At 33.1% G+C, this 276,339-nt stretch overlaps 14 protein-coding genes across 20 annotated transcripts; 11 read left to right on the forward strand and 3 right to left on the reverse strand.

Annotated features, from left to right (window-relative positions):
- The first annotated feature begins 25,167 nt into the window (after positions 1–25,167).
- LOC149478498 (cell adhesion molecule Dscam2-like) lies at positions 25,168–44,319 on the forward strand. Its single transcript, XM_089709189.1, has 29 exons — positions 25,168–25,174; positions 26,821–26,906; positions 27,141–27,232; positions 27,661–27,812; positions 28,156–28,246; positions 28,638–29,004; positions 29,284–29,419; positions 29,834–29,953; positions 30,357–30,533; positions 30,911–31,055; positions 31,529–31,677; positions 32,568–32,724; positions 33,094–33,230; positions 33,549–33,695; positions 33,899–33,983; positions 34,289–34,371; positions 34,623–34,748; positions 35,233–35,385; positions 35,809–35,941; positions 36,291–36,448; positions 36,931–37,110; positions 37,675–37,872; positions 38,411–38,635; positions 39,346–39,506; positions 40,972–41,089; positions 41,968–42,085; positions 42,503–42,645; positions 43,642–43,752; positions 44,159–44,319. The coding sequence occupies exons 1-29, from the start codon at positions 25,168–25,170 to the stop codon at positions 44,317–44,319; spliced, it is 4,116 nt and encodes a 1,371-aa protein (XP_089565315.1).
- Positions 44,320–47,178: 2,859 nt separating this feature from the next.
- mim (missing-in-metastasis) lies at positions 47,179–212,827 on the reverse strand. Its single transcript, XM_089709288.1, has 26 exons — positions 212,266–212,827; positions 141,207–141,268; positions 140,533–140,606; positions 77,911–77,995; positions 77,323–77,539; positions 76,709–76,825; positions 76,257–76,364; positions 75,690–75,825; positions 74,885–74,976; positions 74,587–74,676; positions 74,191–74,281; positions 73,721–73,813; positions 71,602–71,702; positions 70,851–70,956; positions 69,473–69,570; positions 59,427–59,541; positions 57,631–57,807; positions 56,452–56,561; positions 55,804–55,900; positions 55,063–55,401; positions 54,372–54,497; positions 53,423–53,521; positions 52,887–52,997; positions 52,315–52,424; positions 51,685–51,848; positions 47,179–49,157 (listed from the first exon to the last, which is right to left on the reverse strand). Exons 1-25 carry the CDS (start codon positions 212,335–212,337, stop codon positions 51,741–51,743), a joined length of 2,934 nt encoding a protein of 977 aa, XP_089565414.1. The 5' UTR covers positions 212,338–212,827; the 3' UTR covers positions 47,179–49,157; positions 51,685–51,740.
- Positions 63,039–69,184, forward strand: LOC149478500 (uncharacterized). Of its 2 annotated transcripts, XM_089709243.1 has the most exons (5): positions 63,039–63,099; positions 64,150–64,179; positions 67,498–67,687; positions 68,359–68,498; positions 68,864–69,184. In XM_089709243.1, the coding sequence occupies exons 1-5, from the start codon at positions 63,068–63,070 to the stop codon at positions 68,940–68,942; spliced, it is 471 nt and encodes a 156-aa protein (XP_089565369.1). In that variant the 5' UTR covers positions 63,039–63,067; the 3' UTR covers positions 68,943–69,184. The 2 variants fall into 2 exon arrangements, with proteins under 2 accessions (XP_089565369.1, XP_089565370.1); XM_089709244.1 differs by lacking the exon at positions 64,150–64,179 and having other exon boundaries at positions 63,046–63,099.
- Positions 83,778–89,042, forward strand: LOC149478501 (phenoloxidase-activating enzyme-like). Its single transcript, XM_089709234.1, has 6 exons — positions 83,778–83,909; positions 85,980–86,063; positions 86,423–86,558; positions 87,148–87,347; positions 87,653–87,810; positions 88,697–89,042. Exons 1-6 carry the CDS (start codon positions 83,855–83,857, stop codon positions 88,958–88,960), a joined length of 897 nt encoding a protein of 298 aa, XP_089565360.1. The 5' UTR covers positions 83,778–83,854; the 3' UTR covers positions 88,961–89,042.
- Positions 90,816–99,792, forward strand: LOC149478502 (phenoloxidase-activating enzyme-like). Its single transcript, XM_089709341.1, has 8 exons — positions 90,816–90,891; positions 95,459–95,607; positions 96,071–96,222; positions 96,413–96,759; positions 97,068–97,221; positions 97,556–97,764; positions 98,140–98,294; positions 99,029–99,792. Exons 1-8 carry the CDS (start codon positions 90,840–90,842, stop codon positions 99,281–99,283), a joined length of 1,473 nt encoding a protein of 490 aa, XP_089565467.1. The 5' UTR covers positions 90,816–90,839; the 3' UTR covers positions 99,284–99,792.
- Positions 102,795–114,050, forward strand: LOC149478503 (phenoloxidase-activating enzyme-like). Of its 2 annotated transcripts, XM_089709396.1 has the most exons (9): positions 102,796–102,940; positions 107,611–107,694; positions 109,678–109,838; positions 110,116–110,279; positions 110,588–110,745; positions 112,149–112,317; positions 112,676–112,881; positions 113,330–113,484; positions 113,777–114,050. In XM_089709396.1, exons 1-9 carry the CDS (start codon positions 102,880–102,882, stop codon positions 114,026–114,028), a joined length of 1,410 nt encoding a protein of 469 aa, XP_089565522.1. In that variant the 5' UTR covers positions 102,796–102,879; the 3' UTR covers positions 114,029–114,050. The 2 variants fall into 2 exon arrangements, with proteins under 2 accessions (XP_089565523.1, XP_089565522.1); XM_089709397.1 differs by lacking the exon at positions 107,611–107,694 and having other exon boundaries at positions 102,795–102,940.
- On the forward strand, positions 129,913–140,281 carry LOC149478504 (phenoloxidase-activating enzyme-like). Its single transcript, XM_089709355.1, has 6 exons — positions 129,913–130,066; positions 133,009–133,169; positions 134,013–134,253; positions 134,978–135,122; positions 135,635–135,831; positions 139,029–140,281. The coding sequence occupies exons 1-6, from the start codon at positions 130,009–130,011 to the stop codon at positions 139,427–139,429; spliced, it is 1,203 nt and encodes a 400-aa protein (XP_089565481.1). The 5' UTR covers positions 129,913–130,008; the 3' UTR covers positions 139,430–140,281.
- A 983-nt stretch (positions 212,828–213,810) lies between the features above and the next one.
- On the forward strand, positions 213,811–236,142 carry SMC5 (structural maintenance of chromosomes 5). Its single transcript, XM_089709284.1, has 20 exons — positions 213,811–214,001; positions 214,078–214,219; positions 214,668–214,856; positions 215,375–215,595; positions 217,059–217,305; positions 217,731–217,938; positions 222,065–222,212; positions 222,522–222,663; positions 223,535–223,737; positions 224,671–224,834; positions 227,267–227,396; positions 227,877–228,012; positions 228,359–228,565; positions 229,061–229,144; positions 229,309–229,530; positions 230,182–230,291; positions 230,622–230,739; positions 232,601–232,764; positions 234,980–235,097; positions 235,585–236,142. The coding sequence occupies exons 1-20, from the start codon at positions 213,931–213,933 to the stop codon at positions 235,714–235,716; spliced, it is 3,156 nt and encodes a 1,051-aa protein (XP_089565410.1). The 5' UTR covers positions 213,811–213,930; the 3' UTR covers positions 235,717–236,142.
- A 4,728-nt stretch (positions 236,143–240,870) lies between these two features.
- Positions 240,871–253,246, reverse strand: LOC149478506 (armadillo repeat-containing protein 6 homolog). The gene is made up of 9 exons (XM_089709343.1): positions 252,983–253,246; positions 252,651–252,791; positions 250,779–250,999; positions 248,881–249,037; positions 246,928–247,063; positions 245,944–246,109; positions 242,869–242,962; positions 242,118–242,267; positions 240,871–241,238 (listed from the first exon to the last, which is right to left on the reverse strand). Exons 1-9 carry the CDS (start codon positions 253,097–253,099, stop codon positions 241,023–241,025), a joined length of 1,398 nt encoding a protein of 465 aa, XP_089565469.1. The 5' UTR covers positions 253,100–253,246; the 3' UTR covers positions 240,871–241,022.
- LOC149478507 (tektin-4-like) lies at positions 243,555–244,998 on the forward strand. The gene has a single exon (XM_089709348.1). It carries the CDS (start codon positions 243,555–243,557, stop codon positions 244,794–244,796), a length of 1,242 nt encoding a protein of 413 aa, XP_089565474.1. The 3' UTR covers positions 244,797–244,998.
- Positions 253,247–254,565: 1,319 nt separating the features above from the next.
- On the forward strand, positions 254,566–259,181 carry shrb (charged multivesicular body protein shrub). Its single transcript, XM_089709210.1, has 5 exons — positions 254,566–254,897; positions 255,915–256,092; positions 256,777–256,927; positions 257,783–257,897; positions 258,803–259,181. Exons 1-5 carry the CDS (start codon positions 254,717–254,719, stop codon positions 258,841–258,843), a joined length of 666 nt encoding a protein of 221 aa, XP_089565336.1. The 5' UTR covers positions 254,566–254,716; the 3' UTR covers positions 258,844–259,181.
- A 3,435-nt stretch (positions 259,182–262,616) lies between these two features.
- On the forward strand, positions 262,617–264,271 carry LOC149478509 (uncharacterized). The gene is made up of 2 exons (XM_089709382.1): positions 262,617–262,829; positions 263,432–264,271. Exons 1-2 carry the CDS (start codon positions 262,812–262,814, stop codon positions 263,729–263,731), a joined length of 318 nt encoding a protein of 105 aa, XP_089565508.1. The 5' UTR covers positions 262,617–262,811; the 3' UTR covers positions 263,732–264,271.
- A 190-nt stretch (positions 264,272–264,461) lies between these two features.
- On the reverse strand, positions 264,462–271,389 carry PICK1 (protein interacting with PRKCA 1). 5 transcript variants are annotated; one of them, XM_089709323.1, is made up of 11 exons: positions 271,312–271,328; positions 270,889–270,951; positions 270,667–270,762; positions 268,608–268,719; positions 268,121–268,249; positions 267,461–267,693; positions 266,746–266,920; positions 266,025–266,218; positions 265,602–265,754; positions 264,996–265,098; positions 264,462–264,879 (listed from the first exon to the last, which is right to left on the reverse strand). In XM_089709323.1, the coding sequence occupies exons 2-11, from the start codon at positions 270,933–270,935 to the stop codon at positions 264,532–264,534; spliced, it is 1,590 nt and encodes a 529-aa protein (XP_089565449.1). In that variant the 5' UTR covers positions 270,936–270,951; positions 271,312–271,328; the 3' UTR covers positions 264,462–264,531. The 5 variants fall into 5 exon arrangements, with proteins under 5 accessions (XP_089565449.1, XP_089565451.1, XP_089565450.1 ...); XM_089709325.1 differs by lacking the exon at positions 270,889–270,951 and having other exon boundaries at positions 271,312–271,330; XM_089709324.1 differs by lacking the exon at positions 271,312–271,328 and having other exon boundaries at positions 270,667–270,812; positions 270,889–271,243.
- A 1,076-nt stretch (positions 271,390–272,465) lies between these two features.
- LOC149478511 (uncharacterized) lies at positions 272,466–274,412 on the forward strand. Its single transcript, XM_089709256.1, has 2 exons — positions 272,466–272,609; positions 273,574–274,412. Exons 1-2 carry the CDS (start codon positions 272,592–272,594, stop codon positions 273,868–273,870), a joined length of 315 nt encoding a protein of 104 aa, XP_089565382.1. The 5' UTR covers positions 272,466–272,591; the 3' UTR covers positions 273,871–274,412.
- Positions 274,413–276,339: the final 1,927 nt, after the last annotated feature.

A 276,339-nucleotide genomic window follows, 5' to 3' on the forward strand; every position in this document is an offset into this window, starting at 1 on the left:
ATTTAAACTACGCAACAGATTTTGATGAGGTTTTATAAATAGATAGGTTGGGTCTTGAGCAAGATTTTAGTATATAACTTGTTACTGCTGCACACAGAAAGCTAGTAAACGTATAAAATACTTGGACAAAATACTCATTTATTTATTACTAGGTTTCCGCCCGCGGCTTCGCCCGAGTTTTCAAAAAAAAACCCCCATAGTTCCCGTTCCCGTGGGATTTCCGGGATTGCGTCATTTTCCCGGGATAAAAAGTAGCCTATGTCCTTTCTCGGGTATCAAAATATCTCCTTACCAAATTTTATGAAAATTGGTTCAGTAGTTTAGGCGTGATTGAGTAACAGACAGACAGAGTTACTTTCGCATTAATTATAATATTAGTATGGATTTTCAAATAGTAAAGCCCATTTATTATTTTCAAATAGCAAAGTCCAAAAACTAATCTCACGAAAACAGAATTGCGAACAAAATTAGGTACAAACAGCCTGTTATTAATGCATAAATTTATCGTGGCTATATTTTCTGACGTCGATTCGTATTTCCCATAGGAGATATCTCGTCTAAAGCAAATTGATTTCAAAAACTTTTATTTCTCCGTACACGATATTGTTTTGGGGATAAGACTTGAGAAATATCTGGAATAAAACTTAAATAGCTAAAATATTAAATTCATTGGTTAAAAGCTTCCCAGAATTTGAGACACTTAATTCAATTATAAATAAAATGCAAAAGTACCTATTAAGCAGTGATATTATAAGTAAAAAGGTATAAAGTTTATTAACGCTCTGGGAGTGGCACGTCGAAATCTGGTTAATTAGCCACATTTTAATTCAGTCGTCTCTTTTTCGCTCGCGAAAGTTCAATCATGCCGTCTTACTTTTTCGTGTAATTGTGTGTGCGTTAGTGTGCCGTTTTTGAAGATCAAATGTTTTGTTTTATCCTATCTGCAAAGTTTCACCTACTTACTTATAATATCATCATCATCAGCCTTTCGATGTCCACTGCTGGATGTAGGCCTCTCCTAATGCACGCCTCTGAACCCGGTCGTTGGTCAGTTGCGGCCAGCAACCCTGCGGACGTCGTCACTCACTCATCACTTATAATATAATTGGTATTAATAATTGAAACAGCAATTTCAAACTCAAACTCAAACATTTATTTATTCAATTAGGCTTCTTCTAGAAGCACCTTTGAATCTTTATTACATACTAGCTGTTCCCCGCGGTTTCACTCGCATTGCTCCGCTCCTGTTGGCCTTAGCGTGATGATATACTATATAGCTTATAGCCTTCCTCGATAAATGGGCTATCTAACACCGAAAGAATTTTTCAATTCGGACCAGCATTTCCTGCAATTAGCGCGTTCAAACAAACAAACAAACAAACTCTTCAGCTTTATAATATTAGTATAGATTTTTAAAATTTACCACCGATTCGGAAAGCAGTATCAATTGCTTTCCTCTATTGATTTTGTCTTATCATCCAACTCCAATATAAATTGAAACAGGACCGTCTATATGTTTAACTTGAGTATCGTTTATCCGATCTTTACGGGTAGTCGGGCAATCAAAGGAACAGATTTGCCTTAACACGGTAATCGGTCAAAGCAGATATCAATGTGACTTGTCCTTTAAAAAGATAAGGATGGGAGGAAATGATGTTACATATTGAGTATAAGCTAGCAGGAATTCTTGAATTAAGTTATACATAGCTACAGTTTATACAACAAATAATTATTGTCCGTCAATAATTCATATTTCTGTGAAAATATAATCCTTTTGCTTAATAAGTAACAATAAAGATGACTGAATTATTAAAATGTGTGGTTCGATGTAAAAATGTATCGTAATTTTAATTGTTCATGCATTTCGAATTATCCTGAGAGGGATTTTAAAACTCATTATCTATGTCTTATTATAGAGTAGTAAGCTTAAACAGATTTAGTACATAAAATAATAAAAGCCATTATTCCTGCAGCTGTGAAAGAAATATTACCTTTTAGTTATATTTTTGAGATGAAGATACCGACCGAAACTTAAAATTTCTCTCACCTCAAGCCAACGAACTGCAACCAAAAGGTAATAAAAATACATTTCCCAAAGGATATTGTTACAGACATTAATTTTCAGGCTCGTGCAGTTCTTTGCGATTCTCACGGAATCTATTGATCTCCGTTCTGATGAGCTACTCCTCTTTTTAGGAAGTATTTTGTGTGTTTTTTATATTTTGTGGTGTTTTTTGTTTATTTTTTATATTTGGAATTGTAGCAAAAGATGAAACAAGATTGTGTGATTGAGTGTCCAAGTTTTATTTACAGAAACCATCAACGTATAAACAACCTTTTCAGACTAAAACGACAATCTCGCTATTCTTTACCTTGTCTAAATCTTTTGTATCCTTTCTGTTTACTGTGTGCAAATAATATGTTTTTATTTGTTAATAACTTGTGCTCGGGACTACTTCTAACAACATAAATATATATTATGACGAAAACTACAATGTTTATGAAGGTACGACTTTGTACTTGTATTTTAGTTATTTTTTTCTTAAATATAATATAAAATCGTGTTTTTCTTCTAACATTCTAAAAAAGATCACAAATATTTCAATTTATTGATCGAACTAAAGAAATCAAAAGGGTTTGATTAAGGATCGCTTTCTGAATCGAGGATTTGAGGTTAATTAATTAATAATATTTATTTGTCTCTCGCATAAGCTTTTTCAAACCTTAATCAAATAAATTCTCAACCGTCTGTAAGTATTGTATGTACCTACGTTAGTACACAACTGCTCAATGAAAAGCAGGCTGTTTCTTATCAAATCCATATACAAAAGACCATAGAAAGACTATCCAAATACTCACTTTAAGTTAGTTAGTTGGTTAATAAACGTCAAATAAAACTATGAATATAAAAAACCACAAAATATACAATACCTACCAAAAACACCAGATTACCGAACCTATCATAAACCAATCCCATTAACTATACAGGATGTAACAGCATCCTACATAATCCGTTGCTAAAAGTAATCAACACAAACTATAAATTCCTTGAGCTTATCAAACTTCGCTGGCTGTCGGTGTCTCGGATAATTGCGAAACTTTAGCCCCAAGTAATGTAAATAATATTTTAAGGGCCGATGGGGTTTGGGACGTAAATAATGTAGTTTAGGAACTAGTCGACCTTGGATATTCCATTTGGCGATTAATGCGATATAGTGATTTAGAAGTGAATAGTTTTTAAGACTAGCTTTCCACCCGCGGCTTCGTTTAGTCCAAGAAAAACACGTATAGTTCCCGTTCCCGTGGGATTTCCGATATAAAAAACTATCCTATGTGCATTCTCAGGTCTCAAACTATCTATATATTATTCAGTGGTTCAGTGGTTAACAGACAGATCGACTGTTACTTTCGCATTAATTATAAGGATAGTAGAGATAAACCAACTTCAAAAAGGATATTTTTTATGTTTGTTATAGAAGAGCCGTTTGCTTCTTAATAGAATATAATTTTCAACAATGCATGACAAAAACTTATCAACATTATAATATAAAAGGTTTAGATCTGAAAACGAAAAAAATAAAAAGACTTACACATCCATAAGATTACTAAATAGAAACTACGTAAATATTAGCTTGAATAAAGTTCAATAAAAAGCAACAATATCCCATTTATTAGTAATATGCAAATTAAACCATAATATGTCTGTAACATTTAGTACAAGAATAAATTAAAAAATCAGCTAATGACAAGTCCACATGTGTTTGAACTGCTCTTAATTCGCAGTACAATCAGCATATTAATGTACACAGTGTAGCGTTGGCAAATACAACGCAATTAGCGATGTTAGAATTAAGGCATTTATCTTTATCTATAGGTTTAAAACGTTATTCCATCTGTTTTCATTCGTTTGTTGTGCTGTCAAATGTGAATTGCTAAACAAATTATGATGAATTTTCATATATTGTAGTAAAATACTAAGTGGCTATCTCGATTAGATCCGCTTTTATATATTAAAATACTTAAATATATAAATTAATTTGAAATCGAAGTTCCCATGTAAACGAGGAATGTCACTCTCTAGCCTCCTACCTATCACCAGACACAAAAATCATATCATAAAATCACTCCGTTACAACGTGAGAGAAATACAAACATACACACGCATTTATGAATAAGGATTGCAATTACAAAATGCATAATTATTGTTTTATTCATACAAGAACTAAAGTATATTTGCTCATCAAATAATAATGACGGCCCACATTATGAATAAGGCTCTACAGATATACAGAATAACTGTCCCTTTAAAAATGTATGTACATGTTAGCGAACGTACACTGAGTGCAAAAATAACGGTACACTTTAATGGTTATTAAAATTATTATTGCATGGTGAGTACAAAGTACCCACTACTTTATGGTTAATTTTTTGGTTAATCGTGGTTACGTGGAATATTTTGGAATAGTTATAAGGTATGTCTGTAAAAACGTATTATATATACGTGTTAAACATACTAGAATTGTGTTAAACATACTAGAATTATACCAATAGGATTTTGTGCTTGTGAAGGAATGATATTGTTACATATTATATTTATTTGCTGCAAGTCAATAAAAGTATTCATCAGTGACTTCTAATATTAAACTTACGCTATTTCTCAAAAAGCGATTGTTCAATTATTCTTATTGACACAAATACGTGCGAGTACTTCGTACATGATTAGTCTCTTGTTAGTCTTTTCAACACGCATTTATTAGTTTCACCTGTATCTTTGTATGTAACCGACTTCTTAAGACCCGAAATTAACCACTAAAAACGGACAGATTTAATTCTAATTTTCTACACGTATCAAGGATCAGTGACAATACAATAATTTCAAGAGCTTTTTAAACTATACTCATTATTATTTATTTAAATCGTAGAACCACTATCTACAATAAACAATTGATTTCTATACATACTGTTCTACATTACACAATAGTCCAACCATGTCCCGCACTGTACCACCCTCGTTACTCATGAGGGTTCAACAAACAGCGCTGTTTTTCTTTGCAGAGTCAATTGAGACCCTTTGTTTGATCCCCGTGGACCTTCTTAATGACAACGTAATACTCTGTATTTGTTGATGGGAATTAGCGCTTTATGTATTGCTAATGGTTGGCAAGAAGGGATTTAAATAAATAAATGAAACGTTCATTACTTCTCATATTATCACAGTATCTAGCTAATATTATAAATCTAAAGAGTTTGTTTGTTTGAACGCGCATATCTCAGAAAATTACTGGTCCGATTTGAAAAATTCTTTCGGTGAAAGATAGTCCATTTATCGAGGAAGGCATATATATATTGCATATATATATATATATATTGCATATATATATATATATATATATATATATATATATATATATATATATATATATATATATATATATATATCGCATGCTATATATCATCACGCTTAGACCAACAGAAGCGAAGTCACGCGGGTCAAACCGCGCGGCGCAGCTGGTATTGGATAAACATACTTTATTGGTAAATGTTAAAAATATGTAATGACGATTCGAAAGTGCTTCTAAAAGAAGTCGAATTGAATAAATAAATGTTGAGTTTATTGTTTAAGCATTTATTTAGAGAATCACTATAATATAACTCTACAAACATATTATATAAAATTCTAGTGTTATATTAGTTACAATAACTAGGTATATAATATTAGTTACCATACTCCACTGAAACGGCTGAATCATTCCAATTCTCATGAATTTTTATCTCGGAAATCACACAGGAACGAGAACTATGCGGGTTTTCGGTTTTCGACTAGCTGTGCCCCGTGGTTTTACCCGCATTGCTCCGCTCATGTTGGTCTTAGCGTGATGATATAGTATAACCTATCCGTCTTTCTACTCATGTGCCTATAGCCTTCCTCGATAAATGGGCTGTCTAACACCGAAGGACTTTTTCAAATCGGACCAGTAGTTCCTGAGATTATCGCGTTCAAACAAACAAACTCTTCAGTTTTATAATATTAGTAGCGTTTAGCTACTATTATATATTCTGTGATGTTAGTATAGATTATTTTTAAAAGCAGGTTATTTTGACTTAAAATGATGATTAATTATTTTATAACTAGCTTTCCACCCCCGGCTTTTCTCGCGTACACTTCACTTGATCCCGTGACAGTCCTCTCCTCCTATATCTCCCTCCTCATTTCATTTGCATTTTGTTTTCTTTAACCCCTTAGCTGTCGCGGCGCGCCGCGTCAAAAAGGTGCTGTCTGTCGGAGAAATTCGAGCGGTCGGCGCTGATTTGCCGATTTTTTTCGATATTAAAATTTGTGATATAAACTTTAACCTGTGACACTCTTGTAAATTTTGATGCTAACTAGATAACCAAACTTTATATTAGTTACCTTACTTACTCCCTGGCATGTTTATTTTATTTATTAGAACCATTTTTTCCCACACATTTTGAAAAAATACGACATTGTTAAGAAAAATACTCATAATAAAATAATATCAAGGTATTTTAGATTTTTATTTTTGTATTTTCACACTAGAATAGACAATCTTTTGAGTGAATATAACAAAAACATAGGTTTATTTTATAAAAATTCGAGAAAGTTGAGTATGAATATCATCGTTTACGCATGAAAATAAGTGGACGCGATCTCCACATATGTTCATACAAATACAGACATTACAGTCTGCTCCAAAATTAGAACATTTCAAAAATTTTTGCTACTTTTTTTTTATTTTTATTTTAATCAAAACTAGATAAAAACTAACAGTAATTTTTACTTTTTTAAAATATTTAGGTTTTTATTAATGTTTAAAAATCGTCTTATTCCTAAATGACTTCATTCTTATGGTGGACTTTGTTCTAACGTCTGTATGTATAACGTCTCCACATCAATTTTAATTTTAATTTATTTTTTCTTAAAATTAGCGATTAAGAAAATATTTTTTGTGGTAACAATAGCATTATGAAGAAATGCTTTTTTTTCTTTCATGCTCTTAATTATTATAATATAGTACCTATAAAATGAAATGTTGTCCAACTACAAATCGAAAGGCACTGTATCCATACAGAAAAATGTCTAAGCTGTACAAAAGTGAAATCTACATTTAATTATACCATAACTTAATTATAAACCGTTACATTTAACTTATAAATCAAAAATTTCGAAAATTCGAGTTTTAAATATTTTTTATAAAATACAGCTTATGTTAAGGATAAAAATCAATAAACTTAAAGATTCAAAATAAATAAACAATTATTATACATCTAAATGTTTTATTTACTTAAATAAATTTTACTTAACTGACAGAAAAAAAAATTCTTATGAAGCTTTGTGTCTGTACTATTTATATACTCATGTGGTTGTAATGTGTGGTGTTGACGCCAACATTGGCCAATAAATAGGAATATTTGCAACTTAGCATAAATAACGTTAACTTCTGTTCATTTTTTCTTATACATCGGAGTTCGGACACAACGACCGCCTCGAGACGACGATTTATTACAACGAGGTTCCACTTGAATGTGATCAGGAAAGTGATGAACGCTATCCAATCTAGTTGTACTTCAATACATGCAGTATTTCCAAGCATATTGTAATTAAGATATAAACTAATCGGTAAAATTGTATTAAAATCGGTTCAGTAGTTTAGGGAGTCCATAGTACACAAACAGCATGAAACTTAAAAAATATTTTGATTGGAATAAAGTAAGACGTGTTATGTGTAGAATTTCATGAAGAATCCTGGTATCAGGAATTAAAAGATGTAAATTCCCAAACACTAATCGTGTTAGTATTATTATCTGTTCATTTGACAAAATATACAGAGTTATATTTCTTGATTTCAAATACTGTTACGTCCTATTGTTAAAGTAAGCCTTGGAGTGTCTTGTCTTCCATTGCCATAAGAATCGTTGTTTGGATCCATTTGAATTCTCTTTTATTGATACTCAAATGCTTACGAATCAGAAAAGGTTATTCTATCAAATACAAATTTTTATTTTCGAAAGAAAATTAAAATATCAAGACGGAAGTTTATTTTAGGGTTACCTAACAAATAAGTTATTATTGATTATGTAGTTTAAACAGCAATGTGATATCTTCAAATAGAAAAATTGCATTCTTCTTCTGGGTAATAGAAGCAGTTTTGACACCAAAAGGCAAAAATACAATAATTGTTATCGCTAGTCATTTACAAAATGAGAGGGTAGATTTATATTTGCAGGCGTACTGCAAATGATGCATTTAATTCGTTTTATTAAATAAGTAATGTTCCAAGGCTATTTAAAGTCATGAATGCAAATAAAAATAATCTTCAGACAGCGATCTACATCAGCTTTTACATTCGGCCTACGAATGTACTACATATAGTACATAAGAATAAAAAACCAGCCAAGTGAGAGTCGGACTCGCACACCGTGGGCTCCAAACAAACCAATTTTTAAAGTGAAACTTTTATTACATCGTCTCAAACTTTTTGGTCTGTGTAGCGCATGTCGCGTGACGGTCAGCTGCCGAGTAGGTATAAGAGCTATTACGCACTGTCGACCAGTCGCTGGCGACTCAGTCGCCGGCGACTGTGACTTACTATAGTTTAAATAGGGGCTTGCGCACTCAGTCGTCAGTCGTCCAGGAGTAAGTCCAGTCGCCGGCGACTGAGTCGCCGGCGACTGGTCGACAGTGCGTAATAGCTCTAAGGCAGTGTTCGGAACCGTTCGAACAGTTTCACTTTTACCGTGGTTTCATAAAACCACACAAAATTTTTATTATGTTGTAACTCCGAAATTTTATGTTTTTCGAAATTATTCTTCAATCTGCGCTATAAGACCTTATTTTACCCCAATTTCAAAACTCTACGTACACGGAAAGTACCCTGTAGGTGTCGATTCCCTTGCGAATGTCGAAATTTGCAGCATAACCCATTGAGCCCCGAACGGCCCGATCGGTCCACGATACAATAGATTTTCTATTGTGTCTGTGATTCCGGGGCCTGAGTTAATAAACGGCTTTATCTTTTGATTGCGTTGGTTTATAAGTTTGATTTTTTCACAGCTTCAATCGACTCTAAGTAATCAATATAAATTTCAGTTTGATGTCACATCACGCGTTCCTGTGAAAATGGGTCTTGACAGACAGATGGGCAGATGGGATGGACAGACGTGATCCTATTAGGGTTCTGGACCCTTAAAAACCAAACCCTTTGGGATGCAGCCATTAATGCTGCAATTTTTAGCAAATTTTGACTTTTGCTATGGAATCAAAACCGACAGGGTACTTCCCAAGTACATAAAATCTTTAAATTTGGTAAAAAGCAATGTTTTATAAAACAGATATAAGAATAATCGCAAATAACATGATTTTTTTAATTACACTTTATATAAAAAAAAAATAATAATTTCAACTTACAACTAATGAACGGCTACATGTATTAACTTGATATTCACATTAAAAACTCAGATTTATAATACACTAGCGGTCCGCCCTGGCTTCGCCCGTGGTACATATTTACGTTTTCTCTACATAAGAACCATCCTCGTACTTCAAGGAATATAATAAAAAAAGAATTATCGAAATCGGTTCAGCCGTTCTCGAGTTATGCGCTTACCAACACATTTTGCGATTCATTTTTATATACATACTAGAGGTCCGCCCCGGCTTCGCCCGTGGTACATATTTCGCAATAAAAGGTAGCCTATGTCCTTTCTCGGGTATCAAAATATCTCCATACCAAATTTCATGCAAATTGGTATGGAGATATAAGATTTAAGACGCAATCAGAAGAAATAATATTCATATGCGGCATATTCTGAAAACCGCAACTACTAGCAAGGGAATCAAAACCTACGGGTCAAAAGTTAAGTGGACTTGGTTAAAAGCAAGGTTTTACAGCACAGATAAAGAAAAATTCACTAAAAACACTAGAAGTTAAAACATAATAAAAAGTAGGTTTGTTCGGAGTCCTTGAAGCGCGAATCGTATTGAGGTTCAAAACTATAAAAAAACATTCTTCCAGTTTTAAAGAAATAACCCCAAAATATGTGTAAAAACATCTTTGGACTATCTGGGTTTCAAAAATGACAACTCCCGTGTTGTCGTTCATTTTGAAATTGTGAGACGACAGAAAAACAAAATAAAAACAGAATCAAACATAATATATGCCAACGCAATCAAAAGATACAACCGTTTATGCTGCAAATTTTCGTAATTTTCGACATTTGCAAGGTTATAAAAACTTACAATAGCAACGTCTTATAGCACAGATAAAGAATTCTAAAATATGAATTAAAAGATACCTACAGCATAATTAAAAAAATAAGTTTGTACGAAGCCCTCGGTGCGCGAGTCCGACTCGCACTTGGCCGGTTTTTTATTTTTTCAGAAACATATGGTTCCCCAATAAAAAATAATATGTTGCATTTGTATTAAGGTAAGAATATGTTGTACAATTAATGTGTTAAATTTCTTTTCCAGTTTGTCCTACACAAATTACATAGTAACATAGTCACTTTGTCCTATATATAGGTCATAGTGAAAACCATTGTTCCCGATGTAGGTTTTTTTTACTATTTTTCCAACATATAATATACACTTTTAACCATAATATACTAAAATTAAAGGAATTCCATAGAGGTTACGGACTATAATTTGTATAGTTGATTATATCGTATTAAACCTGAGGACAATAAATACCACAAAAACGATACCCATCAATATAAACAAAACATATGTATGAAGACGAACAATTAAATTTTTCAATTTCATACAATATGCGAACATTCTGTACGCGAATTTTACGGGGAAATTATTGTCGGTTCTGAATTGAAAACGAAATATCTTTAAAATGGAACACAGTATCAAATTTTGAATTATATTATAAAAATCTTCATAAAATTTCTTGTAAAATGATGTAAAAAACAAATAAAATATTAAAAATAAAATACGATTAACCAGGGGTCAAAAACTAAGCAACGTACAGTGAAATGGTAGATACATATTTGGAGCCATTATTTGTGGTATAATTATTGGTAATTTTCATTATTTCGGCACATAAACATTAGGATATATAGTGAATAATAATAAAAAGAACAATAAATACTTACCGTTTATCAACTTTCCGCAAAATTTTACATTTTTTAAAACTTTAAAATTTAAAAGTTACTCGACTAAAGTATGACATAATTACTGTTATATTTCGAATATTTATCGGTCAAATTATTATGTGATGGACTTTAAATATTCAGTAATTCATAAGCTATCAACTAAATAGTCGTTTATGCAGATTTGAACTATATTTGCGTTACAATGAGCTAATTTCCAACCGGCGATGATTTGGCACAGATCTGTGCCACGACAGACAACGGGTACAAAATTTTTGGCTCAGATCTGTGTTCCGACAGACGAGTGTTTAAAGAAGCATAATATTTTCTTTTTTGTTATTGTGTATTTGCGTTTTTATGATGCGTAAGAAATTTTAATATAAAACATTTTATATTCCTAATACATGATATTATGACGAATATTTGATAATCACTTTAAATCATTAAGGTGCGGTTTTTCAATTTCGGTTAGAACTTATCCGTCCAATTTTTAAAATTATATAATAATATGTAATTGATAAAAAGTTGCCTTTAAATGTAGATATAGAACATTTTTTTTTGTTATTTTCTACGTTATTCGTCAAATAAGTTTTAACCAAGGATTGAAAAATCGCTCCTAAGCATTATTATTTTTAAATTAGTATATTATATTATACAGTAAAAAAGTCCTATGCGTATTTCAACATATTTTTTACGAAATACCACAACAAGGATAAAAATTGCTTTTCATAGTATGAGGTTTCTTCTAGAAACTTCCTGAAACTTTCAGATTTCTTTTACTTTACATTTCTTCTTGAAACTTGAAATAGGTAGTTGTAATTATTCTTACTTGTTGTTATGTATAAGGTAATGTGTCAAATAATGTGTATGCTTTTTAAACAAATAAAGTTTTATATATTATGAAATAGAATGTTATAAATTTCAACAACGAAAAATAAAAAAACTTGCCCGCCGAGTACACGTGTCAGACGTGAAATTTCTTTGGCAAGATTCAAAGATACCAAAATCGTCGCCTTGCTCCATGAAGTGACGGTATTGCCACGACGCAACCTTGAATTTTTTAAAGTGAAACTTTTATTACATCGTCTCAAACTTTTTGGTCTGTGTAGCGCATGTCGCGTGTATCGCGGCTGCCGAGTAGGTATACCTACTTAGCAGCCGACCGTCACGCGACATGCGCTACACAAAGCAGTGTTCGGAACCGTTCGAACAGTTTCACTTTTACCGTGGTTTCATAAAACCACACAACATTTTTTTTTATGTTAGCTCCAACAAAAGAGCAGGCGACTCACTTTCTGGAAGTTCGTCGCCACCCATGAGCGTTCGCACTGTCGGAGACCTTACGAACGTTTTTCTGGCCTTTCAGATATGTGTAGGCTTAGTGTAAATGTTACTCTTAACGCGCCTAAAAAAGTTTCACTTCAATAAAAATAGAACCTGACACAACTAAACATTATAAACATTTTAAAATATAATTTAATACACATTGCATATCTACTTCGTTAAGAATTAGATCTCATAATCATTCTATGCTTTCTAATGTCTAAATGATAACTACAGTATTACATACTGGCAATTAATTAACATAAGTTTCTTTGTTACAGCTAACGGGGATGAATCGAGGATATCAAAGTAAGTATGCTATTTTTTATTATTTATAAAATGCAAAAGATTTTTTTTTTTTATATAATATCTATTGATGTAAGTCATGTAAACTTCATGGCATTGTAGCTTTGAAATGGATGAGCCAATGTCTTATCAATCAAAACAATAAACATGCTATAGTTGAAAACGAACTACACACTTATTAAAAAATTAAAGACTAAAACGCTCCAAAGCATAATATATTATGCGTCTGAATTTAATTTGATCAATCGATGCCCCTCTATCATGCCCAGCGAAAATGATAATATAATATTTATTAAGTTTTCACAACAAAAAACACCATCGAGCAACGACCACTAATAGACTACAAGCCCGCATAGGACAAAAATATGGGTCAAATGAACCACCAGGGGACATATCTAGAACGATAGCAGAGCAAAAAATAATAAGATTCATCACTATGCCGTCACTTGTAAGCTGTCCAACTGAGTGCAGATGAGAATTGAAAAGTACAGGTAGACTCGGTAAATTTTGGTCATATATTTTTGTACGGCATTCTTAACCATCGATAGATCCATTAAAAATAATAAGAAACCGCTCAGTGCCGTACAAAAATGGTGGTCCACCAAGTCGGAATTTTTATTTAATTTCCGAGAGTTACCGGGGGTAAATTTGGTCATTTGACCATGTACGGCATCTGTGTCATACTATTGCTATACTGCTTTTAATCCATTATTCCGCAACGCCGTACAAAAATCATGGGGACAAGGGGAAAAAATCGAGAGATGCAATCCCCTCTCTTTCCCCACTCCAGGGGGTCATTTGACACAACACGAAATAAATTTATTTTTAAAGTATTTTATGCATAGATAATATTTTTTCATGTGCCGTACATTTTCGTTGGTTCAAAGGGGAAAAATCTGAAAAAGAAAAAAATCCATATAACGAAATGTTTGCTTTATATTTTTATAATAAAATATAAATATACATTAATATTAAGAAGCTCGAGGTGGTTAATTATCACCTTAGAAAGTCGGACTCAGGTGGAATGGACTCCGTTAAATTGATGAACTAATAAAAAAGCTATGAACGAAAAGATGTGAATTATATGCAATCAGTCCATGAATACAGGTAAAGTCACAAGCAAATGCTAGTAATATATACATATTCAAAATGTACAAGTAAAGCGCTTTCAAATGATAGCAAACACTGCATATTTATCTTAACTTTATTTTTTTACTCTGTATGTTTTGTCCGCTAGAGGGCGCCACATTAGATTTTGTGAAACCCCATATAGCCTTTAGCTAGCTGGTCGTTGGTTATCCAGTGAACAATTCAGACGCCTCTAATGATATGTCATTTGTCGAATTCTGATAAGTAGTTTAGAAGTTACGAGGGAATAGATGAACATACATACATGACCTGTCAAAACCATAACCCTCCTTTTGCTTTGCCGTAGTTGGGTAAAAATATGTTAATGCCGTACTGTATCAAATGGCCATAAAGCACTCTTAAAATTGTAGCTTTCGTCGCTTTCATCAGCCTAAAAGATGTGGTCTGCATAAAAATGTACGGCATCGTTTTTTCCTAATTTATCTATGTTAATACTATTTAAAACAACGGATAAAGTGTAGAAAACTATTATATTTCATTAATCTACGATGTTTAAACTTTAACAAAATTTCTGGTTTTGCATTTCTCTATAACTTTTTTTAGAACGGTTTCTTTTGAACGGCAATACTATACAACAATTGAATTTTACAATATCATGTTAAAAAAAAAGTTCCCGTACAGGGTCAAATGACCTTACAGCTCTTTATATCAAGAATTCGATGAAATTAAGATGATTATTGGTATACATTTAAAAGAACAATTATTTTTTGACGGCATTGCTTTTAATAGTACTTTTGAGTGCTAGATAATGTTTTGGAACCGAAGCCGTACTTAGTCAAATGACCCCCTGGAGTGGGGAAAGAGAGGGGATTGCATCTCTCGATTTTTTCCCCTTGTCCCCATGATTTTTGTACGGCGTTGCGGAATAATGGATTAAAAGCAGTATAGCAATAGTATGACACAGATGCCGTACATGGTCAAATGACCAAATTTACCCCCGGTAACTCTCGGAAATTAAATAAAAATTCCGACTTGGTGGACCACCATTTTTGTACGGCACTGAGCGGTTTCTTATTATTTTTAATGGATCTATCGATGGTTAAGAATGCCGTACAAAAATATATGACCAAAATTTACCGAGTCTACCTGTACTTTTCAATTCTCATCTGCACTCAGTTGGACAGCTTACAAGTGACGGCATAGTGATGAATCTTATTATTTTTTGCTCTGCTATCGTTCTAGATATGTCCCCTGGTGGTTCATTTGACCCATATTTTTGTCCTATGCGGGCTTGTAGTCTATAAAAAATTCTAGAAACATCCAAAGTCGGTTACCAGATTTAAAAATGGAACGCATTTTAAAAAGCGCGCCACAATCCCATACCTGCCACAGAGTAATAAAAGTTAGACATTCCAACATAGTATAACGCAATCACAGAGAATTATGCAACTGCATATATCTACATTTCGTATTCCGTTTGACGTATAAGTTAAATATGCAAGAACTATCTTGCTGGTTCGTTGGGATTTTCAGCGAAATTTTTAAATAGTTTTTCAGATTGTGGGAATTAGGTTATGTTATACGTTATATTCATAATGGAATATGATAGAGTTTTGAAATCTGAATGCAGTACAACGTTGTATGCTAATGTGCTGAATGAAAGCAAGCTTCGAATTTATACATCCAAGTATTATTTTGATGTGTTTTTAACGAAAGAGAAAAAAAAATCAAAACAAAATTACGAAAACAATAAAAGCTAAAAGCTAGTTTTACAACTTCTTGATATAATTTAATGTTTTTTAGCTTATTAAAATGACAAATCACGTTTTAAACACGCTTTCAGTGGTTATATATTATTATCAGACTATAGTGTGACTTGTGCTAATATAACCTAGTTAACCAGCAAATTTCTATGGCTTTGAAGTCGTTTATAAACCTTTAAATATTAAATTAAATACAAAAACATTTACTACGATTTTTTTCAATATTGACGATATCCATATAATCCAAAATAAATACAACAATACAAACTTACAAATAAAACACTTAACAGCACCGCTAATCTCATTTTAAACCGAAAGGCAAATGCCTGCCAAATACCGCGACTGGCGTTTCATTTTAATTACATGTTCAAAATTCCTGTAACTTCGCTTGATGGGTTACGAATATTGTTTATGTAGGACATTCTTCTGAATACAGTTACATACAATAAACGTGGAAGAATATTAAAATTCTCGTGTCACTGTATTTATAACTAAACGTAACCATACTCTTCGAAAATATCTTGACCAGTCGCTATGAATATTTTTAATGGTAGGTAGGTATATAACCTATATACCTCGGAAAGATCGTATTAGTTACACACAAACAGTTACAGTTATAGATAATATAATACTTTGTGTAACTCTCATCCTCTAAATAAGCGCTGCTTAATATGTATATGTATACAGGGTGACCCACTGTTGGTATACTATGCTCAAAGGAGGTTATACTTTTGCATACGCTGAGTACGTAAAAAATACTTATAAAATTCCATACGCATATTTTTTTCAAATAGATTAATTCTTAAAAGTCGATGTGTAAGGCCGAACATTGCATTATGATTTTACTAAGCTTCGTTCATATCATAATTTTCATAACTTAATTAAAATATTTAACAAATAACGTTATTGCATAAATTATTATTTATATTTTATTAAATGCCGTTGCATATTAGAATTTACAAACACGGTCGGTATCAGCTCCCGTTTTCCGCTCCAGTGGTCTGGCTAACTGACGTTGACAAGGAAACGTGCCCACACCGAGATTACTATTCAATAAATATTATAGTTTAAGTATAAATGTTTTTTTTTTAATTGTTTTGTTTTTGTTTTAAATCTGTTAAGATACTTCTTTACCAAAATCGTCGCCTTACTTCATGACACGACGGTTTTGGCATGACACGACCTTGAAATTTTACTATCAATGCGCCTAAAGAAGTTTCACTTCGATTATCCTGTGGATTATCCTATATCTGTTTTATAAGGTCTGTCTAATTTTATTTTATTAAGCTTTTCTCTATCAGAGATTATCACTACATAGTATAAAACAAAGTCGCTTTCCCTGTCCCTATGTCCCTATGTCCCTTTGTACGCTTAAATCTTTGAAACTACGCAACGGATTTTGATGCGGTTTGTTTTAATAGATAGAGTGATTCAAGAGGAAGGTTTATATGTATAATAATATCCATCAAATAGTGGAGAAGTACTGTTATTTTTGAGGTTTCTAATGTGATGTCGTAAAAAATTACATTTTTTCCGCTTACATTGCAAACGCAGGCTAAACCCTACGAGTTTTATCAAAATAATGTACTAAGTATTATACACATTGAAAAGGTCTACAGAAAAGTCCGCGATGGTATATGTCTATCTCTTATGGATAACCCACAATAACTTTTTTTTGTCATTTACTTTTTACGACAAATAATGGCTAATTTTCGATGCGATTTTAACCAATACAGCATTAATCCTTAACCAATTAAATACCTTGAATACATTGTTCATTTAATATAGATCTATATGGCCCCTTACACCGTATGATTTAAGTGAATATTTTCGAAGATATTACAGATTTAAAAATTGCGGGACGTAGCGTTTGCGGCGGTACCGGCCGGCCGCCCGGCTCTCGCTGCGGGCCGCTATGTTTTTATATACAACGTTCACAGTTTTTCTGTAGTGTATTATTTTAGTATCAGCAATGCACCCGTGCGAAGCCGGGGCGGGTCGCTAGTAATATTATAATACTAAACTCTTATTAATGGTGAAATACTCGTATACTATTTGTTTTTCCACGGTGCAGTGGAGCATGTTGTGATTTTTGCATCCAGAGAAACACAGGGAGAGCGACAAAGACTACTTAAACATCTCATTCCCATGGAAATTTCCATTGAATACGCGGGAAGAAAATTAATATATTTATTTATAACACAAGTAAACAACAAAATAAAGTTGCGTTGAAAATTTGGAAAATTACGAAAGCTTAACTCTACACACACACACACTAAGCTTCGCGTGAACATGGCGACTGTCGATTCCAACTATACTTATATTTTAGAACCAATGTAAATTACTAGTTGTGCCCCGTGGTTTTGCCTGCAGTGCTCCGCTCCTGTTGATCTTTGCGTCATAATAATATAATATACCCTATAGCCTTCTTCGATAAAGGGTCTAACACCAAAAGAATTTTTCAAATCGGACCAGTTGTTCCTGAGATTAGCGCATTCAAACAAACTCTTCAGATTTATAATATTTGTATAGATTATTATCAATACATAGATAATTCAATTCCATCAAAATCAGCCACACGTTACCCTAATTAGACACAGAGTAATTAGCGCAAGGAGGTATAAAAATGAGATCTGTCAGGTATGCTCATTACTAAATTTCCTCTGGGAGTTTCTCGTCTGTGCCTTACAATTTCCCCTTATTTAGGCCAACGAAAAACGTCCTATCCATTATTTTGAACGTTTTCATTCTTACCTCTTAAACGTAATTATTTTTGTCGTGATAAATGTTGTTTTTTAATTAATTACGCATTTAGGGAAGTGGGAGTAATTTATAACCGTTTTGTTGTTTGGTTCATTTTGCAAGTGTAGAGTCTTTAAAAATACGTTAATTTATTATATAAATTATCTTGTTAGTGGTTATTTTAATCCATACTAATATTATAAATGCGAAAGTAACTCTGTCTGTCTGTCTGTTACTCAATCGCGCCTAAACTACTGAACCAATTTGCATGAAATTTGGTATGGAGATATTTTGATACCCGAGAATAGACATAGGCTACCTTTTATTGCGAAATATGTACCACGGGCGAAGCCGGGGCGGACCGCTAGTACTTATTAAATAATAAATTCATACAAATATTACAGACTTTTTCACAATTTTATTGATAGGTATTGTTTCATATTGGAATTTAATATGTAATCTTTACTTTTCATAAACATATTGCCTAGATGTTAGAAACATTTTACATACAATATAAAATGTATTCTGTGTATACTGCATAAAAATATGCTTCCAGGTTTTCTTCTAAAATTTTCGTATATTATTCAGTCTACCTTAATACATGTATTAAACGTAAACGTAACGTAACGTAATATTATAAAATAGCAAATACCTTAACATAAAAACAAAAGTCAACTTTAGCGAAATAAATTTTTGTTATACACACCTAATTAGGATTAAATCTTTTGAATGACAAAAAAATTGTGCAAAATTACTTTAAACTGTGCCCTGCGGTTTTACCCGTATTGTTCCGCTCCTTTTCGTCATAGCTTGATCATAATAATATTATAATCATGGACGATCTAAATAGAAAAATTATTTCACTGTCCAGAGATTAACACGTTCAAATCTTCTATCAAAATCTTCGTTCAAAAATTCTAAGCTTTATAATACCGATAAACTACTTAGCCAGAATAAAATATTTACTACCGAAAATCTGCTTCGTTTTCACGCGCCTAATTATCGTTAATCATAATTCATCAAGCGTAAACAAATTAGAAACTAAAATAATGTTTTACGAAGAAGTTAAACTTTTGTTTATCATTATCAAGTTTGAATTATTATTGCTGGCGGAATGCTGACTACGTTGGAATTATGTTAATTTTGACTTAACTTTGCCACTTCGTAATAATTTCATCAGATTATTCTGTTTTACCACAATTTTTGTGTAGTTTTCACTATTTTATATAGTTTATTTTTACACTTTGAAGTAGGTGATGGTTTCTGAAAAAATAAGTACATAATATAATCATTAGATGATTACTATTAATTATGTAAGTAGATTGCTTCACATGAACAATTCTTAGTGCAATCTTACCTATTGAAATCTCTGATCCTTTTTATTTTTACCTTCTATTTATATGCAAACATGTTTTTAATCTTTTTAACTTATCGTATACTAGATTTCCGCCCGCGGCTTCGCCCGCGTTTTCAAAGGAAAACCCGCATAGTTCCCGTTCCCGCGGGATTTCCGGGATAAAACCTATCCTATGTGTTAATCCAAGTTACCCTCTATATGTGTGCTAAATTTCATTGTAATCGGTTCAGTATTTTTTACGTGAAAGAGTAACAAACATCCATACAAACTTTCGCCTTTATAATAGTATTAAGATTTGACTGTCAAACAACTATCCGATAATTATGAGTGTCTTCAAATAGATTAGTTTCTTTACAACACTCACAAATAAAATGAACTACACTTTCTCCAATGTGTAAGGAGAGCATAAAAATATCAATTGAAACTTTACCGATTACAGTTGCCACAATGTATAGCAATATTCCAATCTTCATACCACATACACATTTAGCTACCAAGGCTCCATATTGAGGATTATGTAAATTTTGACTTTGGGACTTTGTATTTATTTCATTACAATATTCAGTATTGCCGTAGTTTTGCCATAGTTTTATCTATAGGTACTAATATTATAAAGCTGAAGAGTTTGTTTGTTTGATCGCGCTAATCTCAGGAACTACTGGTCCGAAAAATTCTTTCTGTGTTAGATAGCCCATTCATCGAGGAAGGCTATATAGACTATATATATCATCAAGCTAAGACCAACAGGAGCAGAGCCACGCGGGTCTTACACCGAAAGAATTTTTCAAATCGGAACAGTAGTTCCTCAGATTAGCGCGTTCAAACAAACGAACAAACTTTTCTTTATTAGTATAGATATAGATAGGAGCCGAAAAACACAATTGAAACTACAGATTTCAATACCAATGCTACCTACCTAGCAAAATCTTCGTGCCATATACAATTTAGCTACCAAGCTCCATATTGAGGATTATGTAAATTTTGACTTAACCAACTTTGGCACGTGACTCCTATGCGAGAACTTTATGAATTATTCAAATGTTGCTCCAGTTTTTAGATATTTTAGGTGCACTGTTTAATGTGAGGTAATGGTGTTTTTTCTGCCAGTAAATGGTGTTTTGTATTCGTAATGTCAGGATGTGAGAAAGAACCCTTTCGCTACGAACTATGATGTTGTTTTTGAAAACATACCGATAATAATGTTACAATTTTATCAGATGTAAATACTCTAATATACTCGTAGTATTCAGACATTTTAAAAATATAATCGTTACCTATGGCATGTAGTCACTGAAACATTCATCATAATTTTACCTATATTATATTTGTTTCTTATAACATTTTATAAATAAGTAATTAATATGATAATATACACACCGGCACAATTAGCGGAACAGAAAAAAAAGTGAGACTATGAGATAATAACGCATATATTTGACGAAAATGTAATTAGACACAAAATAACAAATTGATTAACATCTTTTAACAACGACTTTGAAAAGTCTTCGTTATTTTTTATTGAAAAATAAAGAAATTTGAAATAAGTGAAATTTTTTGATGATTATGAACCATCACAAAAAATAAAAAAAAGTAAGCAGTAAATGATTTAACAATAAAATTAAAGCAAAATTAATAACTAGTGTTTCCCCCTCTTGCTCTGATTACGGTTTCCATTCGTCTGGGCATGCTACAGATTATGTTATCGATGATTTCTTGAGTCAACCTCTCTCACTCCTCAAGTAATGCTATTCCAAGTTCATTCAGATTGTTGGGGGGTGGCATTCTGGATTTAAGCCTTCTTTTTAGCAAGTCCCAGACATGCTCTATCGGATTCATATCGGGGGAATTTGCTGGCCACTGCATCACCGGTATACCTACGTGGCTCAGATATGCTTGTACCGATTGTGCACTACGAGCACGAGCATTATCTTGCATTAGAATAAAGTCGTCACCAATAAATGGGGCAAATGGTACAACATGTTCTTCTAAAATGTCTCTCATGTATCGATCTGCTGTCATGGTCCCTCCTGTGACTATCACTAACTCCGTGCGAGCTCCTAAACATATCCCTCCCCAAACCATAATCGAGCCGCCACCATAAGCCACTGTGTGTTCAAAATTAGACTGTATGTGGCGTTCTCCTTTGTGTCTCCATATTCGCTGTCTCCCATAGATCTGTTTTAAAACAACTCTGCACTCAGTAAAGAGAACTTGCTGCCATTCGTTCAAATCCCAGAGGATGTTCTCGCGCATCGGTTTCTGTTCCGCTAATTGTGCCGGTGTGTGTATATTATCTTTAAAAAAATGCTTTTTTTTTCTTACAGACAATCCGTACACGAGAATTTGGATGAAACCTTGGATTTATTAAAAGGTAAGTCGTTAGACTATATCAAACTCAAACTCAAACATTTATTTATTCAATTAGACTTCTTCTAGAAGCAGTTTTGAAACGTCATTAAGTACATATTTTTAACATTTACCACCGAGAGATATCGCATTTCGTAGAGCCACAAAGTCAGACAATACGCGACGTGTGCCAACTCGCACTTGGCTAAAGGTGGATTATTACCTAAACTATGTTCCTGCAATGGGAACTGTACTGTGCTTACAGTACGTATATATGTAGAATTGCACTGGCTCACTACTACACTCAATAGTGCGGGCACACGTCTATTCCAGTCCGGCATCGGCCGTCGACTGACTAATGACAGCTATAAGCTATCCCCACCTCTGGTGTACGTGAGACAATGTATATATCTATTTCATAGATACACTACAGTAACAATAAGAGTTTGTGTATATAATGCTTTTATTCTAGATCATTATTTACCTATATGGATCCTTTCTAGTAATATGATAAGTGAAATTGTTTGTTTGTCTCTCTTTCACGTCACAACCGTGCGACAATTAGGTATTAAAAACTTATTATCTACTAAATCCTTTGTCAAGAACCACTCTACCTATAAAAAAACTCTTCAAAGTCCGTTGTAGTTTTAAAACACACATATGGACGTTCAGACAGCGACAGCGACTTTCTTTTATATTATGTATATGTAGTAATAAATAAGACATATATTATACTGTAGAAGTTTTAGGTACATACTAGATTTCCACCCGCGGCTTCGCCCGCATTTTCAAAAAAAAACCCGCATAGTTCCCGTTCCCGTGTGATTTCCGGGATAAAACCTATCCTATGTGTTAATTCAAGTTACCCTCTATATGTGTGCTAAATTTCATTGTTATCGGTTCAGTAGTATTTGCGTGAAAGAGAAACAAACATACTTAGACACATCCATCCTCACAAACTTTCGCATTTCTAATATTAGTAGGATAGGAAATTCTATAGTACTACATTTATGGTAATAGATGTATCAGTTCATTAATCCAGTAAAACCAGAGACGTCTACGTGACCGCAACCAAACAGATCCGATCGTTGCATCTAATTTCGACTAACTAACTTTAGTAATTAACTCTAATGCTACTGCAATGCCTAATGTTCCTGATTAAATAGTATTTGATAAGTAAATCCTAGTGGCCAAGTCAATTTAAAATTGATGGTGTCATACTTGACAAAATAAGTTACTTTTGTGTAGCGAAGATCAAATCGGCTTATACCATTCCTTCGTATAGTTTTTATTAGGCAGCCCTAATGCTATGTATTCACCGATTTACCAGATTTAACTATCATAAAAAGTCGTATTATTCTAACTTTATCTTAAAAAGTGAAATCCCGTATCCCCTAGTGGGGTAAGGGGCAGATGCATTATCCATACATCTGTTTCACTGATCGATTTTCTTTACACAAGTAGGTGATCAGCCTTCTGTGTCCTGACCAGACCGAGACATTTTTTTTCTTCGTCTCCACCGGGAATCGAACCCAGGACCCCTCGGTTCTACGCTCATGCATCAACCACTGTACCAAAGAGGCGGTCCTTTATCTGTTATGGTATGTTATACTAGTCTGTCATCAGTCTTCAAGCAATTTTATAATGCTTTATTAGCTTTAAACTTTATTTTGACTCACTTTGAACGCACTTATTTAATCCAAACTTTGTACAATTTTCAAGAATTCGTGACAATACAATGATTTCATGAATTTATTACTGTATTTTTAAGTTTTTTAACTATATCCTTTTGCCCTGCAGAGAACCAACCTATCCTTTTCATCATCACATTCCAATCTTTTGTTATTACCCCATACTTAACTATACCAAGTCCCTTTACAACTAAGCGAATTACCATTTATTTGACCAGCTAAATTGGACTCTGATTGCTTACGATGCACCCAGTTGATTTTAATTCAGGAATTAATGAGGTCTTCCAAGTGCATGTTCACTGGTCTGGACTGAATATTCTATCAAATAGATTAGTGACGTCATACCTTTGCTTATTAATATAGAATTGATAAACATACAGATAGATACTTTCTTTTATTCATTGAAAGATCACAAAAAATAAAAAATAAAAGTAAGCACAAACTCAATTTATAACTAATAATTATAAATGTACTTACTGCATAATATAGAATTGATAAACATACAGATAGATATGCTTCCTTTTATGTATTGAAAGAGAGCTTCTAATAAAATTAACTCAATAAAAAATATTCGTAATGACAGGCTGTTTAATGGAATTAATCTTCCTGTCTCATTCTATGATATGGAAAGGAAGAAAATATATTAAACTAGACTTGTGCCCCGGTAACACTCGAGTTGAAATTTTTTGTTTGTGTTTTTTTTCTGATTTTCTATATTCAAACATTATCATGACATTGATTGTACAATTTGGCATATCATTTTAATACTTATACTTACTTTAATACTAGAGGTCCACCCCGGCTTCGCCCGTGGTACATATTTCGCAATAAAAGGTAGCCTATGTCCTTTCTCGGGTATCAAAATATCTCTATACCAAATTTCATGCAAATTGGTTCAGTAGTTTAGGCGTGATTGAGTAACAGACAGACAGACAGGGTTACTTTCGCATTTATAATATTAGTATGGATTATCTTATCTTTTAATACATTTTATTAATCACATAATTAAACGTTTCAAATGTTTTTTTTTTTCAAATATATTGAAAGAATCATCCCATACGATACTGATACGTTATCTAATATTTTTTATACAGAACGCGATTTAGAAATTCACAGATCTTAAAAAAATCCTTAAAAGTAACTTATAAGGATAGTTTTTATTTAAGAATGATCAGCTATAAAATATCGACGATGGAAATTCCATTCTAGAAAAAAGCGTGAGCAATATAATTAAAAATGTAAAAGGTAATTCAAACAGAGCTTTTTCCATTTTTTATCATATTATAAAATTTTATCTATGAAAACTACCTTTAATCTATTATTTGCATAACGAAGGGTAAAACAATTATTACCTACCTATTTTAAAATATGTTTGCCTTGTGTTTATGGCTTAAACATTTTGGATGCAATTAAAGGGAAACATCAGTTAAAAATGAAGGGTATTATAATTATTTTATTATCGACTAGCTATGCCCCGCCGTTTTACCTGCATTGCTCCGCTCTTATCCTATAACCTTCCTCGATAAATATACTATGTAACAGTGAAATAATTTTTTAAATCGTACCCGTGGTTCCTGAAAGCGCAATCAAGCAAAAAAAACAAACTCAGCTTAATATAATATAAGCATAGATTTGCCAGTAGTTGAAGTGATGAAGTCAGTATGTCGCCAACTGTCGAAAGAGATACACGTGCTCACAATTCTTTGCAATTTTCAAATTAGCTACGACCTCTACATTCCTCTAGAAAAAGGGCGTTTAATTAAAAACTCAACAGTATCAAAGCTTAAACTTGGGAAATTCTTTATCGGCACCCGCAGTAGCAACCAATTTGATTCGCAAATTGCAATCCGTCCCGACGTAATTATATTCGTTTTGTGTAGGGTGTATGTAGTTTTAGAAATAGCTGGACAAAAGGAACATTATAATTAAAATTCATAAAAGTTTGGTCTATTTGCCTTAATCTATCAAAAATGTTGTTGTTGAAGTTTTATTAAATTTCCTGAATGATACAGTTCTTGTATACGGCAAATTCAATTAGTAACAATAAATTACGTGGAATATTCAATATAGCATATCTAGTAAGTAGTAGTAGTATCTATCTAATTCACAATTTTTATTTTATTTATATTTAATTGCGAACAGTAAAAGCTACTATTTGGAGTTTTCTTATTAATTAATTATTAAAACCTGAATACACAATCTTCACATACTTTTATATTGTTTATTAAACGTAAGCTCTAAATGTCTTTTAAATTCGTCCAAAACTAGCAGCAAAATAAAAAAAAATGGACTCTAAATAAATTATCCCAGTTTCTAAAAAACTTTAGATACCCTATCCTACTAGCATGTCCGATGTAACGAGGGTCGATAATGAGAGCCGCTGGCCATTTCATTTTAACTCTAACAGCTTTTCCAAATCACATTCTACCCTCATAAGTTTGATATGAAATTCTACGAAATTTACAACAAACCAGTCAACATTGTTTCGATATAAACATGTTTTAAGAGTTAATATTTAAACAATACCTACCTATCACCCTATCTCGTCAGTCAGTCAGTTAAACTGTGTTAAAAATGTAAAAAATGTGGCTCACAAATCATATCTCTTAAGCCTTGTTACGCGCGGCCCGAGCATGCTCAGGCGTCTCCACTTGAGCGGCTCGGCCAAATGGGCCGCTCATTCGCCTGAGCATGCTCAAGTGGAAACAAGGCTTTAGGAATATTGTGGTTTTCCTCTAGTAAAGGTATGTCTTAGACCATTGTTTTTTCTTTTTATATTTATTGAAACGTATAAAAATTCAAATTTTGCCTCATCAGGCATAGGAATTTATACTTTATTTACCCATCATCGAGATCTTATTAGAGTTTAGTCCACCACGATGGCTAAGTGCGGGTTGGCAGACGTTAACACGTTATAACGTCTTTAAAATTGCACATTCAGTTTTCTAATGATGTTTTCTTTTAACGATTGTATCGATATAAATTTAATTTTCCCACACTTATATTGAAACCCAGATTTATGACGGAAGTATGAAGCTTTAACCACTGAGCCTAAATAAATAAATATTATGAATTTCCTTTACAGATACAAAAAGGAAGAGGCGATTCACAGACAACAGAGTGATCATAACGCAGCATTTTACAGAGAGGACACTCACACCTGGTGGTGATGTTAGTTATTCCTAAATTATTATCTATACTTACAAAATTGAATTCACTCATAATATTATGCGTTCTAATAGTTTTTCTTCCTATTTTATCAAAATTAACATCAAAATGTATATTTTTATATACATTTTGATGTTAATTGAGTTTCTTGAGTTATAGAATCATTGTCCTTATATTCTGATGATGTCAAAATAAAGAAATAACTGAGTTTATTTTAAAAAATATTAACTTTTTCAGGTAAGCATGCAATGCACAGCTATAGGAGACAAACCACCACAATTCACTTGGCATAGAGATGGAGTTGCCATATCTAGTAGCACTGATACAAGGTAATTGGTTTAAATTATGTATCTTAAAATGTAGACAGATAAATATGTTAAACCTATTCATGTAGAATAATTATAGACATATTTTTAAAACTTCTGGTAAAATTATTAGCCCATACACTTTAAAATAATTTCCGAAACTTTATGATGTTAGACTTTCGCAAGTAAAAGCTTACTTTATATGTGTAGAAATGTCTAAATGCATTTTTTAACGCTGTTTATTTGATTGTAATCTTTCTATCGAATTTTAACACTTATTGACTTTAACTCAAAACCTTCATCAAAAATGGTTAAATGTTTCTTCTTCAATACGAAATAAAGAAGAAAATAAAATGTTAAGAAATCCAACTGTTTAATTAACTGTTGAATTATCAAAATATTATTTCTAACCCTTCAAACACCCTTTAAAAGCACATAAAATTTCTCATCAGATACGCATTAGGCCAAATAATGCGACTAGACGGGTCTGTGCTAGCTCAATTAAATATAACCAGAGTGAGAGTAGAAGATGGCGGACTTTATTCCTGTACAGCTCACGAGGGGGATAATGTAGCTGTCCATGAAAACAGGCTTGATGTTTATGGTGAGTATCTATATCTGTATGTTTATCTGTACCTATATGTGTACCTGTATCTGTACCTGTATTTTTATTCGTGTATGTATCTGAATGTGTGTGAGAGTAAAGGATGATAGACTTTATACTTGTACCGGTCACAAAGGGCTATATATTATAGCTGTCCATGAGAACAGACTTGATGTCTATGGTGGTGTTTCTGTATCTGTGTGTGTACCTGTATCTGTTTTTATATCTATACCTGTGTCTTTATACTTATCTGCATCTGCACCTCTACCTGTACCTGTATATTTACTTGTACCTGTACCTGTATCTGTGTCTGTTTCTGAGTCTGTATCTGTATATATTCCAGGACCTCCTTATATAAGAGCATTGCCACCAATAAAAGTGCAAAGTGGAGAACCACTTAATCTAAGATGCCCGTACTATGGATATCCAATCAGGTAAATTATTGTTGAAAGTAAAAGGGAGACTGTTTGTTTGCTACCAATTATTTATTTATTTTTATTTATTTACTCTTTATTGTACAACATATTACAATGAAAGTACATAAAACAAAACAATTTAAAATGTACAAACGGCGGCCTTATGGCTCAAAGCCATCTCTGCCAGGCAACCTTCAGGCAAAGGACAAATTATAACTTAAGGTAGCCAATTAGCAATAATAACGTTAAAAAAAGAAGAAAAAAAAACTGAAATTTAATTAATTTATCAATAAATTTATTTAAGATTATCAAATGATTAATAAGCCTACATAATATTATGTTTACATCTATAAGTATGTACATAATAAAATAAAATTAAAGTATATAATAAGACAATCTTTTATTACAGCAAAATAGACTGGGAGTTCACCGGAAAAAAAATAACATCAAACACGCTATTCCCAAATCGTTACAAACGGACAAACATACAAAAACGCAGCGCTACCAACATACACGGAACACTATCTATACCGGAAGTGACGAAACAACAAAATGGCGTGAAATACACTTGCATAGTAACAAGTCCTTCCGGTGAAATGGCTAGACGTGATTTTGAAGTTAAAGTTATAGAAGCGCCAATTTTAGATGATTTATTATTAGGAAATAATTTACAAGAAGGACAAGTTGCTAATATATATTGTAATGTTAGAACTGGAGATCTGCCGATACATTTTGAATGGTTAAAAGATGGGAAACGGATACCTAGTAATTTGAAGGTAATATTTCCTTCTGAAGTAATTTTGACATTTTTTACAGTTATAAGTTCACTGTAACGATTCGTACTTCTTCACTGCTTGAGATAGTTTATATATTACAAACATTTTCAATGAATTCTTAAGCCAAAATGAGTAACTAAGCCCATTTGACTACTTCTTGTTTGTTCTTTACACAGCTATCATTTCTATGTTAATAGCATTTTTAAATAATAAAGAATCGAGATTACCTTCAATCTTAACATAAATAAATCAAACAACCTTTATTCTTATACTTTTCAGGTCGTAGAACGAAGTTCAGAATTATTCAGTGCTCTAGTAATCAAAAGTGTTGCATTAGAACATTGTGGTACTTATACTTGCGTTGCTACTAATCACGTCGCTACTGTTAATAAGTCCACTGAATTGTATATTAAAGGTTAGTAGTTGGTGCTGAATATCAGCAGTGTAATTAACTTAAGGGTAAAAAGTTGGTGCTGAATATCAGCGCTGTGAGTTAAGAGATAAGTATTTGATGCAGAAAATCAGAGTTGTAACTTTTGGGGAAAATAGTTGGTCATGAAAATCCTGTGATTTTAGAGGTAAGTAATCAGTACATAATTTTTAAAACAAGAGCGCTGTAAACTTTTTGTCAAAAATAATAATGGATGAGGTTTGTTTTTTGTTAATTTTCTTGTGTTCATTACACTTTATCGATACTGATAGGATAAATCTACATCATTGAGTGTTACTTAAATTTTTTTCTAGTTTGAAATGTTGGCTTGTTTTTTGTTTGCAATCAAAATAAAATAAATATTTTATTCTCTTGTAACTCATTATTTTGTCTTTATAGTGGCACCAAAATGGCATACAGAACCCACAAACTCATCCGTAGTGCTCGGTCGGTCTGGTTACGTATCGTGTAGTGCGACCGGCTACCCCGCGCCACAAGTGCATTGGATGAAGAAGGATGGTATGTTTGTATTCATTATATTGTGGATTAAAAATGTGTAAGACATCACTGGGACTTTGTCAGAACTTGGCCATTATGTCACAAAAAAAATACCGTCTTCATATTTGAGAAAATTTTAATGTTACCAATCGGAAGGTTCCAACTTTCAAATAAAAAAAATATCATCAAAATAGTCCAGTCGAATGTTCTGAGGTAACTAATACCAAAAAATACAGTAAAATTGACAGCCTCTTCCTATTTTTGAAGTCTAAAGTTTAAAATATAATTATTACATAACATTTTGGACGATCAAATTTTAAGCAATTCATTTTGTTATATTACATGAATATTTTACAACATTAGAAGGAAAACTGTATTGCAGAAATAATATTTTTCTACAGACAACTAAACATTTTTATTCCAGCAATTCTAGGAACATGGCAGCCAGTTCTAGAATTAGCTGGTGGTGGGATACTAAGTCTAGCAAACGGAACACTCGTTATAGATGAAGTGTCGCTTTCTGACGAAGGACTATATTCTTGTAATATTGAAAATGGCGTCGGATCTCCGTTGAGCAAGACTATCTGGATCACTGTAAATAGTTGGTATTTAGATTTTTATTTTTTATTATCTTTTTTTTAGATTACGTCTCATAGTTGACAACTGTATGACATTTTGATACTAGACGATATGGAAAACTGAGATCTCATAATCATATTTCATGTTAAAACATTTTCAACTTTTAATTATTTAAATCTGGAAAAAATTCATCCCAACAAGAAATTAAACTCACTAGAATAATTATTATGGAACTCATCTGCATAATTCATAATCATAGTTAGCTTTTGCATTTGATTGTATAATAAATTTAAACAGATTTTTCAGACGCATTTACAATTTCCTTAGCTTATTTTATTTATTTAGGATATTATATTTTCCCAAAAAAAAATCTATTATAAAAACAAGAATAACCCCCAGAACCAGTCCACTTTGCCTCATCCTCCCCCAACATGACGTCACGCGTGGGGCTCCCTCTAACACTAGAGTGTAACGCGCGAGGCGACCCGCCTGTTAGAGTTGTGTGGACACACGACGGGAGGGGACTCGACTTGCATGGACATAGGTGAGTTAGTTACACACACACTTTTGTCACTAATAAACACACACAGCCTTGTGTCAATAATATACCCATAGCTAGTAAACTTATGTCACTAACACGCACACACTAACAACCTGTCACTTGTGTCAAACAAACACATCCAAAGACATTTGTGAATTTTAGTGCTTGTTATCATCATTACAACCATTATCATCAAATTCATCATCATCATCGTTATCGTCGTTATATTCGTCATCGTCATCTTCATTATGTTTAAGACTACATTACATCACGCCGGAAATGTGTTCAAACTTTTCTTCCACAAATTCGTCTAGTTTCAAGCCTGCTCGACTTTTTAATTTAAAACTAACCTAATTTTATAGAAATCATTCCTGAAATATCAATTTCTTCTTGTTTACAGAAACTTTAGAATTCTCAATTAATTTACCAGTCACATCTTGTACTGCGTAAGCAAAAAAATGAACCCTTATTTACAGATTCAAAATATCAGAAACAAAAACCACGTACGGTCTAACAAGTACGGTCAACATAAACTATGCTGAGCCACGCGACTCGGGCGCGTACCAATGTACAGCTAGCAATCCTTATGGTTCTGCTACTTATAATCTGTATATTGATGTGTTAGGTGAGTTAAAAAGGAGTTAATTTGTTAAATCTAGGTAGCTACAATTTTGTGTATAAATTATGTACCGTCATTTTTGAGTTCTGAAAGTTGTCAATAACACTCATAAAAGGATTTGTCACGTGATGAAAAATGTGAAATTTTTCTGTACCTTTAAAAACTGCATTTCAGCTTCTATTTCTACAATTATAACATCTATTATATTAAACACAATATAATAATTGAAGAGAAACTTCTTTATCGGGGTTGGAAAAAAATTTAGTGTAACATTTTTTCGTTACGCGTGACATTTTTCCGTTACGCGCCATCTTTTTCTTATCCCTACCACGCGTGATTTGACGTATTTCTGTAAAGTTGCATATAGTAAATTATTTTTTTGAAAAATAAGGTCACAAAGAAGTTTCACTTCTTACGTGTGTACACAAGTACACGCACACATTTTTGAAGTGAAACTTCTTTATCGGGGTTGGAAAAAAATTTAGTATAGGTAACATTTTTTCGTTACGCGTGACATTTTTCCGTTACGCGCCATCTTTTTCTTATCTCTACCACGCGTGATTTGTGATATATTTCTGTAAAGTTGAATATAGTAAATTATTTTTTTGAAAAATAAAGCCTTAAAGAAGTTTCACTTTTTACGTGTGTACACTAGTACACGCACACATTTTTTTTATTAACTATTTTATTATTGAAGTGAAACTTCTTTATCGGGGTTGGACAAAAATTTAGTGTAACATTTTTGCGTTACGCCGTACGCGTGACATTTTTGCTTTACGCCGTACGCGTGACATTTTTGCGTTACGCCATACTCGTGACATTTTTAAGGTCATAAAGAAGTTTCACTTCTTACGTGTGTACTCTAGTACACGCATAAATGTTTTATTAATTTTCAGAACCCCCCTCCCCACCAACTGAACTCAGATTGGAGACAGTGCTGACTCGCAGCGCTACACTGTCCTGGCGAGCCAGCACCGCGCTGTGCTCGCTGCAGTACACGACCAACCGCGGGCCGGTGAGATGGGATGCTGCGACTGGCATCAATGTCACTTGGTGAGTGCTCAGTGTGGAGACAGTGCTGACTCGCAGCGCAATACTATTGCAGGAATAACAATGGACCAAGGACACTTCCTTGGGGGAGACCGGATCTTAACAGCTTTTTGGGCCAGTCTACTGAAAATTCAATTTTATTCAAATTACTTTAATCTATTTATTTTCAGCAACTTTTCTTTTAATACAATCAGTTTAGGCAAAAAAATACCAAGAACATTTTAAAATTATTTAATTATTCTCTTCCTCAAACGTCACAGTGATGTCTTTAATATCTACCTGTTGCTTTTTCATCGTATTTTCGTTCGGATTCTATAGTCTGCGTGCTAACGAAAAAACTAAAAATAATGCACAGAGTAAATAAAATTTCAGCAAAGAGAACCATCGCCAAGCGTTCGATTTAGTCGATCTGCTTCCCTCTACTCCATACGTAGTACGAATCTCTGCGCTCAACGCAGTAGCGGCCAGCCCGCACACTGACCCGCTGCACTTTACTACGTTGGAAGAAGGTAATATACATACACACACATTCATACCTACATAAGTTAAATACTGCACAGTGCAAACACATACGTTGATTAAACAAATCTATACACACACACTAAACATAGTACATATTTACATACAGATCGCAACACCGCATATTGTAGGTAGCACGCAACATTGCACATATAAATATGGACTCACACTTACACGTCACTTTACTAAACCTTTTCGATGCTCTTTTATTCAATTTTGACAAATAAATCTAATATAGCAAATGCCCATTATTAAAGCAATACAGTATATTTATTTTATCTCTTGTAATAAATATTTAAAACTTGCAGCGCCATCCTCTCCCCCCACTCAAGTGCTAGTCTCTCAAACGGACACGCCGGGCGAGCTGTTCGTGACGTGGGCACAGACAGACACACAAACACACGGACATATAGCCGGGTATCATGTTAAAGCTGTACCACAGATTCCTGGATTGGGTGAGGATTTCATTTTAGAATTTTTTTGCGATAGTAATTTTGTTTGTTTTTTTCTTTACAGCCATAAGTTGATATATGTATAATTTTATATGGAAGGCTAAATTGAACACATTCAAAAATTGTGATGCTGGTCAATTATCTTGTAAACATTAGTCTTTGGATATTATTTTGAACAAATAATTAAATTTTTTATAACATTTCAGACGAATCGAAAACAAGAATGGTAAAGGTGTCGCCGCAAACTGGAAAGCAAGGAACAACTTTGAGTGGGCTGTTAAAAAATACTAGGTAGTAAACTCACATAAAAACTGATAATTAATAAATAGGAAATCAAAATTAATAATAAATAATTAAATAGTGTGTGTGCCGAGCACACGTGTCAGAAGTGAAACTTATCTGGCAAGATTCAAAGATACTGAAATCGTCGCCTTATTCCCTGACGTGACGGTACTGCCATGACGCGACCTTGAAATTTTACTGTCAAAGAAATTTCAATTCAAAACTAGAAGAAGAGATGGATAGACAGACAAATGAACAGACAGAGTTATTTTAGTATTGATGTGTAACTCATACTATATTAATATAATTTTCAGATATGCAGTATCAGTAGCTGCTTTTAACAGCGCTGGTTCGGGACCATTTTCTGCGCCTGTTTCACAGGAAACTAGGGCTGGAGGTACCTTAAATTTGACATAATATAGGAAAAAATATATGTTATTTGATATTTTTAAAACCGTCTTCGTATATTAATGTTAGAATTTGAAATTTGATCAATATTTATAGTTTTGACTGCCTTATTATGTCTATGAATACTAGTCGAATATTTCACAACAATCGTAGCTGATAAAATCCTCAATACATCTGTTATACTTATTTAAAAAAAAATATTCAATAATATAAACAATATTAACATAAAAATTCTCACAGCCCCAGAAATCGCACCAAGTTCAGTAGAATGTACTGCAATAGCAGCTACTTCACTGCGAGTTGGCTGGCAACCGATACTCGGCGCTACTGAGATACTGGGCTACTCTGTGATGTTTGCTACTGAAGGTATTACTATAGACTGTATCATTTTTTTGAAGTGAAAACTTCTTTAGCGGCGTTGAGCACTTTTTCTGTAATGGGTATAAAATCTTAAACTTGCGTCAGGACACGTGACCTGATCGAAAAAGCGTAAGACGGATACCATTCCAAAATATCAAACATGCTCAACGTTAATAATCAAGTTTTCACTTCTGCCGGCACTCCCCCAGTGCAACCCGTCTTTTTTATTTTTGAAGATACTACTAGAATTGGATAAATTAACATATTATTATCTTTTAATTTTTATGGTAGGTATGAAGAAGTAAACTTAGTAGTTTGATGCATTTGATGATAACCTAAAAATAAATAAATTTTTAGATACTTCTGAAAGTACAAGTAAAATTATCCATCCCATTTTGTTTTCTCACGTGATTAATAAGACGTAATAATTAAGAATAAGATGTGCTAATACTTACATTTGAATTTAAAAATTAACGTTATTTAATTTCAGACAGTTTTTGGAAAAACCAAACATCCCTACACACAGAATTATATCTCCAAAATCTGATGAAGTACACAAACTACACAATCAAAGTCGCAGCTTACTCCAGTTATGGTCCTGGACCATTTTCTTATCCTATTGTTTGTACTACGCTAGAAGATGGTAAGAATTTTAATTTTAAATTTAAAACTATTAAAAATATTAAAAAATGAAAATGTTGAAAGAGTATCTCGTAGTACTTTGAAATATTCTGCTATTTTCTAGTATGTAGTGAAAAATAAAGATACTGAAGAAATGGTTGAAAACAATGAGAAATAGTTTAAGAATTTGATATTAGAGCATCACTTTACAAAACAGGATGATGTCTACCTGATAAAAGGAGGCAAAGAAACTTATTTTTAAAGAAATACATAACCATGCAATCATTAGCTCCTTAAAATATTAATTGTACTATATTTATATGAGTTATAAGCAATTTAGCATTGCCATTAATCACATGTATCTCTTTCTAAGTTCTATTCACAATTTTAATTTTACCATTAAGAACAAAACTTATGCAAAATTGTGTCAATTTACTTCCCACAGTACCAGGACCACCAGCAGACATAAAAGTATTAGTGTTATCATCTTCATCACTTCTAATTAGTTGGAAACCTCCAGATCAGCCCAATGGAGAGATACTCTATTATACTGTATATGTTAAACCTATTGGATTGAGGTGAGTTTTAAAAGTTGTTAATAGATTATTTTTATAAATACCTAGTTAGTCATTTTTTGTCAGAGACAATTCCAGTGGTTTAAAGAAAAATAAATATACATACTATTTGTGGTATTAGTAGGTTTTATATTAATAATAAAATCTACATATTTTTCCTGTCAAATGTGAAAAAGTAACACAGTAAGTAGTTATTTATATTAAGAAATATGAAAACAGATTTTTTTAAAGAACGTAGTTTTCTATTGGAGTACATAAGTCTGCTGCTCTTTCCAAAACCATATACAACAAAGGCCCAACAACACATCCCTGTGACACCCCTCATACAACTCACACCACAATTATTCCCCAGTGGTGGTGTAACGCTATCCCAACGCGCGGAAGGTTCCCGTACTTGGGCCGAAGCCCGCGGCCTCCCGCCCGCGCCACACGAGGCCTGGGTCGTCGCACATACTAGAGCTGGGGCGGGACGACCGTCTAAAAGGCTTACGCAAACACCTTCACATAGAGGTATACATACATTTAAACAATTTAATGGAAAGGCATATTAAATTAAACAGTCACATATGGAACAATAAATTAGGTACAAATAATACAATTGATGACAAAGTAATACAGTAGTTTCTATAAGTAGTAAAACTTTGAAAATTAATTAAGTTCGTTTATTAGAAGGATTTGATTTAAATCAAATCAAATCAAATAATTTATTGCATACTAGTATTTAATTGAAATAAATATTTAATTGAATATTATTGATAAAATACAATTTTAAATTTGATATTATAATGATAATAATTTTTATGAACATTACATATTATGACACTTCAAATTTTTACATTACATTCTGATCGAATTTGTTAATCAGAAATTCCAGAACTTCATGTTTAAATAGACACCCTTTTCACGAATTTTGTTATCTTCATAAACAATAGTCTATTTTCTCAATATCATTCGTATTTTTCCCTTCTAATTGCAAAATATAACTATTATAGTGGTAGCCGGGGTATCATCTCTCGGTGGACCAATATCTACCGGTGCCGGTTCATCCCTCCTGTTACGCTGCGCGTGTGTGGGCTCGCCCGCCGCGCGCACCGTGTGGTACCACAACCACAACATCATCACGCACCATCCCAGATTCACCAGGAACCATGATGATAGCCTGCTCATTAATAGTAAGTAGCTATACACAGTACACACACACACTTACACATTTCCATTTGCAAATGCTTTCTGACCTAAATACATCCACATTCGCAAGCATTTACACTTACACATCATCAAACATCATCCGCGCTTCACCCACACATGCTCATAAATAGTGAGTAGTTTTGTACCCTTACACATCACATGGGCTTCTGCAGGAATAGCTTGTTAAAAAATTGTAGTAATCGCAAAAATATTCTTTCATACTTACACACATCCACACTCACACGAATCGACACAATAACATAATATCATCACCTTTCGATTTACACTCACCAAATTGTATGGAATTATTCCGAATACGACTGGACTGAATTTTATTACACAGAGTATTGTTTGTATCTACAATTAAAATAAAATTTCTCCTTGAATTTCCAGTCTATCTTGTTTTATTGTATCTACTCTGTCTTTAATCCTATTTGCTTATAGTTCAAACAAATCACTTCTTACCACAATTTATTTAATTAAATCTTCATAAATGAAATTAATACTTTCAAAACCTGTTTTCTAATGTCTTCTTTATGTATTTTCAGACATCGACCAATCGCTTAGCGGTAACTACACTTGCTTAGCGAAGAACCTCTACGGTTCAGACTCCGTAGAATACACAGTGACAGTACTACCGTTGCCAGACCCACCAATAATACGAGCTACACCTTACAAGGACTCCATTTTAATCGAATGGGAACAACCGTATTACTCTATGAATAGGACGACGAATCAGAAAATAAGTAAGTTTAACTGCTATAGTTTTGATATCATTTGACGTTTTTCTTTTGGCCATAATATCAAAGATACGCAAGGTTTAATTTTTTACATGATATCCAAATACAGAAACAACAAAAATCTTTTCATTTTCTTGGAGCCTTCCAACAAATAGCGTTCCCAAAATACTGTAATTCAAGCTGTTATAAAAACTCAGAATTACTTCTGGTACATCATCTTCTTTATTTGAAAGAAAGAAAGAAAAGACATTTAATTCAACACACACATAAAGACAAATAAAAATAAAACAGAAATCAAATAGAAAAACACATTGAAATTACGATATAAAACATAAATACATATTAATAAGGTGTGATCCTGTGTGCTGAACAGGGACCCCACTCAGGAATTCTGCGGCTTAAGAGCTACAGCACTGATTTTCAGTGGTTCCCATGTTCCCAAATGACGCCTATAGTGGCAGAAAATTAAAAATATTTGTTATTTTTGTAGGGTAAACTCAAATATTTTATAATAACACTACTAAAATAACACTTAACATTACAGAATACAGTCTAACATGGAAAGAAGCGAACGGTCCGTGGCAAGACTCGTGGTCACCCGACACTTCTAACTTAGATCTATTAAGTGAAGTACCAACCAGACCTGGTGTTAACAAGTACTTACTAACGGGGCTTAAATGTGGCACTAAATATTCCATACGGATCATCGCTTCTAGCAAAATTGGGACTTCGCAACCTGCGTATTTGGAAACAAGCACTTTGGGTGGAGGTAATAATTTTTAATAACATATTATTAATAAGTTCTATTAGTCAGTTACTTGGTGAGTTAGTCAAGTGAAAATATAAATAATCATTATTGTTTAAACAATCATCAACATAATATTAATGTTTAGATCTAGACATTGGATATTACCAAATTCAAATTCAGGCCCATCTTAAGAATAATTTTTTCTCAATTTTATGTTTTAACTTTTATTTGCTAAGTAATAGAAAAGGATAAGAGGAATATGTGAAGCAATTTATATTGTTTTATATTCTTAAGTATTTGCCTGAATTAAAATTTTCATCATCAATTACTTAGTTATATTGATGATATTATCATATAATAGTTAATATTATTATAATCTATTTTCATAATGTTTTCAGACTGCAATATAGAAATGCAGTCTTGAACAGTAACAGTAGTTGAAAATAATGGAAATGATTTATCTGGATAGGAAAATTAGAGAGATCGATTGAAAACCACCTTAAAATAGTTTTTATTTTCACGATTTTCTTGCTTTCTGCTTACAACTAATCTAGAATACTATAAAACTTAACAAACCTAATTAATGGGAGAAGCCACTGGCTCTTGAGACACAGCATTTAACTAATTCAGGAGCCTATGGATTCATATATAAGCTGTACCTATTCCTTTATGTCAATAAAGTTTTTATTATTTATTATATTTATTTAATAACAATACTACCCCCCCCCCAGCGCCTATCCTCCCCGCGTCCCCCTCTAACGTGTGGAGCAACCGTTCCCACATCGCGGTGAGCGCAGCCGGTTGGCGTCGCGCGGGATGTGAACCCGCGACCCTCGCGTTACATTACCGACCGCTCGGGGCTTCGCGCTGGGTGCCTGCTGATGATGTGCCGGTGAGATATACACACGAACACGCATCTATCACAATATACATACATACAGTAGGGAAACTTCATACAAAACGTTCGAAATGGCTCACGCACACAAGCAAGCGTGTGTATTCTTATATCTGTCAATTGTCATAATACCCTTACGATTCTCGTAAACACGCTTTCTTGTGTATGTGATCCATTTAAAAAATGTTGTATGAAGTTTCCCTACTGGTTGTATCTGTATATTGTGCATCTATGTGCCACATGCACCATATAATTATCAAATACTTATGCACACACATACACAGTTTATATTGTTCTATGTGTGAAATTTCACACGTACCACGTATTACACGAACACACTCTGTATTAGACTACAGGCCCATGTTGAAAAAATTATGGGTCATTTGAACCACCAGGTGACCTATCTAGAACGATATGAGAGCATAAAATAATAAGATTCAGCATTATGCCGTCATTTGTGAGCTGTCCAACTGAGTGCAAATGACCCATAACTTTTTCAACATGGGCCTGTAGTCTATATGCATCATATTGACACATAATAAATTGATAGTGTTTAGAAGTACTGACATCTTATTTTTTGCAGTATATTTTGATTATAATATGTAAAAATAAACCATGAGCAAATAAGTGAACTAAGTAATGTTTTTGAAATAAATAATATTTTTATGTATTTTGGTCACCCCTGATATCTGGAAATTGGCCCATTGACCAAGCTAGCGATTATGCGCACCTTGGTTACTACCACACTAACACTAACCAATCGTTCACATTTCATCGGTCAAAAAAAGGTGACGTTTGACAGCCATGGGATCTTGTTCTATTACATAATTGGAAACAATTAAATAACCTTATATTTATAATTCAAATGCTCCTTAATTACAACCTTTAATAATTATCGTTTATTTTGAAACATGGTTTATAAACGGTCGGTTAACTCAAGAGTTGTATCTGCCATTAGAAGAATTCACACAGAGTGAATAGTCCCGCGATGCAATTCTCGGTCAAAAATGGAGTCATGTATACACTGACCAAACTGCTTTTTGCAGTGTTAATAATATTCATCTTATAAATTTATAAAGAATAGAATAGAAAAAATTCGATCACGATCCGGGACTCGAACCCGCATCCTTTCGCGCCATTCCGGGGCGGATGCCTGACCAATTCAGCCACTCGTGACCCACCAGAGCAATCGAATTTATTCTATTCGTTTAGTTTTATGTGTCTAAGGGACACACCGCGCGCCATACATTGAGATAACAACCATCTCAACCAATCTGATCCGAGTCCCGCCTCGTGATCGAATTTTTTCTATTCTTTATAAATTTATATTTATAAAGCATTTGAATGCCATAAAACAAAAAATATCAATTTCAATATTCATCTTTCTATCTCCCCAGTGGGATGGTTTAACATTTATTTATTTTCTTTCTTTATGTATGTATGTATGTATGTACGCACGCAGTGGGACGGGCGCTGGCTGGTGGCGGGCGGGCTGTCGGCCGGCACGCGCTACGAGCTGCGCGTGTCCGCCGCGGGACATGCCGCCACTTACACATACGCTACTAAGGGGGAGGATGGACGTATGTATTAGATTAAATACACTTCAAGGAAAAATAGAAATTAGGACAGTTATAAAATATAAAGTCGACGACGTAGTTTACTGACGATAGTTGAACGTGACAACGTCCGATTGTGCTTCTTTGTCGCTCGTTCCGCGCTCTCGCTTGCACTTCAAGCCTTACATGGAACGCCTCAGAGCGAGGTAACGCCGCATGAGTCATGTTTTTTCGTGCGTGCAACCGGCTTTATCGAATTATAAGACGTTGTGACGTCAATAATTAACGAAACCGGTTTAGCCGTTCTCGAATTTTGAGCTTTATACATACGCTACTATATGGAAGGAACAATTTTGTGTATATGACGCAGTTAAATTTTATTTCGCGTTCATAATGGCGTAATTAGAAATTTTTGGTTTGTTTAAGAGGTGGGTTAAATCAGCTTCGTTGTATTTTTAACTTCACAGAAATAGGAGAATTCCGTCAGCTTGCAACCGTCTTTTTGTGAACGTTTGAAAAAAGTACAATTCTCAGCATTTGAAAAGTTTAATATAAATGTTTATTCACAGAATATAAAAAATTTTCTAACCCTATAAAAGCCCTCCTGGTCTAACAATAATTCTATACAAAAAAAAAATGGTTGTCTGTAAAGTCGATTTACTGACGATAGTTGAACGTGACAACGTCCGATTGTGCTTCTTTGTCGCTCGTTCCGCGCTCTCGCTCGCACTTCAAGCCTTACATGGAACGCCTCAGAGCGAGGTAACGCCGCATGAGTCATGTTTTTTCGTGCGTGCAGCCGGCTCTATCGAATTATAAGACGTTGTCACGTCAAAAACACAATGCTTTCTATTGGCAAATATCTAGTTTCCTATACTTTAACAACATTATCTTATAAACAGGTGAAATCAGTCCACTATCAGATATGTTCGATCTCAACATGCTCGTCATTGTGCTGAGCTCGATCTTACTCGTCGTGTGTCTCGTCTGCTGCGTGTATATATTGATGAAGAGACATAGGTATGATATTTATATTATTATTTTAATAAACAATCATTTGTGTCATCATCATCATCAGAATATTGTTTTTTTTTGGCTTTGTGGTTTAGTTTTAACGATTCTATTTCTACCTACACGACGATAATCGAAGTTTTCTTTTAAATCTCTTTCTACTTCTATCTCTTTTTAAAATTTAATCTCTTGAAATTTTAGCTGGGACAATTTTTTTTCTAAATAAGAAATATTTTGCCAGAAAGAATTGTCTGAACTTATAAGTTCAAAGTCTTAATTCTAAAACTCAATACTTTATGATATACATATGACATATGATATATACCTATTGCTACGCCACATATTATGAAAAATTTACTCAATAATTTAACCGAAACTCAAACTGTTCCAATATCTTCACAATAACTAAAAAAAAAACAATTTCAGAACAAACACCTTCACGGAATACAGAGACTCCATTACAATAGATAAATCAGAGAGCGGCAACACTAGCGCTTCACAAAATAACCTCGCGAAGGAAAACAGGATCTATAGCACGCCCATACCTGTGAGGAATAATAGTAAACATGGTGTGTATGTTATAATTATAATTTTGATCATAAGTAGAATCAGAACTACTCATAATCAGAATCGTTATTACTTATTATCATATTTGTAACTAGATTTCCGCCCGCGGCTTCGCCCGCGTTTTCAAAGAAAAACCCGCATAGTTCCCGTTCCCGTGGGATTTCCGGGATAAAACCTATCCTATGTGTTAATCCAAGTTACCCTCTATATGTGTGCTAAATTTCATTGTAATCGGTTCAGTAGTTTTTACGTGAAAGAGTAACAAACATCCATACATCCATACATCCATACAAACTTTCGCCTTTATAATAGTATTAAGATAAGATTAAGATATTAAGATAAGATTACAAACTTAAACTTTTACTTAAATAATTATTTAAGTGTTTTTAATAATAATGTTCATTTACTCCTTGGATTTTACTTTATCATTTTGATAATCTCCATTTTTTTATTTACATAAATAAAAAAAACACGCTCAATCTCAGGAAATTTTCACCGATCCTTGATAAGTAGGTATACTTATATAAAACTTATTTTTTGTAAAAAGTTAGAATTAAATCTGTACCTTCAAAGTGGGTCAAAATCGACTAAAGGAGTCGGTTACAAAGTATGTTATGGGTGTAAAAAGAGCATTTTCCACTTGAACTGTATTTTTGTGCTGTACCTCATTCCTTATTAAAATAAACATATATATATTTAGAAATTAAAGGCTTTTTAACGGATTTTAAACGCGATTTATTCATACTATTATTTTCCCGACGTTTCGAACACTTCACAGCGAGCGTGGTCACATCCGTTAAAAAGTCTTTAATTTCTAAATGAAAATAAATAAATAATAAATTTTTTTTTTCTTTAATTTAATACTCGCGTAAAATCAAACATTATTCTAATACTATAAACATATATAATAAAAAAAAGCTTTAACGCTAAATCAACTTCGATGATTTTACAATTAACTTACTTATAATTAAATAACAATAACAAATTATTATTTTCAGAGCTCTACGAAATAAGTCCATACGCACAGTTCGCGGTTGGTTTCCGAACGTTCGGTCACGTCGATAACCAAGATGTTCCCAACGCGCATAGAAAACATCGATATGATTCTGGTATTGTATTAATTATTTAAGATAATTTAAAAGTGTACACTAAATATAAAAAAAGTGCCGAATACACGTGTTAGAAGTGAAACTTCTTAAGCAAGATTCAAAGATACCAAAATCATCGCCTTACTCCATGACGTGACGGTATTGCCTTGAAATTTTACTCTCAACGCGCGTAAAGAAGTTTCGTTTCAAAAGTTAACACAAAACTAATTTAACTTTCAGCAGCAAAAAGCTACAATATTCATAATTAACTTTCTTGCATTCAAGAGATTTATTCATACATTTTTAATACTACTTTCCTTATCCAACGAAAAAAAAATTACAAATCTCTTTATACATTCCTTCATTAGCCACTTAGGTATATCAAAATATAAAGATACTTATAATTAATATTTATATTCTTTTACAGAAACAAGTTTCCAAATGTGCTCCGAATCTGAAGACAGCGACACGATATCGAAAAATACTCTCAAAAGCATTCACAGGAGTAAATGTCCAAAAGAAACAAATATTGGTCATAAAATAATCTTTGAGTATTTTAACGGATCAAAAATACTAGTGTCCAGTTAATTCTTTAATCAGATCAAAATATGTATAATTATAATTAATTTTGTAATTACACTTGTGTACAACTTAAGTGTGTACAATAAAATATAGTTCATTCGTTCATTCATTCATTTTGTTCACTCTCAAAGCAATTATTAATAATTTTTTCTTAGATTTTTTTCAATCTAAAACTGAATAATCAATAGTGTTAATTATAATCATAATATTTTTTTTATTTTTCAGAAGTTTGCCGAACACCACATTATAGATAGCCTGTAATCGAAAAAAACATAAAAATGGACCACAAAATGACGTCTGAGAGAATGCCAAAGTGAAATAAATACTTTTTTAATAAATTATTTGTTAGATTAATTAGTTTTAATAGAATTGAAAAGATCTCTCTAGAAATAAACATGTAAATATTAGTATAATTTTATTGAAATAATTCAATAGAAAATGTTATGCAACCGTGTACTGCCCCATTATATAGTTTTCTTGTGATTTACCAATAATAAAAAATGTGTACGTGTACAATAATCAATCTTAGTTATATATTTTTCTTTTTTTATTCAAAACATGTTGAAGTGAAACTTCTTTATTAATAGTAGTAGTAGTAACATTTTTTCGTTACGCGTGACATTTTTCCGTTACGCGCGTGATTCGTCGTATTTCTGTAAAGTTGCATATACTTAGTAAATTATTTTTTGAAAAATAAGGTCATAAAGAAGTTTCACTTCTTACGTGTGTACACTAGTACACGCACACATTTTTTTTAAACATTACGTAACGTCTAGCTGTGTATATAAACTTTTATATTTCACTTGTATTTAAGTTTATAAAAATTTTAGCCAAATTAATGTAAGACTGAATTTTTTGTCTTAAGCTGTTTTGTTTATATTCGATAAAATATATTATGAAGTAAATTACATCTGTGTTTTATTTTCACAAGTCCTACACTTTTTAATAGCAATGCCATACAACATTTCCTAAGAAAAAACACGTTGAAGCCATTATGGAACTATTTAAAACTAGTACTAAATGCATTTAGTACTAAAGCATTTAGTACTAAATCAATTTTAATGAAACATCACTCATAATCACTCTAAAAAGTTGACAGAAAATATATTATGTCTTATGTAAAACAGGTAAGTACCTACCTAATCGGATAAATGTTTCTTGTATAGAAAATTAAAATCAGTAAAGTTAAACTGCTGGTCCATACACGATTTTTTTGCGATACTATGTCAAAAACCTACACACGGCGAACTAACCGTAGATATATTCGCGCCAAATAGGTAACCCTACGTTCACAGTGAAAGTGAAATCGCGAGATTTTCTCTACCGAATCGGTTTTTGCAGAATTCGGTTTATATGGTAACAGCATTTTAATGAATGTATTCACACATGCATTCGGTTCCAAAACACGGCAAAAAGCCGAATCTTGCTGAAGTTGAGATCCGATTTTACAAACCGATCCAGAAACTAAACTACTGCAAAATTTCAGATATGGTGCAGTGGAAATAATGATAATAGTCAATAGTGCATTCAATACATGCGCACACACACGGGCTCTTGCTAAAAAAGAACCGGAAGGTTACATACGAGATACGAAATCCAAAATATGTTGTGTAATGTGTGTGTCATAGTCAAATCCCGAAACACAATCTCTTCGCGGAAGGACTGGTTTATCTTAGGTTTGGCATCGGGCAATCCTAGAAATACATTTGAATTTCAGTCAGCAACAATCTCGGGCGTAGGCGAATGCAGCATAGGCATCGCACGCGCATTATGACGCCACAGCTAGACAACGACTGACGAAAATTGTTTAGTAAAATGCCGAAATATTACATTTATTTGGGCTTTGACAAAGTCATTATGCCAGACCTGTGGTTTGCCCGAGCTTCGGGGTTTGACTATAACATGTATACAACATTGGGTTTTTCCAGATTCGATGAAAATAAGATTCAGCAAATCGTGGCTCCGTGTGAACGTAGGGTCATAATCAGACTATTATGACGGACGGAAATTTCCTTTTTCAGTTTTTAGATGGAAAGTGATGGGTGGCTAGACTATTACATACAAATTACAAAAGACTACATTCTAATTCGAGATTTTAAAAATAATATAGATTGACGTATGATAGTAGGTACTCCGAATATTTTTTTTAGACGTCCGCGAATCATGGTAAGTTGGCGGACACCTTTGGAATAGGTTGGGAAAGGCTGTCCTAGATCAAGTAAATGAGTAATTAATTTGTAAATAAACCAAAGTGGCATGTCTGTTTTGACTGTATGTAATAATTGGAATAAAATAGTGTGTACGTTTGCGCAACACCATATTGTATTTTTTACAATTATACATTTTAAAGTACCTATCCATCCAAACCAAAAAAATATTTTTACGAATGGATATGAAAGCGTTTGATTGTGTTTAATGCTACTGACAGGATGAGGAATGATTGCTTAGTATGTAGATTATTTCCTAGATAATATTTTATTAGATTTCCAAGGCTAGGTTTTACAGTGATTTCATAACTGCTGTCTGCTTCAATATTTAGGATTGAATACATAAATAAACTGTGGTAGAAGCGGCATACGTGTAAAACACGTTCCGAAGTCAGCTAATTTGCCGGGTTGCTTTTAGTCGGTTACTTTGCTGCTAACTCTTTTCGGCTAGTGGTTCAAATGTATATTCTATCTTTATCTCACTACAGAGTACGTGAATGCGTACGTTATTACTTATTAGTATGTATATGTGTGTAAGATAATACGGAACTTTTACTGCTAGTTTGTTCGCATAGACTGCTTCTACGTTAGTTTATACATGTATTTTAAGGGATTGTACACAAAAATTGGAACATAGGGCATAAAATAAAAAACCAAATAGGGACAATATTCATTTATTTCCATCGATCGATCAGTTACATGCGCAAACATTATCTAAAACCAGTATTAACCAGCCTAACTGCATTTCCTTTGAATACACATACAGCAGAACCTACATTTTAGATATATCCACCAAGCTTATACAATCACCATAAAGATTTACAATATAAGATATGTCGGAAATAGCGTCTACGATAAAATTATTACGCATCAGTACAGTTGTTCTAAAAAGTACGTGGGTTTAAATATAAGTTACACACACATGCGTTACATGTAAAGGAACGTCATCTATAACATTAGTCTATATTAAATATAATTCGCGTAAAAAAATAATAAATAAATGTTCAGCCTCCGTTCTTTCCTCTAACTACATTAAACGCGGTTATAAAATTTGGATGTTTATAAAACGCTAAAAAGTTGTATCTGGCAATTTATATAATATGTGGATTAACAAAATGGCCGCTTTGGCGCCAATTTCAAAGTTTAAGATATGTTAGTATACGCATTATTGCTATAAGGTTAGCACGTCGAGTCCAGAAGTTAAATCTTTAAAACTCATCTAAAATACAATTTTTATTACTTTTTATTATGGACAGACAATTTGTCATAGAACTATATAAAAATAAAAAAATGGAAGATAAAAGACAAAAACACCTAAGCTATTAAATGAAAAAAAGGAATTACAAACAATAAATCTTTTACAAAATAAATCAAATATGGGTAAATTTATTATCTATTAGAGCGGTAATTTTCAACATCGATTTTCACAAAGCACATCAAAAAGTTTTTAGAAAAGGTGTTAATATTTATTTAATAACACCGAAAATCATCAACAATATGACATATTTTAAAAGGAAATTGATGTAGATGCGAAAAAATTTTTTTTTTTAAATTAAATAAGTACAGAGTATTTTTATTTTGTCTTTTTACTAAGAAATGCATACCTTTAGAAAACAAGACAAAATTTATACTGCTAATTTTAAAATTACAGTTTTTAATCTTTATACATTATTTCACGACATGACATTTGATAGTAGTTTGACATAGTTGACATAAAAAAAATGTCAAATGTAGAAAAAATATGTCAAATTGTTGATAATTTCGGGTTTAATCTAACAACAGGACGATTCTTACACCGATATGATTAGATAGACATAGATATGTTAATATTATTTATTTATTGGCAGTTAATATATAATTCTTAATGGAATAATCAAGTTAATTCTTGAAATTTATAAGTTAAATAAATATAGAGGAGCAAATATTGTCTCGGTTTAAATATTTAAGTGCGTCTTTTGACGGTTAAAGTTTATACATGAAAAACATTGACTTAGGTAATGCAATTCTAATATTTAGTAAAACTTTAAGAAAAAAGAGGAAGTATTATTGTACAAAGTTTCAGTGTATTAAAAAAATAATTATTCTATTTTAGAAAAAAAAGCACATTATAAAGAAAACCTTGTAATTATTGTTAGTAAGATTCTGTTAAATGGAGATGACAATAAAAACATCTATATAATATGTATGATAAATATTAAACTTAAAACACCTATATCAATAAAATTAGTTACGATTTCCTTAAAAAGAATCATATCCATTCAATATCTACTCCTATAATTAAGAATGTATACAGCCGTCTCTTTTTAACTTAAGCATGAGCCATAAGAGAGAAAGAGACGACGCTATACATTTTTTACAATTACACATTTTATAATCACATTGAAACACAAATAATTCCAAATATTGTAATCGTTATAAATACAAATTTGGCGAACATTGCTACATGTTTACAATTTACAAATTATAAATAGTGATGTGACAATTGTCGATATATATTCGTAAAATTAGGCGCGTATCATCGTTGCAAAACGTATGGGCATTGCGCCTTCGTAGTGATGTTATAGGGTATCGATAAAAATGTCATGTGCACCTGTTGAATAGTGATGTGATTGACATTACAAAATACACGAATCGAACGTATAGTCCATTGAATAAAAAGTTCTAGAGTGCGTGAGTTAGTAACGTAAGATGTTTCTTCGGAAACATGTCAAGAGTCCCTAGGTAATAAACATACTAAAACCCCGGGCCACTAGGAGGGGCCCCGGAGTGGGGGGAGGGGGGAAATGGGTCCATTTTTTCATTTTTCGCTTAAATCTCAAAAACGGTACATGTTAGAGAAAAACTTTCAAGGAAAAGTTGAAAGGCCATAAAATTATCTACAAGTTGTACCTGAATCATTTTTTCCTATATCCTACCGTTTCTGAGTTATACGCAGTAAAACATGATTTTGGCTCAAACAATTTCCACATCAATTGATCAAAAAATATTTCTTTCTTCCAAAAAACTCAAATGTGCAACTTGTGACCGGTACTGATAGATTGCTCTTAATTAGGTCTATAATTGGTAAAATAAACACATTCCTCCATGGAAGCCTTTAGGAGGAATCGATTGTCAAAATATTATATTATGGTAGTTTGAGTTACTGAACTTGATCTTTTTATTTTTTTCTTCCAAAAAACTCAAAAGTGCAACTTGTGACCGATACAGATAGATTGCTCATAATTAGGTCTATCATTGATAAAAATACCAGATTCCACCACGGAGGCGTTTACGGGGAATTGAATTTTATTAGGGTAGTTACGATACTTGAACTTTTTATTTTTTTTCTCCAAAAAAACTCAAAAGTGCAACTTGTGACCGATACTGATAGATTGCTCTTAATTAGGTCTATCACTGATAAAATAAACACATTCCTCCATGGAAGCCTTTAGGAGGAATCGATTGTCAAAATACTATATTAGGGTAGTTTGAGTTACTGAACTTTATCTTTTTATTTTTTTCTTCCAAAAAACTCAAAAGTGCAACTTGTGACCGGTACTAATAGATTGCTCTTAATTAGGTCTATAATTGGTAAAATAAACACATTCCTCCATGGAAGCCTTTAGGAGGAATCGATTGTCAAAATATTATATTAGGGTAGTTTGAGTTACTGAACTTGATCTTTTTATTTTTTTCTTCCAAAAAACTCAAAAGTGCAACTTGTGACTGGTACAGATAGATTGCTCATAATAAGGTCTATCATTGATAAAAGTACTAGATTCCACCACGGAGGCGTTTACGGGGAATTGAATTTTATTAGGGTAGTTACGATACATGAACTTTTTAACTAACTACCCTAATAAAATTCAATTCCCCGTAAACGCCTCCATGGTGGAATCTGGTATTTTTATCAATGATAGACCTAATTATGAGCAATCTATTTGTACCGGTCACAAGTTGCACTTTTGAGCTTTTTGGAAGAAAAAAAATAAAAAGTTCATGTATCGTAACTACCCTGATAAAATTCAATTCCCCGTAAACGCCCCTGTGGTGGAATCTGGTATTTTTAGCAATGATAGACCTAATTATGAGCAATCTATCTGTACCGGTCACAAGTTGCACTTTTGAGTTTTTTGGAAGAAAAAAATAAAAAGATCAAGTTCAGTAACTCAAACTGCCCTAATATAATATTTTGACAATCGATTCCTCCTAAAGGCTTCCATGGAGGAATGTGTTTATTTTACCAATAATAGAACTAATTAAGAGCAATCTATCAGTACTGGTCATAAGTTGCACTTTTGAGTTTTTTGGAAGAAAAAAATAAAAAGATAAAGTTCAGTAACTCAAACTACCCTAATATAGTATTTTGACAATCGATTCCTCCTAAAGGCTTCCATGGAGGAATGTGTTTATTTTATCAGTGATAGACCTAATTAAGAGCAATCTATCAGTATCGGTCACAAGTTGCACTTTTGAGTTTTTTTGGAGAAAAAAAATAAAAAGTTCAAGTATCGTAACTACCCTAATAAAATTCAATTCCCCGTAAACGCCTCCGTGGTGGAATCTGGTATTTTTATCAATGATAGACCTAATTATGAGCAATCTATCTGTATCGGTCACAAGTTGCACTTTTGAGTTTTTTGGAAGAAAAAAATAAAAAGATCAAGTTCAGTAACTCAAACTGCCCTAATATAATATTTTGACAATCGATTCCTCCTAAAGGCTTCCATGGAGGAATGTGTTTATTTTACCAATAATAGAACTAATTAAGAGCAATCTATCAGTACTGGTCACAAGTTGCACATTTGAGTTTTTTGGAAGAAAGAAATATTTTTTGATCGATTGATGTGGAAATTGTTTGAGCCAAAATAATGTTTTACTGCGTATAACTCAGAAACGGTAGGATATAGGAAAAAATGATTCAAGTACAACTTGTAGATAATTTTATGGCCTTTCAACTTTTGCTGGAAAGTTTTTCTCTAACATGTACCGTTTTTGAGATTTAAGCGAAAAATGAAAAAATGGACCCATTTCCCCCCTCCCCCCACTCCGGGGCTCCTCCTAGTGGCCCGGGGTTTTAGTATGTTTATTACCTAGGGACTCTTGACATATTTCCGAAGAAACATCTTACGTTACTAACTCACGCACTCTAGACCCCCCTTGGAGGGACTCATTCAATGGACTAGTAATTAAATCCAAATTTATTTTTATATAGATAGTGATGTGAATATTTATCGATAGTTAACGTATTTTGGGCGCGGATCTATCGTTGCAGAGTTTGTTGCGACGTAGTGTTGCGCCTCGCTTGATCTGCTCCATTAGTGATGTGTGACATACGCGAGGATCCGGCTGGAAATCGATAAAATATAATTAGGTAATACTGAACAGAAATAAAATATTTGGAAGTAAATTAACTTTATAAATTTTACAATAATAAAATCCACGTATAAAGTGCGTGTTCATTGTGATATCTTTAGTCCAAAGTGAAAATTTATGCCAAAGTAGCTAGTAGTGTAGTGTACATATCCACTTATTAATAGTGTCTTGTGTAAAGTGTATATATTATACACCTATCCAAGTTCCAACTACACTATATTATATTAAACTAGCTTTTCGCCCACAGCTTCGCCCGTGTAGTCAACGTGTAGTAGACGCATAGTTCCCGTTGCCGATAGATTTTCAGGATAAAAACTTATGTGTCAAATTACCCTCTATGTGTGCGCCAGCATGAAAATCTGTTCAGCGGTTTTTACGTTAACAAATATATACAAACTTTTGCATTTCTAATATTAGTAGGATTATTATTAAGATGTACCTGCGCCCTTGCATTAATAGTGTCTCTCACAATCGCACCGCGGTTGGACGCACGGCGTTGTAGTGTCGCTGATAATTTGTCCAAAAATGCCGGTTGGACCGCTGGGATTGCTGTGAAATAGGTAAAATAATTTTTATACACGTATAAATAAATAATAATAAATAAATACATAAATATGTCAGGACAATTTTCACACACGGCACAATCTGATCCCTTATGCTTAAGCTTTCGCTTATGTTATGGAAACCAGATGGCTGATAAACATACATATTATATAATTTTTAAATAAATACTTATATATAGATAATTAACACCCAGACACAGAGCAAACATCACACAAATATTTGCCCCGGGTGGGAATCGAACCCACGACCTCTGGCTTGGAAGGCAGGGCCACTACCAACCAAGCCAACCGGTCAGTCAATGTATTTGAACTTGTCGTAATAACCAAATTGTAGGTGACAGCTAGTTTATAACATGGTTAAAAACCTAGTAAAAAATGTAACTTTTTTATATAATTATATATAGCTTTTTATCTCTTACATACCTAAAAAATACATAAAATCCCATACCTTTAGGCTTATGTGTATCAGCTGTGGTGATAGTGGATATAGCTCGACGACTTGTTCTGGGCGATAGTTGTGGAGCTAACTTAGCGCTTAAGCTGGCTATTAGGCCACTCGCTGGAAAGATATTAATTAAAAAATTTATAAATAAATAAATAAATATTTCAGGACAATTTTTACTCACGTCACGATCTGATCCCATACTACGCTTTCGCTTGTGTTATGTAAACCTAGATGGTTGATAAACATATATATAATTTTAAATAAATACTTATGTAAACAAATATAAATAATTAACACCCAGACACAGAGCAAACATCTATGTTCATCATACAAATATTTGCCCCGGGTGGGAATCGAACCCTCAGGCTTGGAAGGCAGGGCCACTACCAACCAAGCCAACCGGTCAGTCAAAAAAGTATGTACTAAAACCCACATTTTCAAAAAATAAATTTGATTTGCTTGATTTCATTTCATTTCATTTCATTTATTTGATTTGATTTCATTTCATTTATTTGATTTGATTAGATTACAATACTCACGCTGTCTATCAGCACTGTGCGATCTTGCTGCGAGCCGCGAGCTCAGCGCGGGCACTGCGTATATACCGTCTGCTTGACGACGCTCTGATAGCTTTAAACCTGTATTAAAAGAAACACATAAATCGTCATTTTTATTAAGTTATTATTAAGCTATTGCATAGCTTCTATCGCGGGCCTTGAGCGCGGGGACCGAATCCAGAAATTCCGTAACAAAAAACCTCACGCTCCCCACGGGGACGGGCGCGGAGGTGTGGCTTGAAGGCATAGCATGCAATAGCTTTACCGCGGCAGTCCCCGAGTGACACACGTCTTTTAATGTCTTTTTGATACATTATGTGCTTTTTAAGCGATTAAATTTGTTGTTTGAGACATGTAATGGAGTCTAGTTATGAAATATAATTGTCGATTCATAACCACAATTTACTTTCTCTAGTAAGTATATTATGTCGACCGTATTTTCGTGGTATCGAAACGACTGAGGCATTTGAAAATGGTTGAAATGAAAACCAAAAAAAAAATCATAAAAATTAAACTTTTCATGCATCTTGATCTAATTGCATTGAAAAGTAAAGCACTGACAAACATACTACCAACTAAAAAAATAATTGCAGGCATCAGTCAAGCTTAAACAGACAATAAAAATAAACTCCTGTAGTGTAGAGAGAATTCAATAATTCAGATATCATCACAAACCTTCTTTATTATTTTTCTAACACAATCTATACTAATATTATAAAGCCGAAGAGTTTGTTTGTTTGTTTGAACGCGCTTATCTCAGGAACTTCTGGTCCGATTTGAAAAATTATTTCGGTGTTAGATAGCCCATTTATCGAGGAAGGCTATAGGCGCTATATATCATAACACTAAGACCAACAGGAACGGAGCAATGCGGGTGAAACCGCGAGGCACAGCTTATTAAATATACATATATGTATTATAAAAAACCCACCAGTCTGTCCGTAATGCGATTCATTATGTATCCTCGGGCCGAAGCTTGAGAACGGCTTGTCAGAATTACCGGGCGTTGAGGGAGACGAGGCTTGAGAGGAATCTTTTATTTCGCCGTACATGTTACCTGAAAGGGTGCTTTATTGTTAAAGCTGTAAGGGTTAAATTGGCTTGACTTGTTGTGTTCGAGTATTTAAATTTTTAATAGTACATACATACATATTTACATAAAAAAGCTTTTTCATTTCTCATAACGCTTTGTATGACGTCCGCGACGTGTTTGTCGATTCCCTTCGATGTCATTATAAACGGATTCCACTGTATTAGTATAATTTGCTAATCAAAAATGACATGGAGAAATGTATTTTATTTTTAAAATAACAAAGATTAGAATTGCTTGGCCAACTAGTTAGCTTCAGGTACTTTACAATATTTAAATTATAATCAGTTAGATCAGATAGAAATATATATTTTTCGTGTTAACAACTATTTTTAACAAAATATTTTAAGATACAAATCAATTGAAGTCACTTCAATAGTTAAATAGTCGAAGTCTCTCATTACATCATCACTTACTTTTCTGTGTTCGACCAACAGAAGTAAACCAGAGCAAAACTATTTTTAAATTCATCTTGTACTAAAATACCTATTATTTTAACACAAAACATTGCTATACATAGATAAAAACTCACTCGAACCGCCATCCCTAAACAAATCCGAGTTAGAGCTGTTCAAGCTATTCTTCCTTACATACATAGAATTCTCAAATGCGATTCTATACCCTGTCTGCCCGTAAATAGGGTTCAAACTGCCAGCAAAATTACTTTTAGCTTGCTGAAAAGTGCTCAATTGACTTTGGCTTTCATAATTCTGATTCTGTTGATTCTGATTCTGGTTTTGTTGATTCTGATTCTGGTTCTGTTGATTCTGATTCTGGTTGATAGTTCGTCGTAAAAGGCCGGGAGAAGCCGGCATGTGTTTCAGTTCGGTTAGTTGTTTAACTGTTTCCGCTACGTTTATGCCTTGATGACCTAGAATTGGAAATTAAAATAAGAATTAAATAATGCATACTAATTAAATTGAATACTGTTATTAATCGTTTTTGACAGTGCAGTTTTCTTGGAAAATAGATAAATAAATTAATTCCATGAATTAGAAAAGTTAGAACCAATTTTGTATCAGGAAAAATCATGCCTCATCATGCCTTGACTCATGTCTTTAACTACAATTATTTTACACTAGTTGTTCGCCCGCTACTTCACCCGCGTAGTCAAAAGAAAATCCGCGTTTCCGTGGGATTTTCGGTACAAAAACTATCCTATTTGTTAATACAACTTAGGGTAAGTTGTATTATCATAGTGTGCCAAATTTCATGAAAACCGGTTTAGCAGTTAGTAGGATAATTTTACTTAAAATTTCATACAAATACATACCAGCACCGCTTTCATGATCTGGCTGCAAGAGGAAAGCCGGGGGCGGAGGCAAGTTGTCCGCGTCTGTTGTATTCAAATGCGCGTTTTGCACGTTGCTCTGAAATTCACAACAAGAATAGTTACGTAAAACCCTTTCTTGATGGCCTGTCTTGAAGGAAGGAAATATTTGTGGAGCAGTCTGTCCTGTTTCCGCTTTCTTAAGATATGGGCGCCTTCAAGCAAAGAGCATATAAGTCCTTTAAAGGCCGGCAAACTAATCGCATTGTGATTGCTTATGGGCGACGGTTATCAGTTATCACCTAACAAGTGCACCACTAGATCTTTTGCCGACTATTGTTTTTGTATAAAGAAAAATATCATACTTAAAAAAGAATTTCAAATAAATCAATGGCTACCTAGACGAGATTTAGAGGCTTTGTATTGTATTGTTGGCGACATTGTGTTAGTCTCTGATTTAAAAATATTTAATTTACTTTTCTTTTGCATAAAATATAGCATACAATTATACAATAATACGTTTCCATTCATTCATTCAATTAATAATCCTGAAATCCCACTTTACCACATTCTGATAAAACTCAACTACTCAAAATAAAAAAGTACAATTTTAACAATAAATAAAAATACATTTTTCACAACTACCCTCACCTGCACAAAAGGTCGTTGCGGTCTCGATATAGAAGACGAGCGTCGAACTGGCGGTGGAGGCTTGCCCACTGAACTGGACGAACCGCGACGTGACCATACTGATGGAGTCGCTAGAAACACGTGTATAATATTATTTTAAAACGAAAAAAATACGTGTGTCACTCGGGGACTGCCGCGGTAAAGCTATTGCATGCTATGCCTTCAAGCCACACCTCCGTGCCCGTCGGAGTGGGGAGCGTGAGGTTTTTTCGTTACGGAATTTCTCGATTCGGTCCCCGCGCTCAAGGCCCGCGATTGAAGCTATGCAATAGCTTAAAAAATAGTACATAGAAATTGAGACCAATTTGAGTTTGAATGGAAGAAAACGAAAATTAGAGAAAAGAACGCTAGCAAAGCCAATTTATTTTTATTTAAAGAACTACTACAAAGTATTTCAATATTTTGTTACTCAAAATAAATGGATAAAGGGCCAATATAATTAAACTAGCAATAATCAAGAACAATATAATGTTTAAAGAAGAAAAGTTTGAATTTGAAGTGCTAAAGTAACAGAATTTATATAGGATAAACAATTAGCGTTACCCAAAATTTACTTACACATTTTTGATAGATGTAAAATATGTGATTACTCATATCTTAGTTACATATTATATTTTTATACGAGTATATTTTACTTACAATATAACGTGCTCTAAACATTTTTGTATGTCAAACAAAACTCATGCTCTATTTTTTTCTAAGACATTTACAATACACAAAAATAAAAAAACAAGCAATAACAGAGTAGTGGAAAAAAACGTTTTAAATACTCGGAAAATAACACTCACCTTTCAAACTCATTTAAGGAATGCACTGTGAACAACTTTAAAATGGAAATACCTTCTCATCGTTCTTGGAGATATTTTCAACATCTCTCCCAAAGATTGTCTATCTTCTACAAAGGGTTCCCCTAAATCATGATGATTTTTTTTCCTTTCCTCCTTCTTATACTTCTATATACACCAGACAAATATGTTAGACTTACCTACCCACGAAAACCTGTTACTTTTTTGAACCACTTATAGAATCACTTCTAATGCCCTTTTACCAACATTCCGTATTCTGCCCTTTTAACCACCTAGTTTTTCCCTTATCCTGTCCTTTTTACCATTAAATTTCTCCGCTTTTTTCCCCACTTACCAGACATAGAAACAGGCCGTCGTTTCGGCACAGCCGGTTTGCCCACAGTAGCGAACGTTGGCTGATCCAACTCTTCCAAGCTCCTAACAGCTTCTTCCAAGCTGCCCAGAGACACTGAGAAGCTGTCCCGCGCTGCGGCGACCGCGTCACGCCGTAACGTGACTATCTCTGACGTGACTACGTAAGCGGGACATGCGGGTTGTATGGCGTGTTTGGTGTGGAATAATATGATTTTTGGATTGGCTGGTCTTTTTTTGTTTTATTTCTTGGCATAAAACTTAATACAGATTATTGTCAAAATAAGTTATTCTGTTTCATATTTCTTGGCATACAACTTAACATAGATATAATATTGACATAATGAAGACTTTGTAATCGTGATACTGATGGACAGGCTTAGCATGTGGTAATAAACGATGTGGGCATATTTAAAAGTAAGGATCTTTTGATCGCAATATTGATGGATTTTTTTATTGATAAACTAGATTTCCGCCCGCGGCTTCGCCCGCGTTTGCAAAGGAAAACCCGCATAGTTCCCGTTCCCGTGGGATTTCCGGGATAAAAACTATCCTATGTGTTAATCCAAGTTACCCTCTATATGTGTGCTAAATTTCATTGTAATCGGTTCAGTAGTTTTTACGTGAAAGAGTAACAAACATCCATACATCCATACATCCATACATCCCTACATCCATACATCCTTACAAACTTTCGCCTTTATAATATATATTAGATTAGATATTAGATGAACTTAAATGCTTAGCGCTGCAGTTGTACTTTTGCTGTATTTAGAACTTTTTTTTGTGCAACTGCTTACAAACAATACTTTTTATATCCTCGGAATATAAAGATATATTTCTAATAGTTATATCTGTTATGTCGTTTTATAGAACCATATCCAATCATATTACTCCAGCTCCAATATAAACGAAAATGTAAATAGCAAATTAAAATTAAATCAACATCATAAAACAACACTAGCTCTAACATTAAAAAGACAAAAACAAATCTTTTAAACATATTTAAACAGTAATATTAAGCAATTTCACCAAAATTGCAACTTATTGACGGTATTTCTAACATTCATAAAATAGTTAATCAATGAAGTTATTAATTGTGGTAAAATTGGTTTTTGGAAACAAATAGACTGTTATTTTCACAAAACTAGTGTGGTGATGAATGGGAAAATAAATTACACAAATCATAATTCATATACGATCCTATATGATTTCTGTAATTCATTTTCCATTGCAGTACTTCCTTATCTTTGGGTTTAACCAATGAGAAATATTTTTCTGATAAAACTTTTGTTATTATGAAAAAAAACTTGCGGTCCGCCCCGGCTTCGCCCGTGGTACATATTTCGCAATAAAAGGTAGCCTTCTTTCTCAGGGTCTAAAGATTGTCTGTGCCAAATTTCATCAAAATCATGTCCAGTAGTTTATGCGTGAAAACCATACCATACATGCACAAACCTTTCCTCTTTATAATATTAGTATAGAAAAGTGAGGAGATCGATCGAAATATGATCTGTTACTACTGTACCGAATTTTTTAAATTAGCGCAAGGCAATTCCTGAATGAAATAAACTACATTTAAACTTTGTTATCATCACTAATATACCCGGACGAAGCCAGAACAAACGGCTAGTTAATAGTTAAAACCTGTAAAAATCTTCTACCTTTTAATTCTAATTTCACACTACCCAGTCTATCCCTTTCCAAAAGCCAAAACATCCTATCTCACACACACGGGGCACACGAAAAGCGACTCTATCCCGTACACACAAGACTCACCATCGGCGAGCGACGCCTGGTGGTGCGCGTGGTCTTCCGCCGCGAAAGCACCTTGACTCCCGTAGCCACTTGACGATTCGAGAGATGATTCGCTTGCTGACGATTCAGAGCATACCTGGAATTTGAGAAATAAGTACATTATTATACATAATAGTACATTATTAATAAGAATTAACTGGATAAGTTTTAAGATCGTATTAATTATAGAAATATGATTCATATTAAAAAGCGTGTGTGACGAGAACAAGTGTCAGAAGTGAAACTTATTTGGCAAAGATACCAAAATCGTCGCCTTACTCCATAACATGAGGGTATTGCCATGACGCGACCTTGAAATATTAGTCTCAATGCGCCTAAAGAAGTTTCACTTCAAAAATCAAACACATTACAATAGCCAATTAATAAGCCAATTAAATAAATTTATTTGAACACTTTAATTTTTGAAGCCACTTTCCATTCATTATAAATAAGCATAGAGAGAGATGAAATTATTTAGTCTGTTTTTCATTGTTTTTTTGGTTTTTTTGTTCGACGAAGTAATACCATAACCTACCGATTTTTACTTACTCTCTTAGCACCTTGAAAAAACCTCCAATACTGTATTTCAATCGAATCCTTAGATTTACAATATAACAAATCTCTTAGGAAATTTTCCATAACATAAAAAATAGAGAAATACTAATGAGAATTACTAGTGAATTTTAACTTCCTAATCAACGAAATTCTCAATGCAAATAATAATTTTACGAGTAGGTTGTCAAACTACCAAAACTATCAACCGAAAATATCTTCTATAGACCGGGAGATACTGACACAAAATTTCGAGTCATTTGTAACAGGATGGCGGTTCTACAGGGGTCTTAGTACGCAATGACAAAAAGAAAAACGATGGTGTGAACGCTGGTACCGGTGGCTTAGTCGCGTGGGCGTTAGTCGAACTCGTCGGAAAAATAGCGAAGTCAAACGATTTGTAACACAAAAATTTTAGAATTTACCGATAGCCCATAAAAAAGAAGTAGGCGGTAGTGTCATGCCATACTTTTCCGGTGTGACTTACAGCCCGCCATACCGACGCGAATGTGTTGATTTAAAAAAAACAATTCAACCATTTGTACCAGGCTAACTTTTGCACAGGTAACCATCGTCGTGCAGCCATTTACGAAAATCGCCATGCCATACTTTTCGGACGATTCCAAATGGTCGCCATACCGCCGAAAATCTGCAAATTTTTTTTTTCGCCGAACCATTTGTAACACCCTAAATTTTTTTTTCAACAACTCCTGAATGATTATAAATAGAAGTGTGATAATGCCATACCTGTGGGAGGTGGCGAATGTGTATAAGATTTTTTTTTATTGTATGATTTTAGTCGTATTTTGAACGATTTGTAACAGTATGGCATTAATCTTTCCTATAAGTTTGAGGTTCAACAAATATAAATACAAAATTTCAAAGATCTAGGTGGTAGAAATCTTCACTTCTATAAATTAATAATAAATTTATTTGTGAAGTATGGCAGCACTTTTTCCCCCTACTAGAAGTATGGCAAATATAATAATGGTCACATTTTATCAAATACTCTCCAAAAATCCAAATGCAATACTGGTACAAAAAGTTTGGCGAAAAAAAAAATTTTTGCAGATTTTCGGCGGTATGGCGACTATTTGGAATCGTCCGAAAAGTATGGTATGGTGATTTTCGTAAATGGCTACACGACGATGGTTACCTGTGCAAAAGTTAGCCTGGTACAAATGGTTGAATTGTTTTTTTTTAAATCAACACATTTGCGTCGGTATGGCGGGCTGTAAGTCACACCGGAAAAGTATGGCATGACACTACCGCCTACTTCTTTTTTATGGGCTATCGGTAAATTCTAAAATTTTTGTGTTACAAATCGTTTGACTTTCGCTATTTTTACGACGAGTTCGACTAACGCCCACGCGACTAAGCCGCCGGTACCAGTGTTCACACCATCGTTTTTCTTTTTGTCATTGCGTACTAAGACCCCTGTAGAACCGCCATCCTGTTACAAATGACTCGAAATTTTGTGTCAGTATCTCCCGGTCTACTAGTATTGTCTAGCTTAAACAATGAACACAATTGAGGTGTTTATATTATGAATGCTAAACATAATTCGATACAATTTTTGCTTTTACTAAGTTTACAAGTCAAAAGAATACAGTCTACCCCCGTGTCCATCTAAAAATTCTACTAAAATATTAACTAGCTTTCCGCCCACGGCTTCGCCCGCGTTTTCAAAGAAAAACCTGCGTATCTACCGTTCCCGTGGGTTTTCCGGGATAACACCTAACCTATGTGTTAATCCAAGTTACCCTCTATATGTGTGCTAAATTTCATTGAAACTCGTCCAGTAGTTTATGCGTGAAAACCATTCATACATACATAATTACAAACCTTTCCTCTTTATAATATTAGTATAGATATTAGAATAGATTTCTAAAGTAATTTTTCATCCAGGTTCATAAGTAAAAAAATACAAATTATTAAAACATTATACCTACTTATTTAAGTAGGTTGTTATATAATTAATCTAAGTTTATTATGAACTAGCTTCCGCCCGCGACTCCATCCGCGCGGAAAAATTAAGAAAAAATAAGATTTTTTTTTCTACGTATTTTTCCGGGATAAAAAGTATCCTATTTTATGCCCAGGATAATAATGTATAATTGTACCAAGTTTCATCGAAATCGAACCATTAGTTTTCACGTGATGCCTTCACAGTTCACATACAGACAGACAGACAGACAGACAGACAGACAAAAATTTTTTTAATCACATATTTGGGTTTGGTATCGATCCAGTAACACCCCCTGCTATTTATTTTTTCAATATTTTCAATGTACAGAATTGACCCTTCTACAGATTTATTATATGTATATAGATTAGGCTTCAATGAATATTTTGAGAGTATATATTTTTATAAAGCACGTTATTGTTAATTCATGTTTGCGAATAGTTTTCATCGACGCTACGAACAATGCTCCATTCTCAGCTGAATTACGTTAAGAAATTTTATCGAGACCGACATGATTTGATACTTTTAATATTCACCATGAAACGCATAACGTACGTACATGAAATATATTTTTGTAAAAATGAATCCTAGCTACATAGATCAATTTATCGCGCCTATACCCCATGCTTTATGAATTTCATGAATATTCGTAGAGCCATTTCCTACATGAAGATTCAGAATAATATACTTAGCGCAAAACTCACTGATATAGTATCAACACACAGCCGAAACTATTGGACTGTACAGGATGAAAATTTTCTTAATTTGCATGCAGATAGCCACTATGTAGTAGGCATCCAATAAGAAAGGATTTTGATAAATTCAACCCCAAGTAATTAAATAGGGGATAAAAGTTTGTACCGAGAAAATTAATTTTGACATTACGGGCGAAGCTGCATGCAACAGCTAGTTGAGATAATATTTTATAATGCACGTTTAAAGATATTAGATTTATGGATAGCTCTAAAGAGTCACTATTCTCATAAACCAACGATCAAAACCATTCAGTCGCGTATACTACAACTACTATGGCATTATATCGGTATTGGTAATACATCTAGTGGCAGTAAAAAAACAGCACTGTAACAAACGCACGTATCGAATTATGAAAAATTTCATCGCTATATTACATATTTTGTGAGTAATTTATTATTTTTTACGTAGACATATCATACTTATAAAGATTATTTGTATATCTTCACTTAAGAAGAAGTACATATTTTTATTAACTTGCTGATAAAGAGAAAAATTATTTGTATTTTTTTTACACAAATAAACTCCGAAACTAAAGGACTAAAATTAATAGGGCATCTTTACTTACTATCCCTTTATTACTTACTTATTAAATATGGGTTTGACTCCAAAAATAGATACTATATACGAACTATCTATTTTTGAAGAGAATATAGTCTATATAGTCTAATAGACTATATAGAGAATATAGAGAATATAGTCTAATCTTCTTCTTATATATAAAAATGAATCGCAAAATGTGTTGGTAAGCGCATAACTCGAGAACGGCTGAACCGATTTCGATAATTCTTTTTTTATTATATTCCTGGAAGTACGAGGATGGTTCTTATGTAGAGAAAACGTAAACATGTACCACGGGCAAAGCCGGGGCGGACCGCTAGTAGACTATATAGTCTACGTGATTGGAATCCATTTCTTCTCTATGAGAAATACTCTTATGTTTTCATTGAGATTACCGTTTATGTGATGACATTTTTTTAAACGTTCATTTTATTTTAAAATGTTAATTTAATACTTTTTCAAAATTTAATCAATGTAATATTACCTGTTTTAACATTTTATAACGCATTTACGAGTAACGATTACAAGTCTTAATCATAAAATACGATTAAATACGTGAATCATGGTACAATAATTGAAAAACATTGCATGCTTATTGAACATTCTTTATTATGTTTGAATTTTCATGTTCGGACCAGTAATGCCGAAGATTACACCCTATAAATATACATAGAAATTTTACCCCTATAATACCTATTAGTATCGTAGCTTATCGCTCGTGGCTTTGTCTAAAACTTAATAAATGACCTATACATATACTTAAAACCATCTTCAATAACCACTCTATCTATTAAAAACAAAACCGCATCAAAATCAGTTGCGTAGTTTTAAAGATTCACGCATATATAATTATGTCTTTAATATATATTACAGGGTGTCCAACATACTCTTGAGTGCAGGATGGTAAGTAGTACTTCACTAAATCGAATCAATTAGCTTTGGAAAACACCGTAACTTTCTGTATACCAACAAATTATGCGTATGGGTCATTATACAAAAATGGGGTAACTTTTGAGGATATTTTGTTTACTATATTTTTTATATCAGATTGTTACAAATTAGGGTGTATATGATAGCTAATCTAATGAATATATTGTTCCAAATCGGGCCAGCCACTTTTTTAAATAGATTGTGAGATATTTTAAATTTTCTGGATTTGGCCTCCAGGGGACTGACGAGGCTAACATGGTACTGATAAAAAACTATAACTTGTAATATTCTTAAAGAAATTCAATGAAAATTACTACAAATCTCTCAGTTTTAATAATGGCACATGTATTTTACGTACTTAAAATGTTTAAAAATGATAATTTATAATATGTGATACTGGGAAAAACAATGTCTCAATTTTCAAAACAGCCTTCTGACATTTAACGCAACGTGAATATTCTTACTCTCTTACTTAACTTTTACTACTTTGAATTAGTTTTACTTGATATTTTAAGTAATTCACAAACAATAGAAACAAAAAAACGGCCAAGTGCGAGTTGGACTCCTAACAAACCTATTGTTTATTATGTTTGTAACTTAAAATTTACACTTTTAGCAATTTTTCCTTTATCTGTGTTATAAGACGTTGCTATTTACCGAGTAGAAGTAAACTGTAGACTGTATACACGGCAAGCATCCTGTGTGTTTTTTTATTCCCTTGCGAATATTGAATTTTGTGGAAATTTGCAGTATTAACGAATGTAGGTATCTTTTGATTGCGTTGCGTTATAAGTTTGATTATTTTACATCCCCAAGGGTTCTTAATCTTGGGTATCCAATATAAATTTCAGATTGATACCTCCACGCGTTCCAAAAAAACGTCTTAACAGACAAACGGACAACAAAGTGATCCTATAAGGGTTCTGTTTTTTCCTTTTGAGGTTCGGAGCCCTAAAAATCTACCAATATTTATGTTAAAAGTACTAATTATTATAAAATTAAAAACCAAAGGCTCGAATGAAAGTCTCATCTGAGTTTTCATAAGAGCCCCTTGACATTTTTTGAATGTTATTAAGTATATTAATTAACTTTTATGTTATTTTGAGGTAATTTTACTTCACAGTATTATACGTATACGTATTTATCTGATAAATATAAAAAGCTATGCCCTGAAAGCATCAAAATCAATAATTAAAAGAAAATAAGATCTTTTTAATAAAATTATTAGTAGTTTGTTTCAATAGCTCTTTTCTTTGCTACTCTTTTTTAAATGTTTCTTCCCTAGTCAAATTCAGTTTCTTTTAGCGTGGCGCATGATGTTTTTAACTGAAATATAATATAGAAATGCTTATACCAATAGCAATCAAGATAAAAGTTCTCAAAAATGATAGAGTCATCAGTACTATGGGGCCCCGTCAGTCCTCTGGCGTGATATCTGACAAAGGACTGATGCCAGCGGATTGATGAAAAGGGACTTAATATGAGGTTATAATCACAAATTAGGTTTTTTTGCCTAATTTCTAATATCAACAAACTATATTTTTACAAATCATAGTTAACCATTTATAAATGAAAATCAAAATCGGATTAACAATAAAATAACGACTCACCATAGGACTGAAATGTTGACTGGCGCAGCAAGATTTTAGAGGACAAACACAACCCTAGCGCTGGTACAGTTATGACGGCCGTCAAAATATGCGGTGCACAAGTAACTTCATTACCAACATTAATACTTAGACAGGGATTTGACCTCGACTTGGTGATATTTAGCGAGAATTTCGAATTTAAAAAACACACAACGGACTGACTAGTGAAAACGATGACAAAGTTTAATTTTATTTTTTAAATAAAATGGAAAACATTGCGTTATGAAAGTTGTAGTATATAATACTATGTACATCAAAGATTGTAGTGAATTAGTAAGTTTTCTTAAATCGATGATAATGTTTAAACGATAGTCACTTGATTGTTGGATTTCGGAGTTGTGACATGCCAAAGTACTGACGTTTGAGGTATTAATTTATTATTTTTATTCATTTGTATTTTAAATAAAGAAGTGAAATTGAGTGACCAAATAAAGGACGCTTCATTGTTTTAAAATAGATTGTTATTTGAATAAAATATAATAAGACTTTGTTTAAATTGGCTGATGACATCGAGTTACCCCATTTTTGTATAATCACCCGTATCATTTAATACATATATATAGATTACTAACTGTATTTACTTCCATATTCATAGGACACATGTTTTTACAACTGAATTAATTTGATAAAATAGGTAGTTTAATAGTTATAATGTATGTTTTTTACGAAGAAGTTTTTATTAAATCAATTATTTTTCTTGGGCATGATAACTACTGAATCAACTGACTGAAAATTGGTAGATTTTAGTCCCTAATTAAATGCAAATTTGTCTAGTATGCAAGACGCCTATTAACACTATATTAAATTAAATACCAAATGACCTAACAACAAACACATGCGTATAGGAATTTATTCTTTATGCTAATTAAATACCAATAAAGAAGAGAAAAATTCGTTTCCATCAATCACTAATCAATATAACATTAATAATACCAATTATATGCTTGGGTATATTAAATTCTGTTTTTATGGCAACAAGTATAAGAATTTAAAACAAATAGTACCTATACTGTTGTGATAATATGTTTGTAAACATAAATTACCGAAAGTATTGTAATAATAAAATTACTGTATCGATTGGAGTATGGTTTATGTATCTGTATAGTAAACCATATTCAAACAAGTTTTAGGAAAATCCTGAAAGGACCGTAAAAATTGTCGGTTTGAACAATAGGTCCCTGAACATTGTTTTTTGAAGAATACGTGAATTGAAAGGGTTTATATAAATTAGAGATTAGTTCAATTTATTTAATAAAAATATGCAAATTATAAAACTATACTGCGATATGAACGCTATAATGTCATCGAGATACACGAATAATACTCCAAAATACGGAATTTCCGATAAGTAGTAGGAACATGAAAAATATTAACTCCTTTTTCCGTCTCTATTATACATTTCAACTATAATATGTACTAATAAAAGGAACCTATAGAAACATTTTTTGTCTCACTTGAAATTACAAATTTGTAAAACCTTTTGCATATAATATGTAAATAACGTTTACTTTGACCTGCCTAAATCAATCTTACTTTGCCTGACTAAATAAATTACTTAACTAAGTATCGAAATATAATTTACTAAACTAGTTTCCTAACTACCTACTTTTAAACAAATTTGATTTGATTTGATTTATTTCAGTCCCTACGGTTCAGAAGATTTGAAGGCTGCATACAAATCTGGAGAGATGCTGGACCAGAATCCTCCGATAACCTTACAAAATATCATTAGGAAGCTAAAAGAGAGTGGGGTATTTGATGCTGATACAGCCAATCTCAATAGCAGAGAGAGGAAGGAGCTTAGCAAACTGTATGATGCTGTTGAAATCATGGTTAGTATATTTAAGTTATTTTTATGTCATAATTGCTTTTGCCCGCGTTGTGTTAAACTGAACATATTATATACAAAACGTTTTAGCACTCTATGTTAAAAAGAAACTGCATCAAAATCCGTTTCGTATTTTAAAAGATCTTAACACATAGTGACATACAGACAGTCAAACAGCGGGAAACGACTTTGTTTTTAACCGACTTCAAAAAAAAGGAGGAGGTTATCAATTCGGCCGGTATGTTTTTTTTTTTTTTTTTTTTTTTTTATGTATGTACACCGATTACTCCGTGGTTTCTGAACCGATTTACGTGATTCTTTTTTTGTTCGATGCGGGATGGTGTCGAATTGGTCCCATAAAAATTTTATTCGGATAGGCCCAGTAGTTTTTATTTTATGAGCATTTTTGTCTGTATTTGTAAATGTTGCAAGTGCAAGTTTGAAGTCGGTTGTTTTTAACGCAGTTATTGACTTGTATTAATTCCATTCTCAATTTGACTGATATTTTTTGTGTGTTACCGCAGAGCTTTCGACCGGGCGAATAGATTTTGATAATGACATTATTCTTTTTTTTATGCTAGGCTAGTTCCGGTTGTTCCCATTTAAATATCATCCATTCATTTAGGTCATTTAGGTTTTAATTAAAAGAATAATAATTTTAATTTCCTTTTTAAGGTGACATCAAGAAACCGTCAACCGTCGACCGTACAAAATGTATTCTCTTCGTTACGATTGGTCGAGAGAGTGGTCAAGAAACAACTTAAGGAGGGCCAGCTATCCGAGTCTTTGGCGTCTAAGTTCAATTGGGATAAAATGTGAGGTTTTTTACTTAAAAAAATATTAATTTGTCATGAGTCGATAGTTTAACCGACCTCATTGGAGGTTTTTAAGAAATAAGCCTTGATTTTGAAACTAAAATATAAAAAAATATTTGGTTTTGAACCCACGAAGCTTTTCAACATCTTCGAATTATGATGAATTAACATCAAAACACTCCTAATTGAAGCCGAATATTTTATGAAAATGACCAAGAAATAATGCAGATTTCAACTAAAAGAAAATCTTTAAAAATATATTTTCTTTTCACGACCGTTAAGTTAGTACCTACAATATAGATAGAAACTTTTAACTTACATCTTTTACTTCAGTTTTTATGATTTAACAATGTTTTTGTTTTCAGCTCAGCGCGTATCGTGCGAGAGAGACCGATATATCATTTAGACAAGGACACCAATATGAGAGTGTTTGAAATTGCGTAGCATTAAATTATAATAATGTATTTTATAGCTTATAGTTTAATTATAAGAAATTTTTGAACTACCCTCCTCATTTTTATTTTTGTTTACTACACGTAATCACTTTTAACATTGTTTTTTTGCCATTTAATATTTTACAATAGGGTCTATAATTTCTAGAAGCTAGTATAACTAAGGAATACTGAGTTTCGAGTCGATTAGGCTGCTACATCCCTGCTTATTTAAGATTTTATTATAGTTTTTTTTAAATAAATGCATATTTTAAAAGTTGTTTGCTTTATGATCCAAAAATAATCTGTTGGAAATTATAAGTTCTTAAACGTTGTTTCACCGCTAATATAATAAAGCAGATAGATTTCATTTTCACATTATAATATTTCAAATGGTAAAATCAAAAATATATTACCAAATACTTTAATTACTAACCGATTTCAAAAATTCTTTCACCACTACAAACCTGGAGGTTTGTTAATTCCCGCTTGTCCCTCTATCCATATTTTTCATTTATTAATATTATTTTCTACAAAACTTACCTTTTCCTGTTGCGCAAATTCCCCGTGTTGTTGCTGCGCACGTGACGCCGCCATTGTAGCCAACTCAGACATGTTCACGTATAACGCTTGCGGCATTTCTGGCAAATATTAAATACATTAATATTTTGAACGGTTTTTAATACCTACTAATAATGTGTGTAAAATATTGCTCCTTAAGATATTTATATAATAAAAAAATTGTTTGTTTGTAAAGTAAGTTTACGATCGAGATGTTTACGTGATAACGTGTTATTGGTGGCAGCGCTCGAGATGAGACGGGAGATCGGTCCGTCTCTCTCTCGTTATACCTGCGATCGCGCTCGTGAGGTTTTGGTGTGACACAAGTTTCTGAACATGTCACCCGACTAAAACGATTTTAAAAACGTTATCACGTTAATAAATAAATAAATATTTCGGGACAATTTTCACACACGGCACGATCTGATCCCATACTAAGCTTTCGCTTGTGTTATGGAAACCGGATGGCTGATAAACATACATACAGGGTTACAGGTTAAGTCGACCTATTCCTGTTAAGAGCGTGTATATATATAATTTTAAATAAATACGCATATAGATAATAAACACCCAGATACAGAGCAAACATCTATGTCCATCACACAAATATTTGCCCCGGGTGGGGATCGAACCCACGACCTCTGGATTTGTAGGCAGGGCCACTACCAACCAAGCCAACCGGCCAGTCAAAAATTATTTATACAATTACAAATTATAAAGAAAGAAACATTTATTACATATCTACTAGCTTTCCGCCCGCGGCTTCGCCCGCGTTTTCAAAGAAAAACCCGCATAGTTCCCGTTGCCGTGGGATTTCCGGGATAAAAACTATCCTATGTGTTAATCCAAGTTACCCTCTATATGTGTGCTAAATTTCATTGTAATCGGTTCAGTAGTATTTGCGTGAAAGAGTAACAAACATACATTGCATTTATAATATTAGTAGGACTTTTTAACGGATTCATAATTTATCCCCACTTGGACATTTCTTCTTAAAGCTACTTGAGTATTATTAATCAACATGTAAGTTTATGAAAGCAACATAATTAAAGTATTATTATTTGTGCTAGACACCAGTTTCATAATTTAGGCCAAAGCAAGACCCCACTTGTTTAATATTTGAAAATCTTACAAGAACAAAGTTTCTACCAGGTTTTCTACGTAAATGAAAACGTTTATACCAACTCGCCAAAATGCACACACATAATTTACCATTTAACAAAAGCTTACGAAAATTTTACTAATGAGAATTCAGAACAGCAGCTATGATTCTAATGACTGAATGAATGAAAAAAAATTGCATAATTATTTATGCAATTTTTTTATGCGGGTAGTTCTAAAAAATGTAATTAGTAATTACCTTTAGTCAAATGCGGCGGTAGTGACGACGGCTTCGGTTTCATTTCGCTGTGTAATATCGAGTTGGCTTTAGACGGCACTAGAGGTCTCTCTAGCGAGGAACATCTCTGTAGAAAATATTATTTATTTATTTATAACACTTTATTGCACAAACAAAATTAGGACAAAAATTACATTAAGATACAAAAGGAAGGCATAGTTTGTACAAGAGGCGGCCTTATTGCTTAGCAGCAATCTCTACCAGGCAACCTGATGGGAAAGGAAACGTATGAAGTTAATGATTAAACAATGTTTACAAAATTACAAAAATATATTTACACATACAAGAAAATTCGTAATAGTTACAGTATTTATAACTCAATTCTCCACTTGGGTTAGGGTAATAGCTACTTTTATATACAGGAAGGGAAACAATACCCCAAAAAATGTGTATGATCAATAATTCAATTGTTACTGGTCGCTTGAAATAACATAAAATGCCGATATATAATGTTTCATCATCAATCAATTTTAAAATAGAACACTTTTTTTAACACTTTATTGTCCTGCCAACATAACAGTAGTACAATAAAAGCTTAAACTAGAACATACAGCACAGAAGGCGGCCTTAATACTAACAAGTAATTTCTGCTAGGCAACCAGCAGATTGTGTGAAAACAATACTACCAAAGAGGAGGTAGGTAAAATGTTAAACAGTTAAACATAAATAGAAATACTCCAAAAAATATACAAAAAATGACAAAAAAACTCACAGTGGGCAATGGCGGTCTAGCGTATATGCCCGTGTCGCGTTGATTCTCCGAAAATGTGTGCACGCTCAGCGCGGGACGAGTGTGAGCGCGTTCTGAACCTGCTAAAATATAAATAACATTAAATAAATAGGATTTTGATATATTTGCATGGATAAATAATTAAAAAAAAAATGTGTGCGTGTACTAGAGTACACACGTAAGAAGTGAAACTTCTTTATGACCTTATTTTTCAAAAAATAATTTACTATCTACACTAATATTATAAAGAGGAAAACTTTGTTTGTTTGTTTGTTTGATTGATTGTAATGAATAGGCTCATAAACTACTGGACCGATTTTAAAAATTCTTTCACCATTCGAAAGCTACATTATCCACGAGTAATATAGGCTATATATTATCACGCTAAGACCACAGATTAGAGAATAGTTACTTCGTAACTAAGACCAACAGGAGCATAGCCACGCGGGTGAAACCGCGCGGCACAGCTTGTATACAATATTACAGAAATACGTTAGTCTAACACGCTCGTCGCTTCGCTCCTCGCTACCTATTTAAATACAGTCAAAACCGTTTATGGCGACATCGTTTATAACAACATACCGGTTAAATTGACCAAAATGAAAGGTCCTTGCTGAATGTTATATGACCGCCTTATCGAAAACATTGGTTTTTACGGCATTGTTTACTACGACATACCGCACTAAGCGACCACATAATATTTTTGGAGAATTATATCTGTAGAACGACCGGCTCAGCTGTATTGTAAACAATTTGAATAGGTAACTGTATCCACATCTGGCACAGTATAATAGTCAATGGCTATTATCGTAAAAGTAATCAAAGTTTAGGGTCGTTTGTAATTCTTAGAAACAAAGCACATGCATATTTTGAAAGAGTTTGAGGTTTATTCTTATAAATATTGAATTCACAAAATCATATATGAACACCAATCAAGCAAACACGTGTTAACGTGAGTCATAGATTTATTAATGTTTTAAAAAATTCAATCAAAAACTGAGGTTAACTTTAAATACAATTTTAGAAAAATAAATACCACAATTAAATTATAAATTATATATTATATTATAATTATATAAATAATTTATAAATATATATATAATATATAAATAATATAATTATATATATTATATTATATAAATTATTAAATTAAATAGATACCATAATTCCACCCACGTGTTAGTGTATTGAAAAATACAATCAAAAAGTGAGGTTAATCATAAATAACTTAGAAAAATAAATACCATTATTACACCTAAGTATTAGAAAAATAGATGTAATTACTTATTTAATTTTTATAAATTCACTGGAATTAGAATTAAAACAAACCCTTTGATTTTGCTGATCACTTTAATATAACATGTATATAGTCACGAGTACGGCGTAACGCAAAAATGTCACGCGCGCGGCGTAACGTAACGCAAAAATGTTACACAAAATTTTTGTCCACCCCCGATAAAGAAGTTTCACTTCAAAAAAGACGTGTGGCACTCGGGGACTGCCGCGGTAAAGCTATTGCATGCTATGCCTTCAAGCCACACCTCCCGTCGGAGTGGTTTTTCGTTACGCAATTTCTGGATTCGGTCCCCGCGCTCAAGGCCCGCGATAGAGCTATGCAATAGCTTAAAAACTATAGGGTCAAATTGCGAACTATCCTGGCAAGAGAAGGTATTAAGAGAAACATTAGGTATTTTGCGTTGTTGAATTTAATAAAATGGCAAATTCTGATCCTAGCAAATAAGTGCATACAATTAAAAAAAATATGTTTACTAGAGGAATACATTCACTTCAAGGAAAGTTATAGAATACTAGCGGTCCGCCCCGGGTTCGCCCGTGGTACCTACATGTTTTATAGCCTATGTTGCTCAGTGAAGATGCAGCTTTCTAATGGTGAAATAATTTTTGAAATCGGTCCAGTAGTTTATGCGTGAAAACCATACATACATACATAATTTCAAACCTTTCCTCTTTATAATATTAGTATAGATTCAACTTTAATCCACATATACCAACTAATACAGTAAGCTATCTACCGCGCATCACCACCCTTAATAAATTTAGACGAAACTGAACCTTATGGCACATAGAAATAGAGTCTTACCAGCAGATATAGTATGCGGTCTGCCCCCCATTATAGCAGAGGCGGCTCTCTCAAATTGAGCCGTGTCTTTCAAATCTGGCCAAGTTGCTGATGCTGTAAGAGAAAATACATATTTAAGAAAGAAAGAAAAAGATAATAATTTCGGAAGACACAAATAAAGTATCTAATAATATAGAAATTAGAGGTATTATGTAGATATTCAAGTAAATTTGAAATAATAAGTGAATGAATTGATAACCAACAAATGTAGTAAAAATATGGTTTAAACTGGTACCTGGTATTATCATAAAATTTTTATTTTTCTTAGTGTATCTACTAGAAGTACTGTTGTAATCTATGAAGATAAGAGAAAATGCTTGCAATATTTCCAATTTAGGTAAGTACCTATATTACTTTTCAACAATAACCACATACATCGATAATAAGTAAAATTTTTAGCAATATAATTATAAGTTACTACAAAAACCCACCGGCATTCATAATATCATGTGCGTCATCGGCTTCGTCGCGAGTCTTCGATGGTGTAAGACATTCGCTGTTCACACTTTGGTTGTCTGAGCCCTAAATAACAAAATATATATAGAAATCGCATTTTATTAGAAAAAAGAGTGTGTGCCGAGCACACGTGTCAGAAGTGAAACTTCCTTGGCAAGATTCAAAGATACCAAAATCATCGCCTTACTCCACGACGTGACGGTATTGCCATGACGCGACCTTGAAATTTTACTCTCAACGCGCCTTAAGAAGTTTCACTTCAAAAAAGCATAGGATAGCCGAAACCCTGCATTAAGTTCTCAATTACATAAAACAAGCAAAAAGCGACAAAAAAACAATAAAAAAAGCCAAAAAAAAACACAAAAAATTACATTATCTACATAAAGCGAGGGCCGCTGCAACGCGTCTTGAGATCTAAAACCGGAATCAGTACTGCACACACTCGCCAACCGGAATGGGGACTGATAAATAAACAAAAAATATAAAAAAAATCTAATAGTTAGAAACCAAGGTATTAAAATTACAACACTTTCTAACTAAATTACTATTATCAGCTCAAGTATGAAAACTAAATAGACTGAGCATTTAAAAAATCTGTACTACTAGCGTGCATATAAACAATTATCTTAAAAAAAAACTACAATAAAATGTGGGTAGTTGCACACTAACCTGATTGAGACAATGATGCGAGTCAGTCGGCGCGGGGGTCCCGCCGCCGGAGGACGCGTTTGATATCGGTGTGGAGCAACTTACTGTTGAATCTGGAATATTAAATTCCAAATTTAAAAATTAAATACCAAAAGCCTCGTGTTCATTTGTTGGGCGATAATTGGTTTAACTCTAAGAGCTAGCGCGCACGAGCAACTTTGTCTCCGCAACTATTTTGTCTCTCCACCCATGGGCTAGTATGAAAGTGCGCGCACGTAGCGACGCAACTCCCCATACAGTTGATGGGAGAGACAAAATAGTTGCGGAGACAAAGTTGCTCGTGCGCGCTAGCTCTAACTTCTACAGGTGACAGGATTAGTTTAAAATGGGTTTTAAATAATATTTTCTTTTTATTTGACTGGCCGGTTGGCTTAGTTGGTAGCGACCCTGCCTTCAAAGCTAGAGGTCGTGGGTTCGATTCTCACCCCGGGCAAATATTTGTGTGATGAACATTGATGTTGGCTCTGTGTCTAGGTGCTAATTAATTATATCTATTTAAAATGATATAATATGTATGTTCATCATCCATTTGATTTCCATAACGCAAGAGAAAAGCTTAATATGGGATCAGATTGTGCCTTGTGTCAAAAACGTACTGAAATATTTTTACGTCTTGAAGCATGCGAATTTGTAGCTGTAGATGGATTCATACACATAGAAATAGATTGTTACAACGTTAAATATTCCGAAACAGAAACAAAGTATAGAAATACAAATACAGACAGAGATCCCAAAAGCAAAATACAAACAAATAAACAACACCAACCATGCCGTTCCGAGTGACTCAAAGAGCATATAGACGTGAGCGATGATTTGCGACTCCCGAGACGGGAGGAACTCGGCGAGTGCGGTGCAGAGCCGCCCTCCCAACCGCTGTAACTGCACTTTATGTCGCAGATCACCTGTACACACACAAATATACATATAAATAACAATAATCATTAACAAGAGTACCAGGAATATAGTTAAAAGGTATCATCTCGTCGTAGATCACCTTTTAATAGATAAAAATCTATATATTTAAAAAAAACATGTGAAAGACCGCCAAAAATGCAGAATTGGAGAATAGTGATAGATGTGTGGATCCCAAATAAATTAGACAAAGGCCAGGAAGGAAAAGATATTTAGTTAAACATTCATTCAATTCTTATGTGAGTCTATTAACTTTACACATGCCAATGTTATAACATTGTTATTGTGATCAAAAATCAACCCCTCTTAAATTTCATTATTTCTTCTCCTTAACAACACATTTAAAATTATAATTAAAACATTAACAATTTTAGGCGTTTTATTATAACATCAACCAAATCAAACGCTTCAACAAACTCACCTGCAAGCTGGCCGGCGGCAGGCTTCTCGGCTCTGTCGTGTGTCGAGCCAGTTGTTCTGTACCTTCTTGCAGGTGACCGACCTCCGCTAGCATTGCCACTTCACTCTCCTGTGAATTGATTTAGTGTATAATGAGATAGATTGTAATGGTTGGTCCTAGAATAGCCCCTTGCAGCACCCCTATGTATAAATAAGTATCTAAGATGCAATTTATGAATGAAGGAAAAGGTATTGAAAACCACCTATTTCGCTATTAAATAATAAATATTACACACATACTTAATATCGCAAATTATAAATTCATTTTCCAATGAAAAGTATTTTGTTTCAGACAAAAGCAGGAGAAAATAATGTAAATTTAATGAATTCCATTACGTTAACGCAAATCAAAAGAACTTCTATATAACATTTATTTTAATATATTATTAACAAATTTTAATTATTATTACTTACCACAACAGGGTTGAGCAACGAAACGAAGTGACAGAAGCGACTCCTCTCCTCTATAAGTGCTGCCTTCACAGCTTTTTCCTCCATTTCTTCCAATTGTTCTTTGCGCTCTTGTATATCCTATAAAAATACATCAAAATTACTAAAAACCAATATTAAACGCATAAGTAATATTTATTTGCAAAAACTTCGCTTGACTTATCCTCATTTTTATGATTCGTGTTATCTAATTGTAATAAAAGTATTGTTGCTATTTCTTAAATATATTTTCCTTGATGTTTCTCTATATCTAAATTACAAACGTTTCATCTATTAATACTACATTGTGTGTACGACTTAATAATATATTTGTTCATAGGTAATCATTTAAAACGATATCTTCTGACACATAATCTCTACACCGCTGTCAATTACCTTACCTTCCATGCCTATTGCTTCATTTACTACATAATCCTCTACAGCACAAGCCTCCTTTAAAGCTATATTTTCTACCACCTCACTTACAACGACACCTCCTTCCTCTGTTATAGACATGTTGTCACCTTCCACGAATACTGCTTTATCTACCACACCACCATACCTACCTACTTCATATCTATCTTCTAGCAATATCTCACCTGCAGTGAAACATCATTTCGTCTCTTCAAATCAGGCGTTGCCCGCCTTGCTTTCCGTGATTGTCTCTGTGTTTCATGCACCCTGCGTCTGAGTTCTGCACGAGCACGTTTACACTCTCGCGCGTGCTCACGACTCAGCGCGCCGGTGCCGTTGCATCCGCGACGCCATTCCTCGGCGCGTTCGGATAGAGGTGTTATTAGGCGCTCCATTAGTGTGCTGGAATTAAAAAAATTTTTATCAGACGCTTCGTTTAAAGAATTTATTTATTCAACAGTATGACAATGTGGTTACAAAAGTTTTGGAACATCCCTGTTAAGTTAAAAATAACATGTGGGGAGTTCCCTCTTCCTCAGTTAAACATAGAAACACGCTTACAATATAAAATTCAACTACCTACTTTTAAATTAAAGAACTAGTAAATAATTGGAGTGTTGGAATGGAGAATTTTTGAGAAACGCACAAATACGCATCGTAGAGTAAACAGATTCAGAAAGAAAATAGATAAGATTTTGTTCCTTGTTTTCAATTTGTTTAGAGGCACCTCTTGACAATATAGAAGCTAGTAGTTTAAGCTTATAAAACTTTACCTTATAAATGTCTTCATCCTGGTTTCGATGGCTCGATGCCTCAGACATACTCGAGTGAGAGCTGTGCCGATCTCCTTTGTCGCACCTGCAACAATCCAAACAAATAAAAATTAAATTATGATAATTAATCGAAAGTACAGTATAGTTTAATTTTCAGTTTTATAGCATTCAAACAAATGCTATGAAATTAATTCGTTTTTTTTTAAATCATATTTAAGAGGTGGTCGTAGTGAATATCTCGGAAATTGATTTTGCACTTTAAGAATTTTTAAGAAAATGCAGGTACGGCTTTTAAAACATATTATAATATGTCCTTAAATTCTAAACCTCTAAAACTTTCGAAAATACATTCAACTGATAATGTTACCTGACAAATGAATCAAAGACAGTATTAAATAACACCAAGGGTCAGGAAAATAAAGGATTTTCCTCCAGACTCACAACCGCATGCCAATACAAACCTTATTTGTTTGATTTAAGGCATATTTTCGGGTGAATGTTTTCATGAACCAATGTCAAAATACTAAATATCACCGTACCTTGATTATCTACACTATACATTAGTGCAATTTATGTTAGTGTTAGGAGATGATTTTGTTTTAGAATTTATTACAATTATACGTGTTTTTATTTCTTATTTATTTTTGGATTTGTTTAAAGTTGAAGATCCAGCTTTTGGTTAAAATTTATTAAAGCTATTATAAATAATTAAATTTTGGTAAATGCAGGTGTTTGATATGTTTAATGTATGTATCTAAGTGTCTATAATAAAAGAATATTAAAAACTCGATTTTTCAAATCAGGATGTCACCTAAACAAATTAATATAAACATTTTTTCTGTTATATGTTACATTTAAATAAATTTAATTTTGGAAAAACATCAAATTATAAACAAATGAATTATGTATATTAATATCAAAATATGAAAAATATGTATGAAGTCATCATTAGTTTAAAAACAAATCAAATTAAAATACGTCAAACCCCCTAAAAAACTACTGCGCATTGTTTACATAATAAAATGTCATACTACTCCTATTTTTAATCCTATCATCATCTGCTAACTTATTATAAACCTTTCACCATATAAATAGAGCCTAATTTACAATGCTTCAAAAATACGTTAATGACGAAAAAATAAAGCTTGTTTTTTGTTTATTTTTTCCACTTTTTTTCTTACCAATGTATGAGAATAAAACGTGACGTCGCTTGAAACAGTCCGTTGACTCAGATAGTATTAAAAAATAAAAACCAGTAATGTATTTTTATTTTCTCCTTAAAACGATTCGAACTTATTAACATAAAATACATAAAATAAAATAGTAATAAGATTGTTTTAATTAATATTAAAAAAGCCTCTCGTAATTAAATTTAATTACATAGATCGTTGAAACGGTATTATTAGATTCTCATGAGAATAATCCACTCCTTTTGAAAAATACTTCGTAAGTACAGTTTTGTCTTTAAAAAAATTCCTATCTTTTTTTAGTAGTAGGCAGTGGCAGATCACTACCAGATCTAGGTAAATAGTAGGTACCTATATAGTCCTGACAAAAACAAATTGAACGATTGCATATAGAGCTATCATGCTATGGTACTTAAACATTTATATCAAACGAGGCACATCCGTTCGTAATGTAATTTATAACTTCTATTATTATCATCTCATACTGACAGAAGGTACGTTACTTGTTTATTTTTATTTAATTTGTTTTTTATGCCACTACAAAGCTGTCTACCCGTGACCATGCTCAGTAAAAAGTGTTCAAAACGTCGGAATAAACAATATCTTTATATATAAAACTCAAAGGTGACTGATATAGTGATCTATTAACGCACAGCCCAAACCACTGGACGTATCGGGCTGAAATTTGGCATGCAGGTAGATGAGAGGACGTAGGCATCCGCTAAGAAAGGATTTCCCGAAATTTTTGCGGGAACGGAGAAAAACGGGGATGCACGTACAAAGTCGTGGGCGGAAGCTAGTGATAAATAAAAGGCATTTATATTCTAAAAATAATATTCGTATAAAATCAAAGCAATAAAATCTAATAGTAGATAACATGTTTTCACCACATTTTGTTTTATTTCTTTCCTTTACTGTAAAGGTTGCCTGGTAGAGATCGCTACCTAGCGATAAGGCCGCCCTTGGCCCTTTAGAATTAAGCCATAAGAATGTATGGTTTGGTGTATGCCGTAAATAAATTATAATCAAACAAAACATTACCATGAAGTAAAATAAAACTAATATAATAATGCCTCTACATTATTATATCAATTGCTATAAACTATAAAGTACTATAAAGCTAATAATTCTAACAATTTTTCTACACAATGTTTTATTACTTCAAGACTTTTATAACCGCTTTAAAACCCCGCAAAGATCAGGTTTAAAACCCGTTATTGTCTTGAAGTCTGAACACATAAATCTCGTGTAAAATCAAAAACAGGAAAATTCACTATTACCTATAATCTCTTCGTAATAATATTAACATTAAGAATGAAAGGTTAATGAATGAAAAATATACACAGTAACAGTTCTTTCGGCTTTAACAAATTTTTAATTAAAAGAATATCCTGCGTATGAACCTTTTAAGTAGGTATATTTTATTATACTACGTAACTTACCTTCGTACTCCATACATATTTTTGTGGCTTATAACATACATACTAGGTTTCCGCCCGCGGCTTCGCCCGCGCAGTCAAAGAAAAACCCGCATAGTTCCCGTTCCCGTGGGATTTCCGGGATTGCGTCATTTTCCCGGGATAAAAAGTAGCCTATGTCCTTTCTCGGGTATCAAAATATCTCCATACCAAATTTCATGAAAGTTGGTTAAGTAGTTTAGGCGTGATTGAGTAACAGACAGACAGACAGAGTTACTTTCGCATTTATAATATTAGTATGGACATAAAAAATTATATCACCTTAAAAAACAAACATAATAAAGTAGCATTACAAAATCATATAAACAACTTATTGTTACTGTGTACCATTACTATTAATTAATTCTGTGAATGTGTGTGCTTTTTTAATTTTATTATATGAACATCTACTCAAATAGATCCTAAATATATTTTAAATTAAAAAATTTAATATTTATTTTAAAGTATCTATTACCTAAATACAGAATAAATTTCACTAATAGATAGCGGTCCCACATCACTTTAGCGATACCTCTACATATTTTTACATTAGACTATATTATAATATTGTTACATTTTGGTTGATGATATAATCGCCTCCAGCCAGTCTGCCTGATCTCATTTGTCGCGAAAAACATTCGCTGGAACACCTGTCCGTTATACATGATTAAGGCTACTCGCAAACTAGGCCATAAAACGCTTTCACAGAGAGAAAACACGTGCAAAGAAAACACGTTTTGAAATGTTAAACAATCTAAATAAAACACGCATTAAAAAGATAATCTCATGAAATTATGTAGATACAAACATACATAATATTAGATAGTAAAAACCCATTATGTACATTTAATACGAAATCCTAATATAAGAACCTATTTTATTCCAGATTTTAAAACCTTTTTTTTTACTTTAAACCTTAAAAGATCAATCAATCAATCGAAAATTCGTTAATGCACCACAAAGACAAGTACAGATAAGAATACACAATTTTTTAATAAAAAAGCACAACAGGCATTCTTATCGCTAAGACAGCGATCTCTTCCGGACAACCTGGATCATCAGGAAAGATCCCGAGAAACCATATCCACCTCGTCTATACCAAGCCTAAATAAAATAAAATGAATTAATTGACATTTATATAACAACTGGTCCATGATAAGCTCATATAGGTCATAAATTATTATCTTCCGATGACCGATCTCAATTTTTTGCAAAGGTTTTTGCGAACTTTTTTCCCATTCTTATATGTAAACAAACATCATCGACGTATTTAAATAAATAAAAAATAAATAAAAATCGTTTATTTAGAAACAATACATACAAACAAAAACAATTTAGACACGACGATCGCCTCAACTAGGAATATACCTGTGCTAGAGACGATCGACGCCTTCCTCTCCAGACTTAGCCAGTATTGTTAATTTAACTTATATACTATTACATTTTATAAAATAGAGAATCATTAAGAACTAATTGAGGTTAAAAAATAACATTTCGGGCATGCAGTTTGTGTGTGTGTGTGTGTGTGTGTGTGTGTGTGTGTGTGTGTGTGTGTGTGTGTGATGTTCCCCTATTTGAGAGATTGAGTGGACGAGTGTGTAAAATACGTTATTTAATATTACGCCTTACTATTATCTATTAATAATACCTCCGAATTGTAAAGCCTTGTATGCAACTGTTATATTTTTAATCTCCTAGTTTTACTTTGTAGTGTTAGATTTTACGCGAGTATTATACATTTGCGAAAAGTCGGGATAATAATATAATTAACTAGCGGTCCGCCCCGGCTTCGCCCGTGGTACATTTTTACGTTTTCTCTACATAATAACCATCCTCGTACTTCAAGGAATATAATAAAAAAAGAATTATCAAAATCGGTTCAGCCGTTCTCGAGTTATGCGCTTACCAACACATTTTGCGATTCATTTTTATATATAAGAAGAAGATAAAACGCGTTTTAAATCCGTTAAAGTCTTTAATTTCTCCTAATTTTTATTATTGTTCTTATATATCAGTTCGTCTTAGAACTATTCTTACGACGAATAAATGTTATTTAACAAAAAACTAAACCTAAAATGGTCAGAAATGGTCCGACCCAACTATCTATCAATTCGTGATGATTTCCAGAATTATCAAAATCGGTTCACTTGGTCGAAAGTTCTGAAGAGGCCAAACCCTTCTCCTTTTTTGAAATTGGTTGAAAACTAAATTAAAGCTCTACAATGCTTTATCGTTTCCTACCTCTATATCCACGTATATTTACATTAGCTAAACTAATTAATATTTATTTGATGCTGCTTTTAGCTACCGGCTTAGTTACAAACCCTGCTGAAAAGTAAATACATATTACAAAGTAATATTATGATTTTACAAGTGCTGTGTAACAAATTACACATAAAAAGGATAATTTATAACGTTCAATATGTAATAAAAATGAAATGTAAAGAGAACCGACAATTAACAACATTTTAACCTGTACCTATTAAACTATTGAATTTATTCGTATAAAACTTGTGTTTAGGTATTTGAAGCAATGCCGATTTATTCCAAAACATACATACATACATACATAATTACAAACCTTTCCTCTTTATAATATTAGTATAGACAAAATGTAACCATATCCAAACATGCAACCTTTATAAACAGTTGATATAAATGAAGCACCTCTTACTAAATTATCGTTTAAATAAAAACAAGTAAATGACAGTTAAGTCGAGCCATATGAACAACTCCAATAATACAAAAATACAAGCTTTTGTCCACAGCTTCGCTCGCGTTCGAATTGTACATCAAAACTATTCTCAAATCCAACTGAAGTGACACAATACACTTTCTTTAAAATTGGTCCAATTGGGAAGAGTTCAGTGACAAATACACGCAGAATATTTTGTAAAATTAAATTGTAATACTGACATGATATAAAAGAGCAACTATGGAGTTTCTTGCCGGTTCTTCTCCATAGATACTGCTTTCCGAATCGGTGGTAAATGTTAAAAATATGTAATGACGATTCAAAAGTGCTTCTAGAAGAAATCTAATTGAATAAATAAATGTTTGAGTTTAGAGATAGCTACCTCCTTTCCCAAGTCGGTTAAGGCTCCAGCCAGTCCACTGGCATCAATACATGACTCACAAACAGGACAACAGTATAATATAATCACAAAATTGACAATGACCATGATATAAAAACGATCAAGTGAGATGATAGCGAATTCAGTGTTACAACAACTTTTGTACAACTTACACGCCTTTTTTAGATAATTATTACGTTAAATAAATAATTTATTGTATTTAAACATGAATAGTATAATATTTTGTGTGCTGGCTGCGTGCTTTTTTAATGTTTTTGCGGGTGAGTGACCGTATTCGATGACGTTTTTATATTATTAGAAGATAATTCATTAATCATTTATTTTTGATCTACTTTTTTTCTAATTTGATCCTTCAAACACAAATTATTTAATTAAAGAATAATCGAATAATATTTTAAATAAAAATTCAACTTACTTTTATGAAATAGTTTAAATTTGAATTTTAAGATAATTTAATACCCATAACTAATAAAATAATTTTATTATTCAACTAAACTAAGCACTTGCTGAAATTTATAGGTAGCGACAGGTATCTTATATTGAATAAAACGATATTAGGAATAACGATACATACATATTTAAATTGAAAACTAAACCTAGTCTAAAATTATTCAAAAAAGATTTAATTTAATTTAACAAATAAAATCAACATACAGACAGACAAGCATCAATCTCATATTATTAGACCAAGTGGTATTTACAACAAATGTCAGTATTTTCATACACATTATGCATAATATGCCTTATTAATTCTGGACAAAAGATTCGATTTAAAAAAATTAACATTTTTTAAATATTACAATGAACGAATTCTGAAAATAGACTAAACTGAAAAGAAACTAAATCAATCATATACCTAAAAGATACGAATACATTTTCAAAGAGAATGAAAAAAAAATATCAATCAAATTTCCCATTTTCTTTTTCTAGAGAACAGTTGGTTTATAATGAAAAATCATATTTATATCAGATAATATGCTATGCAAATCCGATATATCGTTAAACTAGCGGTCCATCCCGGCTTCACCCGTTGTACCTACCTACTGAATAAAACATGGTAAATGTGCAACTATGAAAGAATTTTCAAAATCAGTCCAGTAGTGCAAAAAATGTCCTGTATGTAACATTATAATAATAATCATTGTGATATATTATCAACTTTTAAATGTAGATTTATTAATTTAGATTAATAAAGATTTATTAATCTAGAATCTAGATAAATAAATTAACGTTTTAAACTAGTATTTGTATGCCTAGTCGTTCTGGTTTTCATTGAGAAAGGTTATAGCCAAAAGTTGAAATGAACAACTCCTAAAGTAACTAGTTTACTTTATTCATAATTTCCATGAAAGAGTACCTTGAATCATATGACAAAATGTCTATAATTAAATAATTTGTTCCTTTTCATATTTATATAGGTATTAAGTTCTTCATTTTCATTCAATTCCATAGGTAAATTAAGCATAATATTTTACACATCATTCAAACATGCAGAGTTTTTGAACAAACTAAAAATATTTTTATTTCGAATTGAAACTTAATTATTTCGTATTAGATATCTACCAAGTTCAATTAAAGAGAAAAGCTATACCATGAATAGAAACCTTAAAATAATAAAATCTACTAAAACATTGTACAAACCAGTCACACAGCATCATCCACATATGAATATTATTACCTTCATTCATAATATTAACGATAATTTTATTAATATACCACTTACTGCTTCTCATGGCATGGCCATCGATATTTAAGAGGCAATTGTAGCTTATGCATAATCAATACGTAATATATTATTCTTTATTATTTTAAAAGCATTTTATAACAATCATGTGTAACTTATGCTTATGGTTGCATAGATAATAAATAAGGAAAAATCATTTTGAAGCGGCTTGTATGTCGTGTTGAAATTCGATTGTAGCAGAACACTCAATTTTTTAAGTAATAATTTCTAAATTTATATTTATACTAGCGGTCCGCCCCGGCTTCGCCCGTGGTACATATTTCGCAATTAAAGGTAGCCTATGTTCTTTCTCAGGGTCTAAAGATTATCTGTGCCAAATTTCATCAAAATCGGTCCAGTAGTTTATGCGTGAAAACCATACATACATACATACAAACCTTTCCTCTTTATAATATTAGTATAGATAAAATACATAAAATCCGATTACCAAGGTATCCAATTTTTTTAGTTATAAAAAAAATAAGCAATTTGAACACACCTATGCACAATTTAACTGGATTTTTATCTTGTTGGCAACCGATCCCGCAAATTTAAACAAATATCTTATAAAAAAATCTCAACATTTAAAAAATATTTTTCGTTTCAGATGTCTGCAAACCGACCGAGAGGATACCAGACCCAAAATCCAGCTGTTGCGGTCTTCACTTGGCCACAGCTCATATAAAAGACAGTAAGTAAAATTTCATCATAAATGTTTTTCATACTGCTCTTTAAGTATTGCACTTATCTTTACTTGATTTGCTAAAAAAATACAATTATTTCATTAGTTGGTTTAAAAAATCGTTGAAAATTTCCGGGAAATATCTTTAAAATAAATTTCTCTAAGTCATACAGTAGTAAATACTGACTCATTAAGATTAAATGAAGACTTCCACTACAGACTAGCTTTTATATCCATAAAAAAAACGAATGAAACATTTCAGTTAAAATATACAAATAAATCGACTTCTGGGTTCATTAAAATATACCCCAAAACCAGCAAAACAACAAATATCGATGACATTCTTCCTAACAATACAATACTTCCAGAGGGTGACGCAGCACTAAACCAATTCCCATGGCTTGCGCTGATAGAAGACTCCAAAGGCAGAATAACATGCACCGGAGCTCTCATCACTTCGAGATATGTACTCACAGCAGCTCAGTGTGGGATACAGGGAGAACCGTGAGTTAATTCTTCGTAGAGATAATTAATTTTAGAAAGAAAAAAATTAAATAACTGCATGAGTATTTGCTTATGCTGCAAATTCGTTCAATATTCCAGTCAACATCGTTCACCATTTATAGACACTACTAGGTTTCCGCCCGCGGCTTCGCCCGCGCAGTCAAAGAAAAACCCGCATAGTTCCCGTTCCCGTGGGATTTCCGAGATTGCGTCGTTTTCCCGGTATAAAAAGTAGCCTATGTTCTTTCTCGGGTATCAAAATATCTCCATACCAAATTTCATGAAAATTGGTTCAGTAGTTAAGGCGATGGATTAGTTCTGATAATGGAAGAATGTAATATAATAAAAGCAGAAGGCATAAATGCTGCAAGACCCTTTTTCAAACTTCAAGCTTCAAAGTTTCATGATCTAAAACTACTCCTAAAAGAAGCTCAACAATAAATGTGTAAGTTAGTAGAAGAACCTGTAGTGTAGCAGATATTTTATCTATCGTAATAGCACCACGAAAATATCTGCACAGCACATATTATATACTCGTAGAATTCAATCTTTCCAGTCTAATAAAATCTAATAATTTTACTCTCTATAGAATAAGCGTACGCCTCGGTGAATACAACAAGACGAACACCGAACTGGACTGCCTGATGGTGAACGGCGCTAAGAAGTGCGCAGACCGCGTGATTACAATACCGATAGAGTCGATGAAACCCCACCCAGAGTTCACGAGACAGAACCTGCGAGTGAACGACATCGCTTTGATTAGGTTGAGGAAAGCAGTTCCTTATACCGGTGAGTGTTGAAGGAAATTGATTAATGTAAACTGTACAAGATATTATCAGAAATAGAAGTAGGGACAGCGACAAGTGTGGTCAATTTGATCAGACCTTGAACGAATAGAAGTATTTAAATTGTTTCCTGCATATTTATCTTCGAGAAAATCAATGCACTTCGTACTACGTTAACAAATAACAAAAAAAAACTAATATAAGTCTAAAACTAAATCTCGCAAGCACCATAAAGTAACGGAACATTCCACACCACCACATCTAAACTTTACCATTGATCTTACAACCAACCCATTTCCCAATTTACAGAATACATCCGACCAATCTGCCTGCCCAGCATCGACATGAACCTCTCCACGCTCAAGAACCTCAACTTCATCATCGCAGGTTGGGGCAGCAAACCTTCAAGCTTGCAAGAGGACGACGTTGTCAAACACTTCGTGGAAGTCCCTTATGTGCCATTAGAGGTACTTTTTCTTGATTACTTTAATATGGGTAGTTGCTGTCTGTCGTCGTCCTTTTATTTTCCACTAGCGGTCCGCCCCGGCTGCGCCCGTGGTACATGTTTACGTTTTCTCTACATAAGAACCATCCTCGTACTTCAAGGAATATAATAAAAAAATAATTATCGAAATCGGTTCAGCCGTTCTCGAGTTATGCGCTTACCAACACATTTTGAGATTCATTTTTATATATAAGAAGATTAAACAATTACAGGTTTGGAATATAATACTTAACTATAACAACAGTTTCTTCCCAGTAATATATTATAGTTTTTCGTACTCATTTGTTGGGAATTGTATTTATTCAGAACTTTTAATCCTAATCAATTGAGAGTATTATGACTTAGTGTTATACAAATCAATGAATTAATTTGCATTTATTGAGAACTGATGAACAATTATATGGTCTACATTACAATAATCGTTACGATAAAACGTTGCATAACATTAGATACAATTCCGCATCTGAGAAACATTAAATGAATTAATGCAAATATGACGTACATTTAATGGTTGAGACACAATAACGAGTAAATCATAAGAGATAACCTTTTAAAAAACTTGCTTAGCAGTATTTTTGTAGACACAAAGTAGATTCATGTTTATTCTATTATGATATAATTTCTCTTAACAAACGAATAAATTAGACGACCCAGATAACTACCACCAAAGAAAATATAAAAATAGCAGCAAATAAAATCTTCTCTACCTTCCAATGTTTCATTTTATACCAAGAAACGCACTACCCAACATTTAAACTTCTTCCATACAAACTGACCACCTTGGATTCGATATTTAAGTTTTATAGTATCTATTCATCTAACCTAACCTAACCACCTTTCTTTCCCAGCAATGCAAAGCCGCCTACGAGAAGTACAACCCTGGCCACTTCGCGATCAGCGACTACCAGATCTGCGCGGGCGGCGTCCAGGACCGCGACTCGTGCCGCGGTGACGGCGGCGGGCCCCTCATGTACGAACTTGACGGAAGACATACCGCTGTAGGCATCGTCAGCTTTGGCCCTAAACAGTGTGGAACAGATGGCATCCCTAGCGTATACACTAACGTTTACAAATACTTACCCTGGATAAAGAGTACCATCCGACCGTATTGAATACATAGTTATAAGCTCGCCTGTATCTAGTTTTAAATTAGGTTAAGCATATTTTTAATAAAGCACTGATATGATTTCTGTTTGTTTTGTGTTTTGTTATTAATAAAATTATAATTATTCCCCACTGTCACTTGTTTTAAAGTAATTTCATGTTGTTACTTTAGCTGGTATTATAACTTGGCAATACCTTCGCAATACGTATACTTATTTCACACTATGTGCTGTTACATGAAATACAAAATTACTAACCAATCAAAAACAAATATCCATACTTGGAAATGTTGTACTTGGAAATGAAAACTGCTACAGGACAACAATACAAAAATGTTCAATGAACGTTCCATCGATTTTATTTTCCTTTTACTATCACACGCATTCATTCAATACATTTTTGATGATTCACATAAATCATTCCATAATGATCATTTTACTATATTAACATTTTTTTAGGATTTTTTTGTAGATGCAACTTTTCTTCTGACAATAAGAAACAAAAATCTTAGCAAATTTTGTGATAGGAAGCTTTTCGCAGTTGAAGACGAATCAATATACTACACTAATATTATAAAGAGGAAAACTTTGTTTGTTTGTTTGATTTTAATGAATAAGCTCTAATAATTTTTGATTTTAAAAATTCTTTCACCATTCGAAAGCTACATTATCCACGAGTAATATAGGCTATATATTATCACGTTAAGACCAACAGGAGCGGAGCCACGCAGGTGAAACCGCGCGGCACAGATAGTTTCATATTATACATATTTATATAAATCTAAATTAAAAAATACTCGTGTACGTTTGTAGTTTAACTCCTCCGACACGGCTTGGCCGATTCTCATGAGATTTTGTGTACATATCGGGCAGGTCAGAGAATCGGTCAACATCTTTTCCATATCCCTAAGGAAATGTAAGGCAGAAAAACGTTTTCCGGGACAGCCAGTATACATATTATAATAATTCGTATATTAATAATTAATATCACGAATAATTAAATTATTACGTATTACTGCGGTTTTTATCACTATAAACGCGTAACATCCTTCTACGTACCTACAGTAGAAGGATATCACGCGTTTATAGTGATATACGCGTTTATAATATTATATAAATAATGCATTAGATAAGTAAAGGAAACCATAGTTTGAGATACAATAAGCTTACAAGCGATAAGCTAACCTATCTCTGATCGCTATCTATCGTCTGGAGGACTAACTGCTTACTAGAGGTATATTTTTCTCTTGGAATTTGTCTATTTGAGCGTCACAATAACGTTTTGACAGCTGTCAGCCAGTAATGGCTGTTCCCAATATCGTATCTATCTTACGATAGATTAAACCTTACTAGCTATCGGAGATAGTTGTATATCTATAACCGTAGTTTGAATATTGGGAACGGCCATAAGTACATAGGATTTCGATTCAAATATAACTAGTCGCTTTCCGCAGCTTCGATCGTGTTTAACCAGGATACAAAAAAATAGCTTGTAACTGCTAAATAGTGCAGTTATCTACAGGTGAAAATTGTATCAAAATTTAAATTAATGAAGTATCTTTTTTAATTTAATTCAAACATTAAAAAGTAAAATCTTCATAATAGGTATCGTTTTTGATGTATGTACTTGTTAAACATTTAAATTATATGACAATACATAATATCACTTAACATTACGACAATAAGAGACTTAAATGCCTAGTACTATTCCAAATACATGTTAAAATAGAGCTTTAAGCACTAAAATTTATTTTTCCTTAAAAATCAAATGATAAAACGGAAAACGCAACCAGCTCCCCGACTATAAGGATTGTCGTACAAAACTTGAAGCGTGTCTAAAGCTCTTCGCTCAGTTGCACTTTTGTTACCGACGCGTGCGCACGTCAAGATGGTGCCTCTCATTTTGTTATTATTCGTTTACTTTGCAAACGGAGAATTCGGTGAGTAATGTGTTTTAACTACTTAGAATATATAATGATTTATATAATATAAACTAAAACTATATATAAGTTCCCGTAATATTGACTTGAATAAAGATCATTTTCAAGTCAATAATACGGAAACAAAAACAGTAAACACGTGGTTTATTTTTGTGTTTATGTCAATGCCTTCTAATATATCTGCCTCAATCGAAAACGACCTAATACAGAACGATTTATAAACTTAAAAAATTGTAATAAAACCTCATATTAAAAGTTATGTGACAATCTTTGGTAATCTACTCGACACTCATTCATAACCTATTAGCTTTTTTATTTTCAATGCAAACTACGATACTAACATTAAACTAACCTATAAATTAGACATATCAAGACTAGATACAACTAGAAAAACTACAAATATTGTTTTGTAAAACCCCAAGGCATCATATCATCAACACATACAAAGATTACTATCATGATTCAAAACCGGTTCTTACGTCAATCTATTTTGTTTATATCGCGGTACAATTTGCAAATACGACTAACATGAACAAGCATGAATTGTATTTCCCCGTGTATAGAATGGACCAAGTAATAAATAGGATATTTTTCATAACTTATTTTTTTATGATAGAGCAAGAAAAGTCTACCTGACGTCAATTAGTCGCCTCCTATCACAAACACTAAAGATCAAACGAGCGAATGCTCATTCTAACCTCACTATGTCAAATTCTTTTAGTGCAAACAGACGTAGAGCATTATTTAGTTGTTCTTAGTGCGTTCGAAAATATTCTAAGATTCTTATACTGAATAATACTGAATAAGTTTCGGAAAAGTTTTCGTGTACGCGAAAGAATGCTCTTGCTCTAGTTCTAGCTGTATGTTCGTTTGATGTAAAAGCACCGTTACACTGGTGGTGTTGTATCATTAAGTTATTAGTCTCGTTGTATCATTAAATGCAAATCTTCCTCTTGCTCCTGTTCATTGATATATCGCAATTATTATTAAGGATTTATTATTAATTTAATCTCAAGATTACCTTTCCAATGGTAAAGTCGTTTATGATTCACCCAAAGTCTAAAGGGGAACCACCACAAATCAAAGTTATTACTATTAAAGCCACAGATTTCTTTAGTATTTTCAACATAACCACAGATATATAGAAAATCGAAAAGATTCTATGCAATGTTCTAATACTGTACAACACTGAATACAAGTTTTCGTTTACACTAAAAGATCACGAAAGAATGCTCTCGCTCTATGTTCGTTTGATGTAAATGCACTTTAAGACTAACACGACTAACCGTATCAAAACGAACAATCGTAAATAGTCTTATTTAATTAATTATTTATTAATACGATACCAATTAACAACAAGAAAAGGCTAGAATCGACTCTATCGCAACAACGCATCTCCGTATATGGTGATATCCAAAGATCATTGCAAAGAAAAATACACCTTGCATACAAATTTCAAAATAATATCTTTCAAATAAATAATAGTTATTATTGACTAGGTAAATTTTAAATAATTGACACTTATACTGTAAATACAAAAGTTTGTATGTCTGTATCGTTTTCTCAAACTACAGCAAAAATATTAAACTCGAGAAGGGCTTAACCTATTCGGGAATTTTTTTCTAACCTTATTAAGACGCATGGAAGGTCATTATGAAGACAAAAACCTAAAAGGGGCAACAGGACAAAATACTGTCAGTTGGGGCATTCTTATCAGTTATTATTAAAAATATATAATAACTAGCGGTCCGCCCCGGCTGCGCCCGTGGTACATGTTTATGTTTTCTTTCCATAAGAACCATCCTCTTACTTCAAGGAATATATTAAAAAAAAAATTATCAAAATCGGTCCATTCGTTCATGCGTGATGCCGTGACCAAGGAAAATGGGTTTCATTTTTATATATTAGGTATATAGATTATTTCAAAATATGATTCATACCGGAAAGTATTTAAATATCCTTGAATTAATATTGAACTCATCAAATTAGTAATACTTAATACGTTTTATCAATTTTAATGAAATTATAAACCTGCATGGTATCCTTTTTTGGTTTCAGACCGCACTTCCAATTAAATTAATATTATCTATAATTATTATATAAGGCAATATAATATAATAATTTCCTTAGCAACTGATCACCAAAACAATATGTATATTGACTGACCGGTTGGCTTGGTTGGTAGTGGCCCTGCCTTCCAAGCCACAGGTCGTGGGTACGATTCCCACCCGGGGCAAATATTTGTGTGATGAACATACTAGATGTTTGCTCTGTGTCTGGGTGTTAATTATCTATATAAGTATTTATTTAAAAATTATATATGTATGTTTATCAGCCATCTGGTTTCCAAAACACAAGCGAAGGGGGTATGGGATCAGATCACATGAGTAGAAAGACGGAACAGAGACTAAGCTTCTTAAGAACGTGCAAAATTGTTACCTATTTTGGTAGGGTTGTCACAATAGGTTAAGACAAATTAAACAAAACTACCTACTACAACCCAACCTAGGTATGTACACACTTACAATACATACATACATACTTACAAATGCTAAACTTGTAATAATAATGAAAGGTAAAAACACACCGTGTACAATTCTCATCTTATTAAAAAAGGACCTAATAAAATAAACGCAAGTAGGTACTTACTTGAAAAAGTAATAATCAAAATATTTACTCACCTATTGTACTCCTTGAGATAGTTGAAGTATGATATATTTTTAGTTTTTCTACTATTATTCATACACACAGTACAATAAACAACCATTTTTGACAATGAAATATTACGTTTTATATTAAAATATTCAAACTTGCAAGTTGCAACTAATAAAACAAACAACGTGCGTCGTATCAACCCTGAGACTGTCCTATGCCTGTGCAAGCGCAAACCGGTTTTTTCCAGAATCGCTGCGTACGCGACAAGCGGCCTGCGGTCACACACACATGCCCCGCGTACTTGTAGTAGTGCAATCGATTCTCGCGTTTGTTTGAAGCTTAGTCTCTGTTCCGTCTTTCTACTCATGTGATCAGATTGTGCCGTGTGTGAAAATTGTCCTGAAATATTTATTTATTTTATTTATAACCTTAGAGTATGACAAAATAATTTACTTATTTATACATGAAGGTTTTTTGTTTGTAACAACCAAGCTACATAAATACTTTTCCGATTGAACCTTTTTTTAAATTTTAAACGACGTGTATAATTGATTTTATCACAAAGTAAACAATACATACAATACCAATAATTCAAATGTCTGTAAAACGCATTCTGATAATCCAAACGTCTGTGAGTAATATATATTTTAATGCTAAAAGAGCATTTATGCATATCTAAATTAAAGCTGACATTTTAAGAGGTACCTACAGCGTAAAACCCGTGACTAATACTTGAACCTAAAAAGAAACAATCTAAGATAAGATTAATATAAAACAAAAACCGAAACAATTTGAATAATGCATTCATTTATAATATACAAACAAGTGACTGACATTTTCGAAACGTTATCATAATAAATCGTGTTTTAACGTCGAAGCTTTTAAAATGGATAAATATAAATGTTAGAAATTATAATTCACTCAATGTATCATTTAAAATTTAATTTTTAAAGCATTCTCAAGCTAGTATTCGACTTGCTGCCGCATAATATTAATTCACATAGATACCAAATAATCATAAAAATCGCCCCTATTAAAACGATATAAGAGCATAAAATAATAAGATTCAGCACTAAGCCGTCACTTGTAAAAATGACGGCTTAGTGCTGAATATTATTCTAGATATTTTATATCTTCTAGATAGGTGACCTGGTGGTTCAAATGACCCATAACTTTTTCAACATGGGCCTGTAGCCTATAAGTAAACAATAATAGAAATATATTAACTATACTACTAGTATACAAGAAGTTTAAAAATAATATAATACAATTTTCCTGTTTCTCGCGTGTTCGACACCGTGGGAAAAAACGTCTATGTCGTTATAATTTTAGCACGTTTGGCAAAGACCGTTGCGTCTCTCCACATAGTTTAAAGAAGGTCAAATAAAATATCACAAAATTTATACAAAACGATACTTACAATGCTTTTAGTACTGCCTCTGATATTATGACCAAATAGAAAAGCATTAAAAGTAAAGATTTTCTATATAAAACAAATTACAAATAGTATTAAATAATACTATCAATACATGCAGATGCACATCAATAGATGCAGATTGCATACCATCCGGGCAATCCAACCAGCACATCTTAATTCTTAACATCTAATACAAAAAAATGTTGTGTGGTTTTATGAAACCACGGTAAAAGTGAAACTGTTCGAACGGTTCCGAACACTGCTGTGTGTAGCGCATGTCGCGTGACGGTCGGCTGCCGAGTAGGTATACCTACTCGGCAGCCGCGATACACGCGACATGCGCTACACAGACCAAAAAGTTTGAGACGATGTAATAAAAGTTTCACTTTAAAAAAAATCATCCGTGTGAATAAAGTACCTACAGGATAGAACCTCCTAGAATACCAATATCCCAAATCCTACCAACAGAACCCATACTAATACTTAATGTTACAGATGCAGATTGCATAACACCATCCGGTCTACCCAGCCACTGCGTCTCTCTCCACCAGTGCGAAAAACTGAAGCCGCTTATCAGAGGGACGGCGGAGGAACGGGAGTCGTTGAAGAACTGGCACTGTGGCTTCGAAGGCGACGTGCCTACGGTAAGAAATCTTTGACTAATCTACGTTACGACGAAACGAAAGAATGTCGCTGAATGTAAACAAAACGTAAGAACAGAGAGAGATGACAGAATATCGTAAACTCTGATCCAATTTGTCCAAAACGACTACAAATAATCACGACCGTTGAGTCAAGAACGATACGACATAGTAGTATTTAAATGTTATGCTGATTTGATTAGAAAAAATCTGCAATAGTTTTGTAACTATTGACCTCAAACTCAATTGACAAATACAAAACCAATGGCAAATGATGAATCAAATATTAAGGTTAACCTCTAGAAGACATCCAAATAAAAAAGCAATTAACAAATATATTTTCCATTACAACACTCTTCTATTTTGTGCATTTAGCATACTCACTCAATATGAAACAGTAGCCACAGTCAAAGCACACAAGAAATAACATTACATAATATAATAATCATTTTTTTCTTTTCAACAGGTATGTTGTCCACCCACAAGCCCAAAATCGCAATGTTTCACGCCCCTCGGAATGCCTGGAATATGCGTTGCCAAGGAAGCTTGTCCAAATATCGTGGAGTTACTCAAACCGCCCGTTTCCAAAGATAGTCTAGATTTCGTCAGTAGATCAAAGTGAGTATGATGTATGAAATACCACTTATGTGATAACATAAGTGGTATTTCATCGATAAAAATAATATAATTTTCCTCCTAAATTCGACAGAATTAAACTACTTCTTCACCTTCAGTTGCAAAATTGTATCTAATTTTGTACCAACAATTGTATGAACATTAAACTAGCACAATAATCTTATTTTCACAGATGTAAAGGACCTTTCGAATTGAGCGTTTGCTGCCAGGAACCTTCTAGATTACCAGTACGCGCTGGCGACGACGAGGAGAAAATCCTAACACCATTAACCGACACTACAGATGCGCCGATATTCCAAACGAGTATCGTTACTGCTGTGACGGCACCAGATGTTTTTGTAACACCCAATCCAATCACCATAGATGATACATCTATCCCTGATGTAGACAATGTACTTCCAGTACCGCTTAGTGTTGGCGGCACGAATAAGTTTGATAAACGCTGCAAAGATGAAGGTATACCTGATCCCAGTAGCGGATGCTGTGGTATTGACAGCGCTGGTGGTAACAGAATCTTCGGTTAGTATAAATATTAGGTGCCTTAATCATTCATATTAGCAAGAAGACATATTGAAACTATCGTCTTATATAGATATAACGTCACATACATTTTTTCTTAATGTCCAGAACTAGATGCCAGAGGTACTTCGTATCACTAGAGTAGAATTTTTTGTATAATGTTAATTATTTACTCGTTTTAGTTCAAGTTTATAATCGCTTATAAAACAAGTCAGATTACTTACTGCAACATGATCATCAGGAAGAAGAATAGTTAATTTAATAACACGGACCACACTGTATTGCTTATAATTAGCTTTTACTTCCAGGTGGCAATGAGACAGCCATCGATCAGTACCCATGGCTGGCCCTAATAGAATACGCGAACAAAGCTCTAATGTGCGGCGGATCGCTTATCAGTAGACGCTATGTACTCACGGCTGCCCACTGCCTCGTGCGTCACGATTTGAAGAAGAGAGATGCGTATGTACTGAATATTTTTCTAATAGACTAGACAATCAACACAATTTTTAGATATAATATCTTTGATGGCACAAATAAAAAGTAGGAAACTGTGATGTTAGGAAAATTTTGATGACTAGAAATTGAAATGCAAAATTATGTTAGTACAATCATATTGCAACCCAGCTTTAACGCAATGCTATGATTGTTTGTAATTACATAAATAAGTTGGGACGTACAGTACAATTGTCTTATAAGTAATATCATCCATTTTCTTGAGATTCAAACTCTTCAGTTTTCTAACATTACTACATAATATATCAAATAATCTGTTTAATAAAACTAATGATTTCAGAGAATCAGTTCGTCTCGGCGACTACAACGTTACCAACCCTGGCCGCGACTGTGTAGAAGTTGACGGTGATGGTGTTGATTGCAATCTCGACCCTGTTACTATAAGAATAGAGCACATTATCCTGCATCCAGATTACAAGAGAGAGAAGACGGTTATGGAAGCCAATGATATCGCATTGATTCGACTTCGGCAATCTGTAGTTTATACTGGTGAGTTATAAGATTTATATGAGGATGATTATTATAGTTTACTAAGAAGAAATAAGAAATCATATTATTATATAAGCCGAAAATATAGTTAATAGAATTTTTATCTGTTTCTCTGTATGTAGGAACTGGTTAAGTTTAATAAGTACTGCATGAATTTACTTCAAATTTTACTTGAATATTATGAAAAGGTCGTGTCAACATATCTATGTATATCTATACTTACTAATATTATAAAGCTGAAGAGTAGTTTGTTTGAAAAGGGCAAAGCTAGTAGGCTATACCTCTATAATATCATCACGCTAAGACCAACAGAAGCGGAGCAATGCGGATAAAACCACCGGGCACACATAGTCAATTAATAAAATAAACTTCCAGACTTCATCCGCCCGGTCTGCCTGCCGATCACTGATTTCCTCACCCCGACTCCCCGCGAATTGTACCTGTATGCGGCCGGCTGGGGAGCTGTCAGTGAAACCGTCTCCACCAGCGATGTGAAGTTCCACGTTGACTTGCCGTATACGGATCCGAATGTGAGTAATATACATTTTCTGTTATGTTCTGACAAGTTTAACATTTACATAGAAATTCATAAACAGACAATTAATATTTCTTATCTATTCTGGTCGATGATAGGAATTTAAGTAATTTACCCATCTATGCCGACACAGAAAGAGAGAATGAATGAATTGAAAATTACTTACTAGAATAAGAGTAATAATTTATATTAAAATTAAAAGAACTCCGGAGTCCTACAAGGAGTGCAATGGGTCCGCTTCTGTTTCTAATTTATATTAATGAACACCAAATATAAACACTTTTAAGGCAATGCAGAATATGAGCCTTCCTATAAATATATTGCAAGTGAGGAAGGTGTATTTAGCAATTATATCAGCCTTCGATTAAAATATCTTATTATAGTTGTATAATTTGAAAGTGCTTCAAACTCAAACATTTATTTATTCAAATAGACTTCTTTTAGAAGCATTTTCGAATCGTCATTACATATTTTTAATATTTACCACCGATTCGGAAATAAAACTAATTTGTTAATAGCAAACTACCTATATTATTATTGTTAGTTTGTACGACTCAATTGAGCATCAACTGATTGTTATCAGGTAATTAAATACGATTATACTTACATCATAATAATTGAAGATAATTTTAAACAGTTTTTCTTCCAACAAATATTTGCCATGAGCAAACCATTGCATTTATGAAATGCCAAAATGCGTTAATACTAGTAGTAATTTCCTCCTTCCAGGTCTGTACAAAGCTCTACTCAATCCGTAGCAAGCCGATCATCTGGGATAAACAGATATGCGCCGGCGGCGAACTGGGCAAAGACTCTTGTAAGGGAGACTCCGGAGGGCCTCTCATGCGAGCTGATGAGAAGACCTTCGAAGTGGTGGGTATAACGAGCTTCGGAATCAAACAGTGCGGGAACCAGGGTCGACCCAGTGTTTATACTAAGGTGTATGCGTATATTGATTGGATAAGGAGTGAGGTTAAACCGTGATATAGGATAGAATACAATAGAATAAATTGAATATTTATTTATTATTAGTAAAAAAGAAAATATAGGTATAGCAAATTATGTTAACCACGAAAAAGAGTTTGGATTCAGCATTTCATGAAAACCTTTTTGGAAAATTTTCATAAGGTGTATTATTTTTTATTTTGTTTTATAAATACAAATGTTTAAATATTAAATTATTTAAGAAATACATATATCAGAATACTTAACGAAATGGTTCTTACTTCAGTATTTATTTTTGAACAGTATTTTTATACACATGAAGATAAATATTGTATAGTTTTTAATTATAACCAAAATACTCATTGTATTATATTTAGATATTTTATAAAGTATTTTTAAGTATTCATAGGAACTATATTATGATTAATAAGAACATGAAGAGATTTAAATCAATGACAATTAATGTAAAGTATTTTTATTGAATGTTTTTGTAGATTAAAATTAATTACGTGTTGTGATTATTTATTAATATGTAGGTACCTCATAATACGTTACTTATATTTTAATTACCTATGTAATCCGCCTTTACAATTGTATTTCTGTCTAGCTGATTATATACATTTTGTATAAAATGTTTTTTTTTTATAAATAACTATTGTATTTTTTTTTGTTTTGTAATTTACAGATTAGAAGTGTTGCGTAGATTGCTTTTTAATTTTTATAAAAATAAAATAATAGTTATTGTGCACATAAATTATAATTTAATTGCATGTTTATGCGTCTTCTACCGTCTGTATAATGGGGAGTGCTCTGAGGAGTTGTTTGAGCTGATACCTGCCGCGGAATTCCACAACCGTACCGCACGGCATAAGACCAAGTTTCACGCTCACCATTTGGACCTCTGGCGCTCTAGTACGGTGCGATTTACCCGCCACTTCATTCCGCGCACAACCAAATTGTGGAACAGCCTGCCTTCGGCGATATTCCCGAACGCCTATGACATCGAGGCATTTAAAAAGAGAATATACCTCCACCTTAAAAAGTCGGCAACACATCCTCGGACACGTCTGTAGATGCCTATGGGCTGTGGAATTGCTTACCATCAGGCGATCCACATGCTCGTTTGCCTTCTTTCATATATAAAAAAAAAATTTAATCTGTAAATGGATACGTCGCAGACAATATCAATGTTACTTAACTAATTTTAACATTTCCGATTATTATTACCTTATACCACAAACGCTCTTTCATTAAAATATTGCTAAGATTTTACAATTTCGTCTTATTTATTGAAAAGCATCGAGATTAAAAAAATATAATTAATAATTATACATATTGTTTTCTTTACCTACACCTTTTACCGATACATTTATTATTATTCCTCACCGGAATCGAACCCAAACCTCCTAACGCTTACATTTTAAATTTTTAACCACTGCACCAAGGGGTCAGTCACATATCACAGATCAAAGGTTAATCTCTTAAAAATTGTAATTAAATCGTGTTTAGCAGTTTCATTGAACACGTGACTTTAATAGAGGGATAATATTTCCTCGTCATTAAAGAACAATTAAAACTAATTGTTGACAATGTTTCTTGTAAGAGTGCGTTTTCACTTATAGCCCATTTTATATTTCTAAATTTATAAATTGTATCGATTGTATGTTATATAAAAACTTATATGTAATCATAGGTATGTTTATTGTCTATTCAATCATCAATGTATGGTATAGAGAGGAATTTCATTAAAGTAAAACTATTCATCAACTAAGTATAATTTTTTTTTAATTCAATCACTAAAAAAGTGACATACCTATGCTTAGTGTTTTCATTTTTTGCTTTTGATCATGACATGACATTCGGGCGTAGGTAGTCGGGTAAATATTTTATTGCATAGCCAATAAATATTAAAGTGAAAACTTCTTTAGCGGCGTTGGGTATAAAATCTTAAACTCGCGTCAGGACACGTGGCCTGATCGAAAAAGCGTAAGACGGTTTTTTTTTAGCCCTTATATTCCATGCGTAAGACGGATACCATTCCAAAATATCAAACATGCTGAACGTTAATAATCAAGTTTTCACTGCTGCCGGCACTCCCGGAGTGCAATCCGTCTTTTTTTATTACATTACTTACAAGTCACTAAGTGAAAACGCGCCACTAACAGACAGTATTCATCTTAATATTTTAATAGCATACACGAACAAAAACTGCTCCCATAATTCCATTGTTTTTTTCAACGTTTAAAAAACCCGTTTGAATCATACAATACAAGAATAATAAAATAATTAACGCTAATCAACGAGACGGCGCTTGAAGCCATCTTCAAATCAAGATGAAATACATAACATTCCAAGTTTTATACCATAGTTCATACTATTAGAAAATAGATAAATGTATTTTATAAAAAAAAAACTACTACTCCTTGATACAATAGTTAACAAATGAGCTTGGGGTCCTGGGTTCTATTCTTAACAGCATACAGATTCTGACTTCTTGAGAATTTTCCGAGAGAGAAAATTATTTTATTAATATAAGGTACTAGCGGTCCGCCCCGGCTTCGCCCGTGGTACATGTTTACGTTTTCTCTACATAAGAACCATCCTCGTACTTCAAGGAATATAATAAAAAAAGAATTATCGAAATCGGTTCAGCCGTTCTCGAGTTATGCGCTTACCAACACATTTTGCGATTCATTTTTATATATAAGATAAGTACATAAATCCTTCAATATCCTATCTTATAAATTTATCTTGTAACCAGATCAACCCTGACAGAAACATGGGTTAGTATGTAGACAGTTGTAGTAGTAGAACTACACTAAAATTCACTTAACCCATTGAGCCCCAAGCGGCCCGATCGGTCCCAGACACAATAGATTATAGTCTGAGTACTACATTTCTTGGTCATCAAAATACTGAAATCAGAATATTATCAGTCATTTCAATAACAAAACCAATCACCCATACATACACACAGGCATAGGTACTTACTATACACTATTATAAAACCACTTCAGATTGCCAGGCAAAAAAAAACAAAACAATCAACACCAGTCAATATATTATATATATGTAATTGTTGTGTTGTTAGGTACATCTACCACATCCATTTGAGATGAGCAAAAGACATATTACAAACAAACATTTCATTTTATTTACAATTCAAAATCTACATTCTATTACATTATAATTACAACAATAATCATTGACAAACATATCTAACAATTAATAAAGTAAAAAAAAAACACTCAAATTCATGAAATAATTGTATTGGCCCCGATCCTTAGTTATATGAAGTTAATTAAAGCGAATAATCCTACAAAACAATTAGAAATTACTCCCACCAATTTGAATGAAAAAAAAGGAAGAATTTATCGCGATATATTCAAACTACACACTAGATTCCGCGCAGCAAAAACTTCAAATCACTCGCAAAGGCAAAACATTGAACGCATCGTTCATTAAACTTGAAAACCGGTTCATGAGGATTCCCCATCGCCATACTTCTGTGATAGTTCCAAATCACTCCGTATCACTACTATAGCTATACAATATACTCAGTATGTTCCGCGCATCCCACCAGGACGGACGTGCCGCGCGTGCTCTAGCTAAATTAATTACAAAAAAATCCGAAAATGCCGCCGCTATATATAATATCTGCGATAGTTGCAACCTATATCTGCTTGGTGCAAGGACGTAAGTTTCATATCCTGCTTACGTAATCGAGCCGGAGTGTTAGTTGTTCTTTTTTTATTGTTTAACAACATTAAGGAAAACATCGCGTTATTACAATCAATATTATCTAAATTTCTTGTGTGTGTTCTTAATTGCTGTGTTCGCGAGGATATATATTATTATATTTAATAATTAAGTGCTTGGTTTAGTTAAATTCCAAGAGTACGTTGAGAAAGATTCACTGTTATATGTGTTTTAATATTTCATAATAATATCGTGAATACTAACTAGTAAGTCCTGATAAGGTATTTGATACAATAATATCTGTGTTATTTCAATCAAATATCGATCTATTGGTATGTTAATACCAAAGAGTAAAAACTGTAACTGTTAACATAAAACCATCAAATCATCTTCCTAAATATCAAAAGATTGACCAAATGATGTCATTGCGTCTTAAATCTTGAATGCTACCAAAATCAATTAGTTAATAGCCGTATACGTTTAATTAGGTACTTTTATATCAGTGCATATAATTTAAAAAATAATATGAAACAAATTACTTAATTGAATGGATATTGTTTTAAACATCAATCGTCAATTTTAAAAATGTAGAGGAGATAACTTTTAATTTAAAATTCAACCTTATCTTAAGATCCAGACATTTTACAACTTGGAGTATGTACACACCTACTTAATTTGTATCTATGTCTATGTAAGTATTTAAAAACATCTCCAAATCTACAAATAGGTACCATATTCACTTAGACTCGAACACTTCATAAATTCATTAAAAACTTAATCAAGTACCTTCTCATTAATAAGTCGTCACAGTTTTTACTCATTTAATACGACAAATGAACTATTGCCTGTAGTAAATAGTTTTGTTTTTGTTCCAAACTATATTAAGATTATAAAACTACGTGCTATTTTTAGAATTCACTTGATTAGATTAATCAATTTAATTTATAAAATGCGATAGTCGAAACACATATTGTCATGCTTTTCAAAACGCTTATAAGGAATGATCAGTCAATATAGAAAACACAAGAAAATTGTTAACCCAAAATATATGAAAATCCACGATATGTGTAACTATAAAAATATTATTACAAGGTGAGAGGTATAAATGATATTGACATGACGTGATACGTATTATATAAAAATTATTTTTATCATATAAACATTTTTTTTTATTAAGATAGGTAGACATTTGACCTCAGTCCCACCTGATGGAAAGCGGTGACGTGGTCTATGGTGGTAAATCATGTCTACCTAGAAAATTAATTCAAAATCAATTCCCTCATTAGGTACACAAATATGATTGAGAAGACCGCTTCTAATTTCCCTGAACACAATTAAAAATTAATATGATATAACATAATTAAAACCAGAAGTAAGCTTTTAACAAATAAATCGTCCAAAATCTAGGTACATTAGATCAGTATAGACACAAACACATCAAAAAACAATACTAACTGTACCTACCTTCGCTTATCTGTGACATTTTCTATGGTTGAGAAACAAGGAAAAATAGTCAAAAACATTCTTTAGAATACCATGTCAAATAGACAGATACTATATTTTTTAGGCTGGCTATTTCATGCGTAAAAAATTGAACTCATTCAGAGCTTTTTTGTTACGAACAAAAACCAAGTTAACATTTATGTATTTAACTGTGTATATTATTCGTAACACATTTTTTTTTGAGAAGGACAACACCTAATTCATGGGAGTCGATAAATTCGAATCAAATGTTATACCTAAATAGGCATCAAAAGATGACACAGCAGTTGAAGATGATCTTAATTTTTATCTAATTATAAACTAAATTAATATAAGCTTTATTTCTTTTGAATATTTGAATATCATGAACCATTTATTTAAAACATTAAATGTGTTGTTTTTTTTTTTTTTTTGTGTGTGGTGTCTCTCAATGTTAGCCAGAAGGGCTTCTACATTTTAACGCGGACGCGGGGGTGAACTGAAGGTTCACCCTGGTAGCGACATGCACAAGGGCGTCCCCCCTTGACGGGGACCACGAACCTCGGCTTGAGCTGTCGCTTGAGTGGAGGAGGCCAGAAGGGCCCTAATCGGACGGGATTAAATGTGTTGTTAAAAATGGTTAACTGGCAGCATACTGAAATAAATTACAAGTACAAGTATACATCGAAATTTTTAGTCAATATATAAGTTCATAATTAAATAAATAAAAACCATTTTCATATAACAATTAGGGTGCACTCACACACATCAGTCACCGTCAAGTCACCGATAACTGATCGGTGACGGTTTGTGTACGTATCCACAAACACCAGTCACCGTCATGTTGTCCGTCAGTCACGTCGCCGGTTTGACTGAATCATTGAACACATACATCAGGTTAGTGAGTGATTAGACGTGTGTCACGCTAGAGAACATGTAGCAATTGACGGTAGCACGACGCTGACTGAACTGAGACGTGACGGCACCGGGTGAGTGGGGATAAAAGTATGATACATGTATGGAAAGATTATTTGACGTGCCTGACCGGGGACGTCACTGATAGATTTCGTGCCGGCGACTGTCGTGTGGGAACAGAGTCATACTAGAACTATTGATACATATTTTTTTTTAAACCTGTCCGGTGACGTGCCGTGACGGTGACTGATGTGTGTGAGTGCACCCTTAGCGTAGAGATTAACACCATTACATTTGCCGGGATGTTACTCAGTCGATTATCAATAAAAACACCCATTTTTCCTGCTAGGAATTCACGCTAGCAATCATATTTTGATACGCAGGCTAAACACGACGCTAAAGAAATATATGTACATATATCTGTATAGTATTAAGGGTGCACTCACACACATCAGTCACCGTCACGGCACGTCACCGGACAGGATTAAAAAAAAATATGTATCAATAGTTCTAGTATGACTCTGTTCCCACACGACAGTCGCCGGCACGAAATCTATCAGTGACGTCACCGGTCAGGCACGTCAAATAATCTTTCCATACATGTATCATACTTTTATCCCCACTCACCCGGTGCCGTCACGTCTCAGTTCAGTCAGCGTCGTGCTACCGTCAATAATTGCTACATGTTCTCTAGCGTGACACACGTCTAATCACTGACTAACCTGATGTATGTGTTCAATGATTCAGTCAAACCGGCGACGTGACTGACGGACAACATGACGGTGACTGGTGTTTGTGGATACGTACACAAACCGTCACCGATCAGTCATCGGTGACTTGACGGTGACTGATGTGTGTGAGTGCACCCTAAATATTACAAAGCTGAACAGTTTGTTTGCTTGAAAACGCTAATCTCCAAATCCACGAGTCCGATACAACACAGAACTCACGAACTGCTTAGCAATTTTTGATTGTCTTGATTGGCAGATAGTGATAAAAAAAACTTAAGCAATAAACCTTACTAATTAATGTTTATTGAGACAACACGAAAGATATATTTATTTTATTGGGTTTTTCTTTGCGATGACCTTTTCACAATTTAACATTGTTATCAGCAATACATGTAAAACCTAATTAGGATACATTTCTGCTAACCACAACCTAATTTAAACACTAACCATATAATTACATCAAATAATTAAGAAAATGCAAAATTTGAATAAATTAAATTATCTTGAGGATAAAATTTAATTAATGTTAAGGATAGGAGTTAATTTTCCCCTCATGATTAGCAAAGTCCTCGATAGCTTATTTCATATTTTTAATAATATTAGCTTTCCGCCCGCGCTTCGTCTGCGTTTTCAAAGAAAAACCCGCATAGTTCCCGTTCCCGTGGGATTTCTGGGATAAAACCTATCCTATGTGTTAATTCAAGTTACCCTCTACATGTGTCCTAAATTTCATTGTAATCGGTTCAGTAGCATTTACATCCACCCTCACAAACTTTCGCATTTATAATATTAGTAGGACTTGTCATTTTATCTGACAGATAAGTTAAACCTGTGGTTAAACGTAAGTATTCAGAAGTTGTAAACCTCAGCATAATTAAACAAGGAATATCATATCAAAGAGAAGAATTCAATGTCAGATGTATTAATAAATTGACATTTTATCTTGCAATTAATTACTTTAGTAATATATTTAATCCATACTAATATTATAAATGCGAAAGTAACTCTGTCTGTCTGTCTGTTACTCAATCACGCCTAAACTACTGAACCAATTTTCATGAAATTTGGTGTAGAGATATTTTGATACCCGAGAAAGGACATAGGCTACTTTTTATTGCGAAATATGTACCACGGGCGAAGCCGGGGCGGACCACTAGTTCTTTATAGGAAATGTATAATTGGGTGACGTTAACTAATTAATAGGCGAATGCTTAACTATTTTACAAATTAGAAAATCAATCAATTTAATTTATTAAATCTCAAACAACTAATAATACCTATTACACTAACCACGATATATATTTAAAGAAGTTCCTATCGCAATAAGAAGGTTTTACAAAAAGTAATTGCTATTTTTATTTTCATACCATTAATTAGTAGAATAGTTTATTTATTTATATATTAAATGATCTTATTCCAGTAAGGTCTCATCGCTAGAATTTTAAAACGGAAATCAATTTAAACACGAAGTAAATATCCAGTAATATAAGGTTAATTTAATTTACTTGACAATACAAGAAAATAGTAATTTAACAATACTTATACTATATTTGAAAACAGCCTGCAATAATCAAGAATGGAAAACGATCGCCAAGAGTTATGCCCTCTTGAAACTTCGTGAACACGAGAATTATATATTAAGAGGTATAATTAATTTATTACGAAAGCACTAAAATGCACTGAAATGGGATTATTTTGAATGTGGTTAATTCACTATTTATGCTTTAAAACAAATGGAAACGCATTGCCTATGGGTGGAGTTTACACAAATTAAAACTGCACTTTTCGTAGGTGGAGTATTCTTAGAGCTTGTTCTTGTTATTCTTAGAGTTGAACTAAGGGAAAAGCTTCTAAAATTTATATACTTAAGAATTTCCTTAAAAAATAAATTAGCCATTTTAAAATCAATAGTTAAATTAGAATATTGGTGTATTAGAGTTCATAGAATTAAGGGAAAAGCTTATAAATATAGAAATAAGAACGTAATATTGGGAGCAAGCTTATGCATAGGGTATGAAATACCTACTGCTTATCTAAATACGATCATAAAATGGATTTTATTACAAAGCACACGCACACACATAGACGCGGCATACAGAAGAAGAATACCATTCCTTTCAATTTAAATTTCATTTCACATACAATTAAATCTGTGAGATTATAGTACTAGTAGAAAATAAATTGACTCGATATATATTAAATTCGTGTGAATCGAATTCATCTATCATCATAACCATTTCCAAGATTCACGTTATGTTAATTGGCAAATAATAATCTACATCACTTAGTACGAATCAAATCCAGTTTTCCAAAACAGCTCTGACCAAGACCTTCAATATAACTTTGATTTCAACGAACTGTGTTTAAAATCTTACAAAAACTAATTGTAAAAAGTTTGGCATACAGGGTACCCCATGCAAAAACGTTGATAGGATGTTATTATAGTAAGTACGTGAGGTAACTGCGTACCTCCTTATCGTAGAATTAAATAAAAATTTAAAGTATTATAAATAATAATAATAATAAATTCTTTATTTGACAACAAAAAATATACATGTACATGCAATTATAGGATAACTTACATATAAGTAAAACATAAGCTGTAGGTACAATTAATTGCAATATTTGAACAATGTCTCCTATGCTAGGAAATGTCCTGTGTTACAGGAGACATTTATCCGTCCGTTGATACAAGATGACGACGATTATGACGACTGGGACAAACATTAACAACGTGATTATAAATATTATATTCCACTCATGCTTTAGAATAAGTTAAACGTATCGATGATATTTCTTACATAATTTTCCAGTCCAGTAAAATACATTCAACTTACTTCAAATTAAAAGCTATGACGGCAGTTTATTACGCAAAAATTGTCGTAAAATTGTCGACACCATCCGACGATTTAAGAATATAATAATCAAAACAAAATTAAAAAAGTTGAATCATTCAAACAATACAATATTTTCCTCTACAAGTTCTACTAGAGCTAATTTTTATAATTTGAGTGCGTAAATTCGTAAATAAAACAGCATATTTGCATCAAAGAATAATCCTATAGTCCAATATACGATTCCTGTTATTTAAGAAACAAACGCACATCACATCACGGGCAATTGAGAACACTATACACACATCTTTTAACTGTACAAATATAACTAAGAATTGCACCATTTGTTTGTCAAGGAAAACGGAATACGGTGTTTGGCTTGTATTACTCACGTTATATGTATTTTATTTGCAAGGAACATGTACTTTTACAGCATTGTTAAAATCAATCACTTTTTATGTTATCTACATAATATTTTCATCAGTAAAAAACAAAAAATCACCAGAAACTTAAACCATTTAGTGCCTATTTTCTTTATATTAATTCTAAGCTGTGTTTGTTCTAATATAATAATATTTGTCTTATACATTATATAAGTTATAGTTTTTGTATAATTTTTGTGCAGCCACGGCAGAAATCTAGTAACTATACATATAAATATGTAATTTTCGCGGACTGAAGCTACCCTATACTTTTTACTTTTCCGTCCATTCTCTGCGACCGCTAGCGAACAGAACGCACGTAACACTTAAAAATGTATATCATTATCTAACATTCCCAACATATATTCCAGAATCGTCTTGCACCACGCCCAGCGGCGGCAAGGGCCAATGCCAGTCTATTATCAACTGCGCACCACTACTGGCCATCGTGAAGAAAGCCAATAAACGTACACCAGAGGAAACCAAGCTGTTGAGAGAATCCGTTTGCACTTACAACAGTAATGTGCCTGAAGTATGTGTTATCTTATACCTTTTTGATATTTGTACTCAGCCAAAAAATAAAGATATTGCCGCTTATGTGCATTGTTTTGCCCTAATATTTACCAATTAAAGTATATTATCCGATCTCTATCAATGTATCTACAGAGATAGATCATGGTCCGAATTTGTATTGAATTGAATGATATATGCTTAATTTATCATACAATCTATCCGGGTACAACGCGAGTAAACCAGCAACATCAAGCTAGTCGCTTTATCCAACTAAAACACAAATTCCAACATTCCAGGTGTGCTGTCCGCAAGACGAGCCGCCCGCAGTGCCAGACCGGAGATGCTTCAGCTATGACGGCAAGAACGGCACGTGCCTCGGCCTGTATTCGTGTCCGCAGCTGAAGAATCTGCTCACGCCGCCAGTATCGAAAGAGAGTTTAACATATGTTCAAATTTCTAGGTGAGCGTGAAACAAAGTTTATGGAACATTTAATAAGCTCTTTGTACTACAAGGTGTCGCTTTTTTACTAGTTTGTACTTTGAAGACATTAATAAAACTAATCAAGTACATAGTATTGTATGTACTTTTCTTCTGCACTACAAAATTCACAAATTGTGAGTTTTAAAATCATCTACTATCAGACAAATGCAATTATATGCAAATGCCAATACCTTATTAGAAAACTCTGCCCAAATACACGTAGGCAGAGTTTCGCTTTGTACCATATTTGAGTGGGATTTTTTGTAACATGAACATTATCTTCACAGATGCGAGAGCCCAGACCAATACAGTGTTTGCTGTGGCCCTGATGACATCGTACCACCAGCCCCCAGTGCCACCAGATTCTGTACCCCCACGGCTGCACCGCCAGACCCTCGCACGGAATGCTGCGGTCTGGATAGCGGAGGGGGTAATAGGATATTCGGTACGTACTACATTGGTTTTAAAATTAAGATAGATGTACAGCTGGAAGTCAAGTGTAAAAGCGTGTTTTTACATCATAAAAACTAAGTTCATAGTGATAATAAATGATAAGTATAATGTGACAATACAATAATTGATGAAATTATTGTACAAGAATTATTGTATTGTCCAGGATTTTCCCAGTCAACCCATTTTTAATACATTTTTAATAGAATAAATTTATTATAAAATTGGGCTCATTCTATTATCACGCCGGTGAAGGTCGACTTATGTTCGGATCTTCTACCAAAAGTTTGAATTAAATCTGGCCGTTTAAATCGGGTTAAAGTCGAGTCTAAAATTTAGATTCAAGAACATACAAACATACAGGTGAAATTTATAAAAGCGTGTTCAAAATTATAAACATAGAGACATTACACCAATCAGTGACCATCATTGTAAGAACAGTCAGAATAATTAGTAAAACAATTAAGAATTTAATCTTATAATTTCTATAACAGAATATGCGGCTTTTCACTATTGTTAAAGATCCGTAACGCATCAATATCCAAACAATCCAACCGACCTTATTCAAGATTTACATATAGGTAGTTCGACAATATAGGAAGCCAATAATTACCTCGTGAAGGCAACAGAAATACTTGATAACGTCAGTAATTCAATAACATCAATAATTATCGACGTATATATGACGCGAATCAACTAAAATGTGCAATGAAATAAACCCACGATATCTCTTTTATCTCTATGTACACAATTAAATTTTCTCCACACTTGACGAACAAAAGAACGGCATAATTAATGGTTCTGAACACGATTCACTTCACCGCTTATATATTTAACTGACGTTATCGACACAACGTTAAGTTCTACTATTGATTTTATATCGTGTCATTTGTTCTCTGGAAAGTTGTGAGATTTTATTGAATTTATGAACTTGTTTATAATCTTGGTTGATCAAATACCTTACTGCTTTTCTGATTGGCCACCCAAATGTCCATTAAAAATTTACGTTATACCTATGTATAAAGTTTACTCTGTGTCTAATTGCAACGTGTTTTCAGTTTCCGTTTTATCTACTTCTCTTACATTGCATTGTCCACTTCCTATCATATCTCTATCAATCTAAACAATTTTAACCTAATTTTGGTAGCAAAGATCCCTAAGCGATATGGCCACCTGTTTAATATGTTAAGTATCTTCTTCTTTGTTGTTACATTTATACTGTATCAATAAAGTGTAACTTCATTGTATTTTTTTTTTCTATTTATGAGGATACAAAACACTAAACAGCCGTCGACGAATAGCCTGAACAGGCCCTAATCAGGCAGCATGACTTTAAAAATATTAGAATCAAACAACCTTAATCTTATTCCACATTAAACTACGTATTTCTCTTTCTAGGTGGCAACGTAACCGCGATAGACCAGTACCCCTGGCTAACCCTGATCGAGTACCGTGGCATCAGGGACAATAGGATCAAACTGCTCTGTGGAGGCGCCCTCATCAGTGGCCGGTATGTCCTCACAGCTGGACACTGCGTGGCTGGACCCGTACTCACTATTGGTACACCGTAAGTGCTTTACTAGCTTTATATATTTGAAGTGGCTTTTAGAATATAACTATAAGAAACTTTTAACATTGAGCTATTATTACTACGTATAGACTATAGAGGAGACACGACGAACAATATCTGTGCGCCAAGATCGGCGGCGCGGGATGGCTAGTGAGTCATAGATTAAGCGATGTCATCGACTCACCGCCATAGAGGCGAAACTTTGTAAATATTCTGCCTTACTTATTACTTATCAATAAGTAAGGCAGAATATTTACAAAGTTTCGCCATTTTATTACTTATCAATTATGAACAATCAACTGAATGAAATTCCTTCATACATTTTTCACTCAGATATTTATCCTACTATTTCCAGGATCAACGTGCGTCTCGGCGAGTACGACGTCTCCCACGCAGGACCAGATTGCACTGAAGTGGAAGGGGGTGGTACAGACTGCGACGATGGAGACATCAGCATACCCATTGAGGCTACCATCCCGCATAGGAATTACGACCCTAATGCTAATCTGCGGAGGAACGATATTGCCTTGATACGATTGAAGACTATGGCGCCGTATACTGGTAACTTTTAGATGGGAATGTTATAATTTGGAAAATATTACTTTTGGAAAACACAATAACTTATCTATCGTCACTAGTGAGTGCATTGCCGCTATATTTTTCTAAAAACAAATAAGCAGTACATAATTAAATGTTAAAAAAAACTTTTTTCTTTCAATATTAAAAACTTGTTGTAAATTCGTGATAATTCATTTCTATGATAAATTCTACCAGAATTTCCAGTCCTTGTGAATATTTGTTTGATTTAAACATCATATACCGTTTACAAATCGAAAAATTTACTCCTTTTCTATTTTAGCTGTCACCATATCCTGAAATGTGAGTTGTATAACCTAAAACATCGCAGTTCTGTCACATTATAAAACGTGATTATTATTATGATCCCTATCCACAACATTTCTTCATAATACCTCAACTTCAACCAATATCAAAACATAACCTATTACAGACTTCATCCGCCCTATCTGCTTGCCAAAAATGGACATAACCGTCAACCCACCACCCAAACTAATGCTCGAAGTGGCTGGCTGGGGAGCTGTCAGCGACACACAGAGCTTCAGCAACATAAAGCTGCATGTGGACCTACCATTGGCTACTAAAGCGGTGAGTCAATATTGGTTCTATATGGGTTGATTTATACATTATAAATGCCAGTAGCGAACACAAATTTGCAGGAATCTATACATTGATATGTGTAGAAAAAGGAAAGAATGGAAAAATAATGTGAGTGTGTCAGAAATAATTGGCATGATTATCATTCAGAAACATGATAATGTTGAAACTGGACTGATTTTGTGCATCACCTTTAAGTTTTGCTGCTATTCCTGTTCTTGGTTTTTCCTCGAACGTTTCCACGAACCATTTCTCAACCTCAACAAATACCCTTTCTTTCCAGCAATGTGAGCCGTACTACAAACAGCGCGAAGTACCCTTATGGGGCGGTCAGCTCTGCGCCGGCGGCGAGAAAGGCAAGGACTCTTGCAAGGGCGACTCCGGAGGGCCTCTCATGAACGAGAACGGTCGACTCTGGGAAGTTGTAGGTGTCGTCAGTTTTGGCCCAACGCCATGTGGCATGGAACACATCCCGGGGGTTTATACTAAAGTCTATGATTACTTACCGTGGATTCGCAGTCAGATGAAACCGTGATAATGTACTAGGGAATTCAACTGAGATTAGGATCGCTACGCACAGTATTTTTTTGACCCTTCTTTTGCGACAGCCTAATTTTATTGAATGAATGTATGGATATATACATGACAAACGCAAGAGTAAAACTCCCATGAAGCTCACTATCATACTTTTCGAAAAAATTCAATCTGAATAAAAAGTACCGGTATTTTATATAATTCAATTTTAATTTTTTATTAATTTTTCTACCATTATAACACATTTTTTTGCATTGCGAGCGTCAAGGCTAGCCATAGGGCCAATTTTCGATCCATTCGGGGAAGAGCTGTGACTTCGCAATTTCGAGATAATCGCATAAATAACAAAATTTCATTTCTTTTTTTGTGACTGAACTTTTAAGAATAGGCAAATTATTTTTACTTCAAAACATAGTTATATGTATGGACTACTTCCACAAAAAAAACCGATCGCGAAAAGAGCGGGATTCGCGAGATATTAATTTCTGAAAAAGTACCGGTTCTTTAACGAATTTTTTGTATAAAATCCACAATATAAATTGAACTTATATAGAGTTGCGTTTCTCAGATGACGGAATACTACAGAAAATTTGATGAGACATATTGTTAGTAAATTGAAGTGTCTATAACAAAATATAAAAAATAAAAAAGTTATAAAAAAAATTGAGTTAAAATTAAACAAAATTTCTTTATGCAGTAAAATTACATCATTTACAAATTAATCTTAATTATTTTTTTATTGATGTTATTTAGCGTTTATCGCGACATAAGGTGTTATAATAAAAATGTTTTTGCTTTAAAAGACTTTCAATAAATTCTCTATTTGTTTGGTCGGATGACATTTAATTAGATAAATAAAAATAAATAGTTCAAATTTTTTTTATTCAACTCATCCATCAATTGAAATTGCTTTCTCTAGGCACTAGATATCAAGATTACGACTATTTATTTCAACTTATTAGTTGACATTATCGGGGTGTGTGGAGTTTTCGCAATCCAGACTAGAGGGCGCTTTTGCGCGCTGAATCGCGCTATTGAAATGTTTTGTTAGTTACATATAAGATGTAAGCTGATTTCCATGAGTTGGGTTAATTGGTTTGGAGAAATAAGTAAAAAAAAGTAAAGTTGGTAGTTTGAAAAGTAAGGTTGGTTGAATTAGCGTTTTATCCGCTTTAAACGAAAAATCGGTTGGTTTTATCGGTCCAACCGTTTCAGTTGGTTGGTTGTGGGTCAAAACCCTAATTAAATCTTCTATTTCGTTTTGTAAAGCCATTTATTGGTTGTTGATTTTTGACTTTTCTTTTTTACTTTGTTTTTTAATTTCTTTAATCCAATTATTTTATTTGATTAAATACTTTCACTGCCATTCATACAGTTTTGTATACGTAAAGGCTATGGATAACGCTGTAGCTGGAACCTCTTATCCTTCGGAGGTGGCCTCATACAGGCTAGATGTAGAAACAGGCTGCCATACACTAACTCGATATGATATATACATATATCTGGATCAAGAGAGTAAAAAACTCCATGGTCGCTATGGAAAACCGTTTGACTTATCCAAATCGGAAAGGAATATTTTTGTAAAATCGATTTTTGCAACTATATTAAATACACCCCTTTCAGAACCACAGGAGAAAAATTTTAACATTGCTATAAACCGTTTTATCAACAAAGTTGAGAAAAGATATAACGATAGCAACAGAATTTTGTCACAATTTCGAAAAAAAAATAACGCTTGGTTGAATAAGCCTTTTATAAATGATCTTCCTCAAGATGTCATTTCGAAACCTTCTGAGGTTGTGAATGTACCACCTGCCGTCTTGGATGTATCGCCTATGGTTTTGGACGTGCCATCTGAGGTAGCCGATGAACACCCAATAGTTCCCGATCCTCATCGCTTGGTCTTGCGTGAAATTGCCTGTTGTAATAAAGATGAAGAATATGCAAAACTTCATAAACGAACGCAACTTAGAAAACAAAAATCACTAGAATTATTGATTCAGAATGAACCATCAGCAAAACTGATTTCATCATTTACTAAAGTCATTAAATCTCATGACAACAAAAAACTAAGCAAAAAAAGTGCCCATGACTTAGAAGCTGTGATAAAGATATGTTTGGAGTCTGCAAATAAATCAACTGAAGTGTTGGCAAAAATAAATCAGTACAGTAATCCATACTCTCCAGAAGAAGCGCTTGGTATACTTATTGACCGAAAATATAGTGTCGAAACATATAAATTTTTACAACAAGATTTAAATAAAAGAGGTTTTAAAGCTTTTCCACCGTACAGACTTGTAGCAAAAGCAAAACTGGAGTGTTACCCAGAGGATGGAGTCTTGGCAAATGAAGTTGAAGCTTCTGTTTCGCTACAAGGTCTGCTTGCACACACATTTAAAAGAATTGTAAGTCTCTGTGATGATGTCATTAATGCGTATTGCGAACGAATGGATTTGGACGAATTGTCTTGTAAATTTGAAGGCTCTTGGGGCTTTGACGGCAGCACAGGCCAATCATTATATAAGCAGAAGGCACCCCAAGATCCTTTGTATGATGAAAATACTATATTTGCCACAACCTTCGTACCATTAAAGGTCATGGAAACGTGCAGCAGTCAAATTCTCTGGGTAAATCCAACACCTCAATCATATCGCTCTTGCAGGCCTCTACATATTCAATATAGAAAAGAGTCAAAGTCTCTTATTCTCAGAGAAAAACAGTACGTTGAACAACAATTAAAAAATTTGTCCCCTATCGCAGCAGCCACATCAAAAGGCTTCATAGTAAAAACTATTTGTAATCTTACATTAAGTATAATAGATGGCAAGGTGTACAATATCATCAACAATACCTTTTCTCAACTAAGGTGTCCAATTTGCGGGTTGACAGCAACTAAATTCAATGACCTGGATTTGGCGTTCTCTACACAAATTAATAAAGAAGCTATAAAAAATGGTCTGAGCCCTCTTCATGCATTTATAAGATTTCTAGAGTTCTTACTCCACTTGGGATACAAAAATGACCCCCGAGTAAGACAGTGGCGAGTCTCAAAGTTGTCACCTGCGGGCATAATTACTGAAGACCGAAAAAAAACAATTCAGGCGCAAATACGGGATCGTCTGGGTATACTAGTAGATGTTGTACGTCCGAACTCTGGAACAACTAATGACGGAAATACTGCTCGAAGAGTTTTCGCTAATGAGGAAAGTCGCGGCATATTTGCAGACATATTAGGAATAAGTAGATGGCTTGTAGATGACATACACGTAATTTTAGTGGCAATTAACTGCGGTCTACCGGTAGACTCAACGAAGTTCGGAATTTTTTGCAGAAATTTAGCCAAAAAATATGTAGCTAATTACAACTGGCACCCCATGACGACGACAATGCACAAAATCCTTATTCACGGCCAAGAAATTATAGAAAACTCGGTACTGCCCGTAGGTGTTTTATCCGAACAAGCTGGAGAGTCCAGAAATAAATATTGGCGATATGACCGCGAACATCACAGCCGAAAAGACGACAGAAAACACACAATGGAAGACTTATTTCATAGGGCATTGGAATCGTCCGATCCAGTTATATCGAATACACGTTTGAGTATGCGCCAAAACAGTATGAAAAAATTGCCTTTGCCCTCTGCTGTTATCGAAATGTTGAAACCATTTCAATTTAATGAAGAAGAAGATGAACACAACGAAGAAGAATCATATTGTACTGAAATTGAAGACAGTTCACTCATTCTAACAAATGAAAATGACGTATTTTTAGTTTAGACATTTTCACATTTCATTTCACTCCCTTAGCTACATATTTTTTCCTGCCAAATCCAAGGTCAAGTTTATTTTAATAATTTTACAAACAAGGAAACTTACAAATTTATGTAATCCTCTTCATAGTATAAGTATATAAATAAAGAAAAGAAATAGTAATTGGGGTACCTACTTACCTTTATATGAAAGTATGAAATAAAAATATTGATAAAGTGTGATTTAGGATTTTATACAAAAAAATCGTTAAAGAACCGGTACTTTTTCAGAAATTAATATCTCGCGAATCCCGCTCTTTTCGCGATCGGTTTTTTTTGTGGAAGTAGTCCATACATATAACTATGTTTTGAAGTAAAAATAATTTGCCTATTCTTAAAAGTTCAGTCACAAAAAAAGAAATGAAATTTTGTTATTTATGCGATTATCTCGAAATTGCGAAGTCACAGCTCTTCCCCGAATGGATCGAAAATTGGCCCTATGGCTAGCCTTGACGCTCGCAATGCAAAAAAATGTGTTATAATGGTAGAAAAATTAATAAAAAATTAAAATTGAATTATATAAAATACCGGTACTTTTTATTCAGATTGAATTTTTTCGAAAAGTATGATAGTGAGCTTCATGGGAGTTTTACTCTTGCGTTTGTCATGTATATATCCATACATTCATTCAATAAAATTAGGCTGTCGCAAAAGAAGGGTCAAAAAAATACTGTGCTACGTTGCTACGTTGTGACGTTTTCGCTGTTAATTAATGCCTAAGTAATAATTGGTTTCAAATATCGTTGTTTAATTTGATGCAAGATTTGTAAAAGGATCTTATTTTTAAAAAGACATTTGACACACAAACGTTACGTGTCTTTGTATTGAGTAAATTAATTGTGTGTAATTAATTAAGTGTTTGCGTGTATGTGAAATTAGATATTAGATTTATGTTTAAATGTAATACTACATTAGTAGTATAGAAGAACAGATTTTAATTTTTAATAAAACGTCTCTGGACGTTTTATAATTATAATAATTATCATGGAGTAGTGATATTTGACAAAATATATTGCGGCTTCTCTCGCCTGTTTCCTTTTATTTCATGTCATTTACATAGGTGCTTTTATCAAATTAAGTATGTATTTTTATCGGAGAAATTTAATACTTGTTTTCATAGAAGAGGTACAAAACATTATGTATATTAATATAATATCACGTACAAATAAAATAGTTTTTATCAATTTCTTTCAACTCTAATAAAACTAAATATTATGTTTATATTTAAAATTTCATTTCATTACACCCGAATAAGAATGAAAACTTTAACATAGAACATGTTATAAAGCTTTATTGTTTAATTTTTGCCGATGTTTAAGTTGAGCAGTTATAAAAATTAAATGTACAGTTATATGTTATATGTTACGGTGCATTTACATTAAACGAGCGAATGCTCATTCTGCTCCCACCATGTTAAATTATTTTAGTGTAAACAGGCGTAGAGCATTCGTTGTTCTTAGTGCGTTCTAAAAGATTCTATGCAATGTTCTAATACTGGACAACACTGAATACGAGTTTTTGTTTACGCTAAAAGATCACGAAAGAATGCACTTGCTCTAACTCTATATTCGTTTAATGTTAATGCACCGTTAAACTTATTTTATGTTAAGGAATATAATCTGCAACTCGCAAAAAGGGACAATTGACCAGTCTCATTCAAAGGCCATAAGAAGCCAATTGTTTGTGTAAAAATATATTTTTGATAATTTTATTATATTTTGATGCTAACCGTGCTTCGTGCCTTTTGTACTACACAAAGACCATCGGACTGCTAAAATTAACGACTTCTTATATATTCCTTTAAAACATAATATTATGTTTATCAACTTTAAGAATTTATCAAAATTTACTAGGTAATAATAATATTGTACAATGTACATGTTACATTACCATTTACCATGTGCAAATAAAATAAATGTTATGTACCATGTTCACTTATTTTTTATTAATAAATAAATATATTTAATTCATTATATGCTCAATTATTCTGAATCTTTCATACTAAAAAAATGCATAGATTAACTAAATTAGGCAGAAAATTAATTTAATTATAACAACAATTTAATGTAATTTATCTTCTATTATTTGATATTAATTTTGAGATTATGAGATGTTCAATTGTATTTTTGTGATTGTTAATTTGTTAGAATTAAGTTTCTCCATATTTATACAAAATAAATAAATACAAATAACAGTAAATTGTGTTATTTACAAAACAACAGATTTACTAAACTACGTTTAAGAACACATTTAAGATGGTTTCTTATAGTTGGAATATAAACAAATATAATACACATCCGTCTTGAATATAAACAAATAATTATCCGTCTATAATCAGAATCTCATATCATTAAATTGAAACCCATTATTGACTTTATTTTTAAAGAAGTCATGCTGACTTCTTATTTACCGCTCTTTAAATGTGCACGTCACATTTTCATACATTATTATTTATTATTCAATTTTAACAAACAGATAAGCTAAACAGAACTTATCTAGAAGTTGTGAAACTATCTATAACATCGGGATAAATAATGCATGAATAAATCGCGTTTAAAATCCTCTAAGACTTTAATTTCTAAATAATTAAACAATTTGTATAATTTTATTGCTATCACTAACCACAAAGCTTATAATAAACTATTGTGGTCACGCATTTTCATTGTAAATTCTAGTTTATATTTGATTTTTTGTACATAGTATACTCTAGTTGTGTCCCGCGGTTTTACCCGCATAGTTCTGCTTCTATTCTTCTATTCTGCACTATAAACAGACGAGCCATTTGATATAAGTTACGCACAAACATATATTACCTACGTAAATGTACATTACGTATTTTCCTGTAACATACCGATAATATATTATATGAATATTATAGAATTTACATTATTTTTCCTTCGAACGTCATCATATAACATCGCAAACATTTGTAGGGAAAAATATCTTATCTAGCTGTGCCTCGCGGTTTCATCCGCATTTATTTGAGGCAAATACTATTAGAAGGCAAATTAAAATTTATGCAACGAATGCAACGGTAGCTGTCAGAGATAATTTTTTTTTCTTTTATGCAAAATTTTTCAATGCCTATAGTTTACATATAAGCCTTTTTTCGACTATCGTCACACAAAATATAATTCTAACCAATAATTCCTGAGATTAGCGCTTTCAACCAAACACACAAACAGACTCTTCAGCTATAATATTATGTAAGTACCTACAGACAATGACACAAGCTTGCAAAAATGACCAAGCACGGGACTGCACCTTAATTATTATGATTAACATTTAACCGGGTTTTAAAGAAAAATAACACGTCAAGTTTTTCATCGAATAGGTTTTACAACAAAGAAAACAACCATTTATGAATCAACCCCTTGAACTATTAAACAAAATGTTCAAATCATGCTCAAGCGAACTCAAACTCAAACAAACATTTATTTATTCAATTAGACTTCTTCTAGAAGCACCTTTGGATTGGCATAACATAATTAGTAGAGTAAGTAGTCAATCTTAATATTTTTAAGTCAATATTAGCGCTATTGTTTAGTAGTTATTATACATACATACATATTTGAAATAATTTGTAGGCAGGTAAATAACATTAAGGAAATAAACAGTAATTTGTCGCGTTAGCCTTTTATGAAACATATATATATATCTATCTGTTTCCATAAATGGTATTAAAATGTAAAATATATGATATTTACTTGTGGTTAACCACTTCATTATATGTGGCTTTTAAGTAAAAATTTTTAATATGCAAGGGACTTTTTGGATGATAAATGTAGACTGGGGTAGAAGCCTTTGAAAATAATGAAAAGATAAAAAAAATCGCAGTCGGATGAAACCCATTAGAAAAGGAGGGGAATATGATAAAAATGTAAGGAAAAATAAATTACGGTCAATCCGAGTTCGGGAAGCGGGAGGGGGGAGCTTTTAAGAGAAAAAAATGGTTTCTCTCGATTTCCGACAAAACTACAAGTCCTATAGAAAAAAGTTCAATGGCAAAGTTGTAGGTAATTAAAAGTTCTACAACTTTTGTATTCACAATTTTTTCACATAACCTAAAAATTTAGGTGAAAAATTCCAAAAACCACGTTTTTGGTCTTTTATTTCTATCTACTTCAAAATTTATTTTTTTTCTACGAAATTTGGTGGAAACTTACTTTATTATGTCCCAAATACACTGTAATTTATTTGGTTGAAAATATTTATTTTTTCGCCTTATTTTGAATTAATACCAAAAAAACAACCTAATTTTCAATCGAAAAGTCACCCGTCAAAATATCAGCTTTTTTCAAAAACTTGGGGTGCCTTTTATTCATTGAAATCTCTACTTTCATATTGTGTAAAAAAAAATAAACACCACCATAGTAAATGTTCTCAGGAAATGCATACAAACAGTGTGATAATGAGCTTTTACTAAATCAGGCACACTTCTTGAACTCTATATCTTCTCTTGTATCGGCTTTTCGGTAATATTTCAAAAGAAAAATAATTATCTGTTCTAAGTTTAATATTTTACAGCATATTCAAAAGCAAAATGATGTCGATAAAAACATTTCAGGTAGTTCGAGAAGTGTGCCTGATTTAGTAAAAGCTAATTTTCAGACTGTTTGTATGCATTTCCTGAGAACATTTACTATGGTGGTGTTTATTTTTTTTTAAACCATATGAAAGTAGAGATTTCAATGAATAAAAGGCACCCCAAGTTTTTGAAAAAAGCTGATATTTTGACGGGTGACTTTTCGATTGAAAATTAGGTTGTTTTTTTGATATTAATTCAAAATAAGGCGAAAAAATAAATATTTTCAATCAAATAAATTACAGTGTATTTGGGACATAATAAAGTAAGTTTCCACCAAATTTCGTAGAAAAAAAATAAATTTTGAAGTAGATAGAAATAAAAGACCAAAATCTTGGTTTTTTGAATTTTTCACCTAAATTTTTAGGTAATGTGAAAAAATTGTGAATACAAAAGTTGTAGAACTTTTAATTACCTACAACTTTGCCATTGAACTTTTTTCTATAGGACTTGTAGTTTTGTCGGAAATCGAGAGAAACCATTTTTTTCTCTTAAAAGCTCCCCCCTCCCGCTTCCCGAACTCGAATTGACCGTAATTTATTTTTCCTTACATTTTTATCATATTCCCCTCCTTTTCTAATGGGTTTCATCCGACTGCGATTTTTTTTTGTTTCAAAAATTATCTACTCTAGTATAATGTAAATATTGACATGTATAATAATTAATAGATACTTATACTAAACTATAATAATTAATGTTTATATAATATATTTTTTTTTCCTGATTATGCGGAGCTGTAAAACTATGTTTGCATGCCAGTGTAACTGGCGAATGTGCTGTACTTTTCTTATTGTAATAACTTGTAAACCACATTTGAATTTAAAAGTATAGACATTATGTATCAATTTCATATCTATTACCATACGAACATACAAAAATTAAAATCTTTCCTCCTTACAATTAGAGTAAATCAGTCTGTCTGTCAACCTACTGTGACAAAGACGTTCTTACCGTTAAATTTCTCGAAAAAGTTAAACTTTTACATCATTGCACAAACACTTTAATATTATATCCAGTTAAAAGTAAATTCAGTGTTAAGTTCGAACATTCATACGTAATTGACGTATTGACCAGTGTATATTCATACGAACACTGCCGGCGATTTCTTATCTACACAACATCATCACCAGTCCGTGCAACTTCCGAGATTACAAACCCTTGGTATGGATAATTTATGCAAACGCTGCGATGATAATGTTTTGGATGGTGCCCAGTGCTCACTTTGCCGCATGACATACCACTTCTACTGTGTCAGCTTAACGGAGATTGGTTGGCGACGGTTGGGTAACAGGCAATCATCATGGACGTGTCCAGACTGCAGAAAGAGCCCGCAACCAATTAATACCGTTTCAAAGAATATTACTGTGCATGAAGAGCCTGTGTCTTATCAAGTTCAACTTAATAGAATAGAAGAGATGCTCGCACCATTAACCTCCCTGCCGGAGAATGTATCTCAATTGCGTTTTGAAGTAAACGAACTAACTACAAAGTTTAATGCCAATGTTATGGAGGAGATTTTCACTAGACTAGCCGACATTGATCTGAAATTAAATATGGTAGAATCCCTAAAAGACGAGTTAAAAAAGTCTAAGGCTCAAATAGTAAGTTTAGGCAGTCAAATTCAGAATATTAATTCAGAACTTGCAAAAAAAGATATCATAATCTCAAATCTCGAGAAAAAGGTTTCTGTTATCAACTTAGAACACCAAAATACGCAGCAAAAATCACGTTTTTTAAACGTAGAACTGGTGGGCATTCCAGAAAAGTCGAATGAAAATTTGGTTGAGATACTTCTACATCTATCTTCAACTATCGGGTCCACTCTTGCGCAAGAAGACATCGAGTTCATTACGAGGGTGCAGTCGTTTCGACAAAAACAAGGTCATCCTAGGAAAATTATCGCCAAGCTAAAAAACAGAAGGTGTAAAGACGATCTATTGGCTAAATTCAAATTATTCAATAAACAGAAGGGACTAAACGCGAGTGATCTCAACTACACCGACAACGCGACAAAAATTTTTGTTAACGAACATCTTACAATAGCAAATAAAATCCTATTGAACAACTGCAAACTTCGCGCAAAAGAATACAATATTAAATACGTTTGGGTGAGAAACTGTATTATTTATGTTCGTCGCAACGAAAAGTCTCCACCAAAAGCTATTAATTCGGAAAATGATTTGTCGGATTTTTTAGGCAAATCTTAAAATGTAAACTTTTGTTCATATGCCACTTGTTACGTTTCAAGATTAATTTCACGAGGTTAAGATATACCAGTTCACTTTACAATTTTACCACACACATAATTATATTACACTATAACTTTCTACACATACACAACTTAAAATATAATTTTATGAATTTTGAAACTTTTACAATTTTATATCTATTACTTCATTATACCAAGTGTTTATCACCCCGGTTAGCCTGTCCACATTTTAAAACACCGCATAGTTATAAAGCACTATTTCAAACTACCCTCAATATTATGATTTATTTGTGCACAATGTATTTTTTAATGATACATTTACTTTTTATTATATTTATATCGTACTACAACATTTTAAAACATAAAGTAGCACCGAAATATACTTTGCGTAACCACGACATTCTTGATATATTATTATTCTCTCGTCAGCGTTTATTTTATTTATTTTTATTCTTAACTAATTACAATGGTAGTATTAAATAATCTTAGGATTTATTATCAGAATGCTCGTGGTTTGCGCACTAAATTACATTTACTTTATAAAAATATTGAAAATAGTAGTTACGACTTGTTAATTTTTACTGAGAGTTGGCTTTGCGATGGTATATTGAACACAGAAATCTGCAACAATAATAATTACGACGTTTTTAGATACGACCGAAAACATAAAAAGAGAGGTGGAGGAGTGTTAATTTGTGCCAAAAAAAGTCTTTCGGCTTTTTGTCATATTACACTTTGCACACAATCGGAGAGTATTTGGCTAACTATTCCAAAATCCTCTTTTAATATCAGTTCACACTACAATAGCAAAGATTTACACATTATAGCAGTATACATACCACCTAATTCTGACGCTCCCCATTTACTCAAAGACTTTGATAACGCCTTAAAGGATTTTTACAGTAATAATATTAATGACAATTTTTTAGTTACCGGAGATTTCAATCTTCCTTTTATTAGTTGGGAAAATGACAACTTTAATATATCAAAACAATGCAGCTCCGAACTTTATAACTCTGCTTTGAATTTACTAGGCACATTTAACTTACTGGGTTTACAGCAATACAACTTTTTTCAAAATACATGCGGTAATATTCTGGACCTTGTTCTTTCTAATACCCACTTACTCTGTAGCATAAGCTCTAATCCGCTAGTAAATATTGATCCTTACCATAGTCCACTCGAATGTATTATTAATGATTTATACATAAAACCTTTACAATGCAAAACCCGGGTGGTACGGAAATTTTTTAAGGGTGATTATGACATGATCAACTATAAGTTAAAAAATATTAACTGGCACGAGCTATTATATTCTGGCACTGTCAATGAAGCTGTTGATGCATTTTATAAGGTTATATATTCCTGTATTGACGAGTATATCCCTATTGTCAGACTTACGTCTCGGTACAATTATCCCAAATGGTATACACCAGCACTAATTAATCTTATTAAAGAAAAATCAAAAATTCATACTAAATGGAAAAAGTTTAATAATCCGTGCGACTATGCCGCTTTCTCTCTTCTCAGAGCCCGTGTTAAAAAATTGCAATTAGAATCATACAATAAGTATATACACCGTTGTCAAAATAGCATTATAAATTCACCGAAAGAATTCTGGACTTACATAAAAAACAAGCGGTCTGACCATAGTCTGCCGCAGACAATGTCTTATAAAGGGCGTCTATTAACAAACGGACAAGATATTTGCGACTCATTTAACGAATATTTCCGAAGCGTATTCCAGCCATGCGATCAATCAATCCCCAACTACGCTAAAGAAGCTAATATATCCGATAACCTTCATTCCATTGAGGTTAACGTGACTATACTTAAAAAATTATTTAAACAACTTCATCCTCGGAAAGGAGCTGGTACTGACGGCATACCTGCAATTTTTATAAGAAAGTGTGAATCTGGCCTGTTATCTCCCCTTTTAATATTATTTAAACGCTCTTTTTCGGAAGGTATTTTCCCTAACAGATGGAAAGAGGCGCAAGTCGTACCAATACATAAAAGTAAATCTAAAACCGATATAACGAATTACAGAGGAATATCAATGTTGAATATATTTGGAAAGCTTCTTGAACGTATTGCTTTTAACAACATATATTTTAGTGCTTCAAGATGCATCCCTAATAATCACCATGGCTTTATTAAATCGCGAAGCGTTATCACCAACTTGCTTGAGTTTACACATGACATAAACAGAGACCTAGATGACAATTCTCAAATTGATGTTATCTATACGGATTTTGAGAAGGCGTTTGATAAGGTGGATCACAATATTCTATTAATGAAACTTTTTGCCATTGGTATTAGAGGCAACCTCCTAAGATGGACGGAGTCCTATATAAAGAATCGAAGTCAAGCAACAGTACTAGGGGGTTACAGATCAGATTTTATTACAGTGACATCCGGTGTTCCTCAAGGTTCACATCTCGGACCGTTATTTTACAACGTATTTATCTATGATCTATATGAATGCTTTTTTAATTCTAATTTCCTCGTATTTGCCGATGACAAGAAGCTTTATAAAAAAATCTGCTCCATAGAAGACTGTCTCAAACTGCAAAGTGATCTCAATCGCCTTTCCCTTTATTACAAAAATAATAAAATATCGGTTAATATAAACAAATGTCAAATAATCACTTTTACACGTAAGAAGAACAATGTTATTAAATTTGATTATAGATTAAATGATGAAATGCTTCAAAGAACAAATCAAATTAGGGACTTGGGTGTTATCCACGACACAAAACTGTCACATAATGATCATGTCGAGTATGTCATGCAAAAAGCTTATAAAAATCTAGGATTCATACTTCGCACTAGTGATGCATTTAATGACATTCTATGTTTAAAGGTACTGTATTTCGCGTATGTACGTAGTGTGCTCGAATTTGCGAGTTCTATTTGGCGTCCAATCTATCGTTGTCATATTGAACGGCTAGAAAAAATTCAAAAAATCTTTGTAAAAAAGCTAAATTTTTTATGTCAGGCTAATCCAGCTGACTATCTCGAATCTTGTGCACTCCACAAATTAAATACCTTAGAACAGCGAAGGGATATTATTGATATGATGCTCTTTTATGATATTGTAAACAATAAGTTGGACTGCCCGAATATTCTCAGCAATATATCTATTCAGGCGCCATCGCTCCGCACAAGACACACACACTTATTTAGAGTACCGCATGCATCAACCAAGCATCTGCAACACTCAGCTCTTTTTCGTTTGCCAGATATATATAATAAGAAATTTTCTAATGTGGACATATTTAAGACATCTCGCTCAAATTTTAAAAAAGAAATCACTTTTTCCAATAATTCATAATAACTATTATATAATATAGGTTTCAGTACTTAATTTTTAGTTACTTAAAGTACATACATACATACTCTCATTCACACACTCACTCACAACAGACTACACACCATACCTACACCTACACTCATCACAATAGTATTTTGTTTATTATTTTAACGTATATCTTTTCCTCCTACTTTCTTACTCAATTTTCTTTGTCACATGTTTATTATAATAATTCTATTAATGGAATTCCTTTTTATTGGCGTATTGTTCAATTATTATGTAATTATTGTAAGAATAGCTGTAAGGAATCAGAAATAAATAAATAAATAAATAAATGACGATCCCGAAGCTTTAATCAAAACAGTTAGGTAATATAAATAGCAATAATTATTATTGTCAATTGGGTTTAATTTTTGTTCCACGGGAATCCCATAGACACGGACATTAATATGTACCACAACTTATAGTGTAGAATAATTTACAATTAGGTTTCTTATATTAGCATATATATAAATATTGTATAATTCTTCCGCCCGCGGCTTCGCCCGTTTTGTTTAAAACCTAATAAATTATAGGTACAGTAAAACCTTCCTCGAGAACCACTATCTTTTAAGAAAACGCATAAAAATCCATTGCTTAGTTTTAAAGATTTAAGCATACAAAGGGACATAGGGACAGAGAAAGCGACTTTGTTTTATAATATGTAGTGATTAAAATTATTACTCTCGTTGCATTGATTACACCGGTCATTACAAATCTATATTTACGAAATCAATACATATTTAAAATAACAATAATTATACACATGACTAAGCTCCTTTTGAAGGAGCTTTTAAAATGTATATAACTTATTATATCGATATTACTAGTTAAAGCATGATTTGAATAGAAAAACTAACTATAATCCTATGCAATTTTTGTTTAATCAAAAAACCCACTTAACTATAGAGAACTCAGATAAAAAGAGCACAAAAGACTATTTTAAAAACTTCGATAAAAACTCTCAAATCCATACATTATTCTCTATTTATTCAACTAAGAATCAAATATATCATTAAATCATACTCAAACATATATTAATTCTACACTTCATTTAGCCTTTTGAATAAACATTACCACCAATCTTCTCAATTGAAAACAACCAACCTAATACTATTGTATCCCTTAAATCAAACTACATCATGTATTTTACATGACATTGAATTTAGCAGCATAATATCTTGAGTAAACAAACACCCATACCAACTACATTCATTCACGTTATACATATAGTATAACAAGCGGCTTTCTTTAGCGCTGGCCCGAACTTACGCAGAAATAAAAAATAAGGTACCTGAGTAATAATTGCATTAAACTCAAACATGTATTTCTTCAATAAGACTTCTTCTTGAAGCACTTTTGAATCATCATAACATACTTTAGTCATTTACCACCGGTTCGGAAAGCAGTTTCTACAGAGAGAAGCAGGAAAGAAACTCTGTACTCTGTCTTTACAAAACTAAATCATGTCACAAATCATCAGAAAACACAATCAAACTCTTACTAAATTATGTCACTTTTATATTATACTAGCGGTCCGCCCCGGCTTCGCCCGTGGTACATATTTCGCAATAAAAGGTAGCCTATGTCCTTTCTCGGGTATCAAAATATCTCCACACCAAATTTCATGCAAATTGGTTTAGTTTTAGTTTTTAGTTTAGTTTGGTTTTAGTTTAGGCGTGATTGAGTAACAGACAGACAGACAGAGTTACTTTCGCATTTATAATATTAGTATGGATGTTATATCATAATAATGAAAGAACTGTCCTGTGGTCCTTAAACGACAGCATTCCATGGATTTTCATCTTCCATATTTTCGTTAATAGGCTCTCTGACAAGTAATATTACTCATATCCCCTCCACATAGCGATTGATCACAGAGCGATACATTTATGTGCCTGTAGTACAGCCTTATATTATGTAGATTATATAAAAACCCCCATATGAAGGATACACAAAACCAGTCTCAAACGTGTCTGTAGCGAGACGGTTGTTTTCCTTGTGTTTATTTAGTAGTGTACATAATGTTGAAAATACATGGCTTGTGTTGTTTAGTTTTATGTATCGGAATAGTTAGTGCTGGTGAGTTTTATTTTATTAATTGTAAAAACTGTTCTTGATTACTTTGTGAAATTGTAATGTACCAAAAAGCTTTGACCATTTTTATAATACAAACTGGATGAACTTTAACAAACTTATGAATTTTGTTTTGTGGAGAAATAGGAATATAAAGTATGCAATATATTATAATAATTAATGATATTTATTATTAAATATAATCAATTTACTTGAAAATGCAAAAAAATAAACATTTATTTTTATTATTATATAATTGTGTAGAATTGACAACATTTCAAAATTTTAAGCTACTTATTTTTTTATTTTAATGAAAACTAGATCAAAAATTATGATACACGTATTTTTTGATTTTTCTAAATATCGAATTTTTCATTCATATTTTTGAGTTTTAAAATCATCTCATTCTAAAATGTCGTAAGTGCCAAATGACGTCATACATACGGAGGAATACATATTTTCCTTTGCCACATACCTAGTTTAAATTAAAAAAAAAAAACTTGACAGTTGATATTTTGGCACATTTGTCACTTTGATTCGTCAAGCTTTGTAAATATTGTAATTTGTTATTTGCTGATCCAAATTTTAAACAAAAGAAACTTATTCACAAGTACTGATGCTGATGACTTTATGCAGGATTTGTTAAGGGGTGCTGAAAATATCTGGGAAACAAATATACTATCCAAACACCTTGGAAAGTGTTAAATAAATACAACTTTTAGTAAGTAAACAAAGTCTTTTATTTCAAGAAAATTATGAACACTATAGGCACTATTTGTCTATACTAATATTATAAAGAGGAAAAGTTTGTAAGTATGTATGTATGTATGTATGTATGTATGGTTTTCACGCAAAAACTACTGGACCGATTTCAAAAATTCTTTCACCATTAGAAAGCTGCATCTTTACTGAGCAACATAGGCTATATTGCATTTTCAAAAAAATTAGAGATCCTTACCAAAAATGCAATAATGTAACCCAAGGTGTAAAAAAATCCTCAATAAAACTTCTGTCATCGCGTGCGCTGCGGAATCTATTGAAGATAGAACAAAAAAATGTTCTACGGTATTATAGAATGGATCAATATCTACAAGAAAGTCCGCGATACCATATGTCCATCTTCAGTAGTTATGTTACTACAACAACTTTTTTACGTTTTCAAAGTAAATAGAAGTGCCGACAGAAATCAAACCATGTTATCCATACACATATATTAATCCTTATCCCATTAAATGATGTTTTATTATAGACTGTTTCAATACCAGCAAAATACTTTTTAAATGAAAAGAATTGGATATTCCATTCAAAAGATATAACGAATTTTAAAAAGTGTCAATCTACAGAAAATAGTAGGTATAGTTACTGTTCGAGCAGGCCGTAGTGCGGGGGTCACGGAGGAATTCTACCAATATGCGTCTTGACGGAACACAGTGGGGTTTTGGTCGGTAGGAATCCGACATAACCCACGGCCCCTCCCCCGGAGGCGGTGGGTATCTATGAAAGATTTCCCCACTAAAACAAAAAAAAAGGCCGTAGTGCGGGACGGGGTAAAGGTGATTTTCATGTGATTAAAAATTAAACCTACCTATAGTCCGACCTATAGTAGACTTTTCACTGTAACGATATCGCTATCTAAGCGGGTGAAACCGCAGGGCATTGCTAGTATAATATAAATGAATTGGTCCAACTCCAATCAAACAAACATCGCGCTAATGAGATTAAATTAGAAAACCAAAACACAATAACACGATTTAAAAGTTTGTTGACATGAATAATTCACAAAAATGACATTAATATGAAATTTGACACATGCCATACCCTGTAAACGTCAGTGATAGTTTTTTTTTTTAACTTTTTTTAAATTAGGCTAAGGCTCATTTTTATTCCTCCGTATGTATGACGTCATCATCACATTTATCGTTTTTATTTAATTTCTCTTAAAATATGCGATTAAAAAATGAAATAATTTTTTTTCTGTAATCGCAAGAGCAAAATAAAGAAACGGTTTTTTTCTTTCATGGCCTTATAAAAAATGAAATGTTGTCAATTCAACAATTATTATCAAAATAGTTATTTTTTATATCAATATCTATTTTATTATCTAGAGGAAGTAGTGTATCTGCTGGTGTCTGTTATATTGAAATTTTTTATCTCTGACGTATTATATAAATTTCAGCACATCAACACTAATAATATAAATAGGAATTTGATTGTGTGTTTGTTTTGAAATGATAGGGTCTAAAATTACTGGACCGATATTACAAAATAAAAATCAGAAAAAACTTGATCGCAAATTTTTTACAAGTGCAAATACATTAATCATAAGATTTAATATATTCATGTCATATAATATAACATTATCAAACAAGCATTTAATAAATAGGCTTGCCAAATTTATTATTGATGCAAATAAACCTTCGCTTTTAACAAAAGAACTTTGTTTACTAAAAAAGCTATATGTAGATGTTTGAAAAACAATAATTAAAACTAGTAACCAGTGGCTATTATTATGAATAAAACATATTAATTTACGTACTCACTACGTTTTATGCAAATTTAGATTTATAACTATAGCGTAAATTGACTAAAGGTAAAACGTAGAAAATACTGATAGAGTAATGGTAAAAAACATGCACATTTCGCAAAATACATTAAAGTAACAAGACAGCAATTCGGCTTCGCTCGTGGTACATATTCTCAGCTATTACGTACATTTCCAAAGGTGACATATTTTTCAAATCGGTCTAGTGGTACCATCGGTTCAGATATTAGGGTGTTCAAACAAACAAACTCTTCAGTTTTACATTATAAATAAGATTTTACATTATAAATAAGGTTGAAGAGTTTGGGAAGTGAATAGAAATATCTATATAGTCTATAATTCTTCCACTACAAAAGGAAAGGACTAGTAACTTCAGATTTCTATAACTACCCTCATATTATTCCAGGGAGATTATGCAAAGTACCGAACGGTGGGGCCGGTGCTTGCATACCGATATCCAGATGCCGTCCCATCTACGATCTGGACAATCGATTCGACTTGGACGAAAATGACAAGAGGTATATACAGCAGTCGTTGTGTGGCAGTTCTTCTAGCCCTATTGTTAAGGTATGTTACTTTACCTATATTTCTAGTTACCTAAAACCTAATATACCTAATTAAAACTATTATTAATAGGTAGGTTTATTTATTTCAAAAACTAATTAAAATTTTACCGGTTTAAAGTTACGAAAGCTTCTTCTTATGTGCTTTTAATGAGATTTACCAGGTCGGAGTTAAATCGAATATATATGTTATGTCTACACATTTTAAAGAGGAAGACTTTTTGACTTTTTTGTTGAACGATTTTGAAAATTCTTTCATCAGTTGAAAGTAACATTTGGCAATTTATTTAAACTTTAAAAAATATCGAATCGCTTTCAATTGATCTCATATTGTACTGTAACTATCCAGACACAAATACCGTAAAAATTTCTCATTGAGGAAAAATATTTCAACCTCCAAACTTGAAACTAAATAACTGAATACCGTTTCAGATATTAGACTCTCATACGTAGCATGACGTCATACAAGGAAAATTAGCTAAATCATTTGACGATATGAATAAGACACGCATAATATAAAAAATATGTATTTCGTACTTCTTTTTCCTTCCTATTGAAACCTTTGTTTTCAATAGGTACTGATTTGTTTCATTAATGCGTTCAACCATCATTACACTATGAGGCATAAACACGGGTCTCCTTTTCCTTTAAATAGTATATTTTGTGTGTTTTTAGATCAAAACATTAAAAAAGCACTATAACCTATGCCAACTAACATTATAGGTAGGTATGTTCAATAACTGAATAAACAATGACAATCATTTGCAGCATTGCATCACGATAACTTCCCAACAAACAAACGCCTCAAGACTAAGCAAAAATTACTAAACAGAAAATAAATTTTCAGGTATGCTGTCCACATCCATCTGAGTGGTGGAAATTCAAGGCCAATGCCATATTTCTACCTACAACCGAACACGTGCACACAACAATGAACCCAACTCCTAATCCTGCTGTTCTGATAATACCGAAAGAAGTGGACACCCTTGAAGGTGGTTTGAAGAACCAGAATCGCTTCCAAGATCTAAAAACCTTGCCTTATGATGGACCATGTGGCAAGGAAGCGAGCAGCGGCAATAAGATATATGGTAAGATTTAATTGGAATTCACTGATCATATTCTCGAGAACTATAAATCGCTTTTATCTCTTATCACTACATAGTATAAAACAAAGTCGCTTTCTCTGTCCCTATGTCCCTATGTCCCTATTTCCCTTTGTATGCTTAAATCTTTAAAACTACGCAACGCATCTTGATTCGTTTTTTTTTTTTAATAGATAGAGTGATTTAAGAGGAAGGTTTTAGTATATAATTTATTAGGTTTTAGACAAAGCGGGCGAAGCCGCGGGCGGTAAGCTAGGAATGTATATACCATAGCCGCAATTTATTGTAAAATCTTCTAACTCATTTGAAATCGATGCCAGTAATTTAAAAATAATTATCATATCACAATTAGTAGAACATACTTATTACATATCTATCTACTCCATCCTTAAGTCGAAATCGAGGTTTCTTAGTTATGTCACGCCAGTTGTGATATCCTTTATTATATGCTTCAGCTACGCTAGTTTCTACAGAAATTCGTGCATTGGATATTTACTATCTTCTTGCTATAATAGTAGCGAGTTGAATAGCCAGTAAACATACACCGGTCGCGAGGTCAAAGCGGGCCTAGTGATCTGTACTGCAGATCTTTCATAGACCTATTTCAGACACTAGTCCTTCATAACGAAAACACTATTGCATTACATTTATAGTATTAAGTTGTGAAGGCCAATAAATGATTTTTTATTTAATTATAATTATTTTACAGGCGGCCAGGCAGCTAACGTGGACCAGTTTCCCTGGCTCGTCATCTTCGAGTACTATAGCGGCCGGCTCGACTGCGGAGGAAGCATCATACACCCCAGATTCGTGCTGACAGCCGCCCACTGCCTTTTAACGCGCCAAGGACCACCGTAAGTTGCTGTTCATTAATAAAAAGAATTGATTTGTATGAATAGGTTCTTAACAATATAACTGTGTGGTGAATAGTTAAAGTTATTTTCATATATTTGTTTTGGGAAAGCTATCCACTATCTGGTAGATTTTGTTTTAAGTATATTAAAACTACAATAAGCTTGATCCCGAGGTTGTACTGAGTGCTAATCCAGGCTATCTTTCTCCGTACCAAATTTCATACAGGTTTCAGGTGCAGTTTTAGTTTGATAGAGTAACAAACATTTCTTGTGCAAATTATAATTCCTAACTAAAGTACCCACTAGTTTGTTTTATGCTTGTGAAACTGATATGAATACTTTATTATATAATGATTTATAGCAAGCTACATTGTGCGCACACCACATATATTACCACCACCATAGATTATAATATTTATCTATTACAACAGTTTTTCAACAACAAACATGCTATCATCCCACTATATTCAACTCTTATCAATCTAGACCTTCATAAATGTCGAAACTTCCAGAAAGTTCGCGCGTCTCGGCGAATACGACCTCACTACCTTCCCCACGGACACCGTGGAGACCGACGGCGGCGGTTTCGAGACCGTGAACGTAACCGTCATACCGGTGGAGCGGTCTATACCGCACCAGGGGTTCAATCGGGAAGCGAGGCTGCACGACATCGGCTTAGTTAAGCTAGCGGCCAGCGCTCGATATGATGGTATGTTTAAGGAGATTTAGGTACTTGTACTGTATGATCTGGACCGATTCGACCCCACTTATTGAATACACAGGTGTTCAGTTAAACGAGCTAATAAGTATCGTTTATAGTATCGGGAGTTGCCACTTAAGAAAAAGAAGAAGTATCTTTATTTTTCTCTTAATTTACATTGAATTTAACCAGCTTCACATTGATTGTATTAGACTACAAGCCCGCATAGGAAAAAAATATGGGTCAAATGAACCACCAGGGGACATATCTAGAACGATAGCAGAGCAAAAAATAATAAGATTCATCACTATGCCGTCACTTGTAAGCTGTCCAACTGAGTGCAGATGAGAATTGAAAAGTACAGGTAGAACCGGTAAATTTTGGTCATTTGACCATGTACGGCATTCTTAACCATCGATAGATCCATTAAAAATAATAAGAAACCGCTCAGTGCCGTACAAAAATGGTGGTCCACCAAGTCGGAATTTTTATTTAATTTCCGAGAGTTACCGGGGGTAAATTTGGTCATTTGACCATGTACGGCATCTGTGTCATACTATTGCTATACTGCTTTTAATCCATTATTCCGCAACGCCGTACAAAAATCATGGGGACAAGGGGAAAAAATCGAGAGTTGTAATCCCCTCTCTTTCACCACTCCAGGGGGTCATTTGACACAACACGAAATAAATTTATTTTTAAAGTATTTTATGCATAGATAATACTTTTTCATGTGCCGTACATTTTCGTTGGTTCAAAGGGGAAAAAACTGAAAAAGAAAAAAACCCATATAACGAAATGTAAGGTGAATTTTGCTTTATATTTTTTAATAAAAAATAAATATACATTAATGTATTAACCGTTTTTACATCACTATTGGTATATGTCAAAAATAAAAGAGAAAAATATGTAGACATTGTCACACTTGAAAGAAAGGGATGCAATTTTTGTTTTTTTTTTGTTGTCATTAAATTTATAGATTTTTTCTAAAAAACGATTGTTTTATTTATTCACATCATTACAATGAAACAAATCAATTATAATATGTATGTATCAATAATGTTTGAAGTATATATTAAACATAAAAGTATATTATGTTCAGTCAGAGCTGGGGTAAAGTGACTCTCTTTGTAGAATGAATATGTATATGCATAACACAAAAGCATTAAACTCTTAGTTTCTTAAGATTCGGGCTACGATAAAATAAAAAATATATAATAAAAAGTAAAAAAAAACTAAAATCCAACTACGACAAAAAACGGCGCTGAAAAAGTATAAAACAAGATTTTCAGAATACTGAACCGAACAAAGTTGCTAATGTTGTTGCAAGTAAATGGACACAGTAGACTGAAAACTCTACCAAGATGCCTTCGTTGTAAATTGACAATAATGTCATACAATACTAATCTGAAGTATGCAATATTCCACTATGTAGAGATAAATTTTCATGTTTGGAAAACCGCAGTCACATGTTGTCAAAGTGCTACGGTAGATAGGTATATGTAACGTGTGACTATATGACATTATTGTCAATTTACATCGAAGGCATCTTGGTAGAGTCTATTGTGTCCATTTACTTGCAACTACATTAGCAACTTTGTTCAGTTCAGTATTCTGAAAATCTTGTTTTATACTTTTTCAGCGCCGTTTTTTGTCGTAGTTGGGTTTTAGTTTTTTTACTTTTTATTATTTGTACTATTTTGGTGGTAAAGTGTATTTGTGGTGCATAATATTAAAAAAGTTAAATTGATGAACTAATAAAGAAGCTATGAATGAAAAGATGTGAATTATATGCAATCAGCCCATGAATACAGGTAAAGTCACAAGCAAATGCTAGTAATATATACATATTCAAAATGTACAAGTAAAGCGCTTTCAAATGATACCAAACACGGCATATTTATCTTAACTAATTTTTTGTACTCTGTATGTTTTGTCCGCTAGAGGGCGCCACATTAGATTTTGTGAAACCCCATACAGCCTTTAGCTAGCTGGTCGCTGGTTATCCAGCGAACAATTCAGACGCTTCTAATGATATGTCATTTGTCGAATTCTGATAAGTAGTTTCGAAGTTACGAGAGAATAGATGAACATACATTCATGGCCTGTCAAAATCATAACCCTCCTTTTGCTTTGCCGTAGTCGGGTAAAAATATGTTAATGCCATACTGTATCAGATGGCCATAAAGTACCCTTAAAATTGTAGCGTCGCTTTCATCAGCCTAAAAGATGTGGTCTGCACAAAAATGTACGGCATCGGTTTTTCCTAATTTATCTATGTGAATACTATTTAAAACAACGAATAAAGTGTAGAAAACTATTATATTTCATTAATCTACGATGTTTAAACTTTTACAAAATTTCAGTTTTTGCATTTCTCTATAACTTTTTTTAGAACGGTTTCTTTTGAACGGCAATACTATACAACAATTGAATTTTACAATATCATGTTAAAAAAAAAGTTCCCGTACAGGGTCAAATGACCTTACAGCTCTTTATATCAAGAATTCGATGAAATTAAGATGATTATTGGTATACATTTAAAAGAACAATTATTTTTTGACGGCATTGCTTTTAATAGTACTTTTGAGTGCTAGATAATGTTTTGGAACCGAAGCCGTACTTAGTCAAATGACCCCCTGGAGTGGTGAAAGAGAGGGGATTACAACTCTCGATTTTTTCCCCTTGTCCCCATGATTTTTGTACGGCGTTGCGGAATAATGGATTAAAAGCAGTATAGCAATAGTATGACACAGATGCCGTACATGGTCAAATGACCAAATTTACCCCCGGTAACTCTCGGAAATTAAATAAAAATTCCGACTTGGTGGACCACCATTTTTGTACGGCACTGAGCGGTTTCTTATTATTTTTAATGGATCTATCGATGGTTAAGAATGCCGTACATGGTCAAATGACCAAAATTTACCGGTTCTACCTGTACTTTTCAATTCTCATCTGCACTCAGTTGGACAGCTTACAAGTGACGGCATAGTGATGAATCTTATTATTTTTTGCTCTGCTATCGTTCTAGATATGTCCCCTGGTGGTTCATTTGACCCATATTTTTTTCCTATGCGGGCTTGTAGTCTATATGTATTAACTGATTAAGCTAAAACGTTTAATTGTAACAACTTAAATCATGACAAAATACAAACAACCACATACCGTATCATTTATTTACCATCTTCATTAAAACATTACAGAATTCATCCGCCCCATCTGCTTACCAAAAACCGACTTCACATCACAATTCACGAGGCAGACAAACTTCAGCATCGCCGGTTGGGGTATGACCGAAAACCGACGTCGGACTAGCGACGTCAAATCCTACGTGATGATACCTTACGCACGTAAGAATGTATGCGACGCTATATACACGTATAATTTGGAGAATATCATCTGCGCGGGCGGCGATGAGGGTAAGGACTCCTGCAGCGGGGACTCCGGCGGCCCACTAATGTATGAAGACGGCAATACCTACACCGTTGTAGGTGTACTTAGTTTTGGGCAAATTCAATGCGGTACTGCTGGCAAACCGGCGGTTCATACCGACGTGTATAAATATATGACGTGGATTATGAATGAAATCAGTACCAATAGTTGAGATTGAGTTGAGAATGTTATGGTATCGATTGGCTGTGCTAAGGTTTTACACATGACAGATCACAGAAAATTCTTTACTCGTTTGTGATTAAAAGACTATTAGGTTTTGTATTATGTAATTAGAAATTAATCAGACGTTTCGAGGACTTCTTACTAATGTATTTTAATTCAAAGGTATTTTTATTATGTCAAGCAATAGTATTATCTGAAACCAGTACCTACATGCCATGTCAGGGTGCTATACATACTACATACACCAGTGACCTATTATACTAGTAGATGCGGCATACGCCAACATCATTGCACTAAAAAACAGCGTAATTAATACATACCTACTTACTAACGCATTATCACCAATACAGTTGTTCTCTCTTTCACTCTCACGCACGAGACATAATACATGTCTCACTCATGTACTTCGTAATAACAACTGCCGATTAAAATATAAAAAGAACGTCCGGCCACGACGCTGAATGGTGCGTGACTAAGTGAAACTCGGGCACTTAGCTGAGTTTTTTCTTGCCAAAATAGAGAGCGGGTAACGTATCTAGCTTTTTTATATATCATAGACATACACCAATATTGGTGGAAAAGCACCCTTAGTATAAATTGTAAATATTATTTCAACAATAGGTATAATTTATATGAGTAATTTTATAAGACATTCATATAGGAGTTTTATTACCTATGTGATATAGAAGTTTAGGTATTTTAAGTGCATCTAAAAGATTTTAACTTATAATATAGGTAAGAAAAGATTGTTGTATTGTAAATAATAAAATAATTTTAAAATATAATCTTGTCTTATTTAATCATAAAAATTGGATCCTTTCTTAACTGTCCTAATGTCCTATGTTATTAAAATTTAAAGCCCTATTTTACATTGTTTTATGTATAGTCACGACCACCTCTATCTAAAACAAATTTTTATAGGTACCTAAATGACAATCGCAGGTAATTAAAATATTTATTTAATATACATACATAGTCTTTGGTCTTCTTAATCTATGACAGATTATGATATCTTCATTTTAATTACAATATTTATACAAATGTTGAATTTAACACATACAAACTAAACATAATATATAATAATCTACATACCTCTTGCATTGGTTGCCGCATCAGCAATTTTCTGGAAGGCATCCAGAAAAGCGGCAATCGCGACCAGCGCTGACCTAAAACAAACATATATAAATTAATTTAATACAAAATAAATAACTTGAGCTCGCTGATGCTGCCATTAAAAACCTATTGCACAATGTAAAAGCTACATCACCATAAAAGAAGCGCCTGATAGTTTTCTAATAGCAATTAGGTACTGCTATCGTTTTGTCTACGGTCTAACAAAAGGATTAAGAATGTTTACAAGTCCTATCCTATCCTACTAATTAATATTATAAATGCAAAAGTTTGTGAGGATGGATTTATGTGTATGTGTAGGTGTGTATGTTTGTTACTCTTTCATGCAAATATTACAGAACCGATTACAATGAAATTTAGCACACATATAGAGGGTAACTTGGATTAATACATAGGATAGGTTTTATCCCGGAAATCCCACGGGAACGGGAAAACGGGTTTTTCTTTGAAAACGCGGGCGGAAAGCTAGTTATAGCTATAATATTGTACAAAAAAGAACTTATTTATATCAAGTTGGCCTCATGTTTAATAAATATTGTGTGTGATATCGATTATAATATTGTATGTTTGTTACTCTTTCACGCGAAAACAACAGAACTGATTTTGACGATACTTAAAAAATAAAATAAACTTACTTCAATGCCGAGTGCAGTTTCGTAGCTTTCGATATGAACTCCTCCCACATCGGCGCGCTATTCTGTAACAAACACAAACAATAACATTATTTTCGTAATTTACCAATTCTAATATTGTGTGAACTAGATAACCGCGACGCTTGACTAAATCCATATTTAACATTCCTCAATTATTATTAGCATTCTAAATATACCTTATATATTGCGTTACCCCCACAAGTTTTTTTTTAATCCTTTTCATACTGCTATTTATCTTTCGAAATCAGCTCACTTAAATTGACAATTTTTTTTTACATAAAATAAAACTTTTACGTAGCAGCCCTAACACAATTCTCAGCACACGCACGGACGGTGTCAATTTGTCTAACACATCCGACACGACAGCGAACGGAAACCGAGCTATTTGTGACGTTCAAGGTTCCACAAATACGACGCGGACGCCGTGAAATTTTAAAAACTTATTTTGGACAGCCCTGACTTTTCTGTGTTACATTTATTTTCTTTAACACATATTACAGAGCTTAGGTTACAGTATTGTAAAACGGACTTTGCATTATATGACGATTGCTTTCATTTTTATTTAAATTTGTAGGTGGTAGATACCACCCTACTAAAAACAATGAAAAACTGTGTTTAAGACACGTACAAAATATTTAAAAAGCGTACATGGTACATACAGTGCGGACGAAATACCTCGTTTTATAATTCGGTATAAAAAGCTGTTTCCATTCATAAAAAAACAATCAGAAATAACAAGAAATTCCGAATCACTTTAATTTCCCATACAAATGTCAATATCAAAGCAAAGCTCAAACCAACAACCATAGAAAGAAACGTTATCCAAAAACCTCAATCATTACGCCTAATTTGTTCCTATTCAAATAATTTGAAAAACTACGCAATGTCATGCACTTAGAGATCCCGTTAGACGACCTTATTGTTCTTATAACGTCGTCTCGAGAAAATTACTGACCTCTGCGAATGGTAAAAATATAATATGCAAAACGTGTGTACTTTTTAACTGGACCTGGTACGTTGGTAAATAATTCGAATTATGTGCTTTCATATTGCGAAAGCTATGCAATGTTCGCCAAATTTCGTTTACCTAGATTTGGTTCTTCCATAGAAAGTAGTTAAATAGATCCAACTCCATTGTTAGCTGTTTCATTAAATTGCTGTATTATGATTATTTACTTTAAGAGCTTATTAAACGTAAAATAGACTATCCGGATCCAGACAGTTCATAAAACAAGGTCATTTAATAAAGATCCTAGGCAATTTATAAAAATTTATAAAACGGCTGGTTCAAACATTTGGCTGCGACATACATAAAGCACCAATACATTTTGCACATGGTCATTATTATAACAAGGTAGGCTGTTCGTCAGCCAAATGCCACCGTTTCCTTAACGCCACGTCGGGTTCAACGACATGTCTCAAATTATTTTTTATACACCCCGTGTACGATACGATTTTTATGAGAAAGTATGAAAAACTTAAAAAGCTCAGAAATGTGATTGTGTACCATTTTAAGAATTTACATGATAAAACTTATGTATAAAAAAAGATTTAAATCCTTAAACCTTTCTGTTCTAAAATAATCTACTTTTCTCAATTTACAAACCGATTTGTAGCTATAAGGTAGTTAGGTATCACATAAACTACTATGAAACATAGACCAAGTATGCAATACACTAAATTTTCAATCAGCAAACCTTTAGATTTTTTGATTCCCATTTAAAAATTAAAGCTCACTTGCATCTTACGACACGACACGACAGATCGTGTCGTATCCGTCATGTGACATTTACTTAGATCACGCTTGACCGAGTTGCTAAGGTGTCCCGAGTCGCGACTCGCGACCCTTCATAAGGTTTCGAAGGTATAAAGCGTTTAGGCTCATGATGTTATTAACTTGATGGACTGTCTTATAGGGTCAGGATCCGACTGCGCAAAAAAGGTTATATTTTTCGAATGTTTATTTGGAATGTATATTTATCTAACATGCCTTGGCTGGATGGATTTTCAGTTGTGAGTTGTCGATAAATGATGAAAATTCACAAATGCTTTGCGGTCCTAATTTCAAATGAGTGATTCATTATAAAAATGATTTTTTCTCTAACTAAGAAATTAAGAATTCATCCATACATGTTGGTGTTAATTTATGTTTTGTTTAGGTAAAATAGGTAGGTATGTACAATGTATTATAATATGTAGGCAAGATCTTGTTACTTCTTATATTCTTTTCTTACAAAAATGCGCTTATCTTGTACCTACCTATCTCAATGATGAAATCCTACTCTGTACCTAATAAATCCTATAACACGATAAAATCACAAGCAATAACTAATAACCGTAGAAGTTAGCCTCATTTCAACTGGAATCATACTAATAAACAAACTTTGATCGCGCCGACAGATTCAGCGCAATATGAGTTATATTCTGCCAAAGTGCATTTGCCTACATACAGTGTTATATATAGCCTGTTACCTTCTTTATATTGCTTGTTTTGTAATCATACTGACAGGTTTTCTAAAAATATGATACATGTAAATATTGATATTACATAGTAATCTGGTTGATAAAAAAAAATAAGACCGAAAAGAATGGAAAAAACATGAGGAGGCCTATACCCGACTATGGGTGAATAATTAAGGCTTGAAAGAAAGAAAGAAAGAAAAGACAACACCGCCGCGAGGCGAGTACTTGCCCCCCAAAAATTAATAATAAATAAAATTATTTATTTTGCCTTCACAATTTAGTACTATTTCAACAGTTTTGGGTAAGTAGCAAAATAAGGCTGTACATTCTGCTAGCTTGAGCCTGTGATTTCACTCAAGTGTTAACCCGTTTTCAAAGTTGCCATCCTTACAAATTTTTATATTAATAATTTTAGTAGGATATCTCGTAAAATTTTACTCATAGGTACGCATTTTCATCGATACTAGAGAATCGAGTAAGCCATAAAGCCGATTATATTTTAATCAACAGCTACTAAAGTCGGATTAACTAAAAGCGAAACCACGTGAAACTCTGTCTGTCTACTACGTTTTCGATAATCTGTACCTACTAAACGAATTTTGATGAAGTTTGGAATATATTATGATCCTCGGCTGTCTCGGCAAACGATGCTTACTTATTCTTATTACCTACTTAGGGGAATGACAGCTATATGTTGTTCGATTAAGGCATATCTATACGTACACAAAATTTCACAAAAATTGGCCAAGTTTCGAAAACGTTTAACTTCAAACGATGCGACACGAGAATTTTATACTTATTTAAAATGTTTGTATGTGTGTACATATAAGCTTGGAAAATCATAGTATGTTCGTTAATAACGTTTTGTCGTAATATCAAGCCTGAAGGGGAAGAAAATGGATGGAAATTTACATGTAAATATCCACTCAGTAACTTAAAGGATTCTCGAGCAAAACAAAAACAAAGCAATTTCGTACAGAACTAGCAGAAACGAACGGTTTTATTCTAGTCCGGGATACATCGCCCATTTTTGCAAGTGATTACTATCAAGCTAATTTTTCGTGAGTAGCTTTATTTTGATGAGATGCCCCATAATTTCATGTACGAAACTCTCGATTGTGGTAGCTACCAGAGGAAACAAGGATAAAATATTTTGATTTGATGGTTCTCAAATATTAATTACTAACTGAATGTTCTTTTTTGTTCAATCTCAAGATAATTGTCTAAATTATTCGAAAAAATATTTGTCCTACAAATTACAAAATCTATGGTTTGATCAAAGAGTCCCCCTTTCCAATGTGTATCGATAACGAAGTCATCATAAATGATTACTAACCAGCTGATTTTTTTATTTTCACTTATTTAATACTTATATAATTCAACAGACATATTGTCCTACAAATTGCGTAATAAATATTTGAGAACCGTCAAATCAAAATTTCTTATCCTTGTTACCTCTGTAAGCTACCACAATCGAGAGTTTCGTACATGAAATTATTGGGCATCTCATCAAAATAAAGCTACTCACGAAAAATTAGCTTGATAGTAATCACTTGCAAAAATGGGCGATGTATCCCGGACTACTACTCATGTAAGAAAGCTCGGAATAAATAACATATGAACTATACATTTAATAAACAGTTAACTGAACCACGCGGTTTCACTTGTGTACGTAACCACTGGAAAATCAAATATTTCTATTGTTTATTATTTCATTCCAAATATTATCAAAACTGGTTGAGTGGTTTTTGCGCATAAACAAAAAAACATCCATCTATCCTTATAAAATACGTTTATTACATTTAAAGGATCCATGTCTTAAAAAATTTCATACAAATCCGATCAGTTATAGCTACAATTTCAACAATCATCCATACATACATATAGGTAGAATGTATGTATGGATGCATACCTACATATATACATATTGTTTATAATATTGCAATATCCGCTCATCATTCTATACAAGAAGGGAGACGTTGCCTCAATGATTGTTCTATTTCATATCTAATGATCTATTTTAAATTGGCCTTGTTTTGAAACCATCGCATATTGTCTTAATGGCTTTATCTATGGAGGATTTTATCACACATATTTATTTTATACTAGCGGTCCGCCCCGGCTTCGCCCGTGGTACATATTTACGTTTTCTCTACATAAGAACCATCCTCGTACTTCAAGGAATATAATAAAAAAAAAATTATCGAAATCGGTTCAGCCGTTCTCGAGTTATGCGCTTACCAACACATTTTGCGATTCATTTTTATATATAAGAAGAAGATTCATATAGAACACTGGATGTGCCCTGCGGTTTTACCCGCATTGCTCCGCTCCTATTGGTCTTAGCGTGATGATATATAGCGTATATATAGCCTTTCTCGATAAATGAAATATTTGCTGAGATTAGCGCGTTCAAGCAAACAAACTCTTCAGATTTAAAATATTAGTATAGCCATAGATTAGCATCCCTAAATAAAAGGAAATTTAGAAAGTGATAGTAGAATAGATTAATACGAGAGATTATAATAAGAAAATCAACTTTTACCATATTTTACTACTTGAGTACGTGTACTAATAAATAAATCTGAATTAAAATCTGCTTATTCAAATATATTGGGAATGACGAAAAACAAACAAATAATAATTTAAAATCGATACTTACAAATATGTAACATTTAAAAAATAAGTAAGTAGGTATACACTATACAATCAATGTTTATAAAGTTTATTAACACTATTGACACTTAGAAAAGATTTATCTTACAACTTTATGAAAACAAGCTGATAGATAGATACATATAAACATCTCTTTGGATACATCTTCATAATAAAATACCCAAAATATCTAACAATTATTGAACCTAACCTTATTTAATAAAGTTAGTTCAATATCGAGCCCATATCAATAACAAGAAGGTCAAATTGATTCTCGGTACCAATATCAATACCAACATGTAATTAAAATGTTTTATATACGAGTACATACCTCCATGTCTTATATTGGCTGTTACCAAGGACAAATCCCTTAAACTTCAATTGTTCTGCTACAATGTGGACCTTAACCTCAATATAATAAAGTCCAATTTAGCGTAATAACTGCGCGTATCCCCTAGCAACGCTACCTTTGATAATGTTCTAAGAAGGTACACGAGCAAAATTATTCTTAGAAAGCTACGGGGCGCACTTATAATGTAATGATAAACGAAATTTACCATTATAACGAACAATAAATGGAATATAGGAGTATCAATACAATTATTTTTGACTAGCTTTCCGCTCGCGGCTTCACACAGGTAAAGCTTTACAAATTAAATAATGATTCAATCAGTACAGTAGTTGTCGAGTGATTATTTATTGAATAGTAGTAGATTTTTCAATAGGTACCGAATCTCGTAAACATGACAATGATATATCGACAAATTTTACGACTTCTCAATCTTAATGTATATGTTGAAAGAAGAAACTGTTCGTCTGATCTTCTTCTCGCTGTTTATAAGAATAAATTTCTTCTCGCATAAGATACGTATAGTTAAATACCAATAACGTATCCCAAAACATTAAAGCATGTCAAGCCTAATACACATTTTGTACACACAAATACTAATTAAAAACGTCAATCCAACAAGCAATAACGAATACACGCACCAGTCGTCGGCGAAAGTCAAGGGGTCCAAAAATAGACACCATACGGCATCCAGAGGGTGCTCGAAAAATTCAATTTAAAAATCATTGACCTGAATATCTTATCCGCATCCATCTTAAAGCAATATTTTTTCCAGTGTGGGAAAATGACAGCGCTATATGTAGGTCGTATAGCGCCATCACTTTTGCACACCGGAAGTAATACTTCTATAAGATTTAATGGTAGCCCCTCTGGTCCTACGAGGCGGAATTGTGTTCCGTTTTACAAATTACATTCATAGATGGGATTCGAATTTGATTTTCGTAATGATTATGGCCTATATGTATATGTCGAATTACACTGTGTTCATGGAATACGAAAGGTGAAGACCTTACTTGTTCAACATTGTGGAAATTTCGTTTGCATTACTTGGAATTGATATAGTTGCTGTCTTAGAAACATTATAACTCGCCTAAAACCCTTTATAGCATTTTATGTAGATACTAACGGCATGTTTTATCAATCAATGATATTAGAAACGGAATTACTATAACGAATAATTCGTTTAGTAACAAATTATTTAATAAAGGTAAATACATAAACTTCTTGACCATCATTTCATTAAGATTCTTATTCCTCATAAACTGATAAGAAATTAAAACTACCAGCAATCAACAAAAAGTATCCTTATTCTTTCATTCCTCAAACAACAAACAACACAAACATACAAATAAATTATTAAATCATATCCTTCACGTCCTTCAATCTACGAGCCAATCGACGCTGACAGAATTGTCACATAAGTGAAACAACAAGGATAGAGATCGTTTGACATATGTGGGAACACTTATATGTGGTCCTGTAGTTAATTGAATAACTTAATAGATTAGTGTGTTATTGTATGGTAGGATTTCTTGAAAATCTTATTTTTTATTGGCTTGAAGCTATCTGAAATTTTGTAAGTCAGTAAATGTCTTAAAAAGTTAAATCTCAAGTATCGATTTATAACATACTAGCGGTCCGCCCCGGCTTCGCCCGTGGTACATATTTCGCAATAAAAGGTAGCCTATGTTCTTTCTCAGGGTCTAAAGATTATCTGTGCCAAATTTCATCAAAATCGGTCCAGTAGTTTATGAGCCTATTCATTGCAATCAAACAAACAAAGAAACAAACAAAGTTTTCCTCTTTATAATATTAGTGTAGAAAAAATACTATAAATAAAATTGGAACTAGTTACTAGTGTGTTTCTTTAAAAATCTGAACTATAAAATGCCGATAGAGCGTATACATGACCTCATGTAAAAATTTCTGGAAGTAAGGTATTATCAATCAGCGGCTCCAATAAAACACCATAGTTAATATATGTAAGCACTAAGAGTGTTAGCGTTTAAAATGTCTTATTTTCTAGTCTTTACTTATCATTTAGTCATATAATTGATTCACCAAACGTTCCAAAGCCATTATCTATACAAAGATGCATCTTACGACAAATTCCTTCGTCCTGGGAACATTCTGGTAATGTACCGTGTTGAATCAGTCATATATGCGTGAACAATTTGACATTTCCCACCTAATAGCCTCGACAATCTCCTCTATTTTACGTAAATCCGATTTATTATTGATGATTTAGTACGCTGTAATCACGGTTATGTATGAAGAGAATAATATTTTCAAATGTATAAACAAACTTAGTTTTCTAATAGCAAAGTCAGACCCATATTCTTACGGCACTAAGATCAAACTAAAACATAAAATATATACGCATAATCACAAGTGCAAATGACAAATTTTCTATAAACTACAACTTTAGAATAAATGAAACAGCTAGAAGCACAATATTTCAATCGTATAATAAAATTCCCTCAATGTTTTCCCTATTTCACACCATCGCGAACGTTATACCACATTTGTTACTGTTCCAAGAAAATAATTACTGTACCGATCGGATGAAATTTTAGTAACATTCTAGTCTAGTAGCTAACGTGTTATTCTGTTGAGTACAAAAAAATAACAGAAGGGCTATAGAAATACTTGATTTGAAAGTGTGTGTGAAACCGCTAGTTTTATAAATATGAGGAACCAGCTGTATCTATAAACATCGGAATCAAAACTTCACCATAAATATTAAATAACCACGACGAATAACATCAGAAGAAATCATCGCTCCAGTTCATGAACGAACCGTTTACATAATCTTATTCTTAGGAATTGTTTGTTTTTGTTCTAGTTATTAAATGGTCAGACGTTTCACGGAATGCAATAGTCCAAACTCCAATGGAAATTTATAGATGGACGTATTTTAAATATCTGTGGCTTGGTTACTATCTGTTTTTAAACATTGATCAGCTTGTCGTATAAAAACTTCACTGTTAACATTCCCTGCGCTCAATTCGTGGGCATCAACATTAAATTTATAACGACTTGTTATTATCTTCATTGAAGTATTCAAATAAGTACATACTTCCCTTAATACTTCATTTCATATTTCTATTTTCAATCAAAACAAAGTCACAACCAGACTGCATATAATAATTTTCTTCTCAACGTGCATATAATAATTTTCTTCTCCACTATTTCCTAAAAATCTTCAATACAACATCTTCACTACATAGTATAAAACAAACTCGCTTTCTCTGTCCCTATGTAGGTATGCTTTTCTTTAAAACTACGCAACGGATTCTGATGCGGTTTTTTATTAGATAGATTAATTCCCGAGGAAGGTTTTTGTATATAATTTATTAGGTTTTAGACAACGCGGGCGAAGTCGCGGGCGGAAAGCTAGTACTACATAAACCACGGAACCACGAGTGGTCATGACGTGTCACAAATATTTAGCCCATCAATATTCAACGACGACTCCAATAAAATTGTATCAATAACAAAAATTGAATCACTACGCAGCATGCCGTCATCCCAATTGACTTCCACCCTTGTCTCATAAATACACATCACCAAATTGTTCAATAGCATAGCGTACATTTGTGTAAAACAAGGCAATTTAATCATAACACATTCTGATATCATCAATCTTTATAAACTGGCCTAATACTAATGGCCTGGAATATTTTGGTTGTAACCTGAATCTAGAAAATTTACTCTAACCTTTAATGTTCAGTTTATCTGATAACCTATAGGTACACCTATTTGAATATGCGTAGATTTTCTGCAAATACGCAGCATAATTATATTCTGTTCATTATAAACTTCTTGAGAGTCATTTGGATAAAAAAAATTACCACTTCTTGGTGTGTAATTACGACGACTATAAGAACACCAATAAATGAATGTACAGTTAGGATATTAATTAACTCACATAATGATCGCTAAATAAATAATAGTCATTTTTCAGTATCAGATAGGCTAGGATATCGAGGAATGCTACAAGCTATATACCTAGACCAAGTAGCTAAGCCTCGCGGTTTTACCCGCATTGCTCCGCTCCTATCGGTCTTAGCGTGATGATATTTTATAATCTATAGCCTTCCTCGATAAATGGGCTATCTAACACCGAAATAATTTTTCAAATTAAACCAGTAGTTCCTGAGATATGAGCGTTCAAACAAACACTTCAGCTTTATAATATGTATTAAGCATAGATTATAGGAACGGAGCGATGCGGATTACGGGTAATGTATAGGTTTGTCTTGTATCATTTCATTCTTTATTGCACACACAGAGAAATAGAGATACAAAAAGAAGATGGAATAAGAGAAACATATGTACAAATGTACATGTAAGATGGCCTTATCGCTGGTAGCGATCTCTTTCAGGCTACCGAATGTATTGCGTAAGGAAAGATGTTTAAAGGAGGTGGGTGAGCAAAAAAAGCCGTATTATATTACTCCTGGAACCGTTGTCCACACACGCTCTCAATCCAACATCATTAGCCCAGTAACAGTCTCTGGACAGGTTCCGACATCTCACGGGCTGTGGGTAATTTTATTAATCAATACTTAACTGTTCTCTGTGATTCTATGTACCGTACGGTTGGATGTAGAGTGGGCTGGTGGTTTTTGATGTTGAACGGTTCTTAGCTAGCTTATAGATACATGTATAGAATGAACTGTAGCCTTGTTTGATGTATGGATAAATACAGAGTAACGTCAGCGATGCAAAATCCATACTAATAATATTATAAATGCGAAAGTAACTCTGTCTGTCTGTCTGTTACTCAATCACGCCTAAACCACTGAACCAATTTTCATAAAATTTGGTATGGAGATATTTTGATACCCGGGAAAGGACATAGGGCTACTTTTTATCCCGGGAAAATGACGCAATCCCGGAAATCACGGAACGGGAACTATGCGGGTTTTTCTTTGACTGCGGACTTTGCGGGCGAAGCCGCGGGCGGAAACCTAGTAAATAATAAATGCCATTTATCGAGGAAGGTTATAGGCTATATATCATCACGCTAAGACCAACAGGAGCGGAGCAATGCGGGTGAAACCGCGGGGAACAGCTAGTTATAGATAAAGACTCAATTAAAGTGAATACGTACTGAATACGAAGTTGAGGTTCAGTATTATAAATCTGTTTATCAAATATCATCGCTTACAATTTAACAATACAAAGTTGCAACACAAATAATTTCCACCCATTCTATCACCCACGAACTTTCCTCACCACAATTAGTACCATTACCGCCCATCATAAAACCAACAAGCCTACGTGATTCATTTATTTATTCCAAAAACACACACGCAAAACAATTATCCGTAAAAACTCTTAATCGAATTGCATAAGTGTCAAAATCGCGTAGCAAAAGAAACCACGTCTAGTGATGTACGCGATATGCTTATCGATGAATCCCGATTCGATCGACACACATACCGTGCGCGGAATCAAAATTGCAACACGGAACACGCGTCATTCGCCATTATGACCTTAGAAAGTGTTATTATAGAAAACAGGATGTTTTAGTTCAATTGGATGCGCGTGCCGGCGTTGCTCAAGTGAAATTCTTGTAAGAACGAACGGGAGTTTGCGTAAATCGACTAATTGTATCAAGGATACATGTTTGTTACTTCCGAAATTTGAGAATAACTGGAAATGTTTAAGGATTGCGATATTATTACACATTAGGACTGTTTCCTTAAAAATTAACAAAATCACCTGCGTGACGAAAGAACAATTCAAATTAACAAAATTACCGGTATTTCAAAAGAACATTTCAAAAAAATATTTAAGTAAATATTAGTAAAGTTTAAAGAATTTAGTCACCTTTAAAATAATCTGGTTGTACAATTGTACATCCTACTTAAATATATTAACATCGACAAATCAAACGAATATTTCCAATCCTCCAGTTTGCAAAAAGCTTTCCTCATACCTTATCACTCTACCTCTACTTTCTTAACACGTACATTTATGAAAAAAGTCAATTATTTATTAATGTATTCATCGACACTTAACACCAAACCATCACTAGCCATCCTACAATCAAAGGTATCGACTTCGCGTAGGTACATTGTGAAATTTCGTTCGTGGTTCAGATCACCGTTGCCCTTTATTTTGTAACCGCAGAGCTTTTCTACAACACAATATGCTCTTTAATCTATACATAGGTACATATAATAAAATCGTAGGAAAGTCAAAACTGTACATAGAACATTCTTTTTAAAGAAGACTTGGGGCGTGATCTACAAATAGAAGCCAAAAATATAGTTTTTAGATTTTTTTTCGTATATAATAATTGTCCGGGCTAAACTCAAAAATTACAGTATGGATTTAGTTCAAATTTGGTACAGATATAGCTTAAGACCGGAGGAAGGATATAGGATAGGTTTTATCCCGGAAATCTCACGGGAACGGGAACTATGCGGGTTTTTCTTTGACTAAGCAGGCGAAGCCCTTGCTTGGCGGAAAACTAGTTATAGAATAAACCTATTTATAACGTCACTAACGTAGAATTATAATAAGAAACGAGATACTAATCCGATCAGCTTTTCCATAATTAAAAATAGATCGTCGTAGTTCTCCATTAGGTAGATAATTGTGTCATAATTGGCACACTCGGAGCACAGTTATAATACAATCACAGTTAAATAACACACATATAAAAATGCCAAATTACGTCTCACTATTCATAAAATGCTATCAAATATGTATTAATTTTATAGAAAAAAAAATAATAAAACATAATTCTCGCTACACCGAGCGGAGGAAGGGCCGTGCCGAAGAAGAGAAACAAATGAAACAATATGACAGCCTTAATGTCAACAATGTCAATGTCAAATTTTAAATTATCTAATTATCTTTCTTAAAACAAATTTAATCTATGTATTTTGCATTCTGTTCTTCCCTTACAAATATTTTAAATACCCTCTTTACCTAAAAAGTCAAATTACACAGCCCTATACAATTTCAATACCTCAGCTATCAGGTATTCGGATCATCAAAAGCCATTCGCGCTCCAATAAAACGCAAATAGATCAACATCGGGCAAAGGTCGAGGATTTATGGGAAATCGTTACAATACCTATCAAAATTTTAATAGGGCTGTAACGTTGCGACATTTTGAATATCTATTTTGGTTCCTTGAAAATTATACTATCTTTGGTTTTGCTCCACACAAGAGAATAAAAGAGGAACACCGCCATTATACAAAATGATCAAACATTATTTTTTGGCAATGAGAATATATTCAATTAATCCTTTTTGTATTACGCGAGTAACTTATTTAATACCTACTATATACCTTGACGGAAATCTTTTAAAACGTCGTCGAAATCGCTTAAACACGTACTATGTATATTTAAAACATGATCAATTACCCATTACAAAATATACGACCGACTTCTGAACATGTCCGCTGACCCTGGCTTCTTTTGAATGGAGTTACTTTCGCGTCGATACCATAAGAAGTAATAAACCTCTAGGTTAGTTTATTGAGTAATCATTGATAATCGTGAAAGCTGTTTCAAAGGTTAGTCTTAACACTTGAATGGGAGAGTAAAGCTTCCAGATTATAACGCTTAGAATTTAGCTTGAAGCCTTTTAATAAGAACGAAAAAAAATCGCTTTTATTAAGTATGGATTACGCAGAAGGTATATATAGGATATAGGCATTAATTTTCTGATAGAGATAGTCTGAATAGATAAAATGACACGCGATGGTGTGATATAATGATTGGATTGATAGACTAAATGCTCGCCCTATTGTTCACTACTACAATTATATTTACATTTTACATATCTTACATTGTCCGTTTCTATTTTACAATTAAAAAAAACTCAATAATTTTGCTACCAATTTTAAAAATAAAACCATTATCAAGCTATATCTTTACCGAGTTACATGTGCGATAGGTATATTCTTTCCTCATTGATTAACCCACACGGTAAATTAAATCTAAGACAAACGAGAAAACAAACTATCATTAAGTATATTATAAACAAAAAATATCGTATTCTATAAACGCCCACGACACGACAACGACATTCCCAAACCAACACTAGGTTAAATGTCACCAACAGAAACTAAACGTGGTTTATAATTAAACCAGAGTCTACGTAGTATTGGCGGCTCGCCAAGTGGAGCCGACCGCCCATTGAAGTTACTACAGACATTGCGTATTTAGTTGTAAGAGTATTCTAAACGAGTTTCTATATCTACTAACCATGTGTTCGACACGTTAAAATACTTTAGAGTTCATTATTTAAGTTGACGCCATTGAACTAATACAGACTTACTGGTGCGTACCTAAAAGGTTTTCATTCTACAGCATGAAAATTATTGTATGCACTGAGGAGCATGTTTGTAACGGATTTAAATCGCGTTTTACATTATTTCAGTAAACCTCAAATTACTACTGAGTTCAATTAGTAGAAAGTATAGACTAGCTGTTGCTTATTTATCTTACATACTACCCAGTTTACTTATTCTGTGCATTTTGACGTTCTAATTATATCTGTAAGATATCAATCTCACGTATTTTTTTATTATTTAACCACTAAGTAGCTACCAACACACAAAACGTTAGATATTGCACGCCTCATAAGCGAAGCGTTGAGGTGGGTACTACTGTCACTTCGCGCAAAACATCTGATTTTTCAAACTTAAAATGTCTTTATGTATCATACATTCAATTGCACTTGTAAGATAATACATACACACACATATTAAGAAAAAACACTATTTTTAACGTTCATGATATTTTTGATGTCATTTTTGTTATTTAAACTAGTTAAAAAACAGTTTAAAAAAGTTCTGTCTTGGACGTCCGTGTGTCTGTATGTGCGGATCCTTTTTCTTGTTAACACGATAGCGACCGAAATACTTTACTAATCGAGTCTTTTTTTTTCTCTTACGCTTGAGTATGCTCAGGAATAGAACCCTTTCATTTTTCAGGGTCTGATTCGATGTGGTTTAATTGTTATTAAATAAACAAAAATAATAATTAATAAATATTTATTAAAAAAAAAATTATGAGGCGTGCACTTTTGGATTTTCCAAATTATTTTACTCTACAATACTAGTCAGTATAATAAGATTAAATTCAGTCAAGGTGTGTAAAATAAATAGCTCAGTCTTAACCCTAAGCGACCGTTTTAACATTCGATCCTCACACTAATTCCCTAGACGTCTAGACGAATGCATTCTTCACTCAGCTTAAACCTAAACCTAAACTGAGAGATCTATTTTACTTACAATTTCAGTAAGTGCGTTATAATTTAAATTTAAAAGTAATATTTCTTCATTATAATGTATTAAACTTAATCATACATTGCGTTCAAAATTTTTATCGTCATAGTTTTAGGTGACTTCGTTTCAAATTTTAACAGGTCTTAAAAATCTTGTACTCGTGTATATATTGTATAGATGTTTTTTCCAATGAATTTTTTAATTCTTCATCAAAAAAATTTAAAATAAATATCATTTTCTATAAGCATATTTTTTGCATCTAAATATATAAATGAATATATTCCACCCACACATACCTATATCTTTATTTCATCTTAGACACAAATTAAATAACAATACCATATAAAATATTCAACTCACGCGCATACCTATTATGTGCATTCTACAAATGTCAAGTGTGTGTCCTTTTACAGTATCCGTCAACACGGTAGCTTAAACAGACATAAATTCCGCGAATATTCAGGGACATGTGTAATTTACTTACGATATTTTTGTTTATAACGTACGATAAAATATCTTTATTTGTGATTTGGAAAAAACTGTGAAATTGTGATAAAAACTAAAAAGTATACTTGGTAAATTATTATTTATTAAGTATTATGAATAACTAATAGTTATTAGTACATATTGTTTTCATATATTTCAATCGTTATGACTTATGCTACGGGTACTTAATTTGCCACTTAGAAGTAATAAATATTTACAAAATTGCAAGTTAATAATGAAGTGTTAATTATAGCAATAATAACACGAATGGATAACTAGACGACATATCGTATCACAATCGTAACTTGTAATAATCGTATCGGATCCCAAAATGCAATACACACATCTCGTATATTAGAGAAACAATGGAATTGTTGAAACAAGTGTTGCATCACAATTGACACAGGCGGTACGTAGGTTAAGTATTACAAGTTTAATATATTCATGGTATGCTACGTTTGAAAAAAAAATATGTTTATTTTAAATTCTGTACGAGGTAGGTGACATTGAATGTAATTTTAGTGCCACGAAAACAATTAGTAGCTACGAAAAATATTTTAATATGATTTCAAGTGATGGTTCGAAATGAAAAAATAACCATAGGTATTATTCTGTAGTATAACAGATATTAGAAGATTTTAATACTTCATACCAACAGTTTTATGATAAACTAGCGGTCCGCCCCGGCTTCGCCCGTGGTACATATTTACGTTTTCTCTACATAAAAACCATCCTCGTACTTCAAGGAATATAATAAAAAAAGAATTATCGAAATCGGTTCAGCCGTTCTCGAGTTATGCGCTTACCAACACATTTTGCGATTCATTTTTATATATAAACCATCCTCGTACTTCAAGGAATATAATAAAAAAAGAATTATCGAAAAGGGTTCAGCCGTTCTCGAGTTATGCGCTTACCAACACATTTTGCGATTCATTTTTATATATAAGAAGATAATATAACAGTGTAAATTTTGAGCTTTGGTCATCAAACACACATCGAGAACGCAACCAAACCTACACACTGTGATTAGTTAATAAACTAATTCCACCTCTTGTTTAAAAAAAAACTGTTCAGTGGCAAACCGTAACTTATGTAAGTTACAGAGCAGCATCGCAGAGCAGTCATAACACGTAGGGTTGTCACCATTTATAATTGTTAAAAAATTAATTCTAACTAAAAAGCATATGGTCTAGAAAACAGATTATCTCTATCTGTTCAAAAACCATTTACCCTACACGGGGCTTCACTTTCCCAACACCCAACCTTAAAACATACTATGACTTAGGCATATCTCGAATATCAAAAAATCTAGATCTAGATCTAGCCACACGCTAGATAAAACCCGACCAATTTACATAATACACATAACAAAACGCAACTTGTACAATTACAATTTACATTTCACAACGTCCCGGCGTGCACGCAACCGTATGGAACGCCTTTCGACACGGTAGGGTGTTCGAATTTCTGAATTTCGCGGACATGTCCCGCCATAATAGCATAAATGGCCTTAAAATTGCAATTTCAAGGCTAGTTATGCTACTGGTTGATAGCGTTCAATCATGACACGCGAATAGATTTAAAGTCGTTTTGTGATTGATATTTTTGTGAATTTAGATATGCGATTTAGATAAAAACTGTGATAACTACATAAGTATATGACAATCCTAAAGAAAATATAAACAAAAATGTAATACTTTCATTAACGATTACCTATACCTACTACTAAACATGAAAAAATATCTTACTACAGCTACATGCGAGCAGGTAGCGTGATTGCAAACTGATATAATATTATGTAGAAGTAGTTATTAATTACATAAAAAATCATCAAAATCAATTACCAATAACGACACACGGACTTAATCTACAGAGTCATACTAACCAAAAAGAAAAAAGCCATAATTTAAAAAAAATTACGTGGGACAAATACCAACTCTTACTTGCCTCATATGCACTCTACTGCACGTCCAGTTAAGAGCGGACGATATACCGACAGACAAACGAAACAATGTGGAGGAAGAAACATGTTATGAAATTTTGCAATTAGCTTAATACGTATGTTTGATACAATCTAATCGCAAACAAGAAAAAAATGTTCTAGAAATGGATTTTTTCAATGGTTTTAAAACGCGATTTTTCATTCAAGTGCTACTAAAAGAAGTCTAGTTGAATAAATAAATGTCTGAGTTTGAATTCGATTTATTCGTTGCATTATTCATTGCGGCATTTCAAACACTTTACAGCAAGCGTAGATAAAGAGAGATATTTTATTTTGTGTCGTTTTTGAAGCACATTATCTCCTAAACTACTGGAGCAATTTTGAAAATTATTATACCAGTAGAAAGCTAAGCTACATCTTTCCTTTATCTCGGAAGCTATTATTTCCGGATAAATATACAATATATATAAAAAGACCATACAAATAAATATATTAATATAAATCAAGACCTAACAATTTGTGTGTTTTCAACAATAAAAAAATCTATCATAAGTCAGGATTCGAGCCCGCATCTTTTTTTCACCTTTATAAATCATTTGCATACTATACCTAAAACTAAACACGTATATTTCCCACTAGATGCAGAGCACCTAACCACTTCTACTAGCGCATGTAGGTCGAAACAGAATACAGTATAGTAATGAAAGCCAGCCTAGCACAAACCTGCGGTTAGCAAGGCAAGGCCCTTTGTGGAAGCAATATAGCTTATATATATGCTAAGTGCATCACTGCAACTGTATGAAATAAAGACGCTTCCTCCTGTGTGTCTGTCCCTATGTACGCTTATAACTATGCAACAGATTTTGATGCATTTCTTATTTAATAGATAGAGTGAAAATAGGTAACTTAAATAAATGTAAATTATTTCAATGCGGTACAATCTGCATATGAAGCTGTGACAACACCTATACCTACCTAACATACCATCAACTATGAATATATCATCCAATTTCGCAAGTAATCGCTTATGAATTATGATACTTTTGACACCACTCACAATTCAAAAGTGGCTGAACGAATTTTTATTATGTATGTAGGTACATATTTTTATTCAAAATCTAAAAAAGCATCTTTAAATAAAAACAAAATTATCCCACTACTAACAACGTAGGTCACGATACCGCTACGCCAGCCACGCCGGCGCCGATTGAATGCACTATTTCTGACGCATGCGCAAAGCTTCGCTACTTCGAACTGGAGTAATTGCTATAGTGATAACTTGCTATTATTTAAGTGTACTGGAGCGATGTTTATTGAAGGATTTGTTTTTGTAGCTTATTTTACTTGCTTAACAATCAGCTTGTTTGTCTATTTTCCAGGATTTACAACATATTCGCTAAAACTTTGAATATTATGAGTGTGTTAAGAACCGTCTACCATGTCTTCCTTATAAGATTCTTCATAATTCATACACAACTATCTGAAGCCAATACTGATAATATTGAAAAACACTCGACAAATCAACTGCGAAGAAATAGGTGGAGGTAGTTCACAAACAAAAAAAAAACTATATGGTCGTCAAGACGTGAATAATATCCCCCTACTTAAGAACACTCGCTATAAAATATTCGAAACGCAGCGGATAAATAATAAACTGAACGAACTTCGTTGAAAATGCGTTAGAAACATGATTTCCAAACAATTTAGAACACTGTGACAGCACACTTAACTACTACGCCTTATTTACTACAAACTTTTGCTCACAAAATATCACTCACCACGAGTACCTATTCCCAACTAGCGAACATATTTCAACAACATCATTAGAGCTCAAGGGATCTCGAGGCAAGTGCACTCGATCGCAAAGCGCAACGCCGGCGAAAGGTTTGCATCGGCGTTTTAGACCCTTGTGTTGTAGGTCGGAAATATGACCTGTATCTGCACGGGATCTAGTTAAAAACTTTCATTATATGTATAGCATAATGTCAGTAGACTTTTTGAAAATTGGCATTTTATTTTTTATTTTTTTATCTTACGAGGTTCGAGAATATGCCTACCTAAATATCCTGGATCAAGTTAAAAAGAACTATTATATAAAGTTCATGTACATGAATGTACATGAACTTTATTTATGTATCCTATCTGATGTAGCAGTTATTTCCATATAGTATAGATAGTATAAAATTATTAAACACAACATATCGGTCAATTAGGGAAAGCTGGCATGTTCACAGTACTCACACTTATGCAATTTCACTTACAGTATGTTCAAAAATAAATGCGACTCTAGTTTCATTTTAGACTTGAATTGTAAAATGGGTGCGTTGTAGATATGTATATGCAAATATAATTACTTATGAAAGCTCTCATAATTTACCTGTAAAATTATAATTTAAAAGTAAATCAATTGATGAAGTTAATTATTTATTCTAATAATAATCAATTGGATAAAAGTATTAATAATCATTCAATTATCAAATAATAATTAAATTCCTGACTTTGGTCGAGTAAAGATATCTAAGAAATATTATATTTGTAGTAGGTACGTAATACCTACCAATACGCGCTAACAAATATGTGTTACATGTTTATTGTATAATTTTCACACTATTGGTTTTAAACTCAAACTCAAACATTTATACAATTAGACTTCTTCTAGAAGCACTTTTGAATCGTCATAACAGTTTAACAGTTTTAACATTTACCACCAATTCAGAAAGCAGTATCTATAGAGAAGAAGAAGAATCTATTTTAATCATAATCGTAATCTTCTACTTCACTGTAACTTTCATCGCTCGAAGAACTCGATGTTTCGTTGTCGGAATTTCTTAATGTATTATAAATGAGTCAGTGTAATTATCTACTTTTGGTTCTAATTGAATATATTTTTCCTCATGTTCTCGCGTCTTTCTCCAAACGTCACTAAACATATCCAGACTAATAGCATTTGCTTCCTTTCTAAATAATTCTTACACAGTTTTCAAGTTAAAGTTCACATTTTGTGATGCTACTTTCCCTTTAATTATGCCCCATAGTAACTCTATTGGGTTGAGATCTTTGAGGATTGCATCAAGTAGGTAAAAATTGTGTATAGTTTGGCTTATTTTTTTTAATAATGTGATAACTCTGATTATTAATTAGTTATTTGATTTTTGAAAAAAAAAAATGCCGATTTTAGTCCAAATTTATATTTTTCTAACAAGATCCTTATCATCCAAATTTCCACCTTGGTGAGAAAAATTGACATTTCTAATGAAAATGAACAAAAAATTAAATGATTTTATTAAATACTGTAAAATAGTCTATAATTCTTCCATTTACTGTATCACAAAATTCTTCATAGATTTTTAGATATTCGTACTACACCAATTACATCACCCTGTATTTATAAACAATTGCAAAATATGACACATACATAGGCCGGGAGATACTGACACAAAATTTCGGGTCATTTGTAACAGAATGGCGGTTCTACAGAGGTCTTATTACGCAATGACTAAAAGAAAAATGATGGTCAGAACTCAGAACGCTGGTACCGGCGGACTAGTCGCGTGGGCGTTAGTCGAACTCGTCGGATAAATAGCGAAAGTCAAACGATTTACAAATCGTTTGACTTTTCCGCGGTATGGCGACCATTTGGAATCGTCCGAAAAGTATGGCATGGCAATTTTAGTAAATGGCTGCACGACGATGGTTACCTGTGCAAAAGTGAGCTCGGTACAAATGGTTGAATTGTTTTTTTTTTAAATCAACGCATTCACGTCGGTATGGCGGACTGTAAGTCACATCGTAACTGTATGGCATGACACTACCGCCTACATCTTTTTTAAGGGCTATCGGTAAATTCTAAAATTTTTGTGTTACAAATCGTTGGACTTTCGCTATTTATCCGACGAGTGTGACTAACGCCCACGCGACTAGTCCGCCGGTACCAGCGTTCTGACCATCATTTTTCTTTTTGTCATTGCGTACTAAGACCCCTCTAGACCGCCATCCTGTTACAAATGGCCCGAAATTTTGTGTCAGTAACTCCCGGCCTAACATGTGCAATGTGTAAATGTGTTGACGTTCCAGCTCTTCTTAATATACCTATAGCAACGTATTTATCCACTAGCAATCACAACGTGTGACCTTAAATCACACAATATTAATTCTAAAAGCTGACAAGCTAAAGGACAGCTTTGTATTTTATTGATGAACCAACTTTATTGATGATAGCTATACATGAAAGAAAATAGTATTAACTATAGAACCTATCATTAAATTAATCGACAACCTTCATTTAATGTTCTTCAAACTCAAATTATGTTCCATTACCATACAGAAACCAATAAATATCTAGTTTACCTTTACACTTACAATTCTCAAATAAAATCAGAACACCTCATTTACTTTCTCTTATCATTTTCATCGTCATCATCACCCCATATACGTTTGCACTGCTGGGGCATGGGCCAACTATGAGGGTATTATAACTTATCATTTTAATCCAACCAAATTCTATAATCTTCCACCAATCTTCTTAATCCTACCAACCAAGTCTTCCAGAACCTTCCATATTCCCTATTCCATCCTTCCATATTCCAACCAACCATACCAAACCATACTAAAACTGCACTACACTCAACCCAGCAGATCGTTCACCTCACTTGACACACTGCACGTATTACGTCACCCGCTTAACATAACGTGACTCCGCCTGGCGCACCGGCTAATTAGCTTAAATAATTATATACTTCAGTTTGTATCTCATTAATCTACTGGTCCGGTTGAGGAATATAGGCTGTCGTGATTTATTTGCAAAGTACGAATAATTTAGTACACATCATTGGATAAATAAGATCAAAATTCAAATAAAGATAAAATCAGATATCGTAGTTTCTCCTCCTATGATAAGAGAGATTATATTAAAAAGAATAACACAGTTTGGCCACTTGCCAATAAGCATATTTTTTCACACTCGAATAACTTCGGTATATTTATATTTTCATAGTTACATCATATAAGGGTCTTATTTTTATAGTTTTTATTTCATGGCCATAATTTTCATTTAGTAAAACTCCACTTTATAGAACTCACTTCCATAAGAATTTGATTTAACTTTTTGGATTTAGTAAGCTTCATACAAAAAACATGTTCTACTGTCAATCTTCTTCTTCTTCTTCTTCTTCTTATATATAAAAATGAATCGCAAAATGTGTTGGTAAGCGCATAACTCGAGAACGGCTGAACCGATTTCGATAATTCTTTTTTTATTATATTCCTTGAAGTACGAGGGTGGTTTTTATGTAGAGAAAACGTAAATATGTACCACGGGCGAAGCCGGGGCGGACCGCTAGTCATCTATAAACTTGTAAATAATCCCAAATTCCTTCCATACATCAAATTAGTAATTAGTAACACTTGAAATAATTTCATGGCGTTAAATTACAAATAACAATCGCTTCAAATAACAAGCGTAACTAAAAACCAACGTGTTATGTAGTCCTTAGCCTAGTTATGCTATTATGTAAAGAAAAAAATTGATATTGTAATATTGTCTAATAGTTATGGCTGTACTTAGTAAGAAGCGAAATCTTTTTTTAACACTATACTGACGTTAGCACACGACTTGATCATTGTGGTACGATAAAGCGTTCTAACAGACGGCAGCCATCGACATATTGACTGCTGCCGCCAACGCGCCGACGACTGACGTCGACATGTGGCGACGGCTGAAGTAGCCTCTGCCGTTCGTCTGTTAGAACGCAAAAAGATCTCTGCGCTAAACTACATCGAGATCTGATCAGCAGTTTTAGTGTTAAATCACCAAGGCTTTCAGATTGAGCCTTCATATCGTGGTATTCGTGCTTCAGCAGTATTGGAGCTTTTAAAGTTTATTGTAGATGACTCATCATATTTGCCTACAAAGTTGGCTAGTTGCCTGCTTTTTCTCCTATTTGACTTTAATAAAACTACCTAAATATCGACTTCCCTAGTTTCTTCTCTAAATACTATTAAAGCAGAACATCTTCCAGTATCATCTATAAACTATTTTTAGGGCAAAACCTTTCAATTCTTACCAAATCTCTCAAACCAGGAAGGATAAATTTAGATATTTGATGTGTGAGCGATCAACCGGGATTGAAATGTTTACAATGTGGTAACTTGAATTAGATTTTCTTTTTAGAAATTAATTTCATAACAACATAGCCTACCTATAGCCTTCCTCTATAAATGTTAAATAATCACCGAATGAATTTTTCAAATCGGACTAGTAGTTCCTGATATTAGCGCGTTAAAACAAACAAGCTCTTCAGCTTTATAATATTAGTATAGATATCGTCGTGTTTTCTTTTATTTTTACGTATGTCTATTTAGCTATCTACATCATCAGACAGCTCAAAGGTGACCTCTATAACAAGTGCATTAGTCTCAGCAAGGCGGGTCAAACTTATCGATGCTACAATGGACCACTTGTTGGGAATCATATGATCTGATAGTATTGAGGTCAGAACATAGATTAGAACCAAAATATTATATTTGCATGATATAATTTGGCTTGAAATGGGTTTGATGCGTACCTAATTACGTTGTTAAAAACAACGTAATTAGGTTAATAACAAGCGTCCCCAAAATTAAGGAAGGTTTTCAATTCGTTGCGTATTTTCAGTTTTTAAAAATTTATCGAAATAGTCAATCGCATTCTTTGTAGAAACTAGGTATTTACTTTTTATCTTTAAGGGCCGATTTTTCAATGCTTGGATAAAACTTATTCGTCGAATAATGTATAGAACTACCATTTTAAAAACGTATTCTAATTGTCTGTATTTGACAGTTTACGTGACATTTTAATATTATCGTATAATACTTTATTGGACGGATAAGTTTTATCCAAGCATTGAAAAATCGGCCCTTAGTGAAATAATACAAGTGTTTTGTTAAATACGAACTGCTCTCCTATAATCTGATCAACAATAATAGGTACTTGCATTCATGCTAGCTTTAACTAAAATTTATTTAGGTAAATACTTTTCAGACAATATATTAATCGTGCAAAAAAAAATATAGAAATTTTTATTCAAACCGAACTAAATAGATTACCCACAAAACTTTCATACCATCTGTCCAGTCACCATGCATTAATCGAGCCAATCGTCCATACAAAACGGACAGACAGACAAAACATAATACACTCATACATACAGACCAACAAAAACCTTCCACAGCCCGCTGCATCAGCACAATAGACGCATCTCTTTCATACCGTCACGAAAACAATCAAAATCATGCGCAGGAACATGACACTTATCACCGTTTGGATAAATGTTATTTTCGCGTATCCGAAAATACGCAGCCCTTAAATTTCCCAGGTTTTAAAGGGACACTCCCGTTGTGTTTTGTTCAGCTTTCGGTTGTAGTGATGTATACGTGTGGGGTATCGATAAAAGAAATAACGTTTGTACGCATTTTTTGTCTAGGAATATGTATAATTTTTTAATTTATACCCCTATTATCTCACACGATTTAATTAAGTTATATTGTTGCAATATATGTACTTACATAATGTTTAACTTGAGATATGCCATATAACTGTAGTGTAATTTATATAGAATTTTAAGAAAATACATATAACTACATAATATGAATTTGGATACTTGAACAATAATAAGTACAAAATACACGACACAAATGAATATCATACAATGCTTGGAACTTATTACTACCGATATACGAATACTCGACGAAAGTAAATAGCTTTCTGTTCACTATCTACTACATAAAATGTAGTAGATTGAAATTTGCGATCTTAAAACTCCCGCCAGACGTATATACCTGCCTATTTTTTATTAACGGAGGTAAGTATTAACATTTGTTCCACACGATATTATCCCTCGATACAAAACATCGTACAACCCTACGCTCCGCCATCAGTTCGTCGACCCGCGGCGTAAGTTCAGAGTTTTTCTTAAGCACAGCTTTGCCACCGTGTCTACAAGGTACATAATATAACATAATACATGATATATTAATGCATGTCACGTATTACAGGGCGTTACTGTTTGTCCGTCAGACGGATTACGAGTTATTCATAAGGAAGTCTTTCGTACTGGAAGTGTAACACGCCTTGTGTTGTGCACTTTTAGTACTGGGTATCAAATAAATTACAATTTTTAATTAAGAGATGAAACAATTGACTGTGTTATTTTTTGTTTTTTAATTCAGTCATTTTCGAGAGAACCTTGAGATAAATGAACATAAATTTATTTCTGCTTATTATATCCATGCGCTTCCAAAGAGTGATTAAATATGAAATTTGAGATTATTAAAATATGAACATTGCATTTAATTACAACCTAAATTAAAAGTTATATTAAGGTACTAATATTATAATTTGTATTAATAGTGCTCATAAAATACTATAACTTTATGTCCTACATTTAAGACACTAATAATATTCAATTAATTAAACAAATACGAAAATGTAAGAATTCCAAAAACGCGTCAAAACTTACAAGTAACATTCCTACAAAATAACACGACCGTAACCTAGAGGTCCGCGCCGCAGTCCAAAAGCCCAGCGGCGGCGCGCCGGGTGCGGCACCCGGCGCGGCGCGGCGTCGCCGGCGTGGGCTAGTTATTTTTAAAGTTAATAGGGGGTGGGCATTAAAATCAAGTAGCTTAACTATTTAGTGATGAACATGATAATTACATATAAACATTGCCAATAATTTTATTGGCAATGTTATGTCAGAGCAAGCAAAGGAGCAGGTGGGCCACCTGATGTTAACTGGTCACCACCGCCCATAAACACTTGTAACACTAGAAGTGTTACAGGTGCTTTGCCGGCCTTTTATGGACAAATAAGCTCTTTTCTTGAAGGCCCCAATGTCGTATAGTTCTTCGGGAACACCGCAGGTGGCAATTCGTTCCATAGTTTCACCGTACGCGGAAGGAAGTTGCGGTTGAAGCGGACAGTGGTGGAGCGCCAACCATCCAGATGGTGCGGATGGAACTGGATTTACGGCGTGTGGTCCAGTGGTGGAACTGTGCGGCTGGTAAAAGGTGGAACAATTCCTCAGAGCACTCCCCATAGTAGATTCTGTACAGTATACAGAGAGACGCAACGTCTCTTCGCACTGACAGTGGATCGAGCCTATCGGAAAGCCTACGGTCATCGACAATTCGAGCTGCTCGACGTTGGATGCGGTCAAGAGGAAGGAGTAGATACTGTGGGGCTCCAGCCCAGAGATGAGAACAGTACTCCATATGCGGTCGCACCTGAGCCTTGTACAGCTGAAGTCGGTGGGCCGGCTTGAAGTACTGTCTCGATCTACTGAGCACACCAAGTTTTTTCGAGGCTAATTTAGCCTTCGCTTCCAAATGACTGCGGAATTGAACGTCACTCGAGATTTCAACTCCGAGGATTCCGATATACTAAGGGGAGTACTTTTAAACCGATGTTCTACGACAAATGGGGTCTTTTTAGCGGTGAACGCGCAAACCTGTGTCTTTAGGGGATTGAACCCGACAAGATTAAGTTCGCCCCAATCCGAGACTTCTTGGAAAGAAGACTCGACTTCAGACACAAGTTTGTTTGGACTTTCATTGAGGCTTTCCTTTGAGGTGGGATAATCGATATATCGATATAGTACATCGATATAGTAGACATTGTCTACTATATCGATGCGACGTTGCCGTGTTGTAGACAACAACGCGTGCGTGACACATGGTTCGCGCGCAATATTTGAACTCGGCGCCAATTTTTCTGTAACCCGGCGGCGGCGGCGGCGCGCCGGGGTCTCTCGGCGGCGGCACGCCGGCGTGGCGCGGACCTCTACCGTAACCACAAAAAATCCAAAGAAACTTCCACAAAAATCCCTTACACCGCAAACAGATTCAATATCAATTCCATTCCACACGATTTGCGAACATAAAACGCAGTTATCAAAAGAACTGGATATAAAAAGGGCTCTAATAAAGCTCTAGAACCAATGAAGAGTCTTTATAACGCAGTTCTGAAAAACTAGGTTATAGACGGATAAAGGATCGAGTGTGAGGCTGTGTAATCTGTAGGGAAATGAGTTACTGTATTTTGTTATTAGTTTTTCTCTTGCTTTAAGTGTTTTTTTTTTTTTTTTTTGTAATAGGATTTTAGGTACAGAAAATGCTAGCGCACCTTATCAAACTAACGAAAACAAATAGTAGTCCATTGAATGAGTCCCTCCAAGAGGGGCCTAGAGTGCGTGAGTTAGTAACGTAAGATGTTTCTTCGGAAATATGTCAAGAGTCCCTAGGTAATAAAAATACTAAAACCCCGGGCTACTAGGAGGTGCCCCGGAGTGGGGGGAGGGGGGAAATGGGTCTATTTTTTTATTTTTCGCTTAAATCTCAAAAACAGTACATGTTAGAGAAAAACTTTCAAGGAAAAGTTGAAAGGCCATAAAATTATCTACAAGTTGTATCTAAATCATTTTTTCCTATATCCTACCTTTTCTGAGTTATACGCAGTAAAACATGATTTTGGCTCAAACAATTTCCACATCAATCGATCAAAAAATATTTCTTTCTTCCAAAAAACTCAAATGTGCAACTTATGACCGGTACTGATAGATTGCTCTTAATTTGGTCTATAATTGGTAAAATAAACACATTCCTCCATGGAAGCCTCTAGGAGGAATCGATTGTCAAAATATTATATTAGGGTAGTTTGAGTTACTGAACTTGATCTTTTTATTTTTTTCTTCCAAAAAACTCAAAAGTGCAACTTGTGACCGGTACAGATAGATTTCTCATAATTAGGTCTATCATTGCTAAAAATACCAGATTCCACCACGGAGGCGTTTACGGGGAATTGAATTTTATCAGGGTAGTTACGATACATGAACTTTTTATTTTTTTTCTTCCAAAAAACTCAAAAGTGCAACTTGTGACCAGTACAGATAGATTGCTCATAATTAGGTCTATCATTGATAAAAATACCAGATTCCACCATGGAGGCTTTTACGGGGAATTTGAGTTTTATTAGGGTAGTTACGATACTTGAACTTTTTAACTAACTACCCTAATAAAATTCAATTCCCCGTAAACGCCTCCATGGTGGAATCTGGTATTTTTATCAATGATAGACCTAATTATGAGCAATCTATCTGTACCGGTCACAAGTTGCACTTTTGAGTTTTTTGGAAGAAAAAAAATAAAAAGTTTAAGTATCGTAACTACCCTAATAAAATTCAATTCCCCGTAAACGCTTCCGTGGTGGAATCTAGTATTTTTATCAATGATAGACCTAATTATTAGCAATCTATCTGTACTGGTCACAAGTTGCACTTTTGAGTTTTTTGGAAGAAAAAAATAAAAAGATCAAGTTCAGTAACTCAAACTACCCTAATATAATATTTTGACAATCGATTCCTCCTAAAGGCTTCCATGGAGGAATGTGTTTATTTTACCAATCATAGACCTAATTAAGAGCAATCTATCAGTACCGGTCACAAGTTGCACTTTTGAGTTTTTTGGAAGAAAAAAATAAAAAGATAAAGTTCAGTAACTCAAACTACCCTAATATAATATTTTGACAATCGATTCCTCCTAAAGGCTTCCATGGAGGAATGTGTTTATTTTACCAATCATAGACCTAATTAAGAGCAATCTATCAGTATCGGTCACAAGTTGCACTTTTGAGTTTTTTTGGAGAAAAAAAATAAAAAGCTCAAGTATCGTAACTACCCTAATAAAATTCAATTCCCCGTAAACGCCTCCGTGGTGGAATCTGGTATTTTTATCAATGATAGACCCAATTATGAGCAATCTATCTGTACCGGTCACAAGTTGCACTTTTGAGGTTTTTGGAAGAAAAAAATAAAAAGATCAAGTTCAGTAACTCAAACTACCCTAATATAATATTTTGACAATCGATTCCTCCTAAAGGCTTCCATGGAGGAATGTGTTTATTTTACCAATTATAGACCAAATTAAGAGCAATCTATCAGTACCGGTCACAAGTTGCACATTTGAGTTTTTTGGAAGAAAGAAATATTTTTTGATCGATTGATGTGGAAATTGTTTGAGCCAAAATCATGTTTTACTGCGTATAACTCAGAAAAGGTAGGATATAGGAAAAAATGATTTAGATACAACTTGTAGATAATTTTATGGCCTTTCAACTTTTCCTTGAAAGTTTTTCTCTAACATGTACTGTTTTTGAGATTTAAGCGAAAAATGAAAAAATAGACCCATTTCCCCCCTCCCCCCACTCCGGGACACCTCCTAGTGGCCCGGGGTTTTAGTATGTTTATTACCTAGGGACTCTTGACATATTTCCGAAGAAACATCTTACGTTACTAACTCACGCACTCTAGAACTTTTTATTCAATGGACTATAGCTATTTTGGGGCGTATTTTATGAAAAAATATGTGAGCGGATACCTAACCGGGATGAACACTATGTAAGTAAAATAGCGTCAAGAAATAATAGCAGCTTAATAACTTACAACTCGCAAGTACTAAAAATGAAGTTATTGTCACATCAAAATTACTTTTTTTATAACTGCAAGGAATCGCGTTTAGATCTGCAAAAATATTTTAAGCAATAAATTGCGTACTGAAGCTGTAACGGAATAGACTATAAAAGAATTCCTTATTGCTATAGCAAGACCAAGCACAGTGTGAAATTTTTCTTTATACCCGCACTAACCTAGTAAAATATTGTCAATATAGAAGAAACTAGTTCACGTTCCCGACTTCGTCCGCATTAAATTCCTTTAGCGCTAAACCTATTTAAAGTGCGTATAATGCCCTGTAATACCTATTTCTTATGTTAAACTATCTGCTTGTCACAATCTGTTCAAAATATGTTCAACCGTTTCTGATATTACCCGAAATAGACAATGAAACATACAAGCAATTCACGCGAGCACACCTGGTGATAGTAAGTGCCTTGCAATTGATAGATACTAATGCATTAATTTTATTTATTACCAGCTGACCCGACAGACATTATCCTGTCTGCACGCGTGTAGTTTAAATTCTAAAGTTTTTTCTATCATACGTTCTATCTCTTGACAATAACAAACACAACTGTAATAGCGGCAGTACACATGGGGCCAAGGCGTTGGGCCAACGTGTAGGGAAAAAATGAAGGATATCAAGATTCCTGTTCACACATTGGCGTACTGATCATTCTGCATTGGCGCTTCAAAGATGGACGTCATATGGACGTAGTCCGTAGAACTTAGAAGTTCTTGCAGCAGCGGCAATTTATGTATACAGTGCGTTTAATTATTACGTACATGTGCACCAATAACAATGAGTGTACTCTGCCGTCTGCGATGATACCATTTTCCAATCTCTATTAATTTCCTTTTTTTATTTCTGTATAAATAAAACATTATTAAAAAATATGTTTAGATTTTTTCAACTGTTTAAAATGTGTACATTTTACATTTAATTTAATTTTAACTACCTATAAAACGAAACTTTAAAGATTACGGACGGATGTATTGATTGGTGATATTTGATAATATTATTTATGTAATAAAGCACAATTTAATCAATATCATGCTCATTGTATATTGTTATTTAACTTATAAGCACAAGTAACTGTTTCATACTATTTTACTCATTTTAAAAATATATTCATTTTTTATCGCAAATGTATGAAAGTGAGTTATGAATAACATCTAGAATAATATAATAAATAGAAAATAAAACATCTAATTTATTGAGTCATATGGTTTTTATTTTTGTGTAGTTCATGCCGTGGATTCCAAATTATTCCTTCATGTCGATACAATTATATTAATTGTAAAACCTCATTGCTTGTTCACATCGGCGCCGCCATCGCTATCGGAACATGGAAACGTAAATTTCATTGACGCGCAACGATACTGTCTCCGCTGAGGAGTAACAACAAACTGAACAAGACACCAACGTGTGAACGCTGTTTGCGGAGCGCGCCAAGATCCTTTGAAGTGTGTACAAAAAACCGACAACATTCGGATGGCCTGCCAATATTGGCGCCAACTAGGCTAATGAAGCCAACATACCGCCAAGTAGCTCTCTACACGTTGGCCCAACCCGTTGGCCCAACACGTTGGGCCCATGTGTACTGCCACCATAACAAAAAATTGGCAAAATCGGTCCAGCTGTTCACGCGTGATGCCGGGACAAAGGTAAACAAACAGTGATTCATTTTTACCGACTTCAAAGGAGGTTTTTAATTCGACGATATTTTTTAAGATTAGTTACCTTAAAACTTTCCACTGGATGAACCGATTTCAATGATTTTTTTTTAGCTTTAATTTAAATTCATTAAATTCTTCCAGTTCTGACCGTTTGAACCGTAGTTTTTTTGTCAAAAAATTCATAAATGATTGGAAGACCATAATTTCTCTACACAAAAACCTATAAAATTCAATACAATGTAAGAGAACATTACATATATCGTATGCAAGTCGGATCAACACACCAAGGCGAGACGTGGATCACAAAGGAATTGTACCTATAATGGCCATCTTCAGTGCATTTGTACGCCTTTGTTGAATATCAACTGGGCAATTGTGCAGATCTAGTATTGATTATTCCTCTTATTTATAACTAGTTATTACACGTGGTTTTGCTTTAAAATCCCTTAGATAAAGACAATCCATTTTAATCTAGATACTTAATATTATAAAGCTGAATAGTTTGATTGTTTGAACCCGCTATTCTCAGGAAATCCTGGTCCGATTTATGTGTCTTGATATATATAGCAGTAATTTAGCGTTGAATTTTACAATTTTGACAATAAAAAGAAAAACACTTCTATAGGTATACACAACAAGATTCAAATTTATTTTTACATTTCAGTACGGAAATCTTTTTTTTCAACATCCTGACATTTGACAGTATCGTCTATAGTGATCTAGTAAATAAACACCAATATAAAGTTACAACGAAAGTTGGCTAACTATCGCTGGTGCGGTTTTGCGGTCACCGCGGAATATTTTAGTATTATGTTAGTGTCGGATTGCACTTATGTATACGTGGTGATACTACTGGATGGCTGAGTCGTTCTGTAAGTAGTAAATATGAGTTGTAAATTGTCTGCTAAATAGAAGGATACCTATTGGTATATGCAGCAGGTTTAGCGCATATATGGCATATAGATACAGTATAACATTAGACCATCTACATCCATAGTCCATACTAATTTTATAAAATAGGCGGATAAACGTGTGATCAAAACAATAATGAATCAACTATACATCCTATGACACTCAGTTAAAATATCTCTTTCTACGGATGCATGCGTCTACTCGTAGGTAAAACCCTTAATTTTGTGACTAAAACAAAACTTCCGTACATTATTCTACTTATAACAATTATTATTTATTTAGTTAACATGTCTTAATTAGCAAATATACATTCAGAAAGATTATAACAGAGAAAGTCAAGAACTCTGGATTAGTAAGATCACGCGACGAGAGAAAAACAATCAATTCACCATATTTATTACCTTTTGTCGTTAAATTGTAATATATAACCGGCTCAACATAATAAGATGCTGCTGGGAATCTTTCACTTACTTCGTAACAGAATTAAATAGAAACAAAAACATATAAAAGCAATCGTTTATGATTATTACGGTATCTTTTTAATTGCAAAGCGCTTGTACTTTTCTAGCACGCAAATAAAATTTTATCACTCTGTCAATTCTCATTATTTTCTACTAAATTTTGCTTCGTAATTATATGAGGAAATATTTTAATAGGCCGGCCACATATAGTAAACTAGCTTTCCGCCCGCGGCTTCGCCCGCGTTTTCAAAGAAAAACCTGTTCCCGTAGGATTTCCGGGATAAAACCTATCCTATGTCCTTTCTCGGGTATCAAAATATCTCTATACCAAATTTCATGCAAATTGGTTCAGTAGTTAAGGCGTGATTGAGTAACAGACAGACAGACAGAGTTACTTTCGCATTTATAATATTAGTATGGATTGCATTTAAAAGTTTATTATTATGCTGCTTTTACCAGCAAAACTTTTCATCTTTTTATTGGATTTAACTAGAACTTTTATTGTAGTACAAGATTTATGTATAATCTTAATGCCGTATTTACTCAAAAATCTTTATAATTTAAAGTTTAATGTAGTAAAGGATTTATTGATCATATAGATACTATATAAGTATATATACTAAGCTTACCCCAAAAATAATGTGACCAATCATATTAATGAAATTCTTACCAATAGCAGATTAATTCGAACACTTTCATACCTGGAAACAAACAAATATTTATTAGAAACATTGTATTAAAATAAAATTAGTATAAAGACATTTTAGGCGCGGGACATATACAAGCGGCGCGGCGCGCATCGGGCGCACCGCGGGCGCACTGCCGGCGCGCCGCGGGCGCGCCAGCCGGCGCGCCTCGGGCGCGCTACCGGCGCGCCAGCCGGCGCGCCTCGGGCGCGCTGCCGGCGCGCATCGGGCGCGCTGTTGGCGTCCGAAAATGATATTTATATAGAGTGGTTAAATGCATTTTCTTCATGCATAATTTAGTAAAATTATGTTTTTTGTGCTAAAAGAGATTAACATTAATTTGAAAGTAACGATTTTGTTTTGATAATTCCTTGTAAGTAAATAGCGAGGATAACCCCACGATTGCAAATATATCTTTGTTGGAAATGTTGGAATTTACTTGGAAAATTTTATAGTACTTTTAAAGTAATTTTAAAGTAGTACTGGTGTAATGATGGAAGAAAAGAAGGTTAAAATAACACAAAATTTAAATTGTACTAGCGGTCCGCCCCGGCTTCGCCCGTGGTACATATTTCGCAATAAAAGGTAGCCTATGTTCTTTCTCAGGGTCTAAAGATTATCTGTGCCAAATTTCATCAAAATCGGTCCAGTACCTAGTTTATGCGTGAAAACCATACATACATACATACATACATACATACAAACCTTTCCACTTTATAATATTAGTATAGATAAAAATAGATAAAATATGGTTTTCAAACACAGGTTTACATTTAAACCATATAAATCTTATCATTAAAATCTCAGTTCAAAAGTATTTACAGTACTGATCATTCCACAATATTATTACAATTACAAATAAATAAAAAACACAATCAAAATCAGGATTATCTTTATTTCTGACATTGTAAATACATGGGAACTTTCATTATGCTCTTCTTCATTTTCACTTTCCCTACTGCCATCACCTGTGTAAATCATTTCATCGATTAATTCAATTCACCTTTAAAAACAAAACGAAGAAGGGTATGTAATAGCAGCTCTATATAATTCCACACAGAGAGAACACATTTTTGACTGACAGGCTACCGTCTCCTACCACCCGATTTGTTTTTGATTGTGTATGACCGTGAATTGACCTCTATTTGGATGCGATGGGGGAAGCGCGCCTGCGGTACGCCTGCGGTACGCCCGCGGCGCAACCGTGGCGTGCCGCCTCGACGCCTGTCCAAAATTCTTTCATACAAAATGTATAAGAAGGACGTGGTGCAAAACAGATTCAAGAGGTGCGCTTATGGCACGCCCGCGCCCGCGCCGCTTGTGTTTGACCCGCGCCTTAGACCAGTCTTCACCTACGTTTAAACCAAGAGTTGGAGATATATTTACTAAATCTCTTCTTGATAATGAAATCAAGAATACACTGACAACTGACACATAAATAAAAATAAAACGTAGTTAATGAAACTAGACCACGTTCAAATCTATATTTATAATTTTATAACTAAATGTGGGTAGATAACAGTGACTAAATGACAAATTAAGTATATCATCTTAAGTATATCATCTACGCATCTGTTACACAAAATTAAAATTATATCGAAAATCTCTGACACTACAATACAAAAATCTTAAAAAAAATAGAACAAACAGTTCCTCGTATATCATATTATTGAAGTAAACTTAACAAACAATAAGTACCAAGTTTTCAAAGTAAAACTAAACCCAGCTCTTCGTCTATAGCCCACTAAACACATAAAACCATACACAGTTATATACAATAACACCTGATACGGTTACACCTACATACATAGCACCAATTTCTTTTTCAACATGTGGGTAGCTAAAACATGACGTCATAAGCTATAACTTGTGGCCGAAACCAATAAAATTGTATGGCTTTCAAATAAATTACTACCTACTTCAATATTAAGTTCAATGTACTTTATTTTGTTAAAAATTTTCATCCGAAGTATATTATTTATACGGGAAGTTACTTTTATAATATGCAATTTCTTTATTTAATTTCGCAATATTGTTCAGTGAATCGTACCGATATCCTATCTAAGTAATTCGATATAGAAAATCAATTATTTTTGCGAATCTTAAAATTCTCTTTAATTTTGTGATTTGCAAAATATATCGTTTCTAGTTGCCATTAAATACCTACCAATACTTAACAAATTCGGAATTCTGTCAATAAGTATAGGTACCTCTATTACATACTACTGACTTATAAGTTATAACATGATCTGCTTACTCTTAAGACCATTTAGATATTTTTTAAATTTATTTAGTATGTACATATAAAAAAAACATCAACGCATATGCAAAACTAAACTACCATAGCATACCTCTAATCAGGACCCTTAATAGCCCCTAGGTATAGACCAGTGTAACAAATCAGTATGCAAACATGCAATTTAACATATCTAAGAACATAAACACATACATAATATCCGTAACTAACACATATAATATATAAGAGGAAGTGAATTGTATGAGACATAACGCAGTCTCAGCAAGTGACGTCACGGTGTAAATCCATTTGCACTGAACTAATATTACATGTAGGGTCACCATGATTTCCATAAACAGACAGACTTTATTAATATTAAAAAAATTTAGCACAATATAAACGAATGGAAAATAAGATAGAGCGAACAGCGTGGAATCAATTCCCACATCTTAATGACCAGCAAAGTTTAATATTTTGGTTTATTATTATAGTTTAAGTTTTTGATAAATTACACAAGCCCAAATTTTGTGTAAAATTACTTACTACTTACTTACTTATTACTTATTATTTTTCATCAATTACATACAGGCTAAAATTTTAATTTAAAACACGACACAAGTTTTCAAAACATATTAAATACAATGTTAGATTCACCTCCTTATAAAATTTCTTGTCACTAAAACCATTACCTATAAAAACAGTCATACCTCTTCAACCAAAAAAACATTCCTCTACCTACACTATAAATTGCTACCCTTACAAATATTCCTTTTAAACGCTTTTAAACGCTCGTTAAACGAACGCAATCACAAACACTTGCAGTTACTATTTACACGGACACTCAAAAGCTCCTGCATCTGACAAAATAATTATACAAATTTGCAATCAACGGCTCGACGTTAAAACACTTTACACTTTAAATAAATAAGAGTTTATTCATAAAGCTTTGACTGACGGGCTGCGGTGAAATTTGCAAGTTTATTTTGTCCCAAATAAAAGTTTAATTAGATAAGTTGCATTTTATCTATGTCAAGATTTACCATCAATAAATTATAATTTTTTTTACATGTATTGTATCGATTTGTTAAATTTTTAAGTTATAAAAACACATTGAAACTTAACATTAAAATAAAACCCAAATCCAAATCACAACGTTCTTATTTACATGTACATATTCACCTTTAAACTTATTTCTAGTTGATGATAACAAGAAATAGAAAATACACTAACTAATACTTTAATAAAAAAACGAACTCAAATACCAAATCAAAACCTCCATAACGTTTATATTTACATACATATACGCGTTTAAACTTATCCCTCTCTTCACGCAAATGATAGTCACCCTACCGTCACTAATGCAATAATAAAGCAATTTCATTGCACACCTCAACGCCCCGGGAACACCACTATTATCAATGTGGAAGCAATATTGCTTGAAGATAGGATTTACTATCTCCATAATGTTGTCAACACGAATATATACCTACATAGTATTCGATTTAAGATTTGCTTCAAGATTTTCTTATTTTAGTTTTTGTTTTAAAATCATATTTATTCAATAAACACGCCAATGTTAGGGAAGTCATGTAATATCACTAAGACCCGATGTGAATCAAATCTACAACACCAATATTTTCTATCGGTAATATAGCTCCTAATATTAAAAAAAAAACATAATTTAAATAAACTTTATGTAATGTCGATTTATTATGAGGGCCAATTCGACCATCCATCACTCTACTATCATAAAATTTAAACGAAGCATTAGTATCACACTTAAATATAGGCCAAAACAACAATCACAACAGAATCAAATGAACCTAAAAACTTTTTAATTAGACCACTCTTGCCTCGCTTTTGTGTGAGACCATTGTGACGCAAACTGGGTTGAAATATTCTTAATTATGCGAAAATCCTTTTTATATCACTTTCTTTGTGCTGCTATTTGACATTTGAATGTAAAATGTCAAAGTTAGCGAATATTGCACGCCTCATAAGCGAAGCGTTGAGGTGGGTACTACTGTCACTTCGCGCAAAACATCTGATTTTTCAAACTTAAAATGTCTTTATGTATCATACATTGCACTTGTAAGATAATACATACACACACATATTAAGAAAAAACACTATTTTTAACGTTCATGATATTTTTGATGTCATTTTTGTTATTTAAACTAGTTAAAAAACAGTTTAAAAAAGTTCTGTCTTGGACGTCCGTGTGTCTGTATGTGCGGATCCTTTTTCTTGTTAACACGATAGCGACCGAAATACTTTACTAATCGAGTCTTTTTTTTTCTCTTACGCTTGAGTATGCTCAGGAATAGAACCCTTTCATTTTTCAGGGTCTGATTCGATGTGGTTTAATTGTTATTAAATAAACAAAAATAATTATTAAAAAAAAAATTATGAGGCGTGCACTTTTGGATTTTCCAAATTTTTTTATTTTAGGACTACCCACAATATTCTACCTTCTCTGGTGTGTAATTAAACGTGTTATAATTCTTTTGTTATATTTCAAGTGATTTAAAAAGGATATGACCTTATAAAAGACGCTCGATTCGTGTTACACCGACACACAAAATACTGTACATAAAAGAGTAGCTTTACATGTTAAAAATAGAACTCATAAGTAACTAGTTTCTTAGACACGAAATGTATTATTTTAAATATACTTGTATTCAGTACACGTATTAGACATGTATTCCGTCAATTCACGTTCAATATAACAATAAGAATAAAAAATAAGTATGCAAAAACCAGCTGAAATAACGCCTATCTATTCTCGTCTATAGCATCTATCCAAATACCTGATAAATCTTCTTATATATAAAATTCTCGTGTCACAATGTTAGTCTGCATACTCCTCCGAAACGGGTGGACCGATTCTCATGAAATTTTCTGTGCATATCGGGTAAGTCTGAGAATCGGCCAACATCTATTTTTCATATGTACCACGGGCGAAGCCGGGGCGGACCGCTAGTTATGTATAAAGCTAAGAAAAACACCGAACAGCTGATCAAAACAAAACAGCTAAGAGCACTACCACCAATCCTATCAACGACGTAACGACTCGAATCGCCAGAAAAAAATAACCCACAGGTATTTTAATGCATAGCTTGTGAAAAAGCCAGTACACCTAGATACAAGGCATCTTCCGTGATACAGTATAATAAGGGTCGGCGCACTACAAGTGGGTCGGCGGGGTTGGTTGGGGTCAACGACCTGATGATGCGGCACTGCACTCTGTTAGTAATTAGGGGTTGGTTCTTGACGTCAGTGGTATCTTCTTCGTTCTTTCTTTTTAGTTACAAGCTTTTTGATGCGATACCATCTTCGGATGCATGATTCAAATATATGACGCCTACAAAAGTTTATAGGATAATTTTATGTGCATAGGAAAGCAGGTTAAGCTTATATGATTAAACTAAACTAACTTGAAAACTATAACACGAACAAATCATGATCTCTTTTTGCTATTTATAGTCAACTAGCGGTCCGCCCCGGCTTCGCCCGTGGTACATATTTACGTTTTCTCTACATAAAAACCATCCTCGTACTTTAAGGAATATAATAAAAAAAGAATTATCGAAATCGGTTCAGACATTCTCGAGTTATGCGCTTACCAACACATTTTGCGATTCATTTTTATATATAAGACTAGCGGTCCGCCCCGGCTTCGCCCGTGGTACATATTTACGTTTTCTCTACATAAAAACCATTCTCGTACTTCAAGGAATATAATAAAAAAAGAATTATCGAAATCGGTTCAGCCGTTCTCGAGTTATGCGCTTACCAACACATTTTGCGATTCATTTTTATATATAAGAAGATAAGAAGAAGATTACAGGATCGATTTGACTCATGAAATTAGTTGAGAAAGGATAAAAGTTGATCACTACATATAGGTTTCTTCTCACTCAAAAGACTTAACTGCAAGACGACGTGGTCCTTCAAATATAATTTTTATAGGTATACAAACAATTGCACTACCTATATACAGCATCACACTCATATCCAAGTAATCTACATAACATAATAAACGCATTTCCACTAAGACCCTTCTTACCTATTACGTCAGCAAATTGACGTAGCGGTAATTAGCAATGAAGTGGGTGACCTTTAGGGTCCCGAAATAAACGGTGCTCCATCAAGAGGTGTAATGAAATTCAGCGCTGTATATAATTATGCAATATATTGTAGAGCTTTGATAATTTCGGCATTATAATGAAAGAGTAAATGTATAGTGACTATAATGTTGACTCGTTATTTCGTAAACGTAAGAATACAATTATGGAGTGACCACCTCCACCTTAATTATTTGGTTGATATTACAAACTAAACAATCAAAGTATGTAATTAAATAAAACATTATAATTAATTTTAATTAGAATAACGAAAAGAAAGCTCGAATTTGATAAATCTCAACAAATAAATTACAACATGATCTTAAACAACAACCAGTAAAAATTTTTAATTACCTTATAATTTTCATGTTCGATAACATTTATTCTACCTTTAGCACGAGCCAAAAAGCCTACTTCTACTACTTCTTCATGGTTAGTAAATATATGTATATGCAAATACAGTAAGTACTAAGTATCTAGTAATAATCCCTCATGCCACAACACTTAAACTGCGTTAAATTTTAATATATTCAGTTCGTCTAATGTATTTCATTTTAAGATTTAGCATATATCTCAGTCTATTAACGCATGTCTGAGTACTATTATAAATTTATAATACTAGTTGTTAGCCCCAGCTTGACCCGGGTAGGCCATTTTTCTTTTTTGCAAGCTTTTCTAAAAAGTTAGTAACTTTCCTTATCCAAATGAAGCGAAATACAACAAACATACAATCATTGAAATCCGTGCAGTGTTTCTTCACTTAGTTATAAGCGGTGTAACAAACACAACTTTCTTTAATGTAACTATTTGGATAGATATAGTTATACCTAGGTAATATATGAAACATAATATACATAGGTATTCAAGGTATAGAGGTTTTAAACTTTTCAACACGTAAGCACAGATCAGAGAGATTTTGCCTTCGAATAAGTGAAATGCATCTTTAACACTAGAGACATAAAATCCGTTAAAACTTATTCCAAGATTACATCTTATTAGCCTTAATTAATATACCGTTTACTCCATATCCGTGAGATAAGAGCCGTTAGATAAAACAATGAATCGCGATCCAATTCACTTTTATAATTTCTTATACTGTTAGTTGACAAGCATTTTTATTTATCTGAGAAGTGTGTTAAAGGAAAATGCAACTAAGGCCCGATTTTTCAATCCTTGGTTAAAACTTACCCGTCCAATAAAGTATTAGGGCGCTTGTGCACTACAAGGAATTTTACTGTCCGGCATTCCGATTTTTTACGGTCCGGTGTGGCATGAAAAAACCGATGAATTGCTTGTGCACCTGTCCGTCTTTACTCGGTACAGTGCGGTACAGTTCAAGGAAGTTTGGCGGTATAATGCTATCATAAATGATCGTTTTTGCATTTTACAAGAAACGAGTAAAAAATATAGAAGGTGAAATATTATATTATTTCGTTATAATAAAAAGTAAAGTTCCGTAAGAGATTTAAAATGCGTGTTTCACTTATTTATTTTAATCGGTGACGAGGAGCTAAATCTATTCCCACTTGAACTTTAACTTACCAACACTTACTTAGATAATAATTATAGGTCAATGCTTGGTCAATGTATATAAAATAACAATACCGACTTCTCAAATCTCATTGCCAACTAAAAGAAAGTAAAACAAGAGCTTGCTTTCAATTGACATATGCAGTAAAAACAGTAAAATCCAAGCAAGTGGGCATTCGAAAACAATTATACCTACAGCGACTCGTAGACACAAAAAACCATCCGGAATAGGGAAAAGTAAAATGTCGGACAGTAAAATTACGTATAGTGCACAAGCTAGTATATAGATTAATGGCGTGCCATACCGGACCGTAAAAATTCGGAATGCCGGACCGTAAAATTCCTTGTAGTGGACAAACGCCCTTACACGATAATATTAAAATGTCACCATTAAACTGTCAAATCCGGACAATTAAAATGCATTTTTGAAATGTTAGTTTAATATGTTATCCGAAGAACAAGTTTTAACCAACGATTGAAAAATAAGCCCTAGAACTACATTAACATACAATTTCATTCGAAAATTAAAATAAAAAATAAAAATAAAGCACGTCCGTTACACTGTCTTACAATATTTTCTTAAATAAAATTTAGGTACCTACCTATATTAGATAGCTAATGGATAAAATCACAAATCTGTTTTACGTAGGTATGTATGTACATATTTTTATACGTTTGTTTTTGTACTTTACGGGATTTGCCTTTGCACTTTCATAAAAAAACTAGACTTGATTAAAACTGTTATATTGTAATGAATTAAATTTCATCTTATTTTCAAATTACACACAACATTTTTCAAGTTTTTATATTGACTAAGATACACTTCATTACTATTTAAATTCCCGAATAAAGACCTCACTCAACACTTTTCTTTCAAACAATTACAACCACACTCAAAGTAAAACAGAAAGCATTCACACACATCTACATAAAACTTAAGCACCCATGTAACATACATCTTAATGACTAAGAATAAATACGCTTTCCAAACATCTCAAATGACCACAATAGTTTTATTATTGACTCGTACGTGACTTTAGAAGTTTCTAGAAATCTACAAGAATATATAGAAACTTCCAAAGTGAAGTGAAATTATTTTATTGGTGGAAATGAAAGCGCTTTCAATGATAATAAAAAACAAATAAAATATAATCCAAAGAGATATGCGATATGTACGCTATTTGCATTAGATAAGATAGTTTACCTAATAACTATTTCCTGTTATTATTTTGTGAAATACCACTTTAAGTAAAAATTTTAATTTACTAGTAAGGTTAACTATTAGAAACAATTATCTATTAAAACTACTACAACTATTAAGAAACACAAAATTAAATAATTTCAAAATAGAGTCATCCCAATATCTTATAAACTGTTCATAATTATAACACTATCTATAGTTAAAAACACACCCATATCTACTAACCATTACATATTATTCATTTGAACATGCACCTATGCATATAATTTAAAATCCTACGGTTTTTACGTAAAACCAATCTATTATTTCATCCTCAATCAACCTTGAACCAAACGACCTGATGTATTGAATAATTCATATGTTTCACAACACAATGGTTACCATTTAGCTATCCATTCATACATGGATATCTGTGTTATTGTGATATAATTTGTTTGTAAACGCCGATAGAACGGCGTCATAGTATATCATTAGTGATATTGCATATATTATAATAATAAGAAAATCTAGCTTTCGCTGTGCTTGTGCCGGCATTCATAATATTACCTACACTCGCAAACGAATAATGATTCGAGCGGTAACTTTTCAAATACGATTAATTTTACCAAGCACTTAAAATTTCGAGACCTCTATCTAATTATATATATGTATTCTTATTTTGTTTTAGCCATAGTACCTATTTCGTAATATACAAGCAAGCCTACATTCTTGCAGTGCTTACAAAATTCGCTTAAATATAACGGTGATGAAGCTGCAGGACTTTCATTCTAAATTAGCTATACTTATATATTTATACCTATACAAAAACTAAACTATATTTTGAAACATATAACTGCAACAAATTACATACGAAATCATAGTACACAGTCAATTAAAACTACAAACAGAAGTCGAATCAAAACGATTTATTCACGCGTCAACAATCGATACAAACAAGGTCGCCTACTAAGCGGATACGCGACCTTTAGGGTGACAAATCAACATCGAGCTATGCTGCGCTGTACTGCGCTGTGCTGTGTTTGGTCAACTCGCTCGTCTAATATTTTAATGAGGATACAACCAAACCATGCTGCGCTGCGCTGTGTGAGGCTACGCTCTGTTTAAAAACGCAGCAGTCTCGAGCGAGGCGCGCTACCCGCCGTGCTGAGCCGCGCTGTGCCGAACTGTGCTATGTTTTTATGGAGCTCTGCCATGCTGCGCTGTGTCGAGCTTATCATCACTACATAGTATAAAATAAAGTCGCTTTCTCTGTCCCTATGTCCCTATATCCCTTTGTACGCTTAAATCTTTGAAACTACGCAACGGATTTTGATGCAGTTTTTTTTAATAGATAGAGTGATTCAAGAGGAAGGTTTATATGTATAATAACATCCATTAAATAGTGGAGAAGTACTGTTATTTTTGAGGTTTCTAATGTGATGTCGTAAAAAATTACATTTATTCCGCTTACATTGCAAACGCAGGCTGAACGCCCTACGAGTTTTATCAAAATAATGTACTAAGTATTTATACACATTAAAAAGGTCTACAGAAAAGTCCGCGATGGTATATGTCTATCTCTTATGGATAACCCACAATAACTTATTTTTGTCATTTACTTTTTACGACAAATAATGGCTAATTCTCGAAGCGATTTTAACCAATACAGCATTAATCCTTAACCAATTAAATACCTTGAATACATTGTTCATTTAATATATTATGGCCCTTTACACCGTATGATTTAAGTGAATATTTTCGAAGATATTACAGATTTAAAAATTGCGGGACGTAGCGTTTGCGGCGGTACCGGCCGGCCGCCCGGCTAAACTAAACTAAACTAAAAAAAATGTTGTGTGGTTTTATGAAACCACGGTAAAAGTGAAACTGTTCGAACGGTTCCGAACACTGCTTTGTGTAGCGCATGTCGCGTGACGGTCGGCTGCCGAGACCAAAAAGTTTGAGACAATGTAATAAAAGTTTCACTTTAAAAACAGAACTTCTTTTTCAAAACAAAATAAACTTCTAAGTAATAATAATAAACATATCAAAGCACATATTTATCTATGTTTGGCTTAGTTTTGAGCCCTGTCTGTCCATCTTTTCCCAAGTAAAAATCATGGGAACTTCAGATATCTCTTCATTGTCATCGTCTTGCTCGGTTTCGTATGTCTCTTCTTGTATCTCCACGTTGTCTTCCACCTCACTGTCATTTTCGTCTTCATAGCAGAAACAGAACTTGATTCTTCCAGCAACAATCTGATTTGATCATCGTTCATTTTGACATGAAGTATGGCCTAAAAAATTGGTCAAAATGTAATTTAGAGCAACATTCATACATATATTTTACTATACATACTTCATAAAGTATTCAAAGTCTTAAAAAATATATAAATGTACAAAATATTGTATAATATATAATATATACTTACACAAAAACTTGCACCTATACTCGCGTCGGTCTCACGGACCGATTGGCGCCAAATGCTATGACACGTGAACTTCTGCCGACCACGCCGCGACCTGCACTAAAATGTAGTTAGCCCCAAATCCGGAAACTAGCAAGGAACTCGACTTCACAGGATTTACCTGCATAAAAATAATTACGAAAATGTGTTTCGTCGGTCTCACAGACCAACGCGCGAGTATAGGAAGGTTAAAAAACCTAGCTTAAGAAACACAGCACAGCACAGCGCAGTACAGCGCAGCATCGTTTAATTGTTAAAAAAACGTAGCTTAAGAAACACAGCACAGCACAGCGCAGTACAGCGCAGCATAGCTCGATGTTGATTTGTCACCCTTAAAGCCTTACATTTTGACACCAGACTTAGCGTAGGGTGTCTAAGATGGCTAGTCTAGTCTAGATATTCTACACTACGGTATTAAGACTTCAAAATGATATGGGTATTAACATCAGTCAGTGACACCTAGACGATGTTTTTAACACGCTTTTATTAGCTTCACCTATAGGTGAAGCAAAACAAACATATATGTTTGTACGTAACCGACATGTTTGTAGGCAAACACCTCCGCAAAAAAACTCCCAATTGCCAACCCTAGCACACAATTACGTATATAAATAACGCATTGTGAGCGAGTGATGTGCGTGCCGCGCGTATAATACAAGAGTAGGAGGCGATCGTTTGAAGTATATCGATCTAATTGTAATTTATATTAGAACAAATCTAATATTCACACCTTAAGAGCCCTTTGTACTGAAAGTTTAGGCATTTTAGGCACTGAGATGGCTCGCGCCCGCGTTGCGCAGGAGCCGGCGCGGCATGAACTCCGGTGACCTATGAAGGCGGGTGATTATGCCACAGTATAAATAAATCAGTAGTTCGATTTTATTTGCTATCGTAGGAATGTTGTTGATATATAAATTTACTACTTATCCTATACCATTAAACGAGCAATATTTGCATATTTATACAGGGTGTCCCAAAAAGTAGTGATATACTGAAGCTGGGAGGTAGAGGACTTAGAGGGCTATCCGAATCACCCCCATGTGTGTTATGCGATTTTTCGTATTTTCGGAGTTATTACATTTTTTTTCAATTTTTCATCTATCGCCGAGTACGATGAGATTTTTATTTATGGTGACGTGAATTATTGCGCTAGATGCTTGTTTTTTTTTGTGTGCTAAGCTGAAAGATAGGCCAATTCAGTATGGTAACATTTACTATCGTTAGATCTTCGAATGGAATAAAAAAAAGAATTAAATGCTATGAAAGATAAAATTACCCAGTATGTTCATAACTTCAAGGGCCCATAAAAAAATAAAATCACATAAAAAAGGTTTTCCATTTGGCTTTTAAAAACTTGCTCTATCGATCAGGTAGCTACCCTAAAAATTTCATTTTATTATTCTGAAGGCTTCAATCGAAAAATTGAAATCTAAATGTGGTAAGTGCAAAATTTTTATTAACATGATGATTATTAAAACCAATAAATAGGTGTTTAAAAATGAATTTTTTTTAAATAGCCCCGCTGTTGCTCAATGCAAGTGCGACATCACCGTAAAAAGTTGTCTTTTTAATGTCTGAATGCTCTTTTATCATTTTTAATGGTTTCTTCTGCTACTATGAATTTCCGGGTTATTTCGTCCAAATTGACAACATTTCAAAATTTTAAGCTACTTATTTTTTTATTTTAATGAAAACTAGATCGAAAATTATGATACACGTATTTTTTGATTTTTCTAAATATCGAAGTTTTCATTCATATTTTTGAGTTTTAAAATCATCTCATTCTAAAATGTCGTAAGCGCCAAATGACGTCATACATACGGAGGAATACATTTTTTCCTTTGCCACATACCTAGTTTAAATTAAAAAAAAAACTTGACAGTTGATATGTTGGCACATTTGTCACTTTGATTCGTCAAGCTTTGTAAATATTGTAATTTGTTATTTGCTGATCCAAATTTTAAACAAAAGAAACTTATTCACAAGTACTGATGATGATGACTTTATGCAGGATTTGTTAAGGGGTGCTGAAAATTTCTGGGAAACAAATATACTATCCCAAAAACGTTGGAAAGTGTTAAATAAATACAACTTTTAGTAAGTAAACAAAGTCTTTTATTTCAAGAAAATAATGAACACTATAGGCACTATTTGTATAATATAAATGAATTAGTCCAACTCCAATCAAATAAACATCACGCTAATGAGATTAAATTACAAAACCAAAACACAATAACACGATTTAAAAGTTTGTTTACATGAATAATTCACAAAAATGACATTAATATGAAATTTGACACATGCCATACCCTGTAAATGTCAGTGATAGCTTTTTTTTAACTTTTTTTTAAATTAGGCTAAGGCGCATTTTTATTCCTCCGTATGTATGACGTCATCATCACATTTATCGTTTTTATTAAATTTCTCTTAAAATATGCGATTAAAAAATGAAATAAATTTTTTTCTGTAATCGCAAGAGCAAAATAAAGAAACGGTTTTTTTCTTTCATGGCCTTATAAAAAATGAAATGTTGTCAATTGTGGCAGTCTCTCGTCTTTGTAGTATCCCCACGGAAAAAATTCAATAGGGTTTATGTCCGGAGACCGTGGAGGCCAGGCTAAAGGGCAAAAATACCCTGAAAGATGGATTGGTCGTTGCAGCCTGCGCATGCGCCGGTGACGCCTGCTTTAAAGCCTGGCCTCCACGGTCCCTCGAATAAACCCCATTGATTTTTTTTCAATGGGGATACTAAAAAGACCTCGGCTACTTGAGAGAATGCCCCAATTTGGACAAAATAACCCGGAAATTCATAGTAGCAGAAGAAACCATTAAAAATGATAAAAAAGCATTCAGACAATTAAAAGACAACTTTTTACGGTGATGTCGCACTTGCACTGAGCAACAGCGGGGCTATTTAAAAAAATTCTGGTAATTAAACACCTATTTATTGGTTTTAATGATCATCATGTTAATAAAAATTTTGCACTTACCACATTTAGATTTCAATTTTTCGATTGAAGCCTTCAGAATAATAAAATGAAATTTTTATGGTGGCTACCTGATCGATAGAGCAAGTTTTTAAAAGCCAAATGGAAAACCTTTTTTATGTGATTTTATTTTTTTATGGGCCCTTGAAGTTATGAACATACTGGGTAATTTTATCTTTCTTGGCATTTAATTCTTTTTTTTATTCCATTCGAAGATCTAACGATAGTAAATGTTACCATACTGAATTGGCCTATCTTTCAGCTTAGCACACAAAAAAAAACAAGCATCTAGCGCAATAATTCACGTCACCATAAATAAAAATCTCATCGTACTCGGCGATAGATGAAAAATTGAAAAAAATGTAATAACTCCGAAAATACGAAAAATCGCATAACACACATGGGGGTGATTCGGATAGCCCTCTTGGTCCTCTACCTCCCAGCTTCCGTTCATCACTACTTTTTGGGACACCCTGTATATTTGTTTGTATATATACAGTGTGGAAATTTTCGATGTGCCCTGAATGGAAAGTACTTGAAATACTAGGGATAGCAAATTTTTCTGAAAAGAAACATTCCTTTTTCAAATTTTATTTTATTATTCAAATCGATAGAAACAATATAAAAGATAATTTATTGTTAATTTCTCGTAAAAATTTTTTGGTCTATTTTATACATACATTTAAAGTTTAAAATGAAACTCTCGTTCTGGATACATTAATTTATTTTCTTCTGAAAATATTGGTAATAATAATTTAAAGTAAAACAAATAAAAAAGGCAAAATAATAATTGAATATAAGTATGTAATAAGTAAGTTAGTGTATTCTAAATTTTTGAAAATCTTTGAATGCAGTTCTATTTCTTTTTAAAAATAAAGGAAATTTGCTATCTCCAGTATTACTAGTTCACCCAGGGCCCATCGAAAATTTCCACACTGTATTTACAAACAAATATATTAATATGCAAATATTGTTCGTTTAATAGTATAGAATAAGAAGTTAATTTATATTTACAACAATAATCCTAGGATAACTAACAAAATCAAACTACTGATTTATTTATACCGTGACATGCTCGCCGTTTTACTCGCCGCTCGGTTCTAATACGCGAACGGCGACTGCAACGTGGTCGGGAGCAAAACTAGCACAGGTCCTCCCTCGATAACGTCCGGCTGGACTCTGGCTGCACTGACGTGGTGCGCGCGAGTCGCATTTTACGTATTATATTTTATATAGAAAAAAATAAGGGCTAAATTAAAAATCTATCCAAAAACTTCCCTGTAAAACCTGATTAGTAAATGAAATGTCAAATTTTCATAAACATAGCGTTCCCCTAATTCTCATAAAACTGATTATGCTTTTAAAATCGATGTTACTTCTGATTTTTTTTTGATCGAGTCAAATGTTTAATATTGTGTTTTTATCCAAAAAAGTCACTAGATCAAACGTTTATCTGTGCTATATATTTTTTTAGGATTTTAAATATGATGATTTCTATCCAAAAACCATGATTTAGAAACATACATTTCGGAGCAGGGCCCCTTAACAAAAACTCGCAATAGCCAGCCCTATCACACAATTACGTATATAAATAACGCATTGTACGAAGCCTTATGAGCGAGTGACGTGCGTGCCGCGCGTACAAGAGTAGGCGGCGATCGTTTGATGTATATCGATCTAATTGTAATTTATATTAGAACAAATCTAATATTCACACCTTAACAAAAACTCGCAATAGCCCGCAGTAACACACAATTACGTATAGATATAAATAACACATTGTACGAAGCCTTAGGAGCGAGTGACGTTCGTGCCGCGCGTACAAGAGTGGGCAGCTATCGTTTGTTGTTTATTGATCTCATTTTTACTATGATAGTGTTAGAAAAAACATCATTGAGATATACCCACATAAAGTTTGCAATCTTTACATTCCTAGTAATCGCATGCAACTTACATGCTCAAAATTCAAATCAACCGCAAAAAAAATATTTATTTATTCAATTAGGTAGAATTAAAAAGAAGCGCTTCTGAATCTGCAGCAAAACATGTACGTTCAGAATGTATCTATTTCTTAAAATAAGTACCACTTTTCTATGATATTGAAATTTGAAAGGTTCGGAAAACTTTGAAATCCATATTTAGTATAAGCACAATAACAAAATTAACAGTATAACTAATCGCCATTTTCTGCTTGCAATATTAAAATTGTAAGAAAAAATTTTGGTATGACTTAGAAAATTAATTTAGAAGAATTATAGTCTGCAAGGAAGACACATTTAACACGGAAGTTGTGATCGTCAGCTACTTGTCTATAGGAGTATCAATATCTTCTTACCATTTCATAATACGGTCACTCACCTGTAAGAAGGACTTAAGAAGTTTACTTTATAGCATTTAGCTTAATACAAAAATATGTACATACTTAAATAATTGTCAATATTCTTAATTAAAATGATTAAGAAATAAGCCGGCTACTCACATACCTGCCGCAGGGGCAATATTGGAACAATCTCTGTTGCACAGCGCGCAGCAGTCGGAGCAATTTTTCTGTTCTCTAAGTTGCCCCTGCTTGCCTATACAGATCACAATTAAGGAGCCAATTAAGGGTACAATCCCAATATTGCCCCTGCAGCAGGTAGGCGAGTAGCCTGTCATAGTTTAATAGCAACACACTATATTTTGGTTTTCTATAAAAAAAACTCTGAATCTTTACTTCTTCTTAATTAGCTATCTTCGTAAAATAACCAACTATTGCAATGCCTTGATAATTAAAAAACATTGAATTATCGTAATAAATTAATAGAAAGGATCATATAGAGCGTAAAACAACAGCATACAAAATATGTTTTAAAAATATGATCAATATTAGTAGATCTACATTAACCTCTCTTAATATAATTTTAAACTATAACACAATTCACGCTTTCTGCGCAAATTTTAATTACGAAATATTACACGGCAATCAAACATTTATTTTTTAAATATTAATGAATTTCAAACACTCTATTATAAAATTAATTACAGTAGGTACATAATTAACAACATAATAATAATTGCTACAAGAATAAAACTGTAATGAGCCTAAATACACGTGTTTACGTCTATTTATGATTATAATTAATAATAATATTAATTGTAGTTTGTCATCGATGTAATTAATTTAATAAAACACAATTAAAAATAAATTTATTTCGAAGTTTATTGCTTAGTTTTATAATTACATATTAATAATTCATTTTGATATAGTCGATGAATAAGCCTATTATCAAAATGATGATCTTGAGATGATAAAATCTTAGACCTCGGTAACCAAAACTTCCACTTAAACATGTTGCATTAATACGAGCTTTAGGAAACATCGAGTATGTAGATATTTATAACCTAAATAAATTAAACATCTCCCAAACTGAACATACGACATCTATACTTAATATTATAAAGCTGAAAAGTTTGTTTGTTTGAACGCGCTAATCTCAGGAACTACTGTTCCGATTTGATAAATTTTTTCACTGTTAGATAGTCCATTTATCGAGGAAGGCCATAGGCTATATATAATCACGCTAAGACCAACAAGAGCGGAGCATTGCGGATAAAAGCTCGGGGAACAGCTAGTTCTTCCATATCATTACAAATTCTTCTTCTAAAATCTGCATTCTTCATCAAGTAAAATAAAACTAACTAAGAATAAAACACAGCTATTGCATAACAGTCAATCGATCGCATGTAACCCTAAACTGCAGAAATCAATAAACACCCCTATTATGTAACCCACCCTTCGCTTTCGTTTATCGTGCAAGGGTGCACTTGCTTCGAAATATTCACTGTGCAATGAAACTAGTTAAAATTCTGTTTATTAGCGTCGGACCGAAACATTCACTGTGCCTTGAAACTAATCAATTTATTTTTCTATTTATTTAATAGAAGAACAAAACATTTAAAAGAAGTCCTATCCTAAGTCACGTAGGTACCTATGCGTTGCATTAATACCTGTTATTTAAATAGCTTAATTTGTCAGCTTATTATAAAACCGAGTTCCTAATAAAAATACTTATAAATATGTAGGTATACCTAAATGTTATATTCTTCTTCCTTACTTAAATTTTAGAATAACGCAAAATTTAAACATTTATGCTCAAAAAATATAACGATACACATCTAATATAAAAATGTTTTAATAATGCAATACAGATCAAATGTTTGGTTTATTTTATACCCCTATTGAATAAAATCTTCAAAAGCCAGCATACTATACCCGCCTATAGTGCGCCTAACGCACGATTAAAACACCAAGAGTCTACAATCAAGAGGTCCTTTAAATACCATCCACGTAGCGTACATAATGTATAAATAATCAATGAGATCAGATATTACATCATCATTAAACTGAGTACAAATAAATGCCTTTTACTTATTCAAGGAAAACGGAGATTCTTTCGTGTTAATGTTTGCGGTTTTCGATGATATAGCAAAACGTATAAAAAAATAGTAAAAAACGTAGGTAATATATGTTTTTAAATAAATATGATTAGCAAGGTAAAGTTCAATGGCAAAATAACTACACGGCTTTACTTAGATTTCAGCAAATATTATTAATAATAAAAGCTAAATTTGTTTGTTCTTTAGGGCTTCGGTGATCCTAAAAACAAATTTAGGTTGATCACAATTCACAATGAACCGTTACCAATACCAACACTTTCGCGCTGTAAAACAGTAACGTAAACCTCGTTTATTTATACCAAAACAGGTATTAACTGAACCGATAACCGCATGCATATTTACAATAAAAATAAAAACAATTGGCACATCGTCGTATTATAATAATTGGATCGTATTTCAAATTTGACGTGTTAACTGATCCAATATTGAAGGCTGTTTGTTTTATTTTATTTTTTCTTTTACGCGAGTACGGTTAACGAAGTTATTCAAATGGCAAATATGTTGATTTAAAACTATCCTGTATTGATTTCTGATGCGATAATATCCTTAAACTGATTAGGATGAAAGTCCGTAACAGTTCTGTAAATTAAATTATCGTAACGTTTGAAAATAAAAACATGTACATAATAAATAATTTAGCACAAACACACATCTTACATGTACCTATGCCTCTGCCGTATATATATTTAAATAATTAAGTAATTGTAGTAGTAATAATATTACATCTAGAAGTATTGAACATTCAAATTTATTTTAAGCCTGCTAAAAGAAATGGACCAAAAGCACTGTAAAACAAGACACTAAACCTACATCCAAAATTTCTACTTAACTGCATTTATTGCCGTGTATTTCCAATCTAATTGTCATCCAATTAAAATAAAAAAACTATAGCAATGACTCGGAGGTATTTTATAATTTATCTAAAAACCACAAGTCGGCAATGAGGTAACGCTTACCTCATTGAATGACTGCATCGCAAGCGTATAATCCGGAATAATTTCTCAATAATACTATTTGAAACTTTTGATTAAATAATATAAAAAAAACTTGTGTTTGTTCATTGGAACTTATTTGAAGATAATTTCCAACCAACGGAAAGATACATTATGCCCGTGTCACATAATATTTATTTACTGAAATAGAACCATACTTTAGTCGTTGCCAAACAGGATTGAATACAGTATCGAATTCATATAAAATTGTTAAATTATTTTGGCAGTAGAAAAACCAGTTATCTCGATAATATTCTGCTCTTATAGTTATAGTTCCTACTATTTCTTTTGGCTTTTGAAACTACGACCAGAAGCTCACAATTGCCAAATTTTATTCGAATGTTTACTCTCAATACTATATTTCTATTCAAAATATAAATCATAAAATTTCATTTACACTCCAATTTACATTCGAGCTTTCAAAACGTGTTCTTTCCACCCCCCAGCACAAAACCATCTCTACAATCTATACTCTATTCAATAGACCCTCCTCTTTTACCGCATAAGTGCAATTTTTCATACGTTTTAGTGCCGTTTGAAATGCTGAGTCCCTCGGCTATTGTATTGGCACTCTTAATTAGTACTCTCAATGCGTCTATGTATAAGTGGTCTGATAGTTTGGGGAGGTGTTACTAAGTACTCATACATAGTACCTACTGGGGACATAGAAAATGTGTGGTTTCATGATTCATCACGTTAACATAGAACTTTATTAAATGCTTAGTCGTAAAGGCGTAACTAGAATTACAAAGTTAAAGGAGGGAGATATTTAATGTGATTCTTCTCTGAAGAAACTGTCAAATCAATTCAAATAAAATGGTAAATGGTAAAACTAATTTACGACGATTGTATAGGTAGGATATAGCTAGATATATTTTAAACTAAGATATATGTACCTACAACAAACATATACATATTTACTTATATGATATCCACGTAATTGCTTTAACTAAATTAATAGTACAAAATAAACAGCCTTCAAAAATTAATCAGTTACTCAACGAACCTAATTTCATACCATACTTACAAAGGATCCTTCCACTCAGCTATCTGCCATAAAACGCGTTTAAAATCCGTTAGAAAGTAATTGATTAAACGTATCTCGAGCACAGCGCCGTACGACCCCGTTCAAACGGGGTTTAACTTTACCGGTCGACCCCATTTAAACGGGGTTTTACTTTAACAGGCCACCTGACCCCATTCTTCTTACAAGCATGCTCATTAGTGCACTGAATCTTTATAGCTTGCAATGGCTTCGGCTTTAATATTTTCTGTATTAAATTCCGAGTACCCTTTCTCCCAGAGGTCTTGATAATCCTTAGCAACTTCGAGCTGATAGGGTAAATAATAGCACAATTTTCTGCCTTGGAAATCTATATTAGCGGACACTTTAACAGCATCCCTTTTAATATATATATGTTTAAATATTAATCAAATTAACAATTATTTTCAACTAAGATTCACTAACGCAGATAGACTTATGAATAAATGAAATTTTTAGTAGATACGTACAATTTTGTTTGATCTGACCAAAAAACCTCATCAGCATCTTTATCCTGAGTAAAGAAATTACGAATTTGAAGACGTATTCGAGCTGTCTGCAATATCTTTCAAGCCACACAATGTCCCTAAATGTATGCATAAGCAAATCCAATGTATATTCAATCATTGAGTTCTTCAAATTATCTAATCCGTCGAGATGGCAGAGAGACACGATCGGAATTATATAAAACGTTGAGGACTAAATATGTATTAATCGAAGTTAGGAGCGCAAAGGTCATTTCCAGACGCAAACTTTACAACTTTAACAATTTTGATAATCCAAATTCTCGAATTCTCTATCCAATGCGACATTAACTGTAATCGAAGCTATTTTGGGGGTAACTCTGAAAACTTTTTTAACTCTTGAACGTTATATCTAGTTGCTGAGTTAATGAGTTATCATTCCTACTATGGTATTATAAATGCGAAAGTTTGTGAGGATGGATGTATGTGTGTGCAGGTACGTATGTTTGTTACCCTTTCACGCAATTACTACTGAACCTATTACAATGAAATTTAGCACACATATAGAGGGTAACTTGGATTAACACATAGGATAGGTTTTTTGTTATCCCGGTAATCCCACGGGAATGTGAACTATGTGGGTTTTTCTTTAGGTATAATGATTACTTCTTGATGGAATTGCATTTAGTCTAATAGCTTAAAGGAACTATTGAAATACCTGAATGCATTTTTATTTAGAAACTAGCTTTCCGCCCGCGGCTTCGCCCGCGTTTTCAAAGAAAAACCCGTTCCCGTAGGATTTCCGGTATAAAACCTACCCTATGTCCTTTCTCGGGTATCAAAATATCTCTATACCAAATTTCATGCAAATTGGTTCAGTAGTTAAGGCGTGATTGAGTAACAGACAGACAGACAGAGTTACTTTCGGATTTATAATATTAGTATGGATATCTTAGCACAAAAAGGTATAGAATACTCCTATTTGCTCCACTCATTCAAACCGTTATCTCTTATCAACCACAAAAGGCATTTCCTTTCCACACTGCCTATCACTTGACGTTGCACCGTCCTACTTTCCACTAGGTAAGCTAGTTACCTGACCCGTTTCTTGGAACCAGGGGACCTGTGGGTCAACAACGCTTTGCTTGAAACGGGAGCTGATGTGAACTACATTAATGACCTCAAAAGTGTATACATATAACTTGTAGTCCGATGTTTGGGAGATCTACAAAGGAACATGAGTGTAAATGTAACCGTAAATTGCATTACAAACACCCTTTTGTCATCAACTAGTAGCTGCACAGTATTGTGTAAGAATCACAACTCACAATTCTTTATTTATTTTTTGTTTTGTTAACGATTTATGTGTGGTGTCTATGTGTTGAGGACAACAAATTCTTCTTTCTTTCTTTCCTTTACATTATAATAAACTTTCTCGCGAGAATGTAATATCTGTCAAAAAACTGTGATCTGTAATATAGTATACCTACTGCTGACTTAACATTTTTTACTGTAATTTTAACGCAATCTTTTTCGGTAAATTACAATCTATCGAAGTGAAACCATTGCAGTCTCAACATTTCTATTACCTACAATAATTATACTATTAATTACACTTTATTCCATTGCTAAATAATAAGTTTACCTTATATTTCATTCAAATATGATTGAACAATATGAACTAATTCACGCGATTCTGATGTTTCTTTTTACTCAAATTATTACTACATTTATATACTAAATACGATATTAATTCTGCAATGAAATGCTGAAATTATTGCTTTTGCAATTGTTTAAAATATATACCGATATGAATTATTTATATAATAATTACTTATTTACTTGAACTTACGTTTGTTGAATTTATTCTGTTGATGTTTTTTCTTTAAAACTTACTTCAATTAATGAAGTAGTGAAATATTACAATAGGAGCTATTTACAGTTTTCATAAACATTCCAATTTTATGCTTTAGGTATCTCACAATACCTACTTATTATCTTCGTTTCATTTCTATCAAAAGTGCCCGGCCCTGATGCATTATGAATTTATAAGGCGAGCAAACCAAAAACACCTTTGAATTATTATTTATTTCTAAAATACAAATCATAGATACAACCCATACGAACATGAAACCAAAAAACACGCAAAGTCGCATTAATCCACTAGCAATTTACTCCACATCTCATAAATCATACCACGATGATTAACAACCATTACCGGTATACGGATAGACGTATAAACTAAAAAATACAGCTGTTTTCTCTATTTTTACGCCGCCACGTGGATAATTACATTGCAACGGGTAAACACGGGTGTTTAACCTTTATTGTAAACTTTGCGTAAGGGTATATTTATAACCCGACCTATTTACATAGACCTGTGATTTGTATGAAAGCTATACGAGTATATATGATCGTTTACACTGGTCGGTTTATTCGTCTAGTGTAGGAAGAACTATGATTTCATATTATGTCGTCCAGAATAGAGTTCATGTGATATGGTTTTAAACTGTGTTAACTGTTAATAGATGTTATAATTTGGTGCGAGCTTTTTTAGTGAACTCTAGTGACTTTTTTACAAATAACTAGTAGGCATTTGAATACATACCTAAAGTAAAATAGACGGTGATCTAAGCGGTTGATATGCCTGCTTGAAAGAAAAGCTCAAGATTATATGTTTTTGGGACCACGTCGCCCGGAAGAGAATTATATTTCTTAGCAATTCGGTTAAGGAATGAGATGTTGAAGCGTTTGATGCGCGTTAGAGGAAAGATTAAAGATTAAGTTTTTAGAAATAGCTTTCTTTTGTACCTACTAGAAATAAAGTTTAAAGAAAGTGGTCACAAAGGAATTAATTATATCATGTACAAACAAATATGAAATACAACTAAAACCTTTTAAAATACTTGATTGCATTCAATACAAGAAAACGCAAAGTTTTTTCATCAGTTTTTATAAGTAGGTGTATTTAAATGGTTTTAATTTTAATTCATAAAGATAACTTTTTCAGCAAAGAGAGATCAATCCTTGGAACATGCAAACGAATTTATTAAATCAATAAAATTATACGTAAATTGAAATCCATCATCCAGACATGCATCCATCATATTTCAATTGTCTATCAAAAAAAAAAATTAAAAACGAAGCAAAGTCAGATTATTGCGCTTACGTAATAAAGAACACCATTATGCAAAACAACAAAATCACTGCAAAAACATCAGTAAAAAATATTTGTTTTAGGTAGGTACTTATTATAATATATACAATTATTGAAACGGTATAAAAATTTATAACGGTAGTTATCTATTTAGAAATTAAATATTTTAACGGATTTTAAACGCGATTTATTCATTATATTATTATCCCGACGTTTCGCACGGCGAGCGTGCTACTGGGATTATTAATTTCACAATTTTTCGATTCTCGAACGATATTTTTCCGTTTCATATAAGAACCATGCTTTGGCTGAATTATTATTTAAAAACAGATTTTTTACATTTCCCGTTTGCGTCATTTTATTCCGATACAATTCCTGCCATTCCTTACCTACTAATGTATTATTTACAAGAATCTTTCTTCCTTCCATACATCTACCACACAATAATTTACGAGTTTCCATACATTTACCGGCAATGCAGGGCATTACCCCCATCATCCAACGCTCCGATGCCTGCAGCGAACGTGCTAACGGACGTACACCATGTATAATATCTATATATTTATAGTTAAAATTAACAATTAGTGAGATCAAAGGATTTCATACTGTACTTTTATATCGTAATTTATTTATCTTCTGTTATACATCATTCGTTAGAAGTTATTACAAATGCAAACGTATGTTACATTATCACGTCGATACTGCTAAATTTATTTTGATAAATTTAGACATACCTATAGCTAGTTGAAATAGGTATTTCGATAAGTAGGTACTTATGTTTAAATAATAATGTTCGAATATATTATACAGGGTGTCCCGCTTTCGGTATACTAAGCGCGAAGGGACTTGTAGTTTTGCATACACTGATCACATAAAAAATACTTAAATAACAAAATTACGCGAAAAATTTTTTGCTAAATTTTTCCTTAAAATCCATGTATTCGTCTCTAGCTTCGCGCAGCCGGCATATACCGCTTCGCTAATGTGAGTATTTTGTCTATGAAAACATAATCTTAAACGATAGCTCACATGCGGGTGGCAAAGTTGGGCGGTATGCTTGTTGGGGGTGTACACATGGAATTTTAAGAATTCCTCTATTTAAAAAAAAAATGCGTCTGGAATTTTATAATTATTTTTTACGTACTCAGCGTATGCAAAACTACAAGTCCCTTTGCGCTTAGTATACCGAAAGTGGGACACCCTGTATATGTATGTATTTGGATTGAAGAAATTGATTTGATGACATTTATTTATATTTAACTAGCGGTCCGCCCCGCCTTCGCCCGTGGTACATATGAAAAATAGATGTTGGCCGATTCTCAGACTTACCCGATATGCACAGAAAATTTCATGAGAATCGGTCCACCCGTTTCGGAGGAGTATGCAGACTAACATTGTGACACGAGAATTTTATATATAAGATAAGTTAGGAAATAATGTATTACCTATGTCACATGTAACTACTTATCTACTAACTAAAACATTTTCAGTTGAATATTTAAATTTTAATGTGTTTACTTGTAATTAAGTACGATATCAAACTAAAATTATGAAGAAAGTAGATACCTACAATACGAAAATAATTTTACAACAAAACAACATCAGCCCAATTCCCATATAGGCCAGTGGAAATTAACATTAAATTCGCAAAGCACGATGTAGATTTGAATTTTTGGTATGTTGTTTGGATCAGTTAGGGTGATGTAAATCCCAATTTGCAACTTCGAAAAAGTTGTGCTCGCTGCGCACCACGTGATAAACTGCGAAAATTTTGGTCTTTTTTCACTTTTTGCTCTAAAAGTCATAAACTATGCGTTTCCGACAAGTATGATTCAGTACATAAATTAAGGTTATTAAATTTGCAACAATTTAAGCCTAACCGCAGCTCTCTAAACCTTATAACGACTAAACTGTGGCCATTCGAAGATGGTTCATTTTTCCCGAAATATTGAAATTTTTAGTTTTGCTCCCGTTTGAAGCAAAATATTGGCAAAAACCGCTCGTTCTATGAGAAGTTCGTATAATAAAGTTGTAGTGCATTTAATTTTCTTTCATAAGAGCATAGAACAAAGTCTGTGAGACAAATATTTCACACACAATATCTGAAAAACAAAAAGAAGGTAGAAATAGATTTTTAAAGAATTGAAACTGAGAGCATATAAAATCATAAAAAGAATAATACTTTTTCATTTGCAGGATAGGTAATTAACAAAATTACAAAATTTGGGAAAGTAGGAAAAAAGATTATACGCAAATAATAAACTGCGAAAATTTTGGACTTTTTTCACTTTTTGCTCTAAAAGTCATAAACTATGCGTTTCCGACAAGTATCATTCAGTACAAAAATTAAGGTTATTAAATTTGCAACAATTTAAGCCTAATTAAAGCTCTCTAAATCTTATAGCGACTAAACTGTGGCTATTCGAAGATGGTTCATTTTTCCCGAAATATTGAAATTTTTAGTTTTGCTCCCGTTTGAAGCAAAATATTGGCAAAAACCGCTCGTTCTATGAGAAGGTCGTATAATAAAGTTGTAGTGCATTTAATTTTCTTTCATTAGAGCATAGAACAAAGTCTGTGAGACAAATAGTTCACTCACAATATCTGAAAAACAAAAAGAAGGTAGAAATAGATTTTTAAAGAATTGAAACTGAGGGCATATAAAATCATAAAAAGGATAATACTTTTTCATTTGCAGTATAAGTAATTAACAAAATTACAAAGCTAATTAAATTTGCAACAATTTAAGCCTAACCGCAGCTCTCTAAACCTTATAACAACTAAGCTGTGGCCTTTCAAAGATAGTCAGTTTTTCCCGAAATTTTCAAATTTTTAGTTTTGCTCCCGTTTGAACCAAAATATTGGCAAAACCGCTCGTTCTATGAGAAGGTCATAAAATAAAGTTGTAGAAAATTTAATTTTGTTAATTACCTATCCTGCAAATGAAAAAGTATTATCCTTTTTATGATTTTATATGCCCTCAGTTTCAATTCTTTAAAAATCTATTTCTACCTTCTTTTTGTTTTTCAGATATTGTGAGTGAACTATTTGTCTCACAGACTTTGTTCTATGCTCTTATGAAAGAAAATTAAATGCACTACAACTTTATTATACGAACTTCTCATAGAACGAGCGGTTTTTGCCAATATTTTGCTTCAAACGGGAGCAAAACTAAAAATTTCAATATTTCGGGAAAAATTAACCATCTTCGAATGGCCACAGTTTAGTCGTTATAAGGTTTCGAGAGCTGCGGTTAGGCTTAAATTGTTGCAAATTTAATAACCTTAATTTATGTACTGAATCATACTTGTCGGAAACGCATAGTTTATGACTTTTAGAGCAAAAAGTGAAAAAAGTCCAAAATTTTCGCAGTTTATCACGTGGTGCGCAGCGAGCACAACTTTTTCGAAGTTGCAAATTGGGATTTACATCACCCTAACTGATCCAAACAACATACCAAAAATTCAAATCTACATCGTGCTTTGCGAATTTAGGGTTTTTTAGTGTCGATTTCTACTGGCCTAATAGTCCCATACACTAATGTAAAACATTATTATAGTCATTATAATGTATTTTGATAACTTCCGCCATCTTCTGTGACTGTTACTTCCCTGTACGAAATTAATCAATTATACTATCCCCTGTTATACTACCACTAACGGTGCCCCGCGGTTTTACCCGCATTACTCCGCTCCTGTTGGTCTTAGCGTGATGATATATAGTCTATAAGCCTTCCTCGATAAATGGGCTATCTAACACCGAAAGAATTTATCAAATCGGACCAGTAGTTCTTGAGATTAGCGCGTTCAAACAAACAAACTCTTCAGCTTTATAATATTATAAGTATAGATTTTCATTAATCAAAAGACGAAAGATAATCAATAACGTTACAATAACTGTTTGGTATCTATACTATCGAATATCGATACATTTTATTGAAGCCATCAATTAGTTTGTCTTCGCAGAGCTACCAAACTTTCTTAATAAGCGCTGTTAAGGCAGAGATGTTACAAGGCGCGATAAGCGGAGAATCAGTTAAGAGGATTAACGATTATAAAAAATAAGTACCTACAGTTACCAATATTCTTAACAAATATGTATATTATAACAAGCAAAAAAAATCAAATTCTACAAAATGATTTACATTGAATTATTTAGCACCGTAAACCTGATCCTGATTTTAATCCTGATTCTCGAATTAATAGTTCAAAAGCCCTTCAAAGACTATAATAAGTATAACAGATAAAACAATCAAACCATACAATAAAAACAAATATAGTCAGTCGCAAATCTATTTCTATATTTATGTTAAACATGCAAAAAGCGTTTCCATCCGCGTCACTAACTACACAGCCTTATTGAATCACCCCCGACCTTTGAACATAAAGGTCAATATGCTTTGACTTTACCACTTCGCGTTATTGCGCTATTCTTTAGTTAAATAACGAAAATATACAAGCGATTATAGAACTTAGGATAATAGAATATTTTTAAACGTACTGAAATAAAAATGACGTTATGAGTGGAAAAATAACTAAGTGGTTACTATATGTTTGAACCACAGAACAGATGGAACGTAGGAGAATCAGTGAAATGTAAAAAACGTAAAAACATAAAGAGAAAAAGCTACACACTAAATCAAGTTCTTAGTTCATATCTTATGAAAGATCTATACTTATTTTGCTACTTTAAACATTTGATCAAAAAATTTCAATAACTTGATGAAAATGTGTGTTATCAATATCAACACCAATACAAACGAAGCCACAGACACAGCTAGTCAATTACAATCAATAGTTACCTACATCGCTATCAAAAATGCAAATAAACTTACTCATTTGCCCCGAAACAGAACCCGTTCCTTGCGTCCCAAATAGATTATAACATAATCAGCAATTAATTACTAATTTGTATGGAAACAGTTAATTATTTGTTAGCTTATCGCAAGTCAACGCTCTTCAATGTTTTTTTTCGCTCCAATTTAACACCGGTATGATAGTTGGAAATTTTCGTTTTCTTGATAAATTGTTGCATATAAATGTACATAGAATTTATGAGGGCAATTTACTTCAAATGGAAGTTTAAATGTTTTAAAAGCATTCCTTATCTTATGTACCTAACCATACCATATTTTATACTTTCTATTGTTAAAAATTGTAGTTACCTCGTTAAAATAACTGACATTATTCAAATAATAATCATAAACCTCATTCTTTCTTTATATAAATAGTTACCTATTATAATTCTTATTATTTTTTAATACAACAAATGCCAAAGTATGTTTATTGTCCTTTCACATGGCATCGTAGCAATTTTAGGATATGACTTGAATCTAGATATTCCGACTGGAGAGTGATATACGCGTTAAAATATCTAACTTCCATTTTATCTGACGATTTGGGCGAAGCCGTGAGCGTTTGAAAAATACCCCCAAATTATTAAATCATATCTATACTAATATTATAAAGCTGAAGAATTTGTTTGTTTGTTTGAACGCGCTAATCTCGGGAACTACTGGTCCGATTTGAAAAATTCTTTCGGTGTTAGATAGCCCATTTATCGAGGAAGGTTATCCTACTACTATTATAAAGGCGAAAGTTTGTAAGTATGGATGTGTGGATGTTTGTTACTCTTTCACGTAAAAACTACTGAACCGATTACAATGAAATTTAGCACACATATAGAAGGTAACTTGGGTACACATAGGGTAGGTTTTATCCCGGAAATCCCACGGGAACGGGAACTATGCGGGAATTCCTTTGAAAACGCGGGCGAAGCCGCGGGCGGAAATCTAGAAGGCTATATATCATCACGCTACGACCAACAGGGGTGGAGCCACGGGGGTGAAACCGCGCGGAGCAGCTAGTCAATTATAATTATATTACACGTTATCTATCACATTTTACCGATCGTCACAACTGACGGCAGCCACGTAACACCGTAATACAGTATTACCGTAACAAATAGACCATGCTAAATCGATGCGCTGCTTTAAATAGCGAATAGCAAATTTATTAAGATGAAAGAGAAATTCGCTTGCTTTTGGGTATTTTGAATCTTATGCAAATATTGATAAAAAATATAATATGCTAACAACAAATTGGACATGAGTGTTTTAAAATAATAAAATTGTTCAATGTTTATTCATGAAAAAATGTATATTTAGGGCTGATTTTTACGATAATATTAAAATGTCACCTGTAAACTGTCAAATGCAAGTCATTAGAATATTATATTTTTGAAATGTTAGGGCTGATTTTTCAATCCTTGGTTAAAACTTATTCGTTGAATAACGTATTAAACTAAGGGCCGATTTTTCAATGCTTGGATAAAACTTATCCGTCCAATAAAGTTTTACACGATAATATTAAAATGTCACGTAAACTGTCAAATACGGACAATTAGAATACGTTTTTAAAATGGTAGTTTTATACATTATTCGACGAATAAGTTTTAACCAAGAATTGAAAAATCAGCCCTTAATACAATGAAATGACGCGTTAATTACCAGTATCTATCAAATTATATTATGTACCCATAGATTGCCTGAGAGAAATAGCTCACCATCGATAAACCGTACCGTTTACATAAACATCTCGAAAAACAGAAATGTCAAATGATGATCAAACTCCCTAAAGGGATAATTTACTTAACAAATATACCTGCAATACGTACCCTTAAATAAACAACATATAACATATCGCATAAACCCGCGTGCCAACAGACCAATCATTTCAACCGAGACACCGCTAATTGTTAGCACGAAACATTTGACCGTTTAATTGTAATTATTATCGCCGATTCTTGCCATTTTATAGAGCGTAACACTACATAGCATAGTGGAGAGACTATAGGGAATTGTATTCGCTCATTGTTTTGCTAGTAAAACTTTTTATGTGCTACTAGTTTCTTAAACTAGTCCAATTTCAAAAAGATTATGGCCCAAGTAAATTATAACCACCTTATTTTTGAACAGCTTCGTCCATATACTACAGGATATTGACTTCTTTATATCCCCTTTTAACAAAGAAATTAACAGCAAAAATATTTTTGAGTTTATTTTTTAGAGACGAATTAAAACGTCACATCTTCGTACAAACTTTGATCCTCTCTTCCCACTCTTCACATGTATCAATTTAATCGTCTTCAGCTTATCTAAACAGCGCTTTTCCCGCATATATCTGAAGATATAATTGTAAGATTTAGATAAGACGCTATTCTGCGTAGGCGAGTCTATCTTAATAGCCATACGTAATTAGCACGGGAGACAAGAGCGTGTCGGACACGCATGAAATGGATCTTTAATGTACGCATTTAATATGCAGGTTTACAAATGAAAGTTTACAAAACAAATATTATAATACCCTACATAGTGACCTGGGGAATGGAACTAAAACTCAAGTGTTTTAATTCATTTATCTTTACTAATGTTTTATTTGTTTGTATGAACGCGCTAATCTCAGGAACTACTGGTCCGATTTGAAAAATTATTTCAGTGTTAAATAGCCCATTTATCGAGGAAGGATATAGGCTATATATCATCACGCTAAGATCAACAGGAGCAGAGCAACGTGGGTAAAACCGCGGGGCACAGCTTGTAAATTAAAATAGGTATACTTTTTCAAGTTGTGATATAATATTTCAGCAGGACCACGACTAGTGTTGCCGCTCGATAGTCCACTATCGATAGTCTATCGATTAACTATCGATAGTTGGGGAAAAGCAATAGTATCGATAGCACTATCGATACTATCGATAGTGTCGATACTATCGATAGTATCGATAGTCCTATAAGCGTAAATACTATCGACACATAGCAATACCATCGATAGTATCGATACTATCGAAGCTCAATATCGAACGAACTATCGATACTATCGATAGTGTCGATACTATCGAAGCTCAATATCGAACGAACTATCGATACTATCGATAGTGTCGATACTATCGATAATATCGTCCCATCGATAGTGACCTTTTTCTCGATAGTATTGCTTTATCAATAATATTATAGTGGATGACAGAGAACTAGATGTTTGGTTATAATACTTTTCAAGTTATCTATTGGCGCTTTGTACAATCCATTTTTTTTAGTTCGTTAATTCGTAATCCAATAAGCCCATTGACTGACCCATTATACCAAGAAATCGTGAACAATACTATTGCACAATTTACTACTATCGATAGCTCAAAACTATCGATAGTATCAGTACTATCGATAGTATCGATTGTAGTTGCAATATTCAGTAGCAATAGTATCGATACTATCGACAGTATCGATAGTATAGCAACTATTGGCAATCAATACTATCGATTTTATCGATACTATTGCAGTTCATCAATAGTATTCCATGATTAACGCTATCGATAGTATCGATAGTATCGATAATATCGATACTATCGATAGTGCTATCGATATTCTGACTTATTTTCAAGGTCAACTATCGATAGTCAAACTATCGATAGTTCGGCAACACTAACCACGACTAAATATGTAGTAGGTAGTAAAATAAATTCATTTATTTATATAATAAGTCTAATTGATACTATGGCATTGATTTAATTAAGCTCAAATTAAAATAATAACGTTTCAGCAAAATCTATTGGATGCGTAAGACAATTAAAATTACGAAAAATAACATTATTACATCATAATGATTCGTGATCAATTTATTACTCCAATTTTAACATCTATGATAATTGTAATTACAGGATGATTATAATATTTAGCTTCATTTAGCGATTTCTATGAATAATATCTAATTGTGCAGATTTAAAAGTGTAAAATTTCGTAATTTTTAATGCCGATTGAGATAGAAGCACTTTTGAAACCTCATAACATATTTTCACCATTTAGGTAGGCGCCTACCACCGGTTCGGAAAGCAGTTTAAAATCATTACATTTTCAATAACACGTAGCAATTATAGCAATCTATGTTTACATAGCATAAATATAAAACATAGAACCTCCTTATTGAAGTCGGTTAGTAAACACAGTGCATTAGTGATAACAAACACATTGTACCTAACATAAAATCAATACACTCGTTACGAAGGTGTTTCCTACACCACGCACCGCATAAGTAATTAATTAAATGTGCATTGCATACAGAAATTCACGTTTTACATATTATGTAGGTATACGGTTAAAACATATTGGAAAATTCCGTAATGAGATTTCTAGTGGCCCAGTTTCGGTTGCTAAAATACTCCTGCGATTTTATACGAAAGAAAAACCATTTTATAGTAAAAAAAACAAATGATAGGTGTTTTTTTTTTAGGATCTTACAACTTATTACGTAATTTTACAAAAAGGATAAAGATGGAAAACATAGTAAGTAACTATACGATGATATAAGTATCAAAGTTAACGAATCCATGTCTAACGTCATAACGTGTCTATGTATTAGTATACGTCTAGAATACAAGTCTTCGTCGTTTCAAACGCCGAACCAACAAACTGCAAAATAATTAATACCTACTTCTATTTATTAGACCGCCTCCTCGGTACAGTGGTTGACGCGTGAGCGTAGAACCGAGGGGTCCTGGCGTAGACAGAGAAACCAATAGACAAATTGATATCTTATGTCGCATTCACACAAGAAAAAGAGCAACTTATGCCGGTGTTGTGTAAAGAAATGAGAGAGAACGATAAAATTTTTTGTTTCACCCAGCGTGCCACTTTTTTCAAGAAAAGAAACCTACTTTGCTAAACAAAGTTTGACAGCTAACTATCGTCTTCCCTAAAAATATAGTTTTTACATGTTATAAGTTAGAAGTAATTCATTGTGTTTGGTTTTGCATAATTTAAACTTACCGTTAATACCTTATAAAATAATACCATGGTGCGGTGTAGTGTTAAAGGGTGTAAAAGTGATTGTGGAACGAAAATGCCTGGATTGTCTTTTCACTCGTAAGTATACAACTCTTTATCAGTTAATAGGCCTTCATGATACTTTAGCGTGTTAATATATTGTGTATCACGTGCTGTTGACTTGAATACATTGTTTAAAAACCACAAAAATAACAATTATAAATTTTAACCTAAAAAATTTTGTGTTGCCAACTTTTCTACAAATTGTTACCCACTATTATGGGAAATCTTAATATATATAAATCTCGTGTCACTATAGGAAGATGCATAAGGCCACCCAGTAAGGACTTGTACCCAGTAACGATTGCGACATCGCGCACACCTGCGGTTCCAGAAAGTATTACGGCAATCACCACCACCGCAACGCTGCCCCGCCGAAGTCAATGGACGCTCTTGGTTCCAACATTGAACCGGAGGGACGTAGTTAATTAAGTTAGAGATAATTTAAATGTAATTTTTTTATTACAATAAATTATTATTAAGTAAATTTCGTTTTTTTTGCGCCTTCGCGGGTTGGTCAATATAATTAAAGTGTGTATCTGTTAATTTACGAAAATAAACATTATTTTATTTATTTTATTTTATAAAAAATAATAAACAATCGAGTTTTCATCTGCATTATCATTACATACACATTTTCATATGGGATTATTTTTGGTAAGGATCTCTAATTTTTTTGAAAATGCAATATAGCCTATGTTGCTCAGTGAAGATGCAGCTTTCTAATGGTGAAAGAATTTTTGAAATTGGTCCAGTAGTTTATGCGTGAAAACCATACATACATACATAATTACAAACCTTTCCTCTTTATAATATTAAGTATAGAAATGTAAGTATGTATCTACATAATATCATTATGTGGATATCTCATTATTATCCACTTATGTGAATAATGATATTGAGAGATTTGTATCTTACAAATTGTGGGGTAAATTTTCCCTCATACGGTAACCCTAAATATTGTGACGTAATCTTTTCTATCCCTTTCTGCGACACGCATTGCCGGTGTCTATTGGATTCTCCGTCTACGGGTCCTGGGTTCGATTCCCGGTGGAGACGAAAAAAAAAAAATGTCTCGGTCTGGCAGGACACAGAAGGCTGATCACCTACTTGTCCCTAAAGAAAAATCGATCAGTGAAACAGATGTATGAATAATGCATCTGCCCCCTACCCCACTACGGGGACACGGGACTTCACTTTTTTTTTTTTTTCTATTTATTAGCCCATTACAGTACAAAAACACTAACAAATTGAACAGTACAAGAAATTAATTTTCAATACACGGCCGGAAACGTCTTATCTTAAGCGACAGCTTAGTACACACTTCCTAGCTATTAGAAAACTTGTATTTACGACATTTTGTACGCGATACCTTACAAAACTGTACTTAGGTTTCTTATCATGTTTTTATATGAAAAGAGTCGCGTCGATGATGACTTGATGGTACTGTGGTAAATACACGAACGTAATCGTAGTCGTGGGTTCGATTCCCAGCGGAGATTAACACAAAAAATCAAAAGTTAATCTGGCAATATCCAGTTCATTCCCATACTGATAACTAACTTGACTCTAAAGAAAGAACACTGCTACTAAATGTGAAATGCGTTTCCCCCCCCCAAAAGGACTTTTTACCTTATAGCACAAGAAATGAAGTTGTATTTCATATTCCTGTAATAAACTGATCTATATTTGATACCATAATAACAGGTCTAAAAATTATTATTATATCTCCAACAATTAGTCCATAACATGCAAATATTAACTTAATTTGTTAAAACTAACGATCACTTGACCTTATTGTGTACGCTAAAAGCCTTAAAGCATACATTATTAATTTTTCATACATTTTTATTTAAAAAGTTTAGTAATTATTAATTGTTCTTAATCTCTTTTTCTCTAACAATTTTAAAAGTATTCTCTTTGTTTTAAAAACTTCTCAAAATCATCAAAGAAATAAACGAATCCCGACAATATTTTTATCAATATGATTAATTATAATATTAATTAAAATTGGCTCATACTTTGCAAAAACTTGCTCATGAAGTACCTTGTTTTGTGATCTTAATTGGCTCATAATTCTGTATCAATATATTAAGAAATATTATTTACTGTAATGCTATATGATTACGAATAAATAAAATGAATCTGTTAAAGGCTTTTTTAAATAATAAAGTTTACATACAAATTGTTTTGTTGTTAACACAGATCTCATAACTGTTAGTCTGTTACCAACCAAATTGATTAAAATTTTTGGTATTTAAAGCTTTATTTTTGTTACTAAGTGACATGAAAGAAGAAAAACTCAAAAAGAAAGAAGTTAAACTCAAACTCAAACATTTATTTATTCAATTAGACCTCTTCTAGAAGCCCTTTTGAATTGTCATAACATATTTTTAACATTTACCAGTTAGCTATTCCTCTATTTCGTGTTCTTATTTTATTTATGTTATTGGAATAAATAAAAAATAAACACTACCCTAGAAAAACATAAAGAAATGCTGCTTCAAATATTTCATTGCATACATACCAGGATAATATTAAAAAATTAAAAATAAAATTATAATAACCTAATTTAATACCCTTGGATTCATAAAATTATTGCAAATAAAAGGTCAATGATAAAAAGATCAATGTACAAACTTTAACCTCCCAAACTTTATAAAATCTTATCTCATTATATTCAAAACATTAAAATCATATCAATTTATAAACAACATTATTTTGTGAATTGTTATTGTATAAACTTGCTACAAGAAAGATTAGATAAATATTTAAAAGTATACCTCCAATCTAGCCTATAAAAACTCAGAAGAGATATTTTTAAAAAGATGTTCCTATATTTTTATAATTAATTGACACCAATCGTAAAAAACTACTAGGTACCTTTAACTGTAATTTAATTTCATGTAGATTAAAGATTTCCCATGCTTACACCGGTAGATTAAGTCGCGTGTTTAAAAACATCTTATGTGCCTTTAATTTAATATTTACACACCATAGCACATTGAGAATACTTCCGCAAAATTTTTAATTAATAACGAGAAATATTTCGTTCAATCCGAACGCTTTATCAGGACACTTTAGAAAATGTGGGGCGCGAATTGCGACCAACCATACAAAGACGTAAGCTAAGAAAGATAAATTAAAAAAGTTGACCTACCTTCATATCTGCTACTATTTGCTGATAGAGGTTCCACAATGGGGAACAATCCTTTTCCGTAGTCCCCTCCATTGTCAAAATTCAACACAAATCCAACACAAAATCACTGAAAACACGATCGACCGCTTACGATCACAACACACGGTAAAGCGCCATAGCGAAAATAAGACATCTGTTGCATTTTTACACTAACAATTGTTATCTTTTACACTTCCTACGTCTACCTACATTGCACTTCACAATTTAAGACACAATGGAAATGAAAGAAAACGAGATATGCAACAAATCAATATTTATAAACACGAATATCCTCCATGAAATCAGGGCGATGGGAACGTATGTTTATTGTTAATTATAGTGAAAATACCGTTATTAGCTAGCCAATTAGGTTTTCACAATATTTTTAGCAACTATTCAATCAATACAGCTGTTTGATTGAAGCTGTTTTCATTCACGAAACAATAAAAACATTATTTAAATCGAATAACCGCACTCAACACAAACGAAGCGACAGGCCGACACAGAACACTTTAGCCGACGGTCAAATTCAGTTTGTTTGGTCGCGTTCCGTTTCATGCATAGTTTCTTCAAAAATTACCTTCACAATGTTGCAAGGTGAAAAAAAAATATGTTAATATGGCCTTGATAGTGGTTTCAAACCTTAATTCAAACCAATTTCAAACTTAGGTTTCAAAGCAAAAGATAAAGATAAAATACTACTAAAATATTGTTAAAAAATAAACAATTTTTTTAATTTCAGAAGGCAAACAGAAAATCATGGCTAACGGGTGCTAACGGCTCGTAATAAATAAACAAACGCGCTATATTTTAATTCCTTATAATATTCTATTAAATTTAAATCTACATAGAAAACGTTACAAAATTATAATTTGTTTGATTTTACGCGAAAATTGTACATTTAAATTTTATTAAAGAACTTCTAATTTTAAAGTGTACAATGTTGTATGGATAAATAATATTTAATGAACGATCAATGATTTGTGTTAAAATTATAACTCTAAAGTCCTGATTTTTTAATGCAACCTGTAGTATACATATAATACTGTTTTAATATTTTATGTAAATTGATGCTTCAAAATATTATGTTTATTCGGAGGATTCTGAGAAACAAATTATGGCAAATTGTATAATTTCGATGTTCACAGACGTGGACGGTGGATGGCAGGTTTAAGCATCATAGCGATGCAGATGGGATGGCGATGTTTCTTATTGAGTGTTAGAGGGAGAGAAATAATTGTGAAAATAAAAATAATAAAGGGTTATATTTGTTGTTATATTCGTATAATTCTCATAAAGTGCTGTGATTTAAAATCGAATTGGCCCACTGTTTTATTTATATAATTAATAATTAATGTAAAATTTCAATTAGAGCTTTCAATTATTGATCAACTGAAATAGCCTGCCTTTTTTTGGCCTATCATCATTAACATCAACAACATGAAAACATTTACAAAGATAAAATTAATTTTCTATATGTATCTGTAAACTGGCAAGATTACAAACGTCAATGTCATAGTGCGCGAAATATGTTCATTGACTCATTGTCTATTTTAAACATGAAATCGTTTTACATTTAGGCGGAAAAAAATTTAAATATTATTTATATGAGAGATTGTGTTAAGAATTTATTTAACATTTACAAAAATGTCTAAAGTAGTGAACACGAATGGATATAAGCCGGGCAGTATCTACAGAATAGCGCTTGAAAACTTTTTGTATGTGAATGTTATGTAGCCGGATCATGGTTGTTATTATGATTTTCTAATTGTTTTTAAAATAAATTTATTTCAGAACATATAAGGAAGTGGAGTTATACCCTGGTCCTTCTTTGAACGTGATAATAGGTCCAAATGGCACGGGAAAGTCAACTTTTGTTTGTGCTATTATTTTGGGATTATGTGGAAAAACCAGTGTTATCGGAAGAGCTAAAAAGGTTTGTTTCTAGGTTAAACAGAATTTCTTTAAAGTAATTATATAAAAAGCTAACTAAACATAGTTTTTAATAATTATACGAAATAGTTACAAACAACTTTTAATGTGATATCCGTTTTCAAATTTGTTTACTAACTTGATCATATTTAAAGCAACATTACATTTAATGTTGTTTATAAACTTATAGTAGTTCTATAAAACTTATCACTACATAGTATAAAACAAAGTCGCTTTCTCTGTCCCTATGTCCCTTTGTATGCTTAAATCTTTAAAACTATGCAACAGATTTTGATGCGGTTTTTAAATAGATAGAGTGAACCAAGATGAAGGTATATAATTTATTATGTTTTATACAAAGTGGGCATGGGCGGTAAGATAGTATATTATTATTTATTATAATTACTTAAATTTTGAAACTTAATGTTTTCATACAATTATTACATTCACAGATATCTGAATATGTAAGATGTGGTTGCGAACAAGCAAGTATAGAATTAGAGCTATATCAGAAACCAGGGCAAAGAAATGTAATCATCACTAGAAGTTTCAATCTAAAAGAACTATCTATGTGGTATATAGACCATAAAACGGTTAGAGAGAAGCAAGTTCAGGAATTAATTGCGTCTTTTAATATACAGGTAAGTGAACAATAAGATAAATTATTTACCTAACACTAAGCTAATTGTTAGTGTGTTTATAAATTTACATTTTCTCTTACAAATTTCAGTATTAAATTCAGTTCCAATTGAAAAGAAATGATAGTTTGAAAAATATGGTACAGCTGATTATTTAGCAAAAACATTTTATCTTTTATGTCTATATAATATCCTGTTAATACTTTTAATCTACTTGTTCAAGAGTATTCAAACATATATTGCAAAAAGCATTTAAATTTTAATGCTTCAAAATTACAAAAAGTACAGATGTTTGTATCAGAGAATATGTAACACTAGCGGTCCGCGCCGGCTTCGCCCGTGGTACCTAAATAAACTATCCTATCTCTCAAGTTGGATCGAACTGCACATGGTGTGTGAATTTTATTATAATCGGTTAAGTGGTTTAGGAGTCCATTGAGGACAAACATTGTGACACGAGATTTATATATATATTAGATTATGTTTTCGTCACAATTTTTTTAATTCTTCCTCTTCCAAAGGTGGACAACCTCTGTCAACTATTACCACAAGATCGCGTTCAGGATTTCTCCAAAATGGATCCTCAACAGTTACTCCGAAGTACTTTATCAGCGGTTGGTGGTCAGGATAGTGTGATGCAGCTTGATGAACTGATAAGCACGAGAAATGAACAACGCTGTTTGAATACTACACTAGAGAATAACGCACAGATGTTGCAAGAGCAGACTAGGTTGAATGAAAGGTAAGAGATTTATTGAAGTGAAACTTTTTTATCGGGGTTGGACAAAAATTTAGTGTAACATTTTTGCGTTACGCCGTACGCGTGACATTTTTGCGTTACGCCGTACGCGTGACATTTTTGCGTTACGCCATACTCGTGACATTTTTAAGGTCATAAAGAAGTTTCACTTCTTACGTGTGTACTCTAGTACACGCATACATTTATTTAATTACTAGCTGCGCTTTGCAGTTTCACCCGTGGCTCCGCTCTTGTTGGTCTTAGTGTGATGATAATATATACCCTATAGCCTTCCTCGATAAATGGGCTATCTAACACCGAAAGAAATTTTCAAATCGGACCAGTAGTTCCTGAGATTAGCTTGTTCAAACAAACAAATTCTTCAGCTTTATAATATTAATATAGATTTGTTTTGTGGATTATCTACAAAATTTGTTATAGTACATAATGAAATGAAATTTATTTATTCGCATAAAAAGTGGTTATTATTTAAATAGAGGTCTTATGAGGAAAACATGATCTGCACTATTAGGGTGCACTCACACACATCAGTCACCGTCACGGCACGTCACCGGACAGGATTAAAAAAAAATATGTATCAATAGTTCTAGTATGACTCTGTTCCCACACGACAGTCGCCGGCACGAAATCTATCAGTGACGTCACCGGTCAGGCACGTCAAATAATCTTTCCATACATGTATCATACTTTTATCCCCACTCACCCGGTGCCGTCACGTCTCAGTTCAGTCAGCGTCGTGCTACCGTCAATAATTGCTACATGTTCTCTAGCGTGACACACGTCTAATCACTGACTAACCTGATGTATGTGTTCAATGATTCAGTCAAACCGGCGACGTGACTGACGGACAACATGACGGTGACTGGTGTTTGTGGATACGTACACAAACCGTCACCGATCAGTCATCGGTGACTTGACGGTGACTGATGTGTGTGAGTGCACCCTAAGTCATTTAATATGTTTTGATTTTAGAATATTTAGGGCTGATTTTTCAATCCTTGGTTAACTCGTCGAATATCATACTAAACTACCATTTCAAAAATGTATTCTTTGGCCGTATTTGACAGTTTACGGGTGACATTTTTTATATTATCGTGTAATACTTTATTGGGCGGATAAGGTTTAACAATGGATTGAAAAATCGGCCCTATTATTAATATACAAATTTTGATTTTACAATAGAAGTTAATATAATTAGTTTGGTTCAGATGACTTAAAGTTGATACATTCTTTATTAATTATGACGTATTCTGCATTTTGCTTTACAATCAAATGACAATAAATTATATTACGATTTGAACATTATTTTCTACATTAAAAAAAGGTTCATAACTACTGGCTCCATTAAAGGCAATGAAGTATATTTATTTGCAAACAATTTCATTTATGTAATAACTTTTCTAAATTTATAAACATTTAACAACCAATTCTATCACATATTTTAGACTTAAAGTTATAATAGATACAATGAATCAGCGTAAAGAAATAGAGCACGAAATTGAAATTTGCGAAAAGAAAAAACTATGGATAGAATATCAAGAATTGAGAGAAAAAGTAGTTGAATATACCAATGATAAGAAGGAAGCAGTTAAATTAGTTATGTCACATAAAAGTAAGATGGAGCCACTTGAAAAGGTGTTGGAAAAAGCTAAAAGTGGAATAAGTAAGATGGAACAACAAAAGTTGAATGCTGTAAGTTTTTTTTTGTGTTTTTTTTCGTAAGAATATTTACTGCTTATATTGCATTTGTATAAAAACACTAGCGGTCCGCCCCGGCCTTGCCCTTGGTACATATTTACGTTTTCTCTACTTAAGAACATTCGTACTTCAAGGAATATAATAAAAAAAGAATTATCGAAAAATCGGTCACGCGTGATGTCGTGACTAAGGAAAACGGGTTTCACTTTTATATATAAAGATAACAAAGTAAGACAATTTCAACTATCTTACATGATGCATAAAAGAAGGAGGCTTGACCTTTATATACATGATATTCTATATGTTAGATAAGTTTGTCATAACATAAAGATAATTTTCATTGACAAAGCAAAGCCACGTGCTAAACCCACTATAACATAAACTAACTTTTTAAATGCTCATAAATTTTACTCTTTCAGGGTAGAGAACTGCACTCTCTAAAAGACAAAATAAAAGAAACGTTAAACACAGTGCGATCACAAGAATACACGTTGAAAGATTTAGACACCGCATTCCAAGAGAAATTGGAACGACATCAGAATAAAAAACAAGAGCTTTTAGAGGCTAAAACTAAGTTGGAAAAGCTTGTTACTGATAAGGAAAGATTAGTAGAGACGGTTGGTGATGGTGAGTGAATTTTAAATTAATTAGCTTTACAAATAGTAAATAAAAAAAAAAATAAAAAAAGCCGTGTGTCACTCGGGGACTGCCGCGGTAAAGCTATTGCATGCTATGCCTTCAAGCCACACCTCCGCGCCCGTCCCCGTGGGGAGCGTGAGGTTTTTTCGTTACGGAATTTCTGGATTCCGTCCCCGCGCTCAAGGCCCGCGATAGAAGCTATGCCATAGCTTAATAAAATCTTTATTTTGCCAAAAACATTAACTTTACAAAAATATGTATGCTGACTCTTAAACTAGAGGAACTCTGTGTCTTAAGAGCCAGCGTTCCTCCTTATAAATACACCTTAGTACATTTTTTTATGCAATACAAAAAATTTTGTAGGAAATGTAGTTATTTAAATAATGTGTTTGTACTGGAATAGTTATATTCTTTTACCAATTTAATTTAGCCCTATCTCTTTGTGAGACCTCTCCATAATTTGAACAAAATCCTTTTTTTACAGTTATTATAGTTAGAGGCTGTTTTGTACCTATATGCAATGATATTTTATGTATAGATACGTTATATACTCACAATATATCCAAAAAAAATGCTTCATATGCAGTGTCAGGCACACACAAATACAATTTTCATTTTACTTGATTTATTACATTGACAGACTGTATAAGAGAGATGGCTCTAATAAAATGATATAAACAAAAAAGACAAAGATAGTTTGTCACTTCCGCGCAGGTGTAAGCAAAAGTCATAAGAATTCGCCAATTAAATATAAATAAACAAATAGTTGCCATGGTAATTGGCATAGACTAACGACACAGAAGGTTCAATGTTATAGATATAGATGTTAGGTTTCCTGCACAAGTAAATAAATGTGACAATTTCATTTACTATTTTATGATTATTATGATGTCGTATTACAATGAAAAAAAAAATTTTTTTTGGAGATATAACTGTATTAAGTATTTATTACTAGCTGTGGTGTTCGTTTTCGGTCATCATCATTTCACCCGATAAACACCCACTGCTGAGCATACTGCATAATCCTCCTTAAAGAACTCCATAAGGACCGATCTTACGCTATTCGTTTCAAGGCAGTTCCCGAAACCCGTACAAGGTCATCACTCCAACTTGTAGGATAATTATAATAATAGTGGTGCCTAGATGAAAAAAAGGATGAAATAAAAGAAAGGATGAAGTATAAGCCTTTTTTATCTAAAACACAAATAAAATTTATGTTCAATAGCTAACTATTTACAGAAAAGCAAATAGCATTTTTCGTCAGAAGCGATAATCTTTTCTTTAATGTTTACGTATATTCAACATCATTTTATTTTTATTTATCATTTTATTATTGCAAACAAACGTTTTTGCCATCACGATTTCATTGTATATGTTATGGACCAGGTGATTAATGCGGGCATTATTTATAATGCCCGAGCATTATGAATAATGTCTAGCTTTATTGGGCTAAGTGATTAATTTCTATCTTAACTTCATTATTTATCACATTGCACGGTCATTATTATAATGCTACATGACAATTGGGCAATTTGATAATAAAGCTATATTTAACCAGGACATAGAGAATATGCTGAGTACGTGATTGGAGGATAACAACACTAAGAAATGGTCGGAAGGATTACGTTTTGTACAATTAATGAAAAATAGAGCCCATCACACAGGTATTAACTGTACTCCATATGAAGCCATGTTTGGAACGAAGTTGAAAGTAGGGCTTAAAAGTTCTTCTATACCACATGAGGCTCTGCTTGATATTAATTCTGAAGAAGACTTAGAGAAACTATTATCTACTGAGAGCACTATTACTGAAAGGAATCAAGTGGTTGTCAACGAAAATGATCAAGAAGAGTCCGCCAAAAATGATCAAGTAGAGTCCGCCAAAAATGATCAAGTAGAGTCCGCCGAAAATGATCAAGTAGAGTCCGCTGAAAATGATCAAGTAGAGTCCGCCGAAAACGATCAAGTAGAGTCCGCCGAAAATGATCAACTCGAGCCCATCGAAACTGACCAAGTGGAGTCCACTCAAAATGATTCAAACCCAATACCCACAAACGAAAACGAAAACCTAGAGCGCAAAAAAGAAAATGTTATGGCAGTTAGGAAACTAGCTTTACAAAATTTGCAGAAACAAGCAAATAAAATGTTGGATGTATCAAGCGCTAAATATCCCATGGCTGCAATTGTAAGAGTCCGAGTTCCCGATGTTGATCGCGCTCGTAGCGATGGAAGAAATATGCTTGCTACAGTTATTGAACCTTTATAAACTGGGAACAAAACAAGGTGTTTTAAACCAACTATATTCAAGAAACCAATTTACTGTCTGCAAGGAAAGATTTGTTTCGCCTGAAGATGTTCCAGAGACACAGATTTCGCTGAGAGAGTGTTGTAGAATGTCATCTAGATGCGGAGGGCAAGGTTATAATAGATGTGGTTGTAAAGGTGGTTGCAAGTCGGATAAATGTAGTTGTCGCAAAGCCAAAAAGTTGTGTACCTCAAAATGCCATCACAGTGGCAGTTGTTCTAATAAATAAACCTGTTACTTGCTACACTTTATTTATTTATAAATAAATAAAATGTAGCAAGTAACAGGCTACATATTGTATAATTATTGTTTTCAATTTTAGTTATGTTCTATTTTACTTCTTCACATTTCGTTTATTAAGAGTAATTGCTAATTATGCCAAATAATGAGTCTGATTGTTTAAACTTTAGTTTATTTTATGTTTCATAATAATAAGTCATTTCTATAAAACAAAGGTACGTTGTGAAATTTTTGTTTTAAATTTAATTATATTTTATGTTATATTTTTAATATGACTTTCCTTAAGTTTTAAATGCAAAAACTAGTGGATTTTTAAGGTAGAAGTCCTTGGTAATTAATCCAAATAATGAGCCTGATTGTTTAAGTGGTTTAATATTTAGTTTATTTTAAGTTAAATGACAATAACAATAAAAAAATAGTAATTAAATATGTTTGTATTACTCTGCCCAAAAGGTGATGGGCAATATGTATAATGCCCGGTCAATTTGATTATTTGAATAATTATTATCAAATTGCACTCTCATATTGGGCATTTTTCATAATGCCCGTGCATTATGTATACTGCCCAATTTATCACTTGGTCCATAACATATATAATAAATATTAAATAGCTATATTTTTTAATTATATGCACTGGATGTAAACTGTGGATTTAAATATAAAAATAATCAAGTATTTACCAAAATCGAAATTAATAAAATAACCGTTCTCTTTTTTCAATAATCGTATCTACATGATAATCTTTGAACACAGTGTACGCTAGCTTTGTCACACTAGTGATTGAAGCAATGTTTTATCCCTTTCATTATTTCAATACACGTGTCAAGCAAGTGTCATTCATAAAGAATTGTAAATTGTTATTTTTACTCTTAAACTGTAATAATTTAATATATTTTGCTGTGATATGATATTCCTTTATCTTTTTTTATTTTTTTGCACGAATACGTGCACTTTCTGAACACACAGGAAGGCATTTTCAACAACTTTAATGTACCTATCGGCATATACGCTCACTGGGACCGGTGACAATCTGACTGATTGCATTGGTCCCAAATAGGACCAATTCACGGAATCAGTTTTGGTGCGTTGATAACGTATCTACCTCTTGTTTCTATATATAATATCATTGCCTATATGTAATTATTATTTCTGTATACATAATATTATGTGTTCACTGTTCACTTACCTTGTTTTATTAAGTGATTATTTTTTGTGTGTTTCGATCATAAGATTTTATTCTTTTGATATAGGATATTATAATATATGGTGCTGTTTTACATTTTTATATTAATAAGGCTTACAATACAAATCTACTTGTAGACTATTCTACATACTGAAACACTTAATTAAGGGCAGATTTTTCAATCTATGTTTAAAACTTATTCATTGAATAACATATTAAACTATCATTTCAAAAATGTATTCTAATTGTCCGTATTTGACAGTTTATAGGTGACATTTTAATATGTTCGTGTAATACTTTATTGGAAGGATAAATTTTAACCAAGGATTGAAAAATCGGCCCTAAACTGTAGTATTAAGTAAAAAAAACTTTATTTTTGTTTCCAGAGAGTAGAGTAAAAATGGAATTGGCTGAACTCCACAAGCCAATATCGAAAACGAATGCGGCTATTGATACTTTAAAGAAACAGAAGTTAGAAGTGCAGTATGATTTGGAGAATAATGTTACACCTCAAATACGGCTGTATCAAAACAAGTGAGATTTTTAATTACAAAGATAGTTATCAAGAATAAAACTTTTTACTACAGCTATGTCTCCTATGTATTATATTATTATTCAACTGTATTTTGATCTTCATTAGTTGTTGTTTTCGCAAAGCAAAAGTTTTTTTTTAATATACTTTTAAATACATTTTAAGTAATGTAAAAAATAAAATTATTGTATATAATATTTTTACAAAATTGTTCTCACTTCTATTTGAAATAGTTGTAAAATCATTATGTTGTGACAAATTCTTGTCTTGACTTTTATAATTCTTCCTTTTTTATTAATTTGACTTCACAGAATACGTAATTTAGAAGACGTAGATCTAAAGAGACTAGAAGTGCTCCGCTCGTATAGTGAAGATGCATACAATGCAGTAATGTGGTTAAGAGAAAATAAGAATATGTTCGAACACGATGTTTACGAACCTATGATGATGGAGGTATGTTTTTTATAAAACATAACATAAAATATATAAAATACTAGATTTCCGCCCGCAGCTTCGCCCGCGATTTCAAAAGAAAACCCGCATAGTTCCCGTTCCCGTGAGATTTCCGGGATAAAAACTATCCTATGTGTTAATCCCAGTTATCCTCTATATGTGTGCTAAATTTCATTTGAAGTTACCGTCAAGTAACATTTCATTTTGCCAGTAAATCTCTCCATTCACACTCGATGTAAAGTATTCTATAATGATTAAATGATTTGATAAATTGCGTATAAAATCTGACAATGTTTTAACGAAAAATCAACTGAAATCAATTCCCTAACAAGCGAATTATACTTATCTTTATAATGTTTCAACACAGTAAAAAACACGGTAATGAACTGCCTTTATTAATCTCCAACGTCCTATCTATCTCCTGAAAAAAAAAACGTATCATAAATTCCGTTCCCGTAGGATTTCCGGGATAAAACCTATCCTATGTGTTAATCCAAGTTACCCTCTATATGTGTGCTAAATTTCATTGTAATCGGTTCAGTAGTATTTGCGTGAAAGAGTAACAAACATCCATACTTACAAACTTTCGCCTTTATAATAGTACTAGATTTCCGCCCGCGCCTTCGCCCGCGTTTGCAAAGGAAAACCCGCATAGTTCCCGTTCCCGTGGGATTTCTGGGATAAAAACTATCCTATGTGTTAATCCAAGTTACCCTCTATATGTGTGCTAAATTTCATTGTAATCGGTTCAGTAGTTTTTACGTAAAAGAGTAACAAACATCCATACATCCATACATCCTTACAAACTTTCGCCTTTATAATATATATTAGATTAAGAGTTAAGACTAATGATTTCTATATAAAATTACAGATAAATTTCACCGATCCAAAGTTCGCACGTTACCTAGAAGCGACAGTCGCAGCTCGAGATTTAGTTGCTTTTACGTTCAAATCCAGTCGGGACATGAATTTGTTTCTAAAGAAAGTTCGAGAAATTGGCCTGAAACGAGTGAACGCTGTGTGTAGCCCGCCGGATAGTTTTAATATGCAGCGGCAGGATATATCGCAGCTGAGGTGAGTATTTTCTTAATTAATTAGATATTGATACAAATTTACTTGCAAAATATCGCCAAACGCATGCACACATGAACTGATATAATAAAGTCACACGCACACACATACGAACTGATATAATATCGCCACACGCATACACACATGAACTGATATAATATCGTCACACGCATACACACATGAACTGATATAATAAAGTCACACGTACGCACACATACACTGATATAATAAAGTCACACGCATACACACATGAACTGATATAATATCGCCATACGCGTGTACATACGAACTGATATAATATCGCCACACGCATACACACATGAACTGATATAATATCGCCACACGCATGCACACATGAACTGATATAATATCGCCACACGCACGTACATGCGAACTGATATAATATCGCCACACGCATGTACATACGAACTGATATAATATCGCCACACGCATGTACATACGAACTGATATAATATCGCCACACGCATGCACACATGAACTGATATAATAAAGTCACACGCACGTACATACGAACTGACATAAAATAGTCACATGCACGCACATAACTAGGTTTTATGCTTGCAAACATGAATATGATGTTTATTGTGGTTATTTGTCTTACTTTTGCATCTTTAAGTTTAGTTTTGTCAGTTATGTCTCTAGTTTTACAGTTCGATTATTTTAGCTTATTTTTTCTATATTTTCTCAGTTATTAAGCTATTGCATAGTTTCTATCGCGGGCCTTGAGCGCGGGGACCGAATCGAGAAATTCCGTTACTAAAAAACATCACGTTCCCCACGGGGACGGGCGCGGAGGTGTGGCTTGAAGGCATAGCATGCAATAGCTTTACCGCTGCAGTCCCCGAGTGACACGTCTTTTTTTTCTTATTTGGTGCTTCTTTTGTTGTTTCTCTAATGAATAATCTCCATCCCCAGCTACCTGGGCTTCTACACGTACCTGTCGGACACAGTGGTCGCCCCGGAGCCCATCCTGCGCTACCTGTGCGCGCACTACCGCCTGCACCGCGTGCCGCTCGGCGACGCGCACACCTACGGGAACAGCGCCAACGTGCCCGCGCACATCACGCACTTTTATACCGGTGTGTGAGATAAAAGCTCACAAATATAGTGATAACATCAAAAAAACTACAAAACCTCCTACCTACCTAACCTACTAAAGTGTCTAAAATTCGTAATAAAAGTCGAAGTTGCGATAATATGGGAAAGTGTCTAAAGTGCGAGTCAGAAAGTGTCTTTTAGTGCATTATACACGCGTACGGTTATACCGGGGTGAAATAGGGGAAAGTGTTTAAAGTGCGAGTCAGAAAGTGTCTTTTAGTGCATTATACACACGTACGGGAACAGCGCCAACGTGCCCGCACACATCACGCACTTTTATACCGGTGTGTGGGATAAAAGCTCAAAAATATTGTGATAACATCAAAAAAACTACAAAACCTCCTACCTACCTAACCTACTAAAGTGTCTAAAATTAGTAATAAAAGTCTAAGTTGCGATAATATGGGAAAGTGTCTAAAGTGCGAGTCAGAAAGTGTCTTTTAGTGCATTATACACACGTACGGGAACAGCGCCAACGTGCCCGCAAGCATCACGCACTTTTATACCGGTGTGTGTGAGATAAAAGCTCAAAAATATAGTGATAACATCAAAAAAACTACAAAACCTCCTACCTACCTAACCTACTAAAGTGTCTAAAATTCGTAATAAAAGTCGAAGTTGCGATAATATGGGAAAGTGTCTAAAGTGCGAGTCAGAAAGTGTCTTTTAGTGCATTATACACGCGTACGGTTATACCGGGGTGAATTAGGGGAAAGTGTCTAAAGTGCGAGTCAGAAAGTGTCTTTTAGTGCATTATACACGCGTACGGTTATACCGGGGTGAATTAGGGGAAAGTGTCTAAAGTGCGAGTCAGAAAGTGTCTTTTAGTGCATTATACACACGTACGGGAACAGCGCCAACGTGCCCGCACACATCACGCACTTTTATACCGGTCTCTTATTTCTATATTTTAATACTTTATTGCACACACAGAAGAAGAACCAGCGCCGGAAAATATGCTGCCTAACAAAAAAACCGCATCTAATTCGAATAACCCGTTTGCGAGCTACAATGCCACAGACAGACACACATAGCGATCAAACACATCACACTCCATGTGTGTTGCATAAGGAAATATATTTCAATAAAATTACGAATAAACATATAATATATAAACGATTTGCGCAATATAACACCGCATAAATGTGTACTGTTTGCTGACGACGTATTATTGCCGATAACAATCTTACTGACTACCAATCCGTTATTAATAACACAATTAAAAATGTAATAGAATGGTTAGAAATTAATGATTTAAATATTAATATAAGTAAAACAAACTTTATTCAATATCACAATTATAAAAATAAAACTACCCCACTACATTTAACTCTTCGCGGAACATCAATGACCGAGCTAGCAGAAACTAAGTTCTTAGGTGTTATGTTTGACAAGAATTGTAATTGGAAATCGCAAATTCAAACAGTTGCATCACGACTTCATAGATTCGTGTATGCTCTAAGAAAATTACGTAATGTGGTTTCAGAAAGGGCCGCTATTGTTGCTTACCACGGCTATGTTGGCTCTATATTGAGATATGGTATTTTAATATGGGGTAATTCTACTGATGTACACCAAGCTTTTCTAGCTCAAAAAAAGTGTGTCAGAGCTATAACAGGAATAGTTAGGTCCCCTCGATAGTTGCAGACCGATGTTTCGAAGGTTACAGATCCTGACTGTAGCTTGCCTTTATATTCTCGATATAGCTCTTTTCGTAAAAAAACATACATAATATCATTTTGTTACTTTTGAAAAAGACTGCCTGTTTCAGACTAGGGATCCCACCCGACTACGCTTCCCCATGTGTAAATCAAAATTATTTTGTGCTAATTGTCAAGGAATGGCTATAAAAATTTTTAATCACTTTCCCGCAAATATAAGGAGTTGTAATACATATTAATAAATTTAAATGGAGGATTACTTCATTTCTGAAACAAAAATGCTTTTATACGGTGAATGAATTTCTGACATATAAGATGAACGAGGACTTGGCTTAGGCTTAAATATTGTATTGACTTTTGTATCTTTATTTATTATAATAATATTATGTAAAAAGAAACTAATTTCCGAACCAAATATTCGACCGAAATATTTGTTTGTAAAAATTTATAATAGCTGCTATAATTATTTTAATATATATAATTTTAATGGGATCTAGTGTTGTGTAATATAAAATTGTTTATTGTATTGTAATTTATAATATATTTGCATGCTCAATTACGAGCCAGAATGTTTAAGAGTCTATGTAATATGTACCTACCTAACATCTTTGTAAATCTACATTCTGCGAATAAAGAAATTTGAATTTGAATATAAAAAAGCTTGTTTAAGCCCTAATTTAAATTACAGAAAAGCACAAATTCACGTGACAAAAAAAATAAAATAAAATAAAAATGAACCTTTACGTTTCCAGAAAACCACAAGTTCACGGTACGAGTGTCAGCATACAGTGGCGCTAAATCGAGTTCAACTATTGAGATTCGTCCTGCAAGGCTATTGGCTAATACCGTGGATGTCGAGCAGATTAGTAATTTTAATACTCAGTAAGTTTTTTTTTATTTTTAAAGTGAAACTTCTTTATCGGGGTTGGAAAAAATTTTAGTGTAACATTTTTTCGTTACGCGCCATCTTTTTCCTATCCCTACCACGCGTGATTCGACGTATTTCTGTAAAGTTGCATATAGCGAATTATTTTTATTAAAATAAGGTCATAAAGAAGGTTCACTTCTTACGTGTGTACACTAGTCACTAGTACACGCACACATTTTTTGTAGTAGTGCGGGTCGATTTTTCGTGATTTTTTTTGTGTTTTATGTTTGTGTCACAATGATAGACGATAATGAAGTAGATTTCTACTATTTTCGCATTGTATCTTTTTGGTATCTTTGTTAATTAATTTTCTTGAGATTACTTTTTAAAACTTATTTTATGATCATTTTAATATGTAAAACACACGTAAGTTATCATTAAATCGGAAGTAAATAATACAATTTCTAACTATGTATATCCTTATTTAATTTCAGATTGTCAAGATTGGAGCAAACGTCACAATCTCACAGATTAAAAATGAAGGAGATAGAAAACAAATTGTCCGCCTTGGAAGTTAGTTTAAACGAATTCAATACAAAGAGGAAAAAGATCAACGAAGGAGTGGAGAAGGTATTTATTAAATATTTGTTAATACATTATTGAAATAATATAATACAATAAAACAACAATTCGTCGTAACGTTATTAGATAGGGTAAAGAAGATCCAGGTATAATTGTGATATATGTATGTGTGTGTTACGCTTTTTCGGGTGAATACCTGAACTAATTTTGATAAAATTGACATAGATATATTTTTTAGATCAATCTATCGATTCAAATTTTCTAATAACGAATATGCAATGGAAATTTTTAACCCTTTTTAGTTCGACAACTATATATATAATATATGTATGGTTTGATTCTTTTGTATCTATTGAAAATTTTATTCTAGAAATTATACTACTGCTTTTTTCAGGTACGAACGTTAAGCGCACAAATTCGTCTGCAAAACAAAAAGATTCAAGATATAGAAAACGAGCCTACACTCAATATAGAACAAGAGAAAGAAAAAACCAAGAGAAGACAGAGGGAGATAGTCTTACAGCAGTGTTTAGCGCAAGAGGAGTTAAGAGGGAGTTTGAAGGAGTTGCAAGGGAAGATGTTAGATAGGGAATTGTGGACGGTAAGAGTAATATAGATAGTAATAACAATAATATACAGGAAAGTCTTGGAAGTGAGAGATTAGACCAAGAGAAGACAGAGGGAGATTGTGTTACAGCAGTGTATAGCGCAAGAGGAGTTGAGAGGGAGTATGAAGGAGTTGCAAGGGAAGATGTTAGGGAATTGTGGACGGTAAGAGTCATATAGATAGTAATATTAAAGAGGAAAGTAAAGGTGTTTTGCAGCAGTGTGTCTTTGAATTGAATTTGTCGTGAATTTTCTTGAAAAGAGGTATGAAAAGAGAGAGTGGCCAAGAATATTGCAATTAAAAATGAATTAAGATTACAACTACATAATTCATCTTTAAAAATTTGGGTAGACATTGCATATTATTTCAAATTTTTTTCTAACGCGGCCTGAATCCGGTCGAGCAGGACTCTTGTGAATAAATTAAACTTGATTATTTTATCAGTTTTTCGAGGAAAATATATTTAATCAAATAATATATAATTTCCAGGTGAAATTGGATATAAGCAGGAATGCAATTGTGCAACAGGAATCGCAATTAAGAGAATTGAGAAGCGAACTAAGAAATGTTCAAGTAAGTTTCTACTTTTAAATTTTTTATCGATTGTTAACTAAAGTTCATGCAACATATATTTATTTTTACGTTTAGTGCGATTTGATTAAAATAATCCGTAAGTATTACCTACTTAATATGAAAATGTATTTTTAGTGTACCTAAATAATAATAACAAATTTCAGGCCACACTAGAAAACATAGAAAACCTCCTAACGCGAGCAAAATCGAACGCCAAAGAGAAACTTCTAGAAGCAAAAAGAACGTGCAACAATAAACTGCCGCAAGACGCGGATTTTCCATACAAACAACAATTTGATGATTTACCATCGGATCTCACTCGACTGCAAGAACATTGCTTCGAGTTGCAGACGAGAATCGAGTGTATGGACGGTGGGGATGAACAGGTATCTATTATCTATATGTTAATATTTTTATCTGTTTTAATGAGGACAAAAAGGTATAATTATGAAGTGACAATCTGATTATTTACCGCTTATAAACATTTAGCAAATTATTTTTGCGATATCACTATATTCTTCCAACAGTTAATTTGATTATATGATATCAAGTCATCTGCGTTCATTTTAAAAAGTTAACTAATTCTGTATAGTAGATCATTTACAAACAAAATAAAGAACACCGGCCCCAAGTAAGATCCTTGGGGAACTCCTGCTGAAATCAAATTTTCCTTAGAACATTTTCATATGAATGTTAACAAATTATGTAAGATTTTGGAGTAACAATGCTATTCTTAATATAATAACCCGTATATACCCATTTCAGATATCTTTCTGTGCAATGTTTCATAGTTTAATAAATCAAACGCTTTGTAAAAATCTGTATACATAATTTGGACTTCTTGACTTGAATAATTCCTCTGTTTAATTATTTTTATTACAATTGGTTAAAAGTAATATAAATATTTCTTATTTCATAGTCCAATAAATCAAACGCTTTGCTAAAATCTGTATACATAGGTTGACTTGAATTATCCCTTTGTTAAATTATTTTAATTGCAAATGTAAATAATTAAATGTTTTTTCTTATATAATCAGGTTTTAAAAGAATACGAAGCACGTGAGAGGACAATAGCTAAACTCAAAATGGACGTCAACAATTCAGCTGATTTGAACAAGCGGCTTGAAGATAAGATGAATTCACTCAAGTATGTACACTCATTATAATTTATTATTTGTATGAAATATTATATGCAATTGAATTTGATCGATACTCGTACGATTTATTAAAATAAATTCGATGGAAAAAAAATTTACAACCTGTGTTCAAAAAAGTATTATTCATAACTAAAATAATGCCTTACAATATTTTTCATTCGATTCAATCTGTATTTTAATCGCTGTTGAAATTTCATTTTTAAGGTTTGTGTTTTGTTTAAAAAAATGTATGTGTAAATGCTATACTTGTTTAGCTGAAAATATCAGTCAAATAGCTGAAAAATTTACTTAAAATTTTTCATTTATGAATTTCTTTCCAGAGCAAAATGGCTGCCATCTCTAGAAGTCCTATTAAGTAATATAAACAAGAGTTTTGGTGACATGTTCGCTAAAATGGGTTGCGCTGGTGAAATTAAATTGGAAAAAGCCGGTTCTGATGTAAGTAAACTAGTATATAATATACTTAATGCTAATACATATTATAAAAAAGCCGTGTGTCACTCGGGGACTGCCGCGGTAAAGCTATTGCATGCTATGCCTTCAAGCCACACCTCCGCGCCCGTCGGAGTGGGGAGCGTGAGGTTTTTTCGTTACGGAATTTCTCGATTCGGTCCCCGCGCTCAAGGCCCGCGATAGAAGCTATGCAATAGCTTAAAAGGAAAGATTTTTTTCTTCGTTTGTTATGATTTTATTCAAAATGCTCAATCGTTTTTTAATATTATTTTATCATTTAAAAGCGACATCTTTATTGCGACTGAACATGGAAAATCATGTAATCATGGACTTTGTACTTCTCTAAGGCATTTGACTGTGTAGAACATTCCACTCTATTAGGGAAAGTCAATTATAATAAAATTGAAGTTTTCGCTCAGAATCTAACAACTTACAAGCAATACCTTCAGATTAGGGTACAAAAAGATCCTGCATCGCTTCGATTAACATTGGTGTTCTGCAGGGATCTGTTTTAGGTACATTTTTATTCTTGGTATATGTTTATAATCTACTCTATTATTTGAGAATATGTCTGATTTAGAACTTTACGGTTTAGTAATCGAACGGAAGTTTTAAACAAAGCGGCAGCGTGCTACGAATATATCTAAGTATATTTTATTGTTACTATTACTGTTTTTGGGAAATACGAGAATGGAATGGAATAAGAGGGATTCAATTAAACTTTCTTTATACGAAATCGAACAAATTTGGTAAGGATAGGTAACCATTTCAGCGCAGAAACTGCGACATTCCTCGGTGTCCCACAGTACCCTGTGAAAACAAAATTGGCCTCAATATACTACCGTATATTGAGGCCAATTTTGTTTTTAGCTTATATCGACGACCTTAGGTTAAACATAGGCTTAAACATAGCATAGAAAATCTACTTATAGCGTAGCGCTGAAACATATAGAAAAATTGGTGATGATGAACACATTGAATACTTTTTATATGGGTACCACGTATATATGCTTCTTTGTTTGAACGCGCTAATCTCAGGAACTACTGGTCCGATTTTAAGAATTCTTTCCGTGTTAGATAGCCCATTTATCGAGGAAGGCTATAGGTTAAATATCATCACGCTAAGACCTACAGAAGCGGAGCCACGTGGGTGTTACCGCAGGCCACAGCTAGTATAAAATAAAGTCATGTATGTAAGTCTCTGAAACCACGCAACGGATTTTGGTGCGGGGTTTATAGGTGTTGTTCAAGAGGAATATTTATTGAATCCGCTCTAGTCCAATCCTTCTAATATTATAAATGCGAAAGTTTGTGAGGATGTTTATGTGTGTGTTTGTTACTCTTTCACACAAATACTATTGAACCGATTACAATGAAATTTAGCACACATATAGAAGGTAACTTGGATTAACACATAGGATAGGTTTTATATCGGAAATCCCACGGGAGATATGCAGGATTTTCTTTGTAAACGCGGGCGAGGCCGCAGGCGGAAAGCTAGTCCTTACTATATATGTATAATATTATAAATGCGAAAGTAACTCTGTCTGTCTGTCTGTTACTCAATTACGTCTAAACTACTGGACCAATTTTGATGAAATTTGGCACACATAATCTTTAGATCCTGAGAAAGAACATAGGCTACCTTTTATTGCGAAATATGTACCACGGGCGAAGCCGGGGCGGACCGCTAGTATAAAACTAAAATCATGTCTGTCCCTATATATGCTTAACTCTCTGAAACCACGCAACGGATTTTGGTGCGGGGTTTTTAAGGTGTTGTTCAAGAGGAATATTTATTGAACCCGCTCTAGCTTGTTATAAATCGATCGGTCCCCGATTCCAGGAGGACTACGACAAGTACGGCGTCGGTATATTCGTCCGTTTCCGCGCGGACGAGCAGCTGCAGCAGCTCACTCGACACGCGCAGTCGGGCGGCGAGCGGGCGCTGTGCACCGCGCTCTACCTGCTGGCGCTGCAGGCGCGAGCCGCGACCAGCGTGCCCTTCCGGTGAGTGGGGACAAGTGGGGACAAAAGGGGACACGTGGGGATGCGTTTGAGAACGTGTAGATGCGTATGGGAACGTGTGAACACGTGTGGATGCGTTTGAGAACGTGTAGATGCGTATGGGAACGTGTGAACACGTGTGGATGCGTATGGGAACGTGTGAACACGTGTGAATGCGTTTGAGAACGTGTAGATGCGTATGGGATCGTGTGAACACGTGTGGATGCGTTTGAGAACGTGTAGATACGTATGGGAACGTGTGAACACGTGTGGATGCGTATGGGAACGTGTGAACACGTGTGGATGCGTATGGGAACGTGTGAACACGTGTGGATGCGTTTGAGAACGTGTAGATGCGTATGGGAACGTGTGAACACGTGTGGATGCGTATGGGAACGTGTGAACACGTGTGGATGCGTATGGGAACGTGTGAACACGTGTGAATGCGTTTGAGAACGTGTAGATGCGTATGGGAACGTGTGAACACGTGTGGATGCGTTTGAGAACGTGTAGATGCGTATGGGAACGTGTGAACACGTGTGGATGCGTATGGGAACGTGTGAACACGTGTGGATGCGTTTGAGAACGTGTAGATGCGTATGGGAACGTGTGAGCACGTGTGGATGCGTATGGGAACGTGTGAACACGTGTGGGTGCGTATGGGAACGTGTGAACACGTGTGGATGCGTTTGAGAACGTGTAGATGCGTATGAGAACGTGTGAACGCGTGTGGATGCGCATGGGAACGTGTGAACACGTGTGGATGCGTATGGGAACGTGTGAACACGTGCGGATGCGTATGGGAACGTGTGAACACGTGTGGATGCGTTTGAGAACGTGTAGATGCGTATGGGAACGTGTGAACGCGTGTGGATGCGTATGGGAACGTGTGAACACGTGTGGATGCGTATGGGAACGTGTGAACACGTGTGGATGCGTTTGAGAACGTGTGGATGCGTATGGGAACGTGTGAACACGTGAATGCGTTTGAGAACGTGTAGATGCGTATGGGAACGTGTGAACACGTGTGGATGCGTTTGAGAACGTGTAGATGCGTATGGGAACGTGTGAACATGTGTGGATGCGTATGGGAACGTGTGAACACGTGGGATGCGTTTGAGAACGTGTAGATGCGTATGGGAACGTGTGAACGCGTGTGGATGCGTATGGGAACGTGTGAACACGTGTGGATGCGATTGAGAACGTATAGATGCGTATGGGAACGTGTGAACACGTGTGAATGCGTATGGGAACGTGTGAACACGTGTGGATGCGTATGGGAACGTGTGAACACGTGTGGATGCGATTGAGAACGTGTAGATGCGTATGGGAACGTGTGAACACGTGTGAATGCGTTTGAGTACGTGTAGATGCGTATGGGAACGTGTGAACACGTGTGGATGCGTTTGAGAACGTGTAGATGCGTATGGGAACGTGTGAACACGTGTGGATGCGTATGGGAACGTGTGAACACGTGTGGATGCGTATGGGAACGTGTGAACACGTGGATGCGTATGGGAACGTGTGAACACGTGTGGATGCGTATGGGAACGTGTGAACACGTGTGGATGCGTATGGGAACGTGTGAACACGTGCGGATGCGTATGGGAACGTGTGACCACGTGTGGATGCGTATGGGAACGTGTGAACACGTGCGGATGCGTATGGGAACGTGTATGGGAACGTGTGAACACGTGCGGATGCGTATGGGAACGTGTGAACACGTGCGGATGCGTATGGGAACGTGTGAACACGTGCGGATGCGTATGGGAACGTGTGAACACGTGTGGATGCGTTTGAGAACGTGTAGATGCGTATGGGAACGTGTGAACACGTGTGGATGCGTTTGAGAACGTGTAGATGCGTATGGGAACGTGTGACCGCGTGTGGGTGCGTATAGGAACGTGTAAACGCGTGTGGATGCTTATGGGAACGTGTCACGGGTGGATACTTGTGTGGTGGCGAACGCTTTTTTTTTTAATTTGTGTGACGAACGAATGACCTTCATGAAACAACACTACTCACAATCACGTTCAAAAACTGTCCGAAGCAAAACTCTACTTTCGAGTGTATAGGGTAGAGTTTTGTAATGAGCAATGACGATGATAGACTTTGAACTTTATTGCAACGATTTAAGGTGCATTTTCGATCCTTCGAATGTACGATTGTGAATGGTTTTGTTTATACATCAATGATTTATATAAATGTCTTATTTCAGATGTGTCGATGAAATCAACCAAGGCATGGATGCGATAAACGAACGGAAAATGTTCCAGCTTTTGGTTAAGGTGACCACGCAGCAGGAAAACTCGCAGTACTTCTTGTTGACGCCTAAAGTAAGTATTTTGTATCAAGAACTTAAAAAAACAACTATTTTTAGTTACTTCAAATGAAATTATTTTGACTTGGAAACTCGATGTCGAATTATGAGAGACGAAAAAAGTACTTATGCTGATATACTTATGACTCATAATCCGAAATAGAGAATATAAAATACTTTAAAATGATTGCTCTTTTTTCTATCTTTCTCTATGACATTTTTGAAGCTTAATATACCCAAAATGTCCCAAAATTATACTCTCTCTCTCAGTATATGAGTATACTAGTGGTCCGCCCCGGCTTCGCCCGTGGTACCTACATGTTTAAACTATCCTATCTCTCAAGTTGGATCGAACTGCACATGGTGTGCTAATTTTATTATATTCGGTTAAGTGGTTTAGGAGTCCATTGAGGACAAACATTGACATGAGATTTATATATATTAAGATAAGTTAGATTTTTTTATTCTACAATTTTAATAATATTTTTTACACTTTTTTACAGCTACTATCAAAACTGGAGTACGACGAAAAAATAATGATACACACAATTATGAATGGCCAGAGAATAATGAACTACAGACAATGGAAGTATCAGAAGCATTTGGAAAACGCACGAGCGTACAAACAGACCTAATTAATATATATAATAACTAGCCGTGCCCCGCAGTTTTACTTGCATTGCTGCGCTAATAATAATTAGGTCACAATAATAACTAGGTCACCTGTCTAATGTTGATCTATCATTACACAATAATTACCTAGCGGTATGATATAGATGTCACAGTGAAATTGTTGAATCAGTCTTTTAATGAATAGCCTAGGCGTTTCATTAATTGGCGTAAAAGCTCTAATCTACAATAAATATGATCGAACACTTAAAAATGCGTAGGTATTTGAAAATTTTTAGGGTTTTACATTTTTGTGCCATGATTTTTATTTTCTAGCGTAGCAGTAGTTATTTGTAGTTATGTTAATAAGTTCGCTCTTAAAATAAAAACTTTTACCTCATTATTAATATGGACGCACAATTTAAAATATAAGTTTTTCGTCATAACATTCCATTAACATAAAAAATGTGTGCGTGTACTAGTGTACACACGTAAGAAGTGAAACTTCTTTATGACCTTATTTTTAAAAAAATAATTTACTATATGCAACTTTACAGAAATACGTCGAATCACGCGTGGTAGGGATAAGAAAAAGATGGCGAGTAACGAAAAAATGTCACGCGTAACGAAAAAATGTTACACTAAATTTTTTTCCAATCCCGATAAAGAAGTTTCACTTCAATAAATTTCATGCTTTTTAATATTAACATTCATTTCTATAGATTTTTCTTATTCATATGAGTTGGTGATCATGCTTTAAAAATGGGCCTTTATCTCTCTTTATCTCCTTCTAAAACGTTTAATTTTCAACAAGCCTTATAAACATCATCCCTATTAATTTATGACATTTCCCTTCAAAATTCAAATGCTAGTAAATTGGTCTATTTCTAACAATTATTATGTTACTTTTATTCATGGATACAATCCGTATATTTTATAAGATTTTTGTATATACTTATGTATATTACATAATGGCTATGGTAATGATTATGAAAATTATGGGTCTAATTATGCTGTTACTTACCAAAATTCTACAAATATGTGCCTTAGAAAACTGAAATGGAGTCAATAATGTATCTTTGTATTTTATCAGGTCACAGCATTGACGTATTATAAACAGCTAAATTCACAATTGTCTATTAAAACTGATTAAAAATGCGTACGAAACATTTATTGAAATTAACACCTTATTTCTTAGTAATAATGTTCAAAGTTAATTTTAGCGCTCATTAAGAAACTCTTCCTACTAGAGAAATGGGCAGAGTTTTGTGCGATAGTGAATCTTGTTGTTAATTGTACGTAATGACTTACAGTTATGTATTTTTATTAAGAGCTGATTTTTCAATCGTTTATTAAATTATAGGTGTTTCTCTTTATTTTGTTGAAAACTTTGATACTGAAAAATCGGCTCTAAGTGTCTATTTATAAGTGTTTTATTTGTATGCTTTTAAAATCTTATTGTGATAATAATTATGATTTAGTGCTGTGGATTTTATTATGTACGCTTTGTCTTGGACATTTCAAAAATAATTCAATTGATAAGTTATCCGATGTTTACTAGAATTCGCTCTAAATTTAGTTTTCAATTATATGTTGTAACATTTCATTTTAATTTTTTTCAGATTTGGCAACTACAATAGGGTTGCAGCGAGTAATTTTTAATTTAATTTTTTTTTGTAATTTGTCAAAGGAATTCTTTATAATTTTTATCTGATTTTTAAACATAATAGTAATACATAGATTAATGTAGTTTCAGTAGCTTTTTAATAATTTTTAAACATCGATTTTAGATAATTTAAACAATAGTAATTACAATTTGGATCTGTATTGAAATATTACGAATACAAGGTACCTGTTAGTTGTAAGTTTGTTGAATGTTTTACATCGAACCTCATTAATGTAACATTTTTTTTAATAAAAATATTTTTCATAATTTTTGTTTTATTTCATTCCTTACTAAAATTATTGCTAATATCAATTCTCATACATGGAATATAAGAAAAGAGTATGGATTTTTAATGGGAACAAATTTTTTGAGCTTAAAGTGAGTTCAAAAACATATTGAGTAGTTATTTAATTTAATAGCGGTTGTTTAATTTTTGCGACAATAAAACATGGGCAGTAATAAGAAATCTATTAGTCGGTTATTTTATCATACAACGTCAATTCTTAAAATAATAACTGAATGATCGGTAAAAATGATGGAATGAACGATTCGATAAATAGTTCGGCAGATCCTGTGGGCAGATCATAGCAAGTGGTCCGAACTCCATTCATTGTTTGTGAGGTTTTCGGTAGTTGAGTGGAGCATAATAGTACTAGCAATAATAATTATTGTTCAATGAGTTTATCAACTGATAATAAGCAAATTACATGTCATTTTATTTATGTTTAGTATGTTTCGAATTACGAATAAAAGTTCCTATTATTATTAAACAATTTGTTTCATTTAATTCCTTCAGTTTAATTAATTAATTTTTCATTACTACATAATATATAAGTACTGTTTTTTTACCACCTCATATACAATTTATAAAATTGCTTTGATTGAGATTTGTTAGCGACAAATTCATTTTTTTTACTGTCCACACGTAACAGCTCGTTCAATAATTTTTGCCGCCCATATAATAAGTTTCCTGCCCCATTACCTCTATATTTACTAATCCATTTCATTTATTTTTATGATTACTTTTTTTTTTATTTTACTGCTTAATTTTTTATGTGGAACTATTTATTAAACGTGCCATTTATATTTGATTGACCGGTTGGCTTGGTTGGTAGCGACCCTGCCTTCGAAGCCAGGGGTCGTGGGTTCGATTCCCTCCCGGGGCAATTATTTGTGTGATGAACATAGATGTTTGTTCTGTGTCTGGGTGTTAATTATCTATATAAGTATTTATTTAAAATTATACATGTATGTTTATCAGCCATTTGGTTTCCATAACACAAGCGAAAGCTTAGTATGGGATCAGATCGTGCCGTGTGTGAAAATTGTCCCGAAATATTTATCCTATTAATATTATAAAGGCGAAAGTTTGTATGGATGTTTGTTACTCTTTCACGTAAAAACTACTGAACCGATTACAATAAAATTTAGCACACATATAGAAGGTAACTTGGATTAACACATAGGGTAGGTTTTATCCCGGAAATCCCACGGGAACGGGAACTATGCGGGTTTTCCTTTGAAAACGCGGGCGAAGCCGCGGGCGGAAATCTAGTTAATATATAATTATAAAATCTTCCAGCGATCCTTGTTTCGCAAATAATCTTGATAATGTTCAGTGAATATCATGAATAACCAGTTCATTATAATCACTCGTTTATAATGTAATCTCATATACTTAAGTGTAAGTTGTCCATTAATGATTAAATTGCAAGATTATTTGCGAAATATCCTTGTTTCGAAAAATGATAGAAGTGTGAATGCTTTTTTAAGCTTTGTATGGTAACCGAGTTTTATTTTCTTTTCTTTATTGGAAAACATACAGAGACAAAGCCAGATAGAATAATATATGTTAATTCAATGCTGCTTATTGTCACCAAATTGTATGAATTCCACCAAATATACAGTTACTAATGATTTCTCTACTGTGTAACTAGTTTTGCCAAAGACTTTATTATTATATACCAGATTTCCGCCCGCGGCTTCGCCCGCGTTTTCAAAGGAAAACCCGCATAGTTCCCGTTCCCGTGGGATTTATTCCAAATTACCCTCTATAAGTGTGCTTAATTTCATTGTAATCGGTTCAGTAGTATTAGGATGAAAGAGTAAACACACACACATCCTCACAAACTTTCGCATTTATAATATTAGTAGGAAGGATAGGATAGGATATGTTTTGGTTTTAAAGTGAAACTTTTATTACATCGTCTCAAACTTTTTGGTCTGTGTAGCGCATGTCGCGTGACGGTCGAACCGTACGATAATTATCGTACAAATACGATAATTTTGTGCCTAAGTTTCACTTTTACCGTGGTTTCATAAAACCACACAATATTTTTATCTTTTTATTCTGAATCAAGTACTTGGGACTGAATGTTAAAAATATCATTATGTTTCTAATACATGTCTGTTTGTATTTCTTTCTTTTGCATTATGGTACTTTAAGGTGTAGTATTGATGCTTATAAATAGACATCGGATTATATGCACTTACAAAATGCCAAAATATGCATGCAAATATGCACTAAAAAAGGCCGAAATATGCACTAAAAACGACTGATATGCCTAAAATATGCACAATACAAAATCAAAAAACCTTTATTATTTTTATATATTTAAATCAAAGATTGTACAAAACAGTGAAATTTTCTTGAAATAATAGTTTTTGTGCCAATATACAATGAAGCATTTTTACCAAATTTTCGAGCGCAAATTTGTGACGTTTTTAACCCGCGAGCCCAGTGTTGCCACTTTAGACTTTTCCGGGCTAAATCTAGCCCTTTTTTGGAATTCAACCCGTGTTTTAAGTTTTAAGCCCCAAAAGGGTAATCTAGCCCTATTTTGAATGGCTCATAATTTACTTAAAATGGAGCCCATTTTGTAATTTTTTGCCATTTTACCATGTCAAAATAGGGTTTGTTTACTCGCTGAGCGTTCTGATTGGCTAATAAAGGTTAGTCGACCAATCAGAACTCCCGCTACTTAACGAAATATGCACGATCCGATGTCTACTTATAAAAGAATGAATTTGCTAAGAAATAATAATGCACTGAAAGTATAAAACTAGTGTTTTTTAGAGATTATTTGTAGAGGTCATTTTATGTCAGGTTATAAAATAAAACACAACATAGCTTATAATTTTTTTATTCAAAATTATATGAAAATAATATTAGGACTATTTATTACATATTATAAGTTATTAATTAAAAGTACTGCTATTAGCCTTGTTGTTATTGGAATAAATTCTAAGCGTGAATTAAAGCGACAGTGTTTTAAATTCATATTATGTAAAGTGGTAACGGCTATATATCCGGAAAACTTACTTTCTACTACGGCTTTGCTTGTTTTAAAAAATCTTTTCCATTGTTATATAATTTAGGCGTGATCGCAAATACAAACAGTGAAAATTGATTTTCTTATTAAATATTTATTTTAGAATTCTCTTTCTTGATATATCATACGCAACATACATATTTAAATGCAAATACCATAAACATACTTATTTAAATCCCATCCAAATCAACGCATTTTTATTCAATAACATCCATACACAGAATTAATAACATACAATCATACAGCCAGTACACAAAACACAAAATTCACACACTGAGCGTTTCCCCCGCGTTTCAAACGTCGCTTTCCAAACGCCGCGTTTCGCACGCCGCGTTTATTGCTCCAACTGCACACCTTTTCCAGTCCACTGTTCGTCCAATTTGACATCACATTCTAAATCTCTCAACGCAGATTTGATATCAAAACCAAAATCTTTCGCAAATTGTTCATATGCCTTATTTAGTATTGGTTCTATTCCCAATTCAAGGAATCTCACGCTAAGATCTTTTGATCTAGCCACTATGTTTCTTATGGCCCAGCAACCGTTTTTCTGAAAATAAAATGTACAAATTAAGCAAATAACAATAAAAAGAGCGTGTGTGCTGTGCACACGTGTCAGAAGTAAAACTTCTCTGGCAAGATTCAAAGATACCAAAATCGTCGCCTTACTCCATGACGTGACGATGTTGCCATGATGCGACCGTGACATTTTACTATCAACAAGCCTAAAGATCTTTCACTTCAAAAATTATCAAATTGGTTTATTTTAATGGTTATTTTTTGATCATGTGTGATCTTATGTTATGTGGGTTCATGCCTAAAACACAGAATCGATATGGATGAAGTTTGTTACAAGTATAGTTTGAGACCTGAGAAAGGACATAGGACATTTTTTATCCCGGAAATCCCATAGGAACGGGAAATATGTTTTCATTTGACAACGCGGATGTACGTATGGGTTGTTACTCTTTCACGTAAAAACTACTGGACGGGTTTGGATGAAATTTTACAGAAATATAGGTCAGAATAGAACATGACCGTGAAAAATCAATTATTTCTATCATTCCCTCTCCTGTGGGATTTCCGGGATAAAAACTATCTTATGTCGTTTCTATAGCCTAAGTCCTATTATGGGTCTTCATCTACCATACCTACATACCAAATTTCATTGTAATCGGTTCAGTAGTACCTATTTGCGTGTGCATCACTACATAGTATAAAACAAAGTCACTTTTTCTGTCCCTATGTCCCTATGTATGCTTAAATCTTTAAAACTACGCAACGGATTTTGATGCGGTTTTTTGTAATAGATAGACTGATTCAAGAGGAAGGTTTTAGTATATCATTTATTAGGTTTTAGACAAAGCGGGCGAAGCCGCGGGTGGTAAGCTAGTTTATAATATTATAGTAGGATTTATATAAAGATCACCTGTACAGATCTATCGCCCGAATGCATCAACATACACTGCACTATATGTTCCGCTACACCCGCGTCCACAAACTGCCGCGAATGTTCCGATTCACGTAACGTTAGAGCCGCTATACATTTTAATGTTATGGCCGCTGCTGTTGGGTTGCTCTGGAAAAAAAATATTGAAATAAATATCTTTTAAAAGTGGTTTTTAATTGACAAAATACAGAAATGAATTGTTTTTTAATAATATCCTCATTATATCAAACATTTGTTTGTTCTAGTTGCCATCTGTTAGAAGCGATTTGAAATCGTCTAAATAAAGAATTGAATTTTGAATGAATCCCTATTCGTTATTTCAAAGTCAATGACATTCATATTCTATATATTTCGTAGGACGGTGCCACAAAAAGATATAGTACGGCAATACATCGTTTATTAAGTAGTTGAACGCAAAAACAACTACATTCTAGAGAAATTGAATAAAAATAAATATAACTAGCTTTCCGCCTGCGGCCTCACCCGCGTTTTCAAAGAAAAACCCGCATAGTTCCCGTTCCCGTGGGATTTCCGGGATAAAACCTAGCCTATGTTGCTCAGTGAAAATGCAGCTTTCTAATAGTGAAAGAATTTTTGAAATCGGTCCAGTAGTTTATGAAAACCATACATACATACATAATTACAAACCTTTCCTCTTTATAATATTATTATAGATTTATAATATTAGTATAGATAGTATAGATATACAAAATTTAATTTTCAAACTTACGGAATGTCTCGCTAATATGGACACAATGATTGGAACAATTCCGCTTCTCACCAACTGCCTCTTGACATCGTCGTTACCGGCGAGCGCTGTTATTCTGAAATATTTTTATTTTTTATTATAGCTATAATAATAATAATAATCACATTTATCACATAAGTACAAGTAAACAGAAATGTCCACAACAATATAAGACTTTAATATAATTAATAATTTTTAAAGAGTCGCTTGTTAAGTACGTATAACACGCATTTATTATAAGAAGATGCATAAGGCCACCCAGTAAGGACTTGTACCCAGTAACGATTGCGACATCGCGCACACCTGCGATTCCAGGAAGTATTACGACAATCACCACCACCGCGACGCTGCCCCGCCGAAGACGATGGACACTCTTGGTTCCAACATTGAACCGGAGGGACGTAGTTTAAGTTAGATAATAATTTAAAATGTAATTTTTTTTATTACAATAAATTATTATTAAGTAAATTTCGTTTTTTTTGCGCTTTCGCGGGTCGGTCAATATAATTCGCTTAATTATTTCAACTAAATATTGCATTATTTTGGTTATCCTAACAACCAAATTGTTTATTCCATATCAAATATTTACTCAGTAACTATAGGAACAAACAAATCAATACTGCTTACAGAACAGTTAATCTTGCTCTTTGCACTACGTGTACGAAAAAATGGCATTTCCAAATAACGGGGATCATCTTTCATTCGGTGACAAAAACAACGGATTAACAACAATAAACAACTGGCAGAAACACAACAGCGAAATACTAAAAGGAGATATCATAGGAAAAACTGATAAAAACACGTCAATAACAAAAAACTGCATCGTCAAAGTGAACCAAACATCATGCAACGACTTTAGCGACAGCACAGATCAACTAAAACACAGATCCAGACATATCAACTATTGGAAATCTGAATTGGAAAGAGCCATACGGGACATCGACGCAGAAATGAATGTTCTGGAAGCTTTACGTCAACAATTAAAAAGCGCAATGGATACATTGAAGATCCCAGAATACATAACAGAGGAATGCCTAAACTTACGGCGTAATAGAATGCAATCTGACACTGTTTACGATGAACCAGAAGACGCTTTATACAACGAGTCAGTTTTAATACAAAACGTTAAAAGACTACAAGCCGATATGTTAAGAGACATTGAGAGTCAAATGAACATGAATATAGCTGCGAAAGAAGCTCTAGAACGCGACTGGAGCAACAAATATCTTGCTTTCAAATACGAAACCCATAATTCCGAACTGCAAACTAAATCCAGTAATGTCAAAGACTCAGCTGGTTCTACAAGACTATGCGAAGGACAATCCAACGTGCAATCGTGGGAGCAATTCACAGTGAACGCGTTACAACAATTCAAAACTGCTATAGACAAATCGAAGGCGCTGAGAGAAAAAGTGGACGCATGTCTCATAAATTCAGCACGCGATTTGCGTTCGCAAGATATAGCTGTTAACAAGGCGTTAAGTGCTAGAATCGCGCGCACCGATCAAGTGAGAATCGAATTAGAGAACCAATTAAAACTGACGCTATCAAAGATAGTTGAAACGGAGAACATTCTGGAAACTCTACACGAGGAAATGTTGAAGGTATCGCAGAGGATTCAAGTGGCGCAAACGAGATTGAACGTTAAGCACTGTAGGCCGAACGTCGAAAATTGTAGGGAGGGTTCTCTAATCGGTTTGATTGAAGAAATACGCGATTTAAATGACAGTATGAGTTTATTACAACGACGCAGTTTAGAAACGGAGAAATTAAGAGCTGAATTGATACACGAAAGGGGTAAATTGGAGAATGAAATAATTGTAAAGAAAAAAACACTGCATATAGATAACGAGCGGTGTTTGTTTTTGAGATCGTATTTTCAGTCCGCTGAGAAGTTATGCGGGTTTTAGGTTGGAAGGAAAGAAGAAAGTATTGATAAAAATAAGTAAAAATCTAGAATGTGACAATGTTAGATTACATAATAGACACATACTTTTTATTCATTGTGTGAAATAGATTAAAAACTATGAATGCATGTTGGGGTGCTTCATATGTATGAAGCATGTAATGTGTGTAGAATTTTTAATTGTTTTCAATAAATTGTATTGTAATAACAACATGTTTTATTCCGTCTGTAAACTTTGGTAATATGTAGTTTTTAAAAACTAAATTCAAATTTATAATTCTTGAGTTCAATTCCCGTTAAAAAAACTGTTCTTTATCACCTACACTTTTATAGAAAGGAAAATGTTTCTATTCTCTTTAGATATCGGTTACTATTCAATCAAACTTCAGTAACCCATGAAATAATTTTATCATTCAGTTTATCTGCAAGTATTGTATAAGTATAGCCAATTATCAAAACAATAATTATTTCACACTTACATCTTGAAAGTTGTATAATATGTCAAAGCTCAAAATATTTTTAAACTATCTACTTAATTTTTAATCGTACACGAATTAGTTTAGCGGTCTAATAAATACGGTGTTCCACTATCGTTGAGCTATGCCTAGTGAAATATAAAGTTTTGCATGCGCAAAACGTAAATAAAATAAAACAACAAAAGGACGCAAAAAAATAATAATTACATTTTTTTTTAACTCTGTGTTAACATCCCTAGCATCGCGCAGCTAGCGTATACAACTCTGCTAATGTGTTCATTGCGTCAATAAGAAGCCATCTAATGGAAAATAATGCGTCTGGAATTTTATGAGTATTTTTTACGTAACCAGCATATGAACTAAGAAGTTATAATTCCATTGAGCATAGTTCGTCGGCGTCAGGACACCCTATTATATAAAAATACTTAAATTCTAGATTTAAAAAAAAGACGTGTGGCATTCGGAGACTGCCGCGGTAAAGCTATTGCATAGCATGCTTTCAAGCCACACCTCCACGCCCGTCGGAGTGGAGAGGAAAAAACCTCACGCTCCCGTGAGGTTTTTTCGTTACGGAATTTCTGGATTCGGTCCCTGCGCTCAAGGCCCGCGATAGAAGCTATGCAATAGCTTAAAACACATAATACATACTACAATTTACTAGTACAAAATACTCACAGTTTCCCAGCTTGCTGAGCAACAGCCATATTTTCAAAGTTATCAGCGAGTACAGTGAACAGTACCCCATTGTCACACTCGGCAACTTTAGCGCACAACTCGTGCCGGACCAGCAGACTCGCTGACGTCAGCATTAGTTCCGATACGAGCGGCGGTTTCGTGTTCTCTACGATATACGATACATCTTAATACTATTATAAAGGCGAAAGTTTGTAAGTATGGATGTTTGTTACTCTTTCACGTAAAAACTACTGAATGGATTTGAATGAAACTTTACCACAATACAGCTTATACATCAGAATAACACATAGGATAGGTTTTATCCCGGAAATCCCACGGGAATGGGAACTATGCGGGTTTTTCTTTGAAAACGCGGGCGAAGTCGCGGGTGGAAAGCTAGTATCGGTACACGATACATACATACAAATACATAAGATACAACACAGATAGCAATACAAAGTTATCGCATTCCGCCACTTTAGCGCACAGCTCGTGTCGGACCAACAGACTCGCTGACGTCAGCATTAGTTCCGATACGAGCGGCGGTTTCGTGTTCTCTACGATACACGATACATAGGATTTAACACAAAAAAAGTCAATAAAACAAAAAAAAATGCAAAAAATCAGGTACTAATTGAGAATGTCTGTCAGTATTAGAAACATCTTAATAATTTGTAAAAAAAACGATGCTACAATTAATAATCTAATTAGAAAATAATACAAAATAAAATTACACATTCACATATTCAATAAGACACAAAACACCTTTACTCTATCCACAGGGACAAGAATAATAATATAATATAATGCAATTAAATATTTTTTCTTTATTTATTTCTTCTCCTTCTTAAATAAAAATAATTAAAAACAAATATATAATCACAGATAATATAATTCACGGTGGCCATATGCATAGGTAATTAATCAGTATTTTGGAAAATCACACTATAAACTTACTAATTATTCCAACATAAAACTACTAACCTTTCAACAAATTCGTCAGCGGTTCCAAAAGCTGCATACCAAGTTCTCTTGCATGTTCGTGGGCTTTACCAAACTCCATACGAATATCGTCGTCGAGTGTTAGCCGACGAATTACTTGTAGTGTTTCACTTAGTAACTGTAATGTGTGGAAGGGCTTAAAATGTGATTTGACGGTTTAGAAATAATTGATATTAACCAAGAAGCTTATATCTAATACACTGGAGATTGCACTATGACCATTAACTTGTAACAAAAAAATATGACGTTGAATGACGCCTGTATGTTTTTTTATCCCTTTCACACCTAACTTGGGCAAGTTAGGTGTGAAAGGGATAAAAAAACATACAGGCGTCATTCATATGTTTTCTTGTTACAAGTTAATGGTCATAGTGCAATCTCCAGAGTATTAGATATAAGCTTCTTGGTGCAAGGGCTTAACGTGATTTGACGGTTTAGAAAGTGATATTAACGTAATTTTTGACGTGACAACGTCTTATAATTCGATAGAGCCGGCTGCACGCACGAAAAAAACATGACTCATGCGGCGTTACCTCGCTCTGAGGCGTTCCATGTAAGGCTTGAAGTGCAAGCGAGAGCGCGGAACGAGCGACAAAGAAGCACAATCGGACGTTGTCACGTTCAACTATCGTCAGTAAACCGACTTTACAGACAACCAATTTTTGCGTCTTTCCAAACTATACAAGGCCAGTACGCAACGGTGTGAAACTAATCACGTATAAATTGGAAATAACTTTTTTACAAAGTTCTTCCAATCTATACAACAGCAGTACGCAAATACTCGCGTATACTTTGTAGTGAAGTAAGTAAGAATAGCGCTCCAAAATATACAGCGCCAGTACGCATGCGGACTAATCGTGTATGTTTCGGAGTAAGCGTGGCGTCTTTCCATTGCTCGCGTTTATATTATTGTATTGCTGTTTTGAAATCTATTATTAAAATGCATGTGTATTGTGTATACATATAATGTTGCCAACTGATCGTATATTTTTTGTATCGAGGATGCTTGTGTCTTCGTTCCCGATTATACTGCAAATATTGTAATACTGTGATACTGCACGACTTACAATTGACAATAGTGCTAAAATGTAAGATCTAATAAGTCCAGAAGAAGACGGTTGCGAGGCGACGGAGCCCCGCTTCGCGGGGCTCCTATTTTTGTGTAGTTAAAAAAAACACGAACCTAACCTAACCCATAAGTAACATCTGTTACCTATTTATTTTTCTAAGCTTTACCTAATAATATTAATATTATTCCATATTTTACTGAATCAATCAAGAAGAATAAAAGTAGATAGATATAGCTGTACAAGTCTTTGATTGCCTATATAATTATATATTTATTATTTCGCTCAAGCGTAAGTGGTGTAGTAGCTATATTTAGTTATACATATTTTGCGTACTGATCGTGTATAGTTTGGAACGTAGAAGTAAGCATCCGCGTTACAAAGTATACACGATCAGTACGCAAAATTCGTGTATATATTGTAATAACAAACTTAAAAACAGCATTACAAAGTATATACGAGCAGTTTCCTATGGTTGCGTTCTGGCTATGTATAGTTTGGAAATACGCCCAATTTTTACTCAATATTGGTCTTTTCCAAAATTATTGGTGGAAATTTTAGTTCACTGGCTTAAAACATCATTTAAATATCGTATTTAGGTTCCATGCTTTGATCTTTTAAGACATTATTTTGTGTTGTAAACAATTTGGTTGGATATAATTCTATGTGTGTTTGTTTGTTTCAAATTATATACTATGTCAAAAAATAATTATAGTACATTTCATTCTTTTAGTACTTATAGCTCTTCTAATCTTATACATAATCTGATAAAAAAAATATGATTGAACAGAATAAAGTATCTTTTTTTTTATACTTTTCCATATTTATATTATTATATTTAAATGTTATAAAAAATATTTTCTTTTACCTTTGTATTCCCCTTAATTTTCAGCAGCTTTTTCAAATTCTCAATAATGTTTTGTGCGAAAATCTTCTGTCTGTTTATTTCATGTTTGAGACAACATACACTCATCCATCTTAGTGTTGATTTTAAAATATCCTGATTCTCCACATTATCTAATAAACTGAAAATTAATAAAATAAAGAATTAAAATTAATATTTTTTCTACATACATTCTACAATATTTTTTTTTAGTGAAACTTCTTTGTTGAGATTAAAATTTCAAGGTTGCATCATGGCAATACCATCACGTCATGGAGTAGGGCGACGATTTTGTCAAAGAAGTTTCACTTCTGACACACACGCGCATGTGAGCACACACGGTTTTTTTTATGGATCAATATTGTATTGTGAATATTATTTTCTAAGACACAGTATGTTTGGTTTAATGTTAATACTAATCAGTAATCAATTATTTTTGTTGTCCATATCATTATAATGTATTTAAATTATAAAAATATTTATTTTCATCTAATCATCAAAATAACTTATCCAAATCTTATCTTAATACTATTATAAAGGCGAAAGTTTGTATGGATGTATGGATGTTTGTTACTCTTTCACCTAAAAACTACTGAACCGATTACAATGAAATTTAGCACACATATAGAGGGTAACTTGGATTAACACATAGGATAGGTTTTATCCCGGAAATCCCACGGGAACGGGAACTATGCGGGTTTTCCTTTGAAAACGCGGGCGAAGCCGCGGGCGGAAATCTAGTAATATTATAAATGCGAAAGTTTGTGAGGATGGATGGGTGAATGCATGTTTGTTATACTTTCACGTAAAAACTACTGAACCAATTACAATGAAATTTGTAGGTAGCTGGAGACCCAGAATATGACATAAACCTTGTTTTATCCCGGAAATCCCACAGGAACAGCTACGGGTGGAAATCTAGTACAATAATTTTTCACTTAATTCTAATCCATATCACTACATAGTATAAAACAAAGTCGCTTTCCCTGTCCCTATGTCCCTATGTCCCTTTGTCCCTATGTCCCTTTGTACGCTTAAATCTTTGAAACTACGCAACGGATTTTGATGCGGTTTTTATTAATAGATAGAGTGATTCAAGAGGAAGGTTTATATGTATAATAACATCCATTAAATAGTGGAAAAGTACTGTTATTTTTAGGTTTCTAATGTGATGTCGTAAAAAATTACATTTTTTCCGCTTACATTGCAAACGCAGGCTGAACCCTACGAGTTTTATCAAAATAATGTACTAAGTATTATACACATTGAAAAGGTCTACAGAAAAGTCCGCGATGGTATATGTCTATCTCTTATGGATAACCCACAATAACTTTTTTTTGTCATTTACTTTTTACGACAAATAATGGCTAATTTTCGAAGCGATTTTAACCAATACAGCATTAATCCTTAACTTATTAAATACCTTGAATACATTGTTCATTTAATATAGATCTATATGGCCCTTTACACCGTATGATTTAAGTGAATATTTTCGAAGATATTACAGATTTAAAAATTGCGGGACGTAGCATTTGCGGCGGTACCGGCCGGCCGCCCGGCTATATATTTTATACCCGTGCGAAGCCGGAGCGGGCCGCTATGTTTTTATATACAACGTTCACAGTTTTTCTGTAGTGTATTTAGTATCAGCATTGCACCCGTGCGAAGCCGGGGCGGGTCGCTAGTTAATATTATAAATGCGAAAGTAACTCTGTCTGTCTGTCTGTTACTCAATCACGCCTAAACTACTGAACCAATTTGCATGAAATTTGGTATGGAGATATTTTGATACCCGAGAAGGCTACCTTTTATTGCGAAATATGTACCACGGGCGAAGCCGGGGCGGACCTCTAGTACAGTAATAAGTAATTTTTCATACTTACGTTTTCATTAACTCTATTCCTTTTGAATCAAGTAAGTCTGGCTGACTGTCCATCAATGCTGTTAGACTTATTAAAACTTTCTTTAAAAATGCAATTTTCTCAGTTTCATTGGGAGTTTGTATGTATGATTTGTAGGAGGTATCTAATAATTCTATAAGTATGTTATACGCCCCTTCTTTGCCTGCTCTTACTCTATGTGCTATGTCTTTGTTGCATTCTGCCTGAAAACATGAAAATTTATCGTTTAATTTTTATTTATTCAACAACATCAGTTTGTATTAGGGTTCAATAATTCACAATACTAACTGTGCCCTGCGGTTTCACCCACATTGCTCCGTTCCTGTTGGTCTTAGCGTGATAATAAATAGCCTATAGCCTTCCCCAATAAATGGGCTATCTAACACAGAAATAATTTTTCAAATCAAACCAGTAGTTCCTGAGATTAGTGCGTTCAAACAAACAAACTCTTCAGCTTTATAATATTAGTATAGATTACTACATAGTATAAAACAAAGATGGTCTATCTGTCTCTACATACATGCTTAATTTTTGAAACAGGATTTTGATGAGGTTTTTTTTTAATAGATCGAGTGGTTCTTGAGGAAGGTTCTAGTGAATAATTTGTTAAATTTTGTGCGAAGCCATGTGTGGAAAGCCAGTTTATTGATATTTATAATGGGGTTTCTTTAGAGAACTGCCGCACGTATTATAGGTTTTTTGTGGGGGGGGGGATGGGGGGGAGGAGGGGGGGACCCTCCCACCAAAAGGGGAAAGTTAGGAAACCAATAGTTTTGGAGAAAAATCAATTTTCCTATTCTAACCTCAAAATGTATGAATTGGTGTAACAAAAATTTTACGATACATAAATAAAATACAAACAAGTTGTGAAAACCTACGTAGTTTTTTTTATTTGAGTGGGAATCGCCCTAAAGTCGCTTCTGGCACTCGCCGGCCGCTGCCGCGGCAAGCTCGCTTCGCTCGCTCGGCTCGTGCGGCAGTTCAAATGTTAACCTAATACGCTCGTCGCTTCGCTCCTCGCTACCTATTTGAATACTAAAAGTTAAAGTTTAATAGTTTTTTAACCTACGTAGATTTTTTTTAAGCTATTGGATAGCTTCTATCGCGGGCCTTGAGCGCGGGGACCGAATCCAGAAATTGCGTAACGAAAAACCTCACGCTCCCCACTCCGACGGGCACGGAGGTGTGGCTTGAAGGCATGCCATGCAATGGCTTTTCCGCGGCAGTCCCCGAGTGCCACACGTCTTTTTTGTTTGAGTGGGAATCGCCCTAAAGTCGCTTCTGGCACTCGCCGGCCGCTGCCGCGGCACGCTCGCTTCGCTCGCTCGGCTCGTGCGGCAGTTCAAGAGTTAACCTAACACGCTCGTCGCTTCGCTCCTCGCTACCTATTTGGATATTAAAAATAAAAGTTTAATAGTTTTTAACCTACCTACGTAGATTTTTTTTTTGTTTGAGTAGGAATCGCCCTAAAGTCGCTTTTGGCACTTGCCGGCCGCAGCGTAAAGTCACAGTACAGTGAAATGGAACATCTTGGTCCGCTTTTTTTGCACAACAAAACGGCTAAATGCACTTTTTTCGCACAAAAAATTATTAACTTTAAAAATTAATAACTAAAAAACTACAAGTTTCCTAACGATAATATTTTGGAATTACAATCTTACATTACATAGCTAACTAAAAATATAAATATTTCCAACAAATTCGTGCGGCAGTTAGCTAAAGCCAACCCTTTATAATAAAGTATAAATATTGATAAAATATGTTTTTCACACTTTTGGAACAGTAAGTATAAGACACGAATATACTTCTTCTTACATTAAAGTTTAATTGAACAATACAAAATAAATCACTTACTATTAATACATCCAATTCCTTTGATATTTCTTCATTATTATTTCTTGGTAGTTCCTTCAATTTTGTTACAGTAATGCTTACTAAATGATTATCACCTGGGCCTAGACTCAAATCCCGAATAATGTTTGATAAGTCCACACCCTGAAAATACAAAAGTTTACATAGTTTTTTTACTTTGCATTTTTTCACTTCAATTCACTTCAATTTTTTCGAAGGGTGGCAATTTTGTTTGAATTTTTTTCACTTCTTTATGACACAAGTATTTCCAGTAATATGTTACTATAGTTATTATTATAGTACTATTCAATTAACGGAGTAAATAAATATAATACCTGAGCTTCAAATTGTGCTATTGCTTCTTTTATAGCATCCTCAGGAGTCATATCAAATTCTTCAATATTCTCCCGAACGACGTCGTCGTACGTTTCCTGACTTATTATACGAACCATTTTTAACGTTAATTATTAATTACTATAATTTTTTATGTAATTAGTAGACTAATTGCGTTAAAATAAATTTATTTATCAACAGCAGGAATTTGAAAGCCGAACAATTTGACTGATTGATTCATCAATCATCTGTTTATAAAAAAAAAATGCAAAATTGCGCTTGTCGTTGTCAATGTCATTAAACACCTGGTTGTGTTTTTTATTGGGAGTTTTGAAAATGTATGCAAAACCACTGCTAAATACATTGAAATATAAATTGGGAAGTATAAAGATTAGTTAATAAAATTGCTTCAAGAAATAATATTATAAAATTATTATTCTTATATCTTTATTCAGTGTGAGTATCCACTTTTTATTAGAATTTACTTTGACATTGACGGTAAACAGATTGTTCTGTGTTTCACTGGACGATCTAAAAATTTAAATACGACATTACATTAATGCGAATAAATTTTTCGTTACATGTAAAAGTAAAAAAAATCCTTAAATTTGTGCAATAATATAGACCAAATTCATTAATTTTTATGTTTTAATAGAATATTTATCAATATCGGTTACAAATAGAAAAGTTTTCAAATAATATGGCAACGTTCCACTGTACAATCATTGTAATATGGATGACGCATACTAGGAATGGGTCGTCGACGCATTTTTCATCAACGAGACTAGACCGTTAAATGTCGTTCATCAACTAGTCGATCAACTAGTTAAAATCTTCGACTAGTCGATGTGTAAACTGAAACGAATTGACACGGTCGACCGACGCGCGACGGTATTGGTAATCGAACGTTCGTTACCTTGAACTGAGGTTCTACACTATACATGTAAAATTCCACATTCTTACCACGAAGTTATTACGAATTATACATTTTCAAAGAATTCAATGTCAGGGTTGTCTCTAGTAAAGAAAAAGTCAGAGCTGTTTTTTAACAATTATATATTTATCACCTATCTATTAACAAGTTTTTGTTTATGTTTTAACTTGTCGTTTTAAGTCGTTAGTTATAGTCGATATTTTAACATTATTCAATATATTATTATAGGTAGGTAATCCTTATGATATGTAATAAATTAACTGAATAAAAAAAATATCTTAGATTTTTAAGACAATTCATTAATATCAAATTAATACAAATGTATCTCCTTTTTTTTCAATATTTCGAGCATTGATCATAGTAATCTCATTAAAAGTCAAACGGAATTAACGGTAAAAATATTGAACTATCAACTCGCGACGCAAGTTGGTAGTTGATACAAACGTGTCGACTGACGAGCCGTCTACGACGAGTCGTTTAACCGTCTACGGTGGACTATTATACGGCCACGTCGAAGAGTTAACCGTCGCGGACGCGTTGACGAGCGTTTCGACTCTTTTGTTTAGTCGTTGAATTCAACTAGTCCGTTGATGAACGATGGACTAGTCGAATCGTTGAGTGTACATAGACGGTTAATTTAACTAGTCCGTTGATTCAACGCCCATGCCTAACGCATACCCTATACAAAAGCAGTGAATAAATGTTATGTGCAATTTTGGATTCTCTAATCTCTAGGCGTAATTAGTTCAATCTTGTGATAGAGGGTTTTGTTTTACATCTAGCGTAATAAGAACTAAACGAAATGAGTTTCCTTGGTAAGCTCTTCGGAGGCAAGAAAGAGGAGAAGGGACCAACAACACACGAAGCTATACAGAAATTACGTGAGACGGAGGAGCTGTTAATAAAAAAACAGGAGTTTCTAGAGAAAAAAATCGAAGGAGAAATACAAACGGCTAGGAAAAATGGCACTAAAAATAAGAGAGGTTAGTATAATTTACGTCCTTTGAAATCAGGATCATGCTGACGTCTTTTTCCTTACGATAACTATGTATACTATGTCGTATATGCTTTGTTGACATCCGCATTGCTATGCTATAAAGGTGCTATAAGTAAAGACCAACCTACATATGGATTGAAATTATGTTCATTATCCTCTAATCTAAATCAGCTATGTTTTGTTGTAAAATATCTTGTCTTGTATTGTAGAAGTATAACAGTAATTATGAGTCATAATGAGAAAACAATTATGTTACTTATGTTAATAAAATAATGTGATGGTCATTAACCATTTACAAACTATCATTGTCTATAGCTTCAATAAATCTTTTACACTTATATAAAATTATGACCTTCATGAATAATTATGTCCAAATGGATCAAGTCATCAAGGATACAGTACAATAAATTAAATTTCTCAGTTTCTCAACAATAACAGTATTTTCAATTGATTAAAAATTTATTTTGGATTTATTAACAATGAAATGAGGTTCATCTAAATAAAGTAACTAATATAATACATATATTATTTCAAGACTGACACACTTGGCCTACATAATATTGGTAACTTGATTCATATAAATGTAACTAGCGGTCCACACAGGCTTCGACAGTGGTACATGCTTACATTTGCTCTACATAAGAACCATCATTGTTCTTCAAGGGATTATAAAAAAGAATCAACCAAATTTAATTGAAATCTAATATTATAAAAAAGAGTTTTATACCACACTAGCTTCCGCCCACGACTTTGTACGTGCATCCCCGTTTTCCCCGTTCCCGCAAGAATTTCGGGAAATCCTTTCTTAGCGGATGCCTACGTCTTAACATCTACCTGCATGCCAAATTTCAGCCCGATACGTCCAGTGGTTTGGGCTGTGCGTTGATAGATCACTATATCAGTCACCTTTGAGGTTTATATATATAGATTGACATATTGACAAAGCCGACTATGAGACTTATTTATATTACTTCAATGCAATATATTAAATCTTGTTTCCCAGCGGCGATCGCTGCGCTCAAACGTAAGAAGCGTTACGAAAAACAGCTCACCCAGATCGACGGGACGCTCACACAGATTGAAGCGCAGAGGGAGGCACTAGAGGGAGCCACCACTAACGCTCAAGTGCTCAACACTATGAAGGATGCCGCAAATGCTATGAAACTGGCTCATAAGGATATGTGAGTATATGTAGATTTATTAAGAAAGAAAGATCATTTATTTGACTCCACAATAATAACAAACACAATTGACACAGAATACAATACTTAGAAGCAACACAACATGAAACAAAACAATACAAGTACATATAATAAATGAAAGATTAAGTAAAAATAAGTAAGAGATTTTCAGTGGCCCCTTAGTGGATTATATTACATGTGATTCTTTCTTTTGTTGTCGTTATTGAGAGTGGAATACAAGCTTAACCAACCAGAGTCACTTGATTTCGATGCTTTAGAAAGTTTGTTGTTAAATCGAGTGACGTTATATGGAGTTTACAATGTATTAGGAATGGATTATATTTGACACATAATAAATATATGGAATATCGGTAGAATTCAAAATGTCGCTTAAGAATATAAGGGGTGTGTTAGTGTGGGTTTCATCTTCTAAACATTGTCATTTCATTCATTTTCATTCTTGAAAAAGGTGGAGGCAGAAAAGTATTGCTATAAACGAAGTTATAATAGCATTTGCCCTTTGCCCTGCTTCTATAAAATCTGGAATTCTTATCTACCAAAATTTCACAGTATTTTCTACACAAACTAAACATTACTTGTACTATAGAATTTCTACATAAATAGAACAGTCCTAATATACAGTCTTTCCAAAAATATTCACATACCCTTTAACCCTTTTTCCAGCGACGTGGACAAAGTACACGACATAATGGACGATATAGCGGAACAGCACGATATCTCACGTGAAATAACCGAAGCTATCAGTAACAATGTGGCCTTCCCCAATGATATTGATGAAGACGAGCTTGAGAAGGAATTGGAAGAGTTGGAACAGGTATGAGTTTGGTTTAAATGATATAAATTTTCAATGATCATCTTGCCTTGACGAATATTCGTGAATCATAATGTTTTTAAAATAATTTTCTAAACAAATGGTTTAATATCAGGTTCGATTTGAATATTTTGTTTGAAAATTGTATCAATTGATTTCACGTGTTAAGTACACTGTTTAAAATCTCATTGACAATTGCATAGGTTTATTTTTATTTTATTTATGTATTTATTAATACTTTATGGCTCTTAAAAGTTACAAATTGAGACTTAATCTAGGATACATTGTAACAAACGGCGGCCTTATCGCTAAATAGCGATTTCTTCCAGGTTTAAACAAAAAAATAGATGTAACAACTTTCTACAGAATAATATCAGTGTATCCTTACAGTGAGAGAATAGTTCTATAACATTTATTTGTAATTGCTTGTACACAAGCTTATAAGAAAGGATTCTTATCTGAATTTACTCACCTTTCATCATCATCAGTCCATATATTATGTTCCCACTTCTGTGACACAGGCGTCCATATTTTATGACAAAATTCATTTAAAATTGTTTTTAATAACCTGTCAAAATCCCGTTAATCCCCAGTTGTAATTACTGTATTTAACTAAGGGCCGATTTTTCAATGCTTGGATAAAACTTATCCGTCCAATAAAGTATTACACGATAATGTTAAAATGTCACGTAAACTGTCAAATACGGGCAATTAGAATACGTTTTTAAAATAGTAGTTTTATACATTATTTGACGAATAGGTTTTATCCAAGCATTGAAAAAACGGCCCTAAATTAAGCTCAAAGAACTACTCATTATACAAATAAACATAATTAATTAACAAATCTTTTTATTACAGGAGGAACTAGACAAAGAAATGATTGGAATCAATGTGCCAGCAGACAATCTACCAGATGTGCCCACCGCAGAACTGGCCACCGATAAGCCCAAACCTAGCAAATCTAAGGAGACTGGTTAGTTATTAACATACATACATACAAAAGCTATATAAGTATAGCAATGGTAGCTATCAAAAAGATTTTACGTTTCTTTTATATTTTTACACGCTTTATATTAGCTTCACCTGTATGTTTGTTTGTAACCGACTTCTTTGGGCGCGATTTTGACCCACTTTAAACGGCCAGATTTCGTTCAAACTTTGTAGATTTATTGAGGATCGATGACAATACACTAATTTGATAAAATTTTCTATTTTTTAGTTCGGTTTTCTATAAAAAGCGTGTTTTTTAGTTTTTTTTAACTATTATTATTTATTCTTTGCTGCTCCACTCCTCTTGGATACAGGGAGATTTTACATAATAATTATATCTTAATAAAAAGAAATATAATCAGTCGAATTGAGAACGTCATCCTTTTTTGAAGTCGGTTAAAAATAAAACTGACTGAATGATTTATCAAAATCATATAACAGTTTATCACAAAATGGCAGGTATTTTATAAAACAAGCTATTATTGAAGATAGCACTGTGAATTATTTCTGACATTTAGTAAGAGATAGAGTAGTTCGCATAGACCTTCTCTATGCGTTTTAACGGCAGAAAAGTAAGCTTAAATAAAACTAAGTGCGAACACACTCATACCGCCATCTTTCTAAATGTCGAATGTTTTGCCTAATCTCACTTTAGTAACATGTTTTTGAAGTGAAAACTTCTTTAGCGGCGTTGAGCACTTTTCTGTAATGGGTATAAAAATTAAAATCTTAAACTCGCGTCAGGACACGTGACCTGATCGAAAAAGCGTAAGACGGATACCATTCCAAAATATCAAACATGCTCAACGTTAATAATCAAGTTTTCACTTCTGCCGGCACTCCCGGAGTGCAACCCGTCTTTTTTTTAATAGTTTGTTTCTTTTACAGAGGACGACGAATTCGCGCTGCTACAATCCTGGGCTACATAAGAACTTCAATAATAATGTGCTTGTGATAAAATGCAATTCATTTAACTGGCATGCATACAGCTTAAATAATTTCTCACTATATAATATATGTTATAGGGGTTGTACATTGTTCATATAAGAATTTGTTTAGAAATAAAAATATTTTTTTAATGTTTCCGTTTTTATATTCACTATCGATTCAATATTAGATTTAAGGCTCATCTTATGAATAAATAATATATGTAATAATAATGTTTTTGTTTATTAATGGCGAATTTAATTGTGTGTATAATATGTTCAATTGTTGTATTTTATTGTTTATTTATCAGAATATAATGTATGATTAATTTTATTTTTAATTATCGTTTTCAATTCCCAACGCTTTTACTTAACCGACTATTAACTCATAATTAACATCATTATTGAATAATTATTATCTTTGATTAAATATGAGAAAATCTACATTGGTTATATAATTATTATGATATTCTATTGGTCAATTCGATTAGACAGCAATTTTGCTATAACGTGATCGGCTTATTTTAAACTAACGGGCCTTGAAATTTTTCTTTGTGACTTTTAGATAGGTCAAATTTTTAAAATGATAAATTTACAAAGGGGTTTTCACATTTTAAATTAGTAAAAAGGTGGAGAAAATAAGGCGATAGTATTCGTGCGATCTAACTAAAAGTAATATGCGTCAGCTGTTAATTCAGACGAATTAATATAACGTTCGTATTTAAACATGATGCAAGATTCAACGACCATAAAATTAACTGTTATTGAAAAACAAAGGTTTTTATATCTAAATCGTATTTATTTAAATTAATAATAGGTATTACACATAAAGGCATTGACGTTCTTATTCTTAGTTGGATCGCATTGTACTTTTGTTTCAAACTTTACAAGACTTTTTAAAAATATCCACTCACCAAAAAACCCTGCAATTTTCATCCAGTTTTGCCGCCTAAATTTAAAAACTGCAAAACGATTTATTTCTACAAAAAGTGATCAACGTAAAGGCATCACATAACAGTTAGTGAGATTTATTTTACTATTTATTTGATTTCACTAAAAACTTACATACTATTTCTTTACATGGGAATAGAAAGAGATGAAATTAAAAAAAAAAGATGTGAGCATAGATAAAATCAATTGTTTAATTTTTTTTAAATTCCGAATGTTGTTCAATTTTATCAATGGTTAATGTCCGTCAATTTTATACATTTGTGTTGATTTTAGATTAAGGCTATATTATGTTGAGCCGTTTGAATAATATGCCTTATAAATTCATAAATAAATATACAATATTATTTTAGACTAAGTATTTATGTGTTTTATTGATAGTGCCTGAATGGTCCACATAAAACCTTTAAAGAAGTTTTTTTTAGTATTTAACTATGCATTATAGGATTTTTTTATTTAATGACATAGAACATAATATGAGGCTACTGGCCAATCCTAGGACCGGAAAGATCGCTCTTATCGACACAGATAATAAACCGTACATTATTTTCCTAAAAGGAAAGACGCTTCCGATTTCCGGACGAAACTTGATCTAATTAACATGTTGAGTGTAACGAATATCTTGGTATTTAATTACTCATTAGTTGTTTAACTTCATTTGCTTAGTTACTGATTAAAATCATAAAAATATTATGAAGAAGAGCCAATTATTTTTATGAAATTATAAATAAGTTTAACAAATTTGAAATTTTGAATATATATTTCTATGAATTGACACTGGTTAGATTCAACAATATACCTATTTAATCTTGATAGGACAGTGTTCCATCTTCTTATTCAATTTGAAAATACTACACTAGGTACAACATTATCACCCTCTACTAAAACAAACTGATATTACTTACTGGCTTAACAAATTTTATACAGGACTCTTCATGAAAAAAGTTTAAAATTTAAAAGACAACATAAATAAGGCGGGAAAAGTTTTGCCGTACGAGTTAAGGGGGCACAGGTTTTTTTTTAGACTACTACCATGCAATGGACCAATATTTGAGTATAATTGGTCCATGCTAGGTATAAATGTAATGGAGTAAAATAATAAATATGCTGTATGCATCGTAGAACATAACGTATACTTACAGTTCCTGAATTTAATGAACCTGAATATCTAATAATTACCAAGGTGATTGCACTACACAAATAAAATTGAAGTTCGATTACTTCATATACATAATATCCTAGTGTTAAATCATTTAATCGTTATGCAATTATGCTAAATTACTTACCTTATTTTAACACATGCTAATATCGTCTCTATAGCTTTCAAGATAAGGTTGAAACATTTAGCAATGTTTTGGTTACGGTTTGAGTAAAATTTTAACGAGTATGAATGATTAGGATGCGAAAAACGACGCTAGCCTTGCAGGCTGAATTTCGATGGAAACTTTCCCTTGAAGTCTTATTCTGGTTTCTTATAATACTAATTGAATAAATTTGAAAGTTTTTAAAATGTTTGAACGTTTGTTTATTCATGCAAAACGATGAATTGATTTGGATGAAAATAAAATACATATTCTGGATTAACATAATAGACAATTTTATTACAATTGTTTGTCTATGAGTGGTTTCCCGCTTCTATTTAAAAATTTAAAGTTTTGAATGAGCTCATGTACCTAAGTTCCTACTTACATGGTTGTTTTTTTTTGTTGTTTTACTACTGACGCTACCTAATGAAAATTATTTTAATATAAATATACATACGATCGAACGAATAAATGTTCGTGACATAAATTTTTTTTTTTTTTTTATGCTATTGGATAGCAAACGAGCAGGCGCGTCGCCTGGTGTTAAGCGATACACGCCGCCCATAAGCATCCACTTCACTGGGAAGTGGATGTGTTGCTGTCCACAAGGAAGGAGTTAGGTAGAAGGGGCGAGGATGGGAGGGAATGAGGACAGGGAAGGAGAGGATGGGTAGGGGATGGGAAGGGATGTGGGCCTCCGGACCCCTCACTCACCGTACGGAACGCGACAGTAAACTGTCACTATGGCGCCGATATTCTGTGAGGGTGTGGTACCTTCCCCGGTGCGAGCGTGGCCCAATTCGTGCCGAAGCATGCTCGACTCCCACTCCACAGAATAAATTAATAAAATTGTAAGAATACATCTTATACAGGGTGTCCCACTATTGTATACGTAGTATATTATTATTAGTCTGTGCTATTGGTATACTAAGCGCGAAGGAACTTGTAGTTTTGCATACACTGATCACGTAAAAAATACTTAAAAAAAAAATTACATCCAAAATTTTTTGCTAAATTTTTCCTGAAAATCCATGTTTTCTTCTCTAGCTTCGCGTAGCCGGCATATACCGCTTCTCTAATATGAGCATTTTATCTATGAAAACATAATCTTAAACGAAAGCTCACGTGCTGGTGGCAAAGTTGGGCGGCTCGCTTGTTATGGGTGTACACATAGAGTTTTAAGAATTCATCTATTTGAAAAAAAAAATGCGTCTGGAATTTTTTAATTATTTTTTACGTACTCAGCGTATGCAAAACTATAACCTCCTTTGAGCTTAGTATACCAACAGTGGGACACCCTGTATATAAAAATGAATCGCAAAATGTGTTGGTAAGCGCATAACTCGAGAACGGCTGAGCCGATTTCGATAATTCTTTTTTTATTATATTCCTTGAAGTACGAGGATGGTTTTTATGTAGAGAAAACGTAAATATGTACCACGGGCGAAGCCGGGGCGAACCGCTAGTTTATTATAAAAATAGTTCTATAGTTATTTCAATAACTAAATAACTATTGACTAACACCAGAATTATTGTTACCCGAGGCTGTCCACGGTTACCCGCAGCACAGCGACATAGAAACGATATCGCATTCGCATTGCAATAAATCATCAGAATAATGCAGTTTTATAATAATTTACAATAGAACCCTAGCTTATATGAAGGGAGTATTATTTGCGCGGGCCAGTGTACTTTGTAGTTCATTGGATATCACTCGCCATGAAGGCTTTTATTTTTGTAAGTACATGTTATTATAATTATTAACATATTTTAATAAAAATAATTCGGGATACTTAGAGTTAGTCCTTTTTAAAAAAATAAGTGTAAGTCTATAGCTATTTTATTAGATTCTCCTTAAATTCTCATTCAGAATTTATTGTTTCTGATTTTAAAATGCAGAATAGATAGGTACCTAGGTATTGGTATCAGAAATATTTTTAGAAGAAAGTTATCTTCGTTACTCGGCAAGAACTGCTGAACCGATTTTAATGATCTTTGGTTCGTCAGATTCGTCTTCGCGAGCATAAAAATTGAATATTTTGAAAAACCAAAATATACTAATGACATTTATTTATCTGTGATTATGATAGTTACCTACAGAATGAATATAAGTATAAAAATGTGCAACTTTTAAAAAAGCCCTCTAAAAATAAAGCGTTGTTATTCTAAAAATAATGCGTGTGCATTTCTCAATTTTTTCTATTAAATGTAAGTACCCATGTATTAATTTAAAAATGTTTCCAACATTATGGCGGCAATGTTCAAATTCCTAAATTAGTATCTTAAGTTGCCATATAATTTTTTTCAAAATTTATTTTCATTTAAATCATTTTTTACAGATAACCCTATTGCTACTACACCTAGCAACATGCCACCTGCAATTCGATAAAGTGGCGGAAAAAGTTCAATCCGGGCTGAAACATCTGAAAGAAAAAGCTGTGTCAAAACTGCACAAATTGACAGCTGACCTGCATAAACAGCATAAACATGTTCCGGTTCCATACGCAAAGCATTATGTTAAAGAACATTATACAAGGAAGACTCCATTCGTGATTGATCCTTACCAAATTGAAAGATTGAAACATTATTTCGAGCCCCCACATAAGCCTGTGACGTATCATATCCCACACTATCCATAGATAATTAACTGTTAAGGCCTTTTTAAACAGATTAATTTTTGGATGAAACTTGCGATTTCTATAAATTAAAATAAAACAACATTCGTGAGTAGTTCATTAAAACTTAATGGGATAAACGATATTATAATACGGATGTCCGTATTTTTAGAAATTGCAAGTTTCCTTACCAATTGGAAGTTGATTAATGTTTATAATAATTAACGATACTTAATTTCTAGGTATATTAGATGGGGCAGTGATAAGAAATAAGTAACAACGTAATTAAATAGATTTTACTTAGTTCATTGTAGTAACGCTAAGTATATTGAATTCAAATTTTGTATTATTATTGTACGATATGTACAATGAGAGGATTAATTTTAATTTGACTTATGACTGGAATAAAATATCGATTCTTTGATAGTGAAATAACTACCAGTAACCAGGGCTCAACAAGGTTCTGTAATGTTATGGTAGTATAATGGTTATGGTGTAGTATTGTGTGTTTGAAATCTCTTGATTGGTAAGAAAATAAGTACAAAGCTCAAAGTGATCATCCAATAAAAGTCTTGTTAATGAAACTGATTTTAATTTAATACCCTCTATTATTCCAAAAAAATATCCTAAGGACAGATATTTAATCCATCAGTCCCCGGAATCACAGACACAATAGAAAATCTATTGAACGCGGCCGGATCTGGCCGTTCGGGGCTCAATGGGTTAATAAATGAAAAGTCGAAAATTACTCATTAATATTTTATTTTAGAATAATAATAACATATAAACATTTATTTATCACACAATCATAACAAATTCTTAAACTATTGTATATTCAAATCACTCAGCAATTTATCGAATACGTCATCATTCGAGTCTTTCGAACCGAATTCGTTCATTCCATTTTGAAAATCGCCGAAATCGTCCTTCGTGTCCGCCAAACCTAGTTCTGTCAAAAGTGACAGGCTGTCAGCTGTCATGCTGTCATTTTTCGAGCTGTCAGTGTCATTTTTGACATCTGTCAAACCGGGGAGAAGTTGTTCTGTCAGATCGCTGTCAATGTCTTTCGTTTGTCGCCTGTTTGTTGGTTTCGTTGTGTCCTCGTCAGATAGATCGTGGTATTCTTTTAGTTCTTTGCCGAATTCAATTTCTTCTTCGTCATCTTGACTGTCCTGTATGGAAATAGCTTTGATTACTTATAATTAATTTGATTTTAAATTATTTATTCATAAGTAACATCTTTATATTTTAGTCTATCTGTATTTTATTTCTATTTTATTATTTTTACCTGAATAATCTGCGCCGTGGATTTGTACTGAAAAGCATTCTGAGATAAATCCACTTCAACTGGGAACAATGAGGCGTTGTCTTGCAAATGTTCTACTGTTTCACTGAAAGTAGCAAAAATTCGTATTAATTTATGTTTAGTCATTTTGATCAATACTCCATCCACAAAACTTCCACTAGATTATTATTTTATTAACACACGTTTAATAGCTTCACTTGTATGTTTGTATGTAATCAACTTCTTTTGACTCGATTTTGACCCACTATAAACGGACAGATTTAAGGTGACAATATAATAATTTCATGAGCTTTAGTGTTTTCTTTTTTTGACGTGACAACATCTTATAATTCGGTAGAGCCGGCTGCACGCACGAAAAAACATGACTCATGCGGCGTTACCTCGCTCTGAGGCGTTCCATGTAAGGCTTGAAGTGCAAGCGAGATCGCGGAACGAGCGACAAAGAAGCACAATCGGACGTTGTCACGTTCAACTATCGTCAGTAAACCGACTTTACAGACAACCAATTTTTTTTTAATATGTATCTCATTACAATAGTTTCAGCTTTATTTTTTATCTTTTTAAACTACATAAATTAGTTAAACTCACTTATGATAAACAGCCAGACCCTGTATGAACCTTTTCAACTGATACGCTACGTCTTGCGTCTTTTTATTGTCAAGGAGTTCCAATTTAACCAGAACATCTGATCGGAGTCTGGCAAACCTCGTTCTGGCGTCTTGACGGCAACGAAGGATTAGTCTGGCATGAAAAAGTGTTAAAAATTATTGTAAAATTCTTTTATTTTTAATACTTGATTCTTAGAACAGTAAAAAATATTGAAAAATAGGATTGAACACAATAAGCAAATTCTTATAAAATACATACTCCTGGAGCGTGTTTTCAATGTAGATACAAAAAATCCTATAATTTCTACAAAATCTTAGCTATGCCTATATAAATACGCGAGATACCAACAAAAACTTACAAAAAAAAGCAAAAAAGTCACAAAAAATCCCGCAAAAATCTCACCTATATTCATAATTCCCAGTTTCCACTCTATACAAAGGCTCCTGTAATGCATTATATCCATATTCTTCGTCGTCCATTTCTTTAACTTTCAAACAGTAGGATAAATACTCGAATTTTGTGTCTGCGTACTTGCGTATAGTAAGTTTGGTATCTGGTATCGCTTTGTGTAGATATGTTCCCATGTCCGCTAATATCTGAAATAATATTTATAGAAAAATGACAAATTATTATATTGCATAGAAAATAAGGACCGAACACATTTGATAACAATTAACAAAAAAATTAAAGTGATTTCGTAAGTTTTTGCAGTGTTCTAGGGTGGAAATAAAATCTACGTGTAACGAATAACATCTCAGTCTCCCCGTGACCACGCTCGCTGTAAAGTGTTCGAAACGTCGGGAAAATAATATAATGAATAAATCGCGTTTAAAATCCGTTAAAAAGTCTTTAATTTCTACGTGTAAGTTAATAATTTCATATGCCTCAAAGATAAGTGATCATTCTCATTCTAGTAAAAAAAATGTTATATTTCAAAAACATTTTCAATTAAATTTGAATTTTCAAAATTTGCATACTATATGTACAGTTAATTTAACTATAAATAATCTTTATTATGAATGTTAGTTTTATAAATTGCTCTCGTAGCACAAATTGCAATTTGTTCTAAAAAATAACAATAGTATCTACATAATAACATTAATTTTTAACATCAAAAACTTACAGGTTTCAAAGTCTTCAACATTTTAATGCCATCTCTTTCCAATAGTCTATGGTATTGACCGAATTTAGTGAACGCCTCAGACGCTCTCGCTTGCGGCTCCCTCACTCCGATGGACGCAAATATATCGCCAAGGGATTTGAATGTTTGGAGCAAATCGAAATAGGATTTTAGCATTCTGAAATTTATTTTATTTGAAAGTTGTGAGTGTAAATGTAGCTACATGTGAGTGAAAATAATTTGATATTAACGTTGAGGGTGGAAAAATTCTAATTGAATTAGAATTAACGACACTATTTTAATCGGTGAAAGAAAAATTCGTTACCTCAATAATGAAAATAGAAATAGGTTGATGAATGATGCATGATTATCTATGCTTACAAAAGTAAGTGAAATTGTTGACAAATTAACGATTAAGTACCAAAAAATTAAGAATATTAAAAACAGTTTTATTAATAGGAAAGGTAGATATAATGTAGAAGTACTGTAAGTTAAAAAGTAATAAATTAGAATCAAGGTAGGACAGTACCAAACTAAATATATTGCTGAAATAACAATTTTCGAACACACTTTTCCTAACGGACAAAAATATACGAACGAAAGAATGAATGATAGACCCAACGGCCAACGAGTGACCATAAAGCATAGAGCGAAAGAATAAACCAACGCGGCAACGATACAATTTTTAAATCATGAAAACAAAAAATATAAACCATACCTTTTAGCCAATTCCACAAGTCGTTTATACGTAGTTTCCGTATCTCTCATTTCATTTAGTTTCGCTACTAAAGTATCATTGCAAAGTATAGCTCTGGATAATCCTAAGGCATCTGCCGTACCGGACGACATGTTTTCTACTAAGCGATGTTTCATTTTCTTCATTATAATGTCTAGAGATTTGCCTTGTTTAGGGTCTGCGTGTAGTTTGTTGTAGTTTATTGTTACTTGGTCCTGTAAAATATACCATCCCCGTACTTCAAGGAATATTACAAAAAAAAATTAACGAAATTATAATAATGCTTCAATTTGCAGGTTCCTTTTATCCGACGGATCACGGAACTACGCAATATAAAATAGGAAATTAAAATAGCAAAAGTGAAAGGCATTTTGAGAAATAATATTTAAAATAAAAGTATATTGAAGAATATCCACAACGTGAAATTTTGAAAAAAGGTTGTGATACAAAAACTGAAGTCGCATTTCGTGAAATGGCCAATCATATCATGAAATGAGCAAATTTACGATATGGCCACGACAACTATACGATATGATTATGACTATGACCGTATATTATTATTAGTCTGTGCTATGACTATGTATGGTTATGAGTTATGACTATATATATACTATGATTATGACTAACACTGATATTAATTACCTTAGCAGCCTGTATCATCTTAGCAACCTCAACTTTAGTCTTTCCCTTCACAGTCTGACCATTTACCCCTACAAGTTCGTCCCCACTTTGTAAGGTGCCATCTTTGGAAGCCGGCGTATTGTCGAATATCTGAAATTATAAAATTTCTTTGAGATTTGTGTAAATTTAAATTATTTTTTTAGCAAATTACTGCGTTAAGAAATACACCATAGTTACATATCTAAATAATGTATGATTGTGATTTGTGAGCTTTCGTTTTTATGAATTTTTTTTTCAAATGTGAATCAATTGTAAAAAATAATACTGTACTATTACTGCATTTTTAACATTATATATTCTTATTTTATTACATATAAATATAGATACGCCCATGATTATTTTTGTCGACCCGATTTGAAATTACGCCCCATGATAAATTTTTTTATTTTTTCAAAAATGTTACATTTATTGATAAACTAAAAATTAAAAACATATTATTATAATTTACCTGTACAATATAAAGACAGGGGCACAATGGAGCGCCGCCTCCTATACTAATTCCTATGAGATTTTTTTCATCTTTAGTCAATACCACGCTACCTGATGTGACTGTCATTCCCCTGGAATGTAAATTGTTTTATTTTTAACCCAGTTATTTACTTTTAATGCAAATCGTGCGTGAATAGAGCATCATTACATAATATAAATATGTATATATTGATCGATATAACTTTGCGAAGAATATGTGATATTTTTCCAGTGAAAATAAAGGATCCTGGAATAAATTCTAATTAGAAAGATATTACCATTTACCTAGTTACAGATATTATAGTTATGTAAGTACATAGTAAGAAGTTTTTATAAGAGGTTTACATTCAACATTTTAGTCCCACAGAAATAGGGAACCGATATTATTCTGTATCGATTACTGACTCGGGATCCGCAGGATTTGCAGTAGTCAGTAGATATATCTATGCGTGATCGCGCATAATAACATATAACTATACGGATATAACTCGATTAAATAAAAATTCTTGGGAAATATAATTTTACGAGGATTTCCAGTTTCCATTTCCAATAACCTCAATAGTACTAGCATACTTCAATTATGTATTTTAGCTTAATTTTAAAGCATAAATCGATGATACATGAAAGGGTAAATAAAACACAGCAGTTGGATATGATTTAATACTAGTAATGATATTTACAAGAAATACCTAATTAATGTTCCTTACAATTATAAAACTACAAATATAGCCTCTAGCAATAAGTTACAAGACAATCTTATGAATAGACAATTTTTACATTATTTAGCTCAACCTAGTTATAATGTTGTCGAATTAATTAATTAAATATAATAACAATTTTTCATTCTTAAGTCTTAGTAAACTAGCCTATGAAATAATTGAGCTAAATACTAGAAAATATTATAAGGTTTTCTTTGGTACTAGCAGGGATGTCCTAGATTTCAACTTACATAAGATTCTGGTACTGTAACATGTATCTTTCTTTTCTTAAATCGTTGTAAACACATTCTGTATTTTCCGTATCTTCTATTCTGTAAAAAGCTCTATTAATTAGTACCTACTTTATTTATTGTTATCCAAGTTAAAACTACGTTAACAAGTTTAAAACTACGTGTAAACTACGTTTTTACATAGGTATTTATTTTGTACGTTGACTACAGATTACTAGTAGATAATTATATTATTAATTGTCTGTGGTTAAAATGAGCCGACTTCAAATTTCAAAACAGAAGATAATAACCGCAAAAAACAGGCGTAAGAAATATTTTGTTTGCAATTATTTTGCACATAATTTGTACGTATTTGTATTTATACGAATTAAATATGTATATGAAACTAAAACACATGCTTTGGCTAGAATTAGCCCGCGGCTTCGTTCGTAACCGCGGATCTATCTTCGTGCTACATTTCATCTCGATCTGTTCAGCTGTTTTGACGTGATTGAGCAACAAACATTTTTCACTCCATTTGAAATTAGTTATTAGGAGGAAAAATTCATTTGCACTACAAGGGCCAGTTTCACGACTTTCTGATAAAATTCACTAATAGCGTAATATATATTATCTAACACTTCTTTATATAATTATTATTTATTATCATAATATCTGTTAATTTAACTGACAGATAAGCTAATCAGAACATATCCAGAACTTGAGACTAACTAATAATAAACTAATAATTTAATTAGCCAAATCATTAAGCGAATAATAAAAATAAATACTTACATTTCGAGACGTATTGGAATATCTGGTATGTTAACATCTTCAATAACCACAGAAGCACTGAATATAACAAATATAAAAAATAAAAATAAACAATAAATTGTAAGAAAAAAAAAAAAAAACAGATTGTTACCTTTCATCGATGGGAATTAAAAGATTGGTCGTTTTCGGTAAATCCGTTTTAGGTTTGCTATTGAATAAATGAACAAATAAAAAATAAATAAAATATAACATGAAATTCTATTTCCCGTAGGATTGTTGGCCTATCTATGAACAGCTGTTCTGTGTTTATGCAGAAAAAAACAATAAAGATAATTACATTTTATCTTCAAACATACTGTGTCCAATAGTCAACATTTTCGACGAATAATTTTGATCGTAAAAAGGATGGATTTGCACACTCTGGGACATAAGCCTGGTCACAAAAATGAACTAAATAAACAGCCAACTCAAATAAAACATATTCTGCAACACAAAAGGGAAGTACACTGATAAACATTGATAAAACACATTTAAATAAGTGTGTTGTTTAAATACGCACATTTTGTCCTCTTCGAAAAAAAAATCGTCGTCATATTCTTGCATCATTTTTTAAACTTCTTGTCTGTACAAATATATTATTTTATGAGAAAAACGAAGTACAAAATACGGATTGTTGCTTGACAGTTTCATCGATTTTATTTATTTACGTGGGACTATGTCGGTAAAACAGTTGCGCATGGCAACTAGCAGTGCAATGAGGAACCAATCAAAAATGGAATAGCAGGACGAGCAGGACCAATGCCAAAATTTCGCGCGCTTTTTGTATGATAACTGAAATACTTTTTTAATGTTTTTTTTTTAATTGAGTTTAGTGTCACAGATTATGAGTAGGTACTGACAATATTATGAAACATAATTATTTTATTATTACAATCATTCGTAAAAGAGATATCTGTGATAGATATACAATATACATACGTACAGGAATGTAGTAATTATTTTGGTAATTTCATTTAAATGGCTAGTTTCACTGGTTACGCACATTTAATTTCTCTGTACAAGCTGTGTAACTGTGTTGAAAGTGCAACTATATAATTTGCAAATCCTGTTATTATGTCTAATACGTGTTTAGAATTAACAATGTTAAAAATGTTAAGCGAATTGAGAGAAACGCATATGCGCTTATTACACTACACTGAATTTAGTCGACTTTATTCAGTCGTCAGTGAATTTGATAAAAAAAGGCTTAAAAAGGAGAGTGTGATCAGAAGCTTCTTATTTCTAAAGGTCCTTCTGAATTTAGCGAATTCTGAAGTTAGTTCAATGAAGTAATAAGTGCTCTACAAACAAGGCGAACAAATAGATTTTTTAGCAGCTCTTTAATATAAGTGTTAGGATAATTAATTTTATGACTCTACTGTTTAAAATTGTATGTATGCAAACTAAATGTATTATTTAATACAAAATCTCGAAATAATATCGCAGTCAGGAGGTATGAAGGTTCTTCTATCAGTAAAATGCTAATTTTAATATTTTTCGCAGTTGCAAAAACTGCACTCTGACCTCTATTTAGCTCTCTGTATAAATTAAAATATTAACCTTATGTCACGGTTACATGGTTTTCACTTTTCGTACTAAGAGGTATGTTATTTAAAATTATATCCTTACTAATATAAAATCTTTATAAAATATTATTAATTATTAATGTGAAAGAGGGTATGTTATTTTTATTTGGCTTTCTTTCACGATTTTATGCCGTTGGCTACTTTTTACCGTGGCATCTCATAACTTTGGGAATTCTTGTTTTGACGTCGACGACTGTCTGTCCGTCCGTCTGCATATGTGTTTCCTCTGTGGCACCGTAAAATAATCGCAATATTTTATTTTAAAATTATTTATAGTTTCTTAGCTATATGTTTCTATAATATCGCTTCAGCAGTGTTAGAGTATCAAAATAATACAAAAAAAAAAAGACTTAAATAGGTTCATTCATTATTGCCAAAGACCGTAATACACCAATAAATCATTGACCAAAATTTAAAGCCATAAAAATTATCTTACGGCAACTGCTACAGTCATTGTCATACCACGAAGTTAACATTCATACCAAGACAATTATGTCACAACGAACCAAATGACGGACTATATTATTTTGGCGGTCGTGTGTTGCAAGTATAAGTAATTCGACATTTTAATCCGGTTAAGTAAGTCCGTTTGCAAACAGTTGTATATCGGGTGGTGGAGTGTATTGACGTTGAAAAAATGAGAGCTGTTACTATAGTGAGTGTATAGTGATTATTTTTTGGTTGTTGGTTGTTTTTGTATGATAGTGCTGAAGTATTTGCAAGCAATAAGTGTATTAATTAGTGGAATTTGCAGTGTTTCTTTTTTTAAGATTGTAGAGTTGATTAAAATGCAGAGTTAAATACAATTCAATTCATACAGATCAGTTAAAATATATATATCTAACTCTACTTTTAAAAATTTACATCTCTATATTTTTTAATTATTTTTAAAAAGATTATTTCCATCCGTTTGAGAACGACAATTTTTAATGCCTATAAATGCACTTTCTTTTTTATATTAATAATTTATGCTAAATAAAAGCCAACGAAAAATTCAAGTGTTTATGATAACAATTTATTGAATTGGATATCACACGAAACTGTTTCGGTACCAGTTACCACACAGTATGAAGTATGTATCTGATATATAACATTATATTTTATTATTTTAGTACACTACAAATTTACCTTCAAGTGACATGGTACAGTTACAGTTTATAACTACGAATTAGTAATTACTATGCCATAAATAGATGTAGACAATAGACATTTAGTGAGGTGCTAAGTAATACGTCGATTATTTCTGATTGTGGACATATTATCAATTTGCAGTACATTGTTTAACATTAATTTGGAATTAAGCTTTTACTTCACGTAATTTATTAATCATTGTATTCAATAACTTAATTATTATTTAATTAATTAAGTATGAATATTAATAATTATATCTAATGAAATAATTAATAGCTTATTAATTAGGCACTTGAAATGGAAATGCGGTATATTTTTTTTCTACATAGTGACAAGAAATAAATCATAATATGTCAACGATAATAATTAATGATCTATTTATTCTAGTCACATTCATAGTCACTTCTTGCCATGAAGAGAAAAAAAAATCAGTCTAACGTTTCCCGCCAAAATTTGACAACTATAAATTGACATCTACTCTCCCACAGGTGGCGCTCCTGTGTGTCCTGTTTTACCGACATTCCCTAGCTGCCGGGCCCATAGGAACCTTCATACAAACTAACGCAATCGGATTCCCTGTATTACATGAACATCAAACATGGATATTTGACCCAGACGTCGGGTTGAGGAGAAGGAGGGAATTTATCGAATTAAATGGAGATAAAGGAGAGAAGTTAATTGAAAGACTCGGGTTGGGTATAGATGGATATTCTGAAGAACGGCTTAGACAACAGAGGTTGCGGGATCAAGGACATTTGGGAGGATTGAATGCGTTAAGGCCATAGAGTTTTTTTATTGTTACAGAGGATGTGGTTGTCTTGTGTTCTGATGGTTCTGATGCATATTAATTAAATATGATGTTTTATAGAGCATTTTCGAGAAAAAATAATATAATTTAAGTCAGTGATTATAATAAAAAATTTGGAAAAAATGCATGGCCAAACAAAAATACGTAAGATCTAACTCAATTATAATATATGTATGTGTAATACTCGTAGATATTTTCGTCAGAGTCTGTTGGTCACGCTCTGACGCATCGCACCACAACACGACACTAATCAAACCTAAATTGTTACATTAAAAGATTTTATATTTAAAATACGTAAGTTTGTAAAATCTGGTGAAAAAATAAATATAAATGGTTTATACCAAAGAGAAAGGAAAGCATCACTATCACTCTTGATACAATCAATATTTTTTTATTACAAAACTAATTATCTACATTCTGTTACCTACCTACTAAATTACCGAATAGTTTTTTTTTGTGCCTATTTATTTCGACAGCACGAACGGATACTCCTATGTTTACAAGGACCTTATTTTCCGTTATTAGAACTACTAAGAAATAAAACATGAATCACATAAATGGGTATTTTACAATTATAATTCTTCGGAGCAGTAGAAAGGTGCTTGAAACCGACCTTGCAATGTAACCTAATATGGTATCTATGATTGTTAGCTGTTAATGATTTAAATTATTATAAAAATACTAGTTTTGCTCCGCGTCTTTGCGTAGATTCATGAAACTAAAACATTTTATTACATAAAACTTCGTTTAGAAACGAATTGTCTTAAAATATAAAAATTAGTAATTAGGACCGGTTCGAAAAGTCAGTCTTAATCTTAAAATATGTGATAGACGGCCAAGTTCGAGTTAAACTGTTTTTTATGGGGTCTATAAAGTAAGACTTGGAAAAGTTTAAAATAAAATGTAATATTAAATACCTACTGTCTTTTATTTCATACACGAATCACTTCGATACACAGTCGCATTATATTTTGGAGTAAGTACTACGTAGGTGTATATTTAAAAAAATCAGTATGTATGTACCTATTCAAGTCTAATAATTCAAAGTGGTATAATACAGCAAAAAAAAATCTACACAATTTTTTCCTGCTATAAGAACCCATTTATAGTTCATACTATGGTATTTAAATGGAAAGATCTGTTTGTGATAAGCTATTGTGTAAGCTATTGTGCACACATGTAACACACACATGTGATACATATGTATCACACACATGTGTCACAACTCACACATATGTATCACACATATGTGTGACACATATGTATCACACACATGTGTTACACACATGTGTCACACATATGTATCACACATATGTGTCACACATATGTGTCACACATATGTATCACACATGTATCAACATATGTATCACACATATGTATCACACACATGTATCACACATATGTATCACACATATGTATCACACATGTATCACACAATATATGTATCACACATATGTATCACACATACGTATCACACATATGTATCACACATATGTGTCACACATATGTATCACACAGTATGTATGTATGAACACCTAGGCAATAAAAAAAAGCAATGGTCACTTTTCTTCTACAAAAATCAACCCTTTATATTGTTGAAATTTCGTGAAGGTTTTGCCCGTGGTTACGTAGTAAGTATTCGAAGCTTGTTTATGTTATGATAAAACCACGTAAATCCAAGTAGAAAATGTTTTCTGTGGGTACCTTTTGGCTTTCTGTTTGCACAACATCTTGACTAATTATTATTATACGAGTGGTCCTTCTGAATGATTTGCCAACGTTATCATATTGATTGCGGGTTGGGTCACATGGCGTGGTGCAATATTATAAATACGGTAAATGAATATTTATTTTGCTGACAATAAGTTATGGTATGTTGTATGAATGTTGTTGAGATAGCATTCCATCTTTTCGTTTATATTATGATTCATTTCTCAATATTTATATTATTACTTAATACTGTCTATTATTTTTAACTTTATAGAAGTTCAAGCGAGTCACCGATTAATCTAAACGGATTTTAGCCAACTGCGAAGGCCTAGGAAAAATAAGTAGAATTTTTTAATTATTTATGGTTCAGCAATAAAGTAAAAACACAAAAATTTCATCGTGTCTGGGCGAAATTCGTTTTAGATCGATATTCTCAAACCTACGGAAGGTTTTAAATTCGTATTTTTACTTTGAATAAATCATAAAATATTAAATAACTAAGAATCCATGGTAGGTAAACTCTATGTTATTGATTTGATATTTAAAATACTGCCATCTGTTGGTAAAAACTTGAACTAAGTGTAATCGGTCGTAATAAAGACTGTGAATTTTTAAGTAGTACAAACACAAATATAGAGATGGCGCTAGTGATTTTTTCCAAATTTCACATTTTCCTCAAAAATATAAAGTTGCGAAATAATACGATGCAGTAGTTTATATTTATTTAAAATTTAAC

Source organism: Colias philodice, chromosome 22, assembly GCF_061535455.1.
Source record: "Colias philodice isolate Cphi_HAF_F1 chromosome 22, ilColPhil1 Martin Lab GWU primary, whole genome shotgun sequence".
In the NCBI taxonomy this organism is placed as follows: Eukaryota; Metazoa; Arthropoda; class Insecta; order Lepidoptera; family Pieridae; genus Colias; species Colias philodice.

What these genes read in the sequence shown, in the direction of transcription:
- LOC149478498 (XM_089709189.1), top strand. An exon ending in CACTGAATTGTATATTAAAG is followed by an intron (nt 29,420 to 29,833) that starts GTTAGTAGTTGG and finishes TTGTCTTTATAG; the next exon opens with TGGCACCAAAATGGCATACA. An exon ending in GCAAACACCTTCACATAGAG is followed by an intron (nt 36,449 to 36,930) that starts GTATACATACAT and finishes TAACTATTATAG; the next exon opens with TGGTAGCCGGGGTATCATCT.
- LOC149478503 (XM_089709396.1), top strand. Translation starts at nt 102,880, where the DNA reads ATGCCGCCGCTATATATAATATCTGCGATAGTTGCAACCTATATCTGC. An exon ending in ACAACAGTAATGTGCCTGAA is followed by an intron (nt 109,839 to 110,115) that starts GTATGTGTTATC and finishes CCAACATTCCAG; the next exon opens with GTGTGCTGTCCGCAAGACGA. An exon ending in GACTATGGCGCCGTATACTG is followed by an intron (nt 112,882 to 113,329) that starts GTAACTTTTAGA and finishes AACCTATTACAG; the next exon opens with ACTTCATCCGCCCTATCTGC.
- shrb (XM_089709210.1), top strand. Translation starts at nt 254,717, where the DNA reads ATGAGTTTCCTTGGTAAGCTCTTCGGAGGCAAGAAAGAGGAGAAGGGA. An exon ending in AATTGGAAGAGTTGGAACAG is followed by an intron (nt 256,928 to 257,782) that starts GTATGAGTTTGG and finishes TTTTTATTACAG; the next exon opens with GAGGAACTAGACAAAGAAAT. An exon ending in TAGCAAATCTAAGGAGACTG is followed by an intron (nt 257,898 to 258,802) that starts GTTAGTTATTAA and finishes TTTCTTTTACAG; the next exon opens with AGGACGACGAATTCGCGCTG.
- LOC149478501 (XM_089709234.1), top strand. Translation starts at nt 83,855, where the DNA reads ATGAATAGTATAATATTTTGTGTGCTGGCTGCGTGCTTTTTTAATGTT. An exon ending in CTTTTTTAATGTTTTTGCGG is followed by an intron (nt 83,910 to 85,979) that starts GTGAGTGACCGT and finishes TTTTCGTTTCAG; the next exon opens with ATGTCTGCAAACCGACCGAG. An exon ending in TCCCTTATGTGCCATTAGAG is followed by an intron (nt 87,811 to 88,696) that starts GTACTTTTTCTT and finishes TTTCTTTCCCAG; the next exon opens with CAATGCAAAGCCGCCTACGA.
- LOC149478500 (XM_089709243.1), top strand. Translation starts at nt 63,068, where the DNA reads ATGAAAAATTTCATCGCTATATTACATATTTT. An exon ending in ATACTCTTGAGTGCAGGATG is followed by an intron (nt 64,180 to 67,497) that starts GTAAGTAGTACT and finishes GATTTATTTCAG; the next exon opens with TCCCTACGGTTCAGAAGATT. An exon ending in ATGATGCTGTTGAAATCATG is followed by an intron (nt 67,688 to 68,358) that starts GTTAGTATATTT and finishes TTCCTTTTTAAG; the next exon opens with GTGACATCAAGAAACCGTCA.
- mim (XM_089709288.1), bottom strand. Translation starts at nt 212,337, where the DNA reads ATGGAGGGGACTACGGAAAAGGATTGTTCCCCATTGTGGAACCTCTAT. An exon ending in ACCGCCGCATTTGACTAAAG is followed by an intron (nt 69,571 to 70,850) that starts GTAATTACTAAT and finishes AATATTTGCCAG; the next exon opens with AAATGCCGCAAGCGTTATAC. An exon ending in CCAGGCGTCGCTCGCCGATG is followed by an intron (nt 57,808 to 59,426) that starts GTGAGTCTTGTG and finishes CCGCTTACGTAG; the next exon opens with TCACGTCAGAGATAGTCACG.
- LOC149478502 (XM_089709341.1), top strand. Translation starts at nt 90,840, where the DNA reads ATGGTGCCTCTCATTTTGTTATTATTCGTTTACTTTGCAAACGGAGAA. An exon ending in TGGTGGTAACAGAATCTTCG is followed by an intron (nt 96,760 to 97,067) that starts GTTAGTATAAAT and finishes TTTTACTTCCAG; the next exon opens with GTGGCAATGAGACAGCCATC. An exon ending in TGCCGTATACGGATCCGAAT is followed by an intron (nt 98,295 to 99,028) that starts GTGAGTAATATA and finishes TCCTCCTTCCAG; the next exon opens with GTCTGTACAAAGCTCTACTC.
- LOC149478506 (XM_089709343.1), bottom strand. Translation starts at nt 253,099, where the DNA reads ATGGTTCGTATAATAAGTCAGGAAACGTACGACGACGTCGTTCGGGAG. An exon ending in GCTGACGAATTTGTTGAAAG is followed by an intron (nt 246,110 to 246,927) that starts GTTAGTAGTTTT and finishes CGTATATCGTAG; the next exon opens with AGAACACGAAACCGCCGCTC. An exon ending in CCATATTAGCGAGACATTCC is followed by an intron (nt 242,268 to 242,868) that starts GTAAGTTTGAAA and finishes TTTTTTTTCCAG; the next exon opens with AGCAACCCAACAGCAGCGGC.
- LOC149478507 (XM_089709348.1), top strand. Translation starts at nt 243,555, where the DNA reads ATGGCATTTCCAAATAACGGGGATCATCTTTCATTCGGTGACAAAAAC.
- SMC5 (XM_089709284.1), top strand. Translation starts at nt 213,931, where the DNA reads ATGTCTAAAGTAGTGAACACGAATGGATATAAGCCGGGCAGTATCTAC. An exon ending in ACGAACCTATGATGATGGAG is followed by an intron (nt 222,664 to 223,534) that starts GTATGTTTTTTA and finishes ATAAAATTACAG; the next exon opens with ATAAATTTCACCGATCCAAA. An exon ending in ACTTCTTGTTGACGCCTAAA is followed by an intron (nt 235,098 to 235,584) that starts GTAAGTATTTTG and finishes ACTTTTTTACAG; the next exon opens with CTACTATCAAAACTGGAGTA.
- PICK1 (XM_089709323.1), bottom strand. Translation starts at nt 270,935, where the DNA reads ATGATGCAAGAATATGACGACGATTTTTTTTTCGAAGAGGACAAAAT. An exon ending in AGTATGTTTGAAGATAAAAT is followed by an intron (nt 268,720 to 270,666) that starts GTAATTATCTTT and finishes TTTACATTCCAG; the next exon opens with GGGAATGACAGTCACATCAG. An exon ending in ACTGGGAATTATGAATATAG is followed by an intron (nt 265,755 to 266,024) that starts GTGAGATTTTTG and finishes TTTTCATGCCAG; the next exon opens with ACTAATCCTTCGTTGCCGTC.
- LOC149478504 (XM_089709355.1), top strand. Translation starts at nt 130,009, where the DNA reads ATGTTGAAAATACATGGCTTGTGTTGTTTAGTTTTATGTATCGGAATA. An exon ending in CAGCGGCAATAAGATATATG is followed by an intron (nt 134,254 to 134,977) that starts GTAAGATTTAAT and finishes ATTATTTTACAG; the next exon opens with GCGGCCAGGCAGCTAACGTG. An exon ending in GGCCAGCGCTCGATATGATG is followed by an intron (nt 135,832 to 139,028) that starts GTATGTTTAAGG and finishes AAAACATTACAG; the next exon opens with AATTCATCCGCCCCATCTGC.